The 250292-nt window shown below is 48.2% G+C and overlaps 11 protein-coding genes and 1 long non-coding RNA gene across 26 annotated transcripts; 4 read left to right on the forward strand and 8 right to left on the reverse strand.

Moving 5' to 3' along the window:
- Positions 1-881: 881 nt before the first annotated feature.
- CD248 (CD248 molecule) lies at positions 882-3490 on the forward strand. Its single transcript, XM_031447964.2, has one exon. The coding sequence runs from the start codon at positions 889-891 to the stop codon at positions 3208-3210; it is 2322 nt and encodes a 773-aa protein (XP_031303824.2). The 5' UTR covers positions 882-888; the 3' UTR covers positions 3211-3490.
- Positions 3491-17173: 13683 nt separating this feature from the next.
- TMEM151A (transmembrane protein 151A) lies at positions 17174-22149 on the reverse strand. The gene is made up of 2 exons (XM_031447948.2): positions 21915-22149; positions 17174-19643 (listed from the first exon to the last, which is right to left on the reverse strand). Exons 1-2 carry the CDS (start codon positions 21987-21989, stop codon positions 18312-18314), a joined length of 1407 nt encoding a protein of 468 aa, XP_031303808.2. The 5' UTR covers positions 21990-22149; the 3' UTR covers positions 17174-18311.
- Positions 22150-24352: 2203 nt separating this feature from the next.
- Positions 24353-28791, forward strand: YIF1A (Yip1 interacting factor homolog A, membrane trafficking protein). 2 transcript variants are annotated; one of them, XM_031448203.2, is made up of 8 exons: positions 24353-24589; positions 25293-25504; positions 25669-25773; positions 25913-25991; positions 27537-27594; positions 27761-27916; positions 28402-28495; positions 28589-28791. In XM_031448203.2, exons 1-8 carry the CDS (start codon positions 24559-24561, stop codon positions 28733-28735), a joined length of 882 nt encoding a protein of 293 aa, XP_031304063.1. In that variant the 5' UTR covers positions 24353-24558; the 3' UTR covers positions 28736-28791. The 2 variants fall into 2 exon arrangements, with proteins under 2 accessions (XP_031304063.1, XP_064348173.1); XM_064492103.1 differs by lacking the exon at positions 24353-24589 and having other exon boundaries at positions 24631-25504.
- A 379-nt stretch (positions 28792-29170) lies between these two features.
- On the reverse strand, positions 29171-35063 carry CNIH2 (cornichon family AMPA receptor auxiliary protein 2). Its single transcript, XM_064492104.1, has 6 exons — positions 34920-35063; positions 31072-31140; positions 30598-30645; positions 30247-30359; positions 30002-30145; positions 29171-29806 (listed from the first exon to the last, which is right to left on the reverse strand). Exons 1-6 carry the CDS (start codon positions 34998-35000, stop codon positions 29779-29781), a joined length of 483 nt encoding a protein of 160 aa, XP_064348174.1. The 5' UTR covers positions 35001-35063; the 3' UTR covers positions 29171-29778.
- A 952-nt stretch (positions 35064-36015) lies between these two features.
- RAB1B (RAB1B, member RAS oncogene family) lies at positions 36016-43344 on the reverse strand. Of its 2 annotated transcripts, none has more exons than XM_031447930.2 (6): positions 43215-43344; positions 41460-41532; positions 41074-41169; positions 40865-40960; positions 37567-37698; positions 36016-37473 (listed from the first exon to the last, which is right to left on the reverse strand). In XM_031447930.2, the coding sequence occupies exons 1-6, from the start codon at positions 43226-43228 to the stop codon at positions 37279-37281; spliced, it is 606 nt and encodes a 201-aa protein (XP_031303790.1). In that variant the 5' UTR covers positions 43229-43344; the 3' UTR covers positions 36016-37278. The 2 variants fall into 2 exon arrangements, with proteins under 2 accessions (XP_031303790.1, XP_031303791.1); XM_031447931.2 differs by lacking the exon at positions 43215-43344 and adding an exon at positions 42430-42572.
- A 700-nt stretch (positions 43345-44044) lies between these two features.
- KLC2 (kinesin light chain 2) lies at positions 44045-53735 on the reverse strand. 5 transcript variants are annotated; one of them, XM_064492105.1, is made up of 16 exons: positions 53713-53735; positions 52595-52833; positions 49932-50162; positions 49749-49818; positions 48863-49085; positions 48144-48231; positions 47926-48027; positions 47656-47829; positions 47467-47566; positions 46771-46820; positions 46593-46660; positions 46056-46164; positions 45789-45947; positions 45588-45712; positions 45338-45395; positions 44045-44998 (listed from the first exon to the last, which is right to left on the reverse strand). In XM_064492105.1, exons 2-16 carry the CDS (start codon positions 52820-52822, stop codon positions 44915-44917), a joined length of 1869 nt encoding a protein of 622 aa, XP_064348175.1. In that variant the 5' UTR covers positions 52823-52833; positions 53713-53735; the 3' UTR covers positions 44045-44914. The 5 variants fall into 5 exon arrangements, with proteins under 5 accessions (XP_064348175.1, XP_031303784.1, XP_031303785.1 ...); XM_031447924.2 differs by lacking the exon at positions 53713-53735 and adding an exon at positions 53555-53685 and having other exon boundaries at positions 52595-52870; XM_031447925.2 differs by lacking the exon at positions 53713-53735 and adding an exon at positions 53565-53684 and having other exon boundaries at positions 52595-52870.
- A 9972-nt stretch (positions 53736-63707) lies between these two features.
- On the reverse strand, positions 63708-194252 carry PACS1 (phosphofurin acidic cluster sorting protein 1). 5 transcript variants are annotated; one of them, XM_031447918.2, is made up of 24 exons: positions 193754-194248; positions 96424-96511; positions 89262-89351; positions 88468-88593; positions 85834-85978; positions 85547-85638; positions 85380-85460; positions 83021-83080; positions 82030-82190; positions 81563-81656; positions 77123-77203; positions 75775-75890; positions 75508-75643; positions 74384-74488; positions 73538-73644; positions 72685-72839; positions 72476-72586; positions 71720-71822; positions 71272-71314; positions 69139-69181; positions 68728-68863; positions 66212-66438; positions 64906-65025; positions 63708-64794 (listed from the first exon to the last, which is right to left on the reverse strand). In XM_031447918.2, exons 1-24 carry the CDS (start codon positions 194101-194103, stop codon positions 64679-64681), a joined length of 2886 nt encoding a protein of 961 aa, XP_031303778.2. In that variant the 5' UTR covers positions 194104-194248; the 3' UTR covers positions 63708-64678. The 5 variants fall into 5 exon arrangements, 4 of the variants coding, with proteins under 4 accessions (XP_031303778.2, XP_064348176.1, XP_064348178.1 ...); XM_064492106.1 differs by lacking the exon at positions 193754-194248 and adding an exon at positions 184362-184444; XM_064492108.1 differs by lacking the exon at positions 193754-194248 and adding an exon at positions 184373-184404.
- Positions 194253-195790: 1538 nt separating this feature from the next.
- Positions 195791-208555, reverse strand: SF3B2 (splicing factor 3b subunit 2). Of its 5 annotated transcripts, none has more exons than XM_010995960.3 (22): positions 208387-208555; positions 208195-208241; positions 207822-207899; positions 206804-207052; positions 206548-206595; positions 205472-205589; positions 205064-205164; positions 204621-204717; positions 204359-204450; positions 203756-203971; positions 203467-203604; positions 203197-203277; positions 202780-203007; positions 201811-201960; positions 201060-201149; positions 200840-200947; positions 199818-199925; positions 199387-199529; positions 199194-199295; positions 196613-196712; positions 196329-196514; positions 195791-196022 (listed from the first exon to the last, which is right to left on the reverse strand). In XM_010995960.3, the coding sequence occupies exons 1-22, from the start codon at positions 208517-208519 to the stop codon at positions 195951-195953; spliced, it is 2685 nt and encodes an 894-aa protein (XP_010994262.1). In that variant the 5' UTR covers positions 208520-208555; the 3' UTR covers positions 195791-195950. The 5 variants fall into 5 exon arrangements, with proteins under 5 accessions (XP_010994262.1, XP_010994261.1, XP_031303962.1 ...); XM_010995959.3 differs by having other exon boundaries at positions 206548-206598; positions 208387-208552; XM_031448102.2 differs by having other exon boundaries at positions 205064-205161; positions 206548-206598; positions 208195-208244; positions 208387-208551.
- A 2796-nt stretch (positions 208556-211351) lies between these two features.
- Positions 211352-219437, forward strand: GAL3ST3 (galactose-3-O-sulfotransferase 3). The gene is made up of 3 exons (XM_010995961.3): positions 211352-211538; positions 215005-215241; positions 217699-219437. The coding sequence occupies exons 2-3, from the start codon at positions 215117-215119 to the stop codon at positions 218867-218869; spliced, it is 1296 nt and encodes a 431-aa protein (XP_010994263.3). The 5' UTR covers positions 211352-211538; positions 215005-215116; the 3' UTR covers positions 218870-219437.
- LOC116152073 (uncharacterized) lies at positions 216908-218377 on the reverse strand. Its single transcript, XR_004135631.2, has 2 exons — positions 218243-218377; positions 216908-217349 (listed from the first exon to the last, which is right to left on the reverse strand). It is a non-coding gene; the product is annotated as an uncharacterized LOC116152073 (long non-coding RNA).
- A 13762-nt stretch (positions 219438-233199) lies between the features above and the next one.
- Positions 233200-243130, forward strand: CATSPER1 (cation channel sperm associated 1). The gene is made up of 11 exons (XM_031447963.2): positions 233200-233406; positions 234097-234210; positions 234379-234538; positions 234850-234941; positions 235090-235233; positions 235398-235461; positions 235626-235698; positions 235839-235896; positions 240492-240567; positions 242699-242813; positions 242977-243130. The coding sequence occupies exons 1-11, from the start codon at positions 233292-233294 to the stop codon at positions 243001-243003; spliced, it is 1038 nt and encodes a 345-aa protein (XP_031303823.2). The 5' UTR covers positions 233200-233291; the 3' UTR covers positions 243004-243130.
- Positions 243131-245505: 2375 nt separating this feature from the next.
- Positions 245506-246962, reverse strand: CST6 (cystatin E/M). The gene is made up of 3 exons (XM_010995964.3): positions 246683-246962; positions 246034-246159; positions 245506-245715 (listed from the first exon to the last, which is right to left on the reverse strand). Exons 1-3 carry the CDS (start codon positions 246914-246916, stop codon positions 245632-245634), a joined length of 444 nt encoding a protein of 147 aa, XP_010994266.1. The 5' UTR covers positions 246917-246962; the 3' UTR covers positions 245506-245631.
- Between the last annotated feature and the right edge of the window lie 3330 nt (positions 246963-250292).

Raw genomic sequence — 250292 nt, forward strand, 5'->3', positions numbered from 1 at the left:
CTCCCAGCCAGCCCAGCCCCCTCTCCCCAGCCCCCTCCCACATGCACTCTGCCCTCCAGCAGTAGGAGAAGCATTTCCTGTCTGTGGGCTGCCTCCTCCCCCTCTAAGCCCAGGTTCCCAGGGCCCCAGGCTGAGCAGAGGTGAAGGGAGAGCAACACTCTGCCCCTCCCTTCCCACCCCACCCACCCCGCCCCTCACACAGGAGGCTTGAGGGCAGAGGTACAGGCGGGAGCTCAGTATATAAATGCAGGTTGAGGATGCCCATTCCCGTGTGACCCTAAGGTGGTTCCCACATCCAGGGCTTGCATGCAAACCTGAGGGACTTCATGCGTTAGGGCATATAGAATGCCACACCCCTTTTATATGTACACCTCAGGGGTTTAGCCTGTCAGATGCGCAAATCTTGGACAAAGGGACAGAGCGTGTAGAGAGTGCTCTGGAGTGGGGAGAGAAGCATACACGTGTGTGTGATGTGAAGTGTGTGAGTCAGAGCATGCTTCCACACGTGTGACAAGCAGCTGTTCACGGGTGTGATGAGGTCGGTGTGTCCCGACTTGGGTCTCTGTGAATCTCTGGGAAGCGACGGCATCCCATTGCCAAGAGCCCCAGACTGCGCTGGAATTTTCTGAGGGTCGTCCAGCCTCCTCTCCTCCTCCCCTCCCCCGCCCTCACCTCCAGCACCCCCAACCCCTGCCCCCCACCCAAATGCTTCCTGCTTTGGCTGCCCCGGGGAGCGGGAGCAGGGAGCTGGCAGCGGCCCCAGCCCACTCCTTACAAGGCCTCAGCCCGGCCGGGGCCCGCCCCCCGGTCCGCCCTTCGGAGGCCCGGGTCCCTCCCCTTGTCAAGAGCAGCCGCCGGCCGGGCCCGGGCCAGTCGGGGGGCGTCGCGATGCTGCTGCGCCTGCTGCTGGCCTGGGCGGCTGCGGTGCCCACCCTGGGCCAGGCCCCCTGGGCCACGGAGCCGCGCGCCGCCTGCGGCCCGGGCAGCTGTTACGCGCTCTTCCCGCGGCGCCGCACCTTCCTGGAGGCCTGGCTGGCCTGCCGCGAGCTTGGGGGCGACCTGGCCACGCCGCGGACCCCCGAGGAGGCCCAGCGCGTGAACAGCCTGGTGGGCTCCGGTCCGGCCAGCTGGCTGCTGTGGATCGGGCTGCAGCGGCAGGCCCGGCAATGCCAGCCGCAGCGCCCACTGCGTGGCTTCACATGGACCACGGGGGACCAGGACACAGCCTTCACCAACTGGGCCCAGCCAGCCACGGGCGGGCCCTGCCCGGCCCAGCGCTGTGCGGCCCTTGAGGCAAGTGGCGAGCATCGCTGGCTCGAGGGCTCGTGCACGCTGGCCGTCGATGGCTACCTGTGCCAGTTCGGCTTTGAGGGCTCCTGCCCAGCGCTGCCTGGTGAGGCGGGCCAGGCCGGCCCAGCAGTCTACACCACGCCTTTCCACCTGGTCTCCACCGAGTTTGAGTGGCTGCCCTTTGGCTCCGTTGCTGCCGTGCCGTGCCAGGCTGGCAGAGAAGCCTCCCTGCTCTGTGTGAAGCAGCCCGACGGTGGTGTGGGCTGGTCACGGGCTGGGCCCTTGTGCCCTGGTACTGGCTGCGGCCCCGACAACGGGGGCTGTGAACACGAGTGTGTGGAGGAGGTGGATGGTCGGGTGTCCTGTCGCTGCACCGAGGGCTTCCGGCTGGCGGTGGATGGGCACAGCTGCGAGGACCCCTGTGCCCAGGCCCCATGTGAGCAGCAGTGTGAGCCTGGTGGGCCACAGGGCTACAGCTGCCACTGTCGCCTGGGTTTCCGGCCAGCCGAGGATGAGCCACACCGCTGCGTGGACACAGATGAGTGCCAGATCGCAGGCGTGTGCCAGCAGATGTGTGTCAACTACGTCGGTGGCTTTGAGTGCTACTGCAGTGAGGGCCACGAGCTTGAGGCCGATGGCATCAGCTGCAGCCCTGCTGGGGCCATGGGTGCCCGGGCTTCTCAGGACCTTGGGGACGAGTTGCTGGATGACGGGGAGGATGAAGAGGATGAAGATGAGTCCTGGGAGGCCTTTGATGGTGGCTGGACAGAGATGCCTGGGATCCCGTGGATGGAAGCCACGCAGTCGTCTGACTTTGGCCTGGCCTATAGACCTAGCTTCCCAGAGGATGGAGAGCCACGGATGCCCTACCTGGATCCCACCTGGCCACCCCCGCTTAGTGCTCCCAGGGTCCCCTACCTCTCCTCAGTGCTCTCTATCACCCGGCCTGTGGTAGTCTCTGCCACACGCCCCACACTGCCTTCAGCCCACCAACCCCCTATTATCTCTGCCACACGCCCACCCCTGGCCCCTGCCCCTCAGCCCCCTTTGATCCCTGCCATGCATCCATCTTTGCCCTCTGACCACCAGTTCCCCATGATTTCGGCCAAATATCCAGATCTGCCTTCAGCCCACCAACCTCCTGTTATCTCTGCCACATACCCAGGACCAACCCCTGCCCACCAGCCCCCAATTATCTCAGCCAAATATCCCGAACTGCCCCCTGCTCACCAATCCCCCATGTTTCCAGATACCCAGGCCATTGATACCCAGACCACCACTCATTTGCCTCGAATCCCAGCTAACCACACCCTTCTGATCACCACCTCCAGTCCCCATCCACCCAGTGTGACTCCAGATGTCCCAGTCCTCAAAGCCAAGGCCCCCCACCTTCCCATTACTTCTACTGTCCAGCCTTTTCTGACCACTACCTCCAAGTCCCCTGTACTCCCTGCCCATCAAGTCCCTGTGCCTGCTGCCACCCAGGCCCCAGCTTTCCACACTTCTCTGCCTGGTCAGAGCCCCACTAACCAGACCTCACTCACCAGCCCTACACACCCCCATTCCAAAGCCCCACAAGTCCCAAGGGAAGGGGCCCCTGACCCTAGTCTGACCCCATGGCTGCCCTCAGCAGCTCCCACAGCTGCCCCGACAGCCCTGGGGGAGGCCAGTCTAGGAGGCCGCAGTCGGAGGGATGATCGGTGGCTGCTGGTGGCACTCCTAGTGCCCGCATGCGTCTTCTTGGTGGTCCTACTCGCACTGGGCATTGTGTACTGTACCCGCTGTGGCCCCCACGCACCCAACAAGAGTGTGACCGACTGCTATCGCTGGGTCACCCACACTGGGAGCAAGGGCCCGACGGAACCTGCGCCCCACCGGGGCAGCCTCACAGGGGTGCAGACCTGCAGAACCAGCGTGTGATGGGGCGCAGCACCCCCTCTGCGGGGTGGGGGAAAGAAGCATGCGTTGGACACATGTCTCAGGCTGCACCAGGGACCCATGCGGGCTGCCCAGCTGGACAGAGGGCTTCCTGCTCCCCTGGGCCCAGCCAGACTCCTCTCTCACTCAACCACTAGACTTGACTCAGGAACTCTGTTTCCTGGCCCAGCACTCACGACAGAGGAGATGCTGAGGCCTCCAGGACCTCTGGGGGTGGGTGCTGGGATCTTCTCCAATAAACGAGGTGCCAACCTCACCCAGAGCTCCTGACCTCCATTAGTGCCTGAGGGGAGGGTCTGGGAGGACTCAGGAAAAAGAAAAGGACCTTCTTTCAGCTTGTTTGGGCCTGCAAGGAAATAAGGTAAGACCCCTTGAGGGAGTGTATGCTCTAGAGATTCTCAGGGAAACAGGAACCCGGAGGGCAGGACCTTGCCCAAGGTCACACAGCGGGCCTAGGAATGGGAGCTTTGGCATGGAGAGAATTCCATATTTGTTCTTCTTTTTACCAAAACTCTAAGAAGGTGGGACTGAATCTGGAGGAGGGTTCTGGAATGAGGGCTTCTGCTGAATTGGAGCCAAACTGGGGCTTAGGAGGTCAAAGGTAAGCTCTAGGCCTGGTGACTCTGGGGAATGAAAGGGGTCTAGTGGGTGAGCTTCTCCTTTCTTCCAGTATTTCCCTTCCTATCCCCAAAGGCTGCCCAGAAATTGGTGGCTGAGGTTCAGGTCACTCAAGGGTACTGCCACCCCTCTGGGTTGTAGGTGCTTATGAGGCACGCCTCCTCTCTGCTCTGGGGAGGAGGTGGGAGTCAGAGCCCAGCAGGCTGGGTTGGGGAGAGCAGGGAACCCAGGAGGAGATCCCATATTCAGCTCCCTAGGCAGCCTCCTGAGCAAGGCCTTCCCATCTTGGGCCACACTGTGCCCTTCTATGCATGGACGGTGCTGGGACAGGGAGAACTCAGATTGAGTGATGGTTCAGGGAGCTCCAGGCTGAGGTGTCCCATGAACAGGAGGAGAGGCTGGTAAAAAAAATCACAGCCTGGGGGTACCCAGCAACCTCCCTCACATACTTGGGGAGAGGGAGAGGCGGGACCTGGCAGGGGGAGGCGCCGGTTCCCACCACCTCTGTAATTTTTCAGTTGCAGCTTCTAAGGGACCTCTAATTAGGACAGAGCAGAACCACCACGACCACCCGGCAGGCGAGGACGGATGGCCCAGAGCCCCTTTCCCTAAGCAGTGCCCTTTGCCACCCCCTGACCCCAGGGGCTAGGCCTGGGCTAGAAGTTTGAGCCGGGCCCCAGAGGACGGGGAGAGAAGGGGCGGGAATTAGGGACGATCGCGGGTGCAGGGTAGGGTGCGGTGCAGAGGGGGCGGAGGGAACATTACGAACCGCCCCCCTCCACTCTCACGTTCCTCTAACTCAAACCAGATGCCCCTGCCAGATCCCGCCCAAGCTTTTAACGTCGGAGGTGCAACCAGAGAGGTTCGCTGGATTGGGAGTGGGGGTCGCGAGATGGTCCAGAGCACTGGGTCTGAGAAGGTGGGGGCGCAGCTTAGGGGGAGGGTGTGACAAAGCCTGCCAGGATGGTAAGGACTGGAATTCCCTCCAGTGACCCTGGGCTGGAGATCCATAGCGCCCCGAGGGCAGGAAGGAGTTAAAACCACTGCTGTCAGAGGGCGGGGATGGGAGTGGGGAAGAGCGCCCAGAGCCGGCTCTTTGTCATCCCGTAATGAGCACCAGATGCAGAGCTGCGTGCGGGCCTAAACAGACGGCCTCCCAGGGCAGAGCCCCTACTTGCGCTGAACTGGGGCTCCGCCCAGGCTCAGTACTGCGTTTCAGGCTCCGCCCAGTAACTCAGGCCCCGCCTCTCCAGGCTTTTAGCCTGGTCTCTCTGAGCTACGAGCCACGCCCACCCACTGCTGTCAAGCGTCCCCTCGGGACCTCTCCAGAGGCCAAGTCCACAAAAGCCACAGCCTCGCCTTCTGTCAGCTCAGAGATTCTCGCGGAACGATTGCCCCGCCCCTCTGTTCTATCGGCTCCGTCCCAACCAAGGAGGTACCAATGGCACAGCCCACCGGGGCCATAAGCCCCGCCTCCTAGGCGCAGTTCTCTCTAGGAGAGTGGCAGAGCTAGTAGTTCCCTCTTCCAGGAGGTATAAACTCCGCCCAGAGTCTACAAAGTCTCCTCCTTTACAGAGCTGAGGACTCAGTCCACAGGTGCAAGGAATCCCGCAGAAACATTAACTCTGTCTGGGAGGGATGCAAACTCTGCCCTCCAGGAGCAACCGCGTTCCCTTCAAGCACCTCTTCTGGCCACGCCCCCAGCTACAAGCCCCGCCCCCGCACCGCATCCCCAGTCGCAAGGGCGGCCCAAGCCCGGTCTCACAAAAGAAAGAGCTCCGCTCACGTTTGGCTAACACACTTTTCCTTCACACTGAGGTAATGGCCCACCTACACAGAGCCTCAGGGCCCTCCCACTAAGAATGCCCAGAAGCCCTGCCCGTGATGGTCCCTAAGCCCCGCCCACCCAGAGCGCTCCTCCTGGGGCTTTGAGCACTAGCCTCAACCACGCAGAGAACATAACCCAACCTCTTCTCTCAGACTCCGCCTTCTGTTATGTGTAGCCCCGCCCACCCTTAGACCCCACCTTGACGGGAAGCAAGCCGAGCTCGCTCTGGACCTGAGCTCTCGAGGTTGTTCACTGCCTCTGGGTATGCTCAGACAACTGGGTGCGCACCCCGTTGACCAGGATGCCCCTGAACACGGCCGTGGCGTCCTCTCTCTTCTCTACCCACGATTTCCTTTCAGTTTGACTAGATTGCGGGTTCTCTGGAGGCCGCTCCGAGACGAAGAGCCCCGCGGACGGCTTCCATGAATGCGCCTTTGGCGCCACCTGCCGTCGGCGCCGTGGCTTGCGGCCACCGGGAAGACGCAGTCCAGCCTCTCTCCCAAGGCACACTAGGGCTCAATGAATAGTTCCACAATTTATTAAATGTTTGTGTTATTCAAATACATGCTGAGCACCCCCTGCCGGCAAAAACACAACAGATATGCTCGCAGGTGCCCTTCGTCGTATTTGGAAGACCCCAAGGGGGCTTCACACAGGCCATCAAGCTGAGGCGGTCCCTGCCAGTCTTTACAGCAGCTGGTGGGACTTTTGCTGAATCTTCCTTTTGAATCCTGTTTCCCAGGGGCAAAAGCACAGCCTGTCACCTGGGGGCCAAGAATTGTTAGTGCTGGGTCCTCCCTTCTCCCAGCTGGTGCTCCAAAGTGTGGACGTCTTTCCTAGGGTTGTGTGTTTGGCGGGAGGGAGTGGGTTTGTGTTCAGAGGTCCTCAATTGGAATTGGAGAGTCACAGTTTTTGGAGTCAGATTAATCTCAGGGCTGACCTCCATATCAGCGCTCATCACTACATTTGAGCATATTAGCCTGCTCACTTCCACACTAGACAGGGTCTCCAGGAGACTGTAGTTCAGTGCTAGGAACTCAATAAAATGTTCTTCAAACATTACTGGGACAGACTGGGGAGCTAAAGTTAAGGGGGGCAGAACTCACACCTACTGAGCTCAGGTGCCAGCACTTCAGAGCCACCCCTGACAAACTCGGGCTTGGGGAGTGAGATGCCTCCTCGAGGAGATTCTAGCTCTGGTGCCCTGGCCTCTCTGAATGGGAGCGAGGCTTGGTGCCAAATAATAATGAAAATAATAGTAGGTGCTTGCAGAACTCATTATAAGTCTAGTCCAATTCTAAGGGCTTTACATTTAAGAACATTTTAAGAACCATAAAATTTAAAGACCATTTAAGAACCAAAACAGTCTCCACAAAGTGCTGTTTTTACCACAATTTATGGATGAGGAAGCTGAAGGCACTTGCCTGTGTTAAGCCATCTGTTCTATTTGACCAAGTTAGTAAGTGGAGGTTTGAACCCAGGTAGATTCCGTGATCTTTGCTCCTAGAGCAGAGCCAGTCCATAATGATAGCCATGTCTCTGATCAGAAAATGCCCACCTCCCAGGGAACTTGAGTTTAGGGGTGAGGCTGCAAGATGTGGGCTCCCAGGATGATCACACTGTGATTGGGGTGGGGGGGGCAGGTGAAGCCTTACTTATGGTCAGGTGTTGTGGTTTTGGTGGAGGATGATGCTAAGTGAGGCACTGCCTGTAACCTCATGGAATCTAGATAAGGGGCCCAGACCAGAAGTAGCTTTAGGGTCCCTGACAGTGGCCATGCTTTAGCGTGGTTTTAGTGAGTTTGGGGATTTCTCACCAGGAGACCAACTAGCAGTGGTTAAGACCAGGCACCCTGCACTAGACAGCCTTGCTTTGACTCCAGCTCCACTACTTGAACGCTGGAGACCTTAGGGAGGTTCCCTAACCACTCCTCATTTGAAAAATTGGCAGACTACAATACTCATTATAGTCACGATAATCTGTTGGAGAGGGGAAAGGACTCTATGAGGAGAGAAAGGTTTCTAGCTGGAAGCCAATGAAGACCTTCCGGGTGGCTGAATGAACCTGCTTCAGGAAGTGCTGTCTGCTTTAGCCTTGAGGATGGGAGTGCAGAAACTGATCACAGAAGAGCCGAATCTGCAGAAACTGACATGCCACACCCACCGAGTCCTTGTCACAGAGGTTCCCAAACACTGTCAGTTCACCACATCCTGAGTGTCTCAGTGATTTTTTTTCACGGCATCCCTTGGTCAAGAAAAAATTAGCCAACAGTTCAATTTAATACACAGTTAGGTTCAAAAAACATAAGAAGTACTTGTGTTTTAATACTTCAGTAGTCATTTGAGAATGCATACATTGAAAGACACAAAGATATTTTATTTTATTCTTAAATGACCACAGTCACTTGCTCATGGGGTATGTGCATCCCTTCTCAAAACTTGGAATCAGGTTGGACCTCGTCACCTTCATTTCCTGTTCCACATTGGCTTTCCCTGCGGTACTTGCTTTTTATCATGGTAGGTGCCAAAAATCCAGCTGTGCAAAGATATTACATCATCGAAAGGAAAGCAGTCCAATCTGATGTTGAAACTGTGAACTCCCTCAAGCTAGCAGCTTGCCAGTTGTCTGAAATATCCCCAGTATCTCTGTGTTTTTAATATTATCAAAGTTTTATAGTATTTCATGGCGACCCTATGAGTTTGCTGCAGTACATGGGGCCCTACATCAAGGGAAGGAGCTTGTTAGACACCAGGCTTCTGATGGAGGATACCTACAGGGACTGGGAAGAAAGTACGAGATTGAGGGGTGCCTATAACCCCTTCCTTCCCCCTTGCTCTACTCCATTGCTAGGTTTGTCCCATGGTAGCTAATGAGAGGTGGAAAATGGAAACAAAATGGGCCAGTGTGTGTGGGCAAAATCAATTTAAGAAGACGATTGCACACCCAAGATGAACGACAGAAGGCTGTGGAGCACAACCAAATCTGGATTCGGGGGCTGCACTACCAGGCAGCAGAAAGTAAATATTTAGGTCTCGATGTGTGGATGGTCTTGGAGGGCCTAAGGGGAGGCTGGATTTTCTTGCTCTAATGCAGGCATCTGGACAGCAGCTTTTTTCACAGGGCTCACTCCAGCCCCGAATTGGCACTGGGTCACCCAGGAGGAGTCAGACCTCCTTGGAATAATGCAGAGGAAAGAATTCCAAGGCTTTAGGAGAAAGGGATGGTAAAATCAGTCTATCCCACCTGTTAGCTCCCCAAACCACAGACTGATGTTTCACCAGTTCCCAGAGATTCTCCATTCTCAGGGGCCATTGGAAACAGGCTGATTAAAGAAGCCCTGGAAGGACTAGTTGAGGTCAATGCTCCACCTGGATCTTCCAGGATACTAATCTCCCCCATTTCATGGACCTTAACCATAATCACAACCGCAAATCCCCTTTTCCATGTAAGGCAACATACTCACAAGTTCTGGGGATTAAGATGTGGACATACTTGGGTCCATTATTCTGCCAACCACACTTAGGGACGGAAGATGGTTCTAGGTTGATGTGAGAAGCAAGCAAACTCTGCTGTGAAGAGCCCAGTAAGACAGATGATAAGATTTTCTTTTTATTGTCGGCTTAATAGTTTATTAGTTTATTAGTGAGAGGTTGTCAGCTGCTTTGTGCTGCTATCTGGACGGCTGAGAGAGGTGATGTTGCTGCTGATTATCACACAACAGTCATTCCTGGTCATGTGGCCATGGGGCTAGAGGGGACAGTGTGCTGCCACAGCTGTCACAGCCACTGGAGTGAGGGGCTGGGTCAGGAGGCGTTTCCAGCTTTGGTCCTCATCCAGGAAGCATCCAGACACTGGTACTGAATTTGTGTCTAGCTTCCACCTCTTGGGGGGCCCTTGAGGTTCTTTCCTGACATCTGATCTCAGTTCAGGTCCATCTCCCGCCACCTGGGGCTATTTAATCACTTTAAACTCCTAGAGGAGAAGAGGTATCAAGTGTTTGCCTCACAGGGGCTTCTTGGCCTCCAGCCAATCAGCATCTTTCGATGGCAAGCAAAATAAAAGGGAATCTTTGGTAGAACACTGGGAGCTGTGCAGTTAATGTGGGTTGAAAGTCAGACCTGGAAACAAGCAGACATTGAGGAAGTTTGGGAGGCTGAAGCAGGGACGGGGAGCAGCGTGATCAGGCCACTGCCGGATGCTAGTTCCCAGCCACTCTCAGAATATTTGAGACTTTGCCTAAAACTTACATTCTGAGTAAGGATCATCCACTTGGCCTTTGTTGGATCACGGGCCTGCAATTTTGTTGGTTGAAGAGGAGGGGACGGCTCCTGATTACAGACCCATCAGCTGGTTTAAAGCAGCAGGCAACTTCTAAGTGGCTGTTTCTCTCACTAATAAGGAAATAATAAAAGAGTAGATTTTATTTTCTTCCTCCACTGCAGAACTTGCTCACAGAGGACCCACCTCGGGCTGTTGTCCTGGTTCCTATGTGTGTAATTTCAGACAGTTCGACACACACACAGAGCCCCGTAACCCCATGGGAACAAGGGCTATTACAGGGGGAAGGGTCAAGTGGAACCTCTGACCACTAAAACAACAAACTATTCACTCATTTATTCAGTATTTATCAAGACTCAACTATGCATCGGAGACTCCACCGGAGATCAGGGCTCCAAGAGTAACCAGACAGGGGATTAGCAAAAATACATACGGTAAGGAGTCGGGTGGGAGGGGAGAGAAATAGGTGGGGGAGATTAAGAGGTACAAACCTTCAATTAATGACATAAATGAGTGCCGGGTATGAAATGTACAGTGTGGGGAAAATAGTCAATAGTTATATAATATTTTTGTATGTGACAGATGACGACTTAGCATGCTAATTATTTTGAAATGTATAGAAATATTGAATCACTATTGTGTATCAGGAAATAACATAGTGTTGTAGGTCAATTATACTTCACAGACAAACTCATAAAAAAGATCAGATTTGTGACTATCAGAGGTGGGGAGTGGGAGGAGGGGGAATTGATGAATGTAGTCAAAAGGTACGAATGTCTAGGTACGAGATAAATAAGTTCTAGGGTGTAATGTACAACATGACGAAGACAGTTAACCCAGCTGTACATTATAAGTGAAAGCTGTTAAGAGAATAAACCCTAAGAGTTCTCATCACAGGGAGAAAATGTTTTGTTTTGTTTTTTAATTTTTTTAATTTTAATTTTTTTTACTTATCTCTTTGGGGGGAGGTAATTAGGTTTATTGATTTTTTAAAATTGTTTTTTAAATGGATGTACTGGGGATTGAACCCAGGACCTCATGCATGCTAAGCATGTGCTCTACCATGGAGCTCTACCTTTCCCCCCCAAAAATTTTTTTCTATTTCTTTAATGTAGTAAGTTCAATCATTATGTCGTACACCTTAAACGTATACAGTGCTGTATGCCAATTATATCCCAATAAAACTAGGGGAGAAAAGGATTACATAAAGTGAGACCACGCAGGACCCTGGCCCAGGCTGGAGAGGGTGGTGACCTGGACAAGGCAGAGGCAGAGTTGGGATGGGAGCAGACAGCAAAACTGAGAAGTGGCTGGTGAGTGAGTTTGGATGGGACCCAATGGCCGGCTGAATGTGAGGAAGCGGGGACAGTGGCTGCTGGATTTGGCTCCCCAGTGATGCCATTCATGGAGGAAGAGACGTGGGAGAAGAAGCAACTTTGGGGAGGTGGATGGTATGGTCAGTGTGGGATCCGCTGAGCTTGCCATGTTTGGAGGTCACCCAAGTGGGCTGCTCAAGGAGGCACCTGAATGCCTGAATCCAGAATTCAAGCCAGAGGCCCAAGTTGAAGATAGAGATTGGAGTTTCCATTCTACCCATGGCTGGGGATCCCAGAAACCACCAGCGCTGCCACCCTCACTGGTTAATCCTTCACGCCCCACCCTTTGCTTTCCCAGTGAGCCTGGGAAACAGACTGAGCAAATCACACCATGCGCTGGGGGAGTTCTGTCTCCTAACTTCATAAATGTCCATAGTGTCTGAAGTTTTCAATGATCTTATGTTCATTTTATAAGGTTTTTTTTTAGAGATTTGAACTTGATCTTTATTAAAATATTAATCTTTACCTTAATGCAGTCTTTTATAACACACTGTGATTTATAACACAAATTGAAACTCTTCTACTGAAAAAAAATCAGTATTTTTATTTTGGTTAGTTTAATTTTATAAGTTTTAAAACAGCAGCCAAAAAGAAGAACACTACATCTGTTTTTCTGTGTGTAACCATGGGTTATGGAAAACTAGCCGATTGTGGTCTCAACTGACATTCTGGACAGAAACTCCTCCTTGGAGCAGAAGTAATGTGGCACTTGGTGTGCAGTTATCAATCTGGCCACTCCATTCTTTGTTCCTGCTGAATCTGACTCCCAGGAGCTTTTTGCCTTCACCCAGCAGGGTAGCATCACACCTTCCCCACCCTGACTCAGGGATGTGTTCTTGTCCTTTCCAGCCACCTCAGCAATGACTTCATGCTCACGGGCTCTGGAGGACAGAGGGCAGCATGTGTGCCCTAACAGGGAAGATGAAACTCACGAGAAGTGCAGGGGCCTGCCACCCTGGGGAAGCTCTAGGTGCCCAGTAGTCCTGGGTCCAGATCTACAGAGGAGACTCAAAACCTCATGGGTGGCTCTGGATGGAAGAAGCAGCCGACACTTCCCTGGGTGCCCTTCTCAGCTCATTAATTGTAAAGTGAGGCTGAGTGATGCAAACTCCTTTGGCTGGTCTGGGCCACAGGATAAGGTGGGCCACCAGCCCATCCTCAGGACTTTAGCCCCAGTAACCTCGGAGGTGTTGGTAGGAGTGAGGAGTCATTTACTTAACATGTATTCACTGGACAGCAATTGTGTGCCAGGCACCGTGCTTGCTGCCTGCTGGTGTGTGTGTGTGTGTGTGTGTGTGTGTGTGTGTGTGGTATGGAGTGCCTGTTTGTTTATATTTTTATTTAGTTATTTTGTTTTGGCAGGGGGAGTTAATTAGATTTGTTTATTTTTGGAGGACGTATTGGGGATTGAACCTGGGACCTCATGCATGCTAAGCATGCGCTTTACCACTTGAGCTATAGCCTCTCCCCTGGAGTGCCTGTTTATAATTAATAATTGTAATAGTACAAATGATGATGATAGCTAAGTTTACTGAGCACTTACTATGTTGGAAACCCTGTTTTAAGCCTGGTGGTCTATTATCTTACTTAATCCTTATGACAACCCCTGAAGTCAGCAGATTCTATTATTATCCACTGTTTTGTAGCTGAGAGGTTAAGTAACTTGCTCCAGGCCACTCGGGTCGTAGTGGCAGAGCTGGATCTCTGTCCAACTAAAAGATCTGCACCTGTGACCATTTGCCTCCCAAAGCTTTAGTTCCAATAGGAGAAACAAATAATAACCTCATCTATATATAAATAAAAATAATTGCCACTACAATGAGTGGCAGAAAGAAAATGCAAAGGGAGCTGAGGTAGGTGAGTGGATGGCTTCAGACAGAGCAGTGCAGGGGTCTCAGGAAGAGCTGGGGAGGAAGAGGGCTCAGGAGGTGGACAGCATCTGCAGAGACCTCGAGTGGGGAGGGGCTTGGCTTGTTGTAGGATCAGGCACTGTGGCTGGGGCTCTGAAAGGCAGAGGGAGCTTGGGGACGTTTGCAGACCTCACAGGGGTCTGAGGGCCAGGGAAGGAGTCTGGATTTTACTTGAGGCACTGGTATATTTTAAGTGAGGTGGAGATGCGATTTGGTTTAGATTTTAAGGTGATTCTGCATGGGCTGGAAGGGATGCGAGGAAGTGAGAGTTCAAGGTTGTCACTGGAGGAGGGCCCCTGGGGGCCTGGAGCAAAGTGGTGGCTTGTGGGGAAGAGGACTGGGGGGTATCTAGAGAGATGTGTTGTAGGCAGAATCTTGGGTGTAGATTTCATGTAGGGGTGAAGGAGCTGTTTATGGATCATATGCGACAACTTCTAGATCTTCAAAATACTTCAGCTAGAGAGGTGAGGAGTGGGGGTGGATGAGGGTGGAATAAGGGTGGTCTCGGTGGGCAATGGTCACAGTGCTGGGTACTGAAGACAAAGGGCCTCTTTGCTCCAATCTCTCTACTTTTGTGGTGTTTGAAGTTGTACATAATATAAAGTTTAAAAAAAAAACAAAGAAGAGGAAGAAGATGATTGCTCTGTAAGTGCCTGGTTTAAGCAGCAGTGGTGACACTACTGAGATAGCAAAGACAGAGAGGAGTGGGGTTGGGTGAGGGTGGAAATCAGGCACCCTGTTTCGGCCGTGCTGGGCGGAGCCCTGTCAGGCCTCGGTGGGAGGGCAGGGGCAGAGGCCTCTGGGATTTGGGGGCCAGGCTCTGCCCTCTTCCTCAGTCGTTACAATGGAGCAACCTTGTTCTAATAGACACCAAACACGTGAACAAGAGACAAGGACCAGGAGATGGGAGCTGTTCAGCACACACTGGGGTTTCTGGTTCCACCTGGCTGTGAAGACCCAGTGACCCTCAGTCATGAGGTGGAAGTGGGTTCAGAGCCTTGTAACAGCTCTCCATTGCATGTAACAAACCACTCCAAAACAACAAGGATTTTCTTATTTCTCACCATTCAGTAGGTCAGCAATTTGGGCTTCAGGATCAGCTTGGTGGTTTGTCTGCTAGTCTCACCTGGGGGTCACTCTTGCGGCCACAGTCATCTGTGGCCCCGCTTGGCCTGGCGTGTCCAAGATGGCCTCACTCTGGTACCTGGAAGCTGTTGTTGGCTCTTGGCTGGGGCCTGAGTTCTCGCACATGTGACCTCTCACCTGTCTGGAGGTTAGGCCGGGCACCTTCACAGCATGGTGGTCTTGGGGCTGCGAGAGAGCAGAGGTAGAAACTGCAAGTCCTCCTGTGGCCTGGCCTCCACAGCTGCGCAGCCTCACCTCTACCATGTTTTACAGGTCAAAGCAAGTCACCAAGCCAGCCCAGATTTAAAGAGTGGGGAAATAGATTCTGCCTCTTGAGGGGAGGAGCTACAAAGAATTTGTGGTCGTATTTAATCTACTATCAGCCTGAGGGCCCCAGTAAATGACCAAAACATGTCATTCTGCCCCCACATGTGACATACCACCAACTTCTTCCCTCAAACAAGCATCATAAAACAGCCGGTGTTCATCTTTTTGCAGATGTTGATCGGTTAGGAATGGCATTTGGCTTGTTACATTTCTGAACGTGGCCACTAATGTATCTCCCATCCCACTGTGCTAATCTCAATGTGATGTTGACAAGCCTCCATCGAGAGGTGGGGTCTTATGTTCCCTCCCCTTGAAACTGGGTGGACCTCTGTAATAGCTTTAACCAACAGAAAGGGGCAGAAGGGATGTATGAGACTTCCAGAGCTAGATCACAAAGGACAATGCAGCCTCCACCCTCTTGGTACACTTGTCCTTGAAACCTAGACAAGTTGTGAGGAGGCCCAACCCACACGGAGAAGCCCTCTTTGGGGGTTTCAGCCGGTAGCCCTAGTTAGGCCCTCAGCCCTCAGCCAGCGTCAACTGCCAGGTGTGTGAGTGAACGAGCCTTCGGATTATTCCACTCCCGGCCTTCAATTCTTCCAGGAGAGGCCCTGAACATCACAGAGCAGGGATAAACCATCCTCTGTGCCATGTCTGAATTCTTGACCCACAGAAAGCAGGAGAGATAATAATGGTTATTGCTGGTTTAAGCCACTAAGTTGTGGGGTAATTTGTTATGCAGCAGTAGATAATAATATAGGCTGCTGGTAATAGAGACAAGAACAAACAGTGGCTTAAACAAACTAACAGTTTATTTCTCTTTGTCACTGAGAGAGTCTGGAAGTAGGGAACCCAGGGATGATATGGGCACGCCTATGGTGGTGTCATCAGAAGCTCAGGGTCTTTTATCTTACTGTTCTACTATCCTCAGCACAAGGCAACAATTCTCAAGGTCACCTCCTCATCCAGGGTAGCTACTGGAGTTCCAACCATCACATCTGCATTCCAAGCTGAATGCAAAATGAAGCAGAAAGGACAGAACTAGCCCTCACCAGTATCATTTCTATTTCAAGGAGCATTTGTAGAAATCCCTTCCAACATGTTCTACTCATATCTCATACCTTAAAATTAAGTCACAAAGCCACACCATATGCGCAAAGGAGGCTGGAAATGTTGACTTTGAGCTGGGCTCATCACCACCTAAAATACTGGGATTCTGGTATTGAGGAGGGGAGGAGATGGATAATGGCTGGAGCGGTGATAGAGAAGGACAATGGAAGAGGGAAATCTTCCCCATGGGGAGAAGCTGGAGCCATACATTGGCCCCCGCCTGCTGCAGCCTCCTTGAATGTTTGAGCACCGTGGAGTTTTCCACCTAAGTTGCATCTGAACAAAGGATTGACTTCACGGCCTGTGAGGCCATGGGCTGGTACACAGGGAAGGCTCTGGTCTCTAATTCCACCCTCCCTACGTAGCCAGCAGGCTGCTGGACTTTCGCTAAAAATCCTAAGATGCAGCCCTGAGCTTATCACTTCCCCGCTCAACCACCTTCCATGGCTCCAGTTTGCTCCAGGTTCCCCCAGTAGAAGGGCAAATTCTGGGGATTGGTGTTGAAAGCCTCAGCCAACTCTTCTGTAGCTCTTCTTCTGCCTCATTGTCATGCTTTTCTTCATGCCCTGCATCCAAGCCTTGGTGCAGGCAGCGGCTGCTGCACAGAACACCCTCTGTCCTGCCTCTGCTAGGAGGAATCGCACCCATTCTCAACACTCTTCTGGGGCCACTACTGGCCCTTCGGTGCCTCTGCATGGATTAGAAAAGGGTGCTCTTTAGTCAGGTGGGTGGAGCTCTGTGTCACACCTTGAGGAGTGGCCCACTGGTGGGATTCCACCCACACTGGCCCCTTGCACAGTGAACACCCCACACAGCTGTACATGTGACTATGTCACGTCCAAGGATCTCTCTAGCCCCATCAGTGAGTGAGGCCCTTCCTTTGCCCTCTTCTGTCTTCAGACCCCATGGCTTGATCTGGGGCTGGCTGTTTCCAGCTTTGAGTCCTCTAAACTGCTCAGTGTCCATCCCCCCCCACCCCCGATCGATAACACCAATAGCCATCAGGGGAACTGAATTTGTGCCACAGACCACACCTCTTTCTTCCCACTCTGGGGACCAACCACACTCCCTTAGCCCTTGGCACACCCAGCAGAAGAATAGAAACCCCTACTGGGCTGGAAGAGGCGCCACTGGGACAGTGCCTTAGAAGTGACCCAGATACAAGTCAGTTGGATACCAGTCTGTTGGAAACAGTTGCTCAGAACAACTCAAACCTGAGTCTCAGAAATCCCAGGCCGGGCAGGGAGGTTCCCCCTCAGCTCACCCTCTCCTGGGTGCAGCCCCACCTGCATCCCCTCCCAGACCCAGCATGGCCCATTGCGTTTCTTGTGGTGGCCTTGAACCTACCACCCAGGAATGCACATGAGAAGACCTTCCATTTCATACCTTTTATTTTATCTGCATCTTCTCCCTCCTCCCTCCCCCACCGGCCCCTGAGAGGGGTTGAAGCCCCAGTTGGAAGGGAAGGGACTATTCTCTCCTCCCTGGGGGAGGGATGGTGTCCCCTGGGCCAGGCCCCACCTATGGGGGAAGCTGGGACCTCCATGGAAGAACAAAGGCATCGTCCAAGAGGCTGTGGCTCAGACTGAGGCCCCTCAGATGCCCTGTAGCCCTGAGCCCCGTGGGTCATCAGGAAGGCGAAGAGCAGAGAGGTCGGGGCGGGGTGGGACAATGAGAGGACATAGCCCGGAGGGTGTGTGCGTGGCTGACAAGAGGCAGACGTGGACTTCAGAGGGCAGAAGCAGAGACCAGAGCATATGGAATTGAGGTGGGGCCATGAGAAGGAACCCTGGGTTACAGGGGTAACTGGATGTGGCAGAGGGTGTACCAGGGGAAACGGTGGGCGGCGGAGGGGGCAAGGCTGTGCTACAAGAACCAGGCTCCCAGTAGAGCAGCTGCACCACAGGGTCTGATCAGGGACTGGCCCTGAGCAGAGGCCAGAGGGCAGGCCAGGAGGGGCCTGTCAGGGAAGGAGGATGGGGACTTTGGGAGGGTAGGGGCTGAGGCCGCGGTGTTGCCATAGCTCTTCAGGTTCGTGGATGCCAGCCAAGCTCGGCACAGCCCCAAACCACCAATTTGTGCTTCTGGGTTGCCCGAGGGCTCCCAATGTGGCCTCAGCCATTCAGGGAAGAGTCCACAGGCAGCCCTCTGCTGCAGGAAACAGCTGTCCCCAGGACTCCTCCCCCTTCCCAAGCTTTCTGGAAACTTCCTTCCCTGCCCTGCCTGAGAGGCCTCCAAGCTAGATCGTCTGCCATCACAGGGGGTGGAACATGGCGGTGGTGGTGGAGAGGGAGCCATGCTGGGACGGTTCATAGACTCAACTTCGGTGGTGTCCATTTGCCCCCAAAATGACCACAATCACTGCATGTTAGTCTGTTTAAGGGCTCTACCCCCACCCCCACCCATTGTGTGCTGGTCTGTTTTCCCTCCTGTTTTGGACAACAAGTACTCAGGCATCAAAGCCGGTGGTGGGGCGGTGGGGAGAGGGCCACTCAGGGGGCCACGTGGGTCTCAGAGTGCACCCTGCCCATCCCCCTGGCAGCCGCTGTCACCATGGACAATGAGCACCGGGAAGTAAAGGGCGTCCTCATAGCACGGTGGGCTTTCCAGGGGCTCCGTGTCCTCCCCACGGCGCCCCAGTGGCCCCCCGCTCAGGCTCCGGAAGACCCCCGGTGTGGCCCTGCCCCCAGCTCCCAGCGAGAGGCGGCTGCGGCTGAAAGGCAGGCGGGGCCCGCTGGGCCGGGCTGGAGGCAGCGAGTTGCTGCTGACAGAGCGCCGGCAGCGCTGGCAGCCACGGAGGTAGGTGCCCGAGCCAGCGCCCATGACCACAGCCTCTGAGTAGCTGGGTACCAGCTGCCGGTTGGAGCAGATGTGCCACTCAAGCTCGGTGAAGTCCACCGTGGCCACACGTGAGAGCGGGGGCCCACTGGGCATGGCCCCGGGCGGGGGCGAGCTGGCGCCGAAAAGCTTCTCCACCTGGTAGTGCACGTGGGCCGTGCCGTAGGCCGCCACGACGCGCAGCGGCCAGGACAGCGTGGCCGCCGACACCAGCCAGAAGACCCAGGCGCGCGCGTACCAGGGCGGGCTGCGCGGGTCGGCGAAGACCATGAGGGACTCGCGGAAGTCCACGTCTTTCAGATGCATGCCCTCCCGGGCCTCCAGGTAGTCGTCCAGGCCCTCGTTGGCGCTGAAGAAGCGGGCCCTCTGGGTGAGGTACGAAGCCTCGGCCTCGGCGCTGCCGAAGCTGAAGCACTTGGTGAAGCGCAGCCGCGTGGCCGCGTGGTCAGCCAGGCCCACCAGCTCCTTGGAGACATCGCGGACCCCGTGGGCTGAGTAGTCAAACTCGCCACGAGCAGTGCGGCTGTCGGCCCTCTCATGGTAGACCTGCGTGGTGGTGTAGGCGTCGCCGTTGCGGTAGCGGGTAATCTGGCGGGTGCGCCGCACGTAGTGGTAGCTGGTGGCCTTCCACCACACACAGGGTGGTGCCTGCTGCAGCCGGCGGATCAGGGCAAGCACGGTGTTGGCATCAGTGCGCGGCGCCTGGCATGACCGGACATGACAATGCCAGCATTCGGCCAGGTAGAGGAGGTAGAGGAGGGAGACAAAGGCCAGTGGGATGTACAGGTAGCCATCGGAGCAGGGGCTGGCTGGGTAGGTGGGCGGTGGGCCCCCGGCCCCTCGGGCCAGGGCCGCCTCGGGCCCCAGGACCAGCCGTGGCACTGTGGCCAGGCGACACCAGGCCACCACGGCACCGCAGGCGTGGATGAGCAGCGTGAGGAGCAGGCACTTCCAGTGCGACTCGCGGCACAGGGAGCTTCCCAGGGACTGTTTCAGGGGCCGCTGCTGCAGAGTGGGCAGAGAGATGGGAGGCTTGGGTCAGGACGGGGCCATCACTTGCGCCTGACCTTCCGCTGAAGCCCCGTGAAGGAGGTGGTGCTACAATCCCTGCTTTGCAGAAAAGGACACTGAGCCTCTGAGGGACTGAGCAACTTGCTCCAGGACCCACCATTCTAGCTAACTCACAATAGAGCTGCAGGACCCAAACCCAGGCTTATCTGCCCTGAGCCTGTCCTCCACTGTGCCCTGTCATCTCTCAGTCAAGGGCACGTAGGACAAAGTAGAACCATCTCTGCCAAAAGAGGGAAGGACACCCCCCTTACCCCAACAACTGTCCACTGAGAAAACTGAGTTCTGGTCCTGACTCTGCTCCTGATTTGCCGTGTGATTGTGGCCTTACCTCTGCCCTCTCTGGGCACTGATTCCTGGACCTGGTGGTTTGGGAAGCCAGGGTGGTAGGGGTCCTAGGGATCAAGAGCATGGGCTTTGGAGCCTGACTGCCCAGGATTTGGTGCTGGCTCCACCACTTACTGTATGACTTGGGCAGTTCCCTCATCCTCCCTGGACCTCAATTTCCTCATCCTTAAACGGGTTGTTGTGAAGATTCAATGAGATCATATGTGTGAAGATCTTAGCACAGGGTCTGGTCATGGGAATAAATATTATTACCATTACCCTGCAACTCCCTCTGGTCCCTTGGTTTCACTAGGGACTGCAGGAGACTTGGGAGAGGCTTTTAAGTAAGTAAGAAAGAGGAAGAGAGAGAGGTGTGAGTCTAGGGGAGCAGATGGAGCGCCGGCCTCCACTCCCCATCTGTGCCAAGGGAGGGGGCGGGACACAGCTGCTGGGCAGCAAGGACCACTCCCTGGCCCTGGGGGTTGGGCACACCCTCCCTGGCAGGCTGCCAGCCTGGCCCTCACCTCACCCCCAGGTGCCTTTGGAGAGAGAAGGGGGAAGAGGGAGGGAGGAGTGAAAGGGTGAAAAGGGGGAGAAGGAAGAGGTGGTCTGGAGGAAACAACAGAGGTGGGGTTAAGGGGCCATTTTTTCCTCCCACAGTCGCACTAGGCCTTGAGAGACCCAAGAGGAGAGGAACTACCCCACCCCAGCCCAGGGCAGCCACCCATCACAGGTGCATGCCACCACCCTGACCTGCAGGGTCAGTCAGGTGCACATACCCTCATCCATGACCCCCACCCCCACCTCACCACATGTTCATCAAAGACCCACCCACCAGGAACACGCAGATGCCCGTTTATCCAACACACACCAGCCCCTCACCTGTGCCCAGGGCACAACATCCTCCCCCACTGTAACATGGTGCACAGGTGCGTGCACAGGCTCACACACCCACCCACCACAGGACACACAGGTGCACATACATGTTACATATTCCCTGAAGCCCAGGGATATACCAGCCCCTTATCTACCTCAATGCACATCCCCCACCCCCACCCCGACTGCAACCTGACACCCACACCCTACAGACTCTACAGGGAGAGACCCACCCACAACAGGATGCACTAACATGCACTCACACATTACCACTTCACCCAAGTCAAGGGACCCATCAGACCCTCACCTGACTATAGGGCTCATATGTCCCACTCCAGGTGTGCGGAGCACGTACTGACATTCACACACCCACAAGCAGGCTAAGCTCACCCAAACACACACATAGATCCACTTACCACCTATCACTCCCAGCACCCCAAACTGGGCCCCACACCCCTGCAGATCTTCTTCCCAGCTGGCACTGAGGAGGGGCCATCTGAGGGTCCCAACCAGCAGCACGATGGGGCCTGGGGCCTCACCGCAGGGAGAGGGAGAGGGGGTACCAGAGGCCACCTCCCTTTCTTTTTCCCATTCCCCGCCCCCCAAGTCACTGCTACCGCTGCTGCATTGCAGGCGCCGCCCGGGCACCTCGTGAGCTGCTGGGCCAGGTTGGTGGCTTGACCCTGGGGCTCTGGGGGTGAGGGGCAGCGCTGCAGAAGGGGGACGCGCAGGGGCCAGGTGCTGACGTCATAGGAGGGCAAGGATGGATGAGGGGGCGTCGGGATTGGGAGTCACCCCCCACATCCCTTCCCAACCACCCCACCCCTACCCCCACGCGGGGCCCTAGGCCCCGGGACCCCTCGCAGGACGCAAGCTACCCCAATGACGTCATTGGCCACAAGGGCTCTGGACTTCCCTTCTCAGCCCTCGCCCCGGATTCGCCCTTCCCTTGCCCCCTCCCCGCCTCTAGTCCCGGCTCCGGCCCCCACCGCACAGCGCCGGTACCTCTTCCCTCAGAGGCTCGCCGTCCGGGATGAGCGCGGGCACCTCCCCGCCGTCGCCACCGCCACCCTCCGGCATGGTGTCCTGGCTGCTTGGGCGGCCGCCGCCCGGGCCCGGGGCATGATAGAGGGGAACGCGGAGGGCTGCGGCGCGGCCCCGAAGGGCGTCCGCTCGGCTCAGCGGCCGCGGAGGGAGTGCGCGGAACTCGAGCCTGAGCGCGGCGGCGGCGGCGACGGCGTTGGCGGCAGCGGTGCCCGGCGCCCCGCCCTCTGCTGACCCCGCCCCCGCGGCACCCGCGGCTCCGCTGGCAGCGCCTGGCACCACGGGCGCGGCACCCGCCCCCAGAAACCCTGGCTGGGCGGACGGACGCCTGGGTTCCCCTCCTGCCGCGCTCTAGCTTGCGACCTTGGACGAGTCCTTGCTCTCTGGGGCCTGAGTTATCCCTGCAGTAAAATGAGGAGAGGGAACTCATAGATGGGTAGGGATCCGCGGGGTCTCATCTTTGAGGAGTAAGTCCAGGCCTAAGCCCACCTAGACCCCACCCCTGAAGCCTCCCTTGTGGTAGAGGGGGCAGTTACAGCCCTGAAAGGTGTGGTGAGTCTCATCGGCTTGACAGAGGCGCTGGACTCCACATACAGCAGGCAAACAGGAGGCCAGGACACCCGAGCCCTAGGCTTTGTGGCCTTGAGTTGGCACGCTGCACCCCAAACCTCAGTTTTCCCACCTGAGAAATGGGGATGGAAAAGTGTTGGGTTCAATGCACATTCATCATGCAGGATTTGTCCTGCACGAGAGGACTCCCTCCCAGGTACCGGTGGACCCAGTGCTGCTCCCTGGTCCTTAGGAGCCTCAGATCATCACATCTGCCCCTGGGTCAGGGCCTAGCGCCCAAGGTAGACAATCAGTGGGTAGGACATAGGCAGCTGCAAAGCTAGGTGGGTTTTGTTTTGTTTCGTGATTTTTTTTCCCCAAAGAGCAACACATAGACCATTTGGTTCAATATCCCTACCCATTTAAAGATGGGGTAACAGAAATGATAGAGGAAAGGACTGACCCAGAGTTTCATCCATTTATTTTTTACTTATTGGTCACAGATGTTTATTGTGTGCCTTCTATATGCAAGTACTGTGTTTGGCATTGTGAAGATAAAGGTAGAAGTGGAGAATGACAAACCACTGTACAGAGAGGAAGCCTAGAATCTGGCCTCCAGCCTCCTCCCCAAGCCGGGTCAGGACTCTGTTCCCTTTATCGCCCTGAGAGACACAAGTTGAACTGACTCTTAAAGGATTTATCTAGGTTTTAAATAAGTGGATATGGAGGGGAAGGGCACTTCAGGTGGAGGGAACTTCTGGGCAAAGGCACTGTGATTGGACCACATGGATTGAGTTTGAAGAACAGGAAGGTCACCTGGTGTAATTGGACACTGGGTAGCTAACTAGAGGCAGGTTGCAGAGGATCTCCTCTGTAGAAAGTGTCTGGAGGTCTGTGAGAAGGGAGGCCCCCAAAGACTGTCTTCGGGGAAGGTGGGAATGAGAGAAAGGAGCCCCTGAGATTATGAATGAGGCTTGGGGGTCTCACTTTGAGATGACTGCAGGGCTGGCAATGACTCAGGAGTTTCAACAGCAGCTTCAGGAGAAGAATCAGCACACCTCTACCCACAAATCAGCTGGACTACAAGAGAGTTAAAGGGCCGAGACTGGTGCAGGATCCTATCCCAACTATTACCACTCTGTTTCTGGGACTTCAGATCTGAACCTCAGGTTTTCAGTATGTGGCGTGTGTGTGCGTGTGCGTGTGTTCGCGAGCGCGCGCTCTCATCGAGATCAGCAGCAGGTCCCAGGGTCTGCAGAATGGCAGTAGTGGCGGTAGGGCATTTCAGCACCAAGACAACGGACAGCACCCGCGCGGAATAGAGGGGTGGGAGGCGGGAGGAGGAGTCAGCATCCAGGAACTCGCTTAGCCGCGCTGTGACTGCTCGGCCCGGCCGCCTACCAACACCCGCCCGGGATACCCGAGCTCTGCGCCAGGACTGGGCGAAATATGGAGGGCGGAGAAGGAAAGCTAGCATTGAGAGAGAGGGACAAGAGCCCAGAGGGACAGGACTTGGTCACAATGGGGCCCCACCACCCCCATTCCCTCCTGGAGTAAGTCCTGCGAGTGAAGCTTCGTTCCCGGATTCCAGCCGCCGCCTGTCTCCGCCAGGTCTCTGCCTGCTGTAGTCGTGGCACGGCGAGCGTCAAGTGCCCCCACTGCGCAGGCGCGGAAATAATTCTCAACACCCTCCTACCTTAACCCATCTATTGCTACTCCGGCCGCGAACTAACAACCATTATCCAATCCGAGAGTGCCTCAAATTGCTCCGCTTATTCCGCTGCCCGGAAGTTGACTATTACCGAATCCGCTTCGGCGAGGGCGCGCCAGTAGCCAATTGGGAGAGGGGAGTAGGGAAGCCTGTGCCTCCGAGGAGCCAATGGCAGGCGGCAGAGGATGACGCTACGGACATGGCTGCTGTGCTCCGACAATTCGGGGACGTGTCGGGCTGTTCGGTAACCTCGGTCGGTGCTTAGGGAACGGAGCAGCTGCCTCACTAGTATTCGTACCCACAAGGCGGCGCAGCGGGCCCTCGGAGACAGCGAGCGTCGGGGCCATGGCTTATCACTCGGGCTACGGAGCCCACGGTGCGTGAGGCGCGGGGCGGGCGGGGCGCGGACCGACCCTCTGAAGGAGGGTCGGCGGCGCGGCCCGCTCACCCTAAGGGAGAGGGGCGACCGTGAGCACTGCCCAAGGCGGCAGATGTCTTTCGGGTTCCTGCCGGGTGAGACTCGGCAACACGCCCCGGACTTCGCCCTCTCGGCCCAAATGAGATCAGATCGGGCGGTGACAGCAGTGCTGGGATCCCCGTGCCCGACTTGGGCATGGATGGGGCCTGCCTCCCAAACTTCCTTCCCTGTCATGACCCTGGTGGGATTCTTGACCGCTGCCCAGGGCCTCCGAGTACCCAGCCGTCGCCTTTCCCACATCGTTCATGTGGGGATGCCCTCCCTTCTCTCTTCCACCTAGCAAACTTCTACTCAAGTCTCCAAGGCTCAGTTCAGAGATCATTTCCCTTGAGGAGGCCCCCAGGAACCCTCAGGCGAGCGATCACTTCCAGGAGCAGCTGCCTCAGCTCTTTCTTTGCCCACATTTATCACCACTCCAAAAGATCCCTCATTAAAGTTCTTCTGGGTTAGCTACCCAGCCCCCCCATCCAAGCTAGTTTCCCTCTCTGATTGCTTGGTGTTCCCAGGACCCATACAGGGCTGCCCAGCTTGGGGAAGGGATGGTGGCTTGGACTCATGCTTGATATTTCTGTCACCTACTCTGGTACCTACAAACCTATAGGCTCCAAGCACAGGGTCCGGGCAGCTCCGGATCCCCCTCCCCTCTTCGATGACACAAGCGGTGGTTACTCCAGCCAGCCAGGGGGATACCCAGCCCCAGGAGCCGAAGTGGCCTTCAATGTCAACCACTTGCTTGGGGACCCAGTGGCCAACGTGGCTATGGCCTATGGCAGCTCCATCGCATCCCATGGGAAGGACATGGTGCACAAGGAGGTGTGGCCCACCCCCGGGGCAAGGGTGGCAGGATTTCTGGCCAGGGCTGGGGCATCACGGGATCCCACCTAATAATCACAGCACCCCTCAGGGAAAGAGCACACAGAGGAGCACCTTGAGGTTTGGGGTGCAGCTTGCCCACAGCCTCTTCTCTCCCCTCACAGCTACACCGTTTTGTGTCTGTGAACAAACTGAAGTATTTTTTCGCTGTGGACACAGCCTATGTGGCCAAGAAGCTAGGGCTGCTGGTCTTCCCCTACACACACCAGGTGAGCCACCTACCAGGTGAGCTGGTGGGCCCCCTTGCCTCCCTCATCCTGCCCCACAGTCTGACCGCCAGATCTCAACCCCCTTCTTTCCTCTCTTCTGGTCTTTTCCTCCTAACCTGGCTGCTGCTGCTACCACCAGAACTGGGAAGTGCAGTACAGTCGTGATGTGCCTCTGCCCCCGCGGCAAGACCTCAATGCCCCTGACCTCTATATTCCCAGTGAGTCTTTGACGTGGGTTGGGGGGTGTGGAGGGACATGTGCCTTGAGGCACCAGCGAGAAGAGAGAGTCTCACGTATTTATTCAGCATCTGCTCTTTGTGTTTTTGTGTGTGGCTTTGGTAGTGTCACTAGACACCAGGCAGACCAGGTAGACAGAGTAGGGTGATCAGTAAGCAGCTTCCTGGCTGTGCCTTCAGTGCCCTCAGGGTCCTCCCTTTTGAGACCTTCCTGCCATTTAGACTTAGACCTTGTCCTTCCCCAGCCTGGAGCCCTGGGTTTAGACCTGGCCTTTCACCTTCAAGCTATGGGACCTCAGGTGGCTACTTTCATGCTTTTGAAAAACCAGAATAACAACAAGTCCTACCACAAAGGATTGTTGTGGAAACTCAGTAAGGTGATGTGTGCTCAGCACAGCACCTGGCACCCAGGAAGCCTGCAGTAAATATTAGCTATTACCATTGTTATGACTTGTCCCCCAAGGACTGCTCCAATGTCCCCTCCTCTGAGGAAGTGGTTACTCCCTTCTGGGTTCCCACAACTGCCTGTTCACATGGCCTGGGTCAGGCTGCCCACCCTGTGCGGTGGCTGGCAGACTCTGCATCTGACTCCTCTGAGTCCTGGGGCCTGCACAAGGCGTGGCCCATGGGGGACACGCTGGATTAGGAGTGAGTGTGCCCAGACCAGCCCTCAGAAGGGCTTCCAGGAGGGCAGCCAGTGGTAGTGAGGGCAGCCAGCCAGCCCACGTGCCCTGGGAGGAACACAAGTTCTTCTTCCTTCCATTCTGTGTCCCTGTCATAGTCACCACATAAGGCAGGAACTGCCACCCCCAGCTTTGACATGTTGAAGCCAAAGCTCAGATTTGTGTATCTTTGAGGACACACACACACACACACACCTTATAGTGGTAGAGCTGGTTTCCTGACTGCCCTCTTGTGGGCACGTCAGTTCTGGTGCTTTCAGGGAGCAGAGGACAGGACTGATGAGTTGAAATTGCTATGAAAGCCCAGTTCCCATCTCAGGTTTTGTGAAAATAGCAGACATAAATGTGGAGCTCTGCATTGGCAGTGTGGCCAGAACTGTAGCCAGTGCCAATGGCCAGACTTAAAATTCCTGGCTGAGGTGAGGTCATCCCCATGGCCTGGACTCGGGGACAGCACGGGTTGTCTGCTGAGCCTGCATTTCAGTCCTGTAGTCTTGCCTGAGATCACTTTGGCCCCTACCTGTTGGTCTTGGATGAGCAATGACCTTGGCCTGTGATATAATTTCTGAGACACAAAAGGAAACTGGTGAGTTTCCTAGTACAGGGACAGGGAAGGAGGTGGTTTGGTGGTCCTGAGAGAAGGACCAGGTGGCATTTACACAGGAGGAGAGGGCTGAGCTGGGAGAGGCATCCCAGGCAGGGCTGAGTGTGGAGGTTGGGCATGTTGGGATCCACAGGGAAGGAAGTATAGGGGGGAAATTGGAGGTGTCAGTGGCTCTGAATACCTGGGGTTGGAGGCTCTGGTTGAGGAAACTAGGCTGATGGCATCTCTGGCTCTTGGCAGCAATGGCCTTCATCACCTACGTGCTGCTGGCTGGGATGGCACTGGGCATTCAGAAAAGGTCAGTGCCAGCCCCTTCCCCATTCCCACCACTTCCTCACTCCTGACTCCTCACCTCCCTAGGGGATCTGTGCCAGCTCCCAAGTCCACCCCATGCCCCCAGCCTCACACCTGCCACAGGATGGCTGGTTTTAAACTCACCTCACCCCACCCCCACGTGGTCACAGGTTCTCCCCAGAGGTGCTGGGCCTGTGTGCAAGCACAGCGCTGGTGTGGGTCGTGTTGGAGGTACTAGCCCTGCTCCTGGGCATCTACCTGGCCACCGTGCGCAGTGACCTGAGCACCTTCCACCTGCTGGCCTACAGCGGCTACAAATATGTGGGGTGAGCACCTGTGGGCCAAGCGGGAGGCTGATCTGGGTGGGGGGGTGCCTGCCACCCTGGGTTGCCGGCCTGCATAGCTGTACCCTCAAATTGTGACTGTGGACACCCTCTGATCCCCTCTGGGCCTCCAGCTCTTCTCCAGTAGAGGGCCCGTCTGTTTTCAGCACACTCCCCAGGAACTGTGTAGTGCTGTGCAAGAGGTCAGGAATGTATTGAGAGTCACCCTGGGAGCACAGGGGAGAGGGGCCTTGAGCTGGGGTAGTGAAGGAGGTCTCAGATCCAGGTCCTTGGGCTGAGTCCTGCCCTTCCAGATTTATTTTGAGTCTATGTCCCTGTAGGGGCAGATTGGGAGTAAAGGGCCCTGGTGATGGTAGGTGGGGTCTAGGCTAGGCCCTAGGGCCTGACAGGTGGTGTCAGTCTCAGGCCTGGACCCTTGAGAGGTCTCCAACTTTCTCTTCCTCCCTCCCCCACCCCACCCCCTGCAGGATGATCCTCAGTGTTCTGACTGGCCTGCTCTTTGGCAGTGATGGCTACTATGTGGCACTGGCCTGGACTTCGTCTGCGCTCATGTACTTCATCGTGAGTCTGGGGTCGGCCCCTCTTCCCCTGGGGTTGGAGCTGGGGACAAGTCCCCCTGTCCTGAGCCAGCTTCAGCTCTCTCCTGTCTTCCAGGTTCGCTCTTTCCGAACAGCAGCCCTGGGCCCTGACAGCATGGGTGGCCCGGCTCCCCGGCAACGTCTCCAGCTCTACCTGACTCTGGGAGCTGCAGCCTTCCAGCCCCTCATCATATACTGGTTGACCTTCCACCTGATCCGGTGACCCCGGGTCCCCACCGGCACTGATTTTTCCATACATTGAAGATTTGATTTCCTTGATTTCATTTGACCCTTGTTTCTGGGGCTTGAGAGGGGAATTGCTACCACCTCTGGACTTTTGCATTGCTCAGGGGACCAGACTTGGGCTTTCTCAGAGCAGCGGGACCCAGGGAGGGCTTTCTGGCTGAACTTGATACTGCCTTGGAAGGCAGATGGAAGTATTTCAGCAGAAATAGCTGTTTACCTGTGCCAGGAAAGTGAGGATGGAAAGGGGCAGCTGCTAAGGAGACCCCGAAGGCCTTTGATTCATCTGAGGGGGTCTGTGGACTAGTGGGATGAGCCTAGCTGTGCAGAGGATTTAGCCCAGGGCTGCTCCCTATACCGTTCCTTTGCCCCCATCTCCTCTTTAAGCCTTTCAGGAGTAGAACCGGGGCCCACATGTTTGCAGGAGTTTATTCATATTTTGTCACAAATGGCCGGGGAAGGGGTGCCGGACTCCTCCAGGCAACATAGAAAACAGGTCCAAGAGAGACAGGGTAGGCTGGGGTTGGGGCAAGTGGGGATAGGGACGGGTATGGAGAGATCCTGGGGGAGGGGAGAGGGCAGACTAGGGGTGGGGCTGCCCCCCTGCTGAGCCTGCTCATTCCCGGTGTGGGTACCCCCCCACCTGCAGGGGGAGCCTCAGGGTGGGGGTGGAGGGGAGCGGCCCAGAACTTACAGGGTCAAGCCCTACCCCTTGGCAGGGCCTAAGTTCCCCCTGAAGTGGACAAGGCTGGAGGACCCGCCCCTTCCAGGACTGACTGCCATGCCCACAGGCTGGCAGAGGAGCTCCTGCCCCTATTGAGAGCTCTGCCCAGCTCTAGTCCAAGGGAGGGGGGCTCTGAAGGCGGGAAGTCCCCGCAGCAGCAGTTTGGGGAGTGAAGAGGAGGCTGGGGGCACCAGTGCCCCCTCCCTCCCCAGGGCTGAGGCCTCTGCGGCCCAGGGGAAGGGCTGGGGGTGCACAGGCGTCCGGTCCATTCTGGGCTTGCTCCCTGGCCGGCTTCCCCCTTAGAAACTCACCAACGTATAAACCATACTGTGGGAAGATGAGGCAGTGAGCCAAGTAATGAGTAGACCCAACTATTCGCCACCCACCCTGTCATGCCCTAGGTTGCCCTCAGTCTTCAAGGGCAAAGGGCAGGAACTTGGAGCCCAGCCACTCCTGGGATTGGAGGGATGGTGCCTGGAGCATCCCTTCCCGGATTTCTGACTGCCATGGGCAGGGTCTCACCTGTACAGGTAATAGAAGAAGGAGAGCAGGTAGAAGGCGAGTTTGCACCAGGACTCCTTCTGGCAGTAGTTGAGGATGTCGGCATTCATGATGGAGACCGCGTCATACATGACCTCAGAGCCATCCGCAGGGCGGTGGAAGTACCTGGGGTGAGGGAGGGGCCTGAATGCCCACCCTCAAGGCTCACACCCCTGTCCTGCCTCCAGCCCCCCATCTCACCCTCTGTTGCCAGCTGCTACTCTCACCTCCAGAGGTGGTAGAAGAGGAGGGGGATGTTGAGGCCCAGGGTCACCCACTCTGCTGCACACAGAAACATCAGACAGAAGAGGCCGTGGATGGAGTATTCTGGGACCACCAGCTGGAGAGTGAGGGTGAGAAGTCAGCGGCCAGGGGCTTGGACAGACCCAAGCTTTAAGGGCACATGGGAGGTGCCCACCCCCATGACTTCTGTGAAGTAAAGGGCCTCTAGCCTCCCACTCCCTCCCACATGGAGAAACGAATCAAACGGGCCCCAGAGGAGGAAGGCCCGGCTCTGGGTGCCTGAGAGTGAGGCCGACCTGGACTAGGAGCCTCCTGCCCCAAGCCCTGACACTGACCTTCCTCAGGAGGCAGCAGATGCGTTCGATGTTTTTTAAACGCTCGCGCTGTAGGGGGGAGGAAAAGACCGCAATGGAAGAGGCAGAGGAGCGGACATTGGGGGCGCCCCCCCCAACTCTCCTGCGCCCCCCCCACCGCCCTGCACGTGGCCGCCAGGGGGCGCCAGAGCAGATTCTGCAGCTTGTCGGCGCGGTAGGGAAGCAGCCGCGCCGTCCCCATGGCGACAGTCACCATGGAGGGATCTTCACCCGCGTCTCCACGGCAACGGCCCAGAGCCTGGCAACGGCCGCCCCGCCAGTAGGAACCCAAGTCCTGAGGCCGCACCAGGTGTTTGCTGGGGGCGGGGACACACAGAGGAAGGGGCACAGCCGCTGTCCCCCCACCCGTCTTCCTGTCCCCCACCACCCTTCGCCCACGACAGATGGAAAGACAGACAGACGGACACACCTCAGCACAGCACATGTATCACTTACTGCCCGCGCTGGGTTCCCCTGGTCGATGGGGTTCTTGAAGTCGGTCCGCAGCTCGTCAAAGGCTATAATCTGGGGAAGGGGTGTGTGCTTGTCAGGGTTGGGGCAGCAGCTTATGACCCCTCCCCATTCCTCTGTGACATAGGGTTTCACATATGGGGATCAGATCAGATGGAGCTTGCTGCGAAGGTGGAGAAACTGAGGCCCAGGGAGGGGAGGGGCCTGGCCCAAGGTCACACAACAGTCTGGAATGTAACCCTAGTGTGCTGATGTCCATTTCAGGACATGCCCACTACACCTCCATCCAAAACATCCCAAGAGATGGTGTCTTCTCTGCTGGGCCCGGTACTGAGCACTGGGGCTCCAGAAGCCTGGGACACAGCCCCTGCCTGAGAGGAACCCCAGGCTTGGGATGAGAACGGTGAACTACACTCTGGGGTGATCAGCGCTGTGGAGTACAAGAAGAACCTGGGATGGGTGCCTGATCCAGCCTGGGGCTCGATGGGAAGTTCAGGCTGGACTCTGGTGTTTGGTGAACAAATGGGGGAAGGGCAGTCTGAGCAGCAGGAACAGCAGGTACAAAGGCAGAAGGTTGAAAGAACAAGGAACATTCAGGAAGCTGCTGGTTCCACAGGGCAAGAGTGAAAGTGTGAGGCATGTGAGAAGAGAGAAGAGAATGGTGAAAGACAGGCTGGAGAGGTCAGTGGAGTCAGACGGGGGTGCCTTGTGAGGCTAGAACAGATGTTCAGACTTTTAACACAAAAGTAAAAGGGAGCCATTGAGGGATATAAAGTGGCCGAGTGGAGCGGGCAGTTTGATGAATTAGGGTTGACCGAGCAGGGCGTAGAAACTAACAGTCCCAGCCAAGACATACAAGATGCTTCCTCTATGCCAGCAGGCTTTATTAACTCACTTAATGCTCGCAACAACCTGATGACGTAGGTATTGGTGTTACTGTTTTCGTTTCGCAGATGAGGAAACAGATTAAGTGACTTGTCCAAGGCCAAATATCTAGTTAGTGGCAAGCCAGGATTCAAACCCAGTTAGACTCCAGAGTTAAAAAATTTAACCACTTTACTATACTCAGGCCAGATCAGTGCAGGCCCCTGCCTGAAGGCTCTAGAGAATAAGCCATGGGCTAAACTGATAAACAAGCTGTGCCTTTAGGCGGGGGCCTACAATCAGTCAGGGGACTGTTGGACTGTTGTGGTGGGGGCGGGGGGAGGAGGCGTGGTGATCTGAGTGAGGAGAGTGGCATTGGGGATGGAGAGGTGTGGATGGATTCCAGAGCTATTTAGAAGCCAGACTCGAGAGAGCTTGAAAGGCAGTGATGTGGATGGAGGCAGAGGTGACTTTGAGTGTTGGGGCATTTGGTGGACGGCAGTGTCCTCAGTGGGACAGAGAACTCTAAGGTAGGACAGGAGAGGATGGGATGGACCTAGGGGGAGCTGACAAGGGAGGAAGGTTGGCAGATGAGACTTCTGGGGTCCCCTCCCCTCAGCACCAGTGCTAGGATGAGGCAGCGGGCCCACCACCCCCAAGCATCCCAGGCTCAAAGGGAGAGAACGTGGGCTTCCTGGAGGGAGCTGGGGCCATCTGCAGCAGCACCCCCCTACACTCCCCATTGACTCTGGGCAGCTGCCTGCCTGCCAGGCACAGCAACAGGGTCCAGCAGGGAGCGGAAGGGTGCCGTCTGTCTGCCCCAGAGCTGGCATCACCAGCAGGCGGCGGGTGTCGTGCCTCCCACCCCCCAGGCTGCCTGGCGCTGACTCAGCCCCATGGAACAAACAATCCCCCACGGTGACAGCTGACACACGTCACTCACCACCAGGGTTGCCTAGCGACCAGGGCCCCAGCTCAGGGTCTGTGGTGGGATCTAGGGTCTTGCCTGTGAAGGTTCTAGTTCTTACCAATTTGCATTGAGGACCACACCGCCTCTCCTCACCTGCACACCCCTTGGCAAGCCTTGCTCAAGGCACTCTGATGTATATACAAGTCTACTTTACCAGTAAGGAAACAAACTCAGGACAATAGACTTACTACAATTGTCCAGCTAAACAGCTGAGTGAACACAGTGCCTGACATACAGTAGGTGCTCAATAAATTTTTTTTGAGAAAGCTTGGGCACTTTCTCCCAGGCTGGGAGCCCCACAAGGGCAAAGCCTGAGTCTTATCCATCCTTGATTCCCCCAAACCCATCCAGAGCCTGGTTCTCGGGAGCACTGATACAGGTGTGTTGGATGGAGAACTGCTCTGAGGATCCTCTGAGGACAAGGAAACCCCCACTAGAGACTGTTGGAGGCCTCTGAGTAGGAAGGGGCCCAGAAAGGGACTTCTTGAATTCCAGGAGGCTTTCTCCCAGGAGCTAGTTAGCTTTGTGTTCCCAGCCCGTGACCCTAAATTCCTTCCAGCTCTCAGGACTCCAGCCCTCATGCCACCACCCCACAGGATTGTCCAAGGACATGGGATAAGCTAGGAGGCTCAGGGAGATCCAGATGGACCCAGGGGAGATGAAAAGTGGGAAAGAGAAACAGAAGGGAGGAGAGAAAAGAAAAGGCAACTGAGAGAGAGCAAGAGAGAGAGAGAGAGGCAAAGCCAGGGAGAGAGAGAGCTGGAGATGGGGTGTATGTGCTTGAAGGTACCTGTGGGGCTCACTCCTCACACAGGAGGTGTGCAGTCAGAGTCCAGGGAATCCTGATATAAAAGAAACAGGCAGTGGAAGGACATCAGGGGATGACAAAGGGAGAGACTGGTCAAGAGCCAGGGAGGACCACAGGGCAGGCAGGCAGTTGGTCCCAGGAAGAGTGAGAAAGTGGGGAGACCAAGAAAGAAGCAGGTAAGGCAATGGAGAGAAAGAAAGAAGTAAGAGGGTATGAAGAGAGCAGGATGATCAGGAAGGTGTGTGCTGGATGTACAAGCAGAGGATGCTGAGCTGAGTGGACCAGGACCAAGATGAACAGGCCACGTGGAGGGGATCGGGGTGGTGGCTGAAACCCCAACATAGAAGAAATGTCAGTAAAGGGGAGCCAAAGGCCCCAAACAATGAGCTGGAGGCTGATTGATAGTTTCGTAGTGAACAGAAGAGAGGCAGGCAGGGGGACCACTGAGGAGAGGGCCCCAGAGAATGGGAAAGAGGGACCTTCTCTAAGGGCAGGCAATCAGGATAAGGGATAAATGGATATTTTGAAGAACCAGGTGTGAGGCAAGGCCAGAGTGAGGAAACAGAAGACAAAGGGGAAAGTGGGGGCAGGAAGAGGAGGGAAGCTGGTGGGGAGGAAACCTAGTGGGGGGAAGCCCTGACAGGAGGGGGCAGGGAAACCCAAGGTGAACTGGTGGTAGGCTGCTTACAGCCAGTCGCTGATGGGTCGGAGCGGGGGCTTGGGGGTGGGGGTTAATGGGCTCTACGATCCGTAGGTCCTGTAAACAGATGCAGTTGCCAAAGCAACCGGCTCCATCACTCCGGCTGGAAAAACCCACGGGGGGGGGGGGTGGCGAGCAGACAAACTGCCCGACAGACAAACGGGGGCGATTGGATTTGGGGGGAGTAGCAAGAGGGAAAGAGCAAGGATCCCAGAATTCCTCCCCACACCCCAAGGCTTCATGGGGCAGGGGAAGGGGGTCAGGGACCGACTGACATACCCACAGACAGGCGGGGGCGGTGGAGGAAGGGGGGCCCCCGGGAAGGAAGCCGATGATGGGGGCTGTTGATGGGGCGAACAGAAGGCGACCGATGGGGGATAGCAGAGAGGAGGCTCTTAAGTTTCTCCCGGCCCTGAGACCATCCGTCCGGCCCCCTCCCGCTCTGTGCAACCCCTGCCCCCACCCCGCCCCCAGCCCCAGCCCGGCCTTACGTGCCAGATGACAAAGAAGATGAGGGAGGCGCACAGCACCAGGGTGAGCATGTAGCAGAACGCGGCGAAGGTGAAAGCCATGGCCCCCGCGCCGGGCGGCGGCCCGGGGGGCGCCAGCGCGGGGCCCAGGCGCAAGGGGACGCCCCCCCCCCCCCACCCCGGCCCGCGCTTAGGGCCGGCCGTGCATGGCCCGCAGCGCTCGGGCGCGGGCTCGGGAGACGCGGGCGGCGCGGCCGGGATCGGGGCCGCGGGGCCGTGGGGCGCGGGCCGGTGGGCTCGGGGGGCGCGACCGCTGCCGGCTGCCCGGGCCCCGATCGCTCATCCTGCGATCCCTCGCCCGCGGCTCGCTCTCTCCAGCCCGCGAAGCCCGCGGGGCGGAGCCGGGGGCGGGGCCGCCGTGCGAGCGGCCTCGGGCGGGGCTGGGTCTCTGTGCGCCCCTCCGCCTGCCGGTCCGGGTGCCACCCCCGCCCCAACCTCAGGGACACGTAAGCATGGACGCATATTCCTGGCATTACCCCCCCCCCACCCCCGGCCCCTCACCCTCCCACCGCATAACACAACGCACCCATCACAGTCACACTCGGTCTACTAAGACGGGCACACACCCCTGCCCTTATACACTGGCTATGGAGGTTGGACCGAGGTCCCACGGGTAAAGCACTTGTCACCACCCAAGGGGGTACAGACACCTGGCTTGAACCCTGAATGAGACCGGGAGAGGTGGCTAAGCCAGGGGGCTGACAGGGATGCGGGCCAGGCACCATGGACACATTTGCAGCCCCGCGGCGCCTCTAGCTGCAGCCCAACTCCACGTCCTGGGTCTGTGCCGGTGTGGGTGTTTGCCGGGCTCACCAGGTACTAGCTGATGGCGGCCTGCCCTCCTCCCTGCCGGAACCGTGCTGGGCCCGTGGGGACAAACCACAGAAGCACAAGCAGGCACCTCTCCTGGCTTCAGGAAATGGGTCAAGGATTTCCAACAGCAACCTTAGGACACAGCCCAAGCCAGGACCCCTGTGTAGCCCACCCAATCCAAGGCTCCAGCCCTCCACCCCTCTCAAGGCGGCTCCCACCACAGACCACACTCAACCACCACAACTTCCTTGCAAAAACCCTCGGCTCACCCGAGGGCCAGTGGAAATTTATTTATTTTTTTGTCCTTTCCATCTCTCCCCAAGTGGCTTTTCCTTGCAAAATGCCTGACACAACACCAGAGGGGATCCTGGGGTTGGGGGGGCACCCCAAGGGGCAGCCCAGGGACTTAAATACAAGCTGGAGGGCAGGGCACGGGTGGGACAGGCAAGAGACAGCACAGGTACATGGCTTCTCAGGTAGAGACCAGAGGTTTGTTTTTCTGCAGGAAGAAGCTGTGTCAGAGGGCAGGGGGCTAGGATCCCAGGTGGGAGGGGGTAAGTGGAGAGGCCCCCCCAACCCTGGGATGCACCCGCATTCCCAGAGAAGTAGCGACAGGCAATGAGGATCTGCCCTCACAGGCTCCAAGGGACGGAAGGGGGAGAATAAGTCAGATGTGCTGCCTCAGGGACAGGGAAGAGGTGCCGGCAGAGTGAGGGTTAAGGCTGATGCCCAGCCTCTGGCACGGTGGGCCTTCCGCCTCCGCCTGCCTTGCGCCTGCCTTGGGGACAAAGGGGCACGGTGGGCAGGCAGCACATGGGCCTGGCTCTGGCAGGGCAGGGGGTGGCAGGAGCAGGCTTCCTCTGGGCTTAAGACACAGGCCCAGCACGGCTGCCCACCCACCTGCCCTAGATGTGCTCAGACCCCACCGCAGTTGGACGGCTAGAGGGGTGAGTGTGGGAAGGGTGGGAAGGAGGCAGGGAGGAGAGGAAGTGGGCTGCTGGGCCCCTGTGGCCCCACGCCCGTCCTGAGGTCCAGCCCAGGGCCCGATGCCCTGGTCCCATTCCTGGCCCCATGCGCTGACTGCAGCCAGGGGCAGTAGAGGCCAGGGAGGCCCATGGCTCTTGGGGAAGGGGTGTGCAGGGAAGAGAAGGGAGAGGGTAAGGAGAGAAATCCACTGCAGCATACATGGGGGACAGGGGAGGGAGACAGAGGAGCCCTCATCCCAAAGAAAGGTGTGTGGTGGGGTATTGTTTAAAGTCACCTAGAGGCAGCAGCAGAGCAAGCCCACACCCCTACCCCAGCCACAGGTCCTGGGTGTCCTCCTTTGGGGGTCCTGACAGAACCAGAGCTCAGGGTGGCAGGCAGATGGGCCAGAGGGAGATGGGAAGCCCGGGACACCCCAAAGCCACAGATTCAAATGCCCCAGCATAGGGAGGCACCTCTTGCCCCCCTCCAGGGGCATCATCTGGAGAAGGTGCCCCCTCCTGTCCCACCCCACAAGCCCCTCCTAGCAACAGCCGCCACCAGCCTGCTTCACGGGGGTGCTGTCAATCTTGAGGTTGGGCCGCTCACCCCCCGAGGCTGCCCCAGGCCCCATCCGCTTTTTGATTTCAGCAGCCATGGTCATGAACGCCTGCTCGACATTGGTAGCATTCTTGGCACTCGTCTCCAGGAAGGGGATGCCCAGGGAATCTGCAAACTCCTAACAAGGGGAGAGGAGAGAAGAGGAGGGGAGAGGGGGTGAGGGGCAGCAGGCCCCAGGGCACCCAGGGCAGCCTGACTGGGGCCTGCTCACCTTGGCCGTGGTGTTATCCACCACCTTCTTGGTGGTGAGGTCGCTCTTGTTGCCCACCAGGAGCTTATTGACATTCTCGCTGGCATAGCGGTCGATCTCCTGTAGCCACTGCTTTACGTTGGCATAGGATTCCTAGAGCAAACAGGTCAAAAGTTATTTTGCTCCCAACTCCCACCTTACCCTAGGCCTGGAGAACAGGGGCTTTGATGGGAAGGGAAATGTCCTGGACTCCTGAGAGAGGCAGGAGCCCGGGCTTCAGGAAGCCAGAGGAAGCTCCTCCAGGCTTAGCGTGCCTCCCTGCCTTCCTGTCTGAGACCCCAAAAGCCAGGTCCCGTGGAGCCCCGGCTGTCTGCCAACAGCCCCAACACTAAACAGCCTATGCCAAGGGCCAGCCAGCTCTGCTTCCTGCAGCTGCTCATCTCTCCCTAAGACACAGAAAAGGCCTAACCACACAAGGGGAGCAAATGGCATCAGAAGAGAGACAAGCTAGAGAGAAGACAGAAACAGAGGGTAACAGTTTAGCAAGAATGGCAAAGTTCCCACAGTGGCCCTGAAGTCCCTTTAAGGTTTGAACTCTTGGAGCCCCATGATCGGTGGAGGGTCCTCACAGAGGAGAACCTGGCCTGTGTGAGACTGGTATTTTGGGAACAGGGGCTAACATTTGTCCTACTTCTGGCACCAACAGCCTCCTCACTCAGCCTGGCTCTCTCGGCAGCCTGCCACTCCCCACCCCCCATCCCTCAGCACAGAGACAAAGGACAGAACTTTTAGGAACACATTCAAGCTAGAGACACTTTCCCTTCTTAGGAACCCAAGGTCTGGTGATATCACACTGGGTTCAAACATATACCTCCTGCCATGTCCCAGGCTGGCCCTGTGCTGGGCACTGGGGACAAATAATGGAATCATGCCTGGGCCCTGCCCTAAAGCACTCAAGTGGACAGTGGAGGACCAAACTAGGATACACACAATGGCCAGACAGGGTGATAAGGGCTCAGGGATAGATGGCAGGAGCTGGTGGAGCTCCGAGACCATCTCTGCCTGGGAGGATACAGAGGACCTATACCTACGGGGATGAACCACCCTTGTGTGGGTGCAAGTGGAGGGACGGGGAAAGGTGCAAGAGGAGGAACTGACACACACCAGGTCACAGAAAGGAAGGGGTGTGGTGTCTCTGGGGAGGAGGAGAAGCTCAATGTTGCTGGGATGCAGGCCCTGAGTAAGGAAGGAGAGGGAGAGGAGGCAGGCCCCAGCATGGAGCGGCTCAGCCTGGCTAAATCTTAGACAACCAGGAGCCAGTGGAGGTTTTCTTAGGAAGGGAGCAGCAGGAGCACACCTGTGTTCTGGAAAGATAGTCCTGGCAGGAGTGCAGAGGCCAGATCAGACCAGCAAGATGGAGACCAATTGGGAGGTGGGTGGAATAATCCAGGGAAGAGAAGATGTGCCCTGAGCCAGAAAACAAGGTAGGGAAGGGCACAGGATTTAGAGTCAGACCACCCTGGGTGAAGCCCTGCTTCTGCCATTTACTGTATGACCTTAGATCTGTCACCTGACCTCTCTGGACCTCAGTTTCCTCACTTCTATAAAACAGTACCTCCCCAGGGGGCTGTTGTGAGCATGAGATAATGAATGCAGGCCTGTCTCATAACAAGTACTTAATTAGCAAAAGCTGCTATTATTCTCATCACTGCTATTATTACGAGGGGATGGATCTGAGAGCTGATGTAGGGAGAACAGAGGGGCCCCGGGACTGATAGGATGGGGGAGGGAAGTTTTCTAGGCAGGCTGACAGGGATGCTGTTAACAAAGATGAGGATGTAGGAGCTAGTTCAGGAAGAGATGGTGAGACCAACACCGGCCATGCTGGGTCTGCAGATGGTCTGGAGCCTGCAGATGGCCTAGAGGCTATATAGGGGCAGGAATGGGTACACTGGGAAGTAAAGAACTCTGGGTGCAAACACTGGCTTTGCCTTTCCTGGCTGTGAAATCACAGGCAAGTAACTAAACACATCTCCAAGCACGTTTCCTCATCTGGAAAATGGTGACCCCTCCACTTAGTTCACTGGGTAATATTGTGAAGATGAGAATTAACACAGACATAAAGTGCCAAAAGAATGTAGTACACAGAGGAGACCCATGATGATAGCTGTTTAGACACAGAAATCACAAAACACAAAACAGAAGCTAAACCACAAAGTGGCCAGGGAGTCAGGAGGAGGCTGGGGGCAATAAGAAAGAACAAAATGTGGGGCTGTAGGGGTCAGGGGGCAGTACACGACGAACCAGTACAAAGCCACTGAAAACAGAATCTAATGCAGCAGGTGGAGGTGGGACAGCTAGAGACAGTAACTTTTTCAAGGAGAGTGAAGAGAACGGAGTTAAAAGCCACGAGAGATCACTCATGGCAACAACTGGGATGAGGTCACAGGATCTGGCAGTTAGAGGTCCTTGATGACCTCTGTCTGAGTGGAGCACAGTTCACCCACAGCTTGTTGTCCAGGAGGCATCACCAGTCACTGGTGAACCGAAGAGCCCAGCTGCCCCTCAGAGAAGGGACTCCTCCTGGCCTGAGAATGACACAAGCATCGCCACGTCCCCAGGGCCTGGGCCCCATTAAGCAACAAGGTTTAAAAAGAACAAAGCAGACAGAATCAGTAGACCTTGGCTTTCTGTCTCTGTCACTTAACTGCAGGGCCTCAGTAAGCTCACCCCTCTGACCCAATTCTTCATCTGTAAAGTGGGAATATAAAGTAGACCTCTTTAGAGTGTTATGAGCATCAAAAGGCTGTGGCAGAACACGTGAACTACACGGCATGGCAGGACTGTTTCTGGCTGCTGACATTACCACTGCTGCCAATGACAGAAGACTAATGCCTCCAGAGCAGACACAGGACTCCCAGAACTCTGCTCACACTGGGCCCAGAGCACTGGACTCCCTCACTTTCTTAGGTAAGGCCCTCCAACTGTTTCTCCACAGTGTCTTTACACAGGAGGCCATGGGCCCAGCCCAACAATCAATCAGCTGACTAAACTCCCACAAAACACAGGTGCCTGGAAGGTCTAGAATAAGGTGGCAAATCTGACAAGGAGGCGTGAGGCCTGGTTCTGCTAAGGCCCCACATCAGGGCCTGCAGAGCTTCCATTTCTATAGCTATTTCTCTCCTTATGATATGAGTCTGAGAACAGTCTCCTTTCCAGACAGTATCAGGAAAAGAGGACGGGAACGTTAAAAAAGGAGCAAAAGCCAAACACCATGAGGCTGAGGAGGCAAAGCTGGGGATGGTGAGCCCAGGAGTACCTGGTCAGTGACGTCATACACCACGATGATGCCGTGAGCCCCCCGGTAGTAGCTGGAAGTTATGGTTCGGAACCGTTCCTGACCAGCTGTGTCCCACTACAAGACAGCAGGAGAGAGAAGCAGGTCAGCCCTGGGCTCCACGCCCAGAGCCCCTTCCCTCCCAAAGCAGATGCCTCTGCACCAGGGACTTCGGGAGGAGCAACACTCACGATCTGAAGTTTGATGGTTTTGCCATCCAGCTCAATGGTCCGGATCTTGAAGTCCACGCCGATGGTACTGATGTAGCTTTCTGTGTACGTGTCATCCTGGAAGATCAGGGGCCAGTGAAATGGCCTGAGTGAACAGGTCTGAGGCCCATATGGAAAACTCCCTTCAGTTCCTTGCCTCAGATGAGCTCCTAACTGCTGAGCCCCAGTTCTCAGCACCCCAACTTGCCAGCCCTGTGCCCTTGTTCAGTTAGATATGTTGCTGGCAGGTCCGGCAACTTCATCCTTGGCCTCCCAGGTCTTGCAACCACTGTGCTCTGGGTTGCCCCCTCTCCCTCCAGCCACCAGCCAGGACCCCAGATGGATGGTATGGGAAGCTTCTTACTCACAGCAAACCGCAGGAGCAGGCATGACTTGCCCACGCCCGAGTCACCAATCAAAAGCAGCTTAAACAGGTAGTCACTGGAGAGAAAGGATGGGAAGGTATGAAGGCAGGCAGGGAGCCCAACCTGCCATCATCCTGGAGTCACAACTACAGCATTCTCCCACACCATGAGCCGTGCCTCAGATTAGAGTATTAAGACACTTGTAAGATCCTCCCACAAGTCCTAGGATGGGGAGGGCTGATCACTCTCCATAACACAGCTGGCCCAAAGGGGTGAGTCTGAATTCCCACTTTACAGACAAAGAAACTGAGGCACAGAGAGGAACATGACTTGCAAAGGTACAGAATTGGTTAGGTGACAGAGCTGGGCATCTTACCCTGCCTCCTGATAGACTCCATGGTTCGGGTCCAGTAGGGGCTAGAGAGAAACCCTCCTACACTGCCCTGTGCCATACCTGGCTTGGCAGGAGAGACCTCTGAAGTGGAAGCCAGGGCCCAGCCTAGAACTTCAGTATCTATGTGAAGAGCCTGGTATGAAGCCTCTAAGAAGAGCTGATGAACGGAGTGGCAATGATAACAGCAGTTAACATGTATCGATTTCCTCCTTGTGCCTGGCCCTGTACTAAGTACTTCAAATGCATCACTTCACTTAAGGTTCCCAACAGTCCAATGAACTGTTATTTCCAACTAAGGATGAAACCAGAGGCCAAAGAAGGGAAGCAACTTGCCCTAATCTGTGTAAGTTGTTAACTTTAATACTGGACACCAGGTTCAGACTTTAAAGTCTCTGTGAGAGCCTGTTGGTTTCCTTCTCTGTTCCCCCTTACAATCCAGTTCAGAGCTTCACCCTTCCCCAAGGAAACCTGAGGTCTGGATCTGGAGAAGAAAACGGAAGTTGCAGAAGAGGAAGAAGATAACTGACACTTAGGGAAAACTGGCAAGGAGAAGTCGGGGCAGAGATCTGGGCCACCTACCCGTAGGGGGAGTGACCAAGAAGTGAGGAGAGTTTGAGAAACAAACAATCCCACTGGAAGGTAAGAAGCAATGGCCACATTCATCTAAACTTCATCGGCAGCGTGACGGCGAAGGGAAGAGGTGTGACCGTGGCGCTGAGGGCCTGCGCAAAGGTGAGGGGAGGGCGGGAAGGGACTGGCCGCCGGGAGCGGCAGGGCAATTTGACTCAGGCAAGGGGCAAAGCAGCAGCCTGGGAGAGGAGGGCCTGCGGGAGAGCTATCCAGAGCAGCCCCTGGGGCCTCCCGCGTCTGACCAGCCCCTGGGCTAGCGCCGAGGAACCGGATTCCGGGAGAAGAGGAAAACAGAATTTAAGGCCCGACCTAAAGGGCCCGAGTCTAGACCGAGACCAGAAACCGGTGACAGGCTCCAAAATGCCGGGACCGTCGTCAACACTAAGACCGCCACTCTCAGGCAGCAGGTGGGGAAACTGAGGCCTGGAAATACCGGAGCTGCGGGATCACCTGACCGATAAGGCCTGGTAGTGCCGGTGCCTCGGACTCCAAGTTGTGCCCCTCAGGGTCGCAGTCTCCGGACCCGGCTGCGAGAACTCGGGGTGTCTAGCCGGGGTCCTGGGGCCCTCGGGGGAGGGGCAGGACCCGGATGTGAGGGGGGGAGGTCAGCGGAAGAGGGACCCGGATGTGGGGGCGCCGCGCAGTCCTGACCCGAGCCAGACAACCCCGGTAAGCGTACAGCCCCGTACTCGGGATCGAGGCTGCGCCGGACGGCGCGGGCGGGGCTCACTCACTATTCGGGGTTCATGGCGGCGGCGGCGGCCCGCTCGGTTGCTCCCAGTCGGCTCTGCTCCGCCTCCCGTTCCAAGATGGTGGCCGCTCCGCCCCAGAGGCCACGCCCGCCACGCGCAGGCGCAAACAGCCCCGACTGGGGCTTCGTAGCGTTGCTTCTCGGAACTTGTAGTCTCCTTGCATTGTCCAGTTCACCCGCCGCTGCGCAGGCGTACACCCGAGTGCCTGAGCTGCGGGGCCCAAGCCTCATCATCGCCGCGCATTGCCTTCTGGAGCTTGTAGTTCGCTCCCTAGAAATACCTGGACTTGAGGACCGCGCTCCGGAGCCTGACGGCGTCCCGGCCTTGGAAGCTCAGTTTAGTGCTGGGGTTGACACGCTTCACGTCTGTCTGACAGAGGCATTCATCCTAACCCTCCCTGTTCCCGGAGTTGTGAGCATTAGTAAAAGTTTATTTATCCAGGGTCCTTGGTGTGCTGGCGCTCCTAACTCCCAGCCGCAACCCCAGGAAGGTGTTAACCACGGTTTATAGACGAAAAGATCGAGTCTCGGTAACTCGCTCAAGGTCAGACAGCTTGGTAAGGAGCAAAGCTCAACTAAAGCCTGCGGTCTCTAGAACCTCAGAGATGAGGTTAGAAAAAAAATCCTGAACCTTTGGGCGCCCAAACAATCCCAGGATGGGAGAAGCCCATCTGGGCTCAGCTGCGCGGGACCAGACATGAGCGAGACACACACACCGCCCCCACTCACTCGCAGCCTCTCCTGACCCCAACCCCAACCTAGAGACCTACAGACGCTAGGAGCCTTCCGCCTCCGTCCCAAAACAAGCCCAGCTCAGAGTCAAACCGTCTTTATTTCTACAGCAACATCTGAAAATAGAGAGCGGCCGCCTCGCCCCCCACCCCTAACTGGGGCAGCCCCTCCTGCCACAGCGGGCCTTCACTGCCCCTCGCAAGAAGCTGCAGGCGTGGGAAGAGACGTGGCAGGACGGCTCTGAGGGCGGTGCCCGGGGCGGGGTCAGGCCGTGCCTGGTGGGAGGGGCAGTGCATAAGGCCGGGCTGTGGGGCAGGGCCCGGCGGTGAGAGGACGGGCAAGGGGCAGGCTCTCCGTCCTGGGGCACAGGGCGATGGCGGGGCAGGGCGCTCAGAGACCGGGAGGAACCCTTCTGGGAGGCGCCGCCCCAGGAAATGTGGAGCCTGGGAGATACCACCGCGCGGAATGGGGGTGATTAAGGCCTGGGCGGTACCACTAGACAAGGGCGGGGTGAGGGGAGGCCCGGATAGTACCGAGGACTGAGGGGAGGGGTGCGGCCAATAACTTATTTCTCTATATACAGAAGCAACGGCCTGGGGAGGGCAGGAGTGCTGAAGGGACCTTAGGTGCTTAGTGTTCTTGGCTTCCGGGTCTGCGGAGGGCGGGCCACTGAGTCTCTACCTGGGAGACACTGGCCAGCCCCTCCTGCTGGCCCTGAACCTAGGGAAGAGGGGCCCTGCTGGAAGGAATAAATAAGGGGTAGAACTGGAGCGGGCAGGCCCAGCCTCCAGCGCTCAGGCTGAGATGACAAGGGAGGAGGTTACCCTGAGATTGAACAGAAAAGACAGGGGTCCTTGGGAGACACAGGAGGGGCAAGCAGCAGGCCCATGCGCAGGGCTGGGGTGGGGACAGTGCCGGGTGGAGGTTCTGGTGACGGGCTGCCCTTCAGGATTAGCCCACGAGGGAGCTTCGTCGAGAGAGGTCCATGGAGCTGGAGCTGAGGGTGCGGCTATCAGAGAGGCCTGTACCTCCAGGCTGTGGGTAGAGGGGCAGGTGGCTCAGCCTTGTGCTGCTGCCAGTTTGTGCTTCCCTGGCCTGAAGGCGCCTGACTAGCCAGAGTCCGTGGGGCTCTGACATGCCCACCCACCGCCGCAGTTACTATGTTGGCACTGGCTGCTGGCAGGCAGGAGCTGGTCTTCCCTCATTTGTCTCCCCAGTGTCCAGCCCAGAGCCAGGCCTGGGATGGAGACAGGAAGTGTTGCTGGATGAACAGACATGCTTGAGGAGAAGCTCAGCAGGTACACAGGACAGGCAGGCCTTGGGCCCTGCGGCCTGGGCCTCAGCTTCCCAGTGCTGACAACCACCCACTCATACCTGGACTGGCTCTTCCACACTCTTGTTGAGGAAGTTGAGGGAACTGGCTCGCTTCATCCTGAGGGAAAAGGACAGTCAGGATTTGCCCACAGTGGAACTGGAGGAGGATAGGGGAAGGGGTCAGGTTGGGGTGGGGAGGGAGGCTGATGGGAAGGGAACAGATTTGACGGGCAGTAGAGCTTCAGAGGAGGGAGTTCACCCTGGGTCAGGAGCTCAGCTGGGGTTGGCAGGTTGTTGGGTGGGGGCTCACCTGGGGTTGGGGGGCTCCTGGGGGCCACTGCCCTGCAGCTTCTTCACCAGCATCTCACTGCTGCGCCTCAGGGCATCTCGGAGCTTCCCAAAGGAGCCGCTGCGCCGCAAGGCACCACTGCCGTCCTGTGGGGTGGAGAGGCTCATCTCTTCGCCACACTGGCTACACAGCCTCCTGGCCCAATCTAGCCCCTAGACTCACCCCACTCCACTCGGCTGCAGGCCCTGCCTCCTCGAGGTCAGACTCAGACCGAGCTCCAGCACCACCAGGTGTGTCTCGGCTGCTGCGGCGGTCTCCCCGCCCACCACTGCCATCTTTCAGCAGTTCCACCACCTTGGTCTGGCTTGCAGGGTCCAGGCCCTGAGGGAGGACCGGGTCCATCAGGTGGAGCAGCGGGCCTTGACTGAAACACACACCACACAGGGCCACAGCAGGTCCCTGCCCGCACGCCTCGTGCCTGAGCCCTACCTGCTTGCGGCTGCGGCTGGCACAGTCCTCCAGTGTGTGTGCAGCTTCTAGCTTGCCCTGGCGCCGGTACAGGGCCCCCAAGCTGCGCAGGGTGGTGTTGACCGTGGGGCTGTGGACGGGGAGCAGGAGAGTCTCAAACTCCGTGTTCCCTAGAACCAGGGACCATCCTGACACCCAGTCAACACTGGGCCCTGAGGAACCATTCAGCCAACCAAAATCTTGTGTGTTGAGCCCTGAGCTAGGTGCAACTGGATCCACCTATCCTGGGGAATCACCCCAGGGTCCTAAGTGAGATGTTGCCACCAGGACTAAAAGCTGGGAAACCCAGGAGCAAGATAACCAGGCTGTCCCAGTACAAAAGGCCTTCTTGGGACATGAAGCCTATGACCTGGGCCTTGAAAGACGAGCTGACAGGGAGGAGGTGTCTGTTCTGGGGCTGAGCAGTATGGAAGTGGAGCCTCGCTGGGGCCCCTACCCAGGACGCTATCTTCCTGCTCTCTGCTCTACCAATGGTCGGTCCTGCCCCGCTGTCCTCACCTGTCTACTTTACAGGCCTTGTACCAGCTGCCATATTCCCCATAGGGGGTGCTGTCCCGGCGCTTATCCTAGGGGAAAAAATGGTCAGAAGAGGTGGGGGGAGGCCCTCCCCTCTACACCTCCCTAGCCTCATCCTCCCTGCACAGACACCCGCCCCAGCCCTGCCCCACAGAGCTACCTTGCTCTCCTCCCGTTCCTCTGCATGCATCCAGATGGGCTTGTTGTCCCCTGCGGGAAGAAAGGGGGCTGTCATCAGCTACCACTAGAGTAGGCCTCTCCTGATTGGGCTGGACACAGGACTGGGGTCTGGGGAGGTCATGGGGAAGGGAACCCCAGGAGGACCAGGGTTGGGCTTCACTGAGTGAATGAATGAACAAGAAACAGACCCAAAACATCACTGACCCTCCTCTGCAACAGAGATGAAGGTGGCACAGGCCTGTTCTAGAGGGGCTTGTGACAGGAGGTTGGGGACTGCAGACCCCACAGCCTGAGACAATGCTTGGCCTGAATGATGGGCTAGGTTGAGGAGTTCCAGAGCAGGAAATGACTGACCACTAGGGGCCAGAAGGTGGCTTCCCAGAGTGGGAGATGTCTGGGCTGGACCCCCATGGAATGCATGAATTGCCCAGTGGAGAAAAGGGAAGACGCTCTGGGCCAAGAGCATGGGGCTGCAAAGGGAGGGTACTGCGTGGGTTCTGCCTCCTGAGAGGCTGCATCAACTGGGTGTGTGTGCTCACGCACACACAGGAGTGGCTGCCAACCAGCCAGCTAGACCCCAGGCATGAGGCCTGCCCGGCTGAGGTATTTGCCCTGGATGCCGATGGCTGACGGGGCCTAAGCTGGGTGAGCTGGGGCACAGGGCAGCTGTGCTCACCATTGACAGAGCCAAACTCCTTCTCGTGAGCACGGGTGAGAATCTCCTTGTACAGGGTCTCTGCATCCTGGTACTTGCCCTGCTTCAGGTAGCAGGAGGCCTGGAGGGGCAGGGACCAGGGGGTGAGCAGGAGGCAAGGAGTCGAGCCTTTTCCTTTCCTCCCTCCACCTCCCCCCAAGCCCAGGACACCAGGTTGTTCTTGGTCTTGGCCACATTGGGGTCGTCAGGCCCAAGGCATGTGGCGTAGATCTCCAGTGCCCGCCGGTAGTAATATTCCACCTCCTCAGCTTTGCCCTGGTTCTGGCACAGCAGGGCCAGGTTGCTCAGCTGCTTGGCCACATCTGGATGGAACTTGCCCAGAACCTAGGACAGGAGCAGAAGCCAGTGGCTGGGCTCAGGGCCAGCTGAGGTCCCCTGCCTGCCCAGCCCACCTGCCTGCACAGCCCTGCCTGTGCCCACCTTCTCCCGGATCTCCAGGGCCCGCTTGCACAGAGGCTCAGCCTCCTTGTACTTGCCCCGCTTGCCATACAGGACCGCCAGGTTGTTCAGTGTCGCAGCCACCTAGGAGGTGGGAGAATGGAGGCTCCGTGACCCAGGACCCTGCTCGGCAGGGTCTCTGGGACCTGGGAGCTGCAGGGGTGAGGGGAAGCCCCCACTTCCCACCCACCCTCACTCACAGCTGGGTGGTCCTTGCCCAGTGTCTTCTCTCGGATGGCCAGGGCATCATTGAGCAGGTGGGCAGCCTCCTTGTATTTGTTCTGGTCCCTGGGGGCAGGTGGAGCAGAATGAAGGTTCTCCTCCTGCCCAATGACCGCCTCCTGGAGGCCCAGGATCCCTGTGTTCACTCCTCCCCTATTTACTGATAAGTGAGTGTGTTGGGGTGGAACCCAGATGTGGGGAGATGTGGTCAGCCCCTGTGCTCCAGGAGCCTGAGGGGGGCTTTGAGCAGGAAGGGCATGCCATGCTGGGGTACAGGCCAGACTCCCCCGATTCCACCCTCCCCACCTGGTGCCCAGTGCCCCCTGTCCTCTATTCACCAGGGCCTTTGCTCATGCTGCTCTTTCTGCCAACCCTCTCGTGTCCTGGGCAAACTCAACTTTCACCAAAGGCCCTCCTCAAGCCCTGGTGCCTGGAGAAGCCCAGCATCCTCATGGGCGCCCCCTCCCTGGTTAGTCCAAGCCTTTCTCGTCCCCTAGACCGAGGCTTACTCACATCTGTAGCCCAGGCACCCTGTAGGTTCAGCCCTCTCTGGGGATAAGATCCTCCTCCCGCTGTCACCCAACTGGCTGGTGGAGCCCAAGGCTGGCCCACCGTAGTCACTGAAGATTTGTGTCCCAGGGCTGGAGCCTTTGGGCAGAGAGCTCCCATGGATGACCATAACCAGAGGAGCCCTCACCGATAGACCAGCGCCAGGATGTTCAGCATGGTGGCCACATCAGGGTGGTCATGGCCTGATGTCTTCTCCAGGTCCTCAAGAGCCTGCTTGCAGAGCGGCACAGCCACCTCATAGCGGCCCTGGGAGGCGTACTGGATCACCAGGTTGTGCAGGGTACGGAGCCGTGCCGGGATTTCATAGCCCCCATGCTGGGCAGCTACATCTCCTCCTCTGGGGCTGGGAGCTGCAAAGTCAAGGGCAAGGTGTCAGATGTCCCAACTGGCCCCTCAGCTGGGCTGGCACATGCCAGCCATACCTTTGACCCACCTGGAAAGTGGCTCTGGGCAAGTCACTAACCCTCTCTCAGTTTCCCCATCTGTAGAGTGGGTCTTGTCACCCCCCAGAAAGAGTGGGCAGAGTCCCAGCTCCGGTACTTCAAGCTGTGCGTCCCAGAGCAAGTCGCCTAACTTCCGAGCCTCAGCCTCCTCATCTGCAGAAGGCAGGCTCCAAGATGCACTTGACACGATCAGCAAGGCTAGCGCTGGTCCAACACTCAGCACTGCACACACATCCTCCTTTAACCCTCACGGTATACTCAGAGAGGGAAAGAAACTCTACCAGAGGTCACAGAGCAAACAGTGGCAGAGCAGGGCTCACACCCAGGCTGGGCTGCTCCAAAGCTCTGAGCTGTGATGCCTGCTCCTCGTAAAACTTGAGGGGATGAGAGGCAACGTGTAAAAGCTGCCTTTTAAGCTCTAATGCTGGGATGTTATAATCAGACACAAGGCAGGAAAGAACGTGGCAGCCACTCAGACCCCGTTTCTTGTGCCCTCTGGGTCCCAAGGACCAGAAGCTTCCACAGCCCTCCTTTCCCCGCCCCCAGAGCCAGCCAGCTACTCTTCCACACCTGGGTTCTGCTCCTCTTCATTGGGGAAGAGGTCATCCAGAGAGTCTTTGGGGACATCTCCCTTCTCCTCCTGGGGAGGAAGACAGGATGAGCATCAGGGAAGGAGGCAGCCCAGCATCCACCCCCTGCCACCCCTCCCTGCTCCCAGGCCCCCCTGCCCAGTGGCCTAGTAGCAGGGCTCACGCTGGGGGAGGTGTCCTCATCCAGCTTGCGGATCTGGCTCATGAACAGCAAGTGCTGCTTCTCCTCCTCGAGCTGGGCCACAGCCTGCTCGCTGCGCTGCAGCTTCTGCTGTGTCCCCGCCAGCTCCTCTCGCAGCCACTGGTTCTCCTGCACCAGGCGCCGCACCTGAGCCCGCAGCTTCTGCTTCTCCGACTCTACAGCCCCAAGGTGGCTGGACAGTGCCAAGATCACCTGTGGCAGCCAGCCGGACGGAAGGTCAGGGCCCTGTCCACCCCGCAGCCTGCACAGCAGCCTGGGCCTCCTGGGGCACCGGCACCCAGTGAAGAGCCAGGCCCAGCTCTGCCTGCGAGGAGCTGCAGGACTGAGGGCCTCAAAGTTCTCCTCTCATCAAGAGAGTTGTGCCCCAGGGCCCCAAACAGACCATACATAGTCTGAGACCTGAACCCAGGAGGCCTGGTGATCTCCACCTCCCTTCTGGGGTCAGGAACCCTGGGCTCCCAGGCTGGCTCTGCTAGACTCACAAAAAGTCCATCCCCTTTCCTGGGCCTCCAGCTGGTCTTCCACATGGACGATCATTCTGATCATGATGAGCACTAGTTGCGGTGCTGCCCCTTCCCCGAGCTGTCTGTTCTCTTTCTATCTCTCCTAGGGGCTGTACTCAAGCCCCTGCAGCCACAGCCACTGCACCACTGCCCCTGGCCCAGGGCTAGCGCTTTCCTAAAGAATCCTGATTGTGGCTAAAGGGCTACCAAAAGGCCCCACCCTGGCTTCTGTCAAGGGTCCAGGGCAGCCCCAGAGCTGCCCTTCTGCAGCTCCCAGAGAGGGAAGAGGTGTGTCCCAAACCCCCAGATTATCTGGGGAACCACAGAGACAGGTAAGGGGATCCAGAGACCTCAGCCTCAGCCTCTATCCCTCTCCCCAAGCTCCATAACTACTTTTCTGAGCTTCCACGCTCTACCTGCCTGGAGGCCTTGTATAGGCTCTGCCCTTTCACTATCCTTCATGGTCAGGGTCATTGCTGCAGTGAAGCCTCTTTCCTCTTACGCCCTCTGCCCCAGGAAAGCAGGGCACCTCCTCCTCCCTCCACACCATCCTGTTGTCCATCTGTGCTGGTGCCTGCACACTGGGAGGGGCCCCCATGTGTTCATCTCTGTACCTGGGAGTCAACTGGCAGAGGAGTGAATGACCAGCACATTGCCCTTCCAAGGGGCCAGGCAGTCTGGGACCCTGTGCTTTCCAGTTGATTAGCAAAAGCCTCAGTGACAGGTGTTTTCACAACTACTAGCTTTAAAAAAAAAAATCCCTCAACAGCCTGGAAGTATATATGACAGATGGCACAATCCTTATTTTAAAGACAAGGAAACCAAGATGATACCACCTGCCCAGGATTCACGGAGCCAGGCAGTGTCTCAGCCAAGATCTGAGTAAGCCAGGCCTCTTTCCCCGAGAGCCTAACTCCATGTCCACCTCAGTGCCTCCTGGACATCTCCACCTCCATCTTGGCAGTCCCACCTTAAGAGGCTGAAACAGAACTCCTGATCCATCCAGTCTCTCTCCTCCCCTTGATTTGTTCAAACCACAAACCTGGGAGTTACCCTGCCCTCCTCTCTCTCCCTTATTCTACCCCTAGGCCCTGCTGGATCTGCCTCCGGAATGTCCAGAACTGGGACCCTCTTCACCACCCTCATGGCTACCCCTTTACTCTAAGCCATTTCTCATTCGAATTCCAACAGTGGCTTCCTAACTACCTGCTACCTGCTTCCACCCTGACCCACAATGGTTCATTCTCCACACCTCAGCCAGAGAGTTTTGAAAATCTAAGTCAGACTGTGTCCCTTAAACCTGCCAAAGGCTTCCTGATTTCCTGAGAATAAAACCCAAATTAAGAAGGCACAGCATGGTCTGGTCCCTGCCTTCTTCACAGGCCTCTTCTGTCCCTCTCTCTTTCCCCAGGAAGCTCCAGTCAGACAGGTCTTCTCGCAATTCTCCCACCACAACAAGATCTTTTCTTTTTTTAACAAGATCTTTTCTACCTCAGGACCTTTGCACATGCAGCCTCTCACTTGCCTCCTTTTTCTGGCATGATGCTCAGGTCTTAATTTAAATGCCATTTTCTCAGAAGTCTTGCCTGACCAATAGATAAGACCTCCTACTCTAAGCTGTCACAAGATCTTGTTCTTTTCTTTGGAGAACTTATCGTAATATTGAACAAATGTATGTGTGTTTCTGACTCTCTTCCTGCTGGACTAGGGCAGGGCTCTTGTCTGCCTTGTTGGACCTGTATCCCTGCACCGGACATATTGCCTAGCACATAGTAGGCACCTGATTGTTTTCTGTTAACAAATGAATAAAAGAATGAATGGGGGTAGGGTGTTTCCTAAGGATCTTTTGTTCTTCTAGGCCTTCAGTCTTTGGTACCTAGTAGAGAAGCCAGGGACAGGTTCCGCCTGGGGGCTAAAGGATAATCAGGCTCTCCTGGGGCCAGGCAGGCTGCATCTCCAAAGCCCATCCATTTTTTCAACATATATTTACTAGGATCCTACCATGGGGCTCCAGGGCACAGGTGCTTCCCTGTTCAGATTCTGTTACTACATTGCCAGGATTCCTCTGAAAGGCTCCATCCCTTCCATGACCTCCCACCTTAGCACCCCAGACCCGCCTACCTGGGCCTCCCCCAGCCCCAGCTCAATTGCCTCCAGGGAGCGGCGCAGAAGGACACAGCGCTCCTGTGAGCCGGGCTCTGCCTCACCAGCTTCATGAGCGACCAGGGGAGCAAGAAGGGCACGGTGCTCCCCGCGCAGGGTCTCCAGTCCTTGGATGACGGCCTTGGTGCCCAGCACGATCTCATCCTGGCTCAGCTTCTCCTCCCGAGGAAGCACCATCGTGGCCATGGCCGTGCCGCCTGTGAAGGCGAGAGGGCGGGCAGGGGGGTGCCGGGCCTGGGGCCAAGCCGCCGTCCGCCCCGGATTAGGTAAACACTTAGGGTCCCTGGACGCCTGGGTCCCCCGGGTGCCCTGGTCCCCCAGTCAGCAGCCCCCACCGTGCCCGCGCTCGGCCTACAGGGGGCGCGCCCGGCTCGTCTCGGCCGGGGAGACGCAATGCGGCGCTACCGGCGAGGCTGGACCCGGATTCGGCCCAGACCACCGGCTTAGGCCGGCTTAGGGGAGTCAGTCTCGGGGCTTCCCCGGAGACTCCTTTAGCCAGAGCAGGGCGCGCCTGAGGACGGGTCCTACGAGAATCGTGGGGGAGGGGGTTCACTCTCGTGCAGAGATTCTGATTTCTCCGGGAGATCTGGCCCCAGCCCCCTCGGGCAGACCCCTCCCCAGCAGGCCGGCCGAACCACTGAGCCCCTCCTCCTGGGCAGGCCGACTCTGGGAAGACCTTCCCCCTAAGGAGCTGAGTTCTCCGGTTCTCCATCCTCCCAAGGCCGCGACCACAACGGCCCCTCCCATAGGCTGGCAAGACGCTCTGCGGACCCCTTCCCTGAAAGGCCGAGCTCCCGCCCCCGGCCACCCAAGACCGCGCCCCTTCCCCGCGGGTGAGCCTGGCCCTGCCCCAGGCCTCGCCCACGACGACCCCACCCCTAGGCCGACCCAGAGCCCCCTCTTCCGCGCCTGATCGACCTGTGCGGACCTACGCCTCCCGTTCGGGCCCGCCTCCCGCTTGGGCTCCGGATCCCGCCCCGCTTCACCCAGACCAGCAGCCGTGAGCGGATCCCGCCGCCTCCATCCCGCCGGCCTTCCCAGCAGTCCCTGCGCTGCCTTAAAGGTGAAGCCACTACCTTGGCGGCGTCGGAGGAAGCGAAACACTTCTCCGCCCGCTGGCTGCCTTAAAGGAGCACGCCGGCTGGGCCTGCTCCAGGCAAGGGGGAAGGATCTGGGGCGTGGTCACGGTGGTGGGCGTGGTCATCGAGGGCGGGGCGTGGGCTCTCCGGGGCGTAGGTTCTCTACCGCTGCCTCCCACGCTTCTGCGGCCTCCGCTGCCTCCGCTGTAACCCTCCCCGAGGACGCAGGGGTGTGGACGCGCTAGGGAGGATGGGCACCCGAACTTACTCTGTACCGCGGCGAGAAAGGGCAGCGGGACTAACTGAGGCCGGGGGAGAAGGCTCAGCCCCCCTCGGAGTCCAGAGCGGGACATTTGACATTTACTGACATTTTTTGTAATAGTTGCTACTTTCTGAGAGTTTACTATGTGCCAGGCGCTTGGATGCCTGAAGTGCTTTAACTCATTTAATGCTTACAAAGACCGAATAAAGAGGGCACTGCTGTTGTCCGAATCTCCCAGATCAGACCCCAGATTCATTTGCCTCTAGAGACTGGTTATGCCCCACCCAGCTCTTTCGGAGCTGTCCTCCTCCCTGTAGGGGATTCGGGGCATCTTAGGGCTGCTTCTTGGGGAGAAGGGACGGAGGCTTCTGGCCTTAAGGGAGAAAAGGGAGCCAAAGGGCAGCCAGGCATAGGCTGAAACAGACCCATGACCCTGTGGGTGAACCACAACGTATACTCTTGGTCGGATGATCAAGACAAGGAGATGATGTCATTTGGGGCTCAGATGAGATGTCTCCCTCAGAGAGCACTTCCTTGATTCCCAGCCCCTATGTAGAGCAGCCCTCCAGCCCATCACATGCACCCATTCAATTCTCTCTGTAGCATTTATTGCTTCTAACATTTTCTTTGTCAGTTTCTTTCTCCTCCCCAGAATGCAGGCCAAGATCTGCCTGTCTTGTTCACTCCCAGAGTAGCTCCTGGCCAGCCACATAGCAGCATTCAGTAAATGTTGGTTTTTAAAGAAGGCGGAAGGGTGCACCTGCTGGCCCAGGTTTTGATCTGGTGCTCTGCAGCCCTGGGTTGCTGGCTACCCTGGTCCTGCTTCCACTGCTTCCAGGTCAACATCCTAGTGGGTAACAGCAGGATAACCACCCTGAGAGACAAAACCTGCCTGGCACTGGTACCCAAGTATCTGGGGAATTCCTCATGAGTCGGGCTGGGTTCAGACTCAGACTCTACCAGGTTCAGTGTCCTGGTGGATATGAGAATCCTCTCGGTGTCATCTCTGACAGAGAGATGGTCCAGCATCCCCTCAGCTCAAGTACGTCCTGTGACACGGAGCTCACTACATTCTGCTGTGAGATGGCTCTAAATGTTAGCAAGTTTTTCCTTAGATAGCCCCAAAGTACCTGCCTGCAGTGCTCAACCACACCAAACGGAAGCTCTGTCCCCAGGAAAGATAGTCCACTCCCTTTTGCCAATGAAGATATTTGGAGACAGTGATGGTCCCCTGCCCCCCCCCCCAGTGTTCCCCCTGCCTGGGCTGGCAATCCTGGTCCCTTCACCCACTCCTGTGCAGTTTCCTGACCCTTCCCCCTCCCAATTCCTCTTTTCTGGGTGTGGTTTAGCACGTCAGTCCAGACACTGCCTCAGGATGTGGTGCTCAGTCCAGGGCCCAGGAATTCAGGCAGGGAATGAACGGCACAGATCACAGAGGGACAGTCTCCCCCCTAAGAAGCACACCACCTGTCCACCGTGAAGCCGAAAGTCAGGCTGACTTTGACAGCCAGCACACTGAATCTGCGCAGGGTAAGCTTGTCAGCTAAAACCCTAGATTGCATGCATCCCAGTTATATCCAGCCAGGTTCTATTCCCTGATCCTATTCTTCTGCCAGTGATTTTTTTCCCAGTGATTTTTAAAGGTAGTTTATACATTCATATGATGCAAAATTCAAAAGGCATATGCAAGTTACGGTGAAATGTGATTCTCTCTCACTGACCGCGGTCCTCAGTCATGCAGCTCCCCTTCCTGGAAGCACTTGCTGTTACCTATTTCTTGTGTCCATTGATTATGTTGTTTGCATCAGAGCAGAGCTTGTTTTTATGCTTGTCAGTTTCGCTGGGTCAGTTTTCTTCCAGGGCCCTGAAGGTTGGCATCTGTTGCATTCAGGGTCTGTCATCTAGCCTGCACGTCAGCCCTGTCTCCCAGAGTCACACTGGCTGCAATGTGATAAGCCTGCCTCTGTGCAGAGACTCCATCAGACCATCACTGCACTCCCAGCTCGCTGGCAAGTTCATGGGGAGGAAATGGAGTCTGGAAACCCAGTATTCTTAACAATCTGGGTTTCAGAATCAAGATCTTGAGAAGGAACTTTGTTAGAAGGCCTCCTGCTAGAGATTGGAATTCAGTGGTGCCAGGGCGGGTCCTGGGCCTCTCTTACTATTTTAAAACTTCCATGGTGCCTGTGATGTGCACCCTGGGTTGAAAGTCATTGCTTAAATGTCTTTGTTTTCAAGGTAAGGAAAGTGAGGCCCAAAGAGGGGAGGCAGCTGCATGAGGTGACCACTGTGTCCTTCTTTAATCTAGATTCCAGGCCATTTTGTCCCAGCGTGGAAGGGGAAACTGACCACACAGAGTAGAGGTCACAAGAACCGAGGCCAAGTTGCTTGTTCACAGCCACAGGAAGCCCAGTCCCACACACCCTCAACACACAGCCTCAGAGGCACTGAATGCCTGTGCCACACGCACACCTCCACGTGTGTGGGTTTACAGGCCCATGTACCTGGGTACCACACCTACCCAGGTGCAAACACACCTACACCTGAGTCTTTCTCCTCTTGCACTTTTTCTCCATCTAATAAAGGAGCACATTCCTTTCATCACCTTTTTCTGGGTAAATGGAAAGAACATTTTTCAGTCTCCCTTTGTGACTTTTGCTGGGTTTTTGCTCCAGCCTTTCTGCTAGATCTCTGCAGGCTGCCTTGGTTTCTTTGTGGTTCTCTTTAGGCATCTGGCCCTGCTCCTCCCTGCGTGCTGGGTGAAGGGAAGGCTGGCTTCCCTGCCGGGTTCTCTGGCTCTTATCTTGCTTTCAGTTCATAACCTTGCATGTGTTCAATCTTTGCAGGCACTCAGCTTTTTATCTGGTCTCTGAGGATTACACTGTGCGTTTCCCAAGGAAAGGGACTGTTACTTCACCCTGCTCTGTTCCGTGCTCCCCTCACCACTGCTGGTCTGGTGCCAGGCTGCCGTTGGGTGCTCAGTTAATGGGGAGGAGAGGAAGGAGTCCATGCCCGATGGTGATTCAGCTCCTTATGCCATCTTCCACAGAGCTCATCAGCTTGCCCCCACCCTACCCCCCAACCCATGTCTGGGATAGTTGTTCTTGCTACTTTGAATATTGTTCTCTGCCTGAAAATCACTCCCACTGCTCCCACCCCTTTTCCTTGGATCCCTGGATGCACTCATCCCACTGAAATCTGCTTTCTTAAGTGAATCTTTTTTCTTTGGCTAGCTTCATTCCTTTTCTTTGAAGGAGTGGTGGGGGTGCATTTTTGCCAAGCGTATCATTCCCTTTGAAAGGTCAGCGGATTCATCCAGAAGGGCTCAAGTTTGGAGGTTCCTTAAAGACCATGTCTCCCCCACGTGATGGGCAGCTCATCACTTCCTGAGGGGCCTGGTCTCCCGTGGATACCTCTGGTTGACAGTTTTTCTGCCATTGAGCCAAGAATCAAGCTCCCCTGAGAGTCCTGGTTTCTGTCCTGGCAGCCACATGGTAAATCTGCACCCTACTTTCCTTGTGGCTTCCCAGCCAGATCAGAGGGGTCCCTGTCCTGCTCAGCTGGAGGCACAAGGGCTTTGAGGGGCAGACTCAGCCAAGTTCAGAGCCATGTTTCTCCATTTGCCAGCTGGGGAGCTTTCTGCATGCACTCTTACTTCCTCCATTTCTTCATCTGTAAAATGAAGTTCCTAATACCTACCTCGTTGAGTCCTCGAGAGAATGGAACAAAATAGCAGAGTTAAGATCTTAGCATTACGCCTTGTACATCACAGACACTCTTACTAGTAGTTATTTATCATCATCATCAAGCTTACTAGTTGACAGACCCGGTGCTAGTGAATGAAGAGCAAAGAAAAAAAAATGAAATATAGGGCAGTCTCTGCTTACGGTGTCACTGGAGAGAAAACACATTCAGAATGAAAGTGAGCAACAAATGAGGAGGCAAAAAAAAAGGGGAGTCTGAATGTAACAGGTGCTAAGATGTTTGGTGCTGGCAATAGGTGCGGCACATGGTCTGGACAGAGGAAGCTCAGCCTGGCTGGGAGTGATCTCACCCTCTCCCTGGGGTCGGCTCTTCTATAGTTAAGGATGCCCAGCTCCTCATCCAGTCCAGAGAACTCCCCTGAGCTCCATCCAGACCTACATATTCAACTCCAGCTGGACGCCCACCTCTGAAGAGCACACCCCCCCACCTTTGCCCTAAACCCACCATCTCCCACCCGGATCTCCTCCAGCGATGCTCCACCATCTGCCCATTCACCCAACGGGGGGGCCAGTCCCCACTCTCAACTCTCTCCTTCAATCCTGTTTTCTAACCAGTTACCTGCGCCTGTTGATTCTGCCTCTTAAATAGGACTCAAGTCTCCACTTTCTTCCACCTCTTCTACCCTTAGTCTATGTCTTCATCACATCCTGTCTAAGTTACTGTAACACCCTTCGAACTCATCTGGTCTTCAGTCTTATTTCTTCCAACATGTTGTAGCAAAATGTTCTTTCTAAATTCCATCATCTCACCTTTCTACCTAAAACCGTTGATTGGCTCCCATTGCTCTCAGGGTGAAGTGCACAGCACAGAGTAGTAATACTATCTGCAAGCTCTTCAGTGCCCCAACCGCTTCTCTTCTGGCCTGTCACCCACCATTCCACTCGCCATTGTTTTTCAGCCACACCGTAACCATGTGTGAGTCTCAGAATAGGCCAGACTCTCTCTTATCTCTAGTTTTTGCTATTTCCTGTAACAGAACATCCATCATGTCAGGCATCTTTTGCTCAGACATCATCTCCTTTGAGACATCTTCTTGGACACCCATTCCAGGCTGGATTAGCTGCCCCTCCTGTGTGCTCTCAAGCAAACTTTCATGCCGTGTGGCAATTGTCTATTTGTCTGTCTCCCTGACTAGGCTCAGAGTTTCCGTATAGGTAAGGACACAGCCCTGTATTCATCCACGTGTCATCACACCTAGGACAGGAACTGGCCCACAGCAGGAACTTAATACACTAGGGCAGCTGGATGATTGGGAAGTCGGGATGTGAGTAGGACCTTGAGAGATGGTCTGGAGTCTGATGACCTAAGTTAGAGATCTGGCTCAGTCTGGGTGTGTTGGTCAAGGTTGGGCTCACCCCAGCTCACCCCTTTGTCTAGCCTTTGAGCGTTTGCCATATGCCCACGTGATGGGGGTTGAGGCACAGCCATTAGGCAGCCCCTGTGCCTGCCCTCCTGGAGCTCATGCTAACCTGGTAAAGACATTTCCTGCAGGTGACAGCGGATGTCCCCACTGAAGAAAGGGCTGAGGCAGAGATCACAACAGGGTTGTGGCCAGGGTGGTTGGGAAGACTTCTCTGAGGAGGTGACATGTGCGCTACCCTCCAAAGGAAAGGGGAATGCTCTGTGGGGTGGGGAGAGCAGGTAAAGTGGGGCCCCTGTGCGAGGAGGAGGGATCTGGTTACTGAAAGATCAGGTGTGGCCTGAGGGTGGTGAGCCCTGGGAGCGGGGAGGGGGGCAACTTGACATGAAGCTAGAGAGGTAGCAAAGGGGTGGGGTGGGCACGCAGGCGACTGACTGGGGGTTGGGTGGCTGTGCTCAACGGCATCAGGAAGCCCTGAAGGACTCTAACCTGGGAGGGAGGTGCTCTGGGCTCACCTTGGGATCTGCGCTGGGGAGGCAGAATGGACAGCAGTTGCTGAGATGACCTGAGATGACTTGTTGGCTTCTGGCTTGAGTAATACGATGGATGCTGATGCTACTAAGACTGTGGGGGATGGAGGGAAGTCAAGAGTTGTGTTTTGGCTGTATGAGGGTTTGAGATGCCTGGGAGCATTCAACTCAAATAAAAGAATGAGAGTTGGGAGACAAGGCTCTCTGATTTCTGGCTTCCTCCTGGGTAAAAAGGAAGTATCAGCCGAATCGATTTCCTAGGGCTGCTCTAAGGATTCAGTGAAATAAGCCCTGAGAAGCACTTGGAGCGGCCTGGCTAAAAGAAAATGCCCGCAGGTGACCTGAAAGGGCAACCCCCACCATCCGTGCTTAGACACAGCAGTGGGTGAGGAAAAATGTAGCAGTTGCAAACACCCATCTGAGGTCTGCTGGACAGAAGAATTCTGGGTAATGAAGGGAAAACTCCTCACTCCCTAAGGGTGGGCTGTGCCTGGTGACTTCCTTCCGAAGAGCACAGTTTGGAAAGAGGGTGACATTGATATCACCGTCTCAGCCAGGTCATCAAGGCTCACATCGTTGGGGATGTCATGCCCTGACGATGGCATGTACTCTCTATAGGATGCGCTGACAAGTCCTGATCTGGGGGCATCCTACAAAATTCCTGACCAGGACTCCTCAAAACTGTCAATGTCACCAAAACAGGGAAAGTCTAAGAGAATGTCACGGTCCAAAGGACTAGACGGAGTGTGGTGTCTTGGATGGGATTCTGGAATGGAGAAAAGACATTAGGGAAAAAGTAAGGAATCTGAGTCAAATATGGACTTTAGTTAGTCATGATCATTAGACGAACGTGGACACTGATGTAACACGTTAACAACAGAGGCAAGTGAGTGAGGGGTGAATGGCAACTCCTGGTTCTATATTTGCAACGTTTCTGTGAATCTAAAACTATTCTAAAATAGTTTATTTAAATTAAAAATAGAACCAAGCTGGAGTTGGTGTGTAGGGACAGCTAGGAATTCTTCTACCTTTGGCACCAAATGCCACCCCTTCACCTGTAGAGAATGTTTCTGTCTCTGGCAGCCCCACGGGCCGCTCGGCTCTGGTCCGGCCTTCCCCGGCAGTGACTGGCCAAGCTGTCCCCGGGGGACATCGTCCATCTGAGCTGCCTTGCATTTCAAATCCTGGGAACCTCACCCTCCTCTCTGCTCAGATTAAGAGTCTGCCTTCCTACTCCACACATATGAGAAAATTCAGGTGTCCTTTGGGGCTGAGGCATCAAAGTGTCTGAGAGGCAAGTTGTGAATTAAGGACCTTGTACATTCCAGCACCACAAAGGCTTCTCATTCATTCTGTCAGCAAATATGTACTGTTTACCTAAGATGAGCTAAACGGTCTCCTGGGTGCCAAGGATAGAGCAGAGGAAAAAAAATTAAGTTCCTGTTTTCTAGGAACTTATATTCTAATGACAATGAGAGACAATAATTAAATGCCAGGGAGTGGGAAGTGCCAATAAGAAAAATGAAGGGTGAGAGAAAAGGAAGGTGCTATTTTAGACAGGTTGAACAGGGAAGGCCTCTCTGAGGTGACATTTAAGCCAAGACTAGAGTGAGGGAGCAAGACACGTGGACAAAAGGGCAGGAGCAGGATGGGCAGGGGGGATGGCTTGTGCAAAGGTCCTGAGGCAGGATGTGCCCAGGGTGTCTGGGGAATGTAGAGGAGGCCAGTGATCAAGGTGCAGAGTGAGAGGAGGTAAGATCAGGCTGCTCCAGGGAGGGCGGATCAGGGAGGACTTATAGGTTATGAGAAGGGCCTTGGATTATATTCTTAGTGGAATGGGAAGCCATTGGACAGTTTGGATCAGTAATTTAATGCGATCTACTTAACGTTTTAAAAGGCTTTCTCTGGCTATTGTGTGGAGAATAGACTACAGGAAGATGAGGTGGAGGCTATTATACTATCCAGGCGGGAGGGAACAGTGGCAGTTAAGAGTGGTGAAGAGCGGCTGGGTTCTGGATCTGTCTCGAAGGGAAAGCCTGCCGATGTGCTGCTGGACTGGATGCTGGGTATGAAAGAGGAGTCACGGATAACTGCAACGTTTTGGGTCTCAGCAGCCAAAGAACGAGGGAAGAAGTCTGTGCACAGGGAGCATCTGCCCCCCAGGGCTGGATGAGGGGCCGGGGGCGCAGAGGTGGAGCCCCGAGTTCAGTGTTCTTCCGAGGCTGGGAAGGTAAGGAGGGTATGAGGGAGGCCTGGAAAGAGCAGCCAGTGAAGCGGAGGAGAGCAGGGTGCTGTCCTCGGGTTGGGCCGAGGGGAGAAGGCTGTGCTAGCAGGGAGTGTGTGCATCAGCTGATCCTGGCCGGTCAGACAAGGTCCTCGGTGACCTTGGTAAGGGAACTTCTGATGGGGTTGTGAAGAAGAAAGCCTGAAGCAGTGGGAGGTGGAGACTGAGAGCGGAACAGCCAGCTCTTTTGAACCATTTCGCTGTACGGGGAACAGAGACATGGAGACAGGGAGCTATTAGTGCATTTGCACGTGGATGGAAAAGATCTGGTAGGAAGGGGGGACCGATAATGCAGGAGAGAGTGGGCAACAGTGGGAGTGAGTCCTGGAGGAAGTGGGAGGGACCCTGGGGGTGGAAGCAGGGGCTGCGCTGATGCCACAGGCAGGAAGCTGAGGCTGGGAGTCGACGCCGGTCAGCAGGGAGTTCGTGTGGACTCCTTACTCTCACCCCGTCACCTGTTCCCCTTCTTGGTTCTGAGCTGGGACCCCAGTCTACTTGTCCCACCCCATCCTGCTGGGAACTCCCACCGGCCCCCAGGTCCCCTGGCCCGTCCAGCCTGAGCTCCGCGGATGCTGTGCCTCTGGCTCAGGCAGTGTGCACGTCCTCTCCAGTTCACCCCAGACTCCGTCGGCTTCTTGTGGCATTTCCCTCATCAGCCCGATCGTACACCTTATTCGGTAACTAACATGCAGACGACATTTCTGGGACACCTTCTGATACCTCACTGGATTCTGCCCCTTGGGAAGCAGCCTGAGTTCCATTTTCCTAGCCCAGAGAGCTTGGGGAACCAGTGACAGGCTGCCCCATTTGGCCGTCCACGCCTCTGTGGCCGTGTCCTGCGGGGTGGGGATACCGAGCACCCATCCCCACCCCGATGCAAGCCCCACTTCTGGGCACTTATTCACTAGAGGAGGCTTGGCGTGCAGGCCTCTGTCCTGGGAGCACATGAAGAGCCAGGCGTCCAGGGAACAGGGCTCCGACTGTTTGCCACCTCCAAGGTTAAGGATGGACAGGAAAGTGAACTTGATGATGGACCCCAGCTCACCCTCTCCACCTGGGCCCCAGACTTCACCAAATTCCAGAAACTATAGCAGGATGCCAGCCTAGCAGGGGGAGAGAAGCCAAGTTCTAATCTTCAGTCAGAGTGGACACCGCTGCCACTACCTTGGGAGGTGGGATTTGGGGATGGTGGGGCCCAGAGAAGAGTGGGGTTTCAGAGCGGGAATGGCGTTACTTCTGTTCCTGACTTCTGCTTGCTGCAAACTGGGCAACATACCTCAGGCCTCTGTTTGTACAATCAAGAAAATGGGAATTTTCTACTTTCCAGCCAGTTCCTAGTTCACTTTGAGTGGAAGTGGCTGCACTGTGTGGTGGGAAGGGAGTGGGACAGAGCCCACGTCACAGTGAGAGGCACAGAAGCCTGAGGCTTGCTCGTTGGTAAGAAATCACCAGTTTATTGAATGAAAAATCCAGCATCCACTCAGTCCCTCCCATCCCGCCCCTCTCTCCGGCCAGAGAGCAGCACAGCCCAGGAGACGCTCTGGACAGCAGGGCTGAGCCGGGGGAAGGGCTGGAGGAGTTTGGGGGAGGTATGGAGAATGAGAAAAACACTTTTCAAAATGAAGTTCTGTGCAAAAACTTCTAGAAGGGCTGAGGGGACAACAGCAAAGCTCTGGAGGTGCTGGCGGGACAGAGGGCTGGCAGGAACTCCACCCCCTGTGCTCAGCGCCTCCTGAGAAGGTGGATGGTGGGGCCGAGGAGGGGCTCAGACCCCCGAGGCCGCAGAGAGAGGGAGGCCTGGCTGGGAGGACCACAAGTGAGGAGGGCAGAACAGACCAGGGAAAGGAGACGGATGGACACGTGGGAACGGAGCTGAAGGGGCTGGGAGACACAGACAGTATGCTGTTGGTAGGGATCTGCTTCCCGAGTCCAGAGTTTCAAAGGCAGATCTGTGCTGGGGAGGAAAGGGTGGGAGGCTGGGAAGGAGGGTAACCCACAAGGGGGAGCCCCAGGGACGGGACCACTGCCCAGGTGAGTCACACAGAACCACCAAGAGACTGGCTGTGCAGAGAACCAAAGAAACGCTCAGGGACACTCGCGGCATCTACAGGGGACCTGGGGGTAGTGAAAGCCGTGCACGAGGGAGGCCACGAAGGCCCCTCCATCCCAGAAACACATGCGTTGTCACAGAAACGCTGTCCTTGGGGTAAGAAAGGGGTAGGAGCTGCCCCTGTGGCTGGGAGCAGGGGTCTGTGCCCCTCTCACCCCACAGCAGTGAAAGTGGCCCTGGGCCCCACTAGACGGGGGGCAGGCTAAGTAGCATCTGGCAGGTGAGCTTTAGAAAACGAGATCCTGGAGGCGGCTGGGGGCAGGGGGAGGCCAGGACTCCAGGTTTCCTATTTCCAGGAGGGGAACCGGTGCCATGTGGGGAGGAGGCTGGAAGTCAGGTGAAGGAAGGCCCAGAGAACTCGATTCCAGGGACCGGGAATGAGTGCCAAAAGGCAAAATCAACATGCCTTGGGCCTGGAGTGGAGGCACAGGAGGAAGAGGGGTCGGGAGGGGGCTGCCCAGGGGTGGGACCGAGCAGTGAGCGGGGGAGCAGTGTCCCCAGTGGCAGTGTCCTTCAGGACTGGGCAAGGGAGAGGCAGGCCCCCGGGCCAGGAAAGGGGACACTGGGCCGGGGCCTGCTGGCCTCCCCCTGCCCGCAGGCGGTGAGGCTGATGGCAGTGCCAGGAGGGAAAGTGGCCAGAAGACAAGTGCCCTCAGGTGGCCTTGCTGCCACTGAACAGTCCCACGGGGAAGTGCTTGACGTGGGTGGGCCACTGGGATGCCAGCTGGAAGAACTTGATGTCACTCCACTCGACTCCGTCGATGGACACTGGGGGTGACAGGGGAGGTGAGGGGGTGACCAGGGCTGCCAAGGCCATCCTCCCAGGTTCCCTGCCCCCGCAGCCCCCGCCTGGTGCCCCGCGCCCTGCCTCCCCCGCACCTCTCAGCATGGTCTGCTGCTGCTTGGCAGAACAGATGAGGCGGCTGATGCCTTCAATGACCTGGCTCTTAGAATCCACCTCCTTTTCTCGAGGTTTCTTGCTCAGGAAGATGGTGGGAACTGGAAAGCAAGCAGGAACCGCCTCTGTTGCAGCCCCTGGAAAAGCAGCCACCCTCTCCCCGCCCACTGCCCCCTCTTCCGGCGGGAAGGGAGGTGATTCGCAGAAAGCCGGTGTTTCCTCCCCTGCTCCCTGGCTCCAGGCTGTGCATCAGGATCTCCAAGCTCCTGCCCAGTCCCTTGCGACTTTAGCTAAGTTCCTGCTCCTTTCCCTGGGCCTCGATATCTTCTCTGAATAACAAGGACCTGGGGCCAGGTGGTCTCTGAGTCCCTTCCAGCTCAGAGGCTCCTTGCAGCCGGTAGGGCAGGGGGTCTCCTCCCGGCTCGCTTGCCTGTGCAGGGCCGAGTCTGTGAGGCTGTGTTCGCAATAGCTCTGCCGCAGGACGCCCTAGGCAGGTCTCTGGGTGCAATGGTGCAGCCCTGTGCCCCCAGGGGACTCTGGGAGCAGAGGCACGAACAGAAAGGCTCAGCTGCTTTGGAAGGGCCCAGAAGAGGAAGGAAGGGTCCAGCAGCTAAGGAAGCCCCTTCCTGACAGCTGAGGGTGGGGCTGGGAGGGCCCTAGAGTCACCCTGCCCTGCTGCTGCAGGTGCACAGCCAGATGTGTGGGTTTACAACGGGAACTGACTACAGCGAGGGCTGCGCCTGCGTCAGCCAGCTTTTGAGATGCCTGGCTGCCTTTCCCAGCAGGGGCCCCGGGGCCACCCCCACTCCACTGCTGGTGCTGAAGCCGCCCTCTCACCCAGGATGGGCACGATTCCCCTTAATTCTTAAACATAACTGTGCCCTTTGCTCATGAAGGCTTGTGTGGCCTCCAGGGCTGGGTGTGAACGCTCTGCTCCACGGGGCCACGGTGCCCATGGGGATGTCCTCCTCTGTCACACAGCCCATCCCTGAGGGCAGTGGCTGGAAAGCCTTCGTTCTTCCCAGCAGCACTAACTGCCTCAGCCCCTCGGGCACTGACACTCAGCAGGCAGTGACCAGTGACCCCCTGGGGACCCTGGTTTCCTCTGTTACAGAAGGAAAGGCCTCGTCCCACAAGGTGAAGCAGGACCCCTGTGGGACCCCAGGACACAGGTGCTGTTTTGCCCTCATGCAAGGTCTCCCATAAGCAGATTCTGTCCCAGCCCCTGAGAGAGGAGACGGGGAGGCCTGGTGGCCCTAACTGTCCCTGGCCCCAGAGGTCACTTACCTTTCTTGTTCTTCTCTTTGGTGACCACAGTCATTGCCATGGTGCCGGAGAGCTGGGCCTCCCCACCATGGGGCAGGCGGGAAACCTGCACTGAGCGGAAGACACTCTTGAGGGTGTTCTTGGAGCTGGCGTCCCTCTTGTCACCTTCCCTCCTCCGCTCCCCAGGGTGGCCCAGCCAGTAGTCCACTTGGAGGCCAATCACGTCCCCATATGGGCTGTTGGGGCTCCTGGAGAATGGGTGACAACAGGGAGGAGGCTCTGCCCTCAGTTCCCAACCACAGGGTGATGGGGTGGGGCGGGCACCACGGGGCTCAGGGAGGGGCACCAGGAGGTGCCGGGGAAGTAGCACCAGTCACACAGAAGTGGCTGGTGTGGGAGTGGAGGGTCAGGCTGATCCGAGGACAAAGCCAGGAGAGGATGAACACCTGGGTCTCCATGAGGGAACAGTGTAAAAAGAGGGAAGCAGGGAGGAAGGAAGCTTTACAAAGGAAAAAAGCACGTATGCACACACGGACACACACACACAGATACACACACAGATACACACACACACACACAGATACACACACACACACACACACACACACACACACACACACTCTCTCTCTCGCATACACCCAGCAAGCAGGGCCAGGGCAAAACCCCACCGGGACGGGGGAGGTTAAGAGGGCAAAGGCGGAAGCACCTTGGCGGCTCTGGAGCAGCCCCGGGAGAGCTGATGGATGCCGGCCTGCGGCTTTCTCTTATTTATGGCACTTCTAGCTCAGGGATAATTTTAGCTCTGAGGGGAAAAAGAGCCGATGTTTCCTTGAAAGGAGGCGTCAGACACAATAGGTACACAGGCTACAAAAGTCATCTGACATTTCTCTTTCTGCTTGGATTCAGTGGTTCTGTTAAAAAACAAGCTTAAACTGGATGGGAAAGGAGGCGAGGTAAGGCTGGTCCCCAGGCCCCCAGGACGCCTGGACCGTGAGGTCACAGCCTGACCTGCCGGAGGTGGGGGCACTTCCTCCTCCTCCTGTGCTTAAGCACGTCAGTGGGAGACCCCGAAGGGAAGTGAGGTGGGAAGCCTGGGCAGGGAGGGTAGGGGCTGGGATTTGGGCTCCACCCCCGAGAACACTCGGTATTCTGCAGGGACCCTGACACTGCCATTGGGGTTCTGGAAAAGCCACTGGCCAGTCCCTCCCTTCCGCTCCTATGCGGACCATCACCAGAAGAGGTGAGGGAAGAAGGAAGGGAAGGATGGAGGAAGCAGCCCCAGGCGCCACTTTCTGCTCTTTCCCACCTCGGAACCTCTCCCCTGGGCCTCTGGGGATTGCCCTGCCCCAGCCTCCCCCAGCCTTCCCTGGCCAGCTCCACAGAGGCCTCCTGACCATCCGACTAAACTGGCTACTTCAGATCCTACAGAAACTCCCTCCCCTCTTCCCAGCCTCCCCAGCTAGAATTTCTCTGTGGCTTTGGCACTGCCAGACCCTAGACTAGGGCTCTGCCCGGCTCGCTGGCCACAACAGCGCTCCAGTGATGGGCAGACTTAGCGCCTGGGGAGGCCAGCCCTCCACGGTCGGGCACCAACACACGTCCTTCTTTCTGCCTCACAACAACACTGACATGGCCATTTCACCTTTACTTTCAGGGAGTCAAAAGGAAGCTTGGTAACTTGTCCAAGTGACAGATTCTTTGCTTGACCACTTTAGTCAGGCTCCTGAACCTTTTCCCAGGCTCATCTGTGCACTTCCTTGTAAAATCCAGGTGTCGCCAGAACCCCCCGCCCTCCATTTCTGGTCCCCCGGTATCTGATCAGGCTCCTCCACTGCCCTCAGGAGTGTCTACAGCAAGAGCTGTTTGGTCAGAATCAGAATTCCCCTCACCCCTGTTCCTCCTAGTGATCGTCCAGCCCCTGCCCCTGCCCCTGCTCCTTGGCTTGGCTCCCACTTGCTCAGGCTGGATCTGGAGTTGAGCCCCACCTCTCTCCCCCATTACTGTGGTCCCTATACCTCCGGCGACTGTTCCCACTGTGAAGGAAGTCTCCCTTACTGTACTTTAACAAGTGCCACTGAATAATAACTTGTTCTTCAACACAAGTCAACACGGTGGACACCACACAAACCACGACTCAAATCCTGATGTGTCTGACTCTCCTGCCCACACTCCTTCTACAAGACACACACACAGAACTTTACAGTCTACAAAGGGCCTCTCTGCCCTTTCTTTTCTCTTTCTAATGAGGGCACTGGGGATTGAACCCAGGACCTCGTGCTTGCTAAGCACGCACTCTACCACTGAGCTCTACCCTCCCCCATCTCTGACCTTTCTCATTCAACCTTGTAACTGTGAGACAGACAGGGCGGATGGTATCTGCACTGCAGAGCTGTCTGGTGACTTGCGTGGCTAGTGGCCCACCTTTACTGTTCTCACCACCCCATTACTATCTAAGCCCAGAGTGCCGTCACTGTGCTGTAGGCTGCAGGGAAATCTGAGTTTGCTGCCCTGACGGAGGGACGGGGAGAGAGCCTTACCCCATGACGGCGAGGGCACTGCTCATGGACGGGGAGGAAGGAGGGGTGGCCGTGGCGTCTCGGCTCAGGCCCGAGCTGGAGGGCGGTGATGTGGAGGGCACAGTAAGACTGACCACAGGTGAGTCATCTCCATCGCCTGCCAGGGGGACAAACACAGTCGGCCAGAGGAAAACGCCCCTGCCCGCTGGTGGCAGGGAGTCAGGGTGCCCTGCCCCTGTCTCAGCTGCAGCCTGCGCTCCTTCCGGCCTCTGACTCCTCACCACCACCCCCGGCCACTGTGTCACCTGGGGAGCTCAAGCTCTAACATAACCTAGGGCACCGGAAGCCTTCGCCTTCTGGCCTGCTGGACCAGAGAGGAGGCCGGGAAGGCACCACCCTCCCTCCGCAGAAGCAAAGGGGCTCCAGGCTCACCTGTAGTGGAAGGAGAGTCTTCAACCAGACCCACCTTCACCACCTGGGAGGGACAAGAGGCACTGCATTAGGTCTTCCCACCAAAGCCAGACTCGTCCTGATCCAGCTGGAACAGACGGCGGGCGTGACAGCCACGACTGCATGGCATTTGATCACAAGCTTTAAAAATCCTTGCAGATCCAGAGCAGCCCAGACCATTAAGAGGTGTGAAAAAACCCAGTTGCAAATAGTGAGGTGGGGCACAGGAGACCTCAGCTTTCCTCTGGGGATACGGGCAAGGCCACTTTGAGGACAGGAACCATTTTCGTCTCCTGATTTTACTTCTAAGATCACGTGGGCAGGAGGCCATCTTCTCATGTTAGAGAGAGAGACGGGAGGACTGAGAAAGCCCAGGCAGACAGGACTGGGTGGTGGGTGGGGCTGCATGCTACATCACGCCCAGTGAAGATGCTCGTGTGCTGACAGCAGGTCCCTCCTTTCCAGACTTCCTGGAATCTGGAGGGATACTGATGAGGCGGGGGCCCTGGGTACTGGCCCCTACCCCATGGCAGGGGTGTCAACTTCAGCTTTCCAAACAATTTGCAATTCCTTTTAGAGAATTCTGGGAAGGATAGAGGGGGCCCTCCAGTGGCCAGCAAAGGGCACAGCTAGAAACAGACAATGTCGGGGCTGGGGCCTGAGGTGACAGGTGACTCCTGTGACCTCCCAGGCCCAGGCCCAGCACCGGGCAGAGCCAGGAGGTCACGGAAGCTGGACCCTGGGAGCTGGCATGGAGTGGAGATCACACACAGATGGCTCCCTCAAGGCTGATCAGAGCACAGTGCTGCTATTCACTGAAATTTGTCCCAAATTCTCTACACATCCTTATTTTAATTCCCGGAAAGTAACACACTGATACTGTGAACTTCCTGGATATGACTATCCTCTCTCCTGGCTCCCCTGGTGTTGCACGAGGCTGCCAGCTCCTCTGTTGGTTTGTCTGAATTTTTAATTTTTTTCTCTCTCTCTCTTGCTGTGAGGCCAGAATGGCAGAGACCCACAGCTCCACAAAGATGTGGGTCAGACTGCCAGCCCGGCCCAGGCTACGGCCGTGGTCTGGGGGCCTCCAACGTGGCTGCCCCAGAGGCCGACAGGGACTAAACGATCAGCCAGACAGGAGGATTTCCAAGGCAGGAGAAGGGGCTAACAAATCCCCCCAGGCTCACGCATCTCCCAAGATCACTCGAGACACCCAGAATCTGGGACAAGCAGAGAACAGGGACAGTGGAAGCTGGGTCCCTCACCTGCACGTGCCCTGTGTCCTCTAGAAGCTGGGAGGGAGCCTCAAGGAGGCTGTAGGAAAAGATACAAGCTGATTTGGAAGAGAAACTCAATTGTTTCATAAATGGAAATCTGAGTTTTTGGCTGTGCTTCCGTGTTGTGTTGTGGCCCCAGGAAGGCGTCAGCTCTGACCCCTCTGGGCTCCTGCTCTTGGTCGGTTTCTGCCTTGTAGCCCAGCTACAGTCGCATGAAACAAACGCCAGTACCACCTGACACCAAAGACACCCAAGAGGTTTTCCCTTAATTTTCAAAACCCACTCATGTAGAGATTCTCCCTCGACTCAACAGGAGGGGAAGAGGAGCCCCTTCCTCTCGGTGGGCTGCTGGACCTGGGAGACAGAGACACAGATTTCTCAGCCCTCTCCTCAGAACATGGTCCATCACTGTTTCTGATTTCCCTGGCGCCTGCAGAACCAATGCCCTGGACATCGCTTCCGAGGCCAAGGCACCGAGCTCAGCGCCTGGCGAAATAAACATGAGGTGCCAGAGGAGAGCCGGGGTGGCCTACGGCCCAGGAGCAGACACTCAGAGAACAGCCTAGAACCTGCCTGGCCCAGGGCTTCGCCAGCTCGGCACTCCTGACACTCAGGGCTGTTCCGTGCACCGCACTGAGCCCCCACCCACTAGATGATGCTGGGAGCACCCCCAGCCCTGCCGCTGACAACCAGAAGTGTCTCCAGACACAGCCAGATGTCCCCTGGGAGCAAAATCACCTCCAGATGAGAACCACTGTCTAGCTGAGTCTTGTGTGTGTGCGCGCAGGACAGGGAGGCCAGAAGAACAGTGGGGCACAGAGTGGGGGTCGGTACTCACGCCAATGAAGGGGATAAACTTCTGATACGAGTCTTCATCAGGGCTGTTGGGAGAGACAAGAAACTTTACGGTTGGTAGGTGAGCGCTGGGGACACAAACTGTCCTTACTTTATTGTGGCTCTAAGGGAGACCAGACACTGCATGACATCTTCCCATCAGGCCTCAGGATGGCAGAAGGAGCCACCTAATAGAGGTAAAAGACCTGAGTCTGCACATCCCACCCCTGCTCTGCACCGAGGGGGCATCCACCCGGGGGGGGGGGGGAGGCTGGCCCAGGGCAAGGAAGGGAAGGCCTGGGTGGGAGGCAGTGAAAAACAGTCTTTCACATTCTCTTGGGTTCCTCCAGAGGGAAACGGGGTGGGGAGAAGGAAAGTGTCAAAAAGCAAAGAAAACCGAAGATTTAGCTAGCCCCACCACCATTTTTAAGAATCCCCTCAGTCAGACATACAACTTGTGCCTGCAGGTCAGCATGGCTTCGGCCACAGGAAGCTGGTGTGTCACGCCCGCCCCGTTGACATACTGCATCACCCGCCCCACCACGTCCAGTTGCTCTGCAGAAAAGCCAAGAGAAGAATGAACGCTGATTTATTTCAGCAGGAAACCCTCTTAGAGAGCCCCCTTCATAAGACTCATCAGAAGACCCTAGGAGCTGAGGCAGAGACAGGGCTCGTGGTTTCCCAGGCTTGCCACGCTCCAGCCTCTGACTTTGCTCAGAGCAATTTTGGAACCAGGAGCAGCCCCTCCACCCCTTGCCGGTCACTTCCTGCGAGGTCTAGGAAGCATCACCACCTCTCGGCCTTGCAGAGCCCGAGCTGGCTCTCATCCCTGCCGCCCTTACTCTGTATTTCAGGAAGAGACATGGTTGGTGGAGTGTTATTCATTTATCAACAGACACTTAGGAACTATTCTCTGCTTCTTATATTTGATCTCTACAACCAGATATTTCCTGCCACCACCCCCTCACAGCCTTCCTTGTTTCTAGATGTGCAGAGCAAACGGCAGAGACTAAACACAGCAAGAGCGGAAGGGCTGTGCTTAATGGGCCGCCTCTTAATAAATACTGAAAAAATGAGCTTGCAAAGTGATGGGGAGGATGAATCACAGTGGGGAAGAGCAGCATGTGCCCAGGCCTCTGCCTGCAGCCAAGCCCACTCTCCCTGAATCAGGCCACCTGCTGTCTCCGTCACTTAGGAGGGGCGCTTACCTGACACCGGGGGCTCTGAGCGACTGAACAGATCTCTCCAGCCAGAATCAAGGAAGGTGCTGCTATATCTACTGTCCACGGAGCCCAAGTATTTTGCCACTGGGTGAGAACCTGGTAGATGGAAAACAGAAAGGCGGGCTAGTTAGGGAGTGGAACGATGCCCCGGCGCCACCATCCCGCTTCAGGTGCGGGCTCTACCGCATCTTTACCGAGGGGAATGATGAGAAAGCGCATGTAGCCCAGCCAGTCGGAGGTCTTGCTGGCCAGCGACTTGACAAAGAACCGGAGGATGGAGCTCAGGTAGCTCTGGCCGCCCACCGCCGCCACCTTCACCGGTTTCGGCATGGAGGAGTTGCAGTTGCAGCTGGGGAGCAAGGGGAAAGGCGAGCTCACGCTCAGGCTGGCCAGCATCCTGCTCAGAGGGATGCCCTAAGCTCAGACTTTACCTGGTCTTCACAGCCCACAGGGGAAAACAGACCAATAAACAAAAAATGCAGAGAGAGGCAATTAACCAGAGTGCTTCTGCAACTAAGAGAGAAATCCAGGATCAGAGAGGACAGGGAACTATCTGGAAGGAAGACAGAACTGGCTGAAGCTAAAGGGGAGACAACTTGGCAGTACCCCTGGGGGTTGGCAGGGGACCTGAGCCCAGATACCAGGGATGCCCGCGGCTCTTTTTCCCGCGGGCAGGGACCTGGGGCCCCGGAGGTCCTTGGGAGGGAAAGCCCCAACTCTGGGTAGTCAGAGGGACAGGAGTCAAAAGTCTTTGTAAAGCCTTGAGCTCTCTCTGCCTGGCCTTCCTCCTTGTGGGTTTAAGAAGAGGACGAGACAAGTCAAGGTGTGGCAGGAGACCAGGCAGGGAGGCAGGCGGACATTTTTACCCCTGACCCTCTGGGGCCAGCACAGGCGTTGGAGCACCACGGCCTGCCGCTGCCTGACCAGGTACCCACTGAAGATCCATGGTCTGATGAGGCCAGGAAGTCCTGCCATTGCTTGGAAATCGGGGTGGGAGGATGAGGTCAGAGGGAGCCCCAAAGAGCAGGAGAGAAGCCAAGCCCTTACTAGCGCTGGATACGGGTGAGCAGGGCGGACAGCACAGCCTGGACCTCCACCGTGGAGCAGGTGCAGACGACGGGCTTCCGCTGGTCCTGGAGCAGCTCCGCCACATACTGGGGGCCGGGGAGGGAGAGGAGCAGGGACACAGGTGAGGCCAAGCAGGAGGGACACTGCTTCCCTTCAGCGCCAAGAGGGCGGGCAAGGCCCAGAGTGAGCTGCAGGGCCTGGCCCGCTGTCCTTCAGACCACAGCTGGGCACAGGTCAGGCTTCTGGCTGCCAGTGAGGAGAGGTGGGGCCAGACACCATGGAGATGGGCGCACTAGGAAATGCAGGGAGACTTAGGAAAGATTCCACATCGCCTCTGCGGCCCACACTCAGGGGTGGCGGGGCCCCTGGGAGAGAGGGGTTCTGGCCCTGGGACCTAACCAGGTGGACAGTGGGGAGCGGAACGGCCAGGGGGCTGCACTGTTGCTCTGCCCCTTCTGAAGGACCTTCGTGGGAACTGGGGCACCTCTGGCATCTCCAGCACTTTGTGCTTCTCCAGGTACCTTCCTTCCATCATGCTGCCTGACACGCACGGCCAGGGAGGAAAGTGTGATAGGAAATATTATTGCTTTTTTACAGATAAGGAAACAGGTACAGAAAATTAGTTATTTAAGGTCCCCCGGGCTAGAAAGTGATGGAACTGGGACTAGAGCCCAGAGCTGTGGGCTCAGTTCAGGGGAGGAGGGGTGCGAGACACGGGTGTCACTTCCTATTTCCACACGGCCTGCCTTTCTAATCGCACACCCTGGGGTGTCTCTTGCTCCCCTGAATCTCTCCTCCCCAGCCTTAGGGTCTTCAGTGCCTTACCTGGCCCTGCCAATCAGCAGTATTCACAAGGATGACATTTTCTGGGAGGGCTGCATCTGACACCAGGATCTGATTCAGTTGGTCATATACAACCTTTCTTGGAATCTGCAGGGACAAAAGTGTCTATTGGGCAGTCCCCAGGGAGCCTGAGGGTGAGGATGGCCAGCAGAAGCTGTGGAGGAGAGCTGGTATCCCACTGGCCAGACCAACTAAGCAGAGAGGGGCCTCAGAGCACAGGCTCAGCACCCCGTTCTGAAGGGCCTGGAGGGTGACGATGTGGAGGGGGCAGGAGAGGAGGAGGGAGGTGACGGTGAACAGGTGTTCACAGGACTGGAAATGAGGGCAGCCGGGAGAGAAGTAATGAGAGCGGCAATCAGCGCTGTGTGGCAGCCCTCCTGTCCCAGGGAACAAAAGTATTTCAGAAACAGTGATTAACAAGAAGGAAGGACAATGTCTCGCCCTGGGCACCGGGCTATTCTAGTCTCGGGCTCGTTTTCAGCTACTTGAGAGCGTCAGCTCAGGGAGCCACGCTGGCACAAACCGTCCTCCCGGGGATGTTTATCAGGGAAACGGACAGGCCTGCTGTTCACTCGAGAAAAGCAGGAGCCGCGTGAGGCCCGTCGGGCGGGAGCGTCCTCCGCTGAGACCCTGCCTTCCCGGGGCCCGGTTCCTTCTGCGCGCCTGTTCCGGCCCACTTTCGGGTCTTCCAGTTAAAATGCTCTCACACTGTCGAGGTGCCAGTTTGAACCCTTGTAACCGGCCCACAGCAGTACTAAGGGTATCAGGGCTCTGGTCAGACGTCTGGCGAGGTCTGATGGGGCTGTCCCCTAGAACCGCTGTCACCACAGTCCCCAGTCAGGTCTGATGGAGGCAGTACCAGCCAGAGGTGTGCACCTGCCACTGCCAGCATCTCCAGCTCCCTCCTCTGCTCCCCGCAATCAGCAGAGGTCGATTCCACACTAGTAGTATGACCAGTACGTCAGACTTCTCTCTTTAGGTCTGTCTTCAAGACCTTAGTCAGAGCAGTTCAAAGCACCCCCCCGTCCTCTCCCCTTCACCGCCAAGGAAGAGGACAGAACAGAGCTGAAGTCCAAGGGTGCCCGGGGGTCCAGGGGCTGGGGTACCTGTGTGCTGTGGCCCAGGTCGGGGGACCGCTCGCTGTCAGAGCTGTTGGTCCTCTCACTCAGGGGCTTGGAGAGCTGCCGCTCCTTCAGGGGGGTGCTTCTCTTCTGCCGGGGGGTGTGCACCCCGTCCACTTTGCTGCCAGAGATGTGGAAGGAAATGGTTAAATAGCCCTCTGACCCAAAGCCAGCAGTTGCCAGCCCCCTTTCCAAGGCCACCCTTGCTGGCCTCAACACCACCCTGCGCTTCAGTCTTCTAGGCATGAGCACCTGGGAGAGGCAGAGCCCTGGAGGTCGGTTCTGCTGGACTTCATGGGAGTTTTGACTTTCTCCGGCACAACCAGACTGGCACTCACGTCTCCAAACATGTCCTGGTCAGTGATCTCCTGCCATGGAAGAAAGGCAGCGGTGAGGGTTTTACTCTGAACGCAGGAGCCACGAGGCCTATTGCCGTCAGGAGGGAGTCAGTCCCTTGGTCCTTGTCAGGAAGCCCATGGTTCTAAAACTCCCTCACCCGATGAGGACACCATCACCGTTTAGTTTAACTCGGTGCATCCGCCGTGCCAGGCACTGACTCTTGCTACTCAATCCATCCCCTAAATCTATGAACCACCTGTTGGCGGGCAAATCAGGGCTGATGATCTAGCATCTCTGTGGGAAGGAGAGCATTTTACTCAGGCGGTGAAGTGGCTGGAATTCCATTTTGAATCGTCCACTGTGCAGTGTGGACCAAAGTGGGGACAAGAGTGGAAGCTGGGTGACTCAGATTACGGGTAAACTAAAGTAATCTCAAATCCAGCCCAAGGATTTGTCATACACCAGACCCTGAATGCAGCATTATTTACTACGGGAAATGTAAGCCTAAAGCAATTCTTCCTCGGGCCCCATTCGACTAGCAGCTCTCACTGTGAGGTGATGCACCGCATACCACCAGACGGCGTCAGGTCAAGCTCTCTGCTCCCTCCCACCCGCTGGGCGGGGCCTCCACTCCCACTGGATGAACTTCCGCAGAACCTCATTGTCCTCCCCCCATGGAATCGCTCTGTCCTCCTGGGCCTCACAGAGCCTCTGCCCCAGCTGCACCCCGGCTGGCTGTCCTCCAGAGACCAGCATCACACGTGCAGCCGCACAGCCAATGTGTGTGGGGTTTCCACTGTTGTGGCATGGAATCGACCACTGCACCGATGCATCCTGTGTGCTCCTGAGCAGCAACAGGAGCTCTTAGAGGAAGCAGCTGACTAGTAACCGCTTGGAGGTTTAACGCTGGGGGCTGTCTGGCCACTGTAAGAGCAACACTGGAGGAAGGGGCGGTTTTGCAGGGGAAGATACTGGCCATATTCTCTCAGAAGTAAATGAAGGTGACAGAGAGTGAGAAATTATCCAAATTAGCATTTGACCAGATCTAGTTAAAGGGCAGAATGGGGACACTTCTGGGTTGCTGGTTTGGGGAGAAATCTTTATTCCCTGGGTAAGGATTTCAGAAGAGAGTGCAGGACATGCCCAAGTCCACAGACTCAGGCACAATTTTCAGGGTGGTCCTGAAGGGGTTTTGCCTTTATTTCTTAAGGTACAAAAAACGATTTTAAACAGCTGAAACAGGAGACTGAACCATACATACCAGAGTGTCTGCTTCAGTCAAGCTGTCATCTTGATTTTTAATCCAAGCAGATTTGACTTTTTCTAGAGCAGCCAAATCCATCTGCAAAAATTATAATGATTAGTCATCACCAAATAACTACCACTCTAACTTGTTTTCTATGTCCCTTAGAAGCTTAAAATACTTTCACTTAATCTGAAGACCACATAATATCCTTGGGACTTTCATCTTATAAGCAGTATGTTTTTGTGAAAACTGAGCTTCAGAAGACTGTTATTTTGCCATCATTAAATCAATAATAACACAGTGAGATGCAGAACCCAGAAATTCTGACTCTCACAAGATGTCCCCAGGGGAGAGCAGCTCAAAGTTCAGATGGCTTTGCTGTGCGATCCATCAGTCTCAACCATGGATTCGGGAAACACCTCGCCCAGGAGGGGCATCGGGGACTCTTCTACTGTCAGGGTTGCTGAGAAGAAAGGGGGATCTCACAGTTCAGGTCTTTGATTTCGAGACTAAAGTCATCCATAGTAGCCAAATGCTTTTCACTTGGTAGAAACATCTAGAAAACCCTCAAACAGAATATACTAAGCCATTTAGGTGTGAGATAATTCTCCCTTTGTCCCCAACTCTTACTAGCATTTCTCATAAATATTAAAATTTTACTTTGCAAATACAGATACATAACCAGATTTTTCATACTTGCTAGTACGGCTCCTGGCTGTGCAGATACCAGTGTCAAAATCAGATACCAGAAGCACTTGCGGGGGGTAGGTCTTAGCTGGTGGGAAGGCATGGGCTTCAGTGGGTCTCTCTGGTTCTTGTGGGGAACCAGGGAGTCAGGATAGACCAAGGATATTTTACTTCCTCCCAATGACTCAAAGCCCTTTCTCTGAGTAAATGCAGAGCCCGGAGAAATGGCAGGCTAATAAGCTCAAGGGGTCACCCGGCAAATTAACGAACAAGGATCGCAAAAGTAGGCCTGTGTCATACGCTAAACCACGGTCTCTCCACCTTGGCACCACTGACACCTGGGGCGGATCCTTCCTGGCCATGGGGGCATCCTATGCAGGATTTGAGCCACACCCGCTGCCCCATCACCCCCGTGGTAAGAACCAAAAATGTCTCCAGTCACCGCCAAACGTTCCCTGTGAGGCAAAACCCCTCCTTGGTTGAGGACCACTGCTCTGAGCTGTCTGCGAGACGAACCCAACACATTTTAACCAGACTCTGTGATCCCAGAGCGTGAGATGGTTCGGCTCAGAGCCACACAAAACCGGCTGCCTCCAGATTGCACAACCAGTTCATTTACACGTTGTCGATGTGAATAACCGACATTTAACAGTTCAGAATCATTAAGAACTCTTGGTCAGACTTAAGATTGAAAATGGTTTCACTCAGTTTTGGATCTTAGTGTGACAAATGAATTGAACACGTTTTAAAAAGAATGAATTGGTGCAATAACGCCCATTGGCTGGAAGGTTTTAGGATGGCCCTGCCGTCAAGCCCTCCGACAACCACAGCATCGTTTCATGGTACAGCTGCGGCCTCTGCTAGGGTCTGTAACTTGGATCGGGGGTGGCGGGCACCTGCTGGCTGCTGACTTCTCCAGGTCCTAGTCAATCCCACTGGGAGCAAACTCCTGATTCTCCAAGTTCCTATTCCTGCTCCTATAAATACTTCAGGCTCTTCTCACCCTAGCAGTGCAGAAGCTGTGTCTGTCTAATTGTGTGGCACCGAGGCAGATGCTGGCAGCCTCACGCACTGCGCCCGGGGGGTGCACACGCTCCTGTGTGCGGGGAGCGGGGGCTATCACTTTTATGAAGCACTGGTCTTCAACACCATTTTTTTGCAGTGCTATGGAAATAGCAACTTTTAGCAGCAGGCAATCTTGGCTCAAAAGTCCTCATCTGGCCGCCCCAGGTGAAGCGCTGTCAGAAAGAACCAAATTATGTTGCTACTATATGCTCAAGTCTTGGGAAACTCAACAACTGCAATAATTTGTAACAGCAGAAATTCCTTCTGGTTCTAGTGATGAACTGAATCCTCTGAAATTTGGGGAACAAAAAGGAAGATTAAGAGAAATAAATGAGTGACAATGCTAGGAAATCAAGGAAGAGAGGACAAAAGATGGGCGGCGTGTGCTCGCCTGCCTACGGATGCACCATCTCAGTATGTTTTCCGTGTACGTTCAGAAGTTCTCTGTGTAAGAGCACAGCCTCGCTCTGGAGTTCCCAAAGTGTCTTTCATACTAAAGGATTCCAAAGTTCCACACCCACATCAAGACATATGGGGCTTTTCAAAATAGAAATATCACAGAGAACCAGCAAAGCCTGAAATCTGGCCAAGGGAACCAGAATTTGAAGGACTCACTAAAAAGACATCTAGTCATTAATTTCGGGAGCCCAGAACTGAAACGGCTGTAAGAGATTATAACACGAATAGCAAAGCACCTTAGGTTTACTGCAGGCCCCCCGCGTGGTAAATCCATCCATCCATCAATCAAGCGCCATGATGGGAGGTTTTACCTGCATTCTCCCACGGGACCTTCACACTGCCTTGTAAGGCATGCCCTTTTTACATGCAATTTGTAGATGAGGACATGAAGGCTTGGTAACTGCCCAGAATCATGTAGTCAGTGGAGTGACGGAGTCAAGAATCAAACTCAGAAGTCTGAGTTCAGAGCACATGCTCTCAATCCAGCCCTCCCCTGCCCCAAATACATGTTTTGCTTAAACAGGGACCCTTAGGCCATCACATTGTAAAGACTGATACTCAATTGACTTTTGAGCTAACCGGGCTCTTATGCCGGGTTCTTTACCTTTTTACAAATAAGGCACCTGAGGCTCAGAGCATAAAGGTGATTTTTTCCTTCTAAATTTTGTAAGCCATGCAAATTGAGATGAGAAGTAGAACCTGCAGACAAATTCTATCAACCCAGAAACAGCTTCATTAGTATAAAATATTTATCTTACTGATTGAATAACAACGATCCCTAACATTTCTCGAGCGTTCGCCGTTTGTCAAGCGTGATGCTCAGTGCTTCCAGGGCATTGTCCCAGTTAATAATCAGTTGCATTGTGTTACAGGAAGGTCCTTGTTCTGCATTCCTAGGACACCGAGAGACAGCGCCCCCCGCCCCCTGGCCAGGCCCCAGGTCTCCCTCTAGAAGAGTCATCCGTTATATTTATGTTTAATATGGGATCTGGCTCTAGTGGCCAGTGGTCTGTTCACGTGGGCAGTGCTGACTCAGCAGGGCCACTCAGCAGCCCCTGTGAGAAAGAGCAGCTACAAGCCACATCCTAAACATGACTAGTCAAGTGAGGCTCTTCAGCTCCAGAGCAATGAACCAGGGCTGGGAAGGCTGAGAGTGCAGGGTCAGCAAGCAGCAGGCCTGCGGTTTCTCTGTGGAGGGATTCTCCTTGTGGGCTGCAGTTTTTCGGCCGACGTTTACTCACTAACGCCACGTGGCGCCGCTGCTCTAGGGCCAGACCATGCCTGCAGCGCCTTCAGCAGGAAGGATAAGGTAGTCGACAGCCCCACCTGGTGGCAGCAGGCAGTAAGGCAGCCCCTGAGCTGATGGTTCGCAGACAACTGGAGACAGGCGGCAGCCCTTCCACACATCGTGCTTTTCAGGGAACGGAGGGCCTCACACACTTCATATCATTTCCTTACAGTTAATACCTATTTGCAGGGAGAGTTTTATATTCCCTCTGTTAAAGCAGCAAGAGCAGGGGACTTAAGGGATTCAGTTTCTTTGAGCTACAGAAAAGACAACAGCTTTCAACTGCAAACCGCACACTGCACTAAAACCATGCATAAGCCTTCTTGCCTTTTGTCGTAAATGAGGGGAAGGATAACTTCCCAGGACTGAAGCCTTGCAGCAGCCCAGCTTCCTGCCTCTGCTCCACTGCTGGGGAGAGCCTTCCCAAGTTGGGGCAGAGCACGGTCCTGGGGTGGTGCTGGGCTCTTGGGGTGCTGTGGTAGACAGCTCCTTTTCCCTCTGCCTCACCAGGCAAGATGGAAACCTGCCCACTGAATTCTGATTTGTTGCGGGCACTGCCCCTTCTCTGAATAAAGCCCAGTAGTGTCTCCTGAACAGACGGCAGGGACTTCCTGCCCCTTTGCACCCATCCTGTCCCCAGCCTGGATGCATAATCACCACCACTGGCTGATACCACACTCCCAGCTCCCATGTGAGGGGTGGTGAGGGAGAGGTTTGGAGGCACTGTATGTTCTGGGAGATAACGCTCCAAGCCACAGCAGGAACAGACCAAACAGAACACAACCCAGCCGGAGCAAAGCCCCTGGGGCACTAAGCTCCGGCCAGCACAGCCGAGGTTGGAACAAGATGAGATTGCTCATAGGTCCCAAATGAGCCAAGAGCAGAGGGCCCAAAGTGTCAAGCCCCAAGTGTCCCCTGGTCCTGCTCCCACCCCAACAGCCACAGGTCTTGCTCACGGGGCTGGTGGTGTCCTTGCCGAGGCTGCCCTTGCTGTTGAGGCTGCCAATCTCTGTCTGTGAGCTGGACTGCGACATCCCCTCGAAGAAAGGCCTGTGGCAAAGAAGTACAGCCAGGGTCAGTGCCGCCAGGGCCCAGAACGGCAGCTCACACAGGGCCGGGTAGAGTTGCTGCTCAAGGCAGATCGACAACCCGGGCTTCAAGGATGCTGGTGAGGAGGGACACAGTAGAGGCTGGACAAGGAGGGGCCTGGACAGGAGGACTTCAGGAGAGTCCTCTCAGGGCTTCTGTCAGCTAGAGGCTCACACGATCATCTTTATCCAGACAGCTGGAGGTTCGACAAGGGTGAGGAACCAAGAGTCCCTGGTAATGGAGGGGAGGGGAGGGATGGGGGCAGAGGAGATCGCTACGGCCTAGTGGGGAGAGGTGCAGGGAGACCACATGACAGCGGGGGTCTGGGCCTCACTTGAGCTTGGGCTTTGGTGTGCTGAGGATGCTCTCGGTCTCCTCCATCTCGGGGCCACTGTCGCTGGGATTGTACATCTCCAGACTGTCATACAGCTCATCCAAGTCCTCCTCTACCTCTCGTATCTGCTCCCGGGACACATGCTCCAGCCCAAAGCCCACCTGTGCGGGAAAACAGAATCTCTGAGTTTGGGGTCCCCCATTAACAATATGGTGGACATGCAACTCCCTCCTCCTGGACAGGCACCACCAGCCTCCCTAACTAGTCCCCTTTGGGGACATACTGCAGCTTCACACTCATCAGGGCAGTCTTGGTGTCCTTTCTGGGACTCAATCCTGGGAGCAGGGATGTGGTGAGGCCACCTTCCCCTCTCAGTGTCTCCCCAACACTACCCACTGGGACTTGGCCTCGGGAAGAGAAGTGGGAGTGCTACCGTATTTCACCAAAGAATGGGCACGAGAAAACCCAGAAGACTGGAACCCTGGCAGGCTAGTGCTACCTTCCTCTACCTCCCACAGAGGGCAAAGAATTCTCTCGACGATTTTTATCTCCAGATGATTTTTATCTCCATCCTCTTTTCAGTCCGCTGAGAAGAGAGCCTGTGAAAACTGGCACCGGGCCTGCCAGAGCCTGGGGAAAAGAGTCTTTCTCGGCGGCCAGTTCTGGGCTCCCACCTCACAGGCTGCTGCTCCTGATGTTCCCCTTGGGACAGGAGGGGCAATTAAACAACAACAACAGTGTTGTGACTGACAGCCCGCACCAGTGGTTGGGTCCAACCATGCATCCTCTGCTCCAAATGCCGTGGAACCTTGGGTGCTGCGTTGTAAATCTTTCTCTTTTCAAGTTGCACAAAGCCCTCCTTTGGCTACCTTCTCACTTGGGGGTCCCGGAATCTTGACTCCCAGTGGCAACACAGAGTGTGTACCCCAGGAACAAGGCTGAGACTCAGGGAATTCCAATCCCCATCAACCTTGGGAGTAAGGGGTCATACCTCATCTGAAACTTTAAACCGCTTCAGGAGGGCCACGAACTTCTGTTTGATGTTAGGTTGCTGTAGGGACAAATTGCACGATAGTTCTCAAATAGCCCCTGCTTGTGGACAGCGATCACTTCGTGTTGGCAGAGTGATCGGGAGCCCACTTGTGTGAAGCACTGTGGGAGGAAAACATGGTGGGGAGAAAGCCCCCCACCCTGCCCCGTGACTCCCCACCAGGCATCTCCAGCTCAGCCCTTCCTCTAGTCCTTTGGAACCATGGTAACCAGGGCCCTGGGCAGGATCCCAGAGGCACCTCCAATGCAGCATTTCCCAAACAGAGCTCCTGCTCCTCTCTGTGGATTTCCACTCCTGGCTACCCAGTCACCCGGGTCTGAACCCCGAGTTTCTCCCTTCCCCTCCCCACCAGCCCTGGCTCTCTACCCTCTACCCTCTGGTCCACCCGAAACACCACTTCCTTCCTCCTTGCACCTCCCTGGGGTCACGGCACTGCCTTCAACTAACACCCCCCCAACCTAGCTTCCAGTCTTGTTCCCTGCAGAATTCATAGGGACCACTCCATGCGCAGATCCAACCATGTTACTCCCCAGATGAAAGGCCTTCACTGGTCCCTGCGCCTGGGGAACTTAAGTGTCAGCCCTGTGCTGTGTCTCCCGGGAGCTGCTTCCCCCGTCTGGGCCTCGTCCACCGCGCAACCCCACACACCTACTGAAGGGGAAACCACTGCTTAGAACTCTGGAGAACTGCACACTGTTCTGCCCCTCTGGGCCTTCACATACGGTAACTTCTGCCTAGACCGCACATTCCCCCAAATCCACTGGGTGAAGTTCTCTTTACTCTCAGAAACCCATCTCTCAGCATCTCGCCTGTGAAGCTCTCCTGCTCAGGCCGGTCACTTTCTCCTTAATGCCACTGCTGTCCCTTACCCAAAGCTCCAGCGTCAGGCTCCTGCCCTACTATGTTACGGTCACTTGTGTAGATGTGTCTGTGTCACTGGACACTGCGAGCTCCCTGAAAGCACGGACCAGACCGGGCCTTCCTTATCTCTAACCGCGGGCACAGTGACTAGCTTGTGTCCATAAGCTCTTCCTGACTCAGCGACAGACTCACCACCTGGGAATGGAAGAGACTAACTTGCAAATAAGACTGAGCTAGGCCTTCAAGAAAGGGCAGGGCTTCCAAAGGTGGAAACGGCCTTCGTAGCAGACAGTTCAGAAAACAGCCTAGAACAAAGTGCCTTTGAGCAGGAGAGAAAAATGCGTGTGTACAGGAGATGGTTCCTGGAAGACTAGCTGGTAAATGCCCGCAGTGAACAACAGCAACAAGACATCAAAGGAGCACTGAACGCCGGGCAGGTGACCAGGGAAGCTACCGAGGAGACCGTGGGAAGAGGCAAGTTATAAACCCCAGAGGCACCCATGGGAAGAAAATGGGGCCTCCTTGTGGTTACAGCGCAGGAAAAAGAAAAACTCAGCAGGAGGAGCCAGGACAGAGGGCAACCTCCAGCCTCTCCCATCCTCAGAGCACACGGGGGCACTTGAGGATGGTGACAGGCCTTCGTGGGCTTTGGAGCGCCAATCAAGGATCGGAATAATCCTTTATGCCACTCCTGAAGGTGATGGGAATCTCTGCCCTTGGCACCCTGGGCAAGCTCTGCACTAGAGTCAGGGGAAGAATGAAACCGAATCTCTTCCAAAGAGCTCCTGGCACTTTTGACTCTCCCACGGTTTGGCACAGGAACTTCACAACAGGTCACAGTTCAGCCAGAAGTTCAAGTATTAAGCGTCTCGGTCCAGGACTCTAATTCCACTAAAAGTAGTGACTCCTGAAGAAATTGTATGCAGGAGACAAAACCCCAAGGCATTTGGTCTCTAAGGTTATGAATCCATGAAGGCAGGCACTATATCTAACATTATCAAGCCTCATCCTAGCACTAGCCTATTTCTGGGAAGCTCAACAAATGATCCCAAGTGGAAATATTCCTAGAGAGGGCAGGACTCATCTGTGTAGGAACGGGGTGTCACTGGAAGGAGTTACCTGGACAGGGGAGGGAGGGTGTCTGAGCTGTTCTGCTCCCTGAGGAAGCACCCCCTGGTCCAAAGTCTACAACAAGCTTTCTCAACCTCTCTTCTATCCTAAGATAACCCGGAGCATATAACACGCTCCTATACTGCTTCTCAACAGCAGTGATTCTTAACCAGGTGCTGGCGGCGATGGAGGTACAGGGATGTCTCTGAACCCTGAGAGCACGGCCATTTGCAGATGCTAAAGAGCCCCGGGAAGTCTGAACACACCAAGCCTCCCGCCCCCAGCCTGAAAATCTCAGCTAAAACGCCCCCGGGCCCTCAGAGCTCACCCTTGTGATGGCCGAGGCTGAGGTTAGTTTCCTCCGGGTCTTCTTTACTTTCCGTAGATCCTCATCTTCATAGTACAGGTCCTACATGGGGAGGGGTGGGAATGAGGCTGGGAAAGCCCAGGAGGGCCGGGATTGCCTCTCGGATGCTTTACGTGAGGAGCCGTTACCTGCCCGTGCAGCGGGTCATCACTGCCTTCCTGCTCAGATGAGAAACTCTCCTCCTCTTCCTCAGAATAATTGTCAATATCAGGAGAACGGTCTGGAAACAGGCACCGCAGTAAGATAATCTCGCAAGGGGAAGATCTGGCCTAAAAGGCTTTGACCGGCTGGAATCATGTGCTCCTAAGGTGGAAACTCCTCCTTCCTAGGAAAGTTCTAGGTTCTCTGGGGATGCAGATTAGGGAATGGGCGCCCTTCTGACCTGCAGGGCTTCCGGACACTGCGCACATCTTACCAGACAGCTTGGACTTGATTCCCTCGTGGTCAATGGGCTGGCTGGACAGGGAGTAGATCTTGATTTCCGCCACAGGCACGGAGACGTCCTTCACATTGCTGTGAAGGCCAAGCACCAGAGCGCCTTCGTTTGGGTGCTGCATCACCTGAGGGCAGAGCAGCCAGGGAGACCTTCACCAGAGCGCCACGGAGCTGCCCACGCCCCCACCCCACCCACGTCGGCACGCAAGCCACAGGGAATGGCGTTCTGCTAACACATTTGCTTTCCATCTTCCAGATTCATGCCTACTGTTTTCTTATTGCCTGATTTTAAAACTGTCCCCAGAAGTGCCAGTCACGGGCCAGGCCACGTGCTTAAAGACAAAAATCAAAGCCTGAGGTTGAAAATGACTGTTAAGCTCTAGGACTGCATTCTTCTTTCTTTTTTTTTTTTTTTTTGCTACTTAAATAGTTTACTGAGAGTCTGTGGGCAAGGATTATACAAAATTTGTTATGATGAAACTGACTTTATGGCAAATTCTTTTTTTTTTAAATTGAAGTACCGTCAGTTACAGTGTGTCAATTTCTGGTGTACAGCACAGTGTCCCAGTAGGACTGCATTTCGGTTGAAGGCCTTCACAGAGAAACTAGTCTCCAGGCTGGGAGGGGCCTGCCTGCAGGCGGTGGTCACCTGTGTCTGGCAAGGAGGAAGGGGACCTACAGGAGAAAGCGGATGGGTGTGACACAGCCAGGGAAACGTGGCGTCCACACACTTCACCCCCCAGGCCTGATACAAAACGTGGAGAGGACAGAAAGATGGGCTGGGACTGTCTTACACTTTATTATGGCCACAACATTTTTCCTACTTAATGCACTAAAGTACAAAAGTAAGTTTTAAAGTTGATTTGTGGCCCCTTTCTTCTTCCCCTTCGTCAGGGCTGATATTTGCTGGCGTAGAGGGGAGCCACACAAACGAGCAAACATACTGAGGAGACGGGAATTAGAAACACGGGAAGGGGAAAGGCTACAGTAAGCCCAACGGTGGGATCAACTGGAATGTGAGCTCACATCCAGCTAGACAGACACAGATATGGGGCTAGAGATGACGTGACTGTAGAGGAGTGCATACGCACGTGCGTACACACACTTCCCAGCTCCACGGGCTGAGAGGGAGCAGAAGCAATGATATTGCAGTGGGGATGAGCACTCCTAGTACTCAGATCTTGGTTTCTAAATACCATTCTCCACTAAAAGGAGCCAGGGCTCTAGGGAGAATCAGTTCATTCTGATGCTAGGTCAGGGAAAGTACATGATGAGCCTGTAATATTTTGTACCAGAAAGTAAAGCCACATGTAAAGAATGAGGGGACAGATGAAAAAGGATACAGGAACCAGCTTGAAGGGGCTCCCATTGGCCAAATTCAAGATAATTTGAGCATCAAAATAAATAATGATAAAGCAGACTAAACCCCACTGAATTTAAACAAGAATCCACAGGTCCATAAATGACACAAAGAAATGAATCAATCAGTAAAAGAAGAAGAAGGGAAAGCTCTCCCCTGCAGCAGAAAGCCAACTAATAAATACAGGAGGAATGGTGGGACTGGAAATTCACTGTTTGGCGAGCATCGAAGTAACAACTGACTCAGGTAAGAATCATTAATAGAAGCTAAAACTAGTTGGTGAAGATATGAAGAGAAAAGAGATTGTTAAACAGTCTCAAAACATCTCCCTGCACAATGTTTTTCTCATTGGTAAGAACAAAATATGTATTAATTAACTTTATATTGGAAGTCCTGGCACCACCATCCTAAATTAACCATGTGATAAGAGGCAGCCTCACCAGTAACAGAACAAATTAACATGGCGCGCTGCCTGCATCACTGCTGTGGATGTGCTGCCCACAACGTGGAAGCTGAATCTCATCTTCAGAAAACATCAGACAAACCCAAACAGAGGAACGTTCAATAAAGTTACCAGCTTGTGCTCTTAAAAAATGTCAAGGGCATGAAAGACAAGGAAAATCTGAGGACAGATCAAGGGAGACTAAAGAGACAAGACAATGAGATGCAGCCTGGAATCCTGGATGAAATCCTGGGCCCATAAAGGACGTCACTGAGACACCTGGCACAACCCGAACAGGGGCTGCAGATGGTAGTCTGTGTCACTGTTAATGTCCTGACCTTTATGGTGGGTGGTGTGCACATGGGAGGGTACTCCTAGTTCTAGAAAATTAACAGGGTGCATGTCAATATGCAACGGGGCGTCACGTCTGCAACCCACTCTCAGCGGTTCAGGTAAAAACAACATGAATAACGTAAACACAGGAGAGAATAATAAGGCAAATACGTTAGAAGAATCGTATGAAGGGTTACGTATGAAGGATACACTGAAGAATCCGGGTGAAGGGTACATGAGGGTTCTTTATAGTTCTTACAACTTTTCTGTAAGTTTGGACTGTTTAAAAAAAAACGTTTAGGAAAAAACTTCATGAGTGACAAGTACTTGATAAAAAGAGGCATGTCCTGAATTTCTGATAAAAGAATTAACTTGTAACATAGACTAAAACCCCGGCCAGCAGGCTGGGAAAGTCACTGGTGGGGCTGGTGTCCCGCGGGCTCTGAAAGGCCGGCTGTCCAGGGGCCGCGTGCTCTCACCTCTGCCATGTTGATGAGCCCCACGGCCAGGGTCTTATAGCCCAGGATGGTCCGGTTCTTGTAACGCTTTCTCCTCTGCAGCATGATCTGCAGCTTGTTGGCATCTCGCTTCAGGAAGTGAGGGTACTGCCAGGTACAAAACAGAGCCAAGCACAGTTAGCAGGTGACTGGGTCCTTCGTGGGTCCTGGTCCTGCTGGAGGATGCACATCACTGTCTCCCGTCTGTACAAGGGGGTGATCGGGTGAGGGAAACGCCTGGCTCTGCTCGGTGCCTGGCTTCCACTTTACTGCTCGGTGGTCCACACGCGTTCAGATAACTGTCTCTTTCCTTGCCGGGTGATCAAGTGTCTTCTCCGTGTGCTTCAATCTGGGCCACTGGGGTTATGATGAGGGACAGACACACCAGGAGGGGTAAGGAGGAGAAGGGAAGGGATGGAAGTTGCAATATGGGGGCAAAATTAGCCTGAAGGAGCACCCTCCCTGGGGGCGGGGTGCAGTGGATCATGGAGGAGGGATGACGGGGCTGAGTGTGGTGGGAGGTGGGCTCACAGCCCTGACCAAGGCAAGGGGAAAGAAGAAGGGGGTGTGGTGTACTTTTCAGCAGCCTCTCTGGTTCTCGGTGCCCTCGCTGAGGCTGCCCCAGTGACTTCTCTGGCCTTCCAGGCCGGCCATTTTAGGTGACTTTAATTCACTGGGCTCTGGCTGCTCTCAGATAAAACAGTCCCCAGACTAAGGGACTATTTGACCAGGCTGGACATGGCATATTAATGACCTAAGACTGAGCAGATTCTCACCTGGAGGGAGAAGGTTAACTGGAGCTCTGTTTCCGCCAGTCCACTTGCTGGAAGGATGATCTCGTTGGAGCGAAGAATCCTTTTTGAACCCTGAAACCAAGAAAAAATAGGTCAATATTGTATCATCAAAAGTCAGACCAAAATACTACGTTTGCTGACAACTTCTAAACTCTACAAATTTATAATCAGTTTCTGTTGTACTCAACTGAAATCAAGCCACTACCATAGATACGGTTTTATATGCATTATGCTGTCTGTTACAAAAGGTTATCACATAAAAATGATTTGTTATTGCATTTGAGTTCTCCTCTCCCAACGTTCCTGGGGAAGAGGCAGCAGGTGTCAGCATCCCCAGGCATGGCGGACCTCCCCACGCTCACCTCGGCCTCCCTCTTCCTGTCACTTCGGATCCTCTGTCCTGTTTTGGGGCCTTTCCACATGCGTTTCTCTCTTCCCAGATGCTCCTTCATGCTTCTGTACACCGCTGACCAACTCACCTTCCCAGTCTCAGCTTAGACTTAATTTTTCCAGGAACTTCTCCTCCCCTTGCCCCCGGCTAAACCTAACACTGGGTTAGACATGCTAGTGTTTTTAGCTCTTAAAGCAAATAAAGTTGGGCTAAACTATTCTTAAATGTAACAAGAGATCGGCAGGAGGGCCTGAGGAATGCCAGTAAGTATGTGTAAATTACTTTTTTAAAACTGAGGTTTAATTTAACACAGTGAAGTACCCACGTCTCCAGCTCACAGATCGATGAGTTAATAAAAGTACATACCTGTGTAACCCACATCTGTACCAAGACGTAGAACATTTTTATTACTCCAGAAAAATGCCAGGTGACCCCTCCCTCCCAGTCAGTCCTGCACCACTGTCTCAGAGGCAAGCACTGTTCTGATTTCCCTCACCACAGGTCAGGTTTCCTGTTCTAAAATTCCACATAATTGGAATCATACATTATGTCTTATTCTGGTCAGGCTCCTTGTCCAATGTAACGTGTCTGAGGTTCACAGTTTGTTGCGTGTGTCAGAAGAACATTCCTTTTCATCACTGAGCAGGAGTCTGTCCCATGAACCCACCACACACTGTTTATCCATCCTCCTGTTGCTGAACATTCACGTGTGGGGCGTTTCTAGTTTTTGGCCATTATGGCCAAGGCTGCCATTCGTGTACCAGTCTGCCTGGACATGATTTCTTTTCCTCAGGTAAACACCTAGGAGAGGAGCTGCTGGGTTGCACGGTAGCCAAGTATGTAGCTTCACGAGAAACTGCCAGACCGATTCCAAAGCCGTAGCTGCAGCACTGCACGTCCCCACCAGCACTGGGTGTGGTCTGCCCTGGATGCACGGATTGCAACGGGCACGCATGAAGGAACATCACTGTGGCTGCAATTTGCATCTCCTGATGACTCGTAACTTGTAAACTTCTCAGCAGTTTATTGGTCACTTGCAAATCTCCACTTACGAGGTGCCTGATCAAACTTCTCTACCCATGTTGGGTATCTTGCTACTCAGTTCTAAGTTTTTTATTTATACAAGAAATTATCAGATATATGGATTGTAGATATTTTCTTGTATTGTTTGACGGGGAGGTCATTAGGTTTCTTCCTTGATTTCCGCTTAGAGGAGGTACCGGGGATTGAACCTGGGACCTCTTGTGTGCTGAGCACACGCTCTACCACTTGAGCTATACCCTTCCCCCGGATTGTAAATATTTTCTTGCCCACTCATCTTCTTGATGGTATCTGTTGACGAAGTATTTCATTTTGATCTAGTCAACTTTATTAATATTTTTTTCTTTTTATAGTTAATGCATTCTGGGTCCTAGCTAAGAAATCTTTGCCCATTCCAAAGGTTGTGAAGTTATTCTGCTGTACTGGAGTAGATATTCTGCTATGTTTTCCTTTAGAAGTATAAACATTTTAGTTTTAACTTTAAGGTTTCTTACCCATTTCTAATTTTTGCTTTTATAAAATACAGATTTTGTATAATGCAGGAAGGAAAACCTCCTAAATGAAGCATTTCACAAAGTCTTTGTGAAACATTATATACATGCATGACTGGGGACATTGTGCTATACACCAGAAACTGACACATTGTAACTGACTGTACTTCAACAAAAAAAATAATAGCATTATATTATACCAACTAAAAATAATACAGGAAACTCTGCCTTATGAGTTAGATAATGGTTACCTCAGTTACAAACAAGAGTCTTGACAAAGTTTTCACCTGAATTTATTTAGGCTCTTTTGATTTAAGAAATCTCTGGAAAATGAATCTCAGAAATGCTAAGAAACCAAGATGTGCTTTATATATAACAGTGGTTTTCAATCAGGGGTAGGAGACATTTGGCAATGTTTAGAGGTATTTTTGGTTGTTACAATAGGGGTGTGTGTGTGTGTGTGAGAGAGAGAGAGAGAGAGAGAGAGAGAGAATTCTAGAGGGCAGAAGCCAGGGCTGCTGTGGACCAGCCCACGATGCACAGGAGAACCCCCTCAACACTGCTGAGAAACCCTGCACGGCGGAAACCTGATCTCCCCCAAAGACACTGCTTCCTGGGCAGCCCTCAGGCTGCGTTCCTCCCATCACCCACAGACCACTAGGCTTGGAGGTGGGGCAGTGTCCTCTCTGTTCCTTGTCGGCAGCTGCAGAATGTTCTCCCTTTCACCTCCTCTAAAACGCCCCCTTTGAGTAGACGCTGTTAGTTTACCCTCTGTTCCTTGCTGGTGCTGTCGTCTGTAACTGCCAGCATCCCGGCTCACTTCTGGATCTTAGCTCTTCTCTCGCTGTTCCTCTCCCCGGCACTACTCCCATGGTAATGCTTTAGGATTTCAACACACTCACTTGCCAACACCCAGGCCTCTAGACCCCAGGATTCCCCTTTTCCAGTGACCGTGCCCTCACCCCTGTCTGAGCCACTCACCCACATGACCATACTCTGACCTCATCATAACCAGTAATGACGACCAATACCTAATCCAGTTTCACGCATCAGCACTTCCTATCTTTCCAGCTCTGGTTTGTCAACAACAGTAATCCTTCAAATCCACCAGGCCTACAAACCCATCGATCCTCCCATTGTTTCACTCTTCCTCATGCCCCTGCTGTCCCCTCTTTCCTCTTGGTTCAGCTGAAATGCCACAGTCGATCTTTGTAAACGCTTCCTTGCACACCCTTAGCGCCTCTGCCCCACCACAGTTCGGCCATGCTCGTTAATAAATGACAACCCTGTACAAGTCCGACTGCACCAGCTGAACACTCCTGGGGAGAATCATGTAATCAGGCTAACCGTTCTGACGTTATGACCCCAAACACTCAGTGGGCCTGCAAAGCTGCCCGGCGAGCACACTGTATTCTCCTCGGTCCGTGCACCTGCCCACTTCATATCTCGTTTCTCCTCTCACTTCCAACGCCTCCTTACCTCCTCCCTTGCTCTAAGCTAATAACCTCGATTTCTACTTCGCTGAGAAAACTGAAGCCATAGGAAGAGACGCTTAGCTGCTTACCACGTCTGCACCCCCACACTCTCCTTACCCCTGTCACACAGAAGAGCTCCCCTGCCCCACCCGATGTTATCCGCTCCACTCGGGCACGAGGTCGCACTGCTTCCCGCCTACTCAAAGATGCTGTTCTAGCCACTCTGTCCTCTCCTACACAATCAGCTTTCCTCTCTATTCTGGATCATTTCCATTAGCAAACAGGCTAATGTTATTTCTCTCATTAAAAACAAAACAAAGAAAAAAAACACAAACCCGGTCCTTTCCTCAGATGCCCTGCCAGCTACCGCCCCGCATCTCACCTTCCCTTTATAGCAAACTCAAGAGTTGTCTATTTTTGGTCTCTTGAAGACTTCTCTCATTTTCTCTTGAGTGCATCCCAGTCAGCCTTCCGCTCTTTACCATTCCACCAAAAATGCTATTGACAAGGTCTCCAGGGACCGCCGCACCAAGGGCTCTCACCGTCCTCGCCCACCCAAGTGCTGATGCAGCCCACCGCCTCTACCCCCAGCAGCATGTTTGTGAATCTCTTTAATGTCTGGCTTAATAGGAGACAACCAGATTCTCATACCTGCTTCTGTATTCTGCCTGTTACAAAATATTGTTTGGGGTGAGTATATTAAAAAAATCCAGACGCAAAGACATATGAAGTTAGAAAAAGAATGAGCATTTTAACAGCCTTTTCAGATAATTGTGGAATATTATTCTTTGATAATATACCAAAACACTGCAAGTGGTAGTCTCTTAAAGGTTAGTTGCAAAGTAGAGTTTGAAACCATATCAATGAGGCTTTTGTACTCTGTTATATATTAAAATCCATTCAATTAACAGAAAAAGGACATCAGTGGAAAAACTGGGAAATGAGAATAAAATCTGTAATTTAGTTAGTAGTGTTGTACCAATGATAATTTCCTTGTTTTGATAAATGTATCATGGTTAAGAAAGATATAAACACTGGGAGAAGCTGGGTGATGGTATATGGGAACTCTATGTATCCATCTCTTCCGTAAATTTAAAATTATTTCAAAACAAAAAGTTAAAAAGAAAATCCAATCCATTGGCCTGTTTTGTTCTTTGAACAGAGCTTTTACCCAGTATAATTCTGTAACCTCACGCATTGGTCATTTGGAAAACACTGGATCACTGAGTTAGGCAAATCTTTCAAATGTTACTCATTTCACTACACGGTATAAAAATATCCTGACAGTATCACCACAGATCTCTTTAAGAAAGTCTTTAAGAACTGGGAAGCTGTTGATGGGGAGGGTATAGCTCAGTGGTAGAGCACATGCTTAGCACGCACGAGGTCCTGGGTTCAGTCCCCAGTACCTCCATTAAAAAAAAAAGAATTGGGGCGTTGTTAAGCTTACAGTGACAGAGATGAGTTTTCCAAAATTCAGATTTTCACCTGAAAGCTCAAATTCTATTTCTGATTGGCCAAAAATATTCTCAGCTGCTTTCTTAGAAGTGACAGGCTCACTCTGCTCATTTTCAAGAACGTATCTTCCAAATGAGTCTGAATAACCCGTTTGTATGCAAGCCCTTCTTCCAAGTAAAAATGGTGTCCCATGAAGAAAGTGGCTATGACTTCACAGCTCAGTGGTTTAGGTCCTTGTCCTCGAGACGACAGCAGCCTTCCCTGTGAAGCAGAAGTGCTCCCTGCACATTTCCACTGCGTCACACAGAAGCTGAAAAAGACGTACACTCCACGGCTGAGACAAAATCAATTAATTTTTACTGCTTCTTCAAGGGAATCTTAAGCAAGACCGGCTTCTCCCCTCCTCCTTCCAGTCTGTGATGGTAGGAGATGCAGTGACTGCTGGCGTCTGCTGGTGCAACTGCCCTGCTCTGTGCCGAGGGCCAGCTGTTCCCCCAACCATCGCTCTTGTACCTTCAGTGCGTCTGCCAACACGGTGGAAAGGGCAAAGCCACAGCATCCTCACGCAGATGGTGCTGACCTCACGTATCCCCTGAGGGGGCCTTAGGGCGCCCAGGGCTGCAGACCTCACTTGGAGAACTGCTGCTCTGCTAGCATGTAAAGGTCCGTAAAGGCAGGGATTTGGGTCTGTCTGGTTCACTCGGGACCCCCTGTGCCCAGAACCACACTTGGTATACAACAGGTGCTCAATACATATTTATTAGATGAATGTATAAGTGAATAAATAAGTGACTGGGTAAATGAATGGGATAACATCTGTAATTACTTTCAGCTGCTTGGAAGTGAAGCAATGAAAAAATTAGGATATTTGTAGTTTTCGGGTATAATTTTAAACTTTACAGAATGTTAAATATTTAATCAGGATATAAAAGAAGTTACTTCTCTTGGCAAAGGGATTTGACTGTGGGGATGGCAAAAAGCAGCAGGGAACTTTCAAAACAGCACCAACAGTGTTTGCACCGGGAAGCAACAGCTTTTAGCAAAGGAAAGAATTCCTGAAAACTGGAACACTGCCCGTGACCCAGAAATGCGAAATCAGGAAAAGAGGAAAAGACACGGAAAGTTTCCATTTGGACATCATTGTTGCACGCTTGTTTTTTCAACCCATCGTGTCTGGAAACGTCCCACAGAATTGGGTGGAATTATGCAGAGATGAGCAGGGGGTTAAGGGACACACAGGAATCATACATACAGAGTAACTAAAATGTTTCACGTTTTGAGGACTAAAGTAAGATAATGTATTTATCTCAGAAAGAGAACGGAGGACCTCAATGTATGGTTCACATACTGGGAGTGCGCTCGACGTGGATTTTAATGAATTCAGGATTAGTATAATAAACTGCTGTGCAACAGGTGAGTTACTAATGAAATATTCTGGTTAGTAAGGAGTTACCACGCAGCTCACTATTTTTCCATGACACAGAACTCAACAAATACGCTGCTCTTAAGCTAAAGAATTCCATCATTTAATGGTTCCAGAGGCACTTCAGACTCTCAGTGGGCTCTAGGGATCCGTCATTAAAAAGGACTCCGCTGTAAGGAAGGTCTGGTGGTGGAGTTTAGTGACCACATACATCCCTGGGTCCCTCGTTCTAGTCCCACTTCTGCCACCTGGCAATCACCTGGCAACAGGTAAATTCCTTAACCTTTCTGTGCTTGAGTTTTTCCTGAAACTGAAATTCAGGAATGCTTAGACTATGAATGTTTGTGAAACATTCTGGGTCCCTTGGAGATACTGAGGTAAGTTTAAGGAATTAAATGTAGGGATTACTCAAAAGACAAAATATCCCAGTAAACTGTAAACTGCCAAGGCTGAAAATAGTAACATTACACTTCTTCTACCCCATAGGAAACTGCCAAAGTGCTTCTCCAATCTGTGTATCTGCTTGCAGCTGGAAATCCCAGGGATGACCGAAACCTACTCTCACCACCTGAGCGATTTCTGAACTTCCTGATCTTCATGCTAATCCTGACAGGCAGGGAGGGCAGGGAGAACCATTTTTATCCTTCAGACAAAGAAACTAAGGTTTAAACTGAGTGCTTTAACTAAGAGGTGGACCTGGGGCTCAGTAAGTCTCATGGGCTCAGCTGTCTCTCCACTGCTGCACCTGCTCTGCTGAGTGAGGTAAGACGGGGTGGTCCCCTGCCAGCATCCCAGAAGCCCCCAACAGTTGGCACAAGGTATCGAGCTTCCTTGGGTCTCGAACAAACAATCCTGTCCAACTCACCTGCAGCTTCACAGCGATGACCACTGAGTTAAGATCTTTGTCCATTTCTTTTAGCATGACGAGTTTCTTCAGGGTCAAGCTGAACAGCCTAGAAAAATTCAGAGGAAGAAGATCCAGTCAAATGTAAGGAGCTTATGAGAAAAGTGACAGACAATCTGTTGAGGAAATACTGCTTTCCGTAAAGGGAGACAGTCAGGATGCTGTTTACTGAGACCACCATCAGTAAAGGAACGTCCATCTTACTTAACTTCTGCACTTGACAAGTGTCAAAAAGGTACATTATTCCACGAACCTCTGTGGATGCCCCTTTCCCCAGCCAAAACCAACGTGCCTTTTCACTCATAATATGTGGGAGCAATGCCTAGGGGTGGAGCAGCGTGGGCAGGGACGGTGATGTTTATTTTGTTTGCCCAGTTCCTCTTCCACCTTGCGTCTAATCACACCTGAAACATTTAGACATAAATCTACAGCAACAGGGAGATAATCCCCACAAACAAAACAGATACCATTTGGGCAGGAAATGCTTTAAATGAGCACAAATTCGATTTCGGCCAAACTTTGCTTCAAATGTACAGAAAACCTTCAGTGCCACAATGAGGAGACTCCCCTTAACTGAAAGAGACAGGATTGTCCCTCACTCACTCTGGAGTCTCAGCAGCTCTGACCTGACTCGACCTTGGCCTCCCAAGGCAGGGCTACCCCAGACCTCCAGGAGGAGCCTGGAGGGAAACTCCAGATGCTGCCTTTCTGCTCTGGCTTGAGCGGTTCAAGTCCTTAAGGCATCCTCTTCCCAGGAGAGGTTCTGGTGGATGGAAGGTCATTTGTGGGGTGTTGCTGACCAGAGTCAGGTCCTGGGAGCTGGGCTCCGTCTTGTGCTCGTTCTCGCCCCAGCGCTGAGCTCTCTGGCCCTGCTCTCCAGTCTACCTTATCTCTCCGCTTCTCCCTCACACCCAAGCTCCAGCTGCACTGAGTTTATCTCGGCTCCTCAGGTGCTCACCAAAGGGCCGGCACAGTATAGTTGCTCAGCAAATATTTGATAAATGAAGTTTAACAATTTCCTAAAATGGCCTCTAGCTAAAACCAAATGAACAAGAATATGTGTTGAAGGAATTCATGTAACTCATGAAAAAAGGGGGATAAATCCAGATCAACAGAACTGAATTCGGATTTTGAATTCAGCCTCCCCTCAAGCACTTTCTAAGATCTGCTAACACAAAGGGAGCAAATCAATCTCTTCCTTTCCTTTGGCTTCAAGTCACAACCAAAATCAACTAAAATACACGAAAGCCTATCAGGTCTTTTCATATATATCATTTCATCCAGACCTCAAAAACATGATTCCATGTGTGTGCGGGTGTGAGTGTGTGTGTGTGCGTGCGTGTGGAAGATGTGGGGTGGGATGCTCTACCCACATAACAGAAGAGGAGAGAGATTTTAAACAGAATAGTGACCCACCAAAATGCACACAGCTAGTAAGTGACAGGGCTGGACTCCGACTCCAACTCCAACTCCCTTGTGATAGGCAAATCACATCTCCTAATCCTTAGAACCTTTTACACAGCACAAGGGACTTTGCAGATGGGATTAAGTTAAGGACCCTGGATTATCTGGATGAGTCCAGTACAATCACAAGTCTTTATAAGAGTCAGAGGAGATGCGACTATGGAAGCTGGGGTGGGAGTGATGTGACTGCTGGCCCTGGAGATGGAGGAAGGGGACAGGAGCCAAGGAATGCAGGTAGCCTCCAGAGGCTAGAAAAGACAAGAAAAGATTCTCCCTGGAGCCTCGGGAAGAAATGCCGCCCTGCCACCACCTTGATTTTAGCCCAGTGAAACCCATTTTGGACTTCTGATCTCCAGAACTGTGAAAACCAATGTGTGTTGTCTTAAGGCACTAAGTCTGTGGTCATTTGTTACAGCAGCCAGGGGAAACTGACATGCTCCTCCTCTAAAGACTCGAGTCCTCTGTTACCCGCTGCCTCCTCAGCCACTGACTGGAGCCCCCTCACCTGTGCTCCCACCCACCCCTCATCCCCCCAACCATCAACGACTACCCACAGCATCACTTGTTTCTCCTTTCCCTTCAGAGTAGAAACGTGCTGGCCCAAAAGGAACCCTGGTTCCTCCAGCCCCAAAGGGATGATCATATTCCACATAGCTGACTATTAAGAAATGTAACTGACTACATCGTTTAGATGATTTTCAAGCCTTGTAGGAAAGGAAGGGAACATGACTGGGATGAACAATGAAAAAGACTAGGTATGAGCAATTTTGTTCCTCATCCAAGGTTGTTAATTACGAAAGCTTATGGTGGGTTAGGTTTTTGTTTGTTTCCAAAGCAAACATTTTCCACCTTCAGACTGATGTGCAGGTGCTGGGTAAACCCACTGCAAGACAGAAGAGTCACAGGAGCAGATCGAGAATGTGGTGTTTCTTCCCCTCTGCCTGCGATCCTTTACTCCCTCCCACGTTCCATATGGTCAGTGAGTGTCTCTAGCACAGCTGCACTGGGTTCGCTGTGGGAGTTGAGAGGATATCGTCCATAGCCTCATGGAGATTACACAGTCCAGTCTGGAAGACAAGCAGTGACTTGCATGACACTCCTTGTCCTCAGCTCTTTTATGCCCTATAAAGCTCTGGACCACCCTTCCTCTTACATAACATATAAAACATTGTAGGTAATACAGTGGAATTTTGTTAGGAAGGAAAAACATATCATGGACCAATGAATATTTGGTGGATAAATGAACAAATCTTTATGCCACAGCACCTTATGTCAACAAAGAAGCCTAGAATGATTTAGTATCTTAGGTAAAAAAATGATAGCAAGCCTGGATGTGTTTAGTGTTTGCTTAGAAATCAGACACACCACACAGATTTCCACAGTAGTGGCCATCGGTTCAGCAGGTCTTTTATTTGGTTTTAATGGTATTACCTAAGGGGACGCGGGGACTTAAGTGTACTCTAGTTCTTCAAAGCAGAAGAAAATATCTATGACTCATTAAGCACCTACCACAGGCCAGTTGCCTGAGAAACATTTCACTATCTCATGTACGTCTTACAGTAATTCTAACAGGTGAGTATTATGCCCATTTGACAGATAAGGACGTTGAGAAGGATTAAGAAACCTGCCCAGGGTCACACAAGAAAGTGGCTGAGCCAAGATGCAAACTTAGGCCTATCTTAGTTTAGAACCCAATTCAAATTAGTACAAGGCACTTACTTGGAAATTAGAAGAAATTACTTTAATTACCAGTAAATATTTTCAACATATATCTTAATACAATGGAAAAGCTCTAAGTAAGTAAGATACATTTTTCCTCAAACCCACACTCATACACAACTGACTGAAACAGTCCCAGATGTAGTTCTGAGGATGACTGAGTCTGGCAAGATGTTCTGCCTGAAGGTGTCTCAGCGACTAAGGGGCTGAGTTAGATGCTGACCCTCGGTTTTTCTGTTACCCTATGTTTTATTGGTTGGATGTTTCTTATGCAGTAAACATAGAGTATCCAAGGCCTGAAAGGAAGAGTCCTTCCCTGGTCACACTCCTGCTTTAATCAGTGTTTCTACAGCAGAAAATAACTTCACACTAATATAAACGCTGGAAATTCAAGTGCTGGTGAAGGTGTGGATTAACCAGAAGACCATATGTGGCTGGTAAGAGTGCAAAATCATGCAAATATTTGAGAAAGCTATCTGGTAGTTCATTAGTAGATGTTAAATATATGCCTATTCCTCTGCCCAGCTCCCAAGAGAACCCAAGAAAAACGAGGGCACAGGCCACAAAAAGACGGAATGTTGAAAGCAGCCCCACTAGTAATAGCCCTAAACTGGAAACAACCTAAATGTCCGCTAACAGAAGAGACAAAGGAGCTATGGTATACGAAAAACAAACTGCTGATGGGCGGGGTAACAAAGACAAATTTTCGAAACCCCTCTGTTGAGCCAAAAAAGACACAAAAGACTACAAACTACATGATTCCATTCATACGAAGTTCAAGGATAGGTAAGGTCAGTGCCTGGTGACAGAAGCCAGTATAGTCATTGAGGCAGGTGGAGGCACTGATTGGAGGGGACAGAAGGGAACCCTCTGGGGTGACTGACACACCCATGGTGGTGGCCATGTGGGTACACATGGAAAATGCACAGAGCTTCACATCCAAGACCCATGCACCACGCTGTATGCAAACTACACATCAAAACAAAACTTTTAAGGCCAGAAGGAAGGCTTTTGAGTCAGACACAACCTGGTTTGAATTAGCTCTGTCATATTGGTCTTCACCTATCCATCAGCCACACAGCGAGCCAGGCACTGTCCTAGTCACTCATGATACATCAGCACACAAAACTGACAGAATTCTTGTCATGGAGTTTATATTCTAGAGAAGACAGTCAATGACAATAAACATAATTATTAAGTTACATTGTATGCTAGACTGCATTAAATACAGCCAGGTGAGTGGGTTGTGAGTGTCAGGCAGAGGAGGGCAGGAAGGGCTGTAATCTCAAGTAAGGTGGTCAGGGTGGGCTTCACCGCGAAGTTCTAGATTCAGGGAAAGGAGTGCAAAGGCCTTAGGGGGTAGCACACCTGGTCTGGCCAGAGAAAGGCCCGCAGAGCTGAAGCAGAGTGCGCCAGGCTGAATGAGTGGTGCGGGGGAAGGGCAGGGAGCCAACCAGCCATGCAAGGCTTTGTAAACCTTAGTAAGGATTTGGTTCCTTCCTCTGCAAGAAATGGGGACCCATTGGCTTTAAGTGAGAAGAGACATGACCCGTTCTACATTTTAATAGGATTCTTTTAGCTGTTCTATTAGGACAGGATGAAGGGAAGCAAAAGGGAGAGGGAAGCTGAGAGTTAGAAGGCAACCGCAGCAGCGTAGGCAACAGATGACGGGGTTCGCAGGGTAGGAGCAGTGGAGGCGGTGAAAATGGTCTGAATTCTGGATGTATCACTGAAGATACAGGTCAACGCCTGGGTTTTTGGCCTGAACATCTGGAAAGATGGGGTTGTCATTAACTGAGATGGGGAAAACTCAGGGTAAGGCAGGTTTTGGGAGTTTAAGGTTGTGAGTTCAATTTTGTATATTTTAAATTTGAGGTGTTTATTAGGTCTCTAAGTAGAGATGTTGAGTAGAGAGTTAGATATACATGTCTGCCTCTGGGTTGGGAACATCAATAGGGAAGTGTGGCATGAAGATGGAACTTAAAGTCATAGGCAGGATGAATTTACCCACGGGGTGAGTGCACAGAGAAGAGGACCAGGATCAAGCCCAAGACTATTTCAACGTTAAAGACAGAGAGATGAAGAGGATAAACTAGCAAAGAATGTGAAGAAGGATTAACCAGTGAGACAGGCGAAAGATCAAATAAATGTGATATTCTAGAAGCCAAGAGAGAATGGTCAGCTGTATCAAATAGTGCTGATGGGCCAAGATGGGCACTGAAAACCCGTCACTGAACTCAGCAGCATGGAAGCCACTGAGGACCTCAGCAAGAGCAGTTCCACTGGAACAGTGAGAACAAAAGCCTAATTGGATTAAGTTTAAGAGAAAACGGGAGGAAAGGAACTGGAGACTGCAAACCTATTTCAATCTTAGCTCTATCCCAGTGTCCTAATTGCAAACTTCTTCTCCCAACAGAAATATAGTGCAGGCCACATGTTTTTTTTAAAATTTTTCCTGGTAGCCATATTTTAAAAAAGTAAAAATAAAGGTGAAATTTATTTTAGTAATATATTTTATTTAACTCAATATAGCCAAAATACTATAAGCAATATATTAAAAATACACATAAAAAGAATAATGCACCTTGACCAAGTAGGTTTTATCTCAGGAATGCAAGGCTGGTATAGTATTAGACAAAGAAAAAAAAAAGTGTTCATCATATTAACATACTAAAAAGAAGAAACATAGAATCTTTCAAATAGGAGCAAAAAATTGTTTGAAAAAATCCAATGTCTATTCCTGATAAAAACTCTCAGCAAACCAGAAATAAATGGAATTTTCTCATCTGATAAAGGGTATCTATGAAAAATCTACTGGTAACAACATATTTAATGGTGGAAAACTGAATGTTCTCCCCCTAAGATGAGGAACAAGGCAATGATGTCCACTTTCACTATTTGTATTCAATACTGTGCTGGAGCTTCTAACTGGCACAAAAAGGCAAGAAAAAGAAACAAAAGGTATCCAAGATTGGAATTTACTTTTACATGATATGATTATCTGTATAGAAAATTTGATGTAATCCTCAAAAAATATTAGAATAAGTGAATTTAGAAAAGTTGCAGGAAACAAGATCAATATACAAAATCAATGGTATTTCTATATACTAGCAATAAATAATTAGAAATTGAAACTTTAAAAAATACGATTTACAATCCCATCAAAAAATATGACATACACAGGGATAAATCTGACAAATAATGTACAAAACCTGCACACTGAAAATGATAAAACATTGCTGAGAGAAATTAAAGACCTAAACAGATATATGTACATTATTTATGAGTTGGATACCCATACTCAAAAAAAGGAATTTCAATTTATACCTTAGATTACAGAAATTAATTCAAAATGGATTATAAATCTAAATGCAAAACATAAAATTATAAAACTTCTAAGAAAGAAAAAACAGGTGAAAATATTTGGAACCTTGGGTTGGGCAAAAATTCCTTAGCTATGAGACAAAAGAACAATCCCTAAAAGAGAAAAATGGTAAAACTGGACTTTGTCAAAATAAATAAATAACCTCTGTTTTTTGAAAGACGTTATTAAGAGAATGAAAAGACAAGCCACAGAATGTGAGAAAACATTTGCAAATCATCTATTTGTTGATAGATTTGTACCCAGAATATGCAATGAATTCTCAAATTCTTACCTTAGGAAAACAACCATCCCAATGAAAAAATGGACAAATGTTTTAATTAAACACTTTACCAAAGAACGTATACAGAGCATAAACACATGAAAAGTTGCTCAACATTACTAGTCATTAGGAAAATGCAAATTAAAATCACAATGAGATACCACCACACTCCTGTTTGAAAATCTAAATATAAAAGACTGGTCACACTCAGTGCTGGTGAGGATGAGGAGCAACTGAAACTCCCACTGTGGATGGGAGTGTAAAATGTACAGTCTCTCCGGAAAACAGTTTAGCAGTTTCTTAAAGAGTTATACATACACCTACCATATGACCCAGTCATTCCACTCCTAGACATTTACCCAAGAGAAAAGGAAATATATTTTCCCATGCAAAGAACTGTGCATGAATGTTCACAGCAGCTTTATTTGTAATAGCCCCAAACTAGAAGCAACCCAAATGTTCAAGAACAGATGAATGGGTACACAAACTGGTATATTCACACAATGGAATGTTACTTAATAGTAAAAAAAGGAGGCAACCACTGTTGCACTCTACAACATGAATGAACTCAAAATAATTCTGAGCGAAAAAAGCCAAAAAGGAGGTACAAACTGTTCCAGAAAATGTAGTAGTGACAGAAGGCTGGTCTGTGATTGCCACAGGATGGGGATGAGGTGGTGGTGTGCAGAAAAGAATAAACTAGCAGGCCTGAGACTGCCATTCTTCGAAAGGCCAGCTTGCAAGGTTGTCCCTCGGGTGATGCCTGGTACTAGGAACTTGGGAGGGTTCCCAGAACTGGGAAGAGTGGCCCTATGAGCCTAAACTACTTTTACAAATGATGTGGTTTATGCTGAACACATGCTTTCCTCCTGGGAGTCTGGAATTTTGGTAAGTGCTAGAAAGACGATACCCAACTGAAAAGTCCCCAATAAAAATCTGGACAGTAGGGCTGTAATGAGCTTCCCTGGTAACAACATACGTGTTATCACAATACAAATTAAAAAATTTCAAAAAATTTCAATTCAAAAAAAATTTTTTTGGTGATTTATAGGAGAGATTTATTTGAAGAAATATTACAACATATAAAAACTACATAAAGTGAATTTCTACTCATTCAGTGGTAAATTTGATATAATGCATAATAAAGAATCTTTTAAAATCCAGAATGCACCAAGTACTGCATAGTTTGATCACTAAGTCAAATTAGTTGATAAGCAAACTCACAGGACAGCCTCATGTCAGCCAAGGCCACAAACACCAGTGTTGGAGGAACTGCGTGTCCTGCGTGACTCCAATGGGGGAGGAGAACTCTCGAAAGCTTGCCTCTGGTTTCCTCCAGACTTCATCCCGTGTACTTTTCCCTTTTACTAACTTTCCCTTTGTATCCTTTTGCTGAAATAAATCATAGCTGCAACTACAACTCTATTCTGAGTCCTGTGAGTCCTCCTAAAAATCACTGAAGCTGGCAGTGATCTTGGGGACCCCCAACACGGATGGGGCAGGAAGGAACTGCAAAAGGGCACATTTGGGGTGATGGATATGCTCATTATCTTAATTGTGGTGATGGTTTCATAAGTGTATACATGTGTCAAAACTTGTCAAATTATACGCTTTAAGTATGAGCAGTTTACTCTATGTCAATTATACCTCAATAAAGCTGTTTTGTTTTTAAAGGGAGGTTCTGCCCAGTGTGCTAGAGCCTGCTAATTGCCTACCCAACATCTATTTCCCCCTTCCTACTTAATAACAGAGCACCAATTTTCAGCTGAATATGCTGCTTCCTAAAATAAAAGACCATGCTTTCCAGCTTCCTTTGCAGCCAGGTGAGAACACATGCCTGAAATCTGGCCAATGTGTAAATGGACGTATTAGGCAGGACTTGCGGGAAGATTCTTTTAAAAAGAGCCCACTCATGTGACAGGAGCCCCTTTTGTCCTTTCTCCTTCCTCTGGTCTGCAATGCAGGCTGATGGCTTGGGCTCCTGCAGCTAACTTGGACCATTAGGAAACCCTGATAATGCAAACCATGTGGCAGGAATGTCAATCAGAAAAAGAGGAGCCAGGGTCCTTGATGACACACGGGAGCTGCTGTACCAGCCCTGGACTATTCACCACTGGATTTTTTTTTTTTTAATGTTAGAAAGGAATAAGCTGCTATCTTATGTAAATCTTTTTGTTGTTGTTATATACAGGAAAACTTATTCTTTTTTTAAAATATGCTTTATTGTTTCTTTAGATTTCTTTTTAAAAAATTTTTTTGGGCGGGTAGAAGGTAATTAGGTATTTATTTACTTATTTGCTTATTTTTAGCGGTGGCACTGGGGATTGAATCCAGGACCTTGTGCATGGTAGGCATGCACTCTACCACTGAGCTACACCCTTCCCAACCCCCATGCTTAATAAACGGGAACAGATTCCCAAGGTGTTAGGACTTCAGTCATCGGCTCCCAAATATTTTAAAGATAACCAGCTGAATTATTCCCAAAGTCCATTTTAAAAGGTGATGTCCTATCAGGAAATCCTGGCTCTCATCTTTATGGAAGGTAAGGAAGATATCTCAAAAGCTGAAGGGAAAAAAGGTTCTTTCCATGATCCCGGGGAGAGCCAAATCCCTAGTCTTCTGTACTTTAGAGAGCTCACTAGGAATCTCCGAGATACAGAGTGCTGGCAGCTGGTCCCACAGCACCACTTAGAAATACGGGAGCTGACTGAAGACTCATCTGAGGATGAGGCAGGAGGGCAGTTCTAGCTAAAAGTCCTTAATCAAAGGGGGTTTCAAACAGAAGGTATGGCTAGGGTCCTCCAGCTAGCCCACCTGGAACATCAGTGAAAAGCCAGACAGGGAAAGCTATGCCTCTATGTACTAGAACTCAAAGAAGTCAATGGTTTGCCTGTAAAGTAAAACCAAATGTCACCGAGAGGGCTGGAAACTAGAGGACTTTAAAGGAGGACCCCAGGTTATTCAGCTTAAAGATAATCTTTCCCTCTGCAAAGAAAGGCATATTGAAAATATATTGAATAATAGGACTTGTTTATTGTCATTTTAAAAGACTTCACTTGGAAATCTTAGTCAAGCATATTATTAATAAAACAATAAAACATCGAATCATGGACCCCTGATTACTCAAAGTGGATCTTCCTTCTGCCTCTTGGTCTTTTCCTGATTCCACCCCCTGTTTCCTTGTTGGGTAACCTTGGTGAAATCTTTGCCTCAGCTTTCTCACATAAAATGAAGATAACAGTTCCTACTTAATTACATTGTGATGTGGGTTAACCGAGAGCTGTGGGCAGCACAGGGTCAGGCACAGGGTAAGATGCTGTAAATGCTACACTTAGAACTGTCATCATCTCCATCATCATCCGCATCATCCTTATGTGTTCACTGTTTAAGCCTGTGTTTGGTTTGCTTGTCTTTGGGATAAACTTCCCTCCAGTAAGAGCAGTGAGGCAACTGTCATTCTGAACAGGGAGGGAGCTCCTGTCTCTACCCTCATTCCCTGCACCAAGCTCTTTCTCTTCCACTCCAGCCCTTGAGAATAATATCCTCACCACCATCGTCCACAGGAAGGATGAAGTCAGGTAACACTGAGGGCATCCAGAACTGGACTGAAGACCTTGCCCTGCAAGAGCATCAACCGTTTCCTGCACATCTTCTCTGAACTTTAGTTCTATGCTAGACGATGTGAGATACATAGAAAAATGAGGCATCATCTCTGCTTCTGAGCATTTTTGAGAGGACAGGAATTAAGCATACCAAACAATTAGCTGACAAATGTAACAGTGCACACATAAATCAAGTACCAAATTACATAAAAAAAGATTATGAGTAATTGGGCTACAGCTTCAGTGAGGACGTATTATTTGAGCCCAAGTGAATTCTCTCAAGAAATTGTTTTCTTTAGATCCCATTAGACTAAATCTGAAAGAATAAAGAATAAAGCTTGATAACCAGGTATAGAGTGGAACAAAACATAATAACAAGAATCTTTTGAAACTTAGATTATTCTACTTTGTGCTTCGCTGTACAATAAAAGAGAAACAGCCTTGCATGATATCTACAAATGACCCCCGATCTGCACTGAACAGCTAGAGAGCCTCATCGAGGGAGCAGTGGTCTCATATTCCATCCCCGCCCCCATCTCCTTTCTGATAGGATATCAATGAACAGTGAAGTGGTCATATTTTAGACAGTAAAGGGGAAGAAAGGAGAAACAAAGATCTGGATGAAATAAAACACTGAAGAGCCAGTCTCTGAATCAAACCGATGGTCCTTCTGGGATCACAGCAGGTAAATGCTGGACCAGAAGACAAGTGACCTGGATTATTCTTTTGTCCCACCGAGAAATGGCTGTATCATATCAGCAAGCCTCTGTCCCCTGCAGTTCTTCAATCTTAAAATGGGAAGAATAAGCCCTGCCTTCTCCCTACAACAGCGTTTATCAGGATAAAGAGCAAATCAATAGAAAAAAAAATTATGGGGAAGTTTTTCCTTTGGGAGGGTAACTCCATTTCTAAAACTGTTTCCATTTTAACAGGGCACCTGTGGAGCCTGCATGAGCTTCAGTAACAATAACATGAAAGGTAAATTTCCAGTAACAATAACATGAAAGGTAAATTTCCGAGCAGTTTGTTTTACGGCTTATGAAGTTACTTAAATAGGTAGCTATTGAACTTACTATTTCACATGAATAGCACCATGTTGACTGTGAAACAATGAATTCAGGCATTGTTATTTTAAAATGAGTAAGCCTAAGGCACATCTTTAAAAAGTAAAGCAACTAAATTAAACTAAACTGAATCCCCAAAAGACAACTGGGAAGAGATGGGTTGAATGAGATGCAGAGGAAAGTGGATGCTACAATGAATGGATACGAGGGAAAAAGATTCCCCATCTCTAATCATCTCATAAGAAATCAGATGGTACTAGGCATTGTTCAACTGGGGAAACACCAGACAATGAGAAAAACTCAGATCCAAACAAGCAACAGAACCCAGGAACATGCTTCGGCGTGTTTTATTCCCTAGCCATGGGATGCGACTCTATGAAGCAGAGGAACATAAGGATATAAATAAATCTCTAACTTTCAGCTACTCAGCATATGTTTATCCTTGCAGTATAAATGCCAATTACCTGCACATACGAACAAAATTTATAACATTTTCCTCCTTTCTACAATCTCCTTGACGATAATCCTCTGGAGAGGAAAACAGGCATCAAAATGAGGGGTGAGGTGCGGAGGGGGCTTGCCTATTAAAAATCAGACATGAAGATCCTCAGGTCTGCAGCTCCTTCAGTAACATAGGAGAGACTTGAGCGTGAGTTTTCTCATCTATAAAACAGAATTGCTGTGTGAACTAATAAATGTGGAAAGAACTTGGCACAGAGCCTGGCCTATCAGAAGTGCTCAGAAAGGGTAAGCCTGTTCCTTAATCTGTGCTCAGTATGCCGTCGGCACGGGACAAGTCCTAGTCACTTAAATTACAGTCCCTCATTGTGACAACCCCTTAATCCGTATGTTTCAGTGACAGAGGCAGAGGGCATGTGTGGGAAGAACAAAAACCAGCAAACAAAAACCCTCCAGGGTGCAGCCAAAAATAAGTGATCCAAGTCAGGGGCAAGAACCAATAAAACAATATGAAAATAAAAATGTCATACCCAAGGGAGACTCCCAAGGGAAGCATGGTTGAATATTAGGAACTTATTAGTACATGTTACCCCATTAATAAGTTATAAAGGAAAAAAATAGTTATTTTATTAGGTGCTAAAGAGGGATTTGATAAAATTTATAAAATTGAACATACCTTCCTAATTTTTAAAAAAGATCCTTAGGAAAAGAACAATAGAAAAATATTTCCCTAACATAAACTTTAAAAATATATATACTTCCCATATAGTCAGCATCAGGATGAAAAATGAGAGAGAGACCAGAGCATTCCTTCTGAAGACAGGACAACATATGGGCCCATCTCGGCCATTGATGTAAAACTGAGTGAGATAATTAGAAATAAATGATAGGTTTATTTCTGAAAGGAGGAGACCAAACAACCCCATTTGCAGATGTGTGACTGTATACTAGAACTCAAGAGAATCAACCAAAAAGCTAGTGGAATCATTAAGAAAATATTGAAATAAATATATAAAAATTAAAAGTTTCCTTAATGCAAATGATAACCAATAATTGAATATAACTGAAAAGTAGAGAAGCATGCTGCAGTACTCAAGGAGGAAATTATTTTATAATTAACGTTAAAATGCTTCACGAAAAATATGCAGGAAAAAATTCTAATAGTTGTTCAATGTAGGAGATTAATATATGTGGAGGTTCACTAAACTCTTCTACTTTTTCTGTAAGTTTTAAAAATTTCCTAGTAACCAAAAAAGAAAAGGAAAATGCCAAGAAACTTCTAGGGAAAAAAGGGTAAAGAAAAGGGCTTTACCCAACAGGATATGAACATGTGCTCTGAAGTCAAAGTAATTAAAATACCCTGGTATTGGGAAAAGAATAAACAAAGAGATCAATATAAGGGAACAGAGTTCAGAATTAGACCCAAGCATAAAGAGGAATTTACTGAATGCAAGAAATAGATGAATTACTCAATTTATAAATAGTACTGGAAAACTGGATAGCTATTTGAGCAAAAACAACAATCAATTTCTATTTCATTCCTTACATCAAAATAAATTTCAGATGGACTAAAGATTTAAGAGAAAAAAGAGAGAAAGCCATAAAAGTAGCAGGAGAAAATATGGATAATTTTCAAAATAATCTTCTGGCCGGGAAGGACTTTCTAAGTATCATACCAAATCAGAACCCATACAGGAACTGACTGATACATTTAAGAATCAAAATCTTCTATATAGCAAAATAAAACGGAAATTTAAAATTATCATAAAAAGATGTAAATATTTTAAGAATTAAAATGAAAAATACTATGATATAATAAAATGTCTCATTCTTAACATGGAAAGTTATTACAAATTAACAGAAAAAACAAACACCTCAAAATAAAAACTGGCAAAGGATACAAACAGGTAATTCACAAAGGAAGAAAAAGGAGTGATAAAAAATATATAAATAGATGTTTAATTTTACTATTAATCAGATAAATACAAATACCAACCAGATTAAAAAAAATGAAAAAGAGTGACAAGACCCAGGGTTGGTGAGAATATGGGGAAAAAGGCACTCTAACATGCTATTGGCAGGAATAAAACCTACTAGCAACTTTCATTTTAGAGAGTAGTTTCATAATAGGTATTTTAAATTTCTCCACATCCTTGCTAACATTTGTTATTTGTGTTCTTTTTGATGATGGCCATTCTGACAGCTGTGAGATGGTGTCTCGTGATTCTGATTTGCATTTCCATGATATTAGTGATGTTGAGCAACTTTTCATGTTCCTGTTGGCCATCTGCATTTCCTCTTTTGGAAAAAATGTCTGTTCAGTTCTTCTGCCCATATTTTAAATGGGTTGTTTGTTTGTTTGTTTGCCTTTTAATCGAAGTACAGTTAATTTAAAATGTATTAGTTTCTGGTGTACAGCATGGATGGACTTGGGCAATATGCTAAGTGCAATAAGTCAGAGAAAGACAAATACTGTAGGATATCATTTCCATGTAGAATCTAAAAAAAATACAACAAACTAGTGAGTATAACAGAAAAGAAACAGACTCACAGATGTAGAGAAGGAACTAGTGGTTACCAGTGGGCAGAGGGAAAGGGGAGGGGCAAGACGGAGGTGGAGGATTAAGAGGTACGAACTATCAGGTATAAAATAAGCTACAGGGATGTGTTGTACAACATGGGGAGTAGAGCCAATATTTTATAATAACTATAAGTGGAGTATAATCTTTAAAAATTGTGAATCACTATATTGTATCACTGAAACATAATATTGTACATCAACTATACTTCAATTAAAAAATATGATATTGTAGGGGGAGGGTATAGCTCAGTGGCAGAGTGCTACGCTTAGCATGCATGAGGTCCTGGTTTCAGCCCCCAGCATCTCCACTAAAAATAAATGAATAAATAAACCTACTTACCCCTCTTCCCAAAGAAAACAAAACAAAAAACAAAAAAATATGATAATGTAAAATAAATACATAAAAAAAACCCAAAAAAAACCAAGAGTCCCAATTCCTCTTCAAGGGAGAAAGTGCAATCCCACTTTTAGAAATTTATGTAAGAAGGTAAACAGGGCAGTGCACTGATTAATAAATATTTATATAAGAAAAAATTTACAGTTACTATAAGGGATGATGCAGCCCCATACATATTAAACTGAGAAAATGTAATATAATTATGGTATGATTCCATTCTTGTTAAATCTCTCACACTCAATTTTCACACAAATGGAAGGTTGTTCAAACACATTGTGATGGTGGTCGTTCCTGGGCACTGGGATTCCATCTTATTTTTATTCTCTTCTTTAAGTTTTTTGGTATTGTTTACATTTTTTAAAAATCTATTTTTCTTACAAAAAATACATTTCCATTTTAGGCGATAGATTTTTTTTAATGGTGATAATTATTAAAGCGAGATGGACAGGTGCATGGGGGATCACTATACTATTTTCTCTACTTTTTGAAAATTAGTAAATTAAAAATAAACAATACAAATAAAAGGAACGGGCTGAACAGGACTCAGAGGGCTGTGATTAATCACTAAAGGGCACTTATAGAACAAAGTATCTAGGTTTAAATGAGAAATAAAGATCAATAAAACTAATTCCAAGCCCATAACTCTTCATATAACTGAAGAGAAGGGTAAAGGTGAAACAAAGCAGATCAGAACCCCAGAATCCTGGAGCTGAATGCACTATTTCCATTTTACACATGGAAACTGAGGCCCAAAGAGATGAGATATGAAAAACAGAAACCTCTTAAGCCAAATATATTTCCTCCAGTTAGAATGGGTACAGATGCTAAATGCTGAATATTATACCAAACCAAACCGAACACGTTCCCCCTGCAAAAGTGCTACTTAATGGCTCCTTAAAGATATCTAGGAGAAGCCTAAATAATGTTTTAAGCCTCAAACATTTTCCTCACATGTTAAAATTACAGCTCAAATAAAAATACGTAATGAGAATGATCAATTTGACTCTGCAATGAGTACTTTAACAAAAAACATTTTCTCTCACTTCACAAGGTAAAATACTAGAAAGGAAAGCAGATAGCTAATAAATATATAAAAAGATGTCCAAACCAATTAGTAATAAGGAAAATGCAAATCAAAACCACAGTAAGATACTATTTCTCTTCTACCAGAGCAGCAAAAATGATAAATCTGACAATATCAAGTAATGTGATTAGAACAATTAAACACTGCTGGTGGGAGGGCAACTTGGTCCATCTACTTTGGCAAAGATTTTGGCTTTATACAGCAAAGTTGGAGAACGCACACACCCTGTGGCTTGGTCTATGCACAGACCCTGGCACGGTGGTTCTCTATAGTCTGGGACCCCCATGGGATCCTTTCAGAAGGTGTGTGAGGTCGAAACTACTTTCAAAATAATTCTAAGATGTTATTTCCTGTTGCACTCTCATCCTTTCCCAAATATGCAGTGTTTTCCACTCATGAGTAATACTCTAAGAAATTGAATGCAGAAGCAGATGTGAGAAATCAGTGGCTTTCTATTAAGACAATAAAGAGATCTGAAAAAAATGTAAAACAATGCCATATTTCTCACTAATTTTTGTTTTGTTTTGGAAACGAGTTTCTCTTTCAGAAAAATGTTAAATTTTAATTTCTACCTCATTATTTTTATATAAAAATTATTTTAAATAAGTTAATAACATTTTAAACATTCCTATTTTAATTTGGAGTAAGTATTAACAGATATAACCCACCAAAAGACATGCACAAGAATGTCTTTAGCATGACTATTTGTACGTCCTGCCCCCAAACTCTAAACAAATAAACAAAAAAAGACCAAAGAAAAAACTGGTTAACACTACAAATGTCTATTAAAACATACATGCACCCAGAGTAATGCAATGGAATCCCACAAACACATCACTGGAAATGAATGAATTATAGATATTCACAACAAGAAAACAGAATACACCCAGTATGATTCTATGTACATGAATCTCAAAACATGCAACACTAAATGATACACTGTTTAGGAAGACAAATATTCAAGCAAATGATAAAAACAATTACGTATTCAGGATAGCAGTTACCTCTGAGGGGGAGGGAAAAGGATGGGAAAAAAAGGGACGTACAAGGAACTTCTAATGATTAAATTCTTTTTCTTAAACCGGTTGGTAGGTGCTTGGGTGTTTGCTGTAAAATGATTCTTTATACATTTATGTAGTATATCTTTTCTAAATATTCTATATATCTACTCAACATTTAGTAAAATATTCAATATCTAATAAAAAACAACTAGAGATCACACTGGTTCAAGATTCTGGCAAAGAGAAAGCAGATCTACATACTAGAAATGGGCCTAGGTATCTGAGGGCATTCATTAAATTTTTCTTAAGCACCACCATGTAGTACTATGCTCATTTCTGAAGGGCTACAAAGCACAAAAAGCCCCCACGCTCGGGAAGCCTAGAGGAAGAGAAGCTGGACTTCCACTTCACAGACGAGTGGAGAAGCTGCGGCAGATCAGCGCTCCTGCCAACAACAATGAAAAAAGACAAAACACAGGGATGGTCTATTTGAAGTAGTGAAGAGACTGCAGGCAATGAGAACTGGAGGGGCCAAGAGAGGAGAATCTGAGAAAGGAAGCTGACTTCTGCTGTCAATTACAGATTCTGAATGTGGGCAGGAGGTGGAGAACCTGGGCTTTGGGTCAGATACCAGCAAAATGGCAGCTTCAAGGACACAGCCAGCTTTTCTCTGAGGACTTCTGCTGAATGCTGAGGATGTGTGAGGCAGTAAAAAGCTAAGCAAAGATCTCCTGAAAAGCAGTTTTGTTAGACAAAGTATGTGGGCTCTATCAGGGAAAAGGGTCCTGAGAACACACAAGGGTCTTGCTGGAAAACCTGGAGGGCTGGGGAGAACCAGAGGTTGGAAAGTCTGAGCCTCACCAGAGCTGCAAATCCAACTTCCATTTAGCACAGTCTCTGATTAGATTAAGGTGATCAGCCCAGCAGAGGGGAAAATGAGCCCTGTCTGGAGGAACATATCATCACCTGGAGCTCCTCCAATTATTTTTGTGTACAATGCCTGGCATTACGAAACACAGCAAAAGACAGGACCATATAACTGAAAACTAACAGGAAAAAAAAAGGCTGATAGAGACCCAAGATGATCCAGAGGTTAAGAGTTAGCTGAAGAGCACCTAAAAAGAATAATAATTAATCTGGTTATAAAAAATGTAACAAGAGAAAAAAGGAGATGAAAAGATGGAGACTTTTACAAGAGAATTACAGACCTATACGTAAAGACCTATACACAGATAACTTACAAGTCACGTATTTCCTCCAAACATCAGACTTGTATATTCAACTGCTGATCTGCCAGCAGTTCTGCTTTAAAGTATCAATGGCATCTAAAATTCAACGTGTCCAAAACCAAACGTTTCTCAGTAAACTTAGTCCTTTCCACTGCTCACAGTCCATTCTATTAAGCAAACAGGAAACGTAAGAGTAACCTACAACAGCTCTCTCCCTCACCTCCATATCCAAACCACCATCAAGTGTTGGCGATGATACCTCCTGAAGGGCTCTCAAATCCACTTCCTTCCATTATCACCAATACCAGCCTGGTCTAAGACACAATAACCTACTTCTGCAACAGCCTCCTAATCAGTCTGCCTACACTCTTGCTTCTCTTCAGTTTGTTCTTTACCTGTGGTTACAGAGATCTTTTGCAACCAGTGGTCTGATCATATCTGGAACCCCTCGGCCTCAATTAATATGTCTCCCAACCAGGTTCGATGAGGATAGTGACAATGTCTATTTCAGCTTACCGTAGCAGTCCAAGCACCTAATAGGGTGTCCAGCACACAGTAGGCACTCAGTGAAAATACTGTTGAACAAATGAACACACTTTCTGTTTTGCCCTGGAAAACTGAGTGAGAATTTCTATATAAACTACTTGATTATTCCTGGACCCATTTCACCAAGCAGTGTCAATTCCAGGCAAATGAGAAAACAAGGTAAGTATAGTTTCTTAGTGACTGACTTTAGAATAAAGAATGTATTAACTGGCTTTTGATTAAAGGTGCCACAATCAGACAGAAGTATCAGGTTCTTTTATTCAAATAGTTGGTACCAGTGGGGAAAGAGCTAAAAATATTCTTCAGAAAATTGTCCAGTGCAAACGCTACTTTATTATTTTTTTCCACTCCACTTTAAACTTAGGGAGATTAGGCACTAAATGGGAGCTGACACTTGCCTCTGTTTAGTGATATTCTCTAACAAGCACACTCCACCTCCTCTGGCCATTAGGGTTGATGGAGAGTTTATAACTTGGAAGACAGATTTAAGAAATTACACAAAATGTACTGGTGTGGCGATGAAACGGCAAATAGGAAATAAAAGTTAGACCTGGAAAACAGAGAAGTTAGATCTGAAATATTATGAACTTCTAGGAGAAACAGATCAGGGGACATTATTCAAAGAGCTAATGGCAAAGAATTTTCCAAAGCCATTCATTCTCAGATTTAGAAAGTCCAACAAATCCAAAGGAGGGTAAATAAAAATGAATCCACACACGGACATACTGCTGTAAGCCTGTAGAACACACCAAAGACAAGAAGACTTAGAAGCTCCCAGAGAAAAAAGGCAAATTAGAAGCAGACTGACAACTGATTTCAAAAAAAAAAACCAACAACAAAACTGCCAAATTATTCAGGTTTAATTTACGATATACAGTTGACCGATTTTAAGTGCAAAACTTAATGATTTTTAGTAAATTTACCTGATGGTGCAAGTAAAAAACAGTTTTGGACTATTTCTGTCAACAAAATGATCCCCTAGTGTCCATTTACATTCAATCCCTGTTCCCACCCCACCCCAGGAAACCAATCCATTCTTGGTCTCTACAGATTTGCCTTCTGGACACTTCATCTAAATGGCACCATACAGTATGTGTCTGGCTTCTACAAAACCATATACAAAGGATATATACCTAGCATAATGATTTTGAGGTTTATCCATTTGAAGCATGTATCAATATTTTATTTATTCATTTTTATTACTGAATGGTCATCTATTATATGTATATATCACATTTTGTTTTTCCATTCACTGGTTGGTGAGCATCTGGGTTGTTTCCATTTTTTAGTTATTATGAATAATGATGTTATGAACATCCACAGACCAGTCTTTGCGTGGACCAATGTTTTCATTTCTCTCGTGTATATACTGCCAGTGGAATTGCTGGATTATATGGGAAATTTAAGTACAGCTTTCTAAGAAACTGCCAAACTATTTTCCAAAGTGGCTGTGCCACTGTACATTCCCACCAGCAATGTATGAAGCTCCTGATTCTCCACATCCTCTAAAACATTTGCTATTGTCTGCCTTTTTGATTATGGCCATGTTAGTGTGAAGTGGTATCTCACTGCAGTTTTAATTTGCATTTCCTTAACGACTAACCTGCATTGCCCTAATGACTAATTTGCTTTTCCCCAATGCCTAATGATGTTGAACATCTTTTCATGTGCTTATTTACCATATATTCTTTAGTGAAATGTCTATTCAAATCTTTTGCCTCTTTTAAAAATTGGGTTGTTTGTCTTATTATTGAGTGTTACGTTTTTAATATATTCTGGATATGTCTCTTCTCTGACAGTAGATGTCTAACCTCAATAAAGGAATTCAGAAGAGAATGGAAAAATATCTTCAATGTGCTGAGAGAAAATAACTATGAATTTAGAACTGCACACATAGATAAAATACAGTTTAGAAATGAAGGTTAATTAAAACACTTCCAGATAAATAAAACCTGAGAGTTTACTCCCAAAAGACTCTCCTTTACGTGTATTAATTATTTACTGCTGCACATCAATACTGATGGCTTTAGATAATACACATTTTTTATCTCACAGTTTGTGTGTGTCAGAAATTCAGAAGCTGGGTGGCCTGGCTCAAGGTCTCTCAGGAGATGGCAGTCAAGACATTGGCCAAGGCTGCAACCATCCCAACCAGGACTGTAGGATCTGCTTTCCTCCCAGGTGGGTCACTCACAGGCACTGGCAGTTGACAGGTGGCCTCAGTTCCTCTCCCAGGGCTGACTGATAACCTCGTGACAGGGCAGCTGGCTTCCTCAGAGTGAGCGTTCCAAGAAAGAGCGAGGCAAACATGCAGTGTATTTTATGACCTAGCCTCAGAAGTCACACTCCATCATTTCCATGATGCCCTGATGGTTACACAGGTCAGCCTTGTCCAGCATGGTAGGGAACCACATAAGAGTGTGAATCCCAGAGAAGGAGTCATTGGGGCGCCTTGCTGGCTTGGACATCAATGTACCTTCTTAAAGATATACTGTAAAAATAAGAAAATGGTCCTAGAAAACTAAGGATAGAAAAAGGAATGGCGGACAAAGAAAATCGTTAAAATGCAGGTCAATTTAAACAGACTGCTAATATGAAACAAGAATGACTATATCTAATTTACCCACAGTAAATATTTTAGCATGAAGTCAGAGAATTCTTTTAAGGTCCCTGAACTATTTCCGAGGAAAATGGAAACTAACATCAAACTCTTTAAGTATTCACATTCAAAGTTTGAGAGTAATCACCAAGAAACAAAAAAATGTAATGCCTATCTTTCAAACTGGTAGTTTAAATGGAATGTGAGAAAAAAAAAAAAAAACCCTCAACAATTCAAAGGGAAACAGAGAAAAAGGGTTAAAAAAAAAAGTCATTCAGAAACACAGGAAAAAGAAATCATAATAGAAATCAAAAAGATATTCAGAACCTAACATTAACTAAAACATTATATATCAAAACTTTGTTATGCCACCAAAGAGGTTCTTAGAGGAAATTTTATCTTATTATTATTTTTAGAGGAAACAATAATTGTAAGTGATTATATTAGAACAGAAGAAATGCCAAAATTAAGCAGTCATTTAAAAGAAAAAGAAAAAAAATCCAACCAAACCAAACAAGAAGAACCAGCCAAAACCCCCAAAAATCTAAAAGTAAGAAAATAATGATAAAGCAAACTTCATAAAATAGACAATAAATATATATGACTTAATAGATTGACAAAATTTAGAAACCTGGAATCATTTTTAGACAAAGCAGAGTACAAGAATACGCCACAAACCATTTTATGCAAATAAAGTTGGAGAGGTAGGTGAAAAAAGCAGATTCCTAAAAAAATACAATGTTGCAGAAATGACTAAGGAAGCAAGAAAAAAGCTGAATGGCTGTGTAACCATTAAAGATACTGAGTGGTAATTTTAACTCTTCTGAAAAAGGAAACACCAGGTCCAGATAATTTTTAGAGTCTAATACTATCAAACATTCAAGGAAAAGATAAAAACTTTACACACATTCTTTCAGAGGATCAAAAAGAGGGAACACTTTCCAATCTACTTCATAACATTTACATATCCTTAGTACCCAAGAAAGAAAAATTAAAGGACGATCTCGTTTACAATCATAAATGCAAAATTTCAAAACAAAATATTAGCAAACTAAATCTAGTAATGTATAAAAAATGCATCACAAGTCATCTATAGAGGAATACAAGCTTGCCTTAACATTAGAAAACCTAACATAATTTTCTTCATTAACAGATTCAAGGCCAAGATATATGATCATAAAGGACAAAATACATGATTTTATCAATATGATCATATCACAGTAATAAGCATCTGGGGAAAGTAAATGTCCATTCATGATAAATGCTCTTAGCAAAACTGGGATAGAAAAGCCTTCCTTAACATAGGGATATATACCCAAAATCTACAGCAAAAACCTTAATGGTGAAGCGTTAGAACATTCCCTTTAAAACCAAGAATAAGACAGTGTCCACCGTTTCCACTTTCATTCAAAGTTATACTGTTGTCAAGACTGTAGCCAGCCCAGTGAGAAAACAAACAAACAAACAAATCCCCATAAAAATATAAGGATTAAAACCGAAGAAACAAAAGTCATTATTTGCAGGCTGATATGATAGCCCGTTTGGGAAATTCAGAAGAATTCTCATTATTAGGACTGACGCGAGTTTAACCAGGTTGCTAGATTCCTCAAAATCAACTGCATTTCTAAACAACAGCAACAAAGAAATACAGTGTTTTTTTTTTTTTTAAAAGATACTATTTGCAAAGCAACAAAAAGTAAGACACTTGAGATAAACAGACTAACAGCAAGGACTAACAACTACTGAGCATTTGCTGTGTGTATCCTTATGAAATAGAAACTCTTGATTAGCTCTGTTTTACGGATAAGGTAACAGGCACAGAGAGGTTGATTTACCCAACATCACACAATGAGCAAGAAGCTATGTGAAGACTTAAGCCCAGGCATCTGGTTCTGGAGCCCTGTTCTTAAGCACCACCCTCAGCTGCCTCCCTCTTTGCAAGATGGGCAAGGCCTCTTCGGAGTTGCAGGCTATGTTTTACATGTACAAATATTGTTGTGAGACATTAAACAAGAAAAAGAAATGCCATGTTCGTGCACAAGAGAAACTCCAGCATCAAGATCTCCATTCTCCTCCAAACCGATTTACAAAATTAATACAACACTGATCAAAATTCCAACAAGATTTTCTATAGATGCTAATTCTAAAATTTAAAAGGAAGAGGACTAAGAAAAACCATGTCACTCTGGAAGGAGAGAAATGAAGTAGGTAAATTAGCCTTTCAGATATCCAGGTTTATTGTAAAGCAGTATTAGTTGAGGTAGTATGGTATTAGTGAAGGAACAGCAAGAAAGACCAATGGAACAGACCAAAGTGCCCAGAAACAATCTCACAGTTACAAAGAAATTTGACATAAGAAAAAGAGAGTATTTCAATAACTGGGAAAAGAATAATCTATGAAATGGACAAAAGATTGGATCCACATCTCACATCATACATAAAAAATGGGGTAAAATCCTCCATACTCTGAAGCAAGGATGGATTTCTCAAACAAGACACTGAAACCATTGAGAAATTCAATTATATTAAAATTAGGAATTTCTGTTCATCAGCAGATGCCATAAAGAGAGTTAAAAACACAAGTCATGAACTTAGAGAAGACATTTGAGACTCACAATACTGACAAAGGGTGTAGAATATAAAGAACTCCTATAATTCAACAGGAAAAAGATTGACAAATCAAGAGAAAAGTGGGCAGAAGATATGAACAGATGTTTCATGTTTCCCGAAGAGGAAACACTAATGGCTAATAAATACACAAAAATATGCTCAACTTCATTATGAGTCAGGGAAATGCAAACTGAAATCAAAATATCATTTTACACCCACGAAATTGGCAGAACTGAATGTGGGTGAAGATGCAGGGTGACAGGAACTCATATGCTGCTAGTGGGAGTCTCCACTGGCGCAATCACTCAGGAAGCAACTGGGCACCATGTCAGGAAGCTGAACGTGTGTGAAACTCACGACCCAGCACTATCACTCCTGGAGAAACTCCCGTCAGGGAGCCAGGAAAGGATGTGCTTTCATGAACCCAGGGAAGAAACTGCTGACGGAGATATGCCCAACTCTGCTGAGAGGCAGAGTGAGCAGAGGAGAGAAAACCCACCGTTGGATCTGGCAAAATGGGGAATCCTGGTGAGCACAACGTGAGGCACTTCAGGGCAGTAGTGAAAACAAATGCCTGGAGTCTCCTTTCTTCTGAAAAATACAAGTAGTTGTAGATGAAGGGGAGGACAGAGGAGAAAGTTTCAAGCTGGAGAAAAAAAAGCAACACGGTACAGAAGGAGGACTTGGTCTCCACACTGACCAGCGTGTGAGTCTCACAACTGACATTTTCTAGCATTTCAGCAGCTTGCTAAAATGTTGGGATCAAGTGGTGTCATGTAAGGTCCCCTGTGGTTCTTAGAGTTCCCCTGGAAAAAAGAGAAAAAAATTTTATCTGAGAATGTGGGGAAGAGAGGTGACTGGAGACCTGAAATGGAATAAGTCAACCGAACAGAAAAGATTTTTTTTTAAAGTAGCTCTGGGGTCACTCTAGAATCATATACAAGAAAAATGATACAGCATCCAAGGGCCCAGGAAGTTTCCATCGTGCTACCACAGCATTATCCCAGGGTCACTGTACTATTTTTGAAATCACACAGGTGAGGAGCTGATCTGATCTGAATCTCCCCTGTAATGAGATGTGACTGATAAACCGAATAACACACATGAAAGACACTTTTAATTCTGTAAAGTTCAAAAGAAGCACAGTAATAGCAAGAGGCTAAACCCGGAGATCGCTGCTCTCATTCCCTGTTGGTGGGGGCATCACAGCCAAGGGACCCATTATCTTAGCTCCTTCCCTTTCTCATTTGCCTTCTCCTCCCTGTATCCCCTCTCCCAAACATTCAGCGTCTGACGGATTCTTACAATGTTTAAACAAACAAAATAGGAAAACTGTGTAATCTGGATTCAGGATAGCTTTCTCTACAAAGACAAGTAGAGTTTAAAAGTAGGGCATGGTGGGGGGAGGGAATAACTCAGTGGTAGAGCACATGCCTACCATGCATGAGGTCCTAGGTTCAATCCCCAGTACCTCCATCAAAAAAGTAAATAATTAAGTAAACCTAATTACCTCCCCCCTGCAAAAATAAATACATATAAAAAGTAGGTCATGTTGGGGGCTGGAACAGCTTGCCATTTTACCTTTAAATATACAGTTTTACGTATGTAGAACCAGCTGGCTTCTTTTTTTCCAGAGATAATTCCACCTTTCTCTCTTCTCCCTTTCTATCCCACCTCAAGGTGGGACCCACATTTGGCTCCGGAAACAAACAGCTGTTCTTAGAGCGGAGGCAAGAGGATAACCCTCAGGCATTCTTGATAAAGGACTTCACAGAGAGGAGCTACTGTCCGAAACTACAGGGCTTCAAATAAGAGTATTCCCACATCAGAGCCATCGATTCAAAGAACTTCTGCCTTGAGAAGAAGAATGCTGGGATTTGAAGGAGCATCTTTAAAGTTCACTGCAGGGACCGCAATACCTGAAGCACAGATTGTAGACCTAAGATCAGAATTTAGCTTTACATCAGAAAATGTGAGAGGCAATAAGCTAAAAAATAAAATCCAGTAAGCCTGGTTTCAAAGTAATTATAAATACTGGGTGGGACTGAGATACTGGGGTAAAAAGAGCATCAGGTCAGGCTCTACCAACAACAATTTTCAAAGGAAGAATTGCAATACATTTATTTGTATTAATAAGAAATAAAACTTACTAGTGAGTATCATTTTTTAGTATTTTTTTTAGTTATTCTCTAATGGCAAATTTAAGTAATAAGCTTATAAGTTGGCCTGATTCATCCTCTTTCTCTCCAACTCTACTAAGGGCTCCAAATATGCCTTTCCAGATTGTTTATATCTAAAGTGGTATTTTGGACTCCTCCCATCCCAAATTTACTGTCTATGGAATTTCAAGATTCCTTACTTAGCTTTATATAATAGATGCACAGTGTTAGAAAATGTACTTTTGTGTGTCTGCATAAAATAATTCTCCTACTGACAACTTCAACTATGCCTTATTTTCATCTGTGACTATGAATTATCCAGGGCTGATGTAAATTACTGCAAACTTGATGACTTAAAATAACAAGAAATCCATTCGTTCATAGTTCTCTTGTCCAGAAGTCCAAAACCAAGGTGTCAGTAGAGCTGCATTCGCCCTGAAGTCTAGGGGACAATCCTTCCTTACCTCTTACAGCTCCTGGTGGCTGCTGGCAGTCCCTGGATGCCTTGGCTTGTAGGCACATCACTCCAACCTTTGCCTCTGTTTTCACAAAACTTTCTTCCTCTTGTCTCTCCTTTGTTTCTCTGTGACTCAAATCTCCCTCCCTTTTCTAAGAATACCAGTCATCAGATTTAGGGTCTGTCCTAAATTTAGAATGATCTCATCAAGATTTTTAACTTAATTACATCTGCAAAGACCCTATTTCCAAATAAGGCCACATTCACAGAAACTGGGGGTTAGCACATTGACCTAGCTTTTCAGGGGCCACTGTTCAACCCACTATATAGATTAATATCAGTTTGGCTGGGCTCCTAAAATAAAGTACATCTGCCTCTCAAGCCACTTGTCATACTCTTCCAAGAATCCAACTTGACTCAGGAAAAACTATTACTTATAGGGAGTCAAAAGTGAATCCCTTGATGCTGTGAATACTCACTTTCTAATTTATCTGTTTTTGAAATCCAAATAAGGGTTTTCTTGGTGGGAAGAAAATGTAGCCTATTGAATCTCTATTTTCTTATCTGACTGAGATTTCAAGTGGGAATTTATCCATTGTCCTAGTGAAATTAGATTAACAGGATCATTTTGTTATTACTATTACTCACAGTATAGACATTCTTATTTTCTACTTGAGTTTAAAAACATGGATTTATTCACCTTTTTTAATCCAATCACCCAGGAAGAAATTATTGTCCAACAGGGAGAAGTAAGATTCCATCTAATCGAGTTATAACCTCCTCTTGGCAAGCTGTACCTACCTTCGCTCCCTTTGTCCACTGCGCTGCCTTTTCCTTAGCCATCCTTTCCTCTAGGTCATGCCAACCAAGTACGTGTGTGTGTGTGTGTGTGTGTGTGTGTGTGTGTGTGTGTGTGTTTATTCTGTCGTACTTCTTGATTGCCTGCTCCACCACCATTAGTCAACTGACTTCCATTTTCTATTTCAGAGGCTGATAGAATTTCTTTAAATCTTGGCCATAAACACACACAGTGGCTGCACATATGCTTATATGGCACTTATTCTGCCTTGCACTGTTCTAAATGCTTTCCGTATATTAACTTACTTAATCCTCATTCTGTGAACAGTACTATTATCCAAGTTTTACAGATGAGCAACCTGAGAGAGATTAGGAGAGATGAGTAAGTGGTAGGACCAGAATATGAAGCCAGCAGTGGGCTCCAGAGTCCAGGTCCTTAACTACTATGCAAGGCTGTCTCCGGGGCAACGTGCCAAAATGCTACGCTGTTCCACAGTGGGGTGGTTACAGATGAGGATTTAAAGATGCTTTTCTACATATGACACATTTCCTATTATGATTATGCATTAATTTTATAACCAGAAAAATATTCTTTCAAGTAGGAAAAAAGTATCCGTTTGTTAGGGTACAACATAGTAATAAGAACAAGCATACAACTATGACCAGGTACCACAATATGCGATTCACATATATCAATTTTATCCTAAAAACAGTTAACAACCTTCATTTTATAGAGGAGGACACAGAGGTGCAGAGAAGTTAAACAGCCGGCCCAAGGTCACACAGCTAGCTAGTGGGTGGCAGCAGGACTGTCTAGCTTGAGTCTGTGTTCTAAACTAGGTTATGCTGCCTAAATTAGATATAAAACTTTAGTGCTATATTCCAGTCTGACTCTCTGCTAGAGTGCACTAAATGCCAAGAAAATGTGTTCACATCCTGTGACCCAAACCACAGAAAAAGAATTAAAAAACCCTCCCTGCCTCTAAATCTCTGGTCTACCGCTGTTCATTATTACAGGGCACCCTACATACCACCTCCCCTCCTGATATCCCACCGCCTGGGAGCTCCTCCCCTTCTCTGATGCTCACACTGCTTCCACTGCTTAACGCACTTGTCCTCTTCCTTGAGCTACAGTCCTCCCGTACCAAATGCGTCTGAAGGACAGGGCTCTGTCTCACTCTTACCTGAATCCCTCCAACTCCTGGTACAATCATTTGAAAGAAAACAGGAAATGTTCAGCTTGTTTAATTAAACTGTAATCCTTACCATTCAATCAATGTAAATATACTTAAAGAGAAGATTTTAACGAAAGAAAAAAAAATCTGCTTCACCGCAGTAAGTATAAAAAAACCTTATGTACTTTCACTCTAATAGACTTCTTAATTGGACAATACTAGCCCAGATTAGAGGGCATTTAAATCACCGCTTTGTAAACAGTGTCACAAATGGAGAATATTTTCTCTCTTTGCCACCGGATGAGCTGGGCATGTTGCCAAATCTTTTTCTAATTAGGTCCTGTGGTTAATTTCTTAATCTTAGCATTTCCTTGCATCTTATTAAATGTAAAGAAAGTTGGACTTTCTTCCATTGTTTTTGTGAAAGTGGGGAAACCCATGTCAGCCCCAGAGGGGTAGACTCATCATTGAACAACTGCCATCCTTTACCCATCAGATTAGTAAATACCAACCCCACTCCTAAAAAAAGAGATGGACAGACAGACAGACATACCTGTAACACTGTGGGCAAGGGTGTGGGGGAAGTGGGTGCATATCTGTTACTCGTGGGAACCTAAGTCCGTATACTCCCACAAAGAGTAATTTGGTCATTTCTACCCACCACGCAGAGAGTAATTTGGTCATTTCTACCCACCGTGCAAATACATGTATACTCTTTGACTCAGCATTTCTACTCAGGGATTTATTCTACTGATATATGTTGTTTGTAATAGCAGTAGATTGGAAACCTAAAATAACCATCAACAGGGGACTAGTTAAAGAAATTACGGCACATCCCTAGGATGGACAATAAAAAAACAGAGAAACTCTTTCAGGACTGATAAGAAAAATTCTCCAAGATAAACTGTTATGTGAAACAGTATATAGCATGTTGGCAATTATGTAAAGCAGGAAGAAAATGAAATATGTATTTATGTTTGCTAGTACACGGATAAAATAACTCTGGGAGAATTAACAAACTAACGGTAGTTATGAGAATGCGGTAGGGATATAAAAAAAAAGAATGCGGTAGGGATAAAAGATGGGAAATGCACAGGGATCAGAATTTTAGAGATCATGTAATGATAGCTGTAGAGCAGGCTCATACACCAAATGGTCCAGATGAAGAGGAAAGAGGACTCTAATAAACAATTCCTGGATAAAAAGGGGACCTCTGTGCAATAAACAGTATAAATGAGAGGCTAGAAAAACCTGACAATATCACAAAGGCATATTATTCTGCCAAGAAGAAAAATGAAAAGCAATGAGAGTTCCTGGGGTTAAAATAAAAAATATCATAAAAGAAATGATCCAAACATGAGATTTAGGTAACTGATAAAATTTATGCAAAAAGAAGCCTTGTGATCTTTATCCTAGAAGTACTCCCCTTTGAATAAAGAAAATGCAACCTTAGAACTGCAAGTACTTAAACTTGTAGGGGTTCAGTCACAATGTTTATACAATGACAAATGTTATTTACGGGTTTTCAACGTTTAGGTGGGAGGGGGGAAACTAACTAAAAGTACTGCCAAAAGGCAAATAAATTAAAAACTCTGAAAACTTTAACTTCAAGTGAAATTATCAGTATGAAACTATGATTATTTTTAAAAGAAAAAAAATTATCCCTTAGTTCTGACCACTGAAAAGGCCTAGAAACAGATCATCTCAGTAGCAATAAGCACCCTTATTACCCAGATCACAGACTCTAACTACCATTTCTCATTAAAAGGAAAGTAACTGATTCTAAGTCTGGGACAGAAAATGCACAAAATGAATATAGAAAATCTTGTGATATGGGAAAGCAAGGAAGATATCACAGACTGCTGGGATCATATCAAAATGACATGGCAGCACCATGAGAGAGACCACAACAGCCAAAGACATGACAATTTGCTTTCCCCTGATGATTAACAGTGGAAGTATCTTTCCATGTACTCCTGGCCACTAGCATATCTCATATTGTAAAGTATCCTTTCACAATTTGCCCATTAAAAAAAAACTAGGTTAACATCTTGTTATTGAATCATAAGACTTCTTTACAGTCCTTGTCAGATACATGGATTACACATATTTTCTCCCATACCGTGGTTTACCTTTCTTAACAGTGTTTTCAAAGAGCAACATTTAAAATTTTGACAAAGTCCAATTTAGCATTCATTTATTTTATGGTTTGTGATTTTCATGTTGTATTTAGGAAATTTTTCATACACAAAGGTCACAAATATTTTCTCCTGTGTTTTCTTCCAGAGCTTTATAGTTTTAACTCTTACTTTCAGGCCTCTCATCTACTTTGAGTTATTTTTTGTAAAATAAGGGCTAATGTTCATCTTCTTACATACCAAAATTCAGTCGGTCCTGCACCATTTCTTAAAGAGACTATCCCTTCCCCATCGAATCGCCTAGACATTGTTGCTGAAAATCAGCTGTTTATATACGTGTGGATCTGCATGTGTGGGGGTCTATTTTTGGATTCTATTCTGTCTCATTTATCTACATGTCTATTCTTTTTTTGATAGTTAACATATATTATATACTTTTATATCTGTCTAATATTTTTACAATACCCTGATACACCATCATTAAATACAAGCTACAGAAATGTGTAGATGTCATTAGTTAGAGGGGTACTTATTGCTTACGTCAGCAAGCAGCAAATAAGGGCACAGGATCTGAACCGAAGAGAACTACTTTCTATCACCAGTGGCACTGAGATATAACACTGCATTTTACAAATCACAGCTTGTTATCTAGTTTACAGAATCAAGAGCAGCATATGTCAGACCAATAACCATTATTTTAATATGTATTACAGAACTTTAAAGGACTTACCTTACAAATGGTACCTATCTATTACTCTATAAATATGCATGTTGTGAACAAATGCATAGTTGTTTTTTTTTAACAATATTGGCTTATAACTTGACCACACTAGAACTACTTTGCTTTATTTTCTACAGGGCTACTGGTGTGAGGAATGGAGTCCACGCTGCTTACATAGTCACACCTACAAATTCAGACCCTTAAAGCTGTGATCCGTGTTTGTCCCAACTTCATCCAACCATTTTCTCCCACACTGGAAAAACCTATCACTTGTACCTTCTTTCCTTTCACTTTCTTTATTCTGATCAAAATCATTAGCAATAGGGAACTATAGAAAAATCTTAAAGAAGATTTTTTTAACTTAGCTAAGTGCTTTGGACTATAATATATACCAATATTCTGCCTCTGTTTTCTTGTTTCCTTAGATAATTTGAATTGAAACTGACTGCACCTAGTGGGCTGTTGACAAGAACTAGGCTTCAGAAAATGACAGACGTGAGTGAGGTCCCTGAAAGAGGGTAAAGCACCAGGATGGTGAAAAGGTTCTGGTGCTACAGCTGGAGTCACGTTTAGTCCCGCCTTTTCAGCCACATGTCACAAGACTTGAGAAAAGATCTGACTTCAAAATAAGAGAAAACATACTGAGAATCTCCGCTTACATCCACATTTTGAAAAATAAAACCTGTGGATTAACAATCTGATGGTTGCTAAAGTGAAGCTGTTTTTATTTATTTATTTGATATGGCTACACTGGCACCCCCAAATACGCTACAGTCCTTTATGGTGAATTTAAAATCCATGGATTTTAGTCCTCTGTTATGGGTACATGAAGTAACTGTATTAGTTTTATGTAAAAACACGACTGGTCAGAGGCTCTTTCTCAGCCAGGAATGCTCAGTGCCTCCCAGGATGAGGCAGTGAGCCCTGCAGCTGGCAGCCCTGCCCGGCCTGGCTGCTCCCGCCCGGCTGCTCCGCGGCTCACGGGGGAGGTCAGCTGTCATGTGGAGACATTCGTGATTCTCAGAGAATCAGGCTGCTTCCCTGAATGAATCTGATTATTAGTTTACTTGCTGCCTCTGATTATAGATTCTAAAGGTTTATTCTTTTGACAGTACCATAACCTAATGGTATTGCTGGCAAGTCAGGCCTCTCACTTTGTTGTTCTTTTAAAAACTGTTTCAAAAAGCCTGTTCTAACACAACACTGTAAACTGACTATACTTCAATTAAAAAAATATATATATATACAAAAAAAGGAGAAGTTTAAAAATTATGTAACTTTGCATGCAAAAAAAAAGAATATCCTATAAAATTATATAATATCATAACCACTAGGCCAAAGTTTAATATAGTTCATTTTTAATTAGAATTACAATAGGATTTTTAAGTTTGGGATAAATGTCAAAGAGCTAACATCTATCATTTTATTCCCTAGTGTTAAATAGTGTCTGGTTTACAGTGATTAAAAAGGCAGCTGTTATTTTCAATAAAAATAGCATGGCTAACATTTTCTAATTGTTTAGATATTATATTCTTTAAGTTTGCTAGAATTCCAAGGTAATAACAGAATGTGACACAAATATTTTTATTGGTAGAATCTGACTAAAGTATAAGTGAAAATAATAATAAAGCAAGCAGAAATATGATAGGTGATTATCTGCCTCTGAACCTGAAAAAAATGACACATGCAGTTTTTCCCTATTTGAACTATTTACCTGGCTCATTAAACTATTCTCAAAATTAAAAAAAAAAAAAAAAGCCTATTCTAGGTCTTTTGAATTTCTATATACATTTTAGAATTGGCTTGCCAATTTCTATAACAAACATGAAGCAGGAATTTTTATTGAAATTGTATTAAATCTATAGATCAATTTTTTGAAAATAAATATCTTAATGATATTAAGATTTTCAATCCAGGAGCCTATTTAGGTCTTTCTTCATTTCTCCCAGAACTGTTTTACACACATTTTGTTAAATTTATCCCTAAGGAGTTCATGATAAGGTAAATGGAAATTTTTTTTTCATTTTCCAACTGTTTGTTGCTAATATATAAACACAAATGATTTGGTTTTGGGTATACTGACCTTATATCCTACAACCTTGCTAGACTCACTTATTAGTCTTGGTAGCATTTTTGTAATTTCTTCATGAATTTTTACATACATGATCATTTCATCTGCAAACAGCAAACATTTAATCTCTTTATCTTTTACACATCTTAGTTTTTTCCTTCTTTTTCCTGCCTTACTGCATTGATTACAACTTGCAGTGCAATGCTGAATACATGGAGTTAAAACAGACATCTGCGCTTTGCTACCAAATCCTAGGAATGATGCACTGAGGTCGTCATACAGCTTTTTTTCTCTTTATTATATTAATGTGGTGAATTACACTGATTGATTTTCTGGTGTCTAGCCAACTATGCATTAATGAGGTGAACTTGGTCACAATGTATTATACTTTTGTATATATTTTCAAATTCTATTTGCTAATATTTTGTTATGTATATTTGCAGCCGTGTTCATGAAGGATATTGGTCGGTGGTTTTATTTTTTGTACCGTCTTTGCTTGGTTTTGGTATCAAAGTAATACCAACCTCACAAAATGAGATGTGAAATGTTCACTTCTCCTCCCTCTACTAAAGGAGCTCATGTACAACTGGTATTATGTTCAACAGAATAAAAGAGTGAATTCATACAGGCCTGGAGTTTTCTCTGTGAAATGGTTTTAAATTACAGATTCAATTTATTTGGTAGATATAGTGCTTTTCACTATTCAAATTTCTGTTTTGGGGGGATCAGTTTTGGTCATTTGTATCTTTCAAGAAATTTTTTCCTTTTATTTTAATGGACAATTTATTGACATATAATTGTTCATATCACAGATAAACAAGATTGCACTGTGTAGCACAGGGAATATATACAGGATCTTGTGGTGACTCACAGCGGAAGAGAATGTGACAATGAATGTATGTATGATCAGGTATAACTGAAAAATTGTGCTCTACACTGGAATTTGACACAACATTGTAAAATGACTATAACTCAATAAAAAAAAGTTTAAAAAAAATTGTTCATATCAGTCCCTTATTATCCTTCTGATGTCCAGAGGATCTGTAGTGGTGCCCCCTCTTTCATTCCTAATACTTGTAATTTGTGTCCTTTCTTTTTCTTGATCACTCTAATTAGAGGTTTACTGATTTTATTTATCTTTTCTAATAATCAATTTCTGGTTCAAATGGTTTTTTTTCTATATGTTCACATTCTCTTTCAATGAATTGTTTGAATCTTTTAAATCTTTTTTCCTACTATGTTAGGTTTAATTTTCTTTTTCTAGCATTATAAGGTAAAAGTTTATATAGTTAATTTTAGATCTATCTTCTTTTCTAAGTATTTAAACTTGTGAATTTCACTCCAAGCAGTGCTTTGGCTACATCCCACAAATTTTGGTATGTTATGTTTTCATTATTATTCAGTTCAAAATATTTTCTAATTTTCCTTGTGATTTCTTCTTTGATCCCTAGGTTGTTTTAAAATGAGTTAACTTTCAAGTATTTGGAGGCTTTCTAGATGTCTGTATAATTAATTCATGATTTCTAATCTAATTCTTTGGGGGGGGGTCAGAGAATATATACCCTGTATCATTTTTTTTAAAGAAATGTCAGCTATCTTGATTGTGGTGGTGGTTTCATAGCTGTATACCTCTACCAAAATTCATCAAATTGTACACCTGAAATATGTGTAATTTACTGTACAGAAAATATACCACAGTAAAGTTGTGTGAAAAAAAGTCACTCTTTAATTCTACTGAGACTTGTTTTATGGCCCAGTATATAGTTAATGTTTTGGTTAATGTTTCACATGCATGTAAATATGGAATGTATTCTGTATAGTGCTCTATAAATGACAATTAGGGTTTTGGTTACAGTGTCATTCGATTCTTTTATGTCCTTACTGATTTTTGTTTCATTTTTCAATCAATAACCAGAAAAGAATGTTAAAATCTCCAACTATGATTGTGGATTTGACTAAATCTCCCTTTGATTACACCAGTTTTGCTTCAGTATTTTGAAGCTCTGTTATTATGGGCATATACATTGAAGACTTTTATGTCTCACTGATGTACTGACCCTTTTATCATATGAAATGTCCTTCTGTATTTCTAATAATACTCCTTGTCTTGAAGTCATTTCGTCTGATGTTAATATAACCACTTCAGCTTTCTTACGCTGTTTACATAGTGTATCTTTTCCCATACTTTTAGTTTCAACTTAAATGGGCCTTGTAAAGTTTGTCTCTTATAAGCAGATAAAATATAAATAACTTACAGCAGTAAATTTCTACTTAGTGCTTCCCTCCCTCCCAGCGCTGTTCTATCACAGTTCTACTGCTGTTACTGTGCTTCATCTCTACATCATACATTGCACACCCAGGAACGTGGTGTTCTGTTTACTTTAAAGTCAGTACGTCTTTTAGACACTAGAGAAGGAAAAAACACATAGTCTTTTACATTTACCTACGTATTCCCCATTTCTAGTGCCCTTCATCTCTTCTTGTTGATCTGAGTTACCACCTGTCATTTCCCTTCATTCCAAAAACTTCCTTTAGTCTGCCTGCCAGCAACAAATTTTCTGTTTCCATTTATCTCGAAATGTCTTTATCCTTCATTTTGGAAGGATAGCTTCTCTGGATATTGAGTTTTGGGTTAACAGTTTTTTCTTTCAGAATTTGAATATATTGTTCCAGTGTCTTCAAGCCTCCATTGTTTCTGGTAAGTTAGCCATATTTGTAACATTGATCCTTTGTATGTAATGTGTCATTTTTCTCCATCTGCTTTTAAGATTTTCTTTAATGTTTGGTTTTAGCCATTTGGCTCTGATGTGCCTACAAGTGCTTTTCTTTGGGTTTATTCTGCTTAGAGTCCATTGAACTTCTTGGATCCATAAATTAATGTTTTCTAGCAAATTTGGGGAGTTTGGGGCTGTTAATGTCTTCAAATATTGTTTTCTGCCCAGTTTTCTCCTCTCTTTCTGGGATTTCAATTACTGCTGTATCAGATTACTTCATTTTGTCCTACAAGTCTCTGAGGCTCTGTTCTCTTTTCTTAAATAGTTTCCCCTCTTCTCTGACCTGGGTAATTTCTGTTGCTCTGTTTTCAAGTGCAGATTCTTTCATCTGTAATTTCAAACCTGTTGACTATACCTGGTGAGTTTTTATTTCAGTTAGTTTCATTTCAGCCCCCAAATTTCCATTTTTTCATAGTTTCCATTTCTTTGTTGCAATTTCTCTATCTGTTGACTTAATTTTCCTTTAATTCTCTGATCATATTTTCCTGTAATTCTTTGATCATATATATAATAGCTGCTTTGAAGTCTGCCTGCAAAATCCAGTATGTGTACCTACTTAGGCACTCAGAATCAGTTTCCATTGATTGTTTTTTTCCTAAGTATAAGTTACACTTTCCTGTTTCTTTGTGTATCTAGTAATTGTAGCCTGAAAACCAGACATTGTAGATAAGATGTAGCAATTCTGGACCCTGCTGTGTCCAGAGGATTGTTGTTTTTTTATTCTAGTAAGCAGTTAACTTGTCTAGATTCAAACTACAAACTGGTCTCTCCTGCGGTTATGCAGCAGTTGATACACCTGGTCAGTTCTTACAGCTTCTAGCTACTAATTTTTCAGCCTGGTTCCCAGGGGTCTCCCCTGCACCTATGTAATGTGGCAGACAGTCAAAGATCTGGGCAGCCTATACTCACATATGAGGGCTCACACTCTGTGGATTTTTGTGTTTTTGTAATTTCCCTCTAATTTTCTAGCTGCTCTGCCAGTCTTGCGGTCTGCCTTCTGACACTGCAATCTAGTAAGGCTTCAGCTTTCTACTGTCTGAGCTGTGCAGTTTAGGAATGCACTCAGTCTGGGAAAAAAAAAAAAAAAAGAGCATCAGACTTACAGATCTCAGCCAGAATAGGTCTGTCTTTCAAGGATTGATTCCTCTCTTGTTTCTGCCTGGTTGTCTTTTTATTATCTTGCTGGATCCCTTGGGGTTTCGCCTACACATCTGGAGTTTAACAGCTGTAATGGTTAATTTTATGTGTCAACTTGACTGGGCTAGGGGATGCCCAGATAGCTGCCAAAACATTATTTCTGGGTGTGTCTGTGAGGGTGTTTCTAGAAGAGATTAGCATTTAAATTGGTGAACTGAGTAGAGCAGGTGAACCCTCCCCAGTGTGGGTAGGTATCATCCAATCCACTGAAGGCCTAAATAGAACAAAAAGGTGGAAGAAGGGCAAATGTGCTCTTTCTCTGCTTGAGCTGAACCATCCATCTTCCTCTGCTCTTGGACATCAGCCCTCTTGGTTCTTGGGCTCTTAGACTCAAACTGGAACTTGGCCCATCAGCCCTCTAACTCTCAGCCCTCTGGACTCAGACTGAGTTACACCACCAGCTGTCCTGGTTCTCCACCTTGCAGACTGCAGAGCTTGGGACTTCTTGGCCTCCATAATCACATAAGCCAATTCCTACAATAAACCTCCTCCTAGAAATCTAGATATATCCCACTGGTTCTGTTTCTCTGGAGAATCCTAACGCAACAGGCGACCGGGGATTTGGGCAGAGTTTTTACTCATATATTGGGCCTCACCCTCTCTGCAGTTCTCTCTTGTTTCCAGGATTTCCCCTCGAATTTCCCCTGCTCTTCCACTCCTGACCTCCCTTCTGTGTGGCCCCTCCCTTGTGAGGCTGCAGTCTCCCACTGTCATTTCATCCACTGTAGCTACTGTGGGGACGGAAGAACACCGTTAGGCAAAGACCCCACAAGCTTGCAAGTCTTGTTCCCTCCAATTACAATTTTCTCTCCTCCAGCTTCTGTCCACTTTAGTAGTTTCTTTTATTTTGTCCAGATTCTCTAATTGTTATCTGTGGGAGGGCTTGAGCAACCACTTCACTCTACTTCCTTTACTGGAAATCTCCTCTAATCCAACTGAGAATAATTTACAGTTAAGTATACTTTTTAGATTTAAAAAAAAAACAACCTTGCCTTTAAAAAGCATAGTGCTATACAAAACATTTATAAGTAATAAAAGTTTTTAAATAACGAGCAATCTCAATGGTAAAGACGTGATTGTCTTTAGAAATTTAAGTCAAGCAGTCCACATATTGCATGTAATAAAGTCAAAGATAGAAAAGGCTTGGAACTGTTCTTCCTATTTTAATGAAAAGGAAATAAAATGAAAGAAAAATAGTTTATGTCCCAAATTAAAGAAGCTAGAAACCAGAATTCTGATCCTAGAAAATGAATCTTTTTCCTGTCTAGGAGTTACCACAACTCAAGTCTGTTCTACATTTAGTAACTGGAGGACACGGGAAAAATAAAGCACTTTTTTCTTTTGGCTTTGTTTTGCTTTGTTTTGATAATCAGTGGTTATTTTGCCACTGAGAGGAGGCAAAAGGGAGAAAGAACTTGGATTGAATAACTGTACAATAGTTTCTGTACTGGATTCCAAATGCTATATGAAATAATTACTATTTTATATGTCTCTAATAAAGTATAAATTATTTTATTACTTTATTACATATGCTGATGGTCTGCTATATGCAATGCCCTGTATATAACAGGAACAGAGAGATGGGATGGGAGAAAAGTAAATAAATATGAATAAGATCAGTTTTGCTCCCAAAGATTTTTATAATGTACTAAATAGACATGAAAAGAAAAATTGAAAAGGAGAAATACAGGAAGTGGAACAGAGGTAGAAAGTTCAGGGCTGCTTACATTTTACAGACTGAGTACCTGATTTAGTACCTCACAATTCTGAATCCCCGTTAGTGTTATGGTATGAGCTACTATTTAAAAAGCAACTGTGTGTGTGTGTGTGTGCATGTGTGGAAATACATAACAAAGTAAAAGAATCATCCCTACAAACCTCCAGAGAGGATCACTGTTCAAAACCCGGGGGGGAGGCGGGGAGTGTGTGTGTCCACCAACCTCTGAGCATATACCTCTGCGCTTCTCTCTCTCTTTTTAATCAAATGGATCCTATTATTCACATTTCACAACTTATGTTAATTAAGGGGACATCCTTCCATCTTTAACCTTCCTGGACTTAATCTGCAGACTGTCTTCCTGTGGTGTGCAGCCATGATGCTTCTACTCAGGTGCTTTTCTTCTTTCAATTCTTGTTTCTGTACTTAGACCTGACTTCCTAGGGGTTTCCCTGTGTCTCCACGGTTTACTGATCAGCCACTGACTGGTAAGAGGTTGTGCTCACACATCTGGAGCCAGCCAGGCCTCCAGCTTCTGCGCTTCCATCTGTGCAGAGTGAGGGGCACACAATTCGGGTCTGCCCCAGCTGTGACTTTCTCCCGGGTCCTCTGGCATCTCCTCCACACATTCATTCAGCTTCTCAGCCGACCTGGGCTGTGTGGACAGCTCACCCCTCTAGTCTCACCTACATGTGCGCAAGGCTCCCAGTCAATCAGGAGTGTGTGGAAAGCTTTTCAAGCGTTTGTGGGGCTGTGCTTGAGGACCTCTGCTAAGATTTTGGCTAGTCCCCCAGTTTGTTTTTTGACCCCACTGGGACAGCTATTAGGCCACCAGAGCTGCCTGTTCACTCACCATCGAGGTCGTAACTTTTACTGACAATGTCAGTGGGCCTGGGTTCTTCCCCTTCTGCTCTGAATCAGGGGGGCTTCCTCTGGCAGCCAGTTGCTAGTTTTTATTGTCTGTTCCCCACGACGGAACTACATAGCAGGGGCTGGGGGGCGGGGAGAGGTCCCAAGCAAAGAGCTTCAAAAACTCCCTTATCTGAAGTTCAGTGGTTTCTTATGGATAAATGCTTCTCAACTTGTCTTTGGCATCTGTTCTATTTCCAGAGTCCTCAAACTGTTGTTTCTGACAACTCTGCCCAGTTTATCGTTGTTTCTGGAGGAGAGATTTGCTGGTCTCCTCGCTCCCCTTACTAAGTCCTGCCTCTGTCCTTAGCTACATTTAAATCTTTCCTCCATCCTCAATGTACCCCTCAGTCACATGACACAAAACTGCGTTGTAAGTCAAATGTGGGCCCATAAAGGAAAGTGAGCGCTCCTCGTGTCTAGCTGTCTTCCTTCCTCCCATTACACTGTGTACTTCCAGGCCTGGAGAGAGCAAAACATCACTTTTTAAAAGAGAGCTATACAGCTCCTACCTGGTCTGAAAGTAAACCAAATGCCTGTTTCCTTCAAGTCTTATCTAGGTACCAGGAGCAGATTTCACCTTAATTCTTTCACGGAGGAAAGCTGCTTGGCTACTTTTTGTTTTCCTTCCCTACAGGTCACACATTCCCTCTGCTGGCCAGCATCTGAAGTCACCCAGCTACGGAGAGCTGGTTACCCAATCTCCAGTGAAGACAGACGGCCCTGCGAGCCTTCCACGTTTGTACCAATAACAAACCCGGGATTTACTTTCCCTTGCCTTAAGAAACCTTATTTTCTTCCTCAACGTGGTACAGTTTCTTTCTGTAATAGAAGCCACTCATACAGCGTAACCTACTAAAACTGCCAAGTATCATGCCGCTTGTTCCGGCCATTCACCTAACAGGTATTACTGTTACTGTCTGTCAGTCTTCCTGTTCTTCTTCTCCTCAGAACTCAACTCAAGAAAAAGCTAAATACAGCCACCAGTTATCAGGAAGAGGCAAACAGGAATCAAAGTTCAAGAATTTCTGATTCTCAGTTCTATGATTTTGCACCTCCCAAAATGAAAAGTGTTTTTCAATACTGTTGATATGCTGACACTGTGAATTTGTGAAAAAGCCCTTATTCCACACAACCCATCCTAAATTAATTGCAAATCGCTTCTGAAACCTTAAAATGCTTTTTCCCCCACGAAAGTCTTCAACAGCAAATGGCTTCCCAAACCGAGTATTATACATTAAATCAGGGAGAACATCATGACAAACGAAATTTCTCCCTCATGATTTCCCCTGGCTTGGAGGAACAACACGACAGGCCTAAGCAAAAGAGCAGAGCAGTAACTGGACTGACTGGATCCCACCAAGCTGAGCACATGGCGAAGGCATCGGCTGTGAAATGACCGAACATCCACTGCTCTTGGGGTAAGAGCTGTCCCAGACCAGCCTAGCCTTGCGAGCGTCTGAGTAAGGAATACGCCACCTGAGGAAGGTGGACATGCCGCAGGTCATTTCTCTTCCAGACAGCAAGCAGTTTTAAATAATCCGCACAGCGTCCCTGGAAGCCAGCAGTCCATTACAAGTAGAGTTAACTGATTAGGTGGGAATGATTACAAGAAGGTAATTCAATTGCAAGACTCCTCACAACACCATAATCTAATACGGCTTGGGAGGGAAATCACTCTTTCTGTTTGGCATTTTCATTAACAGAACCACCTGACTGCAGTTTAAAAAGCTGCCTCAGGAAAAACAGCCTCTTGTACACCGTCTTTTCTAGATAGAATGACCTGACCTATCCATAAGTAACAGAATTTCTAGTCAAGCCATACAGCTGGAGTCAAGGTAGGCCAAAGTCTGGTTTGTGAGTCATTTTGTTTTTTCAGTGATGGCACCCAGATACAAATACCATTTATGGATCTGGGGTTTTCCAGTGAAGGTGGCTACCACGTAAGGGGACAGATGTGAAACCCCGTGCGTCGTTCAAATCAACATGCCATCTCAGGGCTGCTCTGGTGGGATAAGCACTGTGAGACAGTAGCTTACCTGAACCTCCCCCTGCTCCTGCTTTTCAGGAGTTCCATTTCTACTTGGTTTAAACTAACAGCTCTGAATTATAGAAAGCATCAGGTTCACATCTGACAGAAATTATTTGCTTCCTCTTTTTCCATAAGATGTTGATTCATAACAGATGAACACATTCTATCTGGTTTATAGAAGAAGAACCCCCACCTCTCTAAATATATATTTAAAATCTATTCAATATTAATAACCTTATGGATGAGAAAACACTTACCAAATCAACCAAGAGAGAACTTAAAGATATAAAAATATTATTACAGTAAATACATAAAAAGTTCAAAATAAATTTTAAGGCCTTATAAAATGGAATGATATTGCTGCATAAAAAGACAACAAAATGGATATGTAGATAAAATATATGAATGTGATAAATGTATACTTTGCAGTATTGTTTGTAATAGCAAGAGAGTGGAAACAATTTAAGCTTCTTTTCTTGTTTCCTGAAGTAAAATCTGTAAAGAACATTTCCAAATATTCTTAACCAAAACTCTCTCATACTTTAGGAAGTTCTTAACTAGAAGTCAAAACCCTCTCTGTTTGTGTTCTTAGCTGTAGCTCAGAAGCTTTAGCATCACTTCAGAGCCTGTGAAAAATGCAGAATCCCAGGCCCTACCTTAGCCCCACCAAATCAGAATTTGCATTTTAACAAGATACCCAGGTATATAATCAGAGGGAACTCTAATTCGAAAAGATACATGCACCCCAGTGTTCATAGCAGCACTATATACAATAGCCAAGACATGGAAGCAACCTAAATGTCCATTGACAGATGACTGGATAAAGAAGTTGTGGTATATTTATACAACAGAATACTACTCAGTCATAAAAAACAATAAAATAATGCCATTTGCAGCAACATGGATGGACCTAGAGATCGTCATTCTAAGTGAAGTAACCCAGAAAGAGAAAGAAAAATATTGTATGACATCGCTCATATGTGGAAGCTAAAAAAAAAAAAGGACACTATGAACTCATCTACAAAACAGAAACAGACTCGCAGACATAGTAAACAATCTTACGGTTACTGGGAGAAAGGGGGTGGGAAGGGATAAATTTGGGAGTTTGAGATTTACAAATGTTAGCCATTATATATAAAAATAGATTTTAAAAAAGAGCTTTTTCTGTATAGCACAGGGAACTATGTTCAGTATCTTGCAATGACCTTTAATTAAAAAAAAAGAAAATGATCATATATATGTATATGCATGACAGGGACATTGTGCTGTGCACCAGAAATTTACACACCGTGATTGACTGTACTTCAATAATAATAACAAAAAAGCTACCCAGGAGATACGTATACACATTAATGTCTGAGAAGCACCAGCTTATAGCAGTTTCAATTAAGCTTCTAACTACATATACAAGCTTGATTTCAAGTGAAACCCATGTTACAAGAGCCATCAATACACAGGGGAAGGCTGGTTTTGTCAGGCTCAAGGCGGCGCTCCTCACCTGTGCTTTGGTACTACCTGAGCACCCACCGGCAGTGTCTGGGGCTCAGCACGTCAAACTACAAGTGAATGGGACCATGATGTTCTTTCTCAAGTTGTAAGCACTAGTGCCACAATAGGATTTACCTAAGAAAGTAATCCTAAAGTCAGAACTTCTAAGTCTCTTTGTCAGGGCTTCTCAAACTTCGGCACACCTGAGAATCAGTCACCTGGGAGATTGTTTAAAAAGGAAGATGGCAAGGTCTTACCTCTCAAAAGTCCTTCTACATTCATCAGTAGTGATTCTAACAATTCTAAGAAACATGCCATCAGGGCTTGGATTAGAAGGCACCCAGGGCACAAAATTTAAGGAAGTACTTACTCTCAGGTTTGCGACTCACCCTGGCCTCATCGGTCCTGTACAGGGTGGTCCAGGGACCGGCAGCACCAGTCTGCTCTGGAGCCTTATTAGAAATACAGAATCTCAGCCCAGCTCAAGACCTACTGAATCAGAATAAGCATATTAACAAGATTCTCAGCTTATTTCTATGTACATTAAAGTTTAAGAAACAGTGAAAATAAGGGATGCCCAAATAAAGTCTCGCAACTGATACTAAAATCCTAGGCTCTTTCAAACACATCATGTTGCACCTCTGGTATTGGAAAGAATGAGCAGTGGCTCTCCACTGATGGTCAAAGGCCAGCCCTACACTGACCAATACTTTTGTCATTCTTTTCACCCATGGCCTGGATAACGACATAAAAGAGACGCTTATTAACCTGCAGGGGGCAAAGAGCAAGAAGCTGTTACTGCAAGAAGAAAGTCAGACCATCTTGACAGGCCAGCTGACAGGCTGAACACTGAACTATAATAAGTATATTAAAAGTTTCACATTTAAGCTAAAAATTCCAATAAAGAAGGTATAAGATGTGATGCTTTGCTTGGCAGCAAAACACATGAAAAATCCTGGGAATAAGTCCAAAAGTATAGCATGAATCTAATATAATGGCATTTCAAATCAGTGGAAGAAAATGAATAATTTAATGGTGCTGGAGTAACTGGATAGCTAACTGGAAAAAAAAAATCTGAACCTCTACCTCACATCTTGTATCAAAATAAATTCCAGAAGGATCAAAGATTTAAACACAAATAAAAATCCATTAAAGTATGAGAAGAAAATATGAGGAAAATATTTTTTTAAAAACCTCAAAATGGATGAGGGCTCTCTAAGCTTGAACAAAATCCAAAAGCATATAAAATCCAGAGACTGTTTTAAAAAAGTTGATATATTTTACTACATTAAGAACAATTCTGCATGGTAAACACTACTGTAAACAAAGCCTGAAGAAAAATGACAAAATTAGGGGCGGCAGGATTTTAAAACTCCTATCAAAGACAATAGGGCTATTTTCTTTAATGTTCAGAAACTACCAAAATTACTGAGAAAAAAGCCCAACATGTCAAGAAAAGGCGTAGCCTGGAGAGACTAAGGAGGCTGAAGGCCAATGGCTAAAGGCACTCTCTCTCGTGGAAGAGGAAAAAAACTGAGTCATGTGTTGCTATAAATGGCTGAATCGGGATTGATGGTGGAAATTCCCATGAGTTAAATGTCAGCTGAACATACAGAAAAGCTTTCTAAGAATTACGCCAAGGCTAACCGGCCAACTTCTAGGAAGTTTTTGGAAGGGAGGTCCATGTCAGATGGAAAACTAAGCAACGTGATCTTTGAGGTTCTGTTAAACTCTGAAATTATACAAATCTATCCCAAAGATTACATCACCTCTGGAAAATCTAGGAGCACAAAATCAAATAATGTTAGCCCCTCACAACTCCAAAAAGATTGGAAAACCATGGTGCTCATCACTCTTGACTTTTCATTATAGGTACAATGTTCTCTGGGGGCAGGGGGCCAGCGGGAGCAGGGAGGGGGTATATGATTTGTTGACTCATGACTCGCACTTGGGAGTATTTCAAGATTTTTGTGATGGGAGGCTGGGCAATCCTGTTTCATTCACATTCCTCCCCTAGGGTCCTTCATTACTAATAGTAAAAGAAGGGTTTTGAAGAGAGTAAATGAAGGTTGGAGAGTTAAGTACAAGGTCTTGTTGTATAAAACCCATAACCCATGAGAGAAACTCAGACATCTATCTTAATCTCACTATGGTCTGATTTTGAGCTAAAGAGCACAAACAAATAAATAGCACAAAAACTCAACTTACAAATGGGCTCTATTCCAGAAGCTAGCCTGCAAGTCAGCTGGGCAGAATTTGAAACAGCACTAAAAATGTGGAGAGCAGGAGAAAAGGAAAGCCAAGAGGCAGTGAGTCCCTTGGCCAGCCTCAGTGCATACACGCTGAACCCACAACGTATCTGAGATTCTGAGCAACGGCACTTTTTCCAAGTAGAAAGTACCACTGGAATACTAGTAATTCACAAGGCAAAATAAAATGGAAGAATGGTTTTACTGACTTTGAATTCTAATGTTTAAGACAAAGAAAATTTTAGTTGGAGAAGGCTGAAAAGGTCAACAAAAATCTGTAAAGATTCTGAAGGGAACTCCTTACTCCTTACTTTCTAAAGCTCTAGAAATTGGCAATAGTGAGTCTTTTTTGTAGCATCTAATTTCACTTCAAAACCTAGTGCTTTCAATGGAATACTAATCAGCCATTAAAAAAGAGTAAGATAATGTCATTTGCAGCAACATGGATGGATCTGGAGATTGTCATTCTAAGTGAAATAAGCCAGAAAGAGAAAGAAAAATACGATATGATAGCACTAATATGTGGAATCTTCAAAAAAAAGAGAGAGAGAGAGAAAGAAAGAAAGAAAGAAAGAAAGGGAAAGAAAGAAAAAGGAAGACAATAATGAACTTATATATAAAACAGAAACAGACTCAAAGACATAGTAAACAAATTTACGGTTACAGGGGGAAACAGGGTGGGAAGGGATAAACTGGAGTTCACGGTTTGCAAACATTAACTACTATATATAAAGTAAATAAAAACAAATTTCTTCTGTATAGCACATGGAACTATATTCAGTATCTTGTAGTAACCTATAACAAAAAGAATATGAAAATGAATATATGTATGTATATATATGCCTGAAACAACATGCTGTACACCAGAAATCGACACACTGTAACTGGCTGTACTTCAATTAAAAAAAAAATCTAGTGCTTCCTTTCACCTTAGTAAGGAGGTGCCACTAAATACTTTTTAGCTGTGACTGGGGAAAGTTTTTAGTTCAAAAGTATAATGAAAAGAATGAGTGGGGGACAAGAAAAAGATACTTTTGAGGAAGAGAGTAATAAGTAAAAAGCCCAAAGAGGAGATAAGAGGGATCATCTGAAGCATAACTGTCTAAAAATGCAAGGAAGGCTAGGGTAGGGAGGGAACCCCTGTGAAGGTGGGAAAAGAGGATGATGACACTGTGACCAAGTTTCCCCACAGGCCATCAGGGGGCACCATCAGCCAGGACAACTCCAGGTCGGAGAGGGGAGTCTCTATGGACTTCCATGGTGACAGGACAGTCCCACACCAGGAATGCTATACTAGTCCATGAACCACTGGAAATACTTCCATGGGCAAGTAATTGGAGAAAAAAATTAAAACAAACAAAACTAGTTATCTGCCATCTGTTTCTATATCTGCTTATCCAAATCATAAAGGGCAATGATATTTGGTATCCAGAGGAAGGAATGCCAGGGAAAGCTGAAGAAATTTCTCCATGGAGCTCCTGCTGCTCTGAACTCTGGACCATCTAAGGTGGCACGCAGTGTGGCTGAGGCCCCCGAGGCCCAAGCTGCGGTGGAGGGGGAGTAAGTGCCAGGGACTCCAGGTGAGGGCGGAGGTAAGGGACCTGGGGCAATGACAATTTACATATACCTCAAGGATGCATATGTTTTACAGATACATTAAAGCTAGCCTTTCATATCTCCGAGAAATGAGAATAAACATGGGGTATATACCACAGGCATCTGAAAAGTGGGAGGTTAAATGTCTTGCTCGGTATCACACTCAACCAGGACAAATATTACTGGTATAACTGTTTTGTTGGTCCAGTTTTTTTTTCCCATTAAAGTCCACAGATTCACAGTGGGGGGGTGGGGAAAGGCAGGAAGTATTGTTTTAGAGTACATTTGGCAAAGATGTTTGCCAAACATCTGAGCCTGGACAACACGTACATGCAAATCTGCTCCTTCAGGAGCTACTTCGTGTGGCCCTCATTCCTCAAACCTGCTGGCAGGCAAAATCTTTCCAAGATATCTCTTGACCTATATTACGTTATACTATAAACCATGAGGCTTCTTGGTTGTTCCAATGATCTGTTCTAGGGTTGGCAACACCCTCAGCCCTAAGTGTCAGTCGACAGTGAGGCCTCCAGCAGCCACGAGTGAAGCCAAAAAGGAGACAGGAAAGAAGGCTGAGGGGAGGTGCAGAGAGTAGGGGGGGGTGCGGGGGGGAGAGTAGAAACAGAGAACACACAGAACAGACTGAAAGGGTGAATGAAAACTGGTTCAGTAGTTTGGACTACACAGAGTGTCCTTGAGCTGTCATTAGGTGATGTCCCTGGGTGCTGGCTGCCTTCCCCTGTCCCCTCAGTGAACAGAAATAACTATTCATCTGTGCAATTTTAATAACATTGGCTTAAAGTTTACATAACGTAACCAAACATGTTAGGAATATCGTTTTTACATCAGATGCTTGGTATTAAGGAAGCGCTGGCCCAGAGGAGGTAATGAGCTTTCAGAACCTGGGGAATGCAGCTTTGCTTTGAGACAGAAGGCAGGGCATCCATTGCCGGGTGCCTGCTAGGGGTTTTCACGTTATTTCATTTATTCCTCACAAAACACCAGTAAGATATGTGTTATCTCTGCTCTATAAACAGCACAACACAGCTAGGGAAGATAAAGTAGCTCGCTCAAGGCCTCAAAACCAGTCAGCGGCAGAGCCAGATTCTGATGCAAAGCTCTCTGAAATGACAGCTGCCCTCCTCTCTCTGAGAAGCAAAGAGCAGCTCCTCCAACCAGAAGCACACCGGCCACTCACGACTCTCCACGCGGCAAGAGACACTGCCTCCAAAGCCCATTCATTCATTCATTCACTCATTCATTCATTCATTCACTCATTCAAAACAGACTCGCTGACTGCCACCGCAACTGGAGCACTGTCCCAAACACAACACAGCCACGAAGGAGACAGACCCGGCGCCCTGCCGCTCTAAAGCTAGCTGTAAAGAGGGCTGAGGTAGGCACACAATGAATAAACACAAGAGACATAACGTCAGAGAGTGATAATGATGACCAAAACCAAGACACAGACAGGAGAGTGGGGCAAGGGTCCTAATTCAGACTGAGAGGTTACAAAAGGCTACACTGAGAGGGTAACGGGAAGCTGAGACCCGAAAGATGAGAACCAGCCGTGCAAACAGCTCACAGAGGAGCATTCCAGGTAAGACAATCACACGCAGATGCCCTGAAGAAGAAACAGGCTCAGTGTGAAACAAAATACAGACCTGTTTGGCTGGAGCAGAATAAGAGATGAGGTTAGATGGATATACAAGGATATGTCATGTTGGTCTTGAGGCAAAGGTAAACAGAATTTGCATTTTAGTCTGTGATTGGAAATGATCAGAGGTTTTTTTAAGTAGGGAAGTGACATGCCCTGACTAGAGTTCGTAAAATGTTTACTGCTGCTGGTAAATTGGAGGGAGGCTGGGGTGAAAGGAGGGGCGCTGGTGGGGAGGCCACTGCCAGAGTCCAGAGGACAGATGATGGTGACCAGCTTTAGGGCAGTAGCAAGTGGAGGTGAAAAGGCAGGGACAGATCTGAGATCTGTTCTGGAGTTAGAATGTATAGAACTTGCTGGTGGGCTGGATATGGAGAACACAAAAAAGGGAAGAAGCAAAGAGGACTCTCTTGGGTTGTTGGCTTGAATGATGGTGCCCATTTACTTAGGAGAATAAAGACTGGGAGAGATTTTTTTTTTAACAGGGAAGTGATAAAATAGAGATCTGTTTTTAAAAATGTTAAGTTTGAGATGTCTATTAGATATTCAGATGGAACTATGACGTAGGCAGTGAGTATACAAATTTAGAGATGAAACAATCAAACTGGAGACATAAATTTACGAGACACACGTAAACCTAGTAAGTTTCTTCTAATTAGCAGAAAATGTAGAGTAACTTCTTAGTGACCTGAGGATGGGAAAACACTTCTTAAGATATCAAAAAGCACAGATCTTTGTACTTGGAAAAGCTGAAAGAAATGGCATATTATAATGTAGGATTTCTGCTGAATGGAGGACACCATGAACAAAGTTAACAGACGGGTGAAGGCCAGGAGGTGGCATTTGCAACATTTATAACTGACTTAGGATTATTATCTACAACATGTAAGGAAGTTCACTGGAAAAACGGGAAAAGGATACGACGAGGTGATTGATAAAAGGAAAATCCAAAGACCTGTGAACACAGAGATCCTCACCCTCCCTAGCAATCAGAGAAACAGGCATGATAGCAAAATAGCACAAAACAACTGGCAAGTCTGAGAGTCGGAGACTTAGTGCTGCACCCTGTGGTGGAAACATAAAGAGAGCAGTCACGCCGTACTTCGTGAAATGACGTTTGTGTGCACTCTGGGCCCTGACAATTAGACTTGTTGGTATTTAGCTAGAGAAACTCTTGTCCAAGTTCCCAAGAAGATATATGTGAAGATTTTCATCAGAACAAAGTAGGTGTCCATCACTAGGGAGAACAGAAAAATAAAATGTGGCCAATACTAGTGATAAAATACAATAAAGGAGCTAAACACAACATATAAACACAACAACATGGAGAGAACTTAAAAATATAGTTTTAAATAAAAGAAGGATCAAAATTAGAATTATGATGTAGTATTTATATAAATTAACAAAGAAAAAAATCACACAAGGGTACAAGCATATCCAAGGATAAATATAAAACCCATTAGAGGCATTAAGGGGAATGGGGGGAGGGAACGGGAGAAGAGATGGAAAATGAGAAATAATAAAATGAGTGGGGTCTTGCACTGTCCATACGATGTAGTATGATAAATTCAGCTCTGCGCTTGAGATCTGAAAGGAAATATGACAAATTCACAGCACAAAAGAAATGTTCCTTCTGTTCCAACTGTCTTTCCCAAACTGCCTGATACTCTGTCAGCTGACTCATCTGACTTAACAGGCAAGGAAGGTAGCTTGGGGGCGGGGGAGGAGGGCACCATAGCACAGTGTAAATGGGGCCACCTCTGCACCCTGCACCCACCTTGATCACCATGGCGTTGATCATGCTGCTGAAATCACATGTATCCATGACCATCTTCCCACCCTGAGAGTTAGATCACATTCACCCTCATGAATCCAGACCTCAGCACACTGGCTGGTGCATAGAATAAAAATACATTCAATAAATGCTGATTGACTCATTGGTTTGTTGCTCGGTGTATCGGATGAAAAATGAATCAAAACTGGAGCGCAGCTGAACTGTTTTCAACTCATGTGTACCCTTAGTTCCTGACATATAATGTTGACAAGTGAATGTTCAATGAATTGTTATTGGAGATGGCTAATGTCCCTCCTAGCATCGTATACTCTAGCATCAAAAGTCATGTCCATTTGGATGACAGACATATGAACAAACATATCACAAAATTCAACTTGCCTTTATGGCTGCAAGGAAATATCAGAGATGCTACAATGAAGTCCAAAATGCAAATAATAAAAGTTAATTTTAAGTGGGGTGAAAAAAGAGATTCAGCCCAAGTCAGACAACTCCTGCTGCCTGGCAGTGCTGGGTGGCATCAAATCGCTGAAATTACCACTTGACACTGTGTGTGCAGCACATAAAAACCCTTCTCACTCATTTTTAATTGATTTTTAAAACAACCTGATTACAGCATAATTTCCATACAATAAAATGCACCAATTTTAAATGAACAGTTTAACGAATTTAAATGTAAGCACCCCTGTAACTACCACCACAATTAAGATGCAGAACATTTCCATCACCCCAAAAACTCCCTCAAGCACCTATGCAGTCAGCCCACTACGCCACCTCGGCTCCAGGCAACCACTGACTGTCTTCTGTCAAGATGTCCATCTTCATATTTTTTCAAATATTAAAAAAGGATTACTTTATAGTCAGAAAGTTTCACACACACAGTTGGACAGTGTAATGAATATGATTCATCCAACACTCAGCTTCCACCATTTTTAATGCAGGACCAATCCTGTCTCATCTGTACCCCTGCCCATGCCCCTGCCTGGGATTATTCTGAAGCAAATCCCAGACACTGCTCGTCTTCATGTGTAAATATTTCAATATACAGTTCTAAAGGATATTCTTTTTTCCACTGAAGTACGGTCAGTTATAACACGTCAACTTCTGGCGTACAGCACAATGTCCTAGTCATGCATATACATACATATATTCGTTTTCATATTCTTTTTCATTAAGGTTATTGCAAAACATTGAAAATAGTTCCCTATGCTATACAGAAGAAACTTTCTTAAAATCTGTTTTTATATATAGTGGCTAACATTCGCAAATCTCAAACTCCCAAATTTATCCTTTCCCATCCCTTTTCTCCCGGTAACCATAAGACTGTTTACTGTATCTGCAAGTTCTAAAGCATATTCTTTTAAAAGCATATCCACAAATCCATTTTCACACTAAAAATAATTAGCAATAAGCTTCTCAATACCATAAAATAATCAGTCAGGATCCGCACCTCCCAGCTGGCCTCACGTTTTTTCCCTCATGGTGTTTGTCTGAATCAGATCCATACATCACTATGGGTTCATTCACCTCTAAAGTCGCTTCTTATCTATAAGTGGCCCCCTCTCCATTCCTTTTCCCCCTTTATGATTTATGAAGCACCTAAAGTTTGGAATTGCTGACTGCAACCCCAAAAAACATTTACCATGCTTCTGATCCGTGTCCTCCCCATAAATCTGCAGTAAGATCTAGACATTGTAACAGATTCAGGTTCTGTTTAGCTGGCAAGGCTACTTTACAGGCAACTCTATTAGGAGACACATACCATGTTGCACAGCCTCTGTGTCACTTTCTGAAAAGCAAAGTCTTTTCCTCAACTAATAATTCTAGAAAATAAGTCTAGAAAAGTGTAAAAGTATAGGACATCAGTCCCCATTTCAAAGACTGATTATGGACTATGGTGTCCCCGCACAGGAAAAGTCCCTGAGTCACTGTCTTACACATCGGATGGCTCCAGCCATCACATCCAAGTTATCACTTGAAAATACACTATCCTGCTCGTCTTTCTGTGCCCGTCTTACCTCCTCGGTTGTATCTTCCACTCACTGAGCAGAGAAAGCCCTGACAGGCCCCGAGCAGGCAGCCGGGCCCATGGGCATCACTCACCAGTGGTGACCGCAGTGCACGTCTCTGCTGAGGAGCGGCCCTTCTCGGTCCTGGAGAAGGGCCAACTTCTTTCATTAGGTCCTCACAACCTTCTTTCAGAGTCAGCAAAGTCTACATTTCACCAGCCAGAAAACGGAGGCACACAGAGGACAACCAGTGACTCGGTGGAAGGTTATGAGGAGTACGCAAATCACAGGTCGTTCAGAGAAACCTGCTGACTTAAGTGTGCTCCACCTTATTGCCTCCTCCTTCCCTTCAGGGAGATATGTGAGTCTGAACAATACGGGTCTTTAAGGGAGAGGGCTGTGGACGATGCCCAGACGAGAAGCAGAGGACCTGGTAACGTGACCTTCCTGCTGTCGCTGGCAGGACAAGTCCCTGCTTGACAAGAACGAAGTTATCACAAAAGAGAATAAGGATCAGTCCACTTAAAGAGATAACTCATGAAATCTTGGATGGGGAAGAAAGGAAAAGCAGTTCATATTCCAACAGCACTGAGGCCTGATGGAGAGACAGGTTATCACCAAGGGCCCAGAGGAAGTTAGAGTCACCAGCAGAATGACAGGGGCCTCTTTCTCCGCACTTGGATAAAACCCGCAGCCACCCGCAGCCCATGTCACACTAATACCTGCAGGGCCCTCTGCGGCCAGCCACCTCCCACTCACCTCCATGCTCGGCTTGTTCAGTACTGCCTCCAGAAAGAAGAGTTAGAATATGGTGACACTTTTTATGCCAGTAACCACTACCTGGTAACAGAAGTTCCAGAAGCACAGGCCTTTGCTTACAAACTGCACAACTCTGAATACTAAAGGGAAGAGCTCTCCCTCACCCCGGCCCCCACCTCCGGACAAGCACAGATTAAATAAAGAATGCTCAAAATTCCCAATGGTGTCAAACACATTTAAAGTTGCTGGGTCAAAGATTCATTTTTGCAGCAGACAACCACCAAGGATTTCAGTGTTACACACAGTGGAAATGATTGCGAGAAATTCTAAATATGGACAGACCAGTAATTTAAATTCCTTTTCTAATGGCTAATACTTTCTTTTCAGTTCAATATCTGACTCTAAGTCAGGCTCCAATTAAGGAAAGCAAGACCCAGTTTCCTGGTTCCACTGGGATTTACTTGTTCAGGGATTACCTGTCTGCATTTCATCAGTCGGCTTCCAGTCAGTGCTCTGGAACAAATGTGTTCCAGAAGAAGGAAACACCCCGACTGCTAGGAGTCAAGGGCAAAGTAAAGCCCAAACAAGGAACTCTTGCTCCTGGTCCAGGGCTTCCCCCAACAGGCCACCTCCACTGTCTCAAACCGGCTGCTCTGTGAAGTTGGCAAATCAACCTACCGAGGTTTTGATTTCCTTTCTTGTAGCAGCATTACTCACAACAGCCAAAAGATGGAAAGAACCCAAATGCCCATCGATAAAGAGCAAGACAAGGAAAGAAACAGCCCCTCTCCCTCCACTGGACATTCTGGTGTCTACTTGTAACATTTGGAATTGCAACAGACCACCTGAGACCACGGGGAGCCAGTCCGGACAAGCCAAGGTTCTGAGGACGGCAGGGCAGGAAGATGAGATGAACTTGTGTCCCAAGCTGCTGAATGAACTTGGGTCTAGAGCTCCAGCACTGGAACCACCCTACCTCCAGACTTCTTGTTATTGGAAGTCCTGCCTGTGTGTCAGCTTTTCTTTTTCTTGAACGTGAGAGCATTCCAACCAATAACATTTACTGACCTAAAAGGTATGGCACACCGTGAGCTGCGTGCAGCCATGAAAAGCAGAACTGGATCTCTAAAATTAAAACAAACAAACAAGAAAGAAAAACAAAAATACCCTGTTCTTGCCATTAAAACATGAGAAAGGCTTTGGGACAGGTAAAGAGCAAGGTTACCAGGAAAAGTACAGTCAGTGGATCTACACGGTTAGCAAGTCAGTAAATAAACATGGACCCAGAAACTGGCCTCTATGAACTGACTGTGTTTCATTTCAGGAATTTTAATTAGAAGACGATGACTTTAAATACAGTATTTATGCGCACAACAATTCAGTGAGGTGGTCCCACTCTTCCCATTTCACAGATGAGAAAAGTGAAGCACAGAGAAGCTAAGTAACTTGCCCAAAGTCACCCCATCCATGCCGTTTTCTCCACATGGAACTCTTCCTTTTTTTCCCTTGGCAAACTCCTACACATCTTCCGGGTTTCAGCTTAAATAAACATGACCTGCTTAGGAAAAGGCTTCTTTGATGTGTCCAGACAAGGTCCAAAGCTCCTGTTATTCCCCCCTGCACACTGCGCTCTACTGAAGCGCTGCGGATACTCGTGATTATTTAGATGTTTGTCTTCCCCAAAGCACAGGATGTACACACCCTGAGCACAGTTTTGTCCACCACCACGTGATATTTCCAAAGCTGAGCAGAACGCCTTGCCCTTAAGAGGCTCACAGTCTGACAGAGAGACTGCAAATAAACACCTCCTTACAATGCAGTGTAGGAGGCAGAGGGGGGTGTGCACAGGGCTCCAGGGAAGCACAAGACCAGGGCGAGGGAAGGCTTCACGGAGATGTCCCCGGAACTGAACCCTGAAGGAAATTAAGTTAGGAAAAAAGAAGTGAGGAGAAGGGTGTTTCAGCCAGACAGAGCATAGGGAAAAAGGAGGCCATGGAATTTTAGGGGAACTACTACTAGCTCACTGTGGCTGGAGTCTGACATCAGGTATCAGTAAATGAAGCTTGAGAGATAGGAAGATTTGGTTCTATAGTCCAAGACAGCGGTGCGTTGTAGAGATGCCTAAAATAACCCAGTAACAATGGAAGCACTTACTGTACATCAGGCACCACGCTAAGCACTTCACATATATAATTTCAGTTCATCTGCACAAGCACCCTGAGTATTATTACTCCCACGTGGGAGTAAGATCACACACAGCTAGCAAATAGCAAGGCCAGAACTGCAGCTGTGTGACATGACTCCAAAGCCTGTACTCTTAACCACAGCCTAATACTTGTCTAGCTTACTGTGCATTGATATGATCTTATACAGTTGTGTGTAATTCAAATAATTACTTAAAAACTTTTGGGGGAGGAGGTAATTAGGTTTACTTATTTGTTTATTTGTTTTAGAGGGGGTACCTGGGATTGAACCCAGGACCTTGCATATGCTAAGCATGAGCTCTACCCACCCCATCTCAAATAATTATCTTGATTCTACTAGGAAAGTTGGCTATTTAAGGAATCCCCTATCTTTTGCATTAATCAAGTCATAAACACAATTATTTCATACACTGTGTTTGCTTAAAATAAAGTATATAATTAGTATTCAATAGATGTTTATAAATGAAGATCAAAAGAAAATTATTCAAAGACAGAAAACGCAGTGTCCTGATTAATAATCCAATACTGTCTCTAGAATTATGTCACCTCTAAATCAGCAAAAACTTTGCGAAAGCCAACATTAGAGCTTCTCAGTCCATCAAAGTCTCCTCATCAACTAACCTTACTAAGGAGAATTAAAACCCTTAATTAAACAACTCAATCAATTACTGAGAATGGGTGGGAAGACAAGAAAGTAGCTAATACAGAGAAAGATACGACACACGCTGTCTCTTTCCCCACGATCATCTGCTTCAAGCCCAGTAAAAAATGAAATTATCAATGAACGTGTTTACAAGGCGAGACATACGCTCTACGTGTCAATGCAAGTGAAAACAGAAGCAAAAAACTTACCACTTAGGGAAAGTCTTGGTTCAAAGGACTCAGTGTTTTAGGAAGCCCGTTATCAGCAAAAATGCAAATGTCCTAAGTCACAGTTGATGGGCTATTAATAAATCATTAAAACAAACTGCTGGGAGATCTTCTTTGCTTTATAAAATGCCTCTTACAACATAGTTAGAGTTCACAGACTGAGAATAATTATCATAGTTACACTAGATTAAACATTTATTAGTGCCAGGAATTCTAAGAATAAGAGCTCATTTCATTCTTATATAAGGTCATTCTTCCAGCCATACCTGCAGAGGAGCTAACTAAGACACAGAGCTGCTTTAGACAAGCTGCTCGAGGTCACCTGGGCAGGCGGTGACAGAGCCAGGATTTGCACACAGGTCTGTCCAGTGCCACAGTGCACGCTCCTTCCACCAAGTAGCATCATCTCTACTGGGCCGAAAGCTGCCTAGAGATTATCTGGTTTATTCACCAATCAACCCCAGCATTTAGAGAGACTTGTAGGGAGGTTAAAGGACGTCCCTGATGTCCTGTGGCTCATTTCCAGCAGAGCTGGAGAGACCCCCAGATTTCCCACTCCTCGGCAAGCACAGTCTGATCATTTTGACTCACAGCAGATAATCTCTTCTTGAGAAATATTAAACATTTCTCCATAACTAAATTTAGCATAGACAAAACAAGAATGAGAGATGTAAATGCCTGGCACGGGGCACTGGGCTGTGTAGGCATCATGGTTTAGTGGGAGACAGGACCTGAGACACCTCAAACATTTCCTGGGCATTACTTGCAACCAGCTAACAGAAGAGAACGGGATTTCATGCTTTCCTTTTGACCACCATCGTTTTTTCAGCCTCCTGCATTTCAATAGGGCATAAAAAGCATTAAAGCTCAAGTGGGCAAACTTTCTCTGTAAAGGGCCCAAATATCTGAGGCCCTGTGGACTATATACGGTCTCAGTTGCAAATACTCAACTGTATCATGTTAGTGAGAGAAAAAGCAGCCACAGACAATCACAAGTGAGTGGCAATGTTCCAATAAAGGTTAATACATATGGACTTAGAAATTTGAATTTCATAGAATTTTCACATGTCATGAAATATTATTATTCTGATTTTTTTCAACTAACTTAAAAAGTTACAGCTTCCGGACTATCAAAAAACAGGTAGTGGGCTAGAGGGCACCTGCTGACCCTGCCTTAAACCAAAGAAGTGAAAGTCAGAAGAAATCAAAGGAAAAGCAGTGAGTGATGAAGCAAGGCTACAGCCTTCTTCCTGACTCAGCTCTGGAGCCGCAGATTCAGGAGGCTTCTGGAACCGCCCCCTACTCCCGCTTGGGGAGGTGTCCCACTTTTGTGTTCTCACTGAAACATGGGCTTATGTCCACCCCAGTACTTACCACGATCTAGTCAATCACCTGTATATGTTTTTGTTTGTTTTTAAATCTGTATTCCTAGCCAACACAGATGCTCAAGAAGAAAAAAAAAAAGAAAATGGGGAAGGGTGAGAGGAAAACAGACGAGGAACAAGCTCAGAAATTTTTTTTATTTCTACCCCAATTTTATTAAAAGATACAACATTTGTGAAAGGCTTGAAAATAAGTCTAACCAATCTCTAAATATTTAAAACTATTTCTCTGGATAAAGTCAATTAAAAAAAAAGCTTAGCTGTAAAGTACTTGTTTGACTTCTATAGAACTAGTTTCATTGAACTGTACTTTGTCATTATGCCTCCAGCTTGTATATAACAATCTGCACAATACAAACTTGAATTAGCAGCAAGAATGGTGCTGAGAAAACTGTTCACTGGCAAGCTTCAGAAGTCCCTTTATGAAAAGAAATTCTTACCTTTACAGGGACACTAGATCTTGCACAAAGTCTCGACGGTGGTTGTGTGGCCTGCACCCGAGGAGTTACATCAGTGGTTCACCCACTTACTGCATCTGCTAACAATCTATGTTGTTTACGTCCCACAAATACACACCAACCCCTCAATCTAGTCTCTATACCTACATCTCTGTCAAGCCAGGCCTCTGACTAACTTACTTAGACTAATCTGGATGAAAAAGACCCAAGCATAAATTTAAAACGACCATTGAGCCTCCAGAAAGGCTCCGGGAACACCGGGGTTCTGCAGAACACAAATGGAAGAACCGCCGTCTTACCACATGAGCCTCAAAACCGGCAAGGGCTTCAAATCATTTACAGAAAGCCTGGAGAGCCACGACTGCCAGATATAACGTGAAAACCAACAAGGAAAAGTTCACCTCATCGTTATCACACAAGGCATGAAAGAGAAGCATATCTTTCAGTCACACATGGACGGACGACCCTCTACCGCCCGCTCATTAACCTCTTCCGTGCGTGGGGCCCTCGGGCAGTCTGGAGAGTTTTGAACACATAAAATAACATGCATGGTTTTCAAGAGGAAGCCAGTTAAAATAATTAGCCCACACTACCTCCCCTGACACTTCCTGTCTTCTTCCCCTGCTTTATTTTTCTGCTTAGCATTTATCACCGTCTAACACACAACACATATGTTACTTGTGTTCTCTTATTTAGTACATCTCCCCAGCTAGGACCTAATTTTCACGAGGCAGAGTTTATCTACGTTGTTTCCCACTCTATTTCCAAAACCTGCAGAGTGCCTGGTATATAACACGTGCCCAGTAAATATCTGCCGAATTAGTAAATAAACTTGTCTCCTATGAGGGGAGCTCTAAGACAAATACAGTCTTAGAGTCCTACTAAGGCAGTAGGCAGTCCTACTAAGATCTGTCATCCCTGGGCAAGATAACACACAAAACTTCGTATTTACAAAACACCTTCTCAGTATCACTGGAAACCTTTCATAAACACAATTTTATGCACCCACAACAAACTTAATATCTACTGACTGAGGGCAAAGGAAGGCTGTGAGGTAAAGAAGTCAAATGCCTTCAGGTTAGTCAGTGAACACCATCCAGGAGCCAGGTCTCCTGCTCATTAACCCTCCCTTCTCTGTGCCCTTTGCCCTCTGAGGCTTTTGCTGCGGTGCCTTCAGGCACAGTCTCCTTCCCACTGAAGAGATCTAGTTGCAGACTGACAATCAGAGACAACTCATTCACAAAAGCCACATGCTCCTTTGCAACGAGGTTCTAGGATTTCCAACTTCTTGCCAAGGTAATTCTTAAACAGAGGAAATGTGTGCATGTATGTTTTAATTCATCCGATTCACAGTAAATTGAAAGGTTAACCCTCAGACATGACAGGCTGCCTACACTGTTTGTCTCACAAAGTCCTAAGAGGAAGGAAGCTCAGAGGCTAGACAACTCAAAGCTCCAGAGCAATGTGATCATTTCCACCAAGTGTGATGCCTTCACTCTGTTGTGTGATAACAAACTAGAAAGGCAAACCAGAAACCAGAAAAGAAAGGTGGGGAGGGAAGATGAGGTTAACAACGAGGTCAGTTCATGTGAAACTGTGTCCCCAGACTGTTTCCCAACCAAGTAAGCAGTCAAAACGTCACGGGAAGGCAGCTTTGCCCTCCTTGGGTGGCTGCACACGTCAGCCTGCCCTCTGCCCTAACTACTGGCTAAAAAGCAGAGCTGAGGAAACGCACCTGTATCAGGAGGGCTCTGAGACACTCAAACCCATCTGCCGAAAACATAACTCTCTAAACCTCTTTAAACATCAGAGTTATCCACGTATGTGTGGATCTTCTAACACACAGGGCAAGAAAATGTGAAGAATCAGGGCTTTTTGTGGGTTTGTTTTCAACATCTCAAGTGCTGAAGAAAGTTCCATGGCAGTGATGTGTATTAACAAGATTAAGGGAGAGAGAAACATTTTCCACATAGGCTTGACTCCAGCTCAGTGGGAAAATATTACTCTAAAGTAACCATTATAACCAGCTGCTGATTTCTTGTATTGTTCTAGTTCTGATCCTTAGAGATGTACCCTTCTTTTGAACTAGCCAGATAAAAACTGTAATATAATTTTATAACTAATTACAGGGCTGTGGCTTTATAATCATACCTTAAGGGAAAGCCCTGAAGACAATGATAAATAAAGCCCACAATCACAGAGAACTTACATTCAACCTTTTCTTTCAAAATAAAGGTTTCCAAACAGTGTGGTTCCAACTTTACGGTATCAGTGAGATACTTCTCACCCCAATAAGCTTTTTTAGAAAATGTAGTATAGATAATCATGTAACTAAATTAAAAAAGAAATGAACCCCCAAAATGCAAATCATTTTTTGACTGATCATTAAAGTGAAAATTAGAAATCAACTAAATGTCCAATTAGTGGGACTAGTTAAATAAACTGTGTTTTGTTAATTCTATGGAATACTACACAGCCCTTAAAAAGAATGAGAACGACCTCCAAGTACAGAATGGAAAAAATCTCCAAGACACCCTTGTTATATGAAAAGAGCAAACTGAATAACTCACAGTGATTTTACTTATGTAAAATATTTACATGAACCTGTACATATATTGTATTTAAATGCTTAGGAAAAGATCTAGAAGAGTATATGCCAAATTCTTAGTAGTGATTTAGTCTGGGGATGAGGAGAGAAGTGGGGGGAGTTTGGGGGCATTTTTACATCCATTCATATATCACTTGTATATAAAAAGTCTTAATATAAGGGAAAAGGACTAGATGACTTTATGAACCAGAGAAAGAAAAACAAAAGATGAAAACTTGCCTGATACTAAATAAAGTGTACGAACGTCAGAGCAAGAGTTTAACCATCAGACAGTATTCTATCTGCCACACCTCAAAACAGATAGTTTTTAGTTCTGCTACTATGTTGATAGTAACAGGATGAGTTGTAAACATAAAGAACAAGATTTCTCCAGAAGTGGTAAGTCTATACTATGATCAAAGTACACAAGTCATCATAACTAAAAGAAATGAGGGTTTAAAGAGTACACTGCTTATGTCTCCCTGTCAAGCCAGGTGAACTGCAACTTCTTCTCTGGCTGTGATGTGAAACAGCCATACTTCCACTGGGAGCACCTGTCCCTGGGTGGTATTGAAACCCAAGTAGCCTTAATGGCAAGTTCCAACAGCATATCTGAAAATAACCAACAGCACTGCAATTAAAAAGATGCTTTGCCAACCAGAGACAGAGAACAGGAGACCCAAAGGAGGTTGGTACTGATTCATGAACAAGAATGCCATCTTGTCTAGGATGAGTCAGCAGGTGGCTAGGAGATCTTAGAATTTAAAAGTCATCTGCTTAAACTGCATAAAGAAGATGTGGTGTGTATATATATGTATACACACACTCACATACATACATACACAATGGAATACTACTCAACCATAAAAAAGAATAAAATAATGCTACTTGCAGCAACATGGATGGACCTGGAGATGATCATTCTAAGTGAAGTAAGCCAGAAAGAGAAAGAAAAATACCATATGATATCACTTATATGTGGAAAAAAAAAAAAAGGACATAAATGAACTTATCTACAAAAAAGAAGCAGACTCACAGAAACAGAACAAACCTATTGTTACCAGAGGTTAAAGGAGGTGGGAAGGGATAAATTGAGAATTCGAAAATTGCACCTCTTCAGGAGTGATGGAAATGTTAGCTAACTTGACTGTGGTGGTTCCATGGGTGTACACATCTATCAAAATTCATCAAGTTGTACATCTGAAATATCTGTACTTTACTGTACAGGAACCATACCACAATAAAGGTGTCAAAAAAAAAATAAAATTACTAAGTTGAATTTTAAAAAAGTCATTTGCCCAAGAAATAGGGAGGTAAACAAAAGAAATCCAAAGTGCTCTTAAATGCAGGCACCAGAGGTTTTTTCCATCAACTTCACTGAGATACAGTCTATATACAATAAATGGACTCATTTAAATTTTACATTCCAATAAGTTTTGACAAATTTATACGCCTGTGTAATCATCACCATCTTGAAGATAGAAAACACTTCCAAAACCCTAAAGGCTTCCTTGTGTTCCATTCCAGTCACTCCACTCCCACCTCAGGTCCCAGTTAACTACTTTTCTGTCACTCCAGAGTAGATCTGTCTTTTCCAGAATTTTACAGAAATGGAAGGATGAGCAGTGCTTTTTCTTGTCTGGCTTCCTTTCCCTCAGCACAATGTTTTCAAGGTTCATCCATGGTATGCGAGGTATCAATACTTCATTTCTTCTTATGGCTGAATAATATTCCACTGTATGGACCACAATGTGTTTGTTCATTCATCTGCTGAGGGAAATTTGGCTTGTTTCCAGTTTTGAATTATTATGGCTAAAACTGTGACGAACACACATGCACCAGAAGCTTTTCACTACTTTCATTTTCTAAGTCAGCACTGTCCATATGCAGTCAGTTCACCACAGCTCCGACTCTTACACTGGCCCTACGGGCAACGGGAAAAGCGATCACTCATTCAACAAACATACAGTAAGGAACTACTGTATGCCAGGGACTGCTCGAGCACCAGGGATACAGTAATGAACAAGAGAGTACAATCTCTCTTCCGTAAAACAATCTTTTTTGAGGAGAGGGGTTGCAGAAGGGGATATATACAAAAATTTTAAAAAGATAATTTCAGATAGGATATGTAACAGAAAAAGTTAAAGATAACATACTAAGAAAGTGGAGAGAAGCAGGTGAGTCTAACAGACTCGGCAGTCAGGGAAGGCCCGTCTGAGCTGAGGTCTGAACGACAGAGGAGACGGCACGGGGCAGCAGTCAGAGCATCCCAGGCAAAGCCAGCTGCAAGGGCTGAGGCCCTGAGGACACGCTGCTCCAGGCTAGGAGCAGCAAGACGGCCAGCGTGACAGGAGTGCGGTGAACGAGGGCGAGGGAGGAGGCTGCAGAGGCAGACAGAGGCCAAGCCAAACAGTCTCAAAGGCCAAGAAGTGTGGGTTGTATTGGAGGCTATTAAGCAGGGAAGTAAAATAATCAGATCTGCATTTTCAAAGCGTCACCCTGGCTGTGGAGAGAAGAATTGTACAGGGGGAGGGCAGAAGCAGGGCAGTTACGTAGGTGGCTACCGCGGTGATGGCCTGGACTCCAGGGAAAGCGAAGAAACGGAAGAGATGGGGATGGGCGCTTGGTATCTTACAAGTAGAATCAATAGCTCTTGCTAATAGGTTAGATGTAGTGGGTATAAAACAGAAGAATCTAGATTAGGTCCTACGTGTCTGGCATGGGCAACGAGGAGGGTGACAGTCCCACTTACTGAGATGGGGAAAACTGGAGGAAAAAGAGGCTGGAGCTGTGGGCAGAGGCAAGAGTTGGGTCTAGTATAGTCTCAGATCTACAAGACGTTTTCTTTGCTTTCCCTGTAGTCCAAGCCCTTGCCAGCAGAATGAACGTGTGATGCTGACTGAACATCCAAATGCAGATGGCAAATGGACACGTCGGTATATGAGTTTGAAGTTGAGAGGAAAAGTCAGTGCTGGATATCGAGTATTAGGAAACAGTGTCTGAAACTAAGAAGATGATACAATTTCACTTCTAAAAGTAGTAGACATACACCTCCATGCACCAGGAGCTCACGAGATAAATAGGATTCCAAGGACAATTTTACTGAGAATTGGGGATGAGGGGAGAGGGAGGGAAGAATTCTATATTTGAACACACACGTATAAAGACTAAGATGCTGAATTTACACAATTGATGATTAAACATAAGGTTTCAAAGAAATTTTGCACTTGTAGCAGGCAGTCTTTGGACTATACTACAAGACACCTAGTGATATATTTTCATATGTCTCTCGGAGTATTTCAGGAAAAAAGTTGGAGAAGTATCAGAACATACAATTAACCAGCAAATACTTAACATATGGACTAAACCTCTGGCCCCACAGCTATGGGGATCACAGCTGTTAAGGACACGGACTTCAGAGACAAACAGACCTCGGCTCAAACTCCACCTCTGCTGTTTGTTAGCTGAGGAAGCACAGAGTAGCTGTGAGGGTTAAACACAGAATATGTGTGATGCTACTTAAGCACAGCCCCTGATCAAACACTAACCCCGGTATTTTCTCTCTACACGGGGTCATTTTCTAATAAGACCTACAAGACAAGGATAATAAATCACATATGAAAAATGCTAAATGTGGTTGGTAGGATTGCTCAGGAAAGCACGGAAATCTGGGCTGAATAAGACTGATACAGGAACTCTCATACACTGTTGGTGGGAATGTAAATTGGTGCAGCCACTATGGAGAATGGTATGGGGTTTCCTAAGAAAACTAAAAGTAGAACTACCATATGATCCAGTAATTCCACTTCTGGGTATTTACCCCCAAAATATGAAAAGACTAATTTGAAAAGATATGTGTACCCCATGTTCACTGCAGCATTATTTACAACAGTGAAGATATGGAAACAACTTAACTGGCCATCAACAGATGAATGGATAAAGAAGATGTGGTGTACACACACACACACACACACACACACACACACACACTGGAGTATTATTCAGCCATAAGAAAAGATGAAATCTTGCCATTTGAGACAGCACAGATGGACCTTGAGGGCATTATGCTAAGTGAAATAAGTCAGATGGAGAAAGACAAATACCGTATGATTTCATTCATAGATGGAATATAAAAAAAACCAAACAAAATAAATGAACAAACCAAATCAAACAAAAACAAATACATAGACAGAGAAAACAAAGTAGTAATTACCAGAGGGGAAGGGGTGGGGATGGGGGAGGGTGAAATGGGGAAAGGGGGTCAGCCGTAAGGTGACAGAAGGAAACGGAAGTTTTGGTGGTGAGCATGCAGTGGCGTACACAGAAGCAGAAATACAATGCTGTACACATAAAACTTACGTAATGTTATAAACCAATGTTACCTCAATTAAAAAAAATTGTTTTAAGATACAGAAAGACCAGAAGGCTTTTAGCTTTTCTTTCTTTTTGTTTTTAACTGAGGGGGAACAAAGAAAGGAAAGAAGAGAAAACCAAAGTGGAGAGGACAAGAATTACCATTTGGTGTAAATTTACTAAGAACTCGTGCCTGTCAGCTCTTTTTCACAAGAACAACTTTTTGGCACCATAACTCACATGGGCTATATAATTCATCCACTTAGAGCAGACAATTCAATTGTCAGTGCGCTCACAAGAGTTGTGAACCAGCACACCACAGTCCATTTTAGAACATTTTTCCCATCCCCAAAAGAAACCCCATGCCCATTAGCAGTCACTCCCCATTTTCTTTCAACCCTATAAGCCCTAGGCAACCACTAATGTCCAGAATTTTCCTGTTCTGGACATTTCATATAAATAGAACCATTCAGCATGTGACAGGCTTATTTCACTCAGCATAATGTTTTCAAAGTTCACCCATGCTGTGGTATGACCGGTAGCTCACACTCTTACTGCCAAATAATACTCTACTGCATGGATATACCACATTTTATGTCCCACCCATCAGCTGATGGACAGGCGGCTTGTTTCTATTTTTTAACAATTACGAGCAATGCTGCTATGAACATTCATGTACAAGTTTTTGTACATATGTGTTTTCATTTCTTTTAGGTATAAATCTAGAAGCAGAATTGCTGTGTCTTGTAGTTAAACTCTGTTTAATCTTTTGAGAAACTGCCAAATCCTTAGAGTCAGTACAGTTAGCACCAAATATTCCAATCATAGTAACTAATTACCTGACTAACATCTCAGGGCACCTGAAGTTATTGCCACTTCTCATACTTTCAAATTGTTTAATGATTTTTTTTCTACTTGACCATTACTTCTGTATTCAGAAATGACTGTAAACTTAAAACCTAAGATAAAATCTGTATACCATATACTTAAGTGATTCACATCTTAGAAAACAAAGGCAGTCTTTCACTGTTACACATTTAGTGTCTCTGGTGAGTTGAGGAGAGAAACACTGTGAAACTTTGAATTTCTGTACTTTTCTCTTACTGACTGTTCTGTATGCTGTGGTGCTCTGAGGCAGTGTTTAATGATTTTTTAAGTTGGTAGTAAAGCATCTGTAGGAAAAACAGATTAAAAGGTCAGAAAAACAGGACACCACTCCTTTATTTGCTCCTTGAAAATGCTGAAAAGGTTCATGGGACAAACTATATACAAAAACCAAAATTACAGTTATTTATGAGAAATGAGAAAAAGAGGTACCTAACATCAATTAAGGGCATCATGTATTGAGAATGAGTGTGTATGGGTAAGAAAGCTGTAGGACCAAGTGAAATGTTTTACCAACTCTTCCATCCTCTTGGAGTAACTGTGGAAAAGACATTCTTCTGCACCTTACATGCTTTCTCACTGTCTCAGAGCAAATAAACATATTGTCTCTTAACCATGTCAGCCAGTAACTCTGAAACATGTTCCAAAATAGCCTTGTCACCAGTCAGAAAATTTGCATTTTATTTATTTATTTATTTTTAAATTGAAGTATAGTCAGTTTACAATACTGTATCAATTTCTGGTGTATAGCACAATACTTCAGTCATATAGGAACATGCATATATTCGGTTTTGTATTTTTTTTCACTGTAGGTTACAAGATATTGAATATAGTTCCCTGTGCTATACAGTATAAACTTGTTTATATATTTTATGCATATTAGTTAAAATTTGCATTTTCAACAAATATTGCAATTGCCTGAGGTAGTAATCCTGCAACAAGACTGTCCTTCTAGAACTGCATGGTTCAATATGGTTACAACCACTGACCACTTGTGGTTACTGAGCACTTAAAATGTAGCTAGTTTGACTAAGAAACTACATTTAAAATTTTTATTTAAGTGAATTTAAATTTAAAAACTGCAACAGTGGAAATTCTTTTGTATTGATCATACTTTAGATGTAGTGGGTTAAATAAAATATATTATTAAAGTCTATTTCATCATTTCTTTTCCCCTTTTTCATATTAGAAAATTTTAAAGTACATATGTCTCTGTAAATACACTAAAACCCAGTGGCTCGTACACTTTAAATAAGTGAATTGTATAGTACGTGAAGCACATCTCAGTCAAGCTGTTTTCTGAAAAAATACATGTGTGGCTCACAGTGCATTTCTATTTGACAGTGACAGTTTATCCATTTATGAAGGCATCATGAGTCAGTTACAGTAATAATAAGAAAGGAAAAGAAGAGAAAATTACATTTCTTTCCCTGTATAATAGCCTTTGTACAGACCTTTGTACAAAACAAGGCAAGTAAACGTCTAAAGCTAACAAAAGAGAAAAAGAGAATCATCTACTGAAGAAATTAACTTCACTAATTACAACTGACAGCTCACAGAGTATCAGAAAACATTCCACGTAAGGGTGGAAAAGAAAAATGGGATACGGAGACAAAAAACAAAAAGTTAAGGCCAGGAATACAGTCAAGAGGACCAAGAAAGTTGCACAACAACTATCAGCTAGTAAATCTTCAATAACTGTTGGGCGGAGGCCTGAGAATTTTTGTCTAGTAAATATCAGTACTATCACGTTTAACCTTTACGATTGTGGAGAATAGTCCAGAAAACTTAACCCTCATTTGACAGGCTCTTCTAATCACAGACCATGAGGGTACTGACCAAATTTAACTAGCCATTGCACTTACATAGCTGTCTTCCTCAATCAGACTGTAATCTAAATTACTTGGGTTTATGCTTCTGGGGGCCATTTGGCTCTCAAGATTTTATTTAGGTATCTTGAAGATAGTGTAGAACACAGAGATTAATCATAGTAAACATGGATACTAAATTCAGTAAGTATGCCTAATGACCAGACAGCTGTTTGGCAAATAGTTTGCTGACCCAGCAGACTTAAATCTGCTCCTGTTAGAAAAAGAATCTGTCTTGATTCTTCTGGCTTTATACTGGTTGTGAAAGAATAACATGTTTTCCTTGTTTAACTAGTAGTTGAATATAGAACTTAGGTATAATAAGTTCTATAATTTTTTCTTTTTGGAATGCTTTGCATTTGAAACTTAATAAAACTTAACATGCCAAAAAAATGTTAGGTGGAAGAACAGAAGAATAGATGGATGAATGAACAAGCAAATTTGGACAAGAAAGACACAAGGAAAGGATAATAGGAAAGAAAAAAAATTAAAACCTTTCTTAAAAGCTTCTACTACACAATTATAAAAGCTACTGAAAGTAAGTTTAACTTATGTATCAGCAGGTCACCTGTCTGGGGACGTTTACAACCCAAGGACCAGACACATCACACACAAAGACTTGGGAGTACAATCAACAGAAAAGAGGACTACCGCAGGGAACGCCATTTAGATTTTGAATATTTTGTGGAGTGTTCTATGAAGGAAAGGCATGCCATTAAACCAGGAGGTGTTTGGTAGGAGCTCTGGTAGTTTATCAAAGGACCATGAAGCAATAAGGCAACTAATAAGAGCTTTTTTATTATTTCAAGACCATGAAGCATGAATGAGGCTGAGGCAGGATAAGGCTGCTCCCTTGATGTCCGTGCTATTAGAGAAATCAGTTACACTCTCGTAAACATACCTGAGCGCAGGCAGGAAAGCCAGCTCAGTTTAAAACATAAGGCAACCAAAACAAACTTAATTTAATGTTATGTGCATCCCCTGAGGAGGAAAAAGAAATACTGGTTTACTATGCATGGAATTCTCTGGAGTCATAACTTATCAAATCACTTGTGCCATTTATACAGTAGGAACTTCACAAAATGCTGCATCCGTAATTGCAACTTTATAAACAGAGTATTAATGTTGTCTGACAACCTCCTTTATCATTTATTATAGGCAAACAGTAGGCTCTGATGGGAACAGTTTTCACTTAACTTCAGGAACTGCCTCTGCAGAAGCCGGGAGATGAGCTCAGAAAACTAAATGTTCAACTCGTCAAGAAAAAGAAAGAAGAAGAAAAAAATCAGTTAACTTTCAAAGGAGAATGAGGCGATGTCACTGACTGTTTCAATAACATGGCAAAATGCTGGTGAGAAGGCTGGAGGAACCACAGCTAAAGGGCGAAAGCCTGGGGAAGGAAGACAAGGAAGGGGGTTTGGGCGGGAGCTGGAAGGCACGCCTTCCTGTCCCTGTATGAGTGGATTATAATCATAGTATTACATGATGTGCAGTGGTGCTGTAACCACGGATATGTTACTGACAGATCCGCAAGGATATCACACGATCTTCTCAAGGACGCCTTCCCTGACACATATATTCACCTGCTAGGCACTTGTCACCCTTCTCTGTCTCCTCTGCTGACCCATGGGCTTCTTGACAGCAGGGTACAGGAACTCCCTGCACCCAGTGTGGCTAGTTTTCAGTAAACACTGGCTAAAAAACTAGTGAAGGCCATGTCAACTGTGTGACATCTCACCTGAAGCATACTGCTGTTTGTTCCAGTAAACGAGATGACACAAACTGAACCGTCTCCTCTCCCCAACTCCCACCCTCAGCTCATTTGTTGAAGCCCTAACCTCCAATGTGACCACATCTAGAGACAGGGCCTTTAGGGAAGTAATTAAAGTTAACTGAGGTCATAAAGGTGGGGCCCTAATCCAACAGGGCTGGTGTCCTTATAAGAAGAGTAAGAGATACCAAAGAGCGCTCTCCCTCTGTAAGCGTGCACAGAAGAGAGGCCACGTGAGGACACAGAGAGAAGGCGCTGTCCACAAGTCAGCAAGAGAGGTCTCACCTGAGACCAACCCTGGCAGCACCTTGATCTCGGACTTCCAGTCTCCAGACTGTGAGAAAATAAAGGTCTTGTTTAAGCCACTCAGGCTGTGGTCTTTCGTTACGGCAGCCGAGCTGACTAACACAACACTAAAACTGGAGGACGAGCGCTCTGCTGGTCTCGCTGACGGCTGTGAAGACGTACAGGGGGGCTCTTCAGTATCAGATTCTCAGACGGTGCCACGCGCAGGACAGCAGGGCAGGGTCAGCACTAGTCCATTGAAGCTGGAATTAGATTCTCATGAGTGGGCAGGCTAGGCGAGGGCATGCAAGACGCCAGCGCAAGCTAGTGTCAGCAGTTTCCAGTCATATGCTGTAAGCTAGACTATTACACTTCTTGCATCTTCTGTACTAATTTCCCTATTGTTCTTAGTGCTCAAAACGTTGCCTTGAACTCTCCAGCCTATCTGAGTTCTGCCAGACCAGAACCAAGAGAAGATGGTTTCATCTTTGCCCGTTAAAGGGGGAAGAGAATATTCCTGGGGTCAAGGTGGTATGGTAGTAAACAATCACATAAGTAAGATTCCAAGTAGAAGGTAAAACTCAGGGTCCCAGCCATTGTAAATATTTGACAAATATTTACCCAACAAACACTTACTATGCCGCTGACCCTAATCTAACCACTGGGGATGCAACAATGAACCAAGCCAGCCAAAATCCTTGCCCTTCTGGAGCTTCCATTCTAGTCGGGAGAGGGGAGGTGACAGTAAACAATAAACATAACATATAAGGAAATCATTTAGTGTGTTAGAGGTTGACAAGTGCTATGGACAAAAAGAAGCAAAGTGATGTCGGGGGCGGGGGGCCCAGGGCAGACCTCCCTGGGAAGGTGACACTCGAGCAAACACTTAGAAGAGTGAGAAGGAACCATGTATCTACCAGGCAGAGCAGCACAATGAGGCAGGTCACGTCTGACACTGTCCAGAAAGAGCAAGAGGCCCAGGTGACAGGAGTGGAGTGACCCATGAGGAAGTGGGGGGTGTGTCATGTAGGCTCTTGGAGACCACTGGAAGGACTCGGGGTTTCACTCTGAATTAAGTGAGAAAAGATACTCCATCATCTTCCCATTTGCTAAACCTGAGAGGTAACAGTCCCTTGAAGAGCAGGCTTCTGAAATTGTGGGATCTTTCTGTATCTTGTTTTGCACTGTGGAATTCCAGCCCTGACAAGACACTCAGATGGAGCCTAGAGGCAACAGCAGGAACACCAACCATATATAACATAGAAATGAAGCTGAGTAGAACAAACACAAATGCCTATTGAAATGAAAGGACTGTAAACTCACCACATCCTTGGGAGATGTACAGAGAACAACAATTTTGCACATGGAGAGACTGAAGTATGAGGAAAAGATTTATCCATGTTTTTAAAGGCTGCCTAAAAGTGAAATGGGAAGAAAACCCAATGACTGCTCCAAACTACCACATCCTCGAGAAAACGCTGCCTTCCTCGGGTACTGTGGAAAAGTGGACAGAAGGTCCATCTCACAATAAGAGGAAGGGGGAACGATGTTTTGAGAAAACGCGAACCTAAGACATTATCACCCAGACCACTCCTTCCTACCATACTTGTTCATGTTCCATTTCAAAGAAAGGGGCTTTTGTCTAAATGTAAGCTTATATGTAAACCCAAATCAGGCTCTAACCAAGAATGTTGATGGGCAAGCTTCCTGCTGGGAAGTACACAGGAGCACGTCACTACTGGATAAAGTGGAACATTCGCCCATAATGTGCACCAACCTTTCCAGTCCTAACTCTCATTTCTGATGATTGTATTATTTGTGACCTAAACTAAAGGTTGTATTTCTGGACATGGTACAGATGTATACGTGTGGGGCATGGAAAAATTACATATTTAAAAAATCATTATAAAAAATATGAGAAAGAAATTAAAGAAAATTTTGGAAATAAAATTTTAAAGAAATTTAAGAGAAGGGTTAAAACAATCACTTCATTTTTGCATTATCTTCTAGTCTTTGTCCATGTTCGTATATATTTTAGAGGCAGTGTGCGTAAGATTTTGACCCATTATAAACACGTTCCCACATTGCTACAGTCTTCGTAATTACTAGTTTTAGTTGCTGCTTAAAACTCCATTGTATTGATGAAACTATTTTCTAAACCTTGTTGGGGGAAAATTATAATGGATTTACATAATAGCATCATTGTCACTTAAAAATACATCATCTTTGTTCCCCAAGAAGCTCCAAATGTGTCTCATGCAGAAGAGAAGCAAAGACACTATCGCGTTCACTTATTTATTCAACAATTATTTACTGAGTGCCTGGCACTAATCCAGGCCCTGGGGATAGAACAGTGAAGAAAACATGCAAAAATCCCTGACTAGTGGGAAAGAAAGGCAATAAACTGGGTAAAAATCAAATAGGCAGAGAAATTCTTAGAGAAATTCACTTTGTTGAGGAATAGAGTAAATGATAAAGACAGAACGAAGCAAATTCCCAGGCTTCTGGCTCCTGTGTGTCAGCAAACCACGGCTGCGCCTCACCAGTACACTCAGCACGGTCTTCTGACAGCACTAAACCCAGGACCCAGTTTCTTCGGATCAGGGCAGGCAAACTCCATCTATAAAGGGCTGGACAGTAAATATTTGGGGCTTTGCAGGCCACAGGGTGTCTGCAACCCCCCAACTCTACCTCTGCAGGGCGAGAGCAGCCGTCCAGCACATGTGCATGAATGGATGTGGCTGTGGGCCCAACAACCGTACTTACAAACACACTGAGAACAGGACACGGTTTGCCGATCCCATTCTATACGGCTCGAAACGACCACTCAGACATTGTTAACCAGAAATAGAGGGAAGATACACCTGCTGTCCTCAACTGGACAATTCCACTGAATTTCCCTCCACAATGTCTCTTATCTGCCATTTCCACTGCCGCAGCCCCACACCAGTTTTACACCACCTGCCACTTACGCACATGTCCCTGCTTTTGCACATGCTGTTCCCTCACCCTGAATTCCTTTCCTCCCACTCACAACCTATGCATATCTTCTCTCTGTAAAGTCCAGCTCAACTGACTGTAAGCAGATATTAAGGACTTACTGTTAATTATTTTAGGACAGATAATGGTATAGTTGTTAGATATTTTTATTTGCTTTTATTTTGTTTTTTATTGAGGGGAGGTAATTAAGTCTACTTATTTAATTATTTTCCTCGAAACCAGGACCTTGTGCATGCTAAGCATGTGCTCTACCACTTGAGCTATATGCTCCCACCCTCGTTGTTAGGTACTTTTAAAATGTGTCCCTATCTCTTAGAAATACATATTTAAATTGTTATAGAAGAAATCCTATGTCTGGGATTTGCTTCAAAATAATCTGGGGGTGAAAGTAGGGGGATGAGGTAGGGACATAGGTGAACTAATCCTGAGCTGATAATGAAGCTGGGTAATGAGTTCACAGGAATTCATTATATATTTTCTCTACTTTTGTATATTTTTGAAATTTCCACAACAAAAAGTTGAAAGCAAAAACTCCAGTTTAAATCCCAGGTTCTACAGAGGAATTAATGCCCTTTTCTCCTGTACCGTCTCAGCAGGTACCTCTACGTGTGACTGACTTCGATCTGCTCTGTGTAGCTGTCAGTTGTTCACGCCAAGACAGTGAGCTCTTTAAGGACAGGCTTGTATCATATGCATCTCTGTAGCTTTCTCAGCACAGTAACAGGAGGGCCTTTCACTACCCACCCCCATAAAAATTAAATCTGCAGGCCTTTTATCATTTCAGCAGTACCATTTACACAGAGCTTGTGGGCTGTCTCTAGTTTTGAGCTTCAGGAATCCAATCTAAAAGTAGAAAATAACCACCATTCCCCCTCAACTTTCCAGGAGCCAGTAGGGAGAACAAGATTTTTGTTCCTAAAAAGGAGATGGCATTACTATTCTCCACCACTGACTTCAGGGCCACCAGGATTTTAAACGTCACCACTGTCATCATCCCAATGGAACCAGTATGGCTATCAGCTCAAGAGTTTCAGTAGAATCATGTGTCTGCCCTATTCGTTTTGCTTCCATCATTTAACTGTGCTACAAATCTTCTCTCTAACATAAAAGGAGAAGAGAAAAACAAAATCTTTCTTCAGCCATTCAATGATGTTAATTACCACATGTAGCCTAGATTGGTTTGATTTGAGGGAAGAGATCAAGGAAGGTCCAGTCAGGTAGCTCTGGTTTCAAATTTTAAATGTCTTAAGTGCCTCCAAAATAGCAAACTCATTGTTATATTTAGCAAAAGGTTTTCTCACCCCATATTACATAAAAGGAAAACAAAAACTCTGTTTCCAAAAAATGGACAGAACTTAATGCATCATGTGTAAATACACAGGCTCCTGGTGTAATGAAATCTCAGTCATTTTCTGGGTCTACCACTAACAGCATATACTGGCCAAGACACAGCTCTCTCAAGTGACCATCCACCTCATAGCTTTGTCTGTCAGCCCCAACCTTATCCTTGGACTCTTGTGCTTGTCCTGTGCCTTCGGCTGCCTGGTAGGCAATTTCAGCGTACACGAAAACACTAATTTGCCTGTTGAAACCAATCAACGCACCTTTCTAATGCATGTTCCCAACCTGTCTCCTTTGATGGCACATCTGGTCTAAGATCCACGAATACTGAGTACTCATCTCTCTCTCTCATTCCCAACTACTTTTTTTTTAAAGCCCGTCCCTCTCTATTCCTGCTTCCTGAGTTCAGTCTCCTATTCCTTTGTGATCAAATAACCAAATCAGAAAACAGAATTTGTGCCACCATTACAAAGAACAAAACAGAACAAAATCTCTTGACTTACAGGGATTTCTACAAGGTGTTCGGTGAGAAAAGATGCAAAAATCAGTTTTATCACGACTCCATTGTTAACAGATATCCCCAACCCACTCTGTGCATGTTACACGTTTCTATATTGCACAAGTGTGGAGACAAACACGGGAGGATGCAAATACGAGCTTCCCGGAGAAAGTGGAGAGAGAGGGGAAACAAGGGAAGCAAAACAGAGAAACAAGAGTTCACTAAACAATACATACACACGATACAATCTCGCTTATGAATCCATGTAAGAGCATAGATACATCTTTAAACTTTTTAAAAAAAGAATGAAAACTACTAAACAAATTCAAACTGTATGAAGGAAAAACTCTCCCATCCGTTCAGAAAATACTTTAAAATAGTAAGCTGGCTTTAAAACATGTCTAAAAATTCTTTGCCGGTTCTCTTATGAAAAGGTAAAAGCAAACTCCCCTCCCCTTGACTATGGGCTGGGTTTAGTGACTGGCGTTTAATGAAGAGAACGCTGTGGAAGTGACACTATGACTTCCCAGGCCAGGTGAGAAAAGGCAACGCAGCTTCTGCCCGGCTCGCTCTCTCCTGCGATTCTTGCCCTGGCGACCCAGCCACTGAGAGGGGAGGAAGCCAAAGAGCCACACAGAAAAGCCACCTACAGGTGGCCCAGTGCAGCTCAGGCTGCCAGATGTGTGAGTGAAAGAGCCCGCAGAAGACTGCAGCCCCTCGCCTTGGAGCCACCCAACTGCCCGCCAGCAGAGCAGAGCATCCTGCCGAGCTCTGTCGAAACTGCAGTGCGTGTGTCAAATAACACTGCCTACATTTTAAGCGACTGAGTTTTAGAGTGGCTTTTTTTTTTACACAAGAGTAAATAACTGGAACAAACACTACTTAAGATTTTACAGAGTAAATCGGGTTGTTTCTCCCGCTCCACCTCTGTTGTCGTCAGGGTCATTGCTAAGTTTTCCACTCGTCTCCCTGTCCTCCTGCTTCCACCTTCCAGTGGTGCCCGGGGCGCAGCGTGCAGGTGTGGCAGGGGGAGGAGAAGGCCGGGGCAGTCGGGAGATCACTTACAATGAGCACGTAAGTAAACTAATTGAGTAAATGAGTAAGCAGACTGAAGATAATGAAAGCCAGATTTCTCACTCCTGGAAAAGGTACTAACAAACACAGAAAGGGGGAAGGCGGGAGAGAACCCTGAGGTATTCTCCTGGAATTGAAGATGTTAGTTTCAATTCTTGTTTTTTTACAGTTTAAAAAACTATATAGTTTCTCTACAGAACTAGATTAGATATAGAAAGAGATGAGAGTGACAGAGTGTGTGTATATGTGTGTGTTGTGTACTGTAGATACACACTTAGATTTCCCGGCTCTGTCTCCGGAGAGAATCTAGGAGCAATGACATCCTGTAACAATGAGCACAACAAACCCCCGAATCTTGGTTTCTAAATACCATCCTCCACTAAAAGAACCAGGACTCCTCAGGGAAACGGCTGACTCCAGGCCCAGGGCAGGGAAAACACAAGATAAGCCTGGAACATCTTGTTTCAGAAAATTAGAAGTGTTCAAAGAATGCCAAGAACATGTAAGAGGGAAAGAGCTTGAAAGAACTCTCCTGGAGTAATCTGAGGATCAAAATAAGTAAATACTGATTATCAATAAATACTTGACACTAATAAATTACAATCCAATGAATACATTACAAATCCATGAGTCCACACTGAAAGGAAGGGAGTGAGGGAGGAAGGGCAGAAGGGAGGGAGCCTCCCCCACAGTAGAACAATTTATAAAAGTAGAGGAATAATGGAAATGAAAAAAATCATAATTTGGCAAACACATAGTGGCTGTTGATTTAGGAAGGACACTAATGCTGGTAAGTTTGAAATTTGATGAGGCACAGGATGTTGGCATGATCTCAAATTGTTTCCACACAAAATACTCATAAGTTACAAAAAGAAAAACAATGACTTCACAGTGAAGAAAAGTAGAGACACCTGGCAGACACCAACATGACCAACATCCCTGGGGACGGGACTGGTTAACATCATGTCCTCCTTGATGTGATGTACTGAGAATACTGCGGCATCATTTCTACAATATTTTTGGCAAGAAATCACAACCTGCATCTGGTCATGAGGAAATATTAAGGATTCAGCTTGCAGATCACCCTCCTGAACCTACAAATGCTGAGGGCACGAATTACAGGAAAAGACTAAGGGTTATCCCAGATTGGAGGACAACAACTAAATCCGGTGCATGTTCCTCAGGAGGATCCTGGGCCAAAACCAAAAAGGAAGCAATGTTGGGCATCTGGCAAAGTGTGAACAGGGTCTACAGACTGAAGAAAAGGGTTTTATCGACGCTGATTACCTGACATAGAAGGACAGGGAGTAGTTATTTAGGGGTTCACCTGATGAGGGGAAAAATTTAGGGGTGAGAGGGCACTAGTTCTCAAACGGCTCAGAAAAGCTAATTTAGAGAAAGATAGCATAAGAGGATAAATGGGTAAAATGTAAAGAGTTTGGGAATATGGGTAAGATGAGAGGGATGTGGGAGTTCCTCCCAGTCATAGACTGGAAGAAAATAGTATATCTCACACACACACACACACACACACACACACACACACACACACAGACCTATGTCTGAAAGGACTTGATCTGTAATATATAAAGAACTGCTACAAATAAATTATTAAAAGACAAACATACCAATTTATAAACCAAGCAAGACCTGAACAGAAGCTTCACAAAAGAAGATATCCAAATGGCCAGTCAGCAGGTAGTCCACGTCATTAGTCATTAGGAAAATGCACAATAAAACCCCAAGTAATGAACAATTCATACCCATTTACATGGCTAAAACTAAAAAGGCAGGCAGAATGAAGTGCCGGTAGAAACGTGGAGCAACAGGAACTCTCGTCCACTGCTGGTATTAGTGCTCTGTTCCTGCACAACAATATCAGCACACACTCAGCAGCTCACAGCAATACACGTTAATTACCTGACAGTTTCAGTGGGCTGGAAGCCGGGGCACAGCTGAGCTGGGTCCTCCACAAGGTTCCAATCAAGGTGTCAGCTAGGGCTGTGGTCTCACACAAGGCTTGAGTGGGGTAGGATCTGTTTCCAAGGTCACCTCCTTGTTGGCAGCATTCAGTCCTTTGTGGGCTATTGGACTGAGAGCCACATTTCTTGCTGAGTATGGACTTGAAGCTGCCTTCAGCTTCCTGTCATGTGGCCCTCTCCACAGGCAGCTAACAGCATGGTGACTTGTTTCTACAAAGCCAGCAAGGGAGGGAGCCTTCTCACAAGGTGGGCACTACAAACTGATGTAATGTAATCATGTACATCCTGACACCTGTGCCATTTCCCATCAGGAAGAAGCAGGTCACAGGTCCCCCCAACACTCAAAGGGAAGGGATTACACTAAAGCACGAATACCAGGGACAGGGATCATCGGGGCCACCTTAGAATCAGCCACCATAAGTGAGAACAATCAAAACTGACACAACCACTTTTGGTAAACCGGCAGTTTCTTATAAAGATAAACAGAAACCTAAGCTAAGACCCATCGTTCCACTCCTACATATTTACCCCCAAAGGAATGAAAATGTAAGTCCACAAAAAGACTTGTACAAGAACATTCGTAGCAGCTTTATTCATAAAAGCCCCAAACTGTAAACAATCCATACATCTGTCAGCAGGAGAATGAATAAACAAATTGTAGTATTTGTTTCAAGTGAAATACTACTTAGCAATAAAAAGGAACGAACCACTTATGTGTATACAATGGAATACTATTCAGTCATAAAAAAGAATGAAATAATGCCATTTGCAACAACGTGGATAGACCCGTAGATTATCATACTAAGTGAAGTAAGTTAAAGAGAGAGAGACAAATATCATACACTATCACATATATGTGGAAACTAACATATGACACAACACAAGGTCCTGGGTTCAATCCCCACTACCTTCATTTTAATTAATTAATTATTTAATTGAAGTACAGTCAGTTTACAATGTTGTGTCACTTTCTGGTGTACAGTACAATGCTTCAGTAATACATGAATATACCTATATTCATTTTCACATTCTTTTTTACCATAAGCTACTCCAAGATATCAAATACAGTTCCCTGTGCTATATAGTATAAACTTGTTTATCTATTTTAAATATTTTTTTAAAATGTAACTACCTCCCCTTCCCAAAAAAATCTTTTTAAAGACAGTGCTAAAATATGACACAAATGAACTTATTTACAAAACAGAATCAGACTCACAGACATAGATAACAAACTTAGAGTTACCAAAAACAACAAGGTCCTACTGTATAGCAAAGGGAACTATATTCAATATCCTGTAATGAACCATAATGGAAAAAACATAAAATATATATAATATATATCTGAATCACTTTGCTGCACACTAGAAACTAACACAACATTGTAAGTCAACTATACCTTAATTTAAAATATATATATATACTATAAAAACTTTTTTTAAAGAATGAACCATTAATGTACACAACATGGGTGAATCTGGCAAAAGAAGGTCAACACAACAATACATACTATATGATTCCATTTATATGATGTCCAAGAACAGACAAAACTAATCCATGATGATATAAACCAGAACAGTAACTGCCTGTGAGAGACAGAGACTGACTGGAAGTGATAAAAATGTTCTTGATTAAAGTGCTGGTCACATGAATGGATGTTTGTCAAAACTCATCAAACTATAAACTCAAGATCTGTGCATTTCACTGCATTCAGATTTTGCCTCAATTTAAAAAAAATGTTTAAGTACCTATTAATAGAGAATGAAAAGCATTAGCACAGAAATTAAGAGCACAGATTCTGAGGCCAGAAGGCCAGGGTCTGAAGTGTGGCAATGCCGCTTTCTTGAGCAAGCTACCTAACCCCTCTGCATACCTCCTCCCATCTGATAATTAAATGAATTAAGACATGGACGGTAATTAGAGAAGCACCTAGTGCATATTATGTACCCAACTGATGTTAAGTATCATTAAACATAACTAAAAAGACAATTATTAATGCTTAGAAAAACTAAAAGTTGGTCAGGAAAGGAAAATCATAGTTTGCTACATGACTCAAAAATGACTTGCCTTTCTACGGTCATAATAATAAAAATTCTGAATAATAATTAACCAAAACTACAATTTTATTGAGAGAATGAGGTGATGATGAAAAAGTCAAACAATCTTCCACATTTGGAATTCACCAGGTAATATCCAAAGATTGTTTTTGAAATAAGAATAAAAATCACTTGACTCTAAGATACATGTACAACTTTGACTAGAAATAAATACAACAAGAAAAAAAAACTAGTAAGGGGAAGTTCATTAAAAAATAAGTAAAAGCAGGTTGGAAAATAATCAAATGCCGAAACTTCAAATGAAACCAAAATGCAAATAAAAAGAGCTTCTGTCTGTATAAGAAGCCGCATTCTAGAGGTAACACTAACTAGAGACTTAAGGTCATGGAGGGGGGTGAGAAGATCACATTGAAATTCGGTATCTTATGAGTATTAAGTATATCTCATATTAAAATTAGAGAGACAGTATCCTTCCTCTCTCACAACTTACATTCCAAAATCTGATCACCTTTTCTTCCAGTAAAAGGCCAGGGATTTCTCAATCTATTGGCTAGCAGGCTCGGGTTATAATGAATTAAAATGAATGGGAATTTAATTATAATCATGTATCACCTATATTCATGTGGAAATTTTCAATGAGGAACATAAAATTTGCTTAGATTTTACCATAACCCTCAAAGCATTTCTAAGCTGTAAGATGATGAAGGAAATGGAAAGTGAGTGGTTTGCCTACTTTCATTTTGAAAACCAGAATTAAGACATAGGAATCCCAACAGAGCAGTGCTCTTGTTGCCTTGCTATAAACATACGAGCTTTTAAAAAGCAGACACCACTTTCCATGAATAAGTTATCTCTGCAGCGGCCACACTCAAAGAACCCCAAGCCGGGCAGATCCATACTGTTCAGGAGACTTCCTCTTGGTAATTATGCCTACAGCCCCAGCAAAAACCAAACACTTAGCAACCTTGTAATCAACTCAATGGCTTTCTTTAAATAGTCCTCAGAGTTATAAAGCATCTATAAATTGTTTCATCTGTTCTTCCCAACAACCCTGGGTAGTCAGCTGGCTCGACTGTCATTTTTATTTCTTCCCATTCTGAAGGCTCAAAAGGTAACCAACCCCAAATCACAGTTTTTGTTAAAGGAAGGATTTAAATCTTCTGGCTCCAAGCCCAGTGTTCAATCCACTCTATCAGTATATCTGTGCCAAAAGAAGTCTGTGAAGATTAATCACTGGATAATTTTTAAAGTCGAGATTATGAATGGCACCATCTGAAACTGCTGGCTTACTTTAGGTCACTTCCTAAAACAAACGAGAAGTCAAACACACTGGAGGACTTTTCAAGCACACTTAGATTACAGATCATCAGAACTCTAATGTAATGGTGGGGGTGACGCCTCCAGGGTGTTTTCTGGATGGTCACAGTGACTGGGGACTTCACTGACATTCAGTGGTGGAGAAACCAAGAATGCCAGACATTCCACAACCCACAGTTCCTCCGAGCGCTGCACAATGAAGAAATAACTAGCTTCCTACACAATTTCCAATATTCATACAAGTGAAAACGTTCTGCCCAGGGGCAGAAGCAGGTCTTGTAGGGCCTAAAGCACACACAAGCTGGAGGGTCCTCTATAAGAAGAGCATACAAATTACAGTTGCAAAGTTAGGTCTAGGATTTTAAAATATCAAATAGATAAGAACACATCTAAAAAAAGATATACAATACTTCTATGCTAAAAGTGCAAAATCAATTAAAGAAGATCTAAATAAATGGAGGGATATATCACATCCACGGACTGAAAAACTCAGTATTCCAATTCTCTCCAAATTAATCCACAGAGCCAATGTAATCCTACTAAAACTCTCAAAAAAAAAAAAAAAAAAAACAACTGTAAGGAAATTGAAAAATTGATTCTAAAATTTCTAAGGAAACAAACTGAAGAGCAAACTAGTCAAGGCCATCATGAAGAAGCACAAAGCTGAAGACTTCCGCCACCAGGTAATGGGCCTATAATAAAGATATAGTAATAGAAGGGGGGAACATTAGTACAAGCATGGACAAACTGACCAACTGTACAGACAGAAAGTCTAAAAACAGACCCACATGTAAAATGTCACATGATTTATAATCAAGGTGACATGCAAAACAGTGGGGAAAAGATGATCTTTTAAATACATGGTGCAGGGTTAACTGAAGATCCATGTGGGGGAAATGCATCTTAAGCCCGCACTCCACACACAATTATCAATTCCAGAAGCATTGTAGATCTAAATGTGAAGGAAGACAATACAGCTTGAGAAGCAAATATTAGAGAGTATCTTCATGATCTTGAATTGACTCAGATTTCTTAAATAGGACATAAAAGGCACTGAACATGAAAGGGAAAATGAATAAACTGGACTAAATTAAGATCAAGAGTTTGTGTTCATCAAACAACATCATCACTGAAAGAGTAAAAAGGAAACCCACAGAGTATGAGAAGATACCTGTAAGAAAAAGAACTCCTACAAGTCAGTAAGAAACAGACAATCCCACTGAAAAATGGGCAGATAACCTGAACAGACAATTCATGAAAGAGGATATCAGGTGGCTGACAGGCTTATGAAAAGGTACCCAACATCAGGAGGAAAATGCAAATTAAAACCACTAGAGAAACCATTTTACCTCCAACCAGAACAACTAAAACGAAAAAGTCAAAGAATATCGACACTTGGTGACAATGTGGCCCAACTGGAACCCTCATACAATCCAACAATTCCACTCCGGACTATATACTCGAGAGAAATGAACTGAAATTGATGAGAGTGCGCATAACCACCAGCAGACATGTGTAAGAATGTCCACAGCAGCCCTGTTCATAAAACGGGAACTCTCCCATGTGACCACCACAGATTGATTACACTGTGATACATTCACACATGGAGTACCATACACCCAGCAACAAGAACACAGGGACCGCGACTACATGCAACAATGTGGGTGAATCACACAAACATCATATTGAGCAAAAGAAGTCAGACACAAGAGTGTACACTGTATGAAGTACAAAAGCAGGCAAAACTCACCTATGCTGTTAGAAGTTAGGGTGCTAGCCATCTCTGGTGGGGGGAGGGGCAGTGACAAGGTAATTTCCTGGAGTGTCCGTGATGTTTTGTTTCCTCATGTGGGTGCCACTTACTTGGCTATGTTCAGTTTGTAAAAACTCATCAACTGTATTTATTATATGTGTACTTTTCTAAGTACTATATGTTATACTTTTCAATAAAGTTTTTTTTTAATTAAGTATAGGACGATGGAGGTAGCCTGTGCACACAAAGGGCCTTGATGCTTAAGTTTCATTAGCTTCATAGTAAATTTGCCTTTGGTTTTGCCAGACATAGATGTATGTAAATAAAAAGCAGTTTATAATTTTGTAAGCCTAGACTTAAGTAGATTTTACACAGACACTTAACCAATTTTTTCACTACTTAATATACACTGAATTTTCCAGGAACGTAACTAATGTAACTACTGTAAATAAAGACTGTACTTTCTCTTGTGTAGAGCTGGATAAAGATTTATTTGCCATTCTAGAAAACCGCATCACCGGTGGCATTGCCCCATACCATGAGTCACCCACACAATACACCTGTATCAGTCTCTATTTATGGGTGTCATATTCATAGAGATAAAGCAATGTGTACCTGCAAGCACCTGACGGCTATGGTTTTTAACGTGCTGTGAACATTTACGAATGTCTTCTGAGAATTTACATATAGAAATATGTATTGTGTTACAAACAGCTTTCCTTTTATGTTTCCTTTATATTGCAGTTAAGACATTGTAAACATGTTGACAAATCTTATTATGTGGGAGTTTCATTTCAGAATAGGAAAGGGGCCACAAAATCTCATTGTTTCCAGAACCAGTTACAAACCATAAATCTATAAAAAGAACTGTAAAGAGAATTCTAATTCCTGAATTTGGAATTAGAACTGTTAGTTTATGCTACTCATGTTATCCAAATCACAAGTAATATATTCATCTAAAATACAAAAAAAGAAAAAAAGAAGCAAAGAAGAGAATAGAAAAGAAAAACCCAGCTACAATTTTCAAGAACAATTATCTAAATGTATCTATCATAAATTTTATCTAGACATGGGTGAGCAAAACAAGAGGGAAATAAGAGTCCAAACTACAAGATCTGATGGAGCCCTTCCCCTTTTAAATCAGTAAGATCCCGTCTGGCATTCACAAGGAAAGGGTTCCATTATTTTTCTGTTCTCTTTCAAAAATAGCTCCACCTTCAAGATTACACAAATTAGATCATTCTGCAGCAGGATTCCTCCTTACAGAGCAGCTCCTAGGAAGCACAGACAGGCTGTCTGCTGTAGCAAACCAGTTATTTTAAAAAAAGAAAAAAACAGATGTTTTTTACTTTTCCGTTTCACTGGGACAGTGACAAAGGACATGTGCTACAGTTGTTAGCAGCCTCGGCAACAGACCTCCCCCACCAAAAACCATCAGATAGGTAAGGATCACAGAGGCAACACCAGATCAAGCAAGTACAACAGCAGAATCATTAGGGATGTTGAGACTCCACTGCTCCAACAGCTTCACTATGGCCAGCAGCATAAAAAAATTTAATCTAGATTTTTAACACAATCAGTTGCCAGCCTATGGGTTATTCCGTCACCCAGTAAATTCCCAAGGAAATTTATTCCCAATTAATTACAAACAGCAGAAGTAGAAACAAACTTCCTCAAGAGCTCTGAAGAGTTGTTGCACAGATCTCATGCTCATATAATGTCACTTAAGACAAAGAGGTGACATGGGAAAAACCTGAGGGTGTGATTAAGTACCCTTCAACTTGAAATTCAATTGCTCTTACTTGTTCTATTTACACTTTCATTGCTCTTAAGTTGTATTTGTAGCACTTTTCATTTGGACCTTGCAATAAAGCTGTGCGGTGAGGCTGCACAGGTCCTAACAGCCTAGTTTTACAGTTGAGGAAGCTGAGCTCAGGTTAAGTTCGTGGCCTAAACCCTCAGAGCTGGTAAGTGGCTCTGCGTACTAGACCCCAGATAGTCTTGCTCTAAATCTAGTGCCCGCTCTCTGTGCTTATGTACATATTGACAAATACTCATTTATTCAACAAATAAAAACCATGTGCAAAACATGAAAAAAAAGATACAATGATGATAATCATTATTAATTTTTTGGTAAAATTAACACAAGGAAGTTAAATGAAATGTTGAAGTCAACCTTGAATCTTTTCTCCTGTCATATCCCAAATGTAATCCACAAGCTAATCCTTTAGGCTTGAGAATACTATACCCAGAATCTGATGACTTCTCATCTCTACCTCCACCTCCCTGGTCCAAGCCAACATCAGCTCCCAGTATATCACCGTAATACTCCTACCTGGAGCCCCTTTCACTCTTGCCCTTCTTTGCAGGCTATTCCATACACAGGGGCCAGTGGTTATTTTAATATGGAAGTTATTATCACGCCTCTTCTGTGGCTCGAAACCCCCAATGGCTTCCCATCTCACTCCAGGTCAAAGCCAGAGTTCTACAACGACCTACAAGACCTGGTCCGCCTTCATTTCTCTGACTTTCTCACCCATTACTCTCCACCCCATTCGCCTGGCTCCAGTCCCCTGGCCTTCTGGACATTCCCTCTTACTGTTCCCTCTACTGGCTCCACACAGTCGCTCACCTTCTCCAGGGTCTTCTAAACCACCTTATTTAAAACCGCCATGCCCTCCGCCTCATTCATCCTGCCTTCCCACTTTCACCCCCCCCCATCTGACACGCCTTATCATTTGCTCACTCGCTTGCTTATTGCTGCCCACTCTGCCCCAGAAGGCCTCCAGGAGAGCTGGATTTTGTCTGTTTTATTAAGTGCTCTCTCCTCAGTGTCTAAAATGGTGACTAGGCATAAGACATACGCCTGACGAGTATCTGACAACTAAATGAAGTTACTATTGGGTAGAGGAAGAGTCGCAGAGACTTATCAAAACCCACATGGTGAGGTAAAGCCAAGAAAGAAATCAGATTCTAAAGCCAAAGCATTTTTGGCACATGGTTTTAAAGAGATTTTTAGCAACTTGCTGACTTTTTTCCTCCAGATACATTATAAGAATAGGAGGAAATACCTGAATGAACATCAAACAAAACAAAGCAAAACAAAACAAAATCCAGACAGAGCCATCTTCCCAAACAATCATTTTCCTATAAAGCGTTCTCTTAAATGGACTCCAATCAGACGACACCTCACCACACGGAGACACAGCATGCATTTATCAGTGAAGCTGCCTGAGAACTAGGCCCTCCTGGAACATAAGTAAACACATCACTGGCCTAAGTCCAAAGCACAGCAAACTAATCTTATGCCAAATCTTGGTTTAGATCATGTCCCATTTCCAACCCAAGGTTTTGTTTCCTCAAGGAGATGGTATTTTCCTATTTCTCCATGGAGAAAAAAGCCAACCAAAAAGATTAACGGGCAATGTTTAATAACATCATAGCTGTTCCCTCTTATAAGTTCTTTTAAAAAAAGGTAAGATAGAGGGGATTATCTACCAGTAATAAAAACAAGCGATAACCACATTACACACAGTTAATGAACAATTCTCCCCACTAAAGATAAGGACATAAACAGTTTATTGCACATCTTGGTGGCAGAGAGGAAATACAATTAAATCCATTAATAGCCACAAGAGTTTTATGTTCCCAGAGGACCCTGGTTTCCAGAGTTGCTTATTCATCTTCATCCACAGCAAAAATGGTGTACGACAGAGATGACAGAAAGCTGCAGACAACTTTCCATGCATTTTAATTCTGAGGAAACAATTTTATTAAACAATAGACTTAAGGTACATTACACTGGCACATTCTATCAGATATGAGCTGAAAGTGCCAAACAAAAACCTACTTGTAAAGACAATGTAAATGATGACTAATGAAAATCAGGTCTATAAATATTATACCATCATAGTCATAGTTTCACTGACATTACCCAAAGATATTAAGGTAATGATTTCTATGAATACAGCAGCTCAAACATTTCACAAATATTTTGTTTTTCTTCGTAACATATCAACAAGGTAAAAAAAGGTATCCCTACTTTTAAAAAAAATCAGGAGAAAAGTGACTTGCCTAGAGGTAGTCAAAACAAATTTAGCTAAGCACTAGACATAATAGTCCCACCCAAATGCAAAATGTGGCTTCTATCTCTAACTAACTGTATGTATCTTCAACAGGGTTTTAGACTCCCTAAATCTTTAGATGATTAAACCCGTACCCTAAGCTCACCAGCAGTCCTACCTCTCTAGAGCACAACCTGGACCAAAAGGTGAGCAAAACGTTTCTTTCCCGCCTCTAAAACACCCCAGCTGTGAATCTCATGCTCTGAGATTAAACCGTTCATCACTCTCAGCCTCATATTCAGAGCGTATTCATTCTTAACACATCTGATGATCTGGTTCTTCAGCTCCTGGTATATTAGAAGCAACAAAGCAGACAGAAGACACACTGATAGCAATAGGGAGAAACAAAGACAAAAACAAAATGAAAAAAGCAAATACAAGGGTTTTAAAATACTTACACACCACGTACCAGTCTACACTCCTCATTTCCAGCCCTGTTGGTCGCTATGAGGGTCCCATTCATCATGATGGTCCACACTGGACAATAAGTTAATCTGTGTTTTACATATTCTCAAGGAAGACCCAGAAACATGTAAATATACTGGCAGATTTCCAACCAAAATGGGAAAATAAAGACCTGGTGCTTGGTGCTTAAAGGAGGAAATTAACATGTATACAAATGTTTCAAGATAGGCCTTAAATACATTATCAGGTTTCCCCTGTAAAAGCAGAGTACAGTTTTTCTATAAAAAAGGGAAGCTTAAGGAGAACAGGGAAAAAGATCAACTCCATTTAGATCCTCATTTTTCTAGGAGTTGTTCAGCTTTTTACTGGTGATAAATGGCGAGCTGTAAACCGGTTTAGTTGCCCTTCTGGCTGCCAAAGCAGAGCTAAAGAAGTCAGCAGGTAGAATAGGGAAGCTGTCAAGTCAAGTTGGCTCAAAACAAAGCTGCGGTTTGCAGGCGGGGCCTGAACCCATCTCTTCCGTTCATATTAGCTGGCAGGATGTAGAAACAGGATCCCGACCCAGCCACTGCTTCGGAGAACCAGAACAGTTTGCTTTGACTTTCTAGTCTATTAAGCTTGGGATTTGGCAGGATCTATGTCTAAAGTGAACCCAAGACCTTGTAATGGCCCCACTGAGGAAATCAGAATATAAACAAGGTTGCCCTGATTCTAGAAAGAAAGTAGTTTTTGGACGCATGTCAGGGAGAGACAGAGAAGCTGGACTGGTAATAAAGACAGCAAGGATAATACATAACAGCTAATATTTTTGTTTGTTTGGGAGGGATAATTAGGTTTGTTTGTTTGTTTATTTAATGGAGGCACTGGGGATTGAACCCAGGACCTTGTGTGTGCTAGGCATACACTCAACCACTGAGCTATACCCTCCACCACAGCTGATATTTTTCAAGTGTTTTCCACATGCCACATAAGCATTTAAATTGTATTACTCTCATTTAATCCTCATAATAAATTAACGGTAGAGGCAATTATTATGCCCGTTTTACAGATGAGAAAAATGAAGCATTAGAGAGGTTAAGTAATTTGCCTAAATCACTCAAACAGTAAACAACAGAGTCAGGGTGAAAATCCTGTGAGGGAGTTACAGCTCAGTGGTAGAGAGTGTGCTTAGCGTACAAGAGGTCCTGGGTTCAATCCCCAGTACTTCCATTAAAAAAAGAAAATCCTGGCTACCTGGCTCCAGAACTGATACCTACAGCCACTATGCTCTCACTGTCTGTGATTTGGTAACAGATCAGTATTCTGTACTTCCAACATTACAAAGTATAAAGCATTAACTATGAGAACCTAACAGAGCTCAGGGACATCAAGTTTAAACAGAGAAACAGCTCATGAGTCATGAGACAAATCCCAGCTCCACCTACCTCTAGACTGGGTACACCTGCAAAAATGCCTTCACCACATTGGGCCTCAACTTCCCTTCCTGAGAAATTGATGATTAATGGGGGGGCAGCAACGTTCCGTCATCAGGTTCACTCCACCCAGGCATCAACTCCAACAGCACCTCAGCAGGGGCCTTCTCCAACTACACTACCCAACACTCTCAAGTCCCCATGAAGAACTTTGCATCATGGCACTACTCACTACCTGATTATTCACTACAGAGCTCACTATGTGTTTATCACCTGTCTCCCTCCACCAGAATGTTCACTCTAGGAGAGAAAAGACTCTGTCAACCTCTTTGCTGCTGGTTCCCCAGCACCTGGAGCAGTACTTGGGACATATAAATACTCAATAAATATTTGTTGAATGAAAGAATTGTATATAACAGATTTTCATTCAATAAAAATTACAAATAAATAGGCACTGCTCATTTGCCCAATGTTATTCGTTGAGTGTCTATAAAATAACTATGGAAATGAACAGGATTATTCCAGATGATGATAACTGGTTGTGAAGAAGATTTATAAACTCCCAGGGTGGAATGGGCAGGTGAGGGCAGCTTTTCAAGGTTAACAGGTCCGCTGAGACCTAAAGGAACCCTGGGAGCCAGCCACTCGATGATCCAGGGACAGAGCATCCCAGGTAGAGGGAACAGCAAGTGTCAGAGCCCGAAGGCAGGTGACCATGCCTGGGCCCAGCTTACCCAGGGCCAGGTGAGCATGAGGAGGGTGGTAAGAGGAGGTGGAATCCACAGGAAGGGCCAGACCATGAAGTATCTCCTAAGTCATAAAAAGGCATTTACTCTAAGTATGATGAAAAGCTATTTGACAATATCTCTTATCTTCACCCAACAGAACATACATTTTATGAGATGAAGGATTTTGTTTGTGGCACATACCAGCTGGTCTATAAGCATCTGCTAAATGAATGAATTGGGAAGGTTATGAAGAGAGGAGTGACATGATCTGATTTTCACTTTTTAAACATCACTCTGAACGGCTACTAGTGATCACATACTAAGGGGAGACCAGAGTCGCAGAGGATGGACAGAATTACAAACAACAGAGTGTGGTGCATTGTTGAGGCACTGAGAAACAGAGACCTGGGAGGAAAAAGCTACCATCTAACCCCTGAAGCCATTTGGTGTTTTTAAACAAGAGACAGGAAAAGGTCAGTGAAGAGGGATCAAATAAATGACAACTGATGTCCTAGGCCTTTTGTGTTTTTCTGAACTATTAAAAAAAAAAAAAACTACTACAAAGAATCTCTGTCTCACTTAGAGAAAGAGGAACAAAAGGAAGCTCAAAGACAGACAGTCAGACGGACACACACACACAGATACACACTGTTTTGGAGAACAACTATAAAGAAAAATCACCTTCCTATATCTAAGCACAATAACCAGGGACAACTAATATTCCACTCACTACATCCAAAATGTTACCTGGAGGAACTCTTGCTCAGAATATGGTTTTGAGAGGCAGACTGCCACTTGGAGGAGTGACGCAGTCTACAAAGAGAGAAGCAGGTACTGTAATAGGAACCAAGTTTTAAAACATCACTCCTTTCAGTTCCACCTCTATCTGGACCAGATCATTAAAAAAGCATACAGGGTGAACCACTCACAGTGTAATTTCTAAGATGCACATCATAGTTCCAAAAAAACTTTTTGCCAAAATAATCTCTGGCTATTACCGAGTGTCTTTGCTGGCAGAACTGAAAGCACTGAGGTGCTGAATGCACGAATGAAACACAGGTCTATTCGGGAGCCATGTGTCAAGGATCATCACTCCCAAAGAGAAAAGACGAAGAATAGTACTCAAGGCCAGAAAAATAGGTGAAGCCAGAACTAAACTGAGATATTCTGATCTTTAATGTATCTTAAAAACCTTACAGGGGGAGGGTAGAGCTCAGTGGTAGAGTGTCTGCCTTGCATGCGCGAGGCCCTGGGTTCAATCCCCATCACGTCCATTAAATCAACCAACCAACCAATCAATCAATCAATCTAATTACCTCCTCCCCTAAAAAAATAAATCTTTACAGTCTGAAAGAATTTACATGAACATCACATAAACAAATAATGTGCCATCATCAGTGTCACCTCGCCATTCACACACCGCAAGGAGAGCAGTGGTCTAGAGCATTTGTCCGTCACCGCTGTTGCTATCGATGAAGATGAACAAGCAACTCTAGAACCAGGAAAGGAAGGTATGGAGTGGAGAGAAACTTCAGTTCCCCGTGTCTTCACCTCTCCAACACATACTTTTTTTTATAGCTTTATTGTGATATAAAATTTGTAAGATTCACTTATTTGAGGTATGTGTACAACTAGGTAGAGTCATAAGTATCTTCAAATATCTATTTTTAAAACAACACTTACTAGTCTTTTCTGTAATACATCTTTATTATAGACAGTTTGGAAATCACCAAAAAAATACAAGGACAAAAATTAGTATCACACTTAATCTGACCATCTAAAAACCATTCTGGAGTTAATGCCTCCAGACAGTTTTTCTCAGTAGATATTGACTGAGACGTAAAATTGTGAGAAGCAAATGGCAGGGAGGCACCAGGAAGCAAATTCCCTGCAGGAGGAAGCGAGCAGACTAGAAGGTAGCAACATTGAAAGGGCAAAAACTAAAAAAAAGAAAACTAATGGGCCCTTGGAATAGCAAAGGAAAGGGACATTTTTAAATAATCCAGAAGAGGATAAAAGTACAAATAAAGAGAAACCATAAATATTAATACTAGAAATGCCATACTTAGGCAATTTCCTCTCTAAAACAGTGTTATCTTATAGACTTTTCTGTGGTCCTCAAAATGTTCTAGATCGGCCCTGTCCAATATGGAAGCCACCAGCCACAAGTGACCGGTGTGACGTGAAATGTGGCCGGTGCAATTGAGGAAGAGAATTTCACATTTTATTCACTTTTAATTAATTTTAATTTAAATAGCCACATGTGGCTAGTGGCTCTACTGTATTAGACAGCTCAGCTTTAAAGATAAAATAGCTTATGATCTTAAGACATAATTGAATATCAAATGGAATGTTTTAAGTAACTGTTTTCTAGAAGTCATATAAGCTAAGTGATGGTATGTCATCACTTACTGGCCTTCTCTACTGCGCCACCCGAGGTGGAGGCCAGGTACAGGTCTGCTAAGTGGCTCCCTGAGCTGTGACTGCAGCTATAATAAGGTAAAAGGGAACGCAGGCCCAGTGGGCTTTCTAACCCAACGACTGCCCTGTGAGTGGCAGGGAGAGGGGACACTCTAGAGCTGGTGCCAAGGCACACACCTTGGTTCTCTAAAACCCTCAGAAGCTATGCTGGTTATTCCTCTAACTAGGCCAAGGCAAGGGAGGATTCCGCCAGAGCTTTCCAATCTAGAACCAAACCACCTTGCTCAATTCCAGCCCAACGCATTCTGAAAGACATTTTAAGACCAACTTCAAACTCTCTCTTTTCTCCAGAGCCCTTAATACCACTCCAAACTCACACTGGAAAAAGACAAACTCTTGCAATCATTCTCCCAGCTTCCCTGGATTCCCAGAGTCCTCCCAGAATGTGACGTCACAGATTCAAGCCCAGCCAACTCCAAATTTCAGAGGACCAGCTGAGCCTTCTCGTCCAGGCCAAAACAGGACGAGCCTCCTGGGGTGAAGTAGTGAAAAGACACAGCCCAAACACTCTCTGACTCGCGCCTCCCTCATGCACACAGAGACAGCCCCAACAGGAATAAATAACCGTGGCAGCTTATTGGCTAAAAAATTGGAAATCTAGTTTGAAAAGAAATCACATAACCACTAATGTGTCCAAGAGATCTGTAAATCAATACATGTAAAACGGGCTCTGTGAAAGTCATTCTCTTTCTGACTTAAGGAATCTGAGCTTCCACAGGGACAGTGGATAATATTACCCGATAGAGAGGATATTCTGTTACAACACTCACAATGTGAAATTCAAATCTTCTAAGGTACAAATATGCTCTTAAGACTTTGAACGCTGGGGAAATAATAGACATTTCACCAGGTCTCTTTTATTTGATCAATCACATTGACTTCCTATTTATCATTTAAGAAGTAACTTTCTCCTGTGGATCTACAGGTCCTATTTTAATATTGATTTCACCCACACCTTGGAATGCATAGTAAGTAAAAGTATTCCCACTCAATGGATGAAAAGGCTAAGGTGTGGGAGAGTTTGCCCTGGTTCCTGGTTCACAGGAAGAACACAAAGCAATATATCCTGGCTTGTCTAGGGCTTTCAGGGTTTGAGGGCAACTGGCCCCAAGTGCCTTCAAGAAAGTAACACTTCTATTGTGGGCCAGTCATAACAACTTGGCCATGGCCACCTCCTTTTTTTTTTTTTAATGTGGTCTAAGGAGAGATGTGACTGATAACCACTGAACTCCTTCCCTAAGAACTCACACAGTACACACGTGCAAATGCGCTTTGTGCTCATTTGTACTCAAATGTGATACAGTCTGTGAGGGATACAGCAGAGCACATTTTGTCTCCTTAGAGTCAGTTTTACACCACTGAGGAAATTCTGTACACTTATGAAATTTAATAATTTTTCTGTCTCTCCTACTTAAGCAACTCAAAAAGAGAAAAAGACAGCAAGGGAAACGTCATTATAAAATACCAAAGAGAAGGGATCGCTGAGACTCTGAAGCTCTTCGTTTAACATCAAGCATCTTGCCACCTGGTGCCTGTGATGGGGCTACTGTCCTGGCCCTGGACCGCAGACGAGGACACACTACCTGGCACGGAGGGAAAACAGTGCCAGCTTCTAATGCTGTGAATTTCACAAAGGAACCATAACAGACCTACCTGCCGGTAACAGAATCTTAGAAGCCGACTGTATTTCACAGTGATTACCTCTAGCGAGTGAGAACAGACGTAGGACAGGAGATTTCCTTTACAATTTCCATCTGTCTGTACTGCTTCAATTTCTAATCATGGACATGTACTGATCTTTTTATTTTTAAGAAAATGATGGGAAAAAATAGCAATGAATAGAGCAATTTAGTTATTTTAGAGCCAACCATGGGTATGCTCTTCATAAAACGTTAAAAAAAAATACTGTGGATTCTGAGAGAATTTAGTAGCTGTTAAGTAAGAGCAGAGTACATACCTGAGAAACAAGGTTATTGAAACATCTAACAAAGGAAAAAGATGTTTTTTCCCAAAAGTAAGGAACATGACTTTCCTAACACTCCACTTTTCAGCTCTCTTTTCTGCACTACTTCGAGGATGACTGTTTCCCCAGACTGAATCCCACGACATTTTATACATGTCTAACCTTAGATCCACAATCATGCTTACATTCCTTAGGTGCGTATATCTCAGATGTCTGTGTCTCACTTCAGTTACACAAGACAAGAATGCTAATCCTGGGTGACGTTCAGAGTGCTGTCCACAGAGTGCACACTGCCCATCTATTCTAAACAATGCCAACGAGTATTCCCAGGAGACCTCAAATTAACTGGATGACTCTAATAATCAGAAGGGCCAATAGCAGGCCATTTTCTCTCCACAGTGTGTTATTTTCCATCCTGCAGCTAAAACAGCACGCTCCACAGAGCACAAGTGTTCCACAAGGAGCTGGGAGGCACAAGGGTGATGGCTGAAAACCAAGTTGGAGCAGGACAGCTGACAAGCCCAAGGACTGGTTAGCAGACATGATGTGACCGCGTGCTCCCTGCAGATGAAAACGACAGGCCAGCCTAAGCCTCTCACAAGTTAACATAATAACTACTGATTTGATCAGGATGCTTGGCTCAATCAGTGATTTTCTTTACCCAACTCTGTTGCACAGCAGCTTCCTGCCAGTGGGCTCACGCCTTTTCAATCTAACAAGCAAGAGAAGGCAGCTGTCCAAATGTCACCAGTCAAACATAGGAATAGACGTGAAGGAAGAACAGGCAAGCATGGACTACTCACACTGGCCCCATGTAGGAAGGGACACAGTGCCTTCGTGTCTGACAGAAGTCGATCAGAACAGTTCAGCTATAGGTGGGCCTATACAGAAAGAAAAGGCAAGGCCTGCTCAAGACCAGGAGAGGAACACCACCAGGTACTAAATTCCTTCTTGAGTCTGGTGTTGTGTTAGAGTGCTGGCCAAACCAAACTAAACTAATGTGGCTCTGATTACCCTAAAGAAAGGACAGAAAAAAAGAAAGTATCAATCAGTGGAGTGAATGTTCAAACACAAAGGACACAAAGTGGGGGGTGGCTGATGGAAAACAATCTGGCATTATCTAAAAAAGTTCCAGATGGACAGCCTTCGAACAGCAATTCCACCCTTACATGTAAAGACATCCTAAAGAAATTTTAGCAAGGAGCACCAGGAGTTCTGGACAAAAAAATGCACAGCATTACAGTTGGTGTTAACAAACAGGAAACAACCCAAATGTTCATCGAAAGGAGAATTATGATACATTCATACAATGAAATTCTACCCATCAATGAAGATATTTTAACTAGAGCTACCACATAACATTGATGAGTCTCACAAACTTAATGCTGAGTTAAAGAAAAAAAAACACTAAAATAGGCCACAGAACACATACAGTATGATAACATTTATGTAAACTTCCAAAAACATTCAAAACTAAATAACACTGATTAAAGATGCACATATGCAGAAAAATCAATTTTAAAAGACAGGGAATGATAAACATACAATTTAGAATGTTTACCTTTGTTAGGGGAAGGAGATGTGGTCAGGAAGAGGCACCCTGAGGACTTCAACATAATTGGTAATGACCTTTCTTAAGCTGAGTCAAGTACAGAGATGTACTTCTTGTCATTTTAAAAATTTTAATATCCTCTCTAGGACATATATAAATTTGTATGCATGAAATGATTCAAATAAAAGGGGAGTGGGCAAAAAAATTAAGAACTGAAAACAGGACCAGACAAAGCTCCTTAACCCCCACTTACACATCCATTTGCCCAAGGCAGGGCTAAAAGAGTAAAAAGGGAGCCCCAGACTCCAAGACAATGGAAGTAACTTAGTTTAGAGGTGACAAAAAAGACCATCACCAGGTTCTTTTCTGGGCTTCCTAGGTGGAACCAGCTTCACAGTATCTACTCAAGGGGTAAACTGTAAAACATTGCACACTGTCCCCAAAGAGCTGGAAGGAGACTGCCTTGCCAATACAGAAACAGAAAATATCCCAAACTCGGGCACATTTTACCAATGCAAGGAAAGTCCCTGGATGGTTCCAACAGAGGAATGGACTGAATTTAGGATCAAGGCAGTTATTTTATGTGCCCTGCAGGGCTAGGAGACTTTGTGACCAGTTACTCGGGGGTAGGGAGGGGATGAAAAATACATTTGAAGACACACTAAGTAGGACTTTTACAAGACCACAGAGGCCAGGAGAGAATACGTGTAATTTGAAAAACAAATGATCATGTGCCTTGAAGACAAACTAGAAGCCCCAAGGGTTACTATATGGGCTTTACCTGGCAGAAGGTGACTACCGAGTTTGGCACATACTGAGTATACTGGGAAATAATAGTATCTAAAGAGATCTATACCACATCTTGTAACATATGTACAGCCCACGGGCGCTGGCGGGGCAGGGAAGAGTCTGTGACTTCCATGGGGAAATTGACTGTCAGGAAGGCCAGATTCGGTCAGATCAACGAGAGAAGGCCCAGGGCTAAGAATTCAGAAGGGCCCGCTTATGGAGGAGAAGAGGGTGGTCCCGGCCCCAGACAGAGGTGGGGATGCCAGGAGAGGGCGGGGTACCCTCAGGAGGAGTCCCAGGAGGCCGGGCAGGAGCCAGGCCGGGCAGCGAAGCAGCCGAGGGGAATCTAGGGTCGGGGCGCCCCCCTGGGCGATGGGACCGAGAGGAATGGGAAGGCGGGGGCCTGTGAGAGACCCGGCTGGGCGGCCCCCGAGGACCCGTTTCCCCGCCGGCCGCTCACCTGGGCACGCAGCTGGACGAGCTCCGGTCCACCTCCCAGGTGGCATACAGGTTCATCTGCACGGGGGCGGGGGTGCGGCCTGGCCCCGGGCCGCCGGGAGGCGCGGAGCCCGAGGCCACCGCGACGGCCATGGAGGTGGAGGTGGACGAGGACGAGGAGGAGGCGGCCGCCGCCGAGGTGGACGAGGACGACGAGGTGGCCTGGGCCAGCTTGGGGGGCGTCGGCTGCTGCGGCGGCGGCTGCTGCTGCGGCGGCGGCTGCGGCGGGGACTGGGAGACCCCAGAGCCCCGCTGGCCGCTGCCTCCCCCGGCGCCTCCGGGACCACCGCCCGCCGCTCCGCGTTCCGCCATGGCCCGGCCGGAGGTGGAGGGGGGCAGGGGTTACCGAGATCAAGGCGACGCAGAGAGGGCGCCCAGGGTTCTCCCGCGGCGGCGGCGGCGGCGGTGGGGGCTCGACTCGTCGGCTCAGCCCGCCCGCCGGAGCGCGCGAGCGAGAGGCTGCACGCACGCGCGGAGCCTCACGGCGCGCGGTCCTCGCGCTCGCCCGCGGGTGCCTGTTGCGGCTCGCGCCGCCGAGACACTGGGTGGGCGTGTCCGGGGAGGGGGCGGGGAGCCCTGGGCTGCGCCGGCCCCACCCAGCGCCCAGGGGTGGGGCCGCGCTCGCGCTCGCGCCGCTGGTGGGCCTGTGGGTGCGCGCGCCCCGCGCTCCTCTTGGTAAGGGTCGGCAGCTGGCGTCCTCGGCCTTCCCTTTCCTCAAATTTACGGCGCGGCGGCAGCCAGCCAATACCCTCCTTCCCTCCCCCGTCGTCCCTTCGGCGGCGGCGGCGGCGGCGGCAGCTGGGCCAGCGGAAACCCCGCTTTTCCGGGGCGCGGCCCTGGCCGGGATGGAGCTGACGCGGGAGCGCGCCTCGGCTCCCTTGGGTCTGTGGACCTGATGCTGAACCCGCTGGTCGCCCAAGCCGGCTTTCTTATCGCCCACCTGACCCCCGCCCTGAGGCTCCGGGTTTCTTCACGACCAGCAAAAGGAGAGGTGGAGACCTAGCGGCTTGCCGGGCGCCTACGGGCCGGGCAGTTTCCACCCCAGCTTGCCCCCAGTGTGGGCAGGGGGATCAGGGACCTTGAGTCCAGAAGGCCCCTGGCATGGTGAATTATAATGTATAACCCTGGCCCTTCTGGAGCCAACCACTTCTTTTCTGTGCCTAATGCCCACCTCCCCCGAAGAATCATTAGTTCCAAGCCCCCATCTATGCCCTTAATTTCTTCTACCTGTTTTTCTTCATCACTTACTAAATCCTGTTCCTCCCAAGGCCTTGCTCAACTGCCTCATCCTCCCTGGAGTCACCCACAGTCCCCCCTCCAGAAACCATCTCAAAGCCTCCTGCAAGTCAGCACTTCGGTTGGTGCACTTACATCAGCACCAGTGGTGCAACAGCAGGATGTGACTTCTCTTCTCAGCACCTGGCAAATACTGTTGGACACCCTGTTGGTTCAACCTAGTCTAGCCTGTTAGAAAGACTTCTCAGCACAAGGGGACTAGAACCTGGAGAAAGCAAGCCTTCCCCACCCTCTACCCCAACCCCCAAACCTGGAAACTAGTTGATGAAACCACCCAGGGGCTCACGGGGACACAGGGCAATCTAGATTCTGAGCTGTGTTCTCTCGCAGGTAAGGACTTGGGCTCTTTTGGCCACAAGATCTATTAGGAAGGCCTGACCTGGCCTACTTCCCAAGCCCACTGTACTTCCTCAGCCCAGCTGGGGCTAAGCTGGCTATTTTTAGTCCCCAAGGACACAGCAGTAAGGTCAAACCAGACCTAGAGGTCCTTCCCCCAGAGCCTTTCAACAAAAGGAGGCAGTGGTAAAGCGCAGTCTCAGCGTGGCTTCAGCTTCATGACCAGTCTCAGCTGCAACATCTGATCCAGTGTGTGCCCCCAGTCACTGAGCAACTGGAGGTGGCAGAAAATGGCTGTTTTAGTTCTTTTTGCAGGAGGGCACTAAAAGAAGATGAAGGAGGATCAGGAGTGTTACATATTCATCTCTTTCCTTGGGAAACAGCTTTATTTACAAAACAGGTCTAAAATAAGAACATGAAATGACAAGCCCTTGGGAACAGTGGGAGAGCTGGCTCTTGGGGACCCATGTGGAAGCCCTGGCATCCAGGCAAAGGGCCTAAAAGAGGGCCAAGTGTGTGAGGGGGACCTAAAATTTGAACTCCTTATATTTCTTGCTGCCCCCACGGCTGTCCTGGGGCTGAGCTTTCCGTTTCTTCTGCTGTAGGAGAGAAAGAGAAACAGGTTACAACAGGTTAAAACGACTGGCTAATCCCCAAAATGTGGTGGGGGGGCACCCTGACACATATCTTTGGAAAAGTACTGAACCTGAAATTCTCAGACTTGGATGAGCTCCTTCCCCTCTCTATGCCTCAGTTTCATCATCTTTAAAGAGGGCAGCCCACCAAGGATTTCTAAGGTTTCCAGCACCAAGAAGTGCAGGGCAGCAAGCACTGAGTCCTCCCTCAGTCTCACCACTAGAGGGCACCACTCCACTGAAAAAGGAGGTTCCTATGTGAGCCCCTACCTTCTGCTTGGCAGCGTGTTCAGCCACCATGTCACTGAAGTCTTCTTTCTCCACTTGTGCCTGTTGCTCCCGCACGTGCTCCTCATACTTCTGGGTCATGGCCATGGGATCCAGCTCCAACTCTTCAGGTGCCAGGGCCACTTCCACACCTTGCAGCTCGGGGGCTGGGCCCTTCCGGCTCATAACCTGGAGAAGGAATCAGCCTTGTCATCTCCAAAGACTCAGAAGCCCTAGCTTCTGCCCCCTTTCCCAGCCCCTAAAAGCAATGTCCTCCACGTGCTCACCGTGGACATGTCGTAGATGTGGGTTGATCCCATCATGGCCCCCGCAACAGTGGCCGTTCTCTTCTCTGGCAACACAGTGAACAGCTGAGGCGTCTCACTTCTGCAAAGGACAAGGAGGTCAGGCCCCAAGAGGAAGGCGCAAAAGGGTCTCCAAAAGGGTAAGCAAAGGAGCAAGGGCAGCACCCCTACCCAGCATCCTGGAGAGAGCCCAAGACCCCTGGGGGCAAATTATGCCCGAGCTGCCTCTACAGAACATGGAGACCCAGGAGAGGAAACAGTGCTGTCTAATTCAAGAATTCTACTCAAAATACAAGAGCAAATCGAGTATCAACCCAGACCATGGCTTCATCCTCACCTCTCCCCCTGGAAGACATGAAAATCTATTCTCACAAAGCAGCCAGATGCAATGCCTTAAAACAGAATTCAGATCCTGTCACTCCCTTGCTCAAAACCCTCTGAGGCTTCTGATCATTGTTTGAATAAACCCAAATTCCTTGCCATGACCTGAAGCATTCATAATCTGGTCTCTTACTTAATCCCTGCTCACTATATTCTAGCCACAGTACCCTTCTTTTTCTTCCTTGAACATGCAAAACATAGGACTTCTGCTTCTGGACAAGGAGTAACAGGGACAAGATTTACCCTCCCATCTGATACAATCAAAATCGGGCAAAATATATGAAACAGTGATTTTCAAGTTACTGGACATAAGACAACAAAAGACAGTGATTCCTGAGAGACAGGAAGCCAATGAGGTGCTTCCTTCAATGGCCCAGCCTCCTACTGCATTGAGGGTTTCCAGGCTAGGGGAATAAGGAAGGGGAGCTCCAGTAGAGCCCAGAGGACGCCAGGAGTGGAAGGGATGAAGCTGAAGTGCAGGGAGACTACGGCGACCACAGGACAGGGTACTGGGAAGAGAAAGCAGCACAGAGACTTGAGAACTCAGAAGACCTACAGAGAACCCCCTCTAGCACTCAGCTGAGTACTGCATGGGAAGAAACCATCAAAGCCAGGGAAAGAACCGCCTGGAAGGATTAGTGGTAATATACATGCCTGCTGCTCACTCAGGGCTGGGAATAGTGCCTAGTCCCACTAGCCAGACTGAAAAACCTCCTGATTCATAGGATACTGGGTAGAGTAGAGGGTCTTGTGTCTCAGTGGTGGAGGACTGAGCACTACTTCAGTCCTGCATAATGTACCTGAAAAGCAAGACCTTGTAAAAATCAAACTGTTTCCAAGCACCTTAACTGTAACCATGAACAAAGCTAAAGAAGATTTATAGGACTACGAGAGTTTCCCCGGACCCAGTAAGATACATTTCACAAAGTTTGGCATCTAATCAAATGCAAAGAAGCAGGAAAATACAATCCTTGATGAGGAAAACAACCAATCCATTTAAATCAACTCAGAACTGGCACAGATGTTAGCATTAGCAGGCAAGTACATTAAAATGTTATTATAATTGGATTCTGTATGTTCAAAAGTCAAATAAGAGACAAAAGGCAATATAAAGAGACCCAAATCACACTGCTAGAGGTGAAAACTACACTGGGTGGGATTAATGTCAGACTGGAAATAGCAGAAAAAATATTAGCCAACTTAAAGACATGGGAAAAGAAAATTTCTAAAATGAAATACAAATGAGAAATTTTTTAAATGAACAGAGCATTAGTGAGCAGTAGACACCTTCAAGAAATCTAATAGATGCATAATTGAAGTTCCCAAAGGAGAGGTGAAAAAGAAGGGAATAGAAAAACATTTGGAGAAATAATGTCCAGAATATTTCCAAAATTAATAAAAAACTATAAACCCACATTCAAGATACTTAGCAAAGAAAAATGAAAAAAAATTTTTCAAAAAAATTATTCTAACACACTGCAGTACACTGCACATCATAAACTGTTCAGAACAGTAATAAAAAGAAAATCCAGAGAAAAATGACGCAAATGCACAGAGGAACAGAGGAAGGATGATGAGATTTCCCATCAGAAACCATGCAAGAAAGACAGCACTGGAGCAACATGTTTAAAGTACTGAAAGAAAAATACACTGTCAACCAGAATCCTGTCTTTCAAAAAGGAAGGCCACTACATGGTCATTATTTTTGTTTAATTAGCCAATTATCTTTCAGAGAGATTTAAATAATAAGAAACGTGTATTAACAAACATAATTACCATTTCCAGTGTCCTTTCATTTGTACTTACAGATCCTTCTGCCCCAGATCATTCTGTGGCTGGCTTTTTCCTGACATTTGGCTCTCAGCTCAAATACCTCCTCCTCCGTGGACCTTCCCAAAGGCCCCCACCACCCACATCTCTCTACATCCCATCACCCAGGTTCCTTTGCTATTCATCCTATCCACATCAGAAATTATCTTGTTCTCTGATGATTTGTTACCTCGCCTGTCTTTTTCACTGTCGACACCCCAGCACCTAGAGCAGTGTCTGGCACAGAAGCAGTGCTCAATAATTGTTAAAAGAGGAGGGATGGGGTGGGAGGGAGGAAAAAAAGTCAGCCAGTCAACCTAGGGGCTGACAGAAGAGAAAATCCTCCCTTCTCCACCCTCCTCAGCTCCCTCACCCGTCCATCGCCTCCTCAATCTTCTTCTTCCTCAGCTCAATGAGTTCAGGGGTCTCCATTCCAGCTGGCACTGAAGAGAAGCCTCCGGGAGTGATGAGGCCACTGTGAAGAGAGGAACATGCTCTGGTGTAAAGACAAGGCCTCCAAAGATGGACAGACCACTTCAGAGAGGCAGACTCCCTGCTTCCCCCACCTGTCTGCAGGGGTAATGAATCCTGTCTCGTCTGGCTTGTCTTCATCACTTTCCTCCTCTTCCTCCTCTTCTGAAGACTCTTCATCAGATGGCTCTAGCTCCCCCCAAGGGGTCCTATCAATCTCTTCTTCCTCAGTCTTGGTCTAAAAGAGATCACTCATTCATTCAACAAACGTTTATTACTATATACCTATCATGTGTCAAACAGTTGTAAACTGAAGGGACATGAGAGTAAACCAACAGACAATAATCCCTACCCACAGAGAGCTCCTCCTATTCTAGTGGAGCTTGCATTACATCTCAGACAAATGTATGCCATTGTCTCAGACTGAAACTTCAGAACACATCTCTCTGATAATGAAGCTATAAACCAACTATCTCTGAATTTCATGACCTTACGTATGACCAAGCTTGCCTGCCACGGCCCATACCTGAAATTCAGCAGCATTGGTTCCAAACACATCCCCATAGAGGGGTTTCCCGGTCTCATCTACTGGCGGTTTGCCCCAGCCACCAGCATGGTACCCAAAGGAACAGCTCTGAAAGGCAGGAAATGCAAGTCAGTTCCACTCCTATGCTCCAAAAGAGACATTGAAGCCCTAGAGAAAAGTCATGCTTCAAAGTATAAAACTAACACTTGAGAACTCTGGAAATTATGATTTCAGAGAATTAAACGTTATAAAACATTATTAAAAAAATAGTAAGCAACAAAAATCTGGAAGTAATAAGATGGGGAGACGGGACGCAGAAAGCGTACTAATAATTTCTGTCTTCATGGTGGAGCCCAGGCTGTCTGAAACTGAAATATCTGTAAAAGACATGATGCCAAATTTTACTGACTTTTCCTAACTTTGGCAAGCTTTTAAAATCAATTTCTCTTAAGGGGCAAAAATTCTTATCTGAAGTTTAATACTTACTTCATTCTTACTTTAATGACTTTGTCATCTCTGAATGTTTTTTTGTTTAATGCTTTTTATTTAGAAATAAGTGTAATGCTATTCCTGAGATAAAATTACTTCTATCTGTCCATCTGTGTATGTTATCAGAAAGATTTCTGAAAACATATTCACCAGGCTTTTGATAATTTTTTTTAAATTTGTTTTGGGGGGGATTAGGTTTGTTTGTTTGTTTGTTTATTTGAGGAAGTGCTGGGGATTGAACCCAGGACCTCATGCATGCTAAGCATGCGCTCGACCACTTGAGATAGACCTTCCCCCAAATTTGGTTATTTCTGAGTGGTGAAATGTGAGTGATGTGTTTTCATCTTTGTACTTGTCAATTTTCAATGACCATTTAACAATAAGCATCTCAGGGTTTTTTTTTTAAGCAAAAACCATTACTCCTTAAAAAAAAAAAAAAAAAGGACACATAGTAAAGTGAGAAAAGGAAAAAGAAAATTATTCTCTAGCTAGAAGTAGAGCCAGCTAAGAATGAAAGAAAGGACAGGGCTTACCTCGGGGATAGGTGAGTTGAGCCCCGGGATTTTCAGGTTGGGGTACGACGGAGGTGGTCCATATCGCTGCATGGCAATCAGCCACGGCGGGGGGACTTTGTGGGCATTCTGCAGGAGAAAGAGTACAGGATGCCGTCTGTCCAACCCTATCCCTTTGTCTCCTTCCTGCCCCCATTCCCACCCTCTTCTCTGCTTCCCCAGTCAGATAACTGGCACTTACTGGTCCTACTGGCATCCCCAAGGAAATCCTCAACTCATCAGACAGATCTCCCGGCTTCTTCTCCTTCAGTCGTGTCTCAAACTCCTTCCCCTGAGGAAAAAGCAGAGCATGCTGGATTGCAGACACCAGACACACACTGGAGGTCAATTGCAAAAGGACATGAGAACAAAGATGGGAAGCCCCAACCCACATCAGACACAAAATCCTCCTGGGCTGCCTAGTTCCCACTCCGATTCTCATTGCTTCTTGCATGGGACAGAGTAGGGAAAGGAATAAAGGCCAGGAAGAAGGGGGAAAGGCAAGACTCCCAGTGCAGTCACTATGAGAAATGGCCAAATTTAAGGACAGGCTTTCTCATTTATTAAATAAGGGCATTCAAGAGATGATCTCCAAGGTCCTTCCATCTCAAAAATTCTGTCATATCATGGTGATTAATATTTCAAGGATCAGGAAAAAAAAACCTTTCTCCTACCCCCAATACTAAATGTTTCCTAAAAGCATCTGCCCTTGGCCCCTCTGTTCCTAAAGCATGCACCATAAACAACTGTCACCTCAAGGACATGAGCTACATCTCTCCTTCAGAATACCTCCTCATTTCATATTCCATCCCATCCAAGGGGAGTCAATGGACAGCTCTAAGGCCGAGGGGAGGGGCCCTTGTACCACCCTCCAGCTTCCAAAGCCCTTCTGACCAGAGTTACACAGCCATGACCAGAGGCCCAGCTTGCATCTCCGGCCCCCACTCACAGACCTCGTAGTACAGGTCCCCGTGGATGGTCAGCTTTGGCTTGGTCTGCCACTTGAAGAAGGCGTCATGCAGTTTCTGATAATCAATGTCAATCTTCCCCATCTTGGGTCGAACCTTCTCTCGCATTTTTGACTTCATAGTTTTCTGTTCTTCCTGTGGAGAGTGACAGAAGATGCACCATAAAAAGTATTCACCAAATTCAACTCTTAATAGACCTAGCTCCCTGCTACAAAAAAGACAGAGGGAAACCTCATGTACCTCATTCTGAAAGTCACCAAAATCCTTCCTGCTCAAACCCCTCAAAATTACATAATCCATGTTGAACAAAAAGGATATATCACATGAAATCACCCTCAGCCATGTATGTCAAATATTTTTTAAACCATCAGATCAAGAGACTGATCTCAGTTGCCTCTGCAGAAAACTGGGTGACTAGAGTTTACCCAGGAGGCAGTTTTCACCATGTACTTTGGTACCTCCTGAATTTTTACACAACATGCACCTATTAATCAGAGTATTTAATTAAAAATTTTAAATTTAAGAAGTTACACGACCATCATAAATTTCTAGCCACAAGTGCATCAGGTTCACATAGGAGGCAGAGAGCTACAGACCCAGCCAAAAGCAACCTGCAGAGAAAGGAGTCACCATATGCAGATCAAAGAGAGCTGGCAAAGTGCAGGCAGAGGGGACGAGGAGACAAGGGGAAAACAGCCACCCAGAACCAGAAATCTCAGCAGGGGCAGGAGAGCGAGCTCTGAACATGGAGGTGAGGTCTGCCTCTCATGTGATGTCCTTCCCCTCCTGCCCTTTCCGCCACATGTATATGCAGTGCTGCCTTCTAAACTGAAGAAGGAATAATCAGAGTTAACATGCAGGTGGGTTGTGGGAACCAGATGCAACTTTGAAGCAGGTTGCTGTTGAGGACATGCATCTCCCAGGGCAGATCTGAACCCCAGTCGGGCCCCTCACCTTCTCCTGCAGGGCCTCCCGCATCTCCTGGATGCCTGTGCGTTTGATGAAGTCTGGCAGCTCAAAGGGGGGCTTCTCAATGCCTCGTTTGCCCTGCAGGTACTTGCGCTTAAAACACCAGTGGCGCGGCACAGGCACAGAATTCCGAGTGGCCTTGAGGTGCACCAAGAGCTTGGGGTCCTGCGCAGTCACATCATGCATCTCCACGACGTCAGGCCGAGCCACAAGCTGGAAAACACAGCAGCATCCTTCTAGGAAGCCTGAACTTCTTAGACCTAAAGCTTGCTTGCTTTTTCTTCCTCAAAGGGTTCAGAGCCGTCCTCCCCACCCCCCAGCAAACCCGCTGTGGGATTCCAGGAGCGCATCATGTGCTCTCCAGCCAGGCTCCAGGGCCTGCTGGGGCATCTCTGCTCTCACCTGCTTGAGTTCAGCCACAGTGAAGCGGTTCATTCGGCGCAGCTTCTTCTTGGACAGCTTGGGGGCTTCTGGCTTCTTTTCCTAGAATGGAAGAATCATCTCTTTGGAGCAGGATTCTTAGGTGTGAATCAGACCACTCAGCTTACCCCACAACTTAATCCACCAAAGGGATTCTCCACTGCAAGAGTTCACCACGGTCCCTCGTTGGGTTCATCTCAGCCCCTTGTCCCAAAAGGCCTTGTCTCCCCTACAGGAGGGCGTGGGCTTCACCTGATCCTCATCACTGCTATTATCGTCACTGTCCTTGTGCTCCTCCTCAAAGCCCTTCTTCTTGGGGACTGCAGAGTTCTCCAGTTTGTCAAGTTTCTCTGGCTCCTTCTCTTTCTCCTTCTTCACGTCATCAGTGAGCTGAGAAGGCAGACAGTGTGGAAATCCCAGCCCCAGGCCCCTCCCCAGTTCCTGGACCCGGCACTGAAAAGGTGCTCTCCTTACCCGTCTTGGCCCATCCCTGCCTGTCCCTGCTTAGCTCTGCCCCATCAGAGTGCGCTGCTCCTTGTACCTTGAAAGCCTCAAAAATCCTCTTGAAGAAGATGAAGTTGGGCTCATAAATTTCAGGCTCTTCGGTCACGTACTCAATTTCAACATCGGCCGCCGGGGAGTCAGAGCCACGGGAATGGGCTGACTCTTTCTCTCGGTCCCCCGAGCTCTCAGATGAGGCCCCCCGCACCCGCTGGGGCTTTTTCTTCTTCTTGCGGTTCCGACGCTTCCGGTTTTTCTGCCAAAACAAGGCCAACCAACTGGGTCAGAGAATCCAAGCACCACATCTGCCTCCCAACCCCTAATCTCCTCACCCAATTTCCCCAAGTGACTGAGAAAACAGGCCTTCACACTACAAAGCTCTGCCCCTCTCAAGCTGTGTGCCTCTGAGTAAATTACTGCAACTCCCAGAACCTCAGTGATTTCAGCTCTAAAATGTAGCCATGAATCATACTCAGAACTTCAAGGCTTTATGCCAATTGAATAAAAAATATCTGTAAGATGCTTTGGACAAGGAACTGACACAAAACAGCAGCTACTATTTGCTGAACACTTGGAATAGGAGTTATTGCAGTGCCCAGACCCCATCTCCAACACTCCCTCCAGACCCAGCTCTATCCCATACCTCTTTCTTGGACACAGACACCGTGTCCTCCTCAGTCTCCGACGCTGACTGGCCCAGGGATGAGCGAGTGTCTGTTTCCATTTCTTCTTCCTCTGTAAGAGAGGAAGGTGGCCCTCAGTCTCTTCACAGTAACTCCTCTTTACCAAGGGCCAGATAAATTCTCTCTCAGCTCCTCCTTAGCAAAGGGAGGAGGAATGCAGACCCGGCCTCGGCCTCAGCAGGTGCTGTCCCTGAGGCCCTCAAAACATGATGACACACTCACCCTGTTGAGAGTTCATCTCTTCCTGGCGGCTCTCCTTTAGCTGCAGGATCTTTTCCAAAGCCTGGGGGATCTTGGGGCCCACAGAGGGGTCATCCATCTGTCAGAGACAACCCAGGCAGAGGGGGTAATTACAGGGTCCTTTTCCCTCTGACTTCTACCTCTTGCATTAGAGAGGCTACTGGCCAGGTGTTGTGAACAGCAGGTGGTGGGCACCACCAACTGGAGTCAGTCACCCCTCAGCATCCCTCAGAGTGAACCCCAGAAACATCTCCCAGACCTTACTTCCTGCCCTACCCAAGTATGTTTTACGTAAATATGGCTCCCCTGAACCAACTCCACCCTCAGAAGTTCTCCTATCTTCTCTCGAATCCTTCTCTAAAAATCCAGAAACAGTCCCTTCTAAAATATACTCTCCTATCTTAGGAAGAAATCACCAATCTCACCTCTCTGTTCTCATCTCCAGGAGGTGGGGGGGGACCACGAGGCCGAGGAACAGGGGCCCCCATAGGCAAAACAGTGGGAGTGGGACCCACTGGAGCAGCTACTAAGAGGAGAAAAAAAATCTAATGTCAGAAGAGACAACTCATTTTAAAAATTACCTTCCTTGCTTAAAAATCAGAGTAATGGTTACCCTTGGGAGAGGGGGTGGCTAGAAGGGAGCCTGGAAGGCTTCTGGGGTGCTGGTAGTTTTGGTTCTTAGTCCAGGTGCTAGTTGTATGGGTGTATTCAGTTTGTGAAAATTCACTGAACTGTATGCTTATAATATGTGCACTTCTTTTCTGTGACACATACTTAAATTTTAAAAATTTAATTATCTTCCTTGCCCTTCCCTTTCATTTCCAGGGTCTTACCTCGAGGACCTAGAGGAGTGCGAACACCAATTTGGCCCATGTCTTGTGGGGGCCGAGGGACTGGGGTGCCCATCTTGGCAATCTCCTGCTGCCGCTCCTGCTCCAGTAACACAGCTGCCTACGAGGGAAGAAGGGGTGGAGACACTGCTCTGGAAATCCAGAGGGCAGGCAACCCCTGGCAAGTGCATCCTTTCAGCCAGGTAATAGGCCCAAGGAGAACAATCAGGTACCACTCGAGTTCTGACATCCTCACCACCCCCACACTTCCAGGCTACTGATCCGAATGAAGGAGCCCGCTCATCACAAATAACACCAAGATAAACCCCGGGAAATTTCTTGTTCCCAACAGAGAGCTTAATATTTAGTAAACACTACCTTCTATTTTTTAACAAGGTTTTTCTTCCCCAAGAGGTTATTTCCAAAGAACAGTGAGTTCTTTTCTCACATTTACCCCTCTGGGCAAAGATAGTACTGAGTAAATATTTCCATATTTGCTGTTAATACTTATTTTTTAATACTCCTGAGTAACCTACTGGTTACTCTGCAACTGATACGACGCATCTGTGAGATTAAAAGTCTTAGGCATTACTCTCTAACTTATAGCCATCACATTTACACTAAACCTGATTTAAATGACTAAATTAGCCAAGAGTCCTCTCCAAGGTACCTAAAATAACATCACGTAAGAGGAGTAGGGATCAGCAAACTTTTTCTGTAAAAGGCCAGTCAGTAAATATTTTAAGCTTTACAGTCTTGTCTGTACAACCGGCTGTCTGTACAGACTCTGTTGTATATTCTTCATTTTGGTTTTTTTTTTTTTTTAAAACAATCCTTCAAAAATATAAAAATCACTCTTACCTCACAGGCCACACTATACCAGGCTGTAGTCCATAGTTTACCAACCCCTGGGCTACATGAAAGATGGAATTATTTGAAAGCTACTGAAACTGTGATGAGGATGAGGTAACCTCCATGGAAAACTTGGTTGGTATTTCTTTTTTGAGACACTAATCACTAGAAGTGACAGACAATGGACTAGACTATAGGATCAAAGGTTAGGATGAGGGAGGCATTACCCGCTTCTGCTGCTCCAAAAGCTCGTGTTCCTTCAGTGAATGATCTCCCTGCTTAACAAAGAAAACAAGCTAATACCAGCACCAATACCCCACAGGCCAGTCAGCCACAACCCTGCTTCCTGGCATTCTCTTCCAGTCTAGAGCCTAAGTTCTAGACTTCCCAGAAGCCCTGGCCCCAGGATCCGGCTCTCTCTGAGGCTCCACTCCCTTTTCAGGACCCTAATGAGACCCAGGTTCGGGCTGCTACCTGCCCTACCTGCTTGGCACGCTCCTCTTGCTGCATCAGCAATGCTGCCTGCTGCTGCGCCAGCTTCAGCCTCTCTTCCTCTGACAGCGCCACAGGCTCGCCCACCCGCAGTGGAGGAGGGGGCCCCAGGTTTGGTGGGCGGGGTCCAACTGCCATAGGAAAGCCAAGGCCAAGGCCTGGTGGGGGTGGTGGGGGTGGAGGAGGAGGTTGCAGAGGGGGGAGTCCCATGGGTGGTGGTGGCATGGGAATCCCAGAGAGCTGTGGAAAAATATGACTATTAACGAGGAAGCATTTATTTACTTCAGACATTTACTGGGGACCTACTATGAGCCAGGTACTGAGATTCAAAGTCAAATGACACATAGTTCTTGCATTCAAGAAACAAATACTCTACAGCAACGTCAAGTAGAGCGGATGTTAACTTTGAGGCATCAGCTAATGTAAGCTATCAATTCCCTCCCCGCAAAAATGTCATGAACACAGATTTTGCATACAATTTCAGGAGATTCAGGGACACCTCTAAAGGCTATCTGAGAATTCCTCATCCCACACACAGAAGTCACAGGACCCCAGGTCAGAACCACTGCTCTAGAGAAAGAGTTAAATCCTGGATCAGAAAGGACATGAAAGGTGAGACAACTTAAATAAATAGGAGCCAGTGTGCCCCAGTGACTCACTAAATATAGAGGATATGAAATCACATCAGGGAGTAAGCCCTAATTTCTCACTGAGTAACATGGGAACTATACACTGGGAGGGGAAAGAAGAGGGTGATTACTTCGAGCTGGAGGAGAATTAAGTCAGGCTCCCTGATATTTAAGCTGAATCTTAACTGACAGGTAGAATTTGGAGGAGCAGACATTGAGGAATGAGGATCAGGACCAAGGGAGAATCAGACAGTTCCCAATTGTCATCACAGTACCTCCCTGCCCAGTCTGCTAGCTGAATCCCCCCTGTACACTCCGTGTGAAAGGAAGGGCTACTCTGAGCAGAAAGGAAACTTACCAAGTGGAGCAACCTCCCTTACCTGTGCTGACATGGGAGGGGGAGCAGCTTTGTCCCCATCTTCACCTCTTAGAACGGGCCGATTCAGGACGATGCCAGTCTGCAAAAGTGAAAAGATTCCAGGTCAGTCCAAGAGGAGCTGTTCCACTAAACAACGTTCGTTCTTGTTCATTCAACAAAATTTACCCAGTGTCTGTCTGCCAGAGCTCGAGCTGGGCTCTGGGGAGGATCAATACGTAGAGGCGCTTACAACACAAGTTAAGGCAAGAGGCAAAAAGAGCAAGACCGCACTTGCTGTGCCTAGGTACATAAAGAAAGAAGACCAAGTCGTGAGGGGTCATGAATGCCTCCTCCAAAAACTCGGCCTACCGTGACGTCCCGCCGCCAACACTTACCTGGCGGGTGTAGGTCTGCAGCCGCTCCACCAGCTCCTCGCGACTCCCTGCTGGGCAAAGCACAGGATCAAGCACAGGTAGGTCAGGCCGAGCTAGCCAGCGGGCCCAAGTCAGGCCCCCGCCCCCAGGGTAACCGGCTCCGCTTCCCCGTAGGCTTAGGCTTGCTGGCTCTTGACCTCCCGTGCTCCTCACCTTGGATTGGAGCTCCGATCTCTGCCAATTTAGCCTGAAGCTCCTGGGCAGCCCAGGCACCATAGTGTCCAGGAGGTGGCGGCGGTGGCAGCTGCAGCTCTCCTTTGGGAGGCTCGGGATGCTCGGCCGCCATCTTAGCTGCAGGAAGGCGCGCGACCAACCCGGAAGCTCAGGCCACTCTCCGGGCCCACCTCCCGCAACTTCCGGCAGCGCGGTACGCTACGTCCGCTCAAGGGTGGCTTGGCCGTTCCGATTGCTGCCCACCCCCGGCCGTTCCCCAATGGTCCCTAGGCGGCCTGGTCGCGCAGCCTTCTGGGAGTTGTAGTGCGCAGGTTACGGGCTCTGCGGGTCCAACGCCGGGAGGACAGTGGTCGGCCGCCGCACCGGGAACACCAGGGTCTGGAGCCGGGGCGGGGCTGCGGGAAAAGGTGGTCCTGCCGGCAGCGTGTGACAGGCCCGGACACTTACGTTCGCGAGGACTCATTCCCCGGCAGCCGCGTGTTCTGGGCGCCAGCCGGGAGGTTGCAGCCGATGCCTGTGATAAAACAGTGTCTGATTGTCTACCCGCCCACCCCCGGCCGAGGCATGGATGAATGGGCTGAAAGGGGATCGGAGCCGGGAGCTGAGCGGGCCCTCCCGGGCTGAGCTCCAGCTGCCAACCTGGGGGAAGGGCACACTAAAGCCCCTTTTTCCACCTTCCTGGCCGACTCAAATGTCATCTCCGCTAAGCCGTCTCCCGCCGCTTTTCCTTTCCTGCCCGAGCTCCCATAACACGTTCAAACCTCCACCATTTGTTTTGAAGTCTTTTCTTGCCCCTTTGTTCCACTTCCATCCCGACGACATAAGGAGGGACCTGGTGTTTTCACTGTCTTGTAGGACCTGGCGTTAAAGCGCTCAATAAATGATTACTGGGAGGAAAAAAAAAAAAAAAAAGAAGGCAGATGGAACAGTCTTTCTGGAGACAGGATTTGCGTCTTTTTTAGCCTGAAAATAAACTCAGGACCTTTCCTCCCCTCGTCCCCACCAGCCTACTGGCGCGGCTGACCCTGCCTGGTGCTCCCCTACCTCCACTAGCAGCCTGGGCCCCTGAGGGAGGGATGGGCAAGTGTCCCTTGCTTGCCCACCTTCTACTTCTCCCTATCCTGATCCATCAATTCATTTTCTCTTCCCTCCTCTGCCACTAGCTCTGAGGTCCCTCTGCCATCCTAGCTGTGCCCTCTTGCTGACAGCCAGGCTCCCATCCTGTGTAAGTGTGTGTGTGCTGAGTGGGAGAGCCAGGAAACTCAAAGGAAATGGTATCATTTTCCCCACACACCCACACCTTTCAGACCTCTCTCTAGCTCTAGTTCACTGACCACCTCCAACAGAGGAGTAGCTGGGAGCAGGGAAAAAAGAAAAGGATGTCAGGTCCCCAGAAAGTACGGTTTAGAAGAGACAAAGAAAAGGACTGGGCCAGGAAGGTTGTTCATGTCCTAACCCTAGCTAGGCAATTCTCTTTGCTCCCACCCAAACCTTGACCCTTCTCCTTTACATCACTACCACTGTGCTGGTCTCCTTACACTCTCAGAGAAGAAGCCAAATCCAGAAAGGATGGATTAAAGAACAGCAGTACCTTCCCCTCCAGCTTGTCAACACACCCAGGCAGAAGCATTCCTAACCCAAAGGAAGTCTTTCTGCTCCCCGTAACTGGAGAGCTACTGTCAGGTCATCTGAGGCCATAGGCCCCAAGGCATGTATGTGCTGGGGAAGAGGCTGGGGGTCTCTGAAGCAGGATGAACTAAGGGCTGGTGGATGAGGACGCAATGTAGCCAGAGCCAGAAAGGGACAGCCCTGGGAGGCACACAGGATAGGACCCCCTCCCTACTTGTGCAGAGGGGAAAATTGAGGGGCAGAGAGAAACTGATGTGCCCAAGGAGTCAAACTGGAGCCACAAGCAGTTCTCTTGACTCTGAGAGTCCCCATTCCCTTCTCCCCCTTAACAAGACCTCTCATATAATACCTATCTGTGTGGGTCCAGAATAGAATCCTGTCCCTTCCAGCCCTAGCTTTGGATGGCTGCCCCAGCTCCATGGTCCTTGCCATACCAGACCAGGAGGGCAGAAGAAAGCAGTTCATGAGAACCACGTAACTAAATGTGGGGCATTTGGTATCTGGTATGATCTTGGGAGGTGCTGCTTGGCTCCCAGGTGGTTGGAGCTAAGGACTAAAATTCAGGACTACCCTCACACACAGTTCACACAGCACATTCACATAGATCATCTGTGCAGTCTCAGAACAGCTCCCCATTGTAGAACTGGAAGCAACCAGGCCCAGGGGGTTGCCTCTTCACTCTGGAACTTGAGTTCAACCAGGGTTGAACTTGGACTCTCTGATTCCCAGTACAAGGTACCTGGGCAGGGGGTCCCAGGGCCACTAAAGCTCTGGTCAAGAGTGAGTGTATCTGGAGTCCTGGTGAAGAGCAGGAATGGGTCAGCAGCAGGGGGCTGCCTCAGGGGTAGAAGGGAAGGGGTCCCCAGGGGTGTGAGAGTAGATGGGACCAGATCCCTGCCTAAGAGAGGTGTTTGCCTGGAGAGGTGGAAAGAGAAGGGGGTGGGGGGAAGCATGTGGGTACTTGCACATGTACCTGTGTCTCTAACTCCCCCAGGACCCACCCGCCCAAGGGTGACCAGTGGGGCCCAGGAATGCCCAGCAGTGCAGAAGAATCCAGATACTTTCCAGGCCTCAGTTTCCCCTTGTGTGTAGATTAAGGGCAAGGAGCTGGCCACCTTGGTGTCCAGACGCTGCAAGGCTGCCCAGAGAAGATGCCCGCATCCGAAGACGCCACTTAGAGTGTGTTCACGGGCAGCCTTCAAGTCAGGGCTGCCCCCTCCCCTTCCCACTCCTCTTCCCTTCCCCCTCCCCTGCTTGCTGGCCCCCGCCCCCCGCCCCGCCTCCGCCTCCGGTGTGCGATGGGGGGCGGGCGGCGACCAGAGCCAAGAGCAGCGGAGCCGCGCCGACGCTGCCACCTGATCCCATCCAGGCACGGAGGCGAGCGACCAGCACTCGGTTCACAGGGTCCCCAGCGCTCTCCAACCCGTGGCGGATTTCGGGGCAAGGGTTGGGAAATAGCGGTGACCACCCTCAACCAGGGTGGGAAGCAGAGCCCGCTTGGCGTGAGTACTGCGGTGCCAGCCTGGAGGGGCTGGAGGGGCGGGGGTGGACGGGACAAGGATAGGGGGTGACGGCTGGGCGGGAGAGTGTCTTGGGGGCTCAGTGCCTGAAGAGCATGAGGAGGGGGGCTCCCTGCCCCCAGGGAGCGGGAGAGGACTAGGTGAGAGAGTGCATCTGGCCTATCCTCTATGGTAACCAGATCCCAGTGACTGGATCCCTGGGGGAGGTTGGGATGAAATTGAGGGAATGGGGGCTGGGAGAGTGGGGAGTAGCGATGGAGAGAGGAGGATGAAGGGAATTCAGAGGCAGGGATGACGTGGGTGTGGATGAAAGGGAGAGAGGACGGGGCAGAGGGGGAACCTAGCAGAGGCTGGGGGGAAGAAAGGAAGGAAAGAGGGAGGTGGAAAGATAATTGATCTCCTGAACCACTAATTTGCAATCTGCTTAGCCCTTGGCCCCTTCCTCATTAGTGCACTGGGCAGTTTCCCTACTCACTGGCCTGTGCCATCCTCAAGTAAGGACAGAGTCTCCAGGTCACCCAACGGTCAGATCCGGGTGGTCCAGGCCAGGGCACCCTGCTCCTCTAAATGCACCAGTATCAGCCTAGCACTTACGGGGAAGAAGAAAAGGGCTCATATGGGAGGAGGTGGGCACCGAGGCCAGTTTTCAAAGCTTTGGCTAGCTAAACCATTTCTTCTTCGTTCCCTGGAGAAAGGAAAGCAATTTGCAAAACCTGGCAGCAGCCTGAGGTAGACTGTTCTGACTAAAATTAGCACTGATTTTCTGATGAGACTGGGCACCTTGAATTGTCTGGGATGGCTGAGGGAAACTCTCCATGGAGAAGACACGGGGGAGGCCAGGGAGTAGTTTGAAATGTGAGGGGCAGGAGCCAGGGTCGCTACTCTAAAGCCTAGCCCCAGCTGACTCCCACCCACGTGACACCAACCTGGAGATTATGGAGGGAAACCCAGCCCCAGGCGACCCCCTTCCCAGGTGCCAGGGCCCTGATTCCATCTCCAGAATAGGCACCGTGGAGTGAACTTGCCAAGGGAGGGGAAGCCTGCTCCAGTGTCCAAGCAGCACCCTCTCTCGGGACCTGGAATGTTTAGCCTGGCCGCGCGCCCACCCAGAGGAGATAGGGTTACTGCTTTCAAATACCTGAAGGTCTGTCATGGAGAAAAATGGTCTGTGCGGTCCAGCGGGGCAGCACTAGCAGCCATGCAGAGTGGAAGGTGGAAGGGCTGAGGAGGGCACTGCCAGCATCAGGCTGGTCCTTACTGTCCCAGAAAAAAATGTTTGAACAGCCCAGACTGCTCAGCAATGGATCAGGCTGTATCTCAAGGTGGTAAGCATCCAGTCAGTGATGGTATCCAAGCAGAAACTGGTGCCCACCTTGGATGGCTGGTGTCCAGGGAATTCTTGCACTGACAATACCCTGTTGCCAGTGGGCCTCAGATGTGGGGCTGGCTGGCTGGCTCCCCAATGCTAAGCCACGGCAGGTAGTTGGAGTGGGGTGCCACCAAGCAGACCATCACGCTTCTCTGTTTGGCCTGGTTGAAGTATCTCCCAGGGAAAGTCCCACTGTAGCTCTCTCCAGGCTTAACCTCCTTGACGGAGCCAAAGTCCTCTGAAAAATAAGGTGGTCTCAGCGAGTTCAGCAAAGATGGGAATAGGCTAGTCCCCAACTTTGCCCCCTTGGGAAACTCCCGCCTAGTCACCAAGTCCTCTGGGCAGGATAAGTGACAAAGAGAAGGTGTGCATCCTCAGAGGGCCACGGACTCTTGACTTCCTCCCACCACTGCCCCACAGAGGCCCTCCCAACCCTCCTCTGCCCCAGCAATCCTTTAAGACAGGGAGGCCTTGGGCCTTCTCTGCTATGCCCTTGGTTGCCCTCTGTGGCCCGACCCTTCACGCCCCTTGGCTCCAGGAGGATTAAGTCTGTCTGCAGGCTGGTGGAGGAAACCAGGTGATGGGGCCTGGAGAGAAGGGAAAGGCATAACCAGGACATCCTTCCACCCAAACAGGTTTAAATATAATCCAGGATTAATTGGGGGGAGGGGGGCAAAAGGAGAAGGATTGGAAGCCAAGCCCAGGGGCCCAGGGGAAGGTCATGGTCAAAAGAGTTTTTTCACATTACCTCACCCCTCCTGGGACAGAGGTGTCCTAGTTCCACACACATGCACATGCCCATAAGGATTCAGGCTCTCCCTCCCCTTTGGAGAGGAGTGTATGTGAGGATGGAGCTGAACCCGAACCTGAAGACTGAGGCCCCTGAGACAGAGACCCCACCCTAACTGGGGGACAGGCATTGCTACTGAAGCTGACTTTCCACTGGAGCTGCCAAGGGCTGGGCTGCCCTTGAGCTAATACATTCATGTGGGGACAGGTGACTGGCCAGAAACCAGGCCCTTCTTCTGCCTCTCACTCCTGCTGCTCACCAGGGATGGAGCCCACCTGCTCCTGGAAATTCTCAATTCTCAGCAGGGCAACAAGCAGGAGCCCCTCTGTATTCCCCACCCCCTCCCAGGCTGCCACTCCCTGCCTAGCCAGACACCTCTCACTGCACAGTCAGCTAACGGGATGGCCAGGGTTTCAGGTGTCTAGGGATGCAATCCAGATAGGGTTGCAGGATTTCAAGTCCTTCCTTTCTTTCCCTCATGGATTTATTGGTCTTGGGCCCTGAGGGCTCAGAAGCATGCAGAATCGCCAGAGTGCAGGGCAGAGATGGGGAAATCAGTTCTCTGCAGAAGTAGCACACATGTCTGAGGCCATGGACTTTGGAGCCAGAAAGAGCTGGTCTGATCCCAGTTTCTGCTACTACCAGCTGTGTGACCATGGACAAGTGATATCATCTCTTAGAGCCTCAGTCTCCTTGCCTATATAATGGGAATATCGGTGTTAGGGTTGCAGTGAGGATTAGATGGGCTGAAGTAGGTAGTAGTGTAATATGGACAGTAAGCATGAAGTATTGATCTCATCCTCATGTCAGAGACTCCAGAAGGTGAAGGCCCGGTCAGTATTTCTGACGCCCAGTATCAGGGAGTCAAGACCAACCCTTGGCTGAAGCAATCAGGCAAGGAGTCCTGGAGGAGAGGAAACCCTGAACTGAGACTTCTGTGCTCTGAGCCGAGCCCTGGTGCTAAGGCACGTCGACTGGGGAGACAGATACAAATGGCACAAGACAAAGACGAATTATGGGCAGGCAGAGAAGCAGAGAGAGGGCTCAAGGGAGGGAGTGACTACAGGCTGAAGGGCTGGCCAGACCCCAGAGCCTGTAATTCCACCCAAGACTAAGTTATCTGGAACAGCGTGGAGATAGGGTCTTAGTAACAGGAGGTAGGAATCTGATCTTCCCTGGCCTCTCTGCTCACCCTACCCTTTGGAGCTCTCCTTTGCAGCAGTCCTGCTGGGGCTCAGAGCCCATCTCTCCTGCCCGCTGTAAACCTGTTTGCCTCCTTCTCCTGCCAGGCCTCACAGGAACACTGGCCCTGCTACCAGAGCCCCAGGAGCCCCCATGAGTGCCGGCGAAGGGAGTCCTGGATAGCAAGGCCCTGGCTGGTCCGGGGGTGGGTACCCCATCATGCCACCCATCCTCCAGCGCCTGCAGCAGGCCACCAAGATGTTGAGCCGCAGGAAAATCCTGCTGCTGGTGTTGGGATGCAGCACCTTAAGCCTCCTCATCCACCAGGGGGCGCAGCTCAGCTGGTAAGGGGGCGGGGCCTCGGTGAGGGGACGGGGCCAGGGAGTTGGGTCCCTCTGGAAGTCAGCTGCCTGGTTAGTGGATGGGAAGCCTGTTTCCTATTCCGTCCACCTGCCAGAAGAGTCCATCTTCTGGCTTTCTTCCTTCCCTCTATTCTGAAAGCACTTTCCATACATTCTCTTTAGATCTACACAACCGCCCTGGGCAGGAAATTCATTTGGAATTGGGCTAATCCAGCCCAAGTCCTTCCCCTGGCATCACCTTCTCAGTGCCTCCCTATTGGGAGGCAGAGATGTTGAATAATATCCTTCAAACTGAGAAGGAATTTTAAAATCGACAAATAAAGTGGGTAATTTACACACAGGCAGGAAGAATCCAGTGGATGGTTGATCCAGAGGCATTCAAAGCTGGGGGTGGGGTAAAGCTCAAGTGGTAGAGAGCATGCTTAGCATGCGTGAGGTCCTGGGTTCAATCCCCAGTACCTCCTCTAAAAATAAATAAATAAACCTAATTACCTCCTCCTCCCCCATATGTATATATCTGTGTATACACACACACACACACACACTTATAAAAACAGAGGTGTTTGAAGCTGTGCTCTGGGCCACAAAAGGAGTACGCAGGATTTAAAAGGGCCACAGCTAAAAATAGAATCTGACTACTCTGGAGAAGCACATCTGCACAGATGGGAACCAAGGGTTTTTCCTCCCTCGGGCATCTCATGGCCATTAACCATCTGCATCAACAAAAGGCACTCTCCCAGTTTTCACACTGGATGAAGGCAAGGGTAAAAACTGATAGGGAATTTATCTGGCTTGAGCACATTCCTTATGAGTAAAGCTAAAGCTCAGTCACGCAGGAAGGGGAAGTAGGTAGGGCTGTGGGCCTAAGATGGAGCTAACGGAATGGAATCAGTGTGGTTCAGTCACACACTCCTCAAAGGACTACAAACAAGTTCTCACTGCTGTTGTGCTGGGCCAGTCTCCTCACTTCTCTGAGCCTGTTTCCTCAGCTATAAAATGGGAACGATGGTATATGTGACCCAGCCAGACACCCTGATACAGGATACAGCGTGATGACTAATAGGAACCCTGACCCTGCTGCTGGCTCACTGTGTGAACCCAACAAATCCTTGCATCCCTCAGGGCTTCACCTTCCCCATCTGCTACATGCTCTGCCCATAAGAATGGCGTGAATGGACCCAGTCCCTCCTGCCAGATGATCTGCTGGTCTTCAGAGCATCCATGTAGAAAGTAGAACTCAAACCAGCCACACACAGGAAATCTCAGTGGTGTTCTCAAAACTGCTTAGAGTGGCCCTCATTACATGATGCTTAGGATGGCAGAAAAGAAACAGGAGAGTAAAGTCTGAAGGGAACTTACAGGTAATCCCAAACACCCTTGTTTCAGAAATGATGAAACAGAATTGAAATCTTCATGAAGGCTAGGATTATTATCTGTTTTTTTTTATACTATCATATTTCTTGAACCTAGAGTGGAGCCTGGCACATAGTAGATGCTAAAAAAAAAAAAAATACTGGCTGAATGAATGAATGAGGCTCCTAAGGCCCTAATGGAATCATGTATCAAACAGGTTGCTTCAAAGCCCCTGCCACTCATCTACAAGGTGAGGAGTTGGTGGAAAGAGCAAAAATGAAAAAGAAGACAGAGAGCAAGACTTTTGGCGACTTTATCTGAGTTGCCAGACTGATGGAAGTCATTTTCTCCTTCTGCTCCTTTGTACATCTGTAAAGTGGAATTCTTCAAGGATCTCCAAGGGCCTTTGTCCTTGTATTACCTTTTATGTATAATTAAATCATCTCAAAACCTCGGCAGCTCAAAACATCAAACATTCATTATCTCATTTTGGTAGGTCAGGAATCCAGGTGTGGTTTAGCTGGGTACCTCTGGCTCAAGGTCTCTCATGGAGCTGCAATCAAGCTGGCTGCTGGGAATGCAGTCTCATCTGAAGTTTTGATTGGAAGGGCTCCCCTTACAAGCTCATTCATGTGGTTGTTGGGAGCCTTCAGCTCTTCCAGCAGGCTGACGGACTGAGGGCCCGTTTCCTTGGGGACTTGCCACCTGGGACCTCCTCACCCCCTGCATGAGTTATCCTAGAGAGAGAGAAAGAGAGAAAAATATCAAGATAGAAGCCATAGCCTTTTTATAATGTAATCTCACAAGTGACATCCCACCATTGCTGCCCTGTTCTATTCCTTAGAGGCATCAGTAAGTCCCATTCATATTGAAGAGGAGGAAAATACACAAGAGCCTGAATTCCAGGGGGGCAGCAGGGATCACTGGGGGTCATCTTAGACGCTGCCCACCATTCCCCTCTACTATTCTGTGGGTAAAGCCCAGGATGGGCCGTACGTAGCCCATCCCCACCATCCTTGGGAAGAGGGAGGGTCAGGCTGCAACCTTCTCACACCCTCCTCCCTGCACACCCCCTGGACCCTGCAGGTACCCCAAGCTGTTCCCTCTGAGCTGCCCGCCTCTGCAGGACTCTCCGCCGCGTCCCAAACACATGACAGTGGCCTTCTTGAAGACGCACAAGACTGCGGGCACGACAGTGCAGAACATCCTGTTCCGCTTCGCCGAGCGCCACAACCTGACGGTGGCCCTGCCGCACCCGAGCTGCGAGCACCAGTTCTGCTACCCGCGCAACTTCTCGGCGCACTTCGTGCACCCAGCCACGCGGCCGCCGCACGTGCTGGCCAGCCACCTGCGCTTCGACCGCGCGGAGCTCCAGCGCCTCATGCCGCCCGGCACCGTCTACGTCACCATCCTGCGCGAGCCGGCCGCCATGTTCGAGTCGCTCTTCAGCTACTACAACCAGTACTGCCCCGCCTTCCGGCGCGTGCCCAACGCGTCGCTCGAGGCCTTCCTGCGCGCGCCCGAGGCCTACTACCGTGCAGGCGAGCACTTCGCCATGTTCGCGCACAACACGCTGGCCTACGACCTGGGCGGCGACAACGAGCGCAGCCCGCGCGATGACGCCGCCTACCTGGCGGGCCTCATCCGCCAGGTGGAGGAAGTCTTCTCTCTCGTCATGATCGCCGAGTACTTCGACGAGTCGCTCGTGTTGCTGCGGCGCCTGCTGGCCTGGGACCTGGACGATGTGCTCTACGCCAGGCTCAACTCGCGCGCCGCCAGCTCGCGCCTCGCCGCCATCCCCGCGGCGCTCGCGCGGGCAGCGCGCGCCTGGAACGCGCTCGACGCCGGCCTCTATGACCACTTCAACGCCACCTTCTGGCGCCGCGTGGCGCGCGCCGGCCGCGCCTGCGTGGAGCGCGAGGCGCGCGAGCTGCGCGAGGCCCGTGAGCGCCTGCTGCGGCGCTGCTTCGGCGACGAGCCAGTGCTGCGGCCCGCGGCGCAGATCCGCACCAAGCAGCTGCAGCCGTGGCAGCCCAGCCGGAAGGTGGACATCATGGGCTACGACCTGCCCAGCGGCCGCGCCGGCCCGGCCACTGAGGCCTGCCTCAAGCTGGCCATGCCCGAGGTGCAGTACTCGAGCTACCTGCTGCGCAAGCAGAAGCGCCGGGGCGGCGTGCGCGTCCGGCCGGAGCCAGTCCTGGACAATCCCCCGCCTCGGCCCATCCGGGCGCTGCCCCGCGGCCACCTGGGCCACTGAGCTCCGGATGGGAGTCTGGACCCTGCCCCACCCACCAGGATCTTGCCTAGGACTGCCTCCAGGTCCCACCTCATCAGGGCCCTTTCTTCCGAGGGACTGCAGCCCCACGCTGAGCCGTACTTAGGGGCACATCTCTCTGTCCAAGCCCACGTCCCTAGGGTAGGCTGACCCTCGCCTTCTGGGAGGATGCTCTTAGGCCCGATCGAGCCCCGGGCCATCCGCTCCACCTTCCTGACTAGTTGGTGGCTTTGATAAGAGGTCTGAGGCCCACCCAGAACTGCCCACCCTGCCTTTTTCTAGGGATCGAGGCCCCCACCTGTCTTTTCCAAGTGGATGAGCCCAGGCCACAGAGAGGAGCTGAGCCCTGGGAAGAGCTGCTCTGCCTTTCAGCCTCCCTGGCTCTTGCTCTTAACTCCCAGGGGTCAGAGATCCCCACACCATCTGTCTTCCAGGTTCCACCCTCCCTACAGACCTAAGCTGCTCCCAGACTCCCAGAACCAAGAGTTCTTGGATTGGGTTTTTTGTTTGGTTGGTTTTTCTTTTTTTTAATAAAATACTTTAAAATGTACAGGTTGTATGTTAATCATTAAAAGCCAGATTCCCCACGTTTGAGGATAACACAGGTGTCCAAGAATAGATGTGGTTGTCACCATGAGGATGGGGGCCTAGGCTCAATCAGACTCCTTCACTGCCCTGTGCAGAGGCTCACAACTCTCATCAACCCCTTGACTGACCATGTGCACCAGACTGGCCACCTCAGTTCCACTCATTTTCCTTTAAGAAAATCTAATTCATTCCTTTTCATTCATTTCAGCACCATTAAGCATCATCTCTGTAATTTGGGGACACAGGTGAACAAGGCAGATAGGACCTTTATCCTCATGGGAAGACCCTGACACCTCTCTGGGCAGAGGAGAGGCTGGAAGTGATACAGGAAAAACGAATGTGGGGCGTGAGGAGGGCCGTGTCCCAGGTCTCCGTTGAGCCCCTGGGATGTGCCCCACCAGGTGTGGGTCCTTGGCTTCGCGCAGAAAAGAATTCAAGAACGAGCCACAATTGAGTAAAGATCAATTTATTTAGATAAATAGATACAGCATAGAGTGTAGGCTGTTTTGAAAGGCCAGGAGGTGTAGGGGTTGGGTGCTCAGGTTAAAGTACAAGTAGATACACACTCCATAGACAGAGTGCAGGCAGTCTCCGAAGATGAGGGAGCAAAAGTGGTGGCCACGAAATGTGGTTTTGCCAATTTTTATGGGTTGGGTAGCTTCATATGCTAACAAGTGGGAGGACAATTTTAGCTACCCTGGGGAAGGGGCTGGAATTCCCAGGAGGTTGGCCACTGCCCACTCTGACCTTTTATGGTTAGCCTTGGAGCTGTCATGGCGCCTATGGAAATACCATTTACCATGTTAATATTGCAATGAGCATATAATGAAGCTCAAGTTCTACTAGAAGTCAAATCTCCTGCCATCTTGAGCCTCAAAGCCTACTGGGAGTTGAATCTTCCACCATTTTGATGTTAATTGCTGTCTTTCCTTGAATGGCTGTGCCCTGCTCCTTTCCCTCCTGTCTCAGAAGGAGGATTATTTCAGGTAAGGAGGTGCTTAAGTAAGGATTTTACCTCCCTTTTGAATCACTGACTTCCCTGGCCATCCTTCCCCACAAGAAGACAACATTGACTCAGATGAGGACCATTCCCTGCTTCCAGTGTCCTTTAGCACAGCAAGACACCTAGCACTTTCAAATGACACTTCCCTTAAGACCAGCAGAGAATCAGGACTTTTTCTGTTACTTTCTTCAGAGCTGCATTGACATATCTGGACAAGAAATAAAAATAATAGCTAACATGGTGTACTATGTGCCAGTCACTGTAGAAGGGCTTTACATGTATTAACTTCTGAAATAGGTACCTTTTTATGGGGAGAGAACGGAAACTTCAAGAAGTGATGCTCAGAGTCACATAGCTAGGGTTTGAACCAGACAGATAGCTTCAGAGTCTGTGATTCTGAGTGCTGTCACACTGCCATTTGAATAAAGAAGTCCCCATGCCCCAGGCTAGGCTGACCCCCAAGACCTTGACCCAGAAAAATGTTAAGTGAAGAAACCAAGGCATTGCTATCAGCTCCTCCTTATTTTATCTTTCACAGAGACAGTCGTTGGCCTGGTTGGGCAATGGAGGTTGCAAGGGTTGGTTGGCAGGTTGTACAACCCTCCTTGAGCTTGAAAAGGGGCTGTTTTTCTAACCCTCCACGTTTTACCAGTAGTGTTCTGGAAAGGGCAGAAGATACTAGAGACATGCAAAGGCATTATTAGATTTCTAGTGATAAGCGGCTTTAAAGAATTGTACTAGACTCAAAGTCTAGTACAAAGACAAGCAGAAAAGCATGCTCTGGCCCCCAGGCCTAAGAAGTGTCTGTTTGCCATTGTCCCTGTCCCTGCTCTTCCCAGCCTTAGTATCTAGTCATACCCTTGCCAGGAACATTCTTCACCTTGCTGTGGGTCCTGGAAAACTCAGATACGCCTTAAAGATTTGCCTCAGGCCAGTGGGCCCTCTTTTATAAACCTGGTCCCACTGCAGCAGAGAACACAACTCTAGATTCAGAAAAATCTGGATTCAGGGACTAAATGGAATCATCAGGCCCTGGGAGAGGGTTTCTCTGATGTTGGAGCAAGGGCAGACCTTAAGCAGGCACCGAATCAAATATTAGACTTCAGGGGCTGAGACTCCTTGGTCCAAACATCTCCAGCTTCAGCCACAACACAGAGGAACAGGCCCCAGCCCCTGGAACCCTAATGCCCTGCAAAGAGCCTCCTTCCATCAACACGCACACAGTGCCGCCCATTCTGCATGTTTCCTGAGCTTTGGCAGCAAGTGAAACATGTTCCCTGCTTTGAGACGCTCATGCTAAGGTCTGGACAGATGTGTAAGCAGCCACTTGGGTGGCAGTGACTTGATAGAAATGATTACCTCCATCAGTGCTTTGCAATTCAAACCCTAACTCTGCCACCTACTGGTTACATGACTTTGGTCTTAGCCTTTTGAACCTCACTTTCCTCACCTGTGAAATGAGCCATTTCCCTCCTGAGCTTTATGGGCAGTATTTGAGATAAGGCACTTAGCACAGCGCCTGGCACACGGAGACGTTCCCAAAGTGTCTGCTCTGGTGCCGTCAGGGACCCTTCAGGACACTCCCCCTGCTCGCTGTAGGTGTTCCAGGTCGACATGTCTGTTCCAAGAGTTCTCCTGCTGGTGGGAGAAAGCATTCTGAGGTAAGGGTGCCTCTTCCTGCTTTGCCCAAAGGCATGGTAAGGGCGAGCAGCAGCTTTGATTTGACGGTAGCAGGACGTGCAAAGCAGAGGGGAGGGCAGGAGTGTCTGCCCGAGCTGTCTGGAGAGGCATCCTGGAGAAGGCAAGTCCCAGGTGAGAACAGACAGGGGAGGGTGCTCCAGGCAGAGGAGAGGCACCGGGCGAGAGGAAGCCTGGGCATCTGGGATCCAGGGAGGGCTGGGCTACCTGGGGTGGGGGGTGGGGGAGAAGCCTGCCAGTGCCTGGTTAAGAAAGGCCTTGAATATCATGCTTAGAAGTTCAGATTGTTCTGCACAGGATACTTGAGTAAATAGAAAGGACAGAGATGACCTGCAGGGGAGGCTGGGCTGTCCCCAGAGAGGAGGGGGTCACTGTCTCAGCTGGTCTGTAGCCCACTCCTGGCACAGCAGCACATCAGGTGGAGACCTCTGTTGTAGATGACTGGGAGCCACTGAAGAAGGTGGGAGAAAGACCTTTAATAAACTGCAAATGCCGTTGGGAGAAGGCACATTCAGAAGAACCTTGACACTCGCTAATGTTTATTGAGCACTTGCTGTGTGCTGGGTGCTTTTCTCTGAGCTTTATACATTTTAACTTATTTGCTTCTTACAACAACCCTGTAAGATGGGTGTTATTCTTAAACCCCTTTCACACAAGGGGAGCCTGAGGGACAAAAAGATGGAGTGCCCGGGCTTACCCACACACTCAGGGAGAGGCTGAGCTTGGACAGAAGCCAGAGTGCTCGGACACCCAACCATCGGAATCCCCTGTCTCACCCCTAGCAGTCCCTGCAGGCTTGTTATTAAAGAGCCTCTTTATAAAAGCCCCCTGAGAGCGGGCTTGAGGGGGAGGGAGGGCAGGGAGCCTGAGCTCCCCGGGTGTGGGAGGTGAGGAGGGCTGGGCTCAGAGATAGGAAGCTGGTGATCTACCAGCACCATCGGGCAGCTTCTCAAGCTGTGCTAGGGGAGTGGAGAGGTGACTGCAGGACAGGAGCGCCTGAGAAGAGGGGCAGCCCTCAGGCCGTCCAGACAAAGGGATGGAAGGGAGACCGTGGGTGATGGGGGGCACCTGAGATCAGCTCTTCTGACCCAACAAGGCTGCAGGAATCTGAGGACCCCAGCTGGCCATCCCTCTCCTCCCCAAGAGCTCCCCCAGCCCCCTCAAGTGGGCCGAGACAGAGCAGGAACCCTCCTCCACCCCTACTCTCGACTCCCACCCCAACTTCATGGGATTTTCACAAAACCCAGGCAAAAAGAATGCAGGAGTCAGACCCTAATACCCCATGACAAATGGGGAGACTGAGTCCCAGAGAGGGGATGTGGCTTCCAGGTGGCCTAGAGCCAGGGCAGAGATAGGAGTGGGGACACTCCCATGAATGTCCTGCCACTGGACCCACAAGAGGCAGGATCCTAGGTCCTCTTTCCCAACTTTGCCTTCAGCAGAGAGTTCCCCTCCTGAGCTTTCCCGGAATCATCAAACCTACTCTGTTCAAATCCACACATCTCATCTTCTGCCCAAACCATCTCCTTCTCCAGAACTCTGAGTTTCAGAGCCTGGCGCCCCAATTCAAGTAGATGCTCAAGCCCCAATTCTTCATGTCCCCTTAATGTGTCCCTCCCCCTTCCCCAGCACCACCTGTCAGTCACTGTGCCCTGCAGACCCAGACTCCCCAGTAACTGGCATCAACACACCTCTCTTTCCCCATATCATAGACTCAGCCATCAGTTTCTCTGCTGGTTACATCAACCGCTTCCTAACAGAACCACCTGCCTCAGGCTCCCCACAGCAAATTTACCTCTCCTCTTTGTATGCAGCCATCCTTCCTAAAGCCATCAGAACCCATCACTCTCCTGTTTGAAACCACCCCCCGATAGGAGCCGAAGAGGCCCAGCCTAGTCTGACCCACCAGATACCTTCCAACTGCACCTCGCATTGCCCCTCCACACCCGCCCCCCCACCCCGATCTAGTTCCAGCCACACTGGATTAACATCATTCCCTGAGTGCAGCGGTGTGCCAGGACTGGCTCTTAACTGGCTCTTGAAAGCTGAATTTTGCCAGCCAATTGTTGAACATAATTAAATTATATTAAAAATTAAATTTAAATTTAAATTATTAAATTGATTACATAAACTTGGTATTAAATAAATTGCATTAAGAATAAAGGTAATAAATACAACTCATTTCTTCCTAGTTTGTTTGCTAGATTTTACTATTATTTGTGCTCTTAAGGGGATTTATGTCTATTGTATCTGCTTGGCGAAAATCCTATAGAAAGTTCTGCTACTTACTGTCCGCTTAATCCAGCGTTCAGCGATGCTACATTGGCAGCATGCAGTCAGCCATGGGGCAAGTAGTTACACTATAAATCAACAAACACTATAAATCAGATTGATAATTGTTTTGTTGATCATCTAGACCGAGGTAAGCAAACTACAAGCCAAATATGGCCCACCACTTGTTTTTATAAATAAAGTTTAATTGGAACACAGCCACACTTACTCTTTTCCTTATTGTTCTGGAGCTGTTTCTGTATTATAATAGCAGAGGTGAGTAGTTGCAATAGAGACTGGATGACCCTGAAAGCCTAAAACATTCACTTCTTGGTCCTTCAGGGAAAAAGTCTATTACTCATTAACAAAAACAAAAATACCAACCAACATTCACATCAGAACTACACATGGAAAGATGGGTGTTAAACGCTTTGCGTCCCAGCACACCACTACCTGAAGGTGCCGGGCTCATTCGCATGTCCATTCTTTGCACATGATCTTCCCTTTTCTCTTATGATCCATCTGTAGAGTTCCTAATCATTCTTCAAAATGTCCCTTCCCCCATGCTCCTGTATTAGTTAGTAATGTCCTGTGTAACAAGCAACCCCAAAACATAATGGCTTTTAAAAATGTATTGCTTCTCATTAGATTATGGGCCATCTGGGTGGTTCTGCTGATCTGGGCTGGGCTTGATTGATCTCATCTGTGCTCACTCATGTTCACGATCCACTGCAGGGTGGCGGGGGCCTGGCTAGTCTATGATGGCCTCAGCCAAAGTGACTCAGCTATGCTACACAGGGTCTCTCTTACCTTTAGCAGAGGAGCCTAAGCTTGTTCTCATCACCCAAGCTGGGGTCCGAGAGAGCAAGGAAAAACAGGCAGGCTGTCTTGAGGCTTTCAAGAGACACTCCATCACTTTTGCTACATTTTATTAGCCAAAATAAGTTGCATGGTCAGTTTAAATTTAAGGATGGGGAAATAGATGTTGCAAAGTCACATTTTAAGGGGCATTGTGGATAGAAGCTGGAGCGACATGGGGTTATTTTTATGTTCAGTCTATCACATTACCTTCCCCTCTTTCTTCAAGCAAGGGAGCTTGCTCCCAATTCTGTATTCGTACAGCACTCCTAAGAAGCAGAACAAAATCCACCCTGTCATAATCACTTTGTTAAGACAAGGAAGCTACCAGAGACATTGATTTATTTACCTTTGTGCCCAAAGGGACAAGAGACATGGATGGAGCTCTGAGTTTCTTCAGACAAAGAAAATGGCAGTTTGTGTATCTTTTAAAGTTACTATATCAGCCAAGATTTAATCAGGGACACAAAATTACTGGGAGAGTATGAACTGTTATGGTAAAAAGGGCCAAGTGGAAACCCCTGGAATTGTTCCCCTACCCCTGCCAAGTTATAAACCAGAAACGATATCACAACCCTGAAGAAATGGCAGAGATTAGTACCACTGTTAAGGGTTTAAGAGATTCAAGGGTGGTGATTCCAACCATATCCCCTAATAATTCATCAGTTTGCAGGCAGAAAAGCAAATTTAGTGATGTGTCAGTGCCAATCAAGCTGCAATTCGAGATTTGAGATCTCTATTGCAGAAAGTGAGCATAAACCCCAGCAACTGTTATGTGGCTGTTGAACTAGTCAGTGCTTTCTCTTACATCCCCATGAGTGTGGGAAATTCCAGTCTGCACATGCATAACAAGGATAACAGTATACCTTTACTGTCTTGTCCCTGGATTATGCCGTTCTCCTGCAAAAGGCAAGGTTCAGAGGGACTTTGATAGTCTTGACAACACGGAGAATACCATGTTGATACACTCAATTGATGCCATTATGCTAACTGGACACGGTGAGTAGGAAACAGCAAGCACTTTGTAAATGCTTTAGACACATGTGCGCCAGAGAGCCAGAGATGAACCCTGTGGAAGGTTGAGGTCCTGCCACAACATCAGGAAAGTTCCTAGGGGTCCAGGGGTCTGGGGAATGTTGGATATCCCTTCTAAAGTAAGAGACAAGTTGCTGCCACTTACACCATACACCACGAAGAAAGAGGAGCAATGTATGGTGTGCCTTTTGGATTTTGGAGCCAATGTAGATCATATTTGGGCAAGATTCTTTGACTCATTTACTGGGTAACCTGTAAATCTGATGATGTTTGGTCTGGATCTGAAAAAAGCTCTTCTAAAGTCCAGTGGTGCAAAACTGCCCTACCATTTGGGTATTATGTCTAGTAGATCTGGGTGCCTGACTTAGGTGTCAGCCAAAGATGCCATGTGGCATCTCTGGCAAGCCCCAATAAGTACATCATAGCTAGGACCCTTGGAATTTTGGTCATGGCTATCCTCTGCCAACAACAATTGTACTTTCTCAAAAACAGCTGACTTCCTCCTGGGCCTTGATAAAGACTGAATGCCTGATTTATGAAACATGAAGTGATTATCAGACCCAAATGTTCAATCATAAGATTTTCACAGTTGCATCCCACTAGAAATTGAAGTGGCATATGTGATACTGGGCCCAAGCACATACAGAAGACACAAATAAATTTCATGAGGAGGTGGTTCAGACTCCTGTGGTATCTGTTTCTACTGCTTTACCTCCTTTGCCTCAGAGACTTCAAGGGTAAGAGGGAAAAGCACAGGCCCAATTTATGGAAGGCTTTGCACAGTAAGCCAGCAACAGCCAGAAGTGGACAGCTGCTATATTACAGCCCCTGAAAGACAGTAGTGAAGGAAAACCCTCCCGATGGGCAGAATTTGGGGCAATCCATATGTTATCCACGTTATGTGGGAGGAAAGAGGGCCTAAGGCACAGTTTATTTGGACTCTTGAGCAGTATCTGATGGGTTGGTCATTTGCAGAGACTTGGAAAGAACACAACTGGGTCTAGGAGAGAGGTCCACGGATGGCTTCTTAAAACGCTCACAGAGCGAGAAGTTATTCATGTTCCATATAAATGCCCATCAGGGGGCAGTCAGTGGAGGAGTCCTCACTAATTAGGTAAGATGACCCCTCCCTAGATTCAGTCAGCCTCTTTCTCCGCCAGATTGGTGGTTCTCAATGGACCCGTGTGCAAAGTGGGGAGCTGCCAGGGTTCGGTATGTCTGAATAAGAGACCTCTGTGCTCTTTGTCCAAGTTGTCACATAGTTGTTTTTTTAATCAATTTTTAAAATTAAGAAAAACTTTATTGTGGCTAAATATACTTTAACATAAAATTTGCCATTTTAACCATGTTTAAGTGGTCTCTGTGTACATTCACAACGTTGTGTAACCATCACTACAACCCATCTCCAGAACTTTTCATCATTCCAAACTGAAACTCTGTTTCCATACAACAAAAATTCTCCATCACCCCCTTCCCATAGTCTATAAATATGAATATAAATATAAATATAAATACAAATATAAACATAAATAAATACTGTAACCACTATTTAACCTTCTGTGTCTATGAATGTGCCGATTTATGCCTATTCCGGGTACCTCATTTAAGTGGCAGCATACCATAGATGTTCTTTTTTGTCTGGCTGATTTCACTTAGCATAGTGTCTTCAGGTTCATCCATGTTGTAATATGTTGTCAGAATTTCCTTCCTTTTTAAAAAATTTTTTAAATTTTATTTATATTTTTTCAGAATTTCCTTCCTTTTAAGGCTGAATAATATTCCACTGTATGTATGGACCACATTTTGTTTATCGATCCACCCACCCATGGACATTTGAGTTATTTCCACCTTTTGGCTGTTGTAAATAATGCTACTATGAACATGGGTGTACAGATACATATTCGAGTTCCTGCTCTCAATTCTTTTGGTTCACGCCCAGAAGTAGAATTGCTGGATCACAATCACACAGCTTTTTTAAAACACTCTCAAGTGAACTAGTCTTGTTCAATAAAGTTAACCATTTTTGCAGCATCCTTCATCTCCTAGAGTTTTGACACCAGCACCTCTCTGTGAGGAAAGCAGTGTGTGTGACGACATCAAGTTTTTTTTGTTGAGCTTTGGGTCATTTTGGTTTTATTTGCAAGAGAAGTGAAAACTTTAATGCAATCAACTTTTGATGGAAACACCATCCGTTCAAATGCCAAGACAGTTCTTCCAAGACAGACTTTTTGATTCTAGATATGAAGAAAAAAAAAAAATATATATATATATATATATGGGGGGGTGATGAGGTAACTAGGTTTACTTATTTGTCATTTTTTTTGTTTAACAGAGGTAATGGGGATAGAACCCATGACCTTATGCATGCTAAGCATGTACTCTACCACTGAGCTACACCATTCCCCCATAGATATGAAAAAAATATTAACCATATCTTGGCTGTTTGCAGCAGAAAAAAAGTCTTGATTATCAGCATCATTTACAAATCTTACAAGTGCTACAGCATGGTGTTTATCAGTGACGTCTGTTGACTCATCAGCCTGCATAAAGAATCTGTTGTTTTTCAGTTTATTACCAAAAAACAAAACAAAAAGCTCTTCAGCATCATGTAACATCAATAGGTCAAGTTATCCTTCTCTCTCAGAGTAGAACCTTCTCACTTTTTTGTGGGGCATTTTGCGCTAGCATTTCACTCATCTAATTTTACATACCAGTATTATTAAGTTCTTTTTTTTTCTGGACAACAGATTGTGTTACAAATAACTTGCTCTTTGAGCTTTTTTATTAAATGTGACCTGTAAAATAAAAGCCTTAATCTGTTCGAGACACCATAGATAGAAATTAGTGCATTTGTTTGTCAAATGCCTGAAATTTGTAGTTTTTTTCAATTTTGCTGATGCTATTGCTACGTTTGTAAATTATAATTCTTTACCACTAACCCTACCAGATTTGTCCACAATAAGCAAACAAATTAAGCATATTTGTAAGCATCTCCTCTTTCATTTCACAACTGGTCATAAAATATCACCACATTGAGTAGTTAGACACATTTGTAAAACACAAATGCTAATAAGACATACAATAAAAGGGCATAATAAATAACTAAACAGGAAACTCGCAAAAAAATACTGAAATCATGCTGAAATTCACTTCTAACCTGCATAAATCGTGTTTTAAAACATTCACATCAACTGCAAAGCGGCAAGGGGACTGCAGAGTCACAGCACGTAAAAATTATTTCTTTAGGAGAAAATTTTCCTCTGATTTTCTGTCACAGAAAGTGTGTTTGCTCCCATAAGTCAGTCATCAGTCGTGAGGGGAGGTGGGAGGAGGTAACTGAGGAGGGCGAAGCTGATGTCAGCAGTCTACCTCTTCCTCTCGGGGCAATACAGTGTTCACAAATGATCAACAGACTTCTTGATCTCATGCTGGAAACTGAGAAAGGCCTCACCCACTGCGCACTGCAGACAGGGTCAAACAACCTCTAACAACCTCTAACCTGTTTTCTGAGGCTGCTGAATGACTGTCTATCTTGGAAAGCGCTGGCATCACAAAGCATAAAGTTCGAAAATAACGCTGGGAATGTTAACCACTATATATAAACATAGATTAAAAAAAACAAATTTCTTCTGTATAGTACAGAGAAATATATTCAATACCTTGTAATAACCTTTAATGAAAGAGAATATGAAAATGAATGTATGTGTATATAAGCTTCTGCTTGCACCCTTCGGCCATGCCTAGATGCAAGGCACCTCAGGAAATGCCATCTCTAGTTGGGATGCCATATGTCAGGAAGACGAGGAGAATGGATTTGTGGAACGATTAACAGTCCTACCACAAACTCTTTCCTTGTCTGCTGCTGGCAACAGACAGTGAGCCCCTTGAGGGCAGGGGCCCTGTCTCTTTCATCGCTGGGAACCCGATACCCCATGTCACTATAGACTTGGCTGTGACCAAGCACTCAGGAAGCAGCTGTAGTCAAAGGAGGGACCTGAAGGCTTCCAGAAGAGCTGCACTGGATATGAATGAATTGCAGTGGGTTATAGCACAAAGACAGTCCAGCATGGTGCTGAAGAAGTTTACAGTTAGTGTTGATTTTAAGTTGCTATTTATTGAGCAACTCATTTATATTCTCTGAGCCACAGGACCTTTTTCTGTAAAGTGGAAAAATGATATTCATCATGGGGGGTTATTGTGGGGTTAAATTAAAAGTGCCTAAAGTAGGTCTTCAATAAATAATGGCTGATAGTTTTAGTGATAATCTGAGTGGGGTTTCCATCACTGTCAATGATCAAGGAGAGAATAATAATACCAATTAATGCTATCATGCCATTAGTATAAGCTTTACATATCTTTTTTGATCCTATGAGGTAGGTGCTATTATCCCCATTTTACAGAGGAAGAAACTGAGGCATACTAAGATTAAGCAACTAGCCCAAAGTCACACACGTACTTTCGAAGAAGTTGGGCCATTTGAACCTCAGAGCCAGTTGGTATTAGGTAGAACTGAGGACTGGACCATTTGACCTCTTCAAGTGCTTTCCAATACAGAGCTAAAGCAACTGCTGGGTCTGTGGTAATACCCTGGAATTCCTTGTCCAGCTTTGCCACTGACCTTCCTGGTCACCTTGGACCTGTCCCTTCCCCTTTCTTGACCTTGGTTTCTTCTCTTTATAATGAAGAGGTCAGACGCAGTGATCCTGGATTCTGAACTGCAGCCCAGGGGGAGACTTGGGAGTCAGGCCTGGGAAGGGGCCTGCTTGTGACATCATAGACGGGAGAATTCCACGAGAAGCTGGGCTTTCCTAGGAGCCCAGTGCCACAGACTACGTGAGAAAGGCAATACAGGATGGGGCCTTCAGGGGCCACGTCTTGAGCTTTCCTCATTCCAGCTTTCCCAGCACAGTCATGGAGCAACCCTCGATGGCTGAAAAGGCTCCAAGTGAGACAGACACCAAGGACTTGGATGTGCTCTCTCACCCCAGCTCGCCACTGCCGCACCATGGGCCAGGCCATAGTGCAGCCCACCACCGTCAAGAGCCCCGTCACGGCAGTGCGTCCCACCTTCATGGCGTATCCAGTCATCTTGGTGGATCTCAGCACCTTGGTGAGCTCCAAGACTTCCGTGACGATGCCTTCTGCTGCCATTCCCCCAACTCCCCCCACCCCCCACGCCACGCTGAGGCCCACCATCACAGCGGAGCCCACCACGCCACATCCCTTTCCCTGGCTCCTCCCCATGACGCTGTTCCCTCCCACCATTCCTATGGTGAGGACCACTTTGATGATGAGCCCCACTCTGGTAGCAGAAGACATCATGGGGGCCCCCACCACCATAGGGAGTCCTACCACCATGGTGGGCTTCACCACCACAGTGAGGCTCCCCACCAGAGTGGGCTCCATCCACAAGGTAAACCTCACTACTGTAAAGACTCCCACCACTCTGGTGAACCCCCGACCACAGTGAGGCCTATCACCGTGTTGGGCCTCATCATCGGGAAGCCCGCCATCACAGAAGGCCTACTACCATGGGGTCCTACCACCCTGAGCTACCTCACCACCACGGTGAGCACCACCACGACAAGCACCACCGTGGCCACCATGGGCACCATGTGGAGCACCACCACAGTGCACATCCTTACGATCTCCCCCACGGAGAGCACTACCACAGGGAGTACCATCAGGGTAGCTCCCAACTCCTTGGCCCACACACATCCCCCAGCGTGGCCAGAGCCTCCCTCAGCTCTGTCTTTTCTCATCCAATAGTCCTCCAACCTAGCAAGACAAACATACAGAGCTCGGACCGGAACTTGGCTTGTTCCTGTAGCACAGTTCACTCACCTGATTTCCAGACCTCCAACAAAGTCCATCCTCAGGATTCCTCCTTTAACACCTCAGAAAGCTGGCCTAAAGGAGATGAGCAGTTTCAGAAGCGCAAAAGTGAGTCTTTGCTCTCCCCCCTCCCCCCACCCCAGCTGCCTGGCCCGGAGGCCAGACCTGAGTCCGGCCCGCATGTCCTTCCAAGGATCATGAGGCTTGTGCTCACCTGCGTGTGCATCCCATTGGCTATTCACTCGCCTGACTGTCCATCAGCCAATCTTTTATTCCTGGAATTATGCACCTCCTCAGTCTGCCAGCCATTTGTTCATTCAGTCACTGTTTCTTTTATTCGTGTGTCCACTTCTCAAATGTTTCCTCTTGTCTAGTATGAAAGCTGGGGGTGGTCACTTACACAACCAATCCCAGACCACCCCCAGTGATAGGGGTCTATCCTCCAGATAGGAACATTCACCACTGTAGGTTCTGTTTGTCCACATGTCCCCCACTAAACTGTGAGCTTCTTGAGGGCAGAGTTTTGGAACCAGTGCCTGAATGAGGGCCTTGTCTGAGGGCAAGAGGGACTTTGACTGATAACACGCAATCCCCCAAACTTGGCCCCCGATAGTTCAGTAAACACGGCAACAGCCTCACAAACAGGCTGAAGGGCGAGTGTCTAATTGTTTGGGGGTAGAGAGGGCAGTCAAGAGGGGGAGATGTTTCACTAGAATCTTGGAGAGAGAGAGTTTACCAGGAGGATGGGGCGGTGAAGAGGATGGGGTCTTCTGTGTACAAGCTGCCATGTGAGTAAAGAAAAGCACAGAGGTGCAGGAGCGTGAGCCCCGCGATGTGCCCAGGCAGACCCCAAATCCCAATCAGGCTGACTTGCCAGGGAACGGCTCAAGCCTGTGGCCCCAATACTAGTGCAAGACTAGCACGGAGGCACATGGCAGGCAAGCAGGCAGGCTGGAGAGGGCGCCTGGGACCCCCGTGTCCCGTTCCACACAGGCTTGGCTTTCTGGCCTCTTTGCAGCTGGCCGAGCCCAGCGGACCCACAGGAGGCTGCATGCTGTGGACCTCTTCTATTGGTTGTGGGAAAAATTAAGCTACTTCATTTGGGACATCCGGAGAATGCTCAGGAGACTGACTGAGTCCCTAGCCTTTGAAGGCTTCATCCTCTTCATTGTCTGCCTCAACACCGTCATGCTCGTGGCCCAGACCTTCGCTCAAGTTGAGATCCGGGGCGGTAAGTGCTAGGGAGCCCGGTTCATATGGAGGAGGCCATTGATGTTCCAGGCCTCCTGTGGGCCTGACCAAGTGCCTAGTGACTCATAGAACTTGGGCCATTTGATCCTCGGAAGTAGGCAGCATCCCATCCTCCACCCCCACCCTCGCTGCGTTAGAGTGTGGCTCAGAGTGTTTTGCTGAAGTCAGCCAGCCAGCCAGAGACTTAGAAAAGCCCTCTCAACTTGAGGATGTACTGTTCATGACTGCAGCCACCAGGTGGCGCATCAGCTCTAGGTGCGCTGCTTTCCCCAAGAAGGCTGCCCAGAACCTAAGAGATGGTGAGAGTGGGAAACCAGGGAAGGAGGCCCCTGAAACCTGGGGAGCAGAATGAAGGAAAGGACCTGCCACAGGGCACATCAACTAAGGAGAGAAGAAGAAGAGTGACTGGTGTTTCTTGCAAGCTGTTTCAGGTTCTATTCTAAGCCCTTTACTATGTTAAATGCATTTAATGCTCATGGAAACTCTATCAGGCAGACTTATTATCACTATTTGATAGACAACAAAAGTGAGACACAGAGCAGTGAAGACACACAGCCATTGGGCAGAGCCAGGTTCTCCTTAAATTGCTGTGTGTGTGGTTCCAGTGGGGAGGAGTGAGGGGCTGGGGTCACTGGGGAGGGCCTTGAGCGAGCCCCCTGTGTCCCCACAGAGTGGCACTTCATGGCTTTGGACTCCATTTTCCTCTGCATCTATGTGGTGGAAGCTGTGCTCAAGATCGTTGCTCTGGGTCTCAAGTATTTTTATGACCCCTGGAACAAACTGGGTGGGTAAGGGTGGAGCCTTTGTGTGTGTGTGTGTGTGCATGTGTCTGTATATGTTTGTGTGGTGGGAAGCAGGGGGTGTTGGCACCAGGAGGACTGTGGGTCTGGGCTAGGGGCCCAGGCAGGAGCCCATGACACCGAGCCGCCCCCTCCCCTCCCTATGCCCTCAGATTTCTTCATCATGGTCTTAGCCGTGCTGGACTTCATGCTCATGCATCTCAACTCTCCCTCCTTCACACACGCTGTCTACAACCAAAACACCTTCCGGATCGTCAAGGTCCTCAAGAGCCTGCGAACATTGCGGGCTATCTGGGTCCTGCGGAGGCTCAGGTCAGCGGGACCACAGCTGCCCACCCTGGTGTGGGGACTCTGAAGGAAGAGGGAACAATGGGCCTGGGCTCCCAAGGAATCTGCTGTGACCTGTTCAAGTGATGAGGGATGGGGAGGCGCAGACTCCAGCCTGCTTTCCTGATAAGCCTCCTGCCATCCACTCGGATCTATCTCTTCAGTTTCCAGAGAGGGGTCAGGACTCTTCCAAGTCACTAACAAATCAGGGACCTCCTGTCTCAGGTCAGCTCTGGCTGCCAGGCACAGATCCCCACTTCCACTGATTCAGCCTCCTTCTCAACCTCTGCCCACAGCTTCCTGACCAGCCTCCAGGAAGTGACTGGGACCCTGGCCCGGTCCTTGCCGTCCATCACTGCCATCCTCATCCTCATGTTTACCTGCCTCTGTATCCATGCCACGCAGTCTGGGGTGGGAACATGAGGTGCTGGGCTGGACGGAGTTGCGGGGAGGGACCAGGAGCTGGCAGGGGGCAGGGAGGGGGAAACTGGGGGAGATGGGGACTCTGTGTGCCAGGTTTGGCCCTGAACAACCAGTCCTCTTCTCTGTGGTGTTCCGGGCGCTATTCCGCCAATCTGATCCGAAGCGCTTCCAGAGCATCTTCACCACCATCTTCACACTCTTCACCCTGCTCACCCTGGACGACTGGTCCCTCATCTACATGGACAGCCGGGCCCAGGGTGGGGCAGACCTCAGGCTGAGTGGAGGGCAGGGTCTGGCTGGGTGTGCAGACCCAGAGGGCTCAGTTACCCTATCTGCCAGGTGGGGCTTCTGATGCTTGCTGACACGGGAATGGGGAGGGCTGGCAAGGAACTCACAGCTCGAACAACGCCCTCTCTCCCAGGTGCCTGGTACATCATCCCCATTCTCATGATTTATATCATCATCCAATACTTCATCTTCCTCAAGTGAGGACCCGACCCTTGTGCTCCCCAGCTTTACCCCCACAACACCTAACCCCGGGTCCCACTCCTCCCCTTTCACCATGGTTATGCCACAGTGAATCCAGAAGAGGGTGCAGGGCCTTGCCTATGGCCTCCTCCTTGAGAGTGCCCCACTGTCTCCGCCCCAGCCTGGTGATTGCTGTCCTGGTGGATAACTTCCAGATGGCCCTGCTCAAAGGCCTGGAGAAAGTGAAGCAGGAGGTACCAAGTCGGGTGGGGCAGGTGGACCAATCAGGAAAACAGGAGGAGGGGCACAGAAGCTGGAGGGAAGGGAGGAGGGTGCTCCAGGGATGAGGAGACATGGGACTCTGGCAGGATTGAGGCCTCTTTCTTCCCAGGAGGCCACCCAGGTCCACGAGAATCTACTGGATGACTCACTGAGGGAGCTCATTGAAGCAGGTACCAGCACCCCCATCCTCCCAGCAGATACAGAGCTCCAGACCCAGCTTTAGAGTCCAAGACTCAGGCGAACTTTCAGAGCTTACAGCTTTGGTCCCAAGGGCACTAAGACAATCCTCCAAAAGCCAATTAAACTGATAGTCAATTCTTGAAAGACCCATTTGCAGAACAATTAATTAGCCAATTATGATTTGCCAAACATTATTTCTATGAAGAACTTTCAAAGTTTATAGAGTTGGTCTTATGTGGGGTGGTTTCAGCTGTCTTGAGGGTATTTTCAAGATGCTATCCACGCTTGTCCAGATTCACTCCAACTGGACTGAGGGCCTACATAATGAAGTTTCCTGTACATGTTCGTTTTTACACATCTGACTTTCCAGGTGAAAAGATTTTGAGCCAATTGCTTTGCCTCCTGCTTAAAGATCTTCAGAAATTTAGAATCTGAGCCCCAGAATCCCACTCTTAGGATCATCAACGCTGGAGACTAAGGGCCTTTAGGGGTCACCTGGCCTCTCTCCCACCCTCTCCATCGTGGACACTCAGTGCAAAAAAATTTAAGCAAAGAACAAAACCACAACTGACTGCTAAACAACCATCGGGAAAAAGACTGGAATCTAGCAAAAAAGATTTCTTCAACTGGAAACATAAAGAGGGCACTGCAGCAGGACGGTAGGAGGGGTGTTCTCACGATATAACTGGGCCCCAGACCTCCGAGTGGGCGGCCCACAAGCTGAGGAATAGTTAAGTTGCAGATGCCCTCCCACAGTTGTGAGAGTTCTAAGCCCCACGTCAGGCTCCTCAGCCCAGGGTTCTGGCATTGAGAGGAGGAGGAGACCCCAAGACATCTGGTTTTGAAGGCGAGTGGGGCTTAGCTCCAGAAGCCCCACTGGACTGGGGGAAACAGAGACTTCATTCTCTTTGGAAGTGTATACAGACTCTCACATGAGCCAGGTCCCAGGGCAGAGGCAGTGATTTCATAGAACCTGGGCCAGACCTCCCTGCTGGTTTTGGAAGGTCTCCTGGAGAGGTAGGGGATGGATATAGCTCACCCGGGGACATAAAAGCTGATGGAAGACATTCTGGGGGTGTTCACCTACATGAGCTTTCCTGGAGGCTGATATCTTGATTGGATCATTCGCACCAAGACCTAGCCCCACACAACAGCCTGCAGGGAAGCCTCAGGCCAAACAACATACAGGTTGGGAACACAGTCCCCCCCCCCCCATCAGCAGGCTTCCTGAGCCACAGACACCTCTAGACACTGGTGGGCCCTACCCACCAGAGGCCCAGGACCAAGCTTCATGCAGCAGTGGGCAGGCACTGACTCCCCCGCCAGGAACCCTGCATAAGCCTCTAGTCCAGCCTCATCCACCAGGGGCAGATATTAGAAATAAGAAAACAACAATCCCAAAGCCTATGGAAGGAGTCCACAAACACAGGCCAGACTCTACCCTGGGACTGGAAGGACCCTGGCTCTTGGGTGACGAGAGAGGAGTATACTGCTGGGATGTATAGGATGTCTTCCACAGAGGCCACCTCTCCAGTGTCAAGAAACATAATTAAGCTACCTAAAAATACAAATAGAAAGATAAACAATGTGAGGCGGCAGAGGAATATCTCCCAGGCCAAGGCACAAGATAAAATCCCAGAAGAAGAAATAAGTGATGAAGAGATAGGCTGTTTATCTGAGAAAGAATTTAAAGTAATGATGGCGAAGATGCTCAGAGAACTCAAGAGGAGTATAGGCAGACAAAGTTAGGTTTTTAGCAAAGAGTTGGAAAATATAAAGGATACCCAAACAGAGTTGAAGAATAAAATCACTGAAATGAGTAACACACTAGAAGGAACCAAGAATAGACTAAATGAGGCAGAGGAACGGATCAGTGAACTAGAAGACAGATTAGTGGAAATCACTACTACAGAACAGAAAAAAGAAAAAAGAATGAAAAGAAATGAGGATAATTTAAGAGTGCTCCGGGACAACATGAAACGCACTAATATTCATATTATAGGGGTCAGAAAGAGAAGACAGAAAGGACCTGAGAAAATTTTTGGAGAGATAATAACTGAAAACTTCCCCAACTTGGGAAAGGAAACAGTCACCCAAGTCCAGGAAGCACAGAGAGTTCCTCACAGGATCAGCCCAAAGAGGAACACACCAAAGCACGTAGTCATCAAATGGACAACAATTAAGGATAAGGAGAAAATATTAAAATTAGCAAGAGAAAAGCAACAAATAACATACAAGGGAACTCCCATAAGGTTATCAGCTGATTTTTCAGCAGAAACTCTACAGGCCAGAAGAGAGTGGCACTATATATTTAAATTGATGAAAGGGGAAAAACTTACAACCAAGAATACTCTATCCAGCAAGGCTCTTGTTCAGACTTGTGGAGAAATCAAAAGCTTCACAGATAAACAAAAGCTAAAAGAATTCAGCACCACCAAACCAGCTTTACAACAAATGTTACAGGAACTTTTCTAGTCAACAAACCACAAGAAAAAACAAAAAGAAGAAAGAGGAGAAAAAAAGACCTACAAAGGATTGCTTTGGCAATTGAGGGTCTTTTGTGGTTCTATATAAATTTTGGAATTGTTTGCTCTAGTTCTATGAAAAATATCGTGTTTTGACAGGGGTTACACTGGATCTGTAGAATGCTTTGGTTAGTGTGGCCATTTTGATAATTTTGGTTCTTCCAATCCAAGAGCACAAGATGTGTTTCCATTTCTTTGTACCATCTTCAAGTTCCTTCATCAGTGTTTTACAGTTTTCAGAGAATAGGTAACCTCCTTGGTTAAGTTTATTTCTAGGTATTTAGTTGTTTTTGATGCAATGGAAATGTTTATGCCAGTTATAAAATTCTGGTTTTTGAAGTGAAAAAAAAGTTAATGAAGGACTGCAAATGGCAAAATATTATTCTTTTTTATAGGTGAGTTGTATTCCATTACATATGTATGCTGCATCTTCTTCATCCATTCATCTATTGATGTGCACTTAGGATGCTTCCATATCTTGGCAATTATACATAACATTGCTGTTAATAGCAGGGTGTATGTATATTTTTGAATTAATGTTTTTGTTTTTCTCGGATATGTGCTCAGGAATGGAATTGCTGGGCCATATGGTGGTTCTATTTTTAGGTTTTTGAGAACTTTCCATATTGCTTTCCATAGTGGCTGCACCCATTTACATTCCCACCAACAGTGTACAAGTGTTCCATTTTCCCCACATCCTTGCCAACATTTGTTATTTGTGTTCTTTTTGATGATGGCCATTCTGACAGCTGTGAGATGGTGTCTCATTGTGATTCTGATTTGCATTTCCATGATATTAGTGATGTTGAGCAACTTTTCATGTTCCTGTTGGCCATCTGCATTTCCTCATTTGGAAAAATATCTGTTCAGTTCTTCTTATTTTAAATGGGTTGATTGTTTGCTTTTTAATTGAAGTACAGTTGATTTAAAATGTTATATTAGTTTCTGGTGTACAGCATGGATGGACTTGGAGGGCATTATGCTAAGTGAAATAAGTCAGACAGAGAAAGACAAATACTGTAGGATATCACTTACATGTGGAATCTAAAAAATACAACAACAAGTGAATATAACAGAAAAGAAACAGACTCAGATGTAGAGAAGGAACTAGTGGTTACCAGTAGGGAGAGGAAAAGGGGGCGGGGCAAGACCGAGGTGGAGGGTGAAGAGGTACAAACTATCAGGTATAAAATAAGCTACAGGGATGTGTTGTACACCATGGGGGAATATAGCCAATATTTTATAATAACTATAAGTGGAATATAATCTTTAAAAATTTGTGAATTACTATATTGTATATAATATTGTACATCAGCTATACTTCAATTTAAAAATATAATGTAAAATAAATACACAAATTTTAAAAATTAAAAAAAAAAGCTTAAGCTAAAAGAAAAATTGTCTCAAATTACTTAGCAACTTGGGAGTTCATGGGCTTTCAGGAATGGCTGGATCCAGGACCCAATGTTGCTTGAGAGTTGGTCTCCTTCCATTTCTCTGCTCTGTAACTCTCTGTGTGGTTTTGTGCTTAGGGTGCTCTTCCCTTGTGGTGGGAATATGACCACCTGCAACTCTAGTCCCAAATCCTCACAGTATAGCTAAACACAGCTCTCCCAGCAGAGAGGTCCTCTTCTCCCAGCCATTCCAACAAAGTCCCAGAAATGAATCTCTTTGGCTCAGATTAATCACCTGGCTATTTCTGAACCAATCACTGTAACCCAAAGGCTAGGCTGTTCTGATTGGCCAGGCTTGTCCTTAGAGTTGTGGGGGGTCAACCCCAGCTAGACAACAGTCCACCAAAAGGGGTGGGAGTGGGTCCTCAGGAAAATTGGGAGACTTTTACCAGAAGAAGAGGGAATGGATGATGGACCAGTAAACAAACAAAACATACTCCATGCCCAGAGAAGCAATCTCTTTGGGGACATTCTAGACAAAACAAACAAACAAACAAACAAAAAACCCTGACCCCTGTTTGAGTGTCTCCAGGACACAGGGGATTCCCTCCACCCACTCTCAATCCAGGCGTCTCCCTGACCTCCTCCTTCTTTCTCTACATCCAGAACCAGAAGAGGCGCTGAGTGAACACACTAGACAGAAGCAGCTCGTTGAGAAACAATTTGGAACCATGACTGAGAAGTAAGGAGACATGAAGGGAGGCAAGGCCTCAGGTCTAAGGGGAGTAGTCTGGGGGCCTGACCGCTGGGCTGGCAGGGGAAGGGGCACTGCCCACCTCTCTGGAAGCAGAGCACTAAGGCTTATGGGATGTGGTGAGCTTGAGTGGCTTCTGCTCACCCTGAGTCATCTTGTGCCATCAAGTGAATCCTCCCAGCAGCACCTAAAGGGCCATGAGAGCCCCTCTGAGCCCGACCACCCAGGGCAGGGGCAGTGGCGAGATGCTGGAGGAATGGGAGTTCTGCTCACTTTTTTTACTCGAGCAGCATCCCTGATCCTTGCTCTGGGCTAGGTTCTGCGAGGACTCCAGAGACCCAAAGAGGACACAATTGGCACCTGCCTGTGAGGGCCCCACCTCTGTAGAATGCGCTGGGCCATGGAGGGCTGGTGGGCTTCAGCTGGGTGGAGGGAAGAGGACGGTGGGTTGGGGAACAGCTTAGGTAAATGCAGGGGAGTCAGATGGTCAGCAGCCCTTCCTGTCAACGTGAGCGGCCGGCTGGGCCAGGACTCCTGGGGATGCGTGGCTGTGCTCATGGCTGGGGGTCCTTGGCACAGACTCCTGGCCCCTGCTCTCAGGCCTGGCTCCCCAGAGAGCCTTCTTACTGAAAGCTGGGCCCACCCCACCGCATCCAGACCGGCTCCAAACCAGCCCGACAGCTGGCACCCTCCAGGTTCTGCTCACCCACCAACAGAGCTCAAGCCCCAAGGCCTCCATGATCATGGCAGCTGCTACCACCCCCATCGCATCCTAGCTTTACCCACAGCGTCACACATACGTGCCCTCCCTCAGGCCTTTGCCCACACCGTTCTCTCCGCCTGCGATGTTTTCTGGCTGCCGACAGACACCAGGCTCAAGTGATTAAGAGTTAGAAGAGCTGAGTTCCAGTCCTGCTCGTTTCACCTCCTGTCCTCCCTCCAGGTCCCAGCTCCTTGGCCCTCAGCCTGGTCTGGATCCTTGGCACCTCTGTGATACCTGCCGTGGGGGTTTCTTGGCCTCTGGTCTCTTCTCCACTGGTCCACCTCCACCTTCACTGAGAGTGTCTTTGGTTTGCTGTTGTTTGGTTTGTTCTCATCTTTTTGTTTTCCTTTCTTTTTCTTTTTATTGACTTAAAGAGTGATCTTTGTTGAAAGAAGTTTTGGCCTTTTCTGCCTTCCCTGCAAGGGCTCCTGCCTCCCTTAGTTTAAGGGTCGGGTGCCTTGCTGTGACCTTCCCTGCATGTCTCCACCTTCAATTCATCCGTTCTCTAAAACCTCCCTCCCTGAGGCCCACCTCTGCCCCCAGAACACTCCCCACTGTTCACAGACCTGGAGCACCAGGAGCCCTGTCTGAGCTCAGCAAACACTCAAATTCAGCTCAGTGGCACTTCCTCCAGAAACCTTTCCTCACCCCCAGTACTGGGGGAGGCTTCCTCCTCTGGGCCCCTCAGTGCCCCGTGTTCACACTTATCACAGGTGTAAACACACTTGGTTTGCTTTCCTGGCTCCGCCACAGACTGAGCTTCTCCAGGGCAGGGGCTGTTTCTCGCTCATTTCTACATCCTTGGCACACCTGGCAGTGTTCATTGATTTCAGTGTTATTTGATGGACTGATTGGTAAGATAAGTTGGCAGCAAAGGAGTTAATGAATGGGTAGTCCATGAGGGTGAGGTTTAGGTAAGGGGTGGGCGTGTGGGGCCAGGGAAGAGCAGGTGGATGGGGGTATGGATGAGTGAGGGAAAGGGTTGTGTGGTCTGATGGGTGAGTGAATAGCTAAACAGATGGGTGGGTGTGTGGGTAGGTGGCTGAGTGGGTGCATGAGTCAGTAGGGGGTAGTTGAAGGGGCAGCAGGTGGGTGGACTGATGGAGGGTTGGGTGATTGGAAGGTAAACAGTTAATTGTCAGAATCTGCTGTGGTCCAGACAGACGGTGGGGCCGGGGAAGGGCCACACACAGAAACATGGTGGCCGTGGATGGAAAGGAAGCCCTAGGGTAATGTAAGTTGGGAGGAAGGGGTCAAGCAAGAAGAACTGTCTGGGGGGCTCTGGGGCTCTGGGGACCAAGATGGCCCAGCCAGGCAGGTCCACCCAGTCAGGGCTCTGCCCCACTCCCTTCCCAGGCAGCAGGAGCTCCTGTTCCACTTCCTGCAGCTGGCGGCTGGGGTGGAGCATTACCAGCAGAAATTCCGCTCCCAGGCAGCTGTCATTGATGAGATTGTGGACACTGCATTTGAGGTGAACCAGGCACCCGACGGGAGGAGCCAGAGGGAGGGGGAGGACACGGGAAGGCCAGGCTTCAGGGGCTTGTGCCCAGAAGTGGCCCTGAGTCACAGTCCCGTGGGCATTGGGAAAGGCCGAGGCCTGCACTGGTCCCATTATCTCCTGCCCCATTCTGCAGGCTGGCGAAGAGGACTTCAGGAGGTGACCCTGGAGAGGCAGCCGCGTCAGACTTCAGCCCATGGCAGGCTGCCCAGCCAGTGGGTCGGGACAAGATCTGCTGGAAAGATTGTTGGGCCTGCAGGGATGGGCCCCAACAGAGTTTTAAAACCCCAGGTGGCTCTGCATCCTCACTGGCCGGGCCGAGGCACAGGGCAAGGGGTCTGGGGCGCAGGCAGGCGTGTGCAGACTTGAGTGTGTGTGTGCGCGGGAGTGTTGTAGGTGAAAGGCTCCATTCTTGGATTCCCCTCTGGTCCTGCCAGAGCCTAGCCCGTGCCTTGGCAGCAGCCAGAGGGGTGCTGTGGAAAGGGGGCCAGGCTCAGTGCTGGAGGGAGTGCTGGCCATCACCCTGCTTTGGGGAGGAAGGCCGGTCTGGCTCAAGAGACAGGAGGAAAAGAACAGGCTGGGACAGCCTACAGTTCTCAGGACTTGGGGGGCCAGGAGGCCCAAAGCCTAGGAACTTAAGACTACTAGCACCCTCAGCAACTAGTATAAAGGTGCCAACTCAATGGTGATGCCATAAGCCCAGAGGTCAGAGGTCGTTGCCATACCTTGCCTGGTCTGGAGTCAGGCTAAGGAGCCTCAATGAGGTGGGAGGGGGGAGGCTGCTCAAGTCCTCCTGGCCTCCAGGTGGCGGCCGGGGTGGGGCGTGTGTGGCATGGAGGCGCCTCTGTTAGAGGGAAGCCAGGATGAGGCTGACTGTTGAAGGCTGAGGGGTGACAGACTGTTTTGCCAGCCACCCCTCTGGCCACCAGTCTGGACCAGACAGTGGTGAAGTCTCCCTGGCCGAGCCGAGGGTGCGGGCTGGCCCAGGGCCTGGGAATAGACTGTGCAAAGGAAATGCCGTCTGGGATTTGGGCACAGACTCCAGGGGTGGAGAGGCCACCTGGCAAAGATCTCCAGGCCTCGCCTCACCCCACCACCTCACACATTCACTCAACAAGCATTTCCTGCCACTTACCCTGTACCAGCCATGCAGGCGGCTCCAGCCTGGTGCCCATGGGAGCCCTCCCTGCAGCAGCCCCGCCTCAGGCCCCTGGGTTGTCTGCACAGCCACCTCTGACAGGTTTGAGCAGATGTGTGGCTGGAGGGGTTCCCCTCCATTCCTGACTCCTGGCAAACTCAGCCCCTCGGGCTTCCAAGTGAGTCAGTTTATTTTCCACCTCCCCATCCCCATCCTGTATGGCCTCCGAGGGCTCTAGAGGATGGGAGCTGGGGCCGTTCCTCGTTAAGTCGCAGCATTGGGGGGGATCCAGCCAGGCATGAAGGGAGCATGAGGCCTGGCCTGGAAGGCGCTGCCAGGCGCCTTCCACAGTCCCCTCGGTCTGCCTGCCAGGGCCTGATGCTGTCCACACCTCAGGCTCCCACCGGATCCAGTTACTGCCTTTCCTGTCCCAGGTGTGGGTGTGCGTTTGTGTACCTGCAGGACAGCTCTGGGTGGGGGGATGTGGGTGCCTGGGGCTGTGAGAGGGGGATCTGTGTATACATCTCCAGGTTGTCCCTTGGGGCGGGGTTGTTGCTTCTGTGTGTTTGTGTCTGCTTCCGGGTTGCATTATGTGTGTGGTGGTTTTCTGGATGTATGTGTGGTGTCTGGGAGCAATCTGAGTGTGTGTGGTGGGTTTGTGTGTGTGTAGTAAATATTAATTCCAGCCACAAATTCAGGTGCACAAAAAAAGTTCCAGTTCTGTTTTCTAATTTATTTTTTTTTGGTGGGGGGAGAGGGGTAATTAGGTTTATTTATTTTTAATGGAGGTACTAGGGATTGAACCCAGGACCTCATGCATGCTAAGCACACCCTCTATCACTGAGATCTACCCTTCCCCTCCAGCTCTGTTTTCCTTAAATGACATTAAATTGCATCTATTCCCTCATCCCTCCTGTGGACAGCGAATTCCTCAGTCCTCTTAGCGCTCCCTGCCCACCCCTTCCAGGGTCTTGCACAGGACAAAGCATTGGGGGTCCTTCTGGCATGTGGCCCACTGTGCACTTGAGAGCCACTGTCCCAGCCCTCGTGGTCTCTTGGCCTTCAGGGCCTCTGCCATCTCTGGGTCACATGCTGGTGTAAGAATCTCATCAGCTGAGAGCTCGATGTCCTGGGGCCCGGCTGGCTGAACCCCCAACGTGCCACTCGGAGTCATCCTGGCAGCTGATGGGGAGCAGAGTTCAAGCACTCTTCAGAGTTTTCACTGGCTGCTGTCCCTTCCCAGTCAGGGCATCATCCATCCCCTTTGACGTCCTCTCCCCACCCTTAGCTGAGAATTTTGGGAGTCTCTGGAGGTTCATTCCTCTGTCTGTGCAGCTGAGGTGTTTGGGGGACTCCAAATTTGGGAGATGAACCTTGCACCCTTAACACTGTCTGGGCTGGGACAGCAGAGGCTCCGCTGCAGGTGGTTTGGGCACCCTGTCAGCTGGAGGGGGTGCTGAGAGCTGCTGAGAGTGGGACTGGGGGACAGGAGGGGAAGAGGAGTGAAGCACTCGGAAGAGACCGATGCAAGAAGAAATGCTAGCCATTTATTGCAACAGATACGGTCCAGGGACCTGAAGTGCCCTCCACCGATGCGCCTGCTCCTGCCCAGTCCCGCCCACTCCCTCCCTCTCCTAGGCCCGCAGAGGTCTCCTACACAGGCACACAGTTGTGCTTCAGAAGGCGGGAGGAGTTCTGCCAGGGAACCATGAGGATCTCAAAGTCACAGCGCAGCTTCTGCAGACAGAGCATGAGGAAAGGAGGGTTAGCCTGGTCCCAGGCCTGCCTCCTCCCAACTGTCAGCCCCGTGCCAGTCACATTTCCCTGTGACGTGCTGGCCCAAGGGACATCGAGTCGGATGGCCAAGACCAGATTCCAAATCTTTCTAATGAACCCCCTCCCTCCAGGGGAAGCCCCCAGGCTTCTCCTCTTGGTACCCCACCCCAGCATTAGGGGCTGAGTCATCCAGAAGGGAGGGACAGGTCCAGCCAGACCAGTTCAGGACCCAAGTGCTGGCAGGACAGGCTGATGCCTGGCTCAGGGCAGGGCTGTTACCTCCTGCTGTGCTTCTGCAGCCAGAGGGCAGATGGTGAGGTCTATGTGGTCTCCAGCCATTGCGTTCTTCTGGCAGGCTGTGCTTCCCATTTCCACGGTCAGGTAGTACTTGACGCCAGCCACCAGCTGGGACGGAGGGTGGGGACCAGTCAGGGGTGCTGGGAGACAACCCTTGACCTGGACCTCTCCCCTCTCTCCATATCCTCCCATCTCCCCTCATCTTCCCCGGACATAACCAGCACACTGTCCTTGGGATTCAGATCTGGGATGCATGTGGGGACAGGAATGGGTGGGGAGGGGTGACAGGGAGTTCTGGTGGGGATCCCTGAGAAGTGGGGAAATCCAGGAGGCTGAGATTCAAGTCCACACAGCGGCCTGTCTCTCATCATCCTCTCCCCAAACCCACCCATCACAGCAGGGAGGCTAGTGAGGTAGCTGTGCAAATTCAGGGTTGGATCCTATTTGAGATATCTTGTTCATCACGAATTTTTGGCATTAATTGGACTTTCCACAATATATTGTATTAAAATGTCATCCTGATCACTCTCGTGTCGCCCCGACCTTGATCTGGTGCCCCGCTGAGTGCCTCCCTCGCCTCCCCCCAGCGCCCCGCCTCCCCTCCTGCCCGGTCCCGCCGGAGGGGCCGCACCTGGCTCTGCGCCCGGAGGACGTTGGTATCGCGGAAGTAGTAGACGCTGTTGCTGCCCATGTTGTAGTTGGCCACGGCCACCTGCACCGCCTTCTGCACCTGCGGGTCGCTGGGCGACAGTTCCTGGCGTTCTCCGACCTTGCGGTCCCCTGGCCGGGCATCGCTGGGCAGCGCCAGGAGGCAGAGCGCGAGCAGGGCCAGCCCCAGCGGCAGCAGGAGGCTCGGACGCGCCATGATCGTCGGTGTCTGGCCTCGGCCTCGGCCCGCGCCGCTTTTACGGGCTCCGGGCTCCGCGGCCCCGCCCGCCCTCCCGCCGCCCGCCGTGCGCCCCCGCAGCCGGGCAGGGGAGGGACCGCTGGGGCTGGGCAGTCCTCTCGGCGAGGCTGTGTCCCGGCGCCAAGGGCGACAGTGGACAGGCACAAGCACACCTGTGTACTACGATGCTGCCTGATCTCCAGGGCACACCTAGTCCAGGGAGGGAAAAGCCAGCGACAGTCCTCAGCAACAAGTGCCCCGACTGGGGCAGTTCACCGAGGCCCATCTAGTATGAAATACCACCAACAGCCACCAGCAGGCACTTACTGTCCCCACCATCTACTAACCGGGTAACCTTGGAGAAGACTAAACTCTCACTACCTCAGTTTCCTTCTCTGTAAAATGGGTTGCTGTGAGGATTCAATAAGTAAAGTGCTTAGGGGAGGCCTGGTGCTCTATACGCAGCAGGCAAGTAGAAGGCATTACTGTGCTGAGCCACTGTTTAACGCCCACCACCAGCATGATGTGGGAATCAGTAATGCTTCCACTTTACAGAGGCTTAAACAGGACACAAAGTGAACGTTGAGAACTGACCAGAAGGAGGGATGTACATGGTACCAGCTCTGCCATTCACTGCTTGGGGGACTTCAGTGTCCTCATCTGAAGAAAGGACACTATTCTTGTCTTCTAAGGTTATGATGACATATTGGCCCAAGACTGGGTCACTCCTAGGTAAACTGGGCATGTGTTGGAGATACCAGCAAAATAGGGCTATGACTTTTGGGGGGGAGTAATCTGACAATTAGGATATTAAAAAACAGCATTGAAGTAGTCAACACTGGAAAAGTCTGGATTTTATTGGAATTCTTTAGAATTAGTATTTCAGAGTTCAGGGTAGTTTGCACTTTTAATCACATATTGCTAGGGGAGATGGGGCTTTTTGCTCTTGGGACATGAAGATCTAGTTAGTGCTTAGGGCCTCCAAGGATCTTAACTGGGGCTTGGGAGAGGCTGTGGTTTTCAGTGTTGACGTTTAGCAAGTGGTAGCTATTATTGTGATGAGTATTATGAGTAAGCAGCCAGTATTCCTTCCCCCACCTGCCCCCACACCCACCAATTCTTGGCCTCTCAGAATCCCAGGACCAGGAAAGGCAGTGATTTCTCCCTGGGAGACTGGAACCAGAATGTTGTCACTGCCCAGTCCAGCTGCTACCCCACCCCCTCAGCCCAGCTGTGAAAAACAATCTGGGGACGCCAAGGAGCAGCCACAAGTTTGTCGAGGGCTCAGGTGTCTGCCTTAAAGGGACAGGCCCATTCGTGCGAAAGCTGGTAAAAGCTTGGCTTGGTGAGAAGGCCAGGGCCAGGCAGGAGCCCGACCTGAGAGAAGCTGGGAGTGTAGAAGAGGAAGAGTCCAGGACCGCAGTACTGGGGAGAGGTGGGAGAGGCAGCCCCAAGGGACTGGGAGCCTCCTTGGGTTCTCCGTGTCAGCTCTCCTGTCCATTGGAACTCAGCTATGGACACACTTACCTCTAATAGCTCCGTGGGAAATTATCTGAGGCCCAGTCTTCAACTCACCAAGGGCCAGGGGGTCCCCAGATCACTTGCCCCTGCCCTACCTGTCATTCCTTTGTGCTAACACCAATAAATCTTTTGCACACCAACCTAATAATTTCCAAAGCCTTTTCACCCACTGATCTATTCTCACAAGCATCCTGAGTTAGTAATCATCATCCTCGTTTTGCAGATGAAGAAAGTTAATCAGATATGTCAGGACGCTTGTCTGAGGTCACTTAACTAGAAGTGGGGTCTTGGTGAGAAAAGAGGGATGGGGAAGGGAAATTAATTCCTGGGCTCTGATATGTGCCAGGCCTTGTACCAGGGACTCAATATATGTCCTCTCATCCTTATAACAACTCTGTAGAAGCAGTGATTTTATATATATATACACACACACACAGATAAATACACACACACATATATTTTATACACACACACACACTTTTTTTTTTTTTACAAGGAGGAAATGGAGGGTCAAAGGAGAAGGGTAAGTGGTGGGCCAGCATCCTAGTGTGTGAGTTCTGGGCTGCCCCGCAGGGATATGAGGTCTGCTGTGATGAGGGAGGCTCCCTGGGGGTGGGGGTGCCCTGGGAAAACTGGGTCTCATCTGGAAAAGTCTTAGCCTGGACTCCGTCCATCCTTAGTCTGGACCACTCTGGCTTCCAGAAGTAGGCCTGGGCCAGGTGTGAGCTCAGGTTGGCCATTCTCACTGGCCACCAGGCATGGCCTCCAGTTTTGCCGTGGCCCCGTCATCCCAACCTGGTTTCCCATCGCACCCCTCCCCTGCCCCTGGCTGATGGGCCTCGCTAACCAGGGTGGGCCCTTGGCATCTCCTTCACCCTGGGACCTGGTCGTCGAGTACTTTCATGCTGCTCCCAGGGCCGTCTTCCTTGAAAGTTTGGCTGGGCCACGATATTCCCTCCCCAGGGCTCTGCTCCCCTTTCCCTGTCGGACCACATCCTGGACAGGGAACTGGATGGCAAGGAAAGCTGCAATACAACCGTGAGTCAAGCTGCTCTCCGTGGAGGAGCTCCCCCAGGTGCCAGGGGCTTCGCGTTCATTAGCTGGTTGAATCTTCACAAGGCCACACCAGCTGACAGAGGCTCAGGGCAGTGAAACCACTTGCTCAAGGTCACGCAGGGAGGAAAGAATGAACCGAGAGCAGAAACAGGACTCTTGCAGGCTACTGTCAGTCAAGGCCAGAAATAACAGTAGGAAAAGCCCTGGGTCCCTGCAGGGAGGAGGCAACGTGGAAGGGGCTGATAGACCTGAGCATGGACTGTGAGCCTTTCACACCCTCTGGGCTGCCACTGGGTTGGGGTGGGGAAGTGAGTCTTCGGCTGGGATTCATCCCGTAGTTTCCCCCTATTTCCTTCCCAGGGGCAGCAGGACCCCTTCAGGACCCCGGAATGCAGGGGTTGGGTTCACCCCAAGCTTTGGGCTAGATCTGCACACTTGAGAAAGACTGACTCGGGGGTCCAGCTCTGGCTGGGTGCAGCAGAGGTAGGGGGACACTGAGTCAATCTTTACTGACTTCTGGCCCCACCCATGCTTCCAGCCATGCACGTCCTGTTGGGAGGCGTGGGCTGACATCTAGATAACCTGCCTCCTACCCATCCCCACCCAGGTCTGCTTTCTCCAGCATTCCAGGCCTTGCTCCCTTTGTCCTGCTGGCCGAGTCACGGCTGGGTCTCTGAGAGGCCGCCATTACAATGTACATTCCAGATGCCCTTTGTCCCCTGCTGCTCCAGGAGGCAGATTCAGGAAGTTGATTCAGGAAGTCGTGTGGGAAGCCCCA

This window comes from Camelus dromedarius, chromosome 12 (assembly GCF_036321535.1).
Source record: "Camelus dromedarius isolate mCamDro1 chromosome 12, mCamDro1.pat, whole genome shotgun sequence".
Lineage (NCBI taxonomy): Eukaryota > Metazoa > Chordata > Mammalia > Artiodactyla > Camelidae > Camelus > Camelus dromedarius.

Bases quoted from the DNA above. Each gene is read 5' to 3' on its own strand.
- KLC2 (XM_064492105.1), bottom strand. From the start codon at position 52,822: ATGGCCACGATGGTGCTTCCTCGGGAGGAGAAGCTGAGCCAGGATGAG. The intron at 47,567-47,655 runs GTGTCCTGGGCT...CTGCCCCTCCAG, and splicing joins CCAAGACCAAGAACAACCTG to GCCTCCTGCTACCTGAAGCA. The intron at 45,713-45,788 runs GTGAGTCTAGGG...TCCACCCCACAG, and splicing joins CTGCAGCCGAGTGGAGTGGG to GACGGCAGTGGTGCCTTGCG.
- CATSPER1 (XM_031447963.2), top strand. From the start codon at position 233,292: ATGCTCAGGAGACTGACTGAGTCCCTAGCCTTTGAAGGCTTCATCCTC. The intron at 234,539-234,849 runs GTCAGCGGGACC...CTCTGCCCACAG, and splicing joins TGGGTCCTGCGGAGGCTCAG to CTTCCTGACCAGCCTCCAGG. The intron at 234,942-235,089 runs GTATCCATGCCA...CTGAACAACCAG, and splicing joins CCTCATGTTTACCTGCCTCT to TCCTCTTCTCTGTGGTGTTC.
- CD248 (XM_031447964.2), top strand. From the start codon at position 889: ATGCTGCTGCGCCTGCTGCTGGCCTGGGCGGCTGCGGTGCCCACCCTG.
- TMEM151A (XM_031447948.2), bottom strand. From the start codon at position 21,989: ATGCCGGAGGGTGGCGGTGGCGACGGCGGGGAGGTGCCCGCGCTCATC. The intron at 19,644-21,914 runs GTACCGGCGCTG...CCCACTCTGCAG, and splicing joins GCGAGCCTCTGAGGGAAGAG to CAGCGGCCCCTGAAACAGTC.
- SF3B2 (XM_010995958.3), bottom strand. From the start codon at position 208,519: ATGGCGGCCGAGCATCCCGAGCCTCCCAAAGGAGAGCTGCAGCTGCCA. The intron at 199,926-200,839 runs GTAAGCCCTGTC...CCTGCCTTTCAG, and splicing joins TCAACTCACCTATCCCCGAG to AGCTGTTCCTTTGGGTACCA. The intron at 196,515-196,612 runs GTGAGCACGTGG...TTCCTTCTCCAG, and splicing joins ACATCTACGACATGTCCACG to GTTATGAGCCGGAAGGGCCC.
- CST6 (XM_010995964.3), bottom strand. From the start codon at position 246,916: ATGGCGCGTCCGAGCCTCCTGCTGCCGCTGGGGCTGGCCCTGCTCGCG. The intron at 246,160-246,682 runs GTGCGGCCCCTC...CCTCCGTCCCAG, and splicing joins TCCTCCGGGCGCAGAGCCAG to CTGGTGGCTGGCGTCAAGTA. The intron at 245,716-246,033 runs GTAACAGCCCTG...CTCTGTCTGCAG, and splicing joins CTGCAGAAGCACAGCAGGAG to AAGCTGCGCTGTGACTTTGA.
- PACS1 (XM_031447918.2), bottom strand. From the start codon at position 194,103: ATGGCGGAACGCGGAGCGGCGGGCGGTGGTCCCGGAGGCGCCGGGGGA. The intron at 82,191-83,020 runs GTATGACCCCTT...TTTCCCGCACAG, and splicing joins GGTTTAAAGTTTCAGATGAG to GTGGGCTTTGGGCTGGAGCA. The intron at 66,439-68,727 runs GTAAGGCTCTCT...CCCATTCTCCAG, and splicing joins AGTGCCCTCGCCGTCATGGG to GAGCCCCAACAGCCCATATG.
- RAB1B (XM_031447931.2), bottom strand. From the start codon at position 42,509: ATGTGGCCATTGCTTCTTACCTTCCAGTGGGATTGTTTGTTTCTCAAA. The intron at 41,533-42,429 runs GTAGGTGGCCCA...CTTTCTCTCCAG, and splicing joins CTTGGTCACTCCCCCTACGG to TGACTACCTGTTTAAGCTGC. The intron at 41,170-41,459 runs GTGAGTAAGAAG...CTGATCTTCCAG, and splicing joins GCCTGCTCCTGCGGTTTGCT to GATGACACGTACACAGAAAG.
- YIF1A (XM_064492103.1), top strand. From the start codon at position 25,247: ATGCTTGATATTTCTGTCACCTACTCTGGTACCTACAAACCTATAGGC. The intron at 25,774-25,912 runs GTGAGCCACCTA...TGCTACCACCAG, and splicing joins TCTTCCCCTACACACACCAG to AACTGGGAAGTGCAGTACAG. The intron at 28,496-28,588 runs GTGAGTCTGGGG...CCTGTCTTCCAG, and splicing joins CTGCGCTCATGTACTTCATC to GTTCGCTCTTTCCGAACAGC.
- GAL3ST3 (XM_010995961.3), top strand. From the start codon at position 215,117: ATGCCACCCATCCTCCAGCGCCTGCAGCAGGCCACCAAGATGTTGAGC. The intron at 215,242-217,698 runs GTAAGGGGGCGG...TGGACCCTGCAG, and splicing joins CAGGGGGCGCAGCTCAGCTG to GTACCCCAAGCTGTTCCCTC.
- CNIH2 (XM_064492104.1), bottom strand. From the start codon at position 35,000: ATGGCTTTCACCTTCGCCGCGTTCTGCTACATGCTCACCCTGGTGCTG. The intron at 31,141-34,919 runs GTAAGGCCGGGC...CCCCTTCCCCAG, and splicing joins TCTTCTTTGTCATCTGGCAC to ATTATAGCCTTTGACGAGCT. The intron at 30,360-30,597 runs GTCAGTGTCAGG...CTCACTCTCCAG, and splicing joins TCTGCTGCCTCCTGAGGAAG to CTGGTGGTCCCAGAATACTC.